At 41.3% G+C, this 244,778-nt stretch overlaps 31 protein-coding genes across 62 annotated transcripts; 12 read left to right on the top strand and 19 right to left on the bottom strand.

Moving 5' to 3' along the window:
- Positions 1–3,231: 3,231 nt before the first annotated feature.
- Positions 3,232–26,594, bottom strand: LOC108144723 (homeotic protein distal-less). Of its 2 annotated transcripts, none has more exons than XM_017269818.1 (7): positions 25,871–26,594; positions 23,586–23,761; positions 21,197–21,390; positions 5,009–5,159; positions 4,835–4,939; positions 4,525–4,741; positions 3,232–3,917 (listed from the first exon to the last, which is right to left on the bottom strand). In XM_017269818.1, the coding sequence occupies exons 1-7, from the start codon at positions 25,999–26,001 to the stop codon at positions 3,899–3,901; spliced, it is 993 nt and encodes a 330-aa protein (XP_017125307.1). In that variant the 5' UTR covers positions 26,002–26,594; the 3' UTR covers positions 3,232–3,898. The 2 variants fall into 2 exon arrangements, with proteins under 2 accessions (XP_017125307.1, XP_017125308.1); XM_017269819.1 differs by having other exon boundaries at positions 5,018–5,159.
- A 6,091-nt stretch (positions 26,595–32,685) lies between these two features.
- Positions 32,686–33,239, bottom strand: LOC108144118. Its single transcript, XM_017268761.2, has 2 exons — positions 32,950–33,239; positions 32,686–32,753 (listed from the first exon to the last, which is right to left on the bottom strand). The coding sequence occupies exon 1, from the start codon at positions 33,209–33,211 to the stop codon at positions 32,972–32,974; it is 240 nt and encodes a 79-aa protein (XP_017124250.1). The 5' UTR covers positions 33,212–33,239; the 3' UTR covers positions 32,686–32,753; positions 32,950–32,971.
- A 13,025-nt stretch (positions 33,240–46,264) lies between these two features.
- On the bottom strand, positions 46,265–47,278 carry LOC108144252. The gene has a single exon (XM_017268932.2). The coding sequence runs from the start codon at positions 47,173–47,175 to the stop codon at positions 46,810–46,812; it is 366 nt and encodes a 121-aa protein (XP_017124421.1). The 5' UTR covers positions 47,176–47,278; the 3' UTR covers positions 46,265–46,809.
- Positions 47,279–48,574: 1,296 nt separating this feature from the next.
- Positions 48,575–49,392, bottom strand: LOC108144294. Its single transcript, XM_017268981.1, has 4 exons — positions 49,345–49,392; positions 49,131–49,286; positions 48,900–49,064; positions 48,575–48,840 (listed from the first exon to the last, which is right to left on the bottom strand). Exons 1-4 carry the CDS (start codon positions 49,390–49,392, stop codon positions 48,691–48,693), a joined length of 519 nt encoding a protein of 172 aa, XP_017124470.1. The 3' UTR covers positions 48,575–48,690.
- Positions 49,393–49,949: 557 nt separating this feature from the next.
- LOC108144190 (DNA-directed RNA polymerases I, II, and III subunit RPABC1) lies at positions 49,950–50,773 on the top strand. Its single transcript, XM_017268855.2, has one exon. It carries the CDS (start codon positions 50,027–50,029, stop codon positions 50,657–50,659), a length of 633 nt encoding a protein of 210 aa, XP_017124344.1. The 5' UTR covers positions 49,950–50,026; the 3' UTR covers positions 50,660–50,773.
- A 379-nt stretch (positions 50,774–51,152) lies between these two features.
- Positions 51,153–52,789, top strand: LOC108144786. Its single transcript, XM_017269897.2, has 3 exons — positions 51,153–52,271; positions 52,328–52,461; positions 52,519–52,789. Exons 1-3 carry the CDS (start codon positions 51,298–51,300, stop codon positions 52,701–52,703), a joined length of 1,293 nt encoding a protein of 430 aa, XP_017125386.1. The 5' UTR covers positions 51,153–51,297; the 3' UTR covers positions 52,704–52,789.
- Positions 52,755–54,671, bottom strand: LOC108144785. Its single transcript, XM_017269896.2, has one exon. It carries the CDS (start codon positions 54,600–54,602, stop codon positions 52,773–52,775), a length of 1,830 nt encoding a protein of 609 aa, XP_017125385.1. The 5' UTR covers positions 54,603–54,671; the 3' UTR covers positions 52,755–52,772.
- Positions 54,672–55,163: 492 nt separating this feature from the next.
- LOC108144871 (homeobox protein Mohawk) lies at positions 55,164–58,914 on the top strand. Of its 7 annotated transcripts, none has more exons than XM_017270024.2 (9): positions 55,164–55,384; positions 55,957–56,084; positions 56,169–56,716; positions 56,919–57,067; positions 57,137–57,571; positions 57,663–57,764; positions 57,828–57,949; positions 58,012–58,185; positions 58,451–58,914. In XM_017270024.2, exons 2-9 carry the CDS (start codon positions 55,970–55,972, stop codon positions 58,567–58,569), a joined length of 1,764 nt encoding a protein of 587 aa, XP_017125513.1. In that variant the 5' UTR covers positions 55,164–55,384; positions 55,957–55,969; the 3' UTR covers positions 58,570–58,914. The 7 variants fall into 7 exon arrangements, with proteins under 7 accessions (XP_017125513.1, XP_041563505.1, XP_017125512.1 ...); XM_041707571.1 differs by having other exon boundaries at positions 55,164–55,431; positions 56,175–56,716; XM_017270023.2 differs by having other exon boundaries at positions 55,164–55,431.
- Positions 58,915–59,480: 566 nt separating this feature from the next.
- LOC108144412 (probable beta-hexosaminidase fdl) lies at positions 59,481–79,770 on the top strand. Of its 2 annotated transcripts, none has more exons than XM_017269258.2 (6): positions 59,481–60,007; positions 75,330–75,512; positions 75,603–76,111; positions 76,490–77,225; positions 77,883–78,201; positions 78,500–79,770. In XM_017269258.2, exons 2-6 carry the CDS (start codon positions 75,349–75,351, stop codon positions 78,752–78,754), a joined length of 1,983 nt encoding a protein of 660 aa, XP_017124747.1. In that variant the 5' UTR covers positions 59,481–60,007; positions 75,330–75,348; the 3' UTR covers positions 78,755–79,770. The 2 variants fall into 2 exon arrangements, with proteins under 2 accessions (XP_017124747.1, XP_041563704.1); XM_041707770.1 differs by lacking the exon at positions 59,481–60,007 and adding an exon at positions 74,711–74,729.
- LOC108144413 lies at positions 63,479–71,353 on the bottom strand. Its single transcript, XM_017269259.2, has 3 exons — positions 69,439–71,353; positions 66,844–66,994; positions 63,479–64,921 (listed from the first exon to the last, which is right to left on the bottom strand). The coding sequence occupies exons 1-3, from the start codon at positions 69,807–69,809 to the stop codon at positions 63,848–63,850; spliced, it is 1,596 nt and encodes a 531-aa protein (XP_017124748.1). The 5' UTR covers positions 69,810–71,353; the 3' UTR covers positions 63,479–63,847.
- LOC108144414 (diuretic hormone receptor) lies at positions 79,764–91,776 on the bottom strand. 6 transcript variants are annotated; one of them, XM_017269260.2, is made up of 12 exons: positions 91,352–91,776; positions 84,297–84,690; positions 82,317–82,434; positions 82,059–82,260; positions 81,904–82,000; positions 81,755–81,848; positions 81,533–81,693; positions 81,360–81,470; positions 81,110–81,295; positions 80,924–81,048; positions 80,659–80,709; positions 79,764–80,174 (listed from the first exon to the last, which is right to left on the bottom strand). In XM_017269260.2, the coding sequence occupies exons 2-12, from the start codon at positions 84,516–84,518 to the stop codon at positions 80,078–80,080; spliced, it is 1,464 nt and encodes a 487-aa protein (XP_017124749.1). In that variant the 5' UTR covers positions 84,519–84,690; positions 91,352–91,776; the 3' UTR covers positions 79,764–80,077. The 6 variants fall into 6 exon arrangements, with proteins under 6 accessions (XP_017124749.1, XP_017124750.1, XP_041563706.1 ...); XM_017269261.2 differs by having other exon boundaries at positions 91,363–91,776; XM_041707773.1 differs by lacking the exon at positions 79,764–80,174 and adding an exon at positions 80,242–80,422.
- Positions 91,777–93,216: 1,440 nt separating this feature from the next.
- On the bottom strand, positions 93,217–95,198 carry LOC108144695 (endothelin-converting enzyme 2). Its single transcript, XM_017269769.2, has one exon. The coding sequence runs from the start codon at positions 95,162–95,164 to the stop codon at positions 93,248–93,250; it is 1,917 nt and encodes a 638-aa protein (XP_017125258.1). The 5' UTR covers positions 95,165–95,198; the 3' UTR covers positions 93,217–93,247.
- Positions 95,199–95,300: 102 nt separating this feature from the next.
- On the bottom strand, positions 95,301–98,409 carry LOC108144694 (25S rRNA (cytosine-C(5))-methyltransferase nop2). The gene is made up of 3 exons (XM_017269768.1): positions 98,216–98,409; positions 97,145–98,145; positions 95,301–97,086 (listed from the first exon to the last, which is right to left on the bottom strand). Exons 1-3 carry the CDS (start codon positions 98,310–98,312, stop codon positions 95,473–95,475), a joined length of 2,712 nt encoding a protein of 903 aa, XP_017125257.1. The 5' UTR covers positions 98,313–98,409; the 3' UTR covers positions 95,301–95,472.
- A 542-nt stretch (positions 98,410–98,951) lies between these two features.
- On the top strand, positions 98,952–101,780 carry LOC108144628 (augmin complex subunit dgt5). The gene is made up of 5 exons (XM_017269659.2): positions 98,952–99,136; positions 99,202–99,479; positions 99,554–100,778; positions 101,226–101,413; positions 101,485–101,780. The coding sequence occupies exons 1-5, from the start codon at positions 99,042–99,044 to the stop codon at positions 101,778–101,780; spliced, it is 2,082 nt and encodes a 693-aa protein (XP_017125148.1). The 5' UTR covers positions 98,952–99,041.
- An 8-nt stretch (positions 101,781–101,788) lies between these two features.
- Positions 101,789–114,360, bottom strand: LOC108144629 (lachesin). The gene is made up of 2 exons (XM_017269660.2): positions 113,516–114,360; positions 101,789–103,109 (listed from the first exon to the last, which is right to left on the bottom strand). The coding sequence occupies exons 1-2, from the start codon at positions 114,051–114,053 to the stop codon at positions 102,568–102,570; spliced, it is 1,080 nt and encodes a 359-aa protein (XP_017125149.1). The 5' UTR covers positions 114,054–114,360; the 3' UTR covers positions 101,789–102,567.
- Positions 114,361–114,706: 346 nt separating this feature from the next.
- LOC108144603 (dystrobrevin beta) lies at positions 114,707–132,195 on the bottom strand. Of its 4 annotated transcripts, XM_017269618.2 has the most exons (8): positions 131,710–132,195; positions 120,353–120,714; positions 120,203–120,288; positions 119,074–119,924; positions 117,825–118,443; positions 117,377–117,544; positions 117,011–117,085; positions 115,966–116,708 (listed from the first exon to the last, which is right to left on the bottom strand). In XM_017269618.2, exons 2-8 carry the CDS (start codon positions 120,685–120,687, stop codon positions 116,329–116,331), a joined length of 2,514 nt encoding a protein of 837 aa, XP_017125107.1. In that variant the 5' UTR covers positions 120,688–120,714; positions 131,710–132,195; the 3' UTR covers positions 115,966–116,328. The 4 variants fall into 4 exon arrangements, with proteins under 4 accessions (XP_041563274.1, XP_017125105.1, XP_017125106.1 ...); XM_041707340.1 differs by lacking the exons at positions 115,966–116,708; positions 117,011–117,085 and adding an exon at positions 114,707–115,636 and having other exon boundaries at positions 131,710–132,193; XM_017269616.2 differs by lacking the exons at positions 115,966–116,708; positions 117,011–117,085; positions 117,377–117,544 and adding exons at positions 114,707–115,636; positions 115,903–115,946 and having other exon boundaries at positions 131,710–132,193.
- Positions 128,028–128,958, top strand: LOC108144604 (keratin-associated protein 5-1). Its single transcript, XM_017269619.2, has 2 exons — positions 128,028–128,204; positions 128,255–128,958. The coding sequence occupies exon 2, from the start codon at positions 128,264–128,266 to the stop codon at positions 128,849–128,851; it is 588 nt and encodes a 195-aa protein (XP_017125108.1). The 5' UTR covers positions 128,028–128,204; positions 128,255–128,263; the 3' UTR covers positions 128,852–128,958.
- A 774-nt stretch (positions 132,196–132,969) lies between the features above and the next one.
- On the top strand, positions 132,970–135,498 carry LOC108144742 (serine protease snake). Its single transcript, XM_017269842.2, has 3 exons — positions 132,970–133,487; positions 133,547–133,754; positions 134,150–135,498. The coding sequence occupies exons 1-3, from the start codon at positions 133,226–133,228 to the stop codon at positions 134,766–134,768; spliced, it is 1,089 nt and encodes a 362-aa protein (XP_017125331.1). The 5' UTR covers positions 132,970–133,225; the 3' UTR covers positions 134,769–135,498.
- Positions 135,499–135,678: 180 nt separating this feature from the next.
- LOC108144743 lies at positions 135,679–137,659 on the bottom strand. The gene is made up of 2 exons (XM_017269845.2): positions 137,387–137,659; positions 135,679–136,370 (listed from the first exon to the last, which is right to left on the bottom strand). Exons 1-2 carry the CDS (start codon positions 137,405–137,407, stop codon positions 135,975–135,977), a joined length of 417 nt encoding a protein of 138 aa, XP_017125334.1. The 5' UTR covers positions 137,408–137,659; the 3' UTR covers positions 135,679–135,974.
- Positions 137,660–141,060: 3,401 nt separating this feature from the next.
- Positions 141,061–147,598, top strand: LOC108144907 (cyclin-dependent kinase 4). 2 transcript variants are annotated; one of them, XM_017270069.2, is made up of 7 exons: positions 141,061–141,114; positions 142,345–142,541; positions 144,457–144,622; positions 145,748–145,883; positions 146,225–146,553; positions 146,617–146,752; positions 147,105–147,598. In XM_017270069.2, the coding sequence occupies exons 2-7, from the start codon at positions 142,439–142,441 to the stop codon at positions 147,186–147,188; spliced, it is 954 nt and encodes a 317-aa protein (XP_017125558.1). In that variant the 5' UTR covers positions 141,061–141,114; positions 142,345–142,438; the 3' UTR covers positions 147,189–147,598. The 2 variants fall into 2 exon arrangements, with proteins under 2 accessions (XP_017125558.1, XP_017125557.1); XM_017270068.2 differs by having other exon boundaries at positions 141,067–141,294.
- A 1,066-nt stretch (positions 147,599–148,664) lies between these two features.
- On the top strand, positions 148,665–149,271 carry LOC108144560 (60S acidic ribosomal protein P2). The gene has a single exon (XM_017269538.2). The coding sequence runs from the start codon at positions 148,767–148,769 to the stop codon at positions 149,106–149,108; it is 342 nt and encodes a 113-aa protein (XP_017125027.1). The 5' UTR covers positions 148,665–148,766; the 3' UTR covers positions 149,109–149,271.
- A 543-nt stretch (positions 149,272–149,814) lies between these two features.
- Positions 149,815–152,606, bottom strand: LOC108144559 (dolichol kinase). The gene is made up of 5 exons (XM_017269537.2): positions 152,509–152,606; positions 152,275–152,459; positions 151,698–152,187; positions 150,633–151,284; positions 149,815–150,253 (listed from the first exon to the last, which is right to left on the bottom strand). The coding sequence occupies exons 2-5, from the start codon at positions 152,424–152,426 to the stop codon at positions 150,036–150,038; spliced, it is 1,512 nt and encodes a 503-aa protein (XP_017125026.1). The 5' UTR covers positions 152,427–152,459; positions 152,509–152,606; the 3' UTR covers positions 149,815–150,035.
- A 417-nt stretch (positions 152,607–153,023) lies between these two features.
- Positions 153,024–158,307, bottom strand: LOC108144557 (putative fatty acyl-CoA reductase CG8306). The gene is made up of 7 exons (XM_017269536.2): positions 157,920–158,307; positions 154,522–155,106; positions 154,347–154,456; positions 154,125–154,281; positions 153,775–154,068; positions 153,327–153,584; positions 153,024–153,270 (listed from the first exon to the last, which is right to left on the bottom strand). The coding sequence occupies exons 1-7, from the start codon at positions 157,925–157,927 to the stop codon at positions 153,132–153,134; spliced, it is 1,551 nt and encodes a 516-aa protein (XP_017125025.1). The 5' UTR covers positions 157,928–158,307; the 3' UTR covers positions 153,024–153,131.
- A 778-nt stretch (positions 158,308–159,085) lies between these two features.
- On the bottom strand, positions 159,086–170,230 carry LOC108144592 (putative fatty acyl-CoA reductase CG8303). 2 transcript variants are annotated; one of them, XM_017269595.2, is made up of 6 exons: positions 169,969–170,230; positions 163,109–163,468; positions 160,886–161,390; positions 160,384–160,825; positions 159,688–159,945; positions 159,086–159,628 (listed from the first exon to the last, which is right to left on the bottom strand). In XM_017269595.2, exons 2-6 carry the CDS (start codon positions 163,400–163,402, stop codon positions 159,496–159,498), a joined length of 1,632 nt encoding a protein of 543 aa, XP_017125084.1. In that variant the 5' UTR covers positions 163,403–163,468; positions 169,969–170,230; the 3' UTR covers positions 159,086–159,495. The 2 variants fall into 2 exon arrangements, with proteins under 2 accessions (XP_017125084.1, XP_017125085.1); XM_017269596.2 differs by having other exon boundaries at positions 170,145–170,213.
- On the top strand, positions 163,560–166,097 carry LOC108144594. The gene has a single exon (XM_017269598.2). It carries the CDS (start codon positions 164,684–164,686, stop codon positions 165,974–165,976), a length of 1,293 nt encoding a protein of 430 aa, XP_017125087.1. The 5' UTR covers positions 163,560–164,683; the 3' UTR covers positions 165,977–166,097.
- Positions 170,231–174,446: 4,216 nt separating the features above from the next.
- LOC108144550 (putative fatty acyl-CoA reductase CG5065) lies at positions 174,447–192,855 on the top strand. Of its 4 annotated transcripts, none has more exons than XM_017269522.2 (11): positions 174,447–174,740; positions 185,821–186,711; positions 188,874–188,990; positions 189,055–189,159; positions 189,227–189,370; positions 189,438–189,572; positions 189,634–189,754; positions 190,050–190,349; positions 190,421–190,553; positions 190,621–190,878; positions 191,155–192,855. In XM_017269522.2, the coding sequence occupies exons 2-11, from the start codon at positions 186,292–186,294 to the stop codon at positions 191,300–191,302; spliced, it is 1,881 nt and encodes a 626-aa protein (XP_017125011.1). In that variant the 5' UTR covers positions 174,447–174,740; positions 185,821–186,291; the 3' UTR covers positions 191,303–192,855. The 4 variants fall into 4 exon arrangements, with proteins under 4 accessions (XP_017125011.1, XP_017125013.1, XP_017125010.1 ...); XM_017269524.2 differs by lacking the exon at positions 174,447–174,740 and adding an exon at positions 175,730–175,748; XM_017269521.2 differs by lacking the exon at positions 174,447–174,740 and adding an exon at positions 178,526–179,193.
- A 1,637-nt stretch (positions 192,856–194,492) lies between these two features.
- LOC108144465 (ALK tyrosine kinase receptor) lies at positions 194,493–209,670 on the bottom strand. 3 transcript variants are annotated; one of them, XM_017269367.2, is made up of 9 exons: positions 209,449–209,670; positions 202,972–203,972; positions 201,907–202,600; positions 201,214–201,706; positions 200,962–201,149; positions 200,293–200,470; positions 199,198–200,231; positions 198,455–198,662; positions 194,493–198,383 (listed from the first exon to the last, which is right to left on the bottom strand). In XM_017269367.2, exons 2-9 carry the CDS (start codon positions 203,749–203,751, stop codon positions 196,853–196,855), a joined length of 5,106 nt encoding a protein of 1,701 aa, XP_017124856.1. In that variant the 5' UTR covers positions 203,752–203,972; positions 209,449–209,670; the 3' UTR covers positions 194,493–196,852. The 3 variants fall into 3 exon arrangements, with proteins under 3 accessions (XP_017124856.1, XP_017124857.1, XP_017124855.1); XM_017269368.2 differs by lacking the exon at positions 209,449–209,670 and adding an exon at positions 207,077–207,426; XM_017269366.2 differs by lacking the exon at positions 209,449–209,670 and adding an exon at positions 207,087–207,426.
- A 1,517-nt stretch (positions 209,671–211,187) lies between these two features.
- LOC108144562 (serine-enriched protein) lies at positions 211,188–222,699 on the top strand. 8 transcript variants are annotated; one of them, XM_017269548.2, is made up of 9 exons: positions 211,188–212,131; positions 213,829–214,008; positions 214,544–214,702; positions 215,031–215,069; positions 215,910–216,027; positions 216,086–216,417; positions 216,478–216,618; positions 216,835–216,885; positions 217,066–222,699. In XM_017269548.2, the coding sequence occupies exons 2-9, from the start codon at positions 213,838–213,840 to the stop codon at positions 220,015–220,017; spliced, it is 3,963 nt and encodes a 1,320-aa protein (XP_017125037.1). In that variant the 5' UTR covers positions 211,188–212,131; positions 213,829–213,837; the 3' UTR covers positions 220,018–222,699. The 8 variants fall into 8 exon arrangements, with proteins under 8 accessions (XP_017125037.1, XP_017125031.1, XP_017125030.1 ...); XM_017269542.2 differs by having other exon boundaries at positions 211,188–211,603; positions 212,002–212,131; positions 216,835–217,120; XM_017269541.2 differs by having other exon boundaries at positions 211,188–211,603; positions 211,784–212,131; positions 216,835–217,120.
- LOC108144561 (alpha-amylase-related protein) lies at positions 222,633–224,320 on the bottom strand. Its single transcript, XM_017269539.2, has 2 exons — positions 223,647–224,320; positions 222,633–223,536 (listed from the first exon to the last, which is right to left on the bottom strand). The coding sequence occupies exons 1-2, from the start codon at positions 224,298–224,300 to the stop codon at positions 222,709–222,711; spliced, it is 1,482 nt and encodes a 493-aa protein (XP_017125028.2). The 5' UTR covers positions 224,301–224,320; the 3' UTR covers positions 222,633–222,708.
- A 420-nt stretch (positions 224,321–224,740) lies between these two features.
- LOC108144598 (sodium channel protein Nach) lies at positions 224,741–227,648 on the bottom strand. The gene is made up of 6 exons (XM_017269604.1): positions 226,990–227,648; positions 226,641–226,931; positions 225,842–226,290; positions 225,659–225,785; positions 225,499–225,602; positions 224,741–225,438 (listed from the first exon to the last, which is right to left on the bottom strand). The coding sequence occupies exons 1-6, from the start codon at positions 227,349–227,351 to the stop codon at positions 225,221–225,223; spliced, it is 1,551 nt and encodes a 516-aa protein (XP_017125093.1). The 5' UTR covers positions 227,352–227,648; the 3' UTR covers positions 224,741–225,220.
- Positions 227,649–227,753: 105 nt separating this feature from the next.
- Positions 227,754–241,894, bottom strand: LOC108144597 (putative inorganic phosphate cotransporter). Of its 2 annotated transcripts, XM_017269603.2 has the most exons (6): positions 241,773–241,894; positions 237,488–238,092; positions 230,004–230,176; positions 229,377–229,940; positions 228,781–229,311; positions 227,754–228,411 (listed from the first exon to the last, which is right to left on the bottom strand). In XM_017269603.2, exons 2-6 carry the CDS (start codon positions 237,549–237,551, stop codon positions 228,199–228,201), a joined length of 1,545 nt encoding a protein of 514 aa, XP_017125092.1. In that variant the 5' UTR covers positions 237,552–238,092; positions 241,773–241,894; the 3' UTR covers positions 227,754–228,198. The 2 variants fall into 2 exon arrangements, with proteins under 2 accessions (XP_017125092.1, XP_017125091.1); XM_017269602.2 differs by lacking the exons at positions 237,488–238,092; positions 241,773–241,894 and adding an exon at positions 231,904–232,277.
- Between the last annotated feature and the right edge of the window lie 2,884 nt (positions 241,895–244,778).

Below are 244,778 nucleotides of genomic sequence, written 5' to 3'. Positions count from 1 at the left end.
GCCTGCCTTCCTGCCATCCTGCCTGCCGGCCACATCAAATTTGTCCCTTTTTCGCCGGACCTTTGTCTCTCCCCTTTTTTTTCGGCTCGTTTTGGCTTTGTGTGAGAAGAGAAGATCTCGAGAGTTGCAAAAATCTTAACAAAGTTATTTTAGCAAACGGTACGACAAAAAATGTCATGTCCCTAAACATTGCAACAGGCCAACGCAACGAGCGAGCATCCTGCGACGTCCCCGATGAACTGGCCACTGCTCTGCAATCGATATGCGTGCAGATGCTCCACTTTGATCAGGTCATCAGCGACACATCGTTCATCATTCCGAGCGGACGGTGCGCAGGAATGCAGCAGCTCCGCGGGGAAGGGGCATCTGGATGGGGGGAAGCTGCAGGAGGAGCTATGCATGACCAGTAGCCGAGTTCAAGACAATGGGCCAAAGCCATGAAAGGAACGCTTTTCAAGTTTTACGCCAAAGACCCAATGTCTGGGCTTTGGGCCTCGGGTTTGAGTTTGGGTTTGGGCTTCAGCTTCAGCTTGGGCTTGGACTTGGGCTTGGACTTCGGCTTGGACTTGAGCTGCAGCTGAAGATGTAGCTGAAGCTGAAGCTGGAGGCAGAGCTGGAGGATCCCATGGCCATGGCCGCGACTTTGACGGATGAATTTCACAAATAACTTCAACTGCTGCTGCAGTGCAGCTCGGCTGTTTTTTATTTAGCTGCTACTGCCTGCGTTATTTATTGTACGAGTATTCGGCCTGGACTCGCGGACGCACCACTACACTTGCCGAAAAATTGAACATAAAGTATGAAAATTACTCAAACACAACCAATTAAGTATTCAAAATTTCCTAATTTACTTTGAAAGTATTAATTTTGGACCTGATTAATATAAACTTATAATATTTTACTAGTTAGAGAGTGCAAATTTATGACATTTTCCCATTTCGCCTTTATACCAGTTTTATTTAACTATGAAAATTGCTATATTATTAACACCATAAAAATTGTTTACAGAGTGAAGTTAACATTTCTTAATTTCTTCTAATTAAACCAATTTTAAAGCTTAATAATATATACTTACAATATATTTTGGGTTGAAGATTGAATTAACTGATTTATATCCATTACCCACCCAGACACCGCAGTTTCATTTAAAAACGAAAATATCCATTTTTGTTGTTCTATACAATTGTGCTCAAAATATTTATCAAATTTTTTCTTAATTTTTTTCGAGTGTACCTATTTTGGTGCTGGAACTGGAGGTGCAGCCTGCAGGCTGGACTTGGCGTTGACACAAAACCTTGTTGAGTTTCGGAACGCAGGCCAGCGAATGACAGCAACAACGTTGGATGTCCCCGTTGTGTCTAAGTTTGGTATGCGTCATTTTTACAAGGAAATTCCTCTGACTTTGTGACTTTGTGGTTTTGTGACTCTGAATCCGATTCTGACTCTGGACGGGAGCAGTCCGGTCCGGTTCGGTCCGGTCCCCTGTGCTGCTAATTTATGTAAACACGCTAAGTACAGTCCTAGCTGCACTACGCTTTGCCGCTGCCCCCTCAATTAGAACCCATTGAGCACGCGGACCTCGCGAATTCCGGCTGAAATTTTAAATTGAAATCGCAAAAAGCGCTCACAAATGCAAAATTCTCCGCGAGCTGGCATTCCTTGGGCCATTGGCCATTGTCTTTCGTTGGCCTTTGGTCGGAAAGGTGTTGATTTAATGAGGCCCAGGCAGGCAACCGCAGAAAGACTTTGTTGGATTCGAAGTTGCCCTCGGAGTGCTGAGTGAATCTTCAGTCTTAAATCTCAAAATCCAGCGGTGATTGACATGGCTTGGTATATTGTGAAATATCTTTTCAAGGGTTTTTGTGCGCTCCTTTTTCCCAGCTAATTAATTGGCTGCAAATGAAACGCTTAAACACTGGATATTGAGGCGTGTAAATCCGTGTTTTCCTCACTTGGCAGGCATATAGCACACATAGAGCTCTCCAACCCTTGAAAACAAAAACGATGTCGCTTCGAGGACATAATGGAACCATTCATTGAGCCTGTAAAAGCCCGCCCGACTCAAGCATATCCTGTTGCGTTCTTTCGTGATTAATGGAACAGATTTTCCAGCTTCCTTCCGCCCTCCACACACACACAGATATACACTCGCAGAGACACAGTTGCCACTTAACTTTTTCAAGTGTAATGCATTAATGTGCGGCCGGCATCCTTCCCCTCATCCCTCTTCCCTCATCCATCCAATGAACTCCTGAAAGAACAGCCAATGTCCCTGAAAGTGGCCTTCTACTCCAGAATGCACGTTTTATATGTAAATTTTCTTTATTTTTTATTGGGGTTTTCTCGCTTTTTTTTTTCTTTTGTTCGATTTGATTTAAAAATTACATTAATTACTAAAAATTAAATGGTTTCGGGATTGGGAAAGGCAGGGAGGGGGAGTCGCTAGGCTTTTTTTCTGTGATTTTGAGTTGCCATTTTCTAGATTATAACTAATTAATTAAATGCTAGCACATAATGTTTTGTTTCTCTCGCCTTCTTCTTGTTTATGCATTTGTCGTTAATTTGATTTTGTTTGAATTTAATCATGTGTTTTTTTTGTTTTATATTATTGTTTTTGTTTACATTGCAATCGTGCACTCAGACACACAATCTCGCACACTCACTCGCACTTTAGTTGTTAAACTATCAATTATTTGCTTTAGCTCTTGCTGTGTTTGAATTAAACTAGAGTGAAACACACGCACTAATTACCGCTTAAACTAGATTATGTTAATCCATAACTACGGCTACAGCAAGCTCGTCAGCGAATCGAATTTCGAGTCGCATTCGCCTTGGTTTCGATTGTTAAAAAAGGGCAAAAAGGCTTCCCTTGAAATTTGATGCACCTTCTGCCAGAGGACTCTATGTTTAAATGCTGTCTATACAAAATTTACACTTTAAGCAATTAATTCCCTTGGTTGGTAGGCCAACCATCTTGGTGAATAAAATTATATTGCACAATAAAATAACGAAATTATTCTCTCTGTCTCTGGAAGGTGGGCTTCTCTTTTAAAAGTGCAAAGAAACATACATACATAAAAATGGGGAAAAGATGTTACAAGAATTAAGAGGATTATTCCTTTTGCATTTGAGATCTGATTTTACTGATTTCTGTTGCTGGTTCTTTTTGCTTTTTGACTTTTCTACTCAAAAACAAAACACTCGAAAGAAACTCTTAAGATCAACAGCTGATTTTTTTCATTTTGTTTGATTTCATTTATTTATGATGTACTTTTTATACGTTTTCATACTTTGTTGTTGTTGCTCACTACATATATAGATAGATTTATACATAGTTAATTCGCTAAATTAAACAAAATTAAAGGACACGTTTCATACTCTCTCCTTGCTTCTGTGATTGAGGAATGTTTTCTGTTTTTAAGTATTTTTTTGTTTTCATTTTCATTTTTGTTTTTGTTTTGTATTTGTGTTTTTTTGTTCTTAGCTAGACTACATTTTAGAACGACTTTATTCACGTTGGTAAATATATATTTATATATTACGTTTAAAATGTACAAAACTTTACGCTTAACTTGCCAGATTTCTTGCTTTCGTTTCTCAATTTGTCATTGTCATGGATATTTTACAGGTTGCTATCATGGTTTATTGGCTAAGATATTGTGTGCTGCACCCCGCCGACGAGGTCCTGCCGCTGGAGGAGATGCTGCTGGGCATGTGCCTGTGCCTGTGCCTCCGCCTCCGCCTGCTGCTGGTGCTCCAGCTGCAGCTGGTGCATCTGCATCCCCACTTCGGGACAGGAGTGCTGGTAGAGGGACTGGTGCTGCTGGTTCAGCTGATTCAGCTGGTTCAGCTGGTGCTGCTGCGTCCAGGCAGCCGAGGGCAGCTGGTTCGGATGCTGTTAGACCGCCGGCCAAACACTGTGGATTGGAATGGCAAAAAAAAAGGTTTATAATATGAGTTAAAAGTGAAAATGGGTAAATCTTTAATAATATGTTTTTGGTATTAAAAAAGGATAGCCCCCAAAGATCAGACAGCAGTAGCAAGACATTGGTCCAACACAAACACCATAAGTTTAATTTGTATACTTAACTGCAAATTTTAAAAGTTAATATTAAAATAAAAAAAATAATAAAAAAAAATAAAAAAAAGCATCACCTAAAATTTTTTGTAATAAAAATAAGCTTACAAGATTCAAAATGAAGTAATTTCTTTGTTTGAAACTCCTATTTTGTAAGCGAAATTAATAATACTGTAAAATGCTGACATATTTAAAAGCTAAATTATATCTACCAAAATAAAAAAAAAAATAAAATGTTCAACGGCTTTGTGGTTTATTTACACAAACAATTCCGAATAAAACCTAAATTTAACTTGCGCATAAGGAGTGTGTGTGATAATTTATAACTACTTTTTTTTGGCCATAGTGAGCTGGTGGAATACGATGCATCAGCCAAACAGCTGATGCGCCGTTTACAGCCAGACTGAAAGATCAAAATCATAACAATGTGTATGTATAGTACTCACGTCACTAGTGATGGATTCGTCTCGGGCTGATACCAATACTGGGGCACATAGCCACCCATCTGGGGCGGCGGGTTGTGGTGGTGCGTCTGCGGATGTAGCGCTGCCGCGGGATGAGGTGGCTGTGGCGTCATTTGGGGCGGCGGCTTGTGGTCGATCCAGTGCGGTTTCTGGTCCCACGGCGCTTGCGTTGGCGGACTGAGGCCCGTTGGTGGGAATTCTGTGGGTAAATAGGTTGGTGATGAAGTGATTTTCTTGGGACGCTGGGTCGCTGGGCCGTTGGGCCGCTGGGCCGCTGGGCAGGCGAACTTACCAGGTGAAAGCTCGGACACGGGTGTACTCGATGGCGTTGGACTGTGTCCGGGAGGTAGATAATGTGAGGGTGAGCCGCTATTCGAGCCACCGCCGTTATTACCGCCTGCAGGGTTGACAACAAAATCGGGTAATCCATTAGTTACTGGTTTTCAATGAGACTAGCTTTCATTACCGAACTCACCGCTGTGCATTTGATTGGGACTATGCTGGCCAGGATTGGGTCCTCCGCCGCCCAAAGGCATGCCACTGTTGGTGCCTGGACCCTGGGCCGCCTTCATCATCTTTTTGTACTTGGACCGCCGGTTCTGGAACCAGATTTTCACCTGCAAGCAAAGGTTGAATGCGATTAGAGTGAGAATTGAGAATTGGCCTCTGCAAAACATTGCTAATGCAATGCGACAGCATCCTTAATCGGGGCAGAACCCCACTAACAGATTCATTTACATTTACAGCTAGTGTTGCAGATACAGCTATAGATACAGATACTAACGCTGGCAGCTTTTCAAACTGCCTTTCAATTGAAATTAAGAGTGAGCGCTTGTGAAAAGCGGCTGGCAGGAAAATGGCTCTATAAACTATGGATTTTGGCAGCGTGCGACACATATTCATGTCTTAATCGCAGCCAGCAGCCTGAGATGTGTGTTTCATCAGTTGCGAAACCCGTATTTTGAAAGCACTTGAAGTGTCGGCAGCCGAAAAGTATCTCGCAGATACTTTATACTTTCAGTTTTCATTTCGAAGCTACCCAGCTGCTGGTAGAACTAATTGTGCGCTGAGCTGTGAGCTGAGAGTTGTGAGTTGTGAGTTGTGAGCTGGCGGAGCACTTCACTTTTGAAAGCTAAATCCGAATCCGAATCTGAGTTTGTGTCTGACTCAGGCCCAGTATAAATATAGATACAAGCAGTAACAGCGCGTATCTAATGCTGCTTACGAGTATCTGCGCCTGCAATCTTGCACGTTGACTCTGCCATGGCTTCCACGTTGAGCCAACATTGTGTGTGTTGTGTATGTTATTCAGTTTTTAGTTTTTAGTTTTATGCACACGTACACTACTCGTCGGCATTATAGATACAGCTAGGCTATATGTTATAAACTTGCCCGGCCAGACGTTGCTCAAGGTCGTTCTTCGCGGTTGGCTGGATTTTTGTAGCGCCGCTCGAGAGCTCACTTTTTGTGTGTGTTTTTGGCGAATTTCACTGCCTTTTTTTTTGCCCATAAAAACAGTTGCGAGGAGCCCCGGCTTTTATGTGCATTCCACCCATCGATTTCAATTAGCCGATAGCTACCCGAGTTGACTGTCTGTCTGTCTGTCTGGTTAATCGCGCCCCAATCCCAATACCAATCCCAATCGCAATCGCAATCCATTGTCGGATCATTGACATTGGTGGCCCCAAACTACGGTAGCCGAAATCCACGAGCGACTTTTTAATTTCCATTTCATTTAAGTGCTCAATCAAGCGCGAATCGTTATGTCAGTCCGCAGATCGACTTACTTTTATATACCTTTAAGGCTACTGAAAATTCCGATCTAGCTATCTTTCGTTTTTCAAAGCAAAGGAAAAGAATGAGTAAGAAATTGTCCATTTGCACAGAGCTTTATATACATATATTTAGATGTTACGCAAGGCAGGCCAAGCGAGAAATCTGCGCTTAATGATAAAATGCTGTCGAGGTCTCAAATAAATAGTCACTCTTTTGGAAACATTTAATCAAACACTTTTCTATGTCACAGAGCTAAGCAAGTGTCAAAACTAATGGCCAGCAGCCTCTCAATTGTCAGCTTTAAAGCAACCCCATCGAATGTTGTATATGTTTTTAAATATGTATAAACAAAACGAGATAAGCGAAATATCAACTCAACAAGTTCCCCTTTTTTTCTGGCGAAGACGACGACAAAAAAGTTTGCATGAGAGTAAAAGTGTATTTCGAACAGACAGAAACACAGACTGTCAAATGTCAATCAGCCTTATGCTGTTCGAACCACTTTCGCATGGACAAATATGGCACAATAAAAAAGCGACAAGAAATTAGCATGTCACTGTGTCAACTCCACAGCGAGCATACACAACCACAACATATCGAAGCTGTCTGTGCCCGGCATTATCCTTTTAACCCACTTCGGTTCAGATGGTCGGCTGGTCAGCTGCTTGATCACTTCCGCAATGTGTCACTTGCCATATAATTTATGCAGTCAAACGCTGAATTGATGGCCAGCCAAGAGTCTGGCTCTGGAGGCAGATTACGGATGGGTTTTATGACGACAGCCAGGCGCTCCAGCTAGATCTTCTCAGACGGGAGATGGGAGATGGAAGATGGAAGCAAAAGCAAAAGCCACTTGCAGCGGGCTTTCTAATTGCGAGCACTTGCCGTTGGAGCCGATGCCAATAAAACCCAGCCACAAAGACACACCTGCGTGCCCCGGCATCTTGCATCTGGTAACTGGTAACTGGTTCCATGGGGCATTGCCAAATGTGTCCCGACTCACAACCAGCACCAGCACCAGCACAAGACTCAGGCTCTAATTCATTTGACAGTTGAGCATTTAAAACGTGGGAAAAGATAAGCCAATCCGTTGTCGATTGATTTGTGTGGGATCTCTGGGCAAAAAGGTTTTCCTATCCGCTTTTCGCGGAAACGCCATTCACGTCATCGCCGTTTTTCGTTTTTCGTAAGTACTATATTTTCCCTGATAAATCATGGCGCAACTGGCTGACCGCCCATTGCCAAGTCATAAACCAGAGGAGCAGCCCTCCTCCTGCTGACCCAACACCCAAAAACTTACGGCTTTATTAGCCAAAGCAGCTGGGCTAGATGTGCTAGTGCTAAGTAAATAGTAAATGCTGAATGGTGAATGGTGAATAGTGCATAGTGAAGACGGCTCAGACACGGATGCCTTGGCTTAATGACACCGACACCGCCCCAAAAACAGGTCATGTTGTAGAGTCCGCTGCTCTCCAGTGGGAGGTGGACTCGCACTGCCAACTGAGAGTTATGTGCTCTTTTACTGATGATTTTCAGGAATATAGACAGCTTAAAAAAATATATTAACCATCAAGCTTAAAGGGTTAACTGCGGATTTTTAAATATTAAATTTTACAAGCATTTTTTTTTGGTTGAAAATTTATTAAGTATAACTATCCTTAATCAACATTATTACAGTTTTTTGTTTTATATGATCAAATTCCCTCCAGTTTTGATTGCCACAAAACAATATTAGAAAATATATTTATATATTATTTAATATTAATTATTATTAAAATAAAGTATTTATAATATAAAGTTATTATAATATGCCGAACAAAAATATCCTATTTTTATACGCTGCAAGGATGGGTAAGCCTTAAAACAGTTTTGGGTTGATATGATAAAACCATGATTTTCTTCTGTCTACAAATATCAAACTGCAATTTAATAGGGTATCTGAGCTTCTTTCTTTTGTCGACTGGATATTGCAAATGCATTTCCAACTCGAGCCGCCAACGTTGTCTGACTAAAAAAGCAACAAAAATGTTTATGGCTTTTCCCCGCCAGCGGCAGCAACAACAAAAGGACCCACAACAGCAAGAGCAACAACAATCGGCAGCAGCAGCAGCAGCAACAACAAATGGCAAGGCATGAAATGGTCTCAGTTTTGTTGCCACAAATTTATGGCTACCAAACGGAGTTTTCCCCTCATTGTTCTCAGCTTGTTGCTTGTTATGTTCGCTGATGTTGCTGCTGCCGCTTTGGTTTTCATTCATAAATTCCATGCAACAAGATTTTAGCATTTTTGCAGCACATTTTTGGTGCGAGAAATTTCAATTTGCTGGCCAAAGCGGTTAACATGAAAAACACTTTTCGGCGGCTTCTTTTTTCGCTTTTCGCGGTGGCTTTGAATTATATCTCGCGACCGGGGGCATTGTCTTAGCCGTTGATTAATGGCCAAAAGCCGATTACCCGCTTGGCCGATTATCGATTTCCGATCGGTATTTGCAGGCGCCAAATGTGGCGGAACTCATGATTTGCTCCTAATTTGATGGCCTAAACGGGCCATTACGCATACGCCCTGTGGCCTGTGGGTCACAGCCCGTATCACTTTCGATTGATTTTGATTTTCGTCTCCGGTTCAGAGCCAGCCTTTTTTATGGCCATCAACTTTCCTTTGAGCCACAACAGCAGCAGCAGCACGCGCCAGCTGACCAAACGATCAAACGGTTTTAATCGCACTGCAATCGCCAGCAAAACGCGTGCAACTCGCGCGCGCGGCAATTTTTAATTTATGCACAAGAGAAAAATCGTAAAAAAAAGCACAGCAACCATAAACATTTAAATAGGCGATAGAGATGGAGAGGTCGAGAGAGAGACAGGGACAGGGACAGGTAAAAATCTGAGCTGCTGCGCGAAATAAAATTTTGATTTATGATCTTGTCGCTGAAGTTGTTCGTCAACAGCCGGCGACGGCAAGTAGCGTGTTTGTTGTTGTTGTTTTTAGTTTGTTGTTATTGTTGTTCGGAGCTGCTGAAGCTGCTGTACAAGTTTGTTGGCGCAACAAGTGCTTTCGGCCAGTATAACTCAACTCAACTCAATTCATTCGCCGTCGGTCGGTCAGTCAGTCATTCAGTCATTCATAAAAGTAGCAGCCGCGTGGCACTTTTGATTTTGTTGCCGTTGCTGTTGCTATTGCTGTTCACTGTGTCTTTATTTTGGTAAGCCCATGTTCATGCCTGATTTTTATCTGCGAACAGTAAAAAGCGAAAAAGTAAAAGCCAACAAAAACGCATTTAATATATATTTCTCTCTCACCGAAATGAATAGCGAATGCGCGATTGGGAGCGATTGTTGCTGCAACAACGGCGACAACAGCTATTACATGTAGAAAAAAGCATTTGTAAAGCCAATCATTTAATTGTTAAGACTCTCCTTGACTATCAAAAATAGTTAGTTGCCATGAATAAAGAAAAATATTGGCAAAAGGAGGAACTCAGGATTCACAGCTTAACTGATAATATCACCACTGGACAACAAAATTGTATTTATTTTGTTTGTTGTTTATTTTTTGAAGAGAACAAGACTTAGAATAGGGGTTTTTAACGAAACAAAATAAATATTATATTCTTTTCTTATTTTTTAATTATTTTAACACTGTTCAATGAAACGAAAAAAAAAACAACAAAGTTATACAAATTCAGAAATGTACTTGTTAAAAAAACAAAACACTGAACAATATTATCGTTTTTCTACTATTTTAATTGATGTAATATATTTCTATGGCCAAACAATTATTGTAAATAGTGATGTAACCATTTTTCAATGCTGATTTTACAAATGTGTGCATTTTTTCTGTGTGTATTGCGTGTGTTGTGCTGAAGGCAACCAGTTGGGATGGGATGGGATGGGATGGGTCCACCCCCCAACCGCAGCAGAAGATACTAAGCTGCCCCATCCTCCTTTCGGGCCACAGAGAAAAATATCAGCATATTTCTTCCACCGCTTCTTGGCTCGAACCCCCCTACCCTCCACCCCCACTATAACCCCTCTCCCCTCTACATGCTCTTTTGACTGCCATGGTTGACGGATTACGCAACTTGTCGGCCGTAGCATTTTCATTTTATTATTGTTATTATAAACTCTCCGCATTGTCGGTGGCGTTTTTCATTGTGCTTGGAAAATTTGTACATTGCATGCGATTGTTTGTTGTTATACGCTCCGCGGTAGCACCACCAACAACAACAACAACAATATGAGCTCAACAAAAAAATTTGTTTATAATTTTGAATGCAGCGAGCAGCAGCAGCAACAACAGCAACAACCATCGCCTCGAGGCAGGCAATGACTTCGAAACATATACAACAATGCCATGTCGTGGCAAAAAAATGAAAAAAAAATGAGAGAAAAAAAAAAACGCTACAAAAAGTTTTCTTTTGAAAAAGGTTTTTGTGTTTCCCGTGTGTCGGACCTGCCCTAGAGTCAAGTGTCACGCACACTCCAAGCTCCAGCCTCAACTTTCAGCTCATTAAAGTCAACGCCGCATGCTAAAGTCAGTTCAAGTTCGCTGCCTAAGTCTTTCGTTCTTGTTAGCAAGGAGAGGGCTAGAAAGAGATGCTACTACGGCGGATGGGGAAAGGGGGGGAAGGGGGCAGAGCAAACAGATATGTACCTTGGCCGTTTTGGAAGACGTGCAACCAAAGTGATTTCCAAATAAAATCGTTGCGGGCTGTTTTGGGCAACGCCTTCCCGAAAAACCAAAAAAAAAAAAAAAACGAAAACGAAAACAGTAGAAAGGAAAGCGGCAGCAACAGAGTTTCAACAAAAAACGCTGCAAGGCTTCAAGGCCAACAACGCAACAACGCCTTGAATCTTTAGCTACCCAGCTAACCAACTCTGGAGCTACAATATTGCTGCCAGCAAATGAACGCAAGTTAACACCGGCCGATGCCGATGCCGATCCAATCCGGTCCGGTACGGTACGGTCCGGTCCAGACCTCAGATGATGCGTTGCCGCCAAGCAAATTGAAAGCAAATCGATGGCCACGTTCAAAGTTGAAACACGTGGCAGCCACTTTTGACCCCACGGCAAACTTGTGAACTTGTGGCAGCTTGTTGCTGCAGCTACTGTAGTGCCGGCAAATACCTTTCCTACACCCAACAACAAAATTTGACATAGAAACTTATCTATTGTTACATGAATTTTAAGAATTATAAATTGTCTTAATAAGGTGAGCAAATAAATGAAAGTAAAACTTATGTGTCTTAAACTAAAGCTTTAGACTACAGTCTTAGACTGAATAAAAATAGTATATGGATTATATTATTTAGTATTAAATTGATAGTTCTTTATTACTATCTGTAGTTTATTTTCAGGACACACTTATTAAAACTAAACTCAGATTTTTTTTTTTGTGTAATAGTTGTCAACTCCTGCTGCATTTCAAAGTTCAGTGGGCCTCAGTGGAGCTCATTGGGCATGGGGATGCAAAGTATGCGGTCGACTGACCATTTTTGGGTCATCGCCAGTGCGCTTCTCCCCCGGGGCCAGCGCATGTTGTTCCCGATCTTTATCAATGGAGCCGGAGAAGGAGCTCGATAGAGTCACCATGAATGAAGCTCTTGTCCATCTCGGCTAGATTCATTAATTTATGCATATATAGGCAGTGGCGGTGCGTAAAAAGTGAATGAGAAAACCTGAAGGCAAAAGACAGCGGAGCTCCATCCTTCAGTTATGAGCTGCGCCGGCGGTGGAAAGCCTCTGCTTAATAAACAATAAATATGCAATTAAGTAAGGCTGCTGCTGTTCCTGCTGCTGCTGCTGGAAGAGCTGTTTATATAAGATCCATCCACGTTCTATAGCCACTCTAACAGCAATTAACTTGGACTTGGAGTGGACTGGAACGAAGCCATCGGCGGCGGCTGCTGCTAATGAGAATCGTTCAGCGACGAGTGAAACAATTTTTATAGCCATCTAGCCATACATATATATACATAAATGAAGACATTGATCTAATTTCTAACATATATAGCCATGATGTCTCAATCAGAGCATTTCACCAGCTTTCCGACGAGCTTTCGACCTGAACTCCGCTTAAAATCATTGTAATTACGTTGTCTAAGCCTGCCTTTAGTAACGGAGTTGGCTGTGATTCTGGCTAAATCGATCTAAAATTGGTGCCGCATGCCAAGTGCCAAACTTAGTCGCTGCCAAGGACAAATCAAACTAACTCAATTAGTACCTACTCTACGGTAGAGAGAGTTATGCCTGGGCTTGCCATTTCCAGACCCGGCATTCACAGAATCGATTAATGTTCAGAGACTGGCAATGAGCTGGAGCTGAATCGGGATAGGGATCTGGCTGTGGATCTGGATGGTTTGGTTTGATAGCTGACTTGATAGCTGGATGACGCTCATCCGGCCCAAAAGCGATTGCCAATCGGACTTCTTGACGCGACTAACTTGCATTGTGCAATACAGTGCTGTTGTCAAATCCGGAAACTGTTCCCATGTTCGCTGCATTGGCAGCGAATGCGAATGCGAATGCGAGCCATTGAAAGCAAAAAGCTAAAAGCAAAAAGCTAAACAACTCTGCTGATCGCTGAAAAACGCCCCAAAGCAACGTTCAAAGCGGTTCTGACTGACTGGCATGCAATGCGAATGAGAACTTTGCTGTTTTTTTTTTTTAGTTTTTTTATTTTTTGTTTTTTGATTCACCTGCAAAGCCTTGAAATTTTGTAATTCTAATTCGCCGCCGCTGAAACACTGACTCAGTTCAGCTTCAGCTTTTGTAATCCATCAGCCGCTGCAACAAAAATTATGATGGAAAAAAAAAACATCAGCAGCAGCAGCAAAAGTCGCAGCTGACGTACAAAAATTGTTCAACAATAAATCGGCGGCAGCATTTGATCAGCAATTGTCAAGGTGAGATTCTAAGCAGATACAAAAACAATGCTGGCAGCAACAACAACAACAATTGCAGTTCCAAGTAGTAGTTGCCCAAAGGGGGCGGAAAGAGGGGCGTGTACATACTATGGCATATACTATATACTATATAATATATACATATACCGCTTTTTTGAAGCCAGTCTCGCTTACTCAGTCAGTCAACTTTCTGGCCAGTCTAAAACGTTTTTTTTACAGTCACTGCAAAATGTTAGTCATGTCTTATTAAGTAGTTGTTTTTCGGCATGTAGCAAGTGACAGTATAGATAATTTGGCACTATGTGTGGTTAAGTCATTAACTTTTGGAGCAGACGGAAGGGAACTAACTGACTAACTTTTTGGCCAAGCTTGGAAGATTTCCGTACAACTGCATGTAGGGGGAAACCCTTAGACTTGTTTAATATTAATGTGATTCTTGTGAAATAAAAATAATATAATATTCAATCAAGCTAGACTTTGCACTGGACCCGAACAATAGACGTACGTAGAATGTTTTTTCGAGAGAAGTGGGGGATTCCCGTTTGGGGCTGTAGCTGAAGCTTGGGAAAGGAAACTCCCCCAGTGGCTGCACTTTCAATTGCCATAGCAGCCATCACATCAACCTCAATTAGATGGCCCAATTATAAGCATTGTCCAAGCAGCCGTGGCCACATCCATCCCATAACCAAAACGAAGTGCATTCGAAGGAAGGCATTTTCCGCACGGCTAACCAGATTCCCGAGCGAAATTAAATGAGGAGACACATTGTGAGTGAACCCTCCGCGGGGGCAGAAATCATTTTTGTGGTCAGAGTCGGAGTTAGAGTCAGATCCAGATAATGACAAACAAAACTAGGGGGAAAAACGTTAACAAAAAAGTGTGGCGGCTAATTGTGCAATTTATATAAGCGCATTCTTTTCACTGTCGTTTGTTTTTTTTAGTATTGTTTTTGTTCGGTTCGGGGCTTGTAATTTAAATATTATTCGTTGGTGTCTCTCTCACTCTCCGCTTTTTTTTTGAGTCGGCAAAATGAAATCATGGTCAACTGACTATTATTTGTCGCTTACACACAGTTTTCCTATGCATTTTCACAGCGAGATCATGATAGTGCTGGCTAAAAAAAAAAAACAACTAAACAAAACAAAAGAGTGGAAAAAAAAGAGCCAAGAGTTAACCAAGCGTTAAAAGTTTGTTGTCTCGCTATTGTTGCCGTTTTGGACTGGGGGTTGGGGGCGGAAAATCTCCAAGGAAAATTCAAGCCAAGTTGATTTCCGATCTCCCACCCTTTGAGTCTGTAGGAAAATGCCGCTTTAATTGGTGTCAGAGTACAAGGCTGGTGGATGGTCGAGCATGTTAAGACGGGGGATCAGGACACTCGATTCCGGCTAATTGGCATCGCGTTTACAAGGCCAAACAAGTGCAGAAGGGTTGCGGCTTAGTTCGATATCTGCAAATTTGAGAACCAATTAAAATATGAAACCCGCTTTGGCATCGTCTGCCCGCCACCACCCACTGGAGTTCCCAACTATCTGAACAGAAAACCATCTCCTGGCGGTGCTGAAAAACCAGTTACGCCGCTGCCTCCATGTCTTGGCAATAAAATAATAATTATTATTATTATCGCATCGGCAACGGAGAAATCTGCCAGGCAGGGGCATCCTTGGCTCCGGCTTGTTTACCTTTGCAACGCGGTGTGTCAACAAATGAGACCGTAATTAACCCTGCCCGCCTCACTCGAATTGTTGGCCAATAGTCGGCTATCTGAGATAGCCATAGTAGTATGCTCGGCACTCGAGCTATGCGCAATAGTCGTTAAACTTTATTTATTTGAATACTCTCACTTGACCAGGCCAATAACTGGCCTTCCCCTTCCCCTTCCCCTTCCCCTTCCCCTTCCCCTTCCCCTTCCCCTTCCCCTTTCCCCCTTTGCTGCTGCCATAAAGCATTTTGTAATTTCCTGAGCGTTGCGTACGATTTTGATCGAAACGCTGACGGATGGGGCAGCAACTGGAGCCAAAGACGAAGCCAGTTTGAGCATTTTGAAAGCTGGCAATATTGTGAATGAAACGCGAAACTTGCTTTCAGCACAGGGACCTCAAGCTGGGTGGAAAGGCAAATTTGGATGCCCCTGATGAGCCGATGCTAATGGCGAGAGGAAGCCGTAAATGTTGGTCAGGGAATCTGTACAGGATATCTGTGCGAAAGGCTTTAAGTTTACATTTTCGTTTTTGTGGCACGAGGATGTTATAAATGTAAGTTTTTATGAGCATTTACCACACAATCGCAATACAAAACTGTTCAAAATTGAGTGCTTTCTAGCTGGCAGCTATTTTCGTGGCTTACTCGCTGAGTAAAAGGGTGAAATGAATTCATAAATAAAATATAACAGGATGAAGGAAGCGTTTTTTATATATCCTTGATCAGTATCTATGGCCAAGTTAAACTAGCCATTTCCGTCTGTCCATGTGTTCGTCCTTATAAACTTTTAAGGCCACAAGATTGGGATTCATCATGTAGATTCTAATCAAGCCAAGTCTAAAACGCACAAATCCTGAAAGTCTGGCATGTCACTTGGAGAAATCGTAGAGGCCAGTTTTTAAGCTGTATTTGTTTATTCGGTCAATATCTATTAGTAATAAGGATAAATGTAAATTTTTGAAAATTCGCGGTAGATGGCGCCACCTAAAACTTGATTGTTTTATTTGAAATTGGTTAGCTGTGCAACGGGTATTTAATAGTTGCGTTTATTTTTTTTGTTTTCTGTATTTTGGCACAAGTCTGATGAAAGGAATCATTAGAGCTTTCAGTAAGCTGGGATCATCTTTTTTTTTTGGCACGCTTTGTGGGTCAATTTGTGTTTCGGATGGATCTCTACCTGACACAGTGAATTATGTCAACTGCAATCGAGATTGCACAAGCCGCACGTAAGCACTCATCGTAGCCATCTGCGATAGATGTCCGCTGTCCGCATGTGTCCGTTTAGCTCTTCACTGGCGTTAGATTGAGCTCTCTTCAAAATGCAAATGCGGTCAGCGGAGAAAGGCGGAGAAAGGGGGTGGGTAGGGGGCTAAGAGGAAGGGAGATGGAGAACCGCTGGTGAGAAATTGAGAAACGAGCCCATGAGCTGCGTCTCTCGCTCGTTCGTCGAGCCATGCATCATTGTTAATGGCAACTTGTTTGGATGTCGTATGTCGTGGTGTTGCTGCCGTCGTCGAATTGCTGCTGATGTTGCTGTTGCTACTACAGTCCAGTAGTGATGTAGTGCTGTAGTACCAGCATCAGCATTGATCAAACTTAATTCAAAGTTCCTGTTACGCGAGCGGCGGTGCAAAAATTTCGAAATATTGAGGCAGGGAATCGTTGTGTTGCTGCTGCTGCTGGTGGGTCCGTTGCTGCCGATGTTGCTGCATTATGCGTGCGATTAAGACGCGAGTGTGGCTGCTTAGTTACATCGTATTATGTGCCATAATTTAATTGACATTGCTCGCGTAAATCAGGCAATCACTGAACTGATATACGTTGTGTTGCTGCTGTTGTTGCTGTTGCTGCTGCTGCTGCGACGCTGACCGCAGCATAAACGAACGTGAGCTGAGCATTTAAATGCGGTCAGCCAGTTTTTCATTTTTTCTCGCTTAGCCGTTGATACTAACTAGACACTTGTATTATTTAAATCAAGTTGTGCTAGTTTTTTTCTTAATACAATAAAAACGCGCACAATTTTTTTGCCACTGCCATCTCGTCGTCTGCTGTACTGTACTGTGTCTGTATTATAGTATTTGATGTGGAAATTAATTTAATTTCGTTACAAGTATTTTGTTTGGCCTGGAATTCCAGCGAAGTATCATTTTGGGTTTCACCGCGGAGTCCATGACCTTTGGCGCAATACCAGAGCATTGGCCACGTCTCACGTTAGGGGTGGAGCAGCAGACTTATCGCAGCTCTGCAGCTCTAGACTTTTGGAGCTCTGCAGCTCTGGATCTCTGGAGAGAAGCCCCAGCCAGCGAAGGTGTGCACCGTGGGCGATGCGTCTGCATTTGCGTCTGCGTTTGCGACTGCGTCGTCATCAGACCAAGTCTGCTTTGCGTGCAGCGGAGATTCGCGAAGCCGCAACAGCAGCAGCAGCTTAAAACACACTCAGACACACCACACCACACACACACACACACACACACACACCAAACACACACTCACGCGGGCGGACTCATAAAGCAGGCGTTGTTGATTTTTGAAGACAGGCCCGAACAGAACCGCATACCCACGGAAAAAGGTTGCTTGGAAGTTCAAGGGACCAGTGAAAAATAACAAGAACCCCTTCGCAAAAGAAATACAAGCTTTTAAGCTTATAAAGTTACAAATTCGTTAAGGTACTACCTTAAACCAAGTCCAAAAGATCAATTTTAGATGGGTAGAGGCTTGTCAAAAAAATAAAAACAAACAGGAATTAGGATAATTAAAATAATCAAATATATAAGCTTAATATAATATGCTAATAATACTAAAAAATACTCAATATTCTAGAAATATTGAAGAACAAAGCATAAAATATAAATATTCGAGAAAAACAAATATTTTACACTTCTAAGGATTGTATGATAAGTTATTTATTCTCCTCTAGAATTTTCCATTTAAGTTAAAGTTAAAACTAACACTCACTTTATTATTAAGAAATACTTTTGAATTATTGTATATTTCTTTTAAATAAAGTTCAATGATTCTTTCCGTTTTAATAATAATTTTAAAATAAAGGAAAGTTAAACCAAGTTTGTTTTGCTTTGCTTTTTTTAAGAGTTATTATTTTAGTTCGTATATTTATTTTTTATATAGGTCAATAATCCATTAATTTTAATAATAATATAAGTTAAGCTAAGCTGTAAAGTATTTATTTTCCTACAGCTACTAAATAAACGTATCTACCAATATTTTTTGCTTGGCCTATTCTTCAGTTTCTTGGGTCTTTTGCTCCCACAAGCGCCGTTTTGGCAGTTCGTCTGCCAAATCCTTTGTTTTCAGCCAGCGTGGCCTCCTACAAAAATTTCGTGGCTTTTGTGGCTGTCGTTGTTGTTTTTCGCCCTTTTTATAGTAAGAGCCTCGTCGGAGGAACCAGATCAAAATGCGCCGATATGAGCTCATAAACACGCAGTTTAAAAGTATTTTTTATTATTTTATTTCATTTTTGACTTTGCAGGGGTTTTTGTTCCTTGTATTTTTTTTTTGTTTGTAGATGGGGCTGGGGCTGGGGCATAAAGATCAGAGCCGAGAAGCCTGTTGAAAAGGGGTTCGCATGGACGGACTGTACATACACTTTTGTCTGGCGCTGTCAGCTGGATTCTTGGCTTTTTGGGGGCATTGAAAATTTTTTTGGGCAATCCACTTGAGCCTCGTTCTATGTAATTATTCAATTAGTCGGGGTGCAAAAAAAGCGAGCGAGATAGGAAGCAAACAGTAGCCGAGATTTTGCTCTAATTGAAAGTTAATTATTTTCCGAATGCTTTGTATATGCTACTACAGTATAGTATACGGGCCATGTGTGTCTGGGCTGCGAGAGCTCATTAACAGTCACCGGATGCACTTTCAAATCAAGCGAACAGCAAGTGGCCAAGTGAAAGATGCAACTGGCAAACGAGTTTTTTGCTGCCGAAGACCCAGCAGCAGCAGCAAAAGTAGCAGTAGCAGCAGCAGCGGCTAAAAAATCATAATAAAATTACCATAATTATAAAAAAAAAAGCTGTAAAACAGCAAGCAGTATGCCACAGTTTTTTTTTTTTTTTTGCTCAAATATTCTTGGCTGCTTTGGCTGCTGGCCGGCAGGTGTTAGAACGGACAAGTTGCTGTCAGCTCGGCACAGACTACAAGGCTTCAAGTCTTCAAGACACAAGAACCGAATTGTATAACACGCCCCAAAAAAGAACCCAACCAACCCACCGCCCCCTGGCTGAAGGCCATTAAGCTTGGCTTAGTGTTTGTGCAACGCATAAATCTTAGGGCATTGTGCCTGAATGGTTTGTTTGCACGTCCCAAACATTGGCGTGCTCGCTATTTGGCGGACTAGCCTCTGTCCAGCTCCTGAAACTGAACTAAACTGAACGTGGCCAAATCAATAAAAAACTTCCGTTGCTCAAACGGCGAGGGCGGTTTTAATTAACACGCGGTGAACAGGGAAAAGCGAAAGCGGCCAAGACTCACTTACTACATATACTATATGTATATGCACCCCAAAGTGCAGTCATAAATTCAGGCTTTTGGCCAACTGTTTAACCCTTTAAAGGCCTGCGGCTAAGGAGAACCGAGATAGACCAAATTGATTGTGTCGCCGGGGGCGCAGGGGCGTGGCTATTTGCTTAGCTGCCTCGATTGACAGCTGCCACAGTCGCTGGAAGTTTTGGAAAATCAGGAAACAATGGGTCGGGTCGGGTCGGTCGGTCGGTCGGTCGGTCTAGGCTCTTACAAAAATGAGAATTTATTACACAGCCGCCGTGCGGCACGCCCGTTCTAGACTTGGTTCACCCTGCCCCACAGATATTCAAATATGTATCTTGATAAACAACTTGCGGTGGAGCAACACCCACGCCACCAAAACCAATACGAAGTCAGCCACAAATACACACACACACACACACTGCCGAGGGTCTTCAACTTGTTTTACAAGTTTTTCTTTACAACATTATTGTGCGGCTCTCCCTCTCGCCGTTTCGAAGCACATGAACTTTCGTGGCACACTAATTCAATTAGGAAGCCCACGCCCACTATCAATAAATTTCTCAAAACACGAGACTCGACTCAACTCGTCTCGACTCATTCACGGCTCTGTTTTCGCGAACGCTGCTGCTGGTTGCGACTCATCTGGAAAACCATTAAATAGAGCAGTGGCAACTAGACGAACTGGACATCGAGTACGAGTACGAGTACGACTATGAGTACTTGACTTGGGTGGGTGTTGCCTGTGACAATGCCGTGCCCCCTGTCGCGGGAAGCAAAAAAAAAAAAAACAAAACAACAAAAAACGTAAAACCAAACAGCAACTGAAACAGAAAAACTTTTCACAAAATTGACATTGACACACGTGGAGGAACAGCACAAAAAGAACATTACAATATTGCACATACGCCCGAGTGGCGTGTTGTCAAGTGAGAGGGTCACAGGCGTAGGAGGTTGTTCGCGTTGTTGTTGCTGTTGATGTTGATGTTGATGTGGATGTTGCTATTGTTACGTCTCTGCGGCCGTTGTCTTGGCTCGTTTGTCAGTCAACATTAGAGGCATGTCAACAATTCAATTGGGAAAATGCTAACTAACCGCGGGCGCAGCCGACAAAATGGCCCAAAGGATCCTTGCCCGCAGTTAAATATGGTGTGTGCAGTAGTGGTAGGGTAATTCCTCGCTCTTGGACACATTGCACAATGAAGATCTTAATTTGGGACTTGTTAATTTTCTTGTCCTATTGGGTATAAAATAAGGTTCCCGAACCGATATTGATATATGCTATATTTGTATTTAATTGAGTAAAAGCATGTGCTGTTTAAGTAGTTTAAAGTTTAATTTCGACATATGTATAGTTCAGCTGCGGTCAAAAGAAAAGTAGTTATTTGGCTTATCAAAATATCAATTAAAAATTGATTAAAAACAACTTTTTAAAAACTAACTCTTATTCCTACTCATTTACGGCAGTATATGGAAAAGTGAATCTTAAGAACCTCTTCTATAAATTGTAAAATGTTTTATTCTGTATAAAAAATGACATGAAAATGTTGTCAGAAAACCCTGCAATGTTTTTATTTAAGACTATACTATCTTTGTTAACATCATAACCCATGCTCAAAAAGGGGCTAGCTGAGACTTTCTCATTCACCAAAGATCTGCAACATTTCTACTTATAAATGAAGTTAAATAAATGTGTAATTTAAAACTAACTTATTTTTCTAGCTCCAATATAAGTTAATCAGGCCAAGGTGGCCAGAATTTGAGGGTTTGAACTCACCTGCGTTTGCGTTAGGCCCAGACTCGCCGCCAGCTCGGCCCGCTCGGGCAGGGCCAGGTATTGGGTGCGCTGGAAGCGGCGGTTGAGCTGCTGGAGCTGCAGCGAGCTGTAGATGGTGCGGGGCTTGCGCATCTTCTTGCCCTTGCCGTTGACGCGGAGGCCGGAGTCCTCGCATTTGTCCGAGATTGAAAAGTCTGCGGTGGAGAGGGGAAACAATGCGATGAAAGGAGCAGTCTGTAAATGGCAGGCCACTGGCCACTGGCCACTGACCAATGATGAATTTATAATCAGGCTATGGAATTATGGCCCGAATTGCCATTTGCCTTTTTTGTGTCCGCATGCACCAAATGCATATTTATGAGTGAATTCCCGTGGCAGTTGGAATGCATGAAACTGTTACATTTATGGACCTGAATTAATTGCAGCCGCATCGCTTAGAAATCGGGCAGCCAAGCTACGTACTAAACGCTCTGCCCAGATATCGATTCGTTAAGTAACTTGTAAATGTCAACGAATTAGCGTTAATTACTGAAACGAAAGTTCAAAGCACTCCACGACGGAGTTGTCCGTTCGGCCCATAAAACTATGATGATGATCGGTCGGCCACCACTCAAACTCAAGTTCAATGAGCGGCGACTGCAACTGTGTGTTGACGTTGCTAATTGTTCAAAAATAACACACGGAGCCACCAAACACAAACTAATATTAAATGCCAAATATGGTTACAGGTGTGTATCTGTATCTATATCTGTATATATATATCTGTATCTGTATCTGCCATCTGAGTGTTGGTGGTGTCGGCTTTATATATTTTTGGCGCCCGAGCAGGCAGCACGTGCTGCACACTCTTAATGACAAAATGGCAAGCCTCACTCGCTGTCACCTCGACCACCGACTGTCGACAGTGCTGTCCTGGACAGTCGCCATTTGTCCATTTCACTCGGCCATGGCCACACATTCGTCCATCAGAGAATGGTGTAATAAATTACGCCAAACGAAGGCCTAATTACTGCAACTATAATTACAAACAACTGGGCAGCCAGCTGGGATCTGGGGATTCCTTCTAACGATCAGCTGCTTTGCAGATCATCTCTGGGCCAGGTCTAAACACTGCGAGTGAGTTTCAAGAGCAAGTGCACCAAGGTTAATTGGCCCACGTTGCGTATGAGTGACGAAAGTCAAAGACAGCAAATCGAGGCTGAATAAAGCGTTGGCGTTGTCGTTGTCGTTGCCGTTGTTGTTGCTGTACTGACGTTGTTCACATCCCCCGACAATGGATAAAAAAATGAATTGCTTTTCACTCACCGAAAAGCGAAACTGCTCAACCAAAACGCATCGAAATAGCAACAAAATTGTTGAACAAAATACGAGGGACAGCCGCATTAGCAACAACAACGAATTGTCACAGTCAAGCGCGCAATTATGCCAGAGACTGGGAAAAAATGTACCAAAAAAAACAAACATAAAGAACACAAAAAGGAGAGATGTAAAAATAAATAAAATGGGAAAATTGCACCTACGTGGATGAGCAACAAAGAGACTTCCCACAGCTTCAATAGAATATTTTTGGTGGGAAGAAAAAGTATCTAAAATGTTAACAAAGTTACAAAAACAGCACAAAGTTCAAACTAACACTTTACAAACCTGAAGGAAGTAGTTTTAAAATGTCTATTTAAAACCGAAACATTATTAAAACTTGTATTTAAATTTGTTGTTTCACCAAAGGCGCGGTACAAAATTAATACGTTATGGAGACTCGACTCTCTTTAAATACCAAAGTATAGATTTAACATTACGAAATGTAACATAATATTATGAAAAATGTGAGATTAAAACAAAGCCCTAAAAAATAATTACTTTATGAAAGGCTAAATAAAAAAAAATATAATAAAACTATAAAAACAACTAAAAAGAGTTAATTTTAATAATGAGGTCTTTAACAAATAATCAATTTATTAAATTCAGAAAAGGAATTGATAGTGAAACAAAGGAATTACTTCTAAGAAAATTAAATTTTAAAATTATAGGATGTATTGATTTTTAAAACTGATTGTTAAGTATTTCTTTAACCCATTGAAACTCAATAAAAGTGAAAAACATTGAAATCGTAAGGGGTCGATGAAGATGAAGCCAAGCCTAATTGAGACAAGTCAAACTTGAAGTCAACGGGGCAAACAAAACACGCGAAAGATGACAACAATGACACTCGACGAGCGTTGAGCTCTCGAGTTGAAGTGTCGCCAAAAAAATAGACAAGGAAGCTGCCAAAAAGAGATGTTCGAGCTGCGAACAAAAGACTTGCGCAATCGAATAGCGCAGATCTCTAGATCTCTGGGGCATTATATATAGGATTAGGATTAGAATTAAGAATAGGCGTAGAACTACTTACCATCCTTGGGTGGACTGGCGCAGGGCGGGGCGTAGCTGCCCAGGTGGTAGCCGGAGTAGGAGTTCTGGTGCATGGGCGGGAACGGGTAGCCGAGGGCACTGCGCGGACTCGGAAAGCCGGAGTCCTGGCCGCCCTGCGGTCCGAAATGCTGATAGGTGCTCCGAATGCCGCCGTACCTGGAATGCCGTAAATGCAAATGGAAAATATAATCAATACGGGGGGAAAAATAGAGTACTCGGGCTGTGAATGAATCGTGACCAGAGGGGACACACAACTTTTCCTCCTTGCGTGTTTTGTCTACACTTTTCACTATACACTATTCACTATTCACTATTAAATTCAAACGTCGGGCCAGGAAAATATCACACAAGTGAGCCCAAAATGTTTCATGTTTAATGCAAAAAGCGTCGAAACGAAAACTTTTTCTCTCACAACAAAAAATTAAGGCTGGCGCAGAGGCTGGAAACTTTTGCCATGACTTCATTTACACAAAACCAGAACCAGAAACAAAAACCAAACCAAAGCCCGAACTTGATGCGGCGTTATAATATATATCAAAGAAAAATCAATACAAATGTCAGAGTTTCTCTGTTTTAGTTTCTGTTTTCGGTTTTGACTGTATAGTAGTTCCGTTTGAAGTCCCGCTCGCTTGCGGTAAATATTTTGTTAACACTTGGCGGACGAAACAGTTGAGCAAGTTCCCATGCATTATGTTTGTCTCGGATCCTAACGAATTGCATGAAATATTCAATGCTCCCTTGGCCCCTGAAACACGGAAACGGAAGCGGGCCAAGAGCGGTAGAAACCGCAACGGACAGTGGATAGCGGACAACATGGCTGGCAGTCGTTCCAGGAACGGAGAAAAGACGTGGCCAAAAGACAACTCCTGAGGGCTGGGCAGCCAAGCATTCCAAGCCCAACACGCACAAATGACAGAGCAGCTGGAAGCGGAGGGAAAAACCGCAAAAGCCGAGAATGCAATAAAATATGTATAATGAAAAATCGAATCGTGCGTTGGGAAAACAATTTGCGGCAGCAAACAGTTTGTTCGTTCGCCAAATGAACGGCAACAGTAAATAAAATTACTAAAGCCCGACTTCTACCCCTTATAATGTGACGGAACGAGTACCAGAAACAGAACCCTCCGGATCAGACGCTTTATATAGCACACGGCTCCCGGTCCGTTAAACTATACTTAATTGAATTTATTTTTGGCTTCCGTTTGCCGGCCCAGGCACCAGCATGAACATGAACTGTAAGCCGGGAAATGCAGCTAAAGTGATTTTCTTAATCAAAAATAATAACGCGAGACCCCAACACGGGATCGATCCACAAAATCGTTGTACGCGAATTGTGAGGAAGTTAATAAAGCTCCAATTTTCTAAGGGTGCTTTGAGAGAAAAAGAAAAATGTTTCATTGTGTTCTAGGCAGCACTTGTTTTTGGAAAGATTTAATTTAACATACTGTACAACTCCAATATATAAGAACCCAAATGATTTAATAAATATTTGAGACTGATTTTTTAAGTGCTTTAATGTTTCTTATTTAAGTACTTGAATTCGCTACAGAAGAATTATTGAAAGACAAAATATTTTACAAAAATATTTGGTTGTCAAAGTTTTAAAATACCACATATAACAATAATATTTGGTTGTCTAAATTTACCACAAATATTATAAACATTTTGTTTGTGTTTTTATGTTTTACCTATATTTTTTTTAACTATGTAAATGCTCCAACATTTTTAAGTGACCTAAGCTTACACTTTTTTAAAGACTTCAAGTTAATGATAAAAAGTTTAGGTGACTATAAAAAAATCTCAATTGAAGTTTTAAGCCATATATAAACAATATATTAAACTGTTTTGATATCCAATGTAAAAAGCAATTTTATTTTTTTAGTGATTAAAATTATAAGCGTCTATTAAAAAAATATAGTTCAAGTTTTCAGCCATACAAAAACTTTGTTAGATATAAAAGATTTGCTACCCAATTTAAAAACCAATTTGAATAAGAGTCTCTTTGAATCTTGAAAAAGATTGGATCTATATCATTCTTTAGATTTATTAGAGAGATTTAAATTAGAGTTTGGGGAACGCCCTGGCCACCAACTCCTTTGTTTTACATTCGGGTGTGGCGAATATACCGCCAACTTGATTGGGTTCGGATAAGTTGGTAAGACAAAAGCCTGGCAAAAATGACAGACTATATACTCCTGATTTTCCCAACTACATCCACATCATGGATCTGGGATCTGGGATATTGGACTTATGGGGCACACTCACCCGGCGGCGGCGTGCTGCTGCAGCTCCACGAAGGCGGACTTTCCGGGAATGTTGATGCCGGGCGTGACGCTGGCCGCCGTATTCCCGCCGTCCATGTACTTGGGCGTGTGGGGGGCGTCGGGGGCGTCCATGCCGGACTGGGGGGTGCTGGGGGGCCCCTCGTAGGGGCTCCCGAGGTCCGTGAAATTAAGCGTGTTGGCGCCTATCGAGGCCACTTTATCAAGAATGTTGACGGCTTTTCTGGGGGATGCGCGCACGGAAAGGAGGCTTCGCAGCGATCCGATGGCGTTGATCAGCTATAGCTATAGTTGTGTATCAATCAATGTCTTGACTTCAGTTCAGTTCGTTTATGATTTGGTTAAGAACTTTCGAGCGCGTAAATCCTTTTTAGCTGGCGCGGAGGCACTTTACTCAGCACTGGCACTCAACTTGTTTGCACTTTCTCCGCAGCCCGCTATTTCGGCTTTCTTTTATCACTTGGATTTCTGGCTGTGCATATTTTTTTGGGTAAAACACGATTTTAAATTCCGCAATATCGGATCCGAATCAGTCTGAAACAGATCAAATCAAATTGAATCACTGTCGAGGCCGCGACGGATCATTCAGCAATCGACGCTAAAACGCAAGAACGCAAGAACGCAACAGCGCAACAACAACGCAACAACGACGGAACAACGACGGCAATTCAGCGGCAACAACAGCGGCGACGACTGCCCACGAACAAAGTGCGTATACGACTAGGTGAGGTTTTCGCGGCGCGGTTGCGCGAGACTTCGACTCGTTTGCGCTGTCGCTTTGCCGCCCTGCCGCTCTGTGGCCGTAGTGTGCGAGTGGGACGGCGTCCATTGGGTGGCCATGCATCGAAGCAGGACGGCTGCTGTGGTCCGAACCTTTTGCAGCTACTCTCGCGTGGCATCGCCAATCGGGTGGTTTGCAACCGGTTTTCGTCGGTGGTGTCTCTGTGTGGTGTTGCTGAAACCGCACCAATACCATAAATTTCCCTATGAGAGAGGGGTGATTGTGGTGTAGTAGTGGGCCCCCCTTCCCCCTCCCCCCTTCCCTCTTTTGTACCTATCGTCAACTTTGTCTAGGTCTAGGGCCCGCATTGAGATTGAGGCGTGGCCTGTCGCCCCGCCGCCCCGCAGCCCTTCGCATCCCCATGGATTTTGGGGCGACTTACAGCATTTATATGCAAATAGCAAAGGGGCGGGGGGTGGGGGCACTGCCCATGGAAAGTGCAAATATTTTGACGTTTTAAACAATGTTGATTAAATGCAAAGGTCTCAATTATTAAATTGATTGTTGAACCTGTAATTTGTCTTCTTATTTAACCGCTGCTCGTTTCGGGTTTTATTTTTGGCTTGTTTCCAAACTGAAACTGTGGCACACGCATTGCGATGGGTAATCAACAGTTGCGGAAAACAGACGAATTAAGTTAATGATTTGTTTACGTTTTACAATCGCTGGGAGTTTATTTTTGGGTAGGTATGTTACTTGTGGTGGTAAATGGGTATGGCAAGTTGTTGTATCATTTCCAATAGTGATTTGGCTTTAATTTACAACTTATTTAAAAGATGTCTTAAAGTCTCCTTGCGGTTTGGCACTGGTGTCGCCACCTAGTGGCCGCCTTTGGCAGCGTCAAACCAGTCTAACGGGCCAACCTGCTCACCTGTCAAAAACTTACACACTCACACACATACCTGTATGCACCCAGCACGCCCCCTGCTGAGAGCGGATACTCTCCTCTCTCGCTAGCCACGCCCCCTTGAGCGTCACCATAGAGAGCGAAGAGCGGAGAGCGCGCGCAGGTCCAATTCAAAATGGCGTCCTTTTTAGCAACATAATGTCGCTTTGTGGCTTTTGGACCAAGCGACACAGGCCATTTGTTCGAGCGGAGTTTTTCATTCACAAGACAAAGTCGCAGACCGGAGAGAACAGCGGAATTTCTACCTTTTTGAGTTGGAGCGGCGGTAAAGCGGTACCCCCGCCCTCTCCTCCTCCTTACCAGACACTTGTCACCTGAGAAGGATTTCCGCTAGAAGTGGAAAATATGCATATTCATGAATCGGAGCGGCGGCGCAATTAACCAGAACCAGAGTGCCACAAAAAACCGAATAAAGTTTATTATCTAAAAATAAATATATTAGTATCGAGAAGGCAGCGATAATTGTGCGCCTGATCCGACTGAAATGTTAAATGTTAATCCCTCGTCCGAACTGGATCGCACTGACCTGGTCGGCTGCACTGCACTAATTTAAGGGGAACAGAACGGTTCAAATGCACGTAATTGTTGCAATTACTTAATGAAATATTTATTAAATGCAAATTATGATTAGACCGAGTTCAGCAGCGGCAGCGGCAGCGGCAGCTACTGTTCCTTTTCCCACTAAAGGCGCTTCAACTGTGTGTTTGTGTGCTTGCGAGTGTGTGTGTGTGTGTGTTTGCCCCTCTTGGGCCGCGATTAATTGGCCATAAATCAAAATCAAATTACAGCCACACGAGACACGTGCAAATATGTCAAACAAACACGTTTGCAAGTCAATCAGACGGGCGAATTAATTTATCAACTTGTCGCAGATGAACCCGCCACATAGATCAATCAGATATAGGGTATCGATTATATAGATTATCCAGCTTAAAGAAGTTTATTAGCTTACTTATTATTAATATAATTTGTTTTATTTATTTGTGTGATTTTGTAAGAAAAATAATGTTCCCCTCTTTATGTTATGGGCTTTAAAATCTTTTCAGAAGTGGTTGATTTGTGATTTCATATATGTATATAAAGTAAGAGATTATTTCTGATAAATTCTTCTTCTAAATTTTATTTCTTCTAAATAAAAATACAAGAAAATACTAGCTAGAATTTAATTTCTGTAAACCTTAACTGAAACATCCCTTTTATTGGGAGTATTATGTGCCACAAATAATTAACCTAATGAACTATTTTCTAGCCAACTTTCCTGTTGACCTAGTCAACTTTCCTCCTTGACTCCCCAAAACCCTTTGACCTTTCCCATTTATTGACTTTTCTCATTACTAAAGAGATTACCATAATGCCACTTGATTGCATTGAAGGCCATAAACAAACAGGAAGAAAGGCTAACCTCTGAGCTTTACCCATTTTGGTATCTCACTTGACCAAGAAATCACTTCCAGAAGCGAGCAAATACGGAAGCCAAATCGATTTTATTACCAAACAACATTAATTTCCAAATTAAAGCCAAGAGCGGGCATTTGGACAAATGAGACGATTAATTTTCGGGGCAAAGAAAACCCAAGGAGAAGACCCGGGCCGGGCCAAAGAAAATGAACGGAAAAGTGGAAAGGAATGGAAGGGGAAAGCGCACGGAAACACCCACGAAAATGCAAGCGACGACGACCAAAAGTTCCCAAACGAAATACAATTTATCATTTAAATAATAATGTGCCACAAATGACGGGACGAGTGAACGTGAACGTTAACGTTAACATGAACGTGAACCCTTGTGCGAGCGAAAGAGCATAAATCAAGAAAGAGATGGCCAAAGAGCTAGCTTCTGGGGGTTGCTGTCGAGCAGTTGGTCGAACCGACCAACTCAATGAAATGGAAACTGACTCCGAGCCACATTTGATGGCCCGCTCACTTGACCGTTTCCAGCCAAATGAAATGCGAGGCAAGGCGCTCAAATTACATTTTAATGAGTCTGTATAAGGGCAGAAATTGTTCGGTTCGGTTTGGTTTGGTTTGCTTTAGTTTGGTTTGAGGTCCGCGACTAGCGAAAATCAAACTGCAGGCGCTTACCTCACCTCACCTCACCGCGGAAACGGACCATTCGATGCGCCTTTCAACGCCATTAACCCACACAGTGGAGCCCCGCGAAGTGCAACGCGAAAAGGGGGAAGGGCGGGAAACGCCGAGTTTATGAATCTGTTTATGATGTACGAGGAGGCTAATGAAAGCGCCTCAGCAGGCGCCAAATTGGGTCAGGACCGCCTGCGGTTCGCCAGAGCTCGGGGAGCCACATGGAGCCGCCAAGCCAAGCCTGTGTGTATTGACATTCAATTCGAAATAAATCAGAGTTTACGACTCCAGCTGAGCCGACGACTTCATCGCCCTCTTTGGGCCACTTCCAGGCGGCTGGCTTCAAAGATCAACGTCGCTGGTGGCTCTGCAGTTGGGCTATACAGTGGGCTCTACAGCGGACTGCCATCCTGTCCTGGCGTTAATTGGCAGCACCGACACTGGCCGGGCCAATAAATTTTGCAGGCCAACGGCTTCACTCCGCTCTGATCCTCTGAGTGTTGATGTATTCATTGAATCCTAGGATCCACCACGCGCGAGTCGTTTGGACGCGATTCCACCTGGCACTGGGACACAAATTCCAACTGCGCCAATTAGCCACCGAAACACAATGGCCGGAAAACGACTGCTGCAGTGGAACTGGTCGGGCCCCGCCGTCCAGGAATTTCGATTGGAATGGTGATGGCTTCATTGCTCTGAGATGGCGAAAAGAGTGTTATTTTATTCTATTAGGTCATTTCAATAAAACTGATGGCTTAAGTATTGGCCATTAAAGATCAGCTTTTTTTACATTAAACCCACTTGGTTTAAATAATCAAAACATTGTGTTTGATAAAATTATTTTATTTTTTTCTGTTAAGACTTTAAAAAAAATTAACATTGGTAATTAAAGTTGAACTTCCTTACATTAAATCTAATTGGTTTAAATAATCAAAACTTTGAAAACTTTTTAGCCAATGGTTTGATTGATTATTTTTATTCTATTGTCATTTTTATAAAATAAATATTTCTTCAAGCGCTCGCATTATTAATATTTTTTTTTATTTTGTGTTCTGGCACTATAAGTACAAAATATTTTTACAAAATCAAATTAAAAAACAACTTTATCCAAAACAAAAGACTGAAGTAAAAAACTTGATCGCCGGAACCTCAAACGAAAAAAGAAACAATTTCAGTAGTTTGCTATATGTAGAAAACATTTGTATATTTGTTATTTACTTTACATTTTTTTGTAGAGATTATATTCTGGGAATGTTTTTATTATCTATTTTGCTGCTCAAACTATACTAGTAGTCTACGACTGTAGCACGACAATTCTAGTTTATAAAATTACAAACGTGGTTTTTATTATCCCTCAGCTTTATGGATGCAGGTTAATAAAAAATCGATTAAAGTAATATAATATTTTGTATATATTTATTTTTATTACCCAATAAATTACTTTTTCAAAACTATTAAACAATTTTATAACAAACGACAATTCTAATTTGCATGCTAAAAGCTCAATAAAAAATCAATTAGAATAATGTCCAGGTTTTTTTATATTCAATAATCTTGAAGAGTTAAAAAATGTAAGAAATTTGTTTTTTTAATTTTTGTTTTTCGTTTTTTTAATTTTTTGTTTTTTGTTTTATGTATATCAATATGTTACACAACTTGTCCAATAGACAATATATGTAAATACTTATGTTTCTAGATCCCTGCCTTAAAACTCATTCGATTAACATTAAAACTTTCGGCTCGTCGAACACCGCCCCTTAAATCGCTTCAACTCCCCTTGGGATTCGGCAATTTCACACTTTGGGAACGTTTTAAGCAGCGTCACTCGAAAGGAACAGCCACAGAGCATCAACAAATAACAAAAAAAAAACCCAAAAAACATCAAAAAACTTAACACCGAAACAAAAATGAAATGAAATGTTTGGAAATTTGAAAATAATTGTTGACACTTTATTATTGTAGTGCTAGCGGTATTGTAGTTGTTGTTGTTGCTGCTGCGACGTAACAAGTGTCTGGCACCGCCCCCGCCCCTCTGCTCAACCCCCTCCACCATCAACCTCTTGGCTGCACATGCGCAGGCCTGAAAAAACTTCCGGCACAACAACAACAACAGCAACAACAAGAGGCGCAGTATGTAAATGGGAAAAATTTAGTTGTGTCACATTAAAAAGCAATTATCACCTTAAATTAACCGACGGAGTTGGAGTCGCAACGTACATTGCCATCGAAATATTCAAATTGCTCGACTCGACATTTTTTCTAATGACTTTCCGAAAAGGCGCGATTCGAGGAGGAGGGGTGCTGCTCAAATTAACTTGTTGCTATTTTCAATTGGATGGCTTCGGTTCGGTTTTATTTGGGTTCGGGAGGTTTCAAACGGTTGCGGTTTTAATTCGTTTTAAATTATCTCGTAGTAGCAGTAGTAGCTTTGTTTCGTTTTTATTCAAATGGATAAGGTAGTTGGCTTCCCCAAAGGTAAAGTTTAATTTGCCATGGTGAGGGTGCCGATTATTGGACCCCTTCGAGTATTTGGACAGTGGCAAGGAGACCAAATCTCATTCTTAATTTAATTAAATAAATTAAATTGGCAGTTTTTTTTTAATTTTTGATTATAAACAACCGACTTTTTTATTCAGTTTACTGAAGTTGGCTGCATTATTATGTTATTTTATAATTTAACATTTTATTTTCATATCATTAAAAGGGCATTAAAAAATAAAACTTTACTTTAAAATTTTGCTACTCATCGATTTAAGAATTTGCAATATGAAATAAATCATTAACTAGCAAAATTTTGAAGATTTTTAAATCTGTTTTGATTTTACCATACCATTTTTTAAGACAGTTTAGTCGACTTATTTATTGAAAATATTGAACCAAAAATTTATCAATACTATTTGATAATTAATTAATTTTTAAATTTTTTATAAACCATTTTATTTTCATACATTAAGCTATATATCTTCACCGACATTTTTTGTGGTTCCTTTACCACTGTGCTATTTGTCCTGGACTTTGACAAAACAAAATGAAAACTTTTTTGTATGTTTTGACGGAAACATTTGTCAGCGATTTTCCAGCGCCAGGCCCAAAAGTGCGCTGAAAAACATTTTGAACAATTTAATTAGAATCACCTAAGCCCGACCTGCCAGTCAAATTATCATGTGCGTGTGTGTGTGTGTGTGTGTTCGACAAGCAAGAGAAATGGGGAAAAACAGTTTCCGATGTGATTTATGAGCAGCATGTGTGACATTTGTCGCCATTGTTGGCTTACTGATGTAAGCGCAGCAATTACCGCTTACTGTTGGCTCATAGTACTACCACTGCAGCAGCTTCACCAGCAGCAGCAGGAAGAGACTTTCCAGGAGGGCACACCACCAGGTCAAATGCAACCGCTTGGCGGTGACACCTTGCAGAGGATGGAAGTGCTCCTTCATGAGGAAGACCTCCTCGTGGACATGGCATTGCTGGGGCTGAACAGCAAGTCCAGTTCTGTACTCCCCAAGATCGTTTCTTGCCATTGGCAGACTGAACAGCAACAGCAGCAGCAGCATCATTACGGCCCAAGAAAAGAAATATATTTGAATTGAATTGGTAATATTGTAGATTTTGGTTCCTCCCCTTATACAAAAAATGCAAAGTTTACTTTGACTGTCGGGGCTCTAAAGAAAATGCAGACCCTAAAAAGGTGTCCATATCGGCGCTGCACAATTAATTAACAAAGGCAGCCAGCTTTCCCCTTCATTCGATTGCCTTTGTGTGTGAGTGATATGATTTATATTGTCTCCCTGGCTGGCGCCAAACATCCAGAGTCCTCTGCCTTGGTCGGCATCTTTAATGTCTCGCAGGGAACTCAGAACTCACAACTCAGAGCTAAGAACTCAGAACTCAGAACTCAACTTAATTCCTTGTGTGCGTGAGTGTTTTTGTGGACTATGGGCTAAGGATGATGCTGATGATGATGAGAGGCGGCTGCGCTTTTAATTCCCGACATCGTCTACCTTCGCTTTTGCTTTTGCTGGCCATTTGGCCATTGGTTTTCGGTTTTCGGAAATTCAGCATCGCATCGACTTTTCACACTTCCCTCGGTTACGCTCCAATTTCAATCGGAACACCCCCGCAGCCAGGCGGGCATTAAAAAGAGATTTGCCGTAGTTCGCTAATTATATTTTGGTACACGGGCGCAAAACACCTCCTTCCGCTGTCCGATGTGCAACCCTTGAGGTCCTTGCTAATGGGCTGCCCTGCAGGAAGAAAGGGATTAAAAGGGTCGCAACTGAACGGATTAAGCTAATCCAAGGTCGCTGCCTAGCGCCGGCTCAAAGTTCGACGCAATTGGACTCGCATTCGCATTTACATTTGCATTTGCATTTGCAAATTCAAATTCGGGTTAGTGCGCTAAAAACTGGGCCAGCGAGTTTATGGCCCGATGCAAATGAGGGCCAAGCTCACAAGTCAGCTAACGGTGAGGTTCTTGCTACTTCTATCCACCAATGTTGCACTGCTGCAGCACAGGCACAGTGAAGCATAGTGCAGCACAGCAGCAACGCCCCCTGGTATATCGCTCCGGGAAGTCCGAGGCAGCAGCATCTATCAAGCTGCGAGGAGGGGCAGATACAGATACAGATACAGATACAAATGCAGGCACAGATTCGAAGATGCGAGCCATGTTCCCGGGTATTATAAAGTGCATTGTGGCTACCAGTTAAGTGCATGTTACTGGCCAGAGGGTTCGGTAGACGGAGCCCAGCCCCCCAACTTCGACAGCGACAGCGACTCCGGTAGGTGTGTAAACTATGTTGCCGCTGCCCCATGTTGCTGCTGCTGTTGCTGTTGCTGTTGCTGTTGCTGCATGCCGCATGCCGCATGTTGCTGTTGCCGCTGCCAAGCAGTCAGCAGAGCCAACCCATCAACAGCCAAAACGCCACGGGGTAGGACCTTTTTCTTAGCTTTTTGAGCCAGTTATTTGGATACCCTAACTTGGAGTATTTAATATATTTATTTGAATTCTTTCCTTAAAATACAATATATTTAAAAATTAATTATAATATGATTTAAGTTGCTAAATACAAAGCAAAAACTTGTTGATATTCCTAATATTTATCATTTGTACTCCTCCATGATTTTATGGTGCTCCAGAGTAAAAGTCCCATATAAATGCATATTCCATCAGCTTTAGGATCTGCGCTATAGCTAAGAATATGAAAATCTGATGTTTGAAGAAAATTTAAAATATAATAATAGCTTTTTTAGCTTTAATAAACTGTCCTCTGAATGCTTTATTTTTGGTCTTGAATAAATACATAAATTAATATAATGAATCACAATCCAATAAGTTATTGGATATAATGTATTTTGATAACTATTTCTATTGTCATAATATAATACAAAATATAAATTTTAGATAGAGTATCAAACGATGCTCCTTTTCAAATCTGACCTCCTGTTTTTTGTCTTAGCTGTTTGGTGTTCTCTTGGCGGCCCGGCGGACTAACCGAGTGGGCGCGTTCACGTCCACTACCACATCTACAACAACATGCACGTCCATATCCACAAGCATGTTCACCTGATGCCGCTGCAGTAGAACAGCTTCTGTTTAGCATGGAAAACAGCAAACTGGCCTGGCTTTCTTCCCATTCATGGAGTTGGGCCTGGCTGGCAACAAGTTGCCAAGCTATAATTACTGCATCCATGTCGCTGCAAGTTGCTACTTCATAAATTAGCATGCTGCTGCTGCTGTGCCGTTGCTGTTGCTGTTGCTGTTGCTGCTGTGCCGCTGCTGTGCCACTGATGTTGCTGCTGCTGCTGCTGCTGCTGCTCCAGTCAGTGCTCAGCGCTTTGTCATTGCCAGAAGTTAGGCCTAGAATGGCGCGTTTTCCAAGGAAACAGCAGCCAAACACAAAACAGACCGAGCCCAAAAGCACAAATCACAAATCACATGGTCGGCATTAGGCTTCCGTGTTCTGTCTCCTGGAAAAAAGATGGAGATGAAGTTGGAGTTGGAGTTGGAGACTGAGTTCCAGACGAGGTCGTTCCCCGCCTCCGGGCAGGCTCCTCATCCTCATCCTCATCCTTATCCTTTTGCTGTTTCTGTTTCTGTTTCCCTTGAATTCCTTGAAACAACGGAACGCCCCCAGTGGCCAAGCCAAGCTCTACTTCATCCTCCCTGGCTGACCCACAAACAATTTGTTTTTGCATTTCGCTGAAGGGGACGCGAACCTCGGACCAGGGACCATGATATGGCCACCACCCCATACTATACCATACCATACCATATACTCTCAATAAAAAAACAAAACAGCGAGAAAAACTGGCTTTCGACATCATTATCACTGCGATCACTGGGCCCCTTGCGTGTCTCTGGCTTTGCAACTCGTCCCAAGGTTTCGATTTCAGGAAATCAATCTTGTTTTGGCCAAACACTCGAACTTGGCCAGCTGAAGAAAACACCGAAAGCGGGCTGCCCTGGCCCTGGTTCATCATTAGCCCAGGTCTCTCTCTCTCTTTCTTTCTGGAAGGAAGGAAAGACAGGAGCTGCCAGATGACCCCGGGCGCAGTCCGAGACTGGTCAACACCCAGGCCAAATGAATGGCGGGCAGGGACAGTCCAGTACACTCAGAAAAAACTTCATTGATTTATATAATTGCCTTCAATTGAGTTTTAAAACCATCGTGGTCTTAAAATGGAATAAATGGCTCATTCACGGCAAACAAATTAAAGGAATCTACTTTAGTTGTTTGATTTTAGTACTTATTTCCCTTATTCAGTTCAATTTTTTTTTCATTTTTTTTCTATTTAACAGGCTTATCCAAACAAAACCAAAATAATTATTAAAAGTAAGTTAAGTAAAGAAACTAAAAGAAAATATTTGGATTTATAAAAGTGGTCCAAATTGACCAAATTGAAAAACTACCTTAATTAAAGAACATTTTAATTAATTTTGTCAATATTCCTAAAATGTAGGTTACTTTAATACATACTATTTACGTAATTTTGGGTGAAGGTTGATTTTTCATTTAATTTTCAATGCATTTATGATTTAAATTTGTAGGCTGATCCAGATGACTTAAAGTATATTTTGTTAAGTCAATTTCACCTTAAATTTCGGTATTGTTTTTGACTATTTATTTAGCCTTTACTTTCTTAGTTTTTTCAGCCAAATTTTAGGCCATGTTACTTTATCTGCAGTTATTTGTTAACGTTTTAAGTCCATATTTTGCTCTGGGTGTAAGAGACGGATGCCGATGATGAGGCTCCGACTTGGACGTGGACTTGGGATGTGGTTGTGGCTGTGGCTGTGCCCTGGCCCCGAGGCATCAACTCGTAAGCGTTTTGAAGACCTCCAGTGCAGCACGCGATTTATATACGACACCCAGGAAACGGGTTCCGCCTGCCCCTCGAAACCAGGGACTCGTGCTCTCCTAAGTCCAAACTTTATGCGCTCATTAACGATTTCACTTGAATCTGAATCTCGATGGGATCGATGAGAAATGTGGTTTTAATTGGGATTAGGCCAAAACAACTCACTTACGTCCAACACGTGCAACTCATCGGAGTGTGTTTGAAATGCTAATAAAAGATAGATTTATCATCCGAGTGCAGAGGCTTAGGCGCTACCATAATGATTACAGCAAATACTCGTAGTCAACAGCAGCTCCTAGCCAGGCAACAACTTCACTTTGCTCGGCTCCCAAAAAGCGCTGCATCATGACGAGGGTTCCTGGGTTACTCCGCGTTCTCTAGAGGAGGAGAGAGTATAGGGTTCGCAGACCAGCGACAGGCCAACCACTTGCGTGTGTCACTGCGGTGACGCTCAAGTAGTCGACTGGCTCCGGCTCCATACTCCATACTCCATCCTCCATCCAACACTGAAGTCCCAGCCAACAAGGGCAGAGGCACCTGATCGGGATGGGTTAAAGGTGCCTCCAAGAGCACTGAGAGAAATAGTGGACTAATTCATAGGCTATGCTTGACAAAGTAATAACAAAAAGAAAAAATGCATTACCAATAAAAACCGAATTATAGACTATTTTCCTACTTTTAGGTTATGTGTCAATCAAACTTGTAGGTTTCCTTCAAGCGGTCTATGTATAATATAAATGTGAATTTCATTCATACTTTCTAGGTAATGTGTAGACAAAATTTCCTCAAAATTAAATCCATTCTTGAACAATAAAATTCAATAAAAATCAATGCTTTTTAGAGAGATAAAATATGTAAGAAAATCATAATTATCCAAATTTATTTCAAAGAAACAACATTTTACGGAAATGAAAATAAAATGTTTAAGAAAATTTTTTAAGAAATTATTTTGGTTTTTATTTTTAAGGTATAGCTTTTAAAAATAACAGTTTTTTAAAATCAATATTACATATATATCTTTTAATATTAAATGAATACAGGCAATTTCTTCCTTATTTATATAATTAAGTTTAAGTGACCTTTCCACTTGCTAATTGTTTTGTAGGAACAAAAACCACTGTGTTTTAATAGCTGCAAAGGCAATCGTCTACAATTATTTTTTAAAAAACATAAAAAACACTTTAGAAGTATTTTGCATTTAAATGAAATTTCATATTTTTAACTTAAAATCATATGTGGACTAGTGTTTAGGTCGTGGGTTTTTAATGTTTAGGCCAGCGCTATTTTTAGCTCACGCTTCCCAACATTTTTGTTAATTTCTCATAGAACAGGGGCTCCTAGCGGCGGTCGCAGACTTAGCCCACATATGATTTCGCTCAGTGCAGGCTGAAAAGAAAATTAAGTCATCACGCCAGACCAGAGCTAGGCTGAAGTAGGTGCTGTAAGATCCCCAAAATCAAGAAAGACAGAGATATATGCTTGCGAACCGCCAGCCAGACACTTCTTGATGAGATTTGAGCTCATCAGCCAAGTGTCTGGCGACTGTTTGCTACCTCTGTGTCTACGTTTGCGTCTGCGTTTGGGTCCCCAGCTGGCAGATGATGATGAATGGGCCAAGTTGACATATGAGGGTTTTAATCGTCATAGAAAACCTACGCATGCGATTCGAGCATTAAAAGTTGGAGCAGCCGTTGTTGGACCCAGAAATAGAAATCACAGAACGCAAAACAGACTTCCTTACTTTACTTTACTCATCCAACAAAAAACCAATAAAAAAAAACATCGATGATTGGTGAAGGGGGGAGTGGCCTTGTTATCCTGATCATTTGATCGAGAAAAAGGACAAATTGGCGGCTTCCTTTTGAAGCGGCTGCACAAACACTTGACTTTTGACCAAATCATCTGCGCCATAGGATCAATGGAGCTCAAAAGGATCAAACGGCTTTCAACAAGTTTGTGCGCCTTTTGTTAGGTTTGGAAGTGCCGAAAAGAAAGCAAAGTTGAGCGGGAAGCGGCAGCGAATGTCAGTCAAGAGGCATAGATTATGATCATCAAATTATTGAGCGCCCATGAACGCCCCCTTCCGCAGCAGAAAATACTGCGATGAAGACATGTACTACATGGATACTACAAAACTGCTGACACAATCGAAGCAATTAAATCGTATGACGCTGCCCAAAACCCAAACTCAAGCCCAAATGCAATCGAAGTCCGATGAGGATGAGGATGAGGAGATGGCAATGGCGATGGCGATGGCGATGGAGTTCCCTTATAGGTCCAAGTCCCAAGTCCCAAGTCAATCGAAGAGGCTTCAGCTCTCGAAGAGCGACAGCGATAAATTGCTGTATTCGAGTCTTTACAACCTTAACAGGTGAGAAAGTGGGTTCAGTTGCTCAGTTCTGCTGATCTCATGGCCCCGTCTTGAACCGACTTCACTTCGACTTCCCATTCATGAGTCCTGCTGCCCAGCGCTTCTAATTCAATTCACCGATGCCAACGAACCAACCAACTAACCAACCAATCGGTGGCCACATATCTACGATCTCCATTTATTTCCACAGCTCAGCAAATCTTCACGAGCCGATTCTCCCGGCCAGTGGATAATTTCACCCATAAATTGAACGCAACTTCCGTTTTGATTGCGCGCCCGCGATAAAGGTTTTTTGGTGAGGGTTTCAATCTGATTTGGTCTGATTTCGTCTGGTCGAGGTCACTCATGAATGAGCGAGTGGTGAAGTGGATCCGTTTGATCTTTAATCGGTTGCAGTCGAGTGGTGGCCAGAAAAAAAAAATTCAAGGCAGCGGGAAGTTCACAATTAATATTTAAACTATTTCTATACTAAACCAATTAGGGATAAACATGTATTTTGAATTAGAACAAAAATCAGGAACCGAAAATAAATGTTATTGAAACCTACAACATTACCTAAAGTTAACTCACATTCACCTAAACCTATGTTTTTTTCAAGTAAAAATCGAATTTTAATATATATATTAAGAAATTATTTCAATAAGCTTAATAATCAAAAGTCTAATCAATTTTTTATTTATTGCTACCTAAACCATTAACAATTAAAATATAAGTACACACAATTTCACAGTAAATATGCCCCTAAAAATAGGCAACCATTTTGTGTGCTCCAGTTGCAAAAAAATATATTTTACTTTATACTAACTTAAAGGTGCTGCTAACCATGATTATTAAAGATTATTATAGTAAAGTTACTAGAGTAAGTATACATGTTAGCAACTATAAAATTACTACTCTGTGAGGCAAAACCAAACTAATGACAGTTTGTAAGGTCAGAGATTTTCCATGACTCAACTGAGATGATGGAAGTCTCGACTGCTGGCGAAAACAAGTTACGATCTATATCTGGATCAGTTCTGGATTTCATTCAGCAGAAAAGCAAAGATCAAAGCCAAGTCAATCAGTTGGCATGGGGCTTATGCAATCACCTCGCTGCGAAACAAAGGCAATTAAACTAATTACTGGAAAAAAACAAAAACAATCAAATGATAACATGGCTGCAAGCTATGCAGGGATATGAGCCAGAAGAATATCAAACAACGCAGTTGAATTATTTTCTAATATTTTCCAGATTTTTTGTTATTTCAATTTTTGTCGACTTTTCCACGCTGGCAAGGCTAGCGGCAAATTGGCGGCAATTTATTAATTCAAAATGGCCAGCAGAAAAGCTAAAAAAAAAAATATAACGAGAAGAGAGAAACGCAAATCCTATTTGTCAATTTATTTGACCAAGTATGCGTGCAATCACAACAAACAACAGCGGAGCAGCAACAAATGTCAATTGCTTAAGCAAAATTGCGCATAATTGACATTTTTCCAATTTGCTCATTCGTGCTGGCCGGCAGTAGGGGGTTAAGCGGGGCTGGGTGCGGGTTGAGGTCAGGTCATTGTTAGATAGTTTACCCCCAGCACGAACCCACACCCTCTATTCCCTCCGATACCCTCCGATACCCTCCGTTCCCGCCCGCACTATAAAACTGTCTGCGGCAATGATTTAATTTCCCAAATATTGTCGAACATAAATCGCAATTGGAAGGGGCATCCTGCATCTCCTGGCCAAGTGTCAAGTGGTATTAAAAGAAGTTGCCGCCAAGGCTGGACCGCTTAAAATTCGACTGGTTTATGGTTTGTTTGCGGCCACTCATTAGCCGGACCAGCAGTCCTGCTAGCCAGACTACACTGGTAACAAAAACGTTGTAAATTCAAGCACATCAACTTAATTTCTATATTTTTTGTTCATTCTTTCATCCATTGCAAGTGTTAGTTATTTAAAAAAAATGGAAAACACAATATGTATACGAATTTGTATGGTATAAACTATATTAGAATACCTAACGTGAAACATTTAATAATCGAATGTTAAATATAACTCTTATTTATCTGTATTATTCCTCTGCTTGTCAATAATTTAATGCATTGTATAAAATACGTTTTCTTTATTTTTATTATTGCTCTGTATAAAATCTTAAGCTCTGTAAAATACCCACTCTCTTCTAATGTAAAAATGTAATATAATAGAAGACTAAGACTTGTCGCATTCGGATACTAAATAAAAATACATTGTATGAATAAAAATAATATTTGCAAATGTAATTTGAAGTAGAAACATAGTAAAATTTGATTTAATGCATTTTTAGCAAACAGGACCCATTTTAAAACGAATATATATTAACAAAATATCATGCAATATGTATAGTAGATTTTTTATCAGTGTATGGGCCATAACTTATAGGGACCTTAGGCCCCTGTCCTCGCCCTCTCGCTCTCGAATGTGTCGCATTGTGTGGCTTCCATAATTATGAGCCTTTTGTTGCTCAATCTGCCGCAACACTTGTTGCATTGTCCTCGCTTTGTGCCTGTTGCCTGTTGGCTGTGTGTGGGTTCCATAGTTTCCGCCTAAAAGGATTTCACAGCTCATAGATAATCCCATTGGCATAGGAATAGGATTTCGGACTTGGTTTGGGACTCTTTTGTCTATCTATTCTGCACAGACGAAGGCGTTGGCTCCCAGAATTAACCGCTCCCATATGGGATTTCCCTTCTCCAAGGGTTCATTTAAAGGTATTTTAAGATCTTTTCAACAGCCTTAAGTCTTAGCGCTGTGTTTTATATAGATCATGTGTTTGTTGGTTCCTGTAAATAATGTGTCCAAACAATAAGTAAGCGCTTGCTGAACAATATACAATTGTTATTAAATTTATTTAATTATAAGCATTTGTAAATGGTTTTTATAAGCTTATTTTTAAGTAACAGCAAATATTAATTAATAACTCAGTACCTACACCTTGATTTATGCAAAATCTTATTAATAGTCAAACACTGAAATTTAATTTAATACTAGAGATTGATTATTGGTAAGCTTTATAAATTAAATAACAACTTTTAATTAAACTGTACACCTTTTTTCTGTAGACACCTTTTTACCGGCCAGTTTCCCCCAGCAAGCTGATGAAATATCTCCCACTCCCCGCATCGGACATTCTAAGGCTGCGTGATGTGTCGTCTTCGTATTTTGCTGCCTCTGACAATGTCATGATGATGGCGTCTTGAAAACACTGAAACGGAAACGTAGATGGAACACACAAATACATTGTCTGACAAGTTGCCCCTTTCCGTTCCGTCGGAACCCCGACCCTCCCACTCCTCCCCTTTAGAGCCACCGCCCCTGGCTTCTCTTGGCCATATAGCGTGCGTGGAAGCGGCGGCGGCGGCGGCAAAAGTGGCCCCTATCATTATGGCTGTCGTCTTAGCCGAAATTGGTCGGAGCAGCAACAAAGATTTCTCGGTGCGGATGCTCTTCCAGAATGGGCGCCTCCCTTTCCCATTTCTGATTTCTAGGCCCAAACATATTTTGGCTGAGACTGGACCGCTCTTTCAGCATTTTCCCCCATTTTTCTGTATTTTTTTGGTAGAGGAAAAAATTGATTTACGACTTCCGCTGGCAATGAAAATTCACTTTGAGTACTACTATACTTCTGGGTTGGCTATCCTCTGGTTTCTGGCTGCTGGATCCGGCGATCGCCGATTGAGCTCTCTACTATAGTCGCCGTTCGGGGTGTTCACTTTTATAGACTCATTTAAGGCGATTATTTAGCAATTTTTTAAGACATTTCTGTCGACGTTTTTTGCGCATGCGCGCATACAAACTTCGATGATGCTCGGCAACTGGTGATGCGATGCTCGATGTTGGCCAGTTAGTGGCGAAATTTATGGCTCAGAAAGTGAATCATTTAAGTTAATGACTTTCAAACGTGTTTCACACTCAAGTGCAAGCGGGACGTACAGATCACAGATCAGGCGAGTGCGAACGGGACAGGCAATGGCTGATTGACTTGACTCACTGGCCAAGACAAGTAGCCGCAGTGATTGATAATGCGCTGATTGAATTATGGCCATAAGTGTAATTTGGCCAGTGGCGTAGCCAGCAAGAAGTTGGGCAGTTTCTTTAGTTTCAAAAATTGTAATTCTAAGAACAGTTATTTTATTTTTATAAGTGTCACCAAAAAATGTTACTGCTTATGTAGATTTTTTCATAAATGTTTTTTTTTTTTGGGAAGCTACCATAAAAACAACAGGAAACTGATTTAATTAACGAACATATTTGATTAACAAATAGATGAAATTGTCTAGAAAATACATATTTTTCTAGTTAAATTCGATTTTTATATAAATGTTGGCTTTTATTAATTAAGATTATTTTATTTAAAAAACGCTATTAATTCTATCTATAAAGTTTTTTTTATCACTAATAACTGCTTTGAACAAAGTGTGAATAAAACATTCGGTTACTTCAAAAGTAACACTGTCGAATGTCATAAAATATTAAGAAGTTTATTTAGCTCCCTCTTTTCTAAGCCCTTGGATTTTAGTTAGCTTTTGATAGAGACGCTTTGATAGATACCTCCCTAGGTCTAGGCCACCTTACGATTTGCTGCTGCTGCTTTTCCCCTGAAACAGAAAACAGATCTCGAATGGAAGTCGGAATTTGTGTGCCCGGCCTGGGGGCGTTTTTGGGGTTTTATTTTTTAGAGTCGAAGAGTTGGGTTTTGCTTTGCGGCTCGTTCGTTTTGTCTTCTGTGTTTTTTGGCGGCAAATCAAACCGACTTTATGAATTTGGCAAATTGGCTTATGGGCAGCCGTAGCGTCGGCAAACCAAAGCGACTTGATGGACGACCCAGCTCCATCTCTATATATAAGTGAGGCTCCAGTCTGTATCCCAATCCCCAACCCCCAATCCCCCAATCCCCCAACCACATCCCAATCCCAATCCTATCTATGCGTGCCAAAGCGCCAATGGCGTTTTATTCTGAAGTTGGGTCCGGCGTTTATGAGCTGCCGACTGCCGTTGACTTTTATTTATTTAATGTTTTGGCTTTAGTATGTGGTTCTTTATTATTTTATTTGGCTTTTCCTGTGGCAGCGCAGCGAACCTGTTTGCCCGACTGACTACCTGCAGAAAGGAGAGACATCGATGCAAAACTGGATTAGGTCCCTTTTTTCGCCCTAATCCGCACTGTTCCTGGTTCTGGTCCTTGTCATTCTTGTAATACGCAGAGTGGCATGGAATCCTGACCTGAGACATGGCGCCAGTCTCTTTGTTCCCGGGCTAACACTAATGGGATCAGCAATGCTGTCTGAGCCCTGGCGTGAAATCCGCAAATGTTGTTTACCCTAGCCCGAAAAAGGGGTTGACCCTTGACCTCTCCCTAACTGCCTACCTCCCTACACCCACTCTTGAAAGTACACGCCACACAGTAAATAGGTGTCTCAGTGTTTATTTGTTTTCAACTGGCACTTCTCTTGAAGACTGCCAAAAACAGAGTCTGCCCGATCGCATGAGTCAACAGAAAAGAGCCGTGGCAATGGTCTCGAAAAAGTTCGCATCGATGCTGATGGGAAAATCGGGCAAACAATGAGAACCGAGAAAGGCGCACAAAGCTCTCGAAAGCCGAATCAAGATATGGTACTATACTATATATATATATATTGTATATATGTGTTCAGGTTAAGTACTGATCCGGCCATCATTATGGCTTTCGATAGCAATTATCTGCTACCGTTTAATTGTGCGCTGGCGATTTTGTGGGCCGCTGCTGCTTGATTTTTCACACGCACTCGCTGCTGCCCACCTGGTCTTGCCCCTCCCCTTCCGCCCCCTTTTCCCCCACCCTTTTCTACAAAATGATTGAGCCACCACCACCCACCTTAGTTCACCCTCTCAGGGAAACTCTGTGAATGCTGTCATGTGTCTAATGAGTCGCTGGCCCAGTTCGCAACTTGGCCCGAAGTTCGCGTTCTCTTTGTGTAATTTGCACACTTGCATGGGCATTTTGCATTTCCCATTTCCCATTTTTCCCCATTTTCCAGCTAGAACGCACTCCGATAGACGGATGGGCTAGCCTGAAACTTTTCGAGTAATTTGCATATGGAACTTTTAAATCATACTGCCCGAAGTTCGCCTATGACACCTGGGCTTACGTCTGCAATCGCAGGAGGAGCAGCTGTTCCATCGGACACATTTATCAAGCTAATGGGCGATATGGCCAAAAATAGCTGGGATTCTCTAATGCAGCTGCTTTTAGATATCCTAATTTATTGTTGTTTCTCTTGTAGGTAAATAACAATGAGGTAAAGTCAATATTAGTTAGCTAAATAGCTATAAATTATATTCAATAGTTTTTGAGATTTACCTTTTAGATATTTACTCTAATTTGAAATTCAAAAGTATTAATTTAAGTAAATCCATCAAATTCATAAAAAAGTCACAGAGCCAAAAATAACTTTGATTTTTCTTTAAGAAGTTAATGCAGCTACACTGATATAAAAATGGGATAGTAAAAATAAATATCTGACTATAGAATTATAAATAGTATTTTAAATATTAAAATAAAATATTAAATCATTATGTTAATACTTGGATTTACTACGTTTTTTTAACAATGGTAGCATAAAAGGGAGCATAAAAGAATATTGATGTACTTATTAAGTAACAGTGAGGTAGGGCCAAAATTAGATAGCTTTAAATGATTAGACTATAAACTTATTTAAATAGTTTCGCTTTATTTATAATAGGGGGACAGGGGGTAAAAATAATTTCAGCTTATGCAGTTGCCACTAGACATTCCAATTTATTGCTCTTATTATTAGATAACAGTTAGATAAAGCCAGTTTGCCTGTTTATATGTAGTCCTTTTTACACATTAAATAGTCACCATAATTTAAATTTCTTGCTTGAAATAATTTATTCATGTACGTGAAAATCTATTAAAATTAGGTTAAGTAAACCAAAAATGAAATGGCTTTCCCTTCGCAATCTTATTGGTCTCGGATTTGTTTGCAGATCGCGTGGTATCAATAATGTATTCAATGCACCTGCAATTGCGAGTGTGAATAGTGTGCCATATCATGCACTCTCTGAATATTTCCCATTTTTATGGGCGTCATAAAAAAATTTTCCAAGCCAAACAAACGAGGCGAGTCATCTCATCGAGTGGACAGACGCGATCACTTAATTACCTGTGCGAACTTTTTGAGTTGCGTTTAAGTAGGCGAGGGTACAGTGGGCACTCGCTACGGGGGCTAAGGGAGCGGCTGGAGCAACCGGTTACAGGTCGGACTGACATTTTCACCTTGTTAATTATGCGCACGGTCATGCAAAAATCGTGTAATGAGTGACGGCCATTGAGAGTTGCATTGTCAGCAGAGGATGATAGTTTAATTGTGGCGGTTCTGGCGAGGATTGGGTTTGGTTTGAGGCACGTATTAGCAGAGGTACAGGCCCGAGGGCTTCAATCGGCCATACTCTCCGTTTTCGGTAGCCGCCACCTGGATGTTCCGAATGCCTTCGTGCTCCAGCGACCTACGCTGCTCCAGAATTTCGGCCACCTCCTGGGCGGTCACCATGTGCTTCCTGAGCAGGCGCCTCCGCCGCGCGTATGGGAGAAAGTGCCCGTCGCCGTACCGCTGGCGACTCTCCAGGTAGATCTGGTCGATCCGCTGGTAGTGGCAGCTCTGCATCCGTGGATACCAGCAGAAGGTCTCCTCCCAGTGCCGCGTGGTCCGCTCCATGGCGTGGCTGAAGGCGAGCTGGTAGCGCAGCTGCTCCGTGGTCACTATGTCCGCCGGCATCTTGTTGTGTTGGGCCTTGTTTATTTAACTTGGTGTTTTTGGGTAGGTACCTATGGCTGGACCTTGTGGTTATGAAGTGGACACTTTGTGAAATGTGTGAAGTTTCTGGCCGGCCCACCTGATTGGCAGCTGAGTTCCCAGTCGGGATCCCGTTTGCGGTGCCCTCCCTAATCGCATTAGCAGCCAGCACTTGACAGGCGGCAGGTGCAGTGCATCCAGGTCACTGGGTCCTAAGCTGCCAGCCACCTGTGCAAAATACACCATTCTGCTCTCTCAAAACTCTTTTCTTGACACGCCTTTAATTTTTATACCCTTGCAGAGGGTATTATAATTTCAGTCAGAAGTTTGCAACGCAGTGAAGGAGACATCTCCGACCCTATAAAGTATATATATTCTTGATCAGCATGACTAGGCGAGTCGATCTAGCCATGTCCGTCTGTCCGTCTGTCCGTCTGTCCGTCTGTCCGTCCGTTTATATGCAAACTAGTCTCTCAGTTTTAAAGCTATCTGCATAAAACTTTCCCAAAAGTTGTCTTTCTATTGCAGGTAGTATATAAGTCGGAACGAGCCGGATCGGACGACTATAGCATATAGCTCCCATAGGAACAATCGGAAAAATAAATGAAAAAAAATTATAACTTTGCTGTTTTTTAATTTTTTGTTTTGTTCTTCGACATAAAGCAATGGTTAAATATTTCAGAATTATGGTAAAAATTTCATCAAAATCGGACGACTATAGCATATAGCTCCCATAGGAACAATCGGAAAAATAAATGAAAAAAAATTATAACTTTTCTGTTTTTTAATTTTTTGTTTAGTTCTTCGACATTTAGTAATGGTTAAATATTTTCGATTTACGGTTTAAATTTCATCAAAGTCGGACGACTATATCATATAGCTCCCATAGGAACAATAAAAATATATAAAATAACTATCAAATAATTGAGCTGCAAATCATCATAGCTTCAATGTTTTTAAACTTATACGCAAGTAAATTATAATTTTAATGTTTTCAAAAATGTTTAATTCTTGCAATAGCTGCAAGGGTATATGAACTTCGGCTTGCCGAAGTTTGCTTTCTTTCTTGTTTTTAATGATAATCGTTTATAAAAAAGTCTAAAAAAATATTTTAAACTTCTTTGATAACCTATATAAATTTATTTTGAAATTTGAACAAATTTTGTCGCTGAAAAAACCGAAGCACTGAAATATATATCTCAACGTATATTGAAAATAAAATAAAGCGAAGTTGTAATATTTTTATTTTTTTATTTTTCCGATTGTTGATATGGAAGTTATATTATAACTCTTTCTGTAAAAGAAAAACTAAAGTTGTATGCATATAGCCTTAAAACTGAGCGGCTAATTTAAGTAGAAGCGGACAGACTAACGGACAGACGGACAAGGCTAGCTTCCCCTGTGATGCTGTACATGAATATTTATAAGTTATTGGGCAGAAAATGTTTCATTCACTGTGTTGCAAAGTTTTGACTGAATTTATAATTCTATTTCCATTCAGCTCTTGGTGAAGTAGACCAGGACTTCGGTCCACGGAACGCCAGAAACCACAAAGGTCAAGTTCGCGAAATACCTGCCATCGGGGACTATCGACTGGAGCACCCTGTTCACGTACTGCACCGGCAACTTGTTCAGAACAAGGTCTTGCTGCAGGCGGAAAGGTAAACGTCATAACTATATAGCAGGACATCGCAGGACATACTTACATCGTAGGGACAGGTGTGGTTTATGTTCGAGTAGGACTCAAAGGTCTGAAACACCCAATTGGCAACCACGTTTTGGCGATCCCGCATGAACTTGCAAGCATCCACCTTGAAATCCAAGTTGTACATGAGTCGCCGGTTCTCCCGGTTCCTAAACTGAAACCTGGTCTAGTGAAATATAATATCGTTAGATTACCGGCAGTGTGAAATCTTTCAAAACTTCCATCCTCTTACCACGCAATTGTCTACGGGGAGATGGTGGATTTTCGTTTTTAACGAAAGGTACTTGTAGGTGCGATTGATGGACTTCAGGTAGCAGTATTCATATTCCATGAACTTCCGGTTCCGCACAAGACAGTGCACGTTATTGAACTCCAAATGACCACGGAGCTTTGAGATTAAAGTTTTTTATTTACCCTCGAAAACTATGTAAACATTTAATTCTTACTGCAATCGGTCCCATGGAAATCAACAGAATAAACATCACGGCGTTCATTCTGGGCAACGACTGTTTGGCGGTAACCATAATAAGGAATGTTTAAGCGCAGAACTATTTAAAGCGATAGCAATTAAAATAACTCGGTTCATTACCGTTCTAAAACAGACAAAAAATAGTAATCAATCAATGATTAATAACTACATTTTAAAATGTATCCCAAATACACTTCTCATAATGTATGAAAAATACACAAAAAGATAAGATCTTTAACTTGGTTTTATTTACATAAATATAATAATAATATTTTCTTATAATTGTTTCCTATGCGTTTATTTGTTTTTTTTAGTCTATTCCTTTTTTATAACAATACAAGTACCTCAAACATTTCTTAAGTTGTAACCCATAGTTTATTACTTAAGAAATGTTTTAGGTACCCCAGAAAAGACTTAAATAATAATATTGATTCTTAAAAACTATTCTAATTAGAATTCAAATTCTAAAATCCAATTGGCAGTATACTTAGCAAGGTTTCGAACCGTTTCTTAAGCCACTCTATCGGTGTTTTGAACCTTTATGCTTACATTTTAAAATGCCTGGTTTTTTGAGCACATCCAGGAACGGTCATACTATTCATTTGCCCATCCGCGTGCTCTGTTTATAATTTAGAAATTGTTAATTTTGCTAAGTAAGAATGGACGACGAGGCAGAAACGTACAAACTGTGGCGCATTCGCAAGACCATCATGCAACTGAGCCACGATCGCGGTTACCTGGTGACCCAGGACGAGTTGGACCAGACTTTGGAACAATTCAAGGAGATGTTCGGCGACAAACCCAGCGAAAAGCGACCCGCTCGCTCTGATTTAATTGTTTTGGTGGCCCACAACGACGATCCCACGGACCAAATGTTCGTCTTCTTCCCCGAGGAGCCCAAGATCGGCATCAAGACCATCAAGACGTACTGCACCCGCATGCAGGAGGAAAATATCCACCGGGCCATTGTGGTTGTGCAGGGCGGAATGACGCCCTCTGCCAAGCAGTCCCTCGTCGACATGGCCCCCAAATACATCCTCGAGCAGTTTCTGGAGTCGGAGCTACTGATCAACATCACGGAGCACGAACTGGTGCCCGAGCACGTGGTCATGACCGTCGAGGAGAAGCAGGAGCTGCTCAGCCGTTACAAACTGAAGGAGAACATGCTGATGCGCATCCAGGCGGGCGATCCGGTGGCCCGCTACTTCGGACTGAAGCGCGGCCAGGTGGTCAAGATCATCCGCTCCTCGGAGACGGCCGGTCGGTACATCTCCTACCGGTTGGTGTGCTGATGGGACCACAGACTCTTCAGGGATTCCCCGATCTAAATATGTAGCTTAAGAACTCTATGATTTAAGGGAGAGACAGCGACTTTTATAACGTCAATAAATCGCTAGCTTTTCAAAGGTTCTTGAGAGTTATTAGTGGGTTTGGTTTTGATTTTTACTATGAAAGCATATTTAGAAAATAAAGATAAAGTTATAGCTGCGTTGCTTGATTCTTAACATCAAGGCATATTTAAAATTCTTTTGATTTTCTTGACTATTTGTTTACCAAAGTATATAAGATAATCATTTATGACTTTGTTTTTTACAATTTTTAGTGTCGCCACCAAAATTAAAAAGTTGAATTTTTTTTGTCTTTTTACTGGTACAATTGTGGCTATTTACAAAAATCCTTTAATTCCATATATGGAATAGTATAACTATAAATATATTTACAAAATTCGACACTGCGTGAATGGCTGGCAACCGTTATTCTTTTATCAATACCCAAATGATGGCAATTCGTCGTGGGCCAGCGACGGTCACACTGATGAAAACAAAAAACAGAGAAATAGCGAGAAAATACACAATTATACAACCCGAAACGAAAGCGAGGCGAAGGAGTCGTAGGAGGCGTGTCTAGAGCAGCGGAGGAGCAGGTGACCATGGCCATGTTGACCCGCCTGACGAGCAGCGGCACCACCACGGTGGCCGGAGCAGGTGCACCCGGATCGCCGAAGGGTCTGCAGCGGTTCCAGAACTACATTGCCGCCTTCTTGTGGCCGGGAACGCAGCGCCAGAGACGGAAGTCGACGCAAATGAACGCCATCGACTGCTTCACCAACGACCTGGTCACACGGAAGACCCAGAAGTGGGAGGAACTGCGCGACAGCCTGATGAAGGGGCAATCCTCTGGCCTTGAGAAGGATGCCAACAGCAATGTGGCAGCACCGGCGGAGGGCACTACCACCACCTTTAGCCAGAACGTGGGTCTCATGTCCAAGGGCATGATGAGCGATCTCAAGGCACTGCGATCCCCCCAACTGGGACTGGACATCCGCTCGCTGTCGCAGGCGCAGCTGGACAACCTGCTGATGGCCACGCTGGAGATCAAGAACAAGCTGGACTTCCTCTACCTGATCCGGCAGTGCATCCGCTGCAATCTCTTGCCCTCCAACGAAGTGTTTGTCTCGTGCCTGAAGTATCTGAGTGCCCAGCGCAAGTTGCATCAACTGGAGGCGCTGGCGGACACGTGTCGCCAGCTTGAGCACCCCTTCTCCCAGACCTACGCGGATTTGGCTCCCTTTCGTGCCATTGCGCTGTGGAACAATGGGAACGCGGACGTGGCCCTGATGACCCTGCATCGCGGCTATGGTCTGAGCATGTCCTCGGAGGAGGGCAGGAAAATGGCGCGAACGGCTTTCCGTACCATTTCAGAGGAGACTCTGGCCCAGAAGAGCGAAGCCGTTCTGGTCTCGCTGCTGGAGGTGGCACGCGCCATTCACCGCGAGCACAAGGACATCTTCGTGGTGGCCTGTGTGTGGAAGCAGTGTTTCGCCAGCGATTGGTTCTGTGACCAGAAATCAGCGGGCGAACTGTTCGAGCACTACAAGGAGCTGCAAGAGCTGGTGGAGCGGAGGTTTGCTTTCTCAATTCCCTAGAAAACTGTAGTCTTAATCCTCTTTTTCTGTCCAGAGCCAGTCCCCTATGCTCTTCATTCCTGGGCCGCAACAACGTGGATGCCGTGCATCGTCTTATCGAGGTGTTTCTGCAGCATCAGCAGCGCTCAGCCTGCTCCAGCTGCCTCAGCCTGCTCTTCAACTATCAATGTGAGTCTTGAGTCGCCCGTCCTAAGTAACCAAGTAACTCCCATTCCTTTTTTGCAGACTTGCGCAAAGATCTCCGCGCCTGCGCTGAGATTGTGAAATCCTGCAGCGAGTTGGAGATGCCGCTGAACGAGCTGCAGAACGAACAGTTCCTCAGCCTGTTCCTCGACCAGAGCGAACCCTTGGACTCTTCGGGAGCGGCCAGCAAGTACAAGGCGCCCAAGTCCTTCCAGTACAAGTTCTAGTTGTCAGTTTGAGCACAAGTGTTTGCACCATTGAGCAATAGAAAGTAGCGATTCTTCAATAAATGTTATTTAATGTCCACGTTCAAGTGAGCCGCCGCCTTCATCCCGCATGTTGCCCTCGGGCAGTGGTTGCCCTGGCAGGATGCCCACGCACTCGTAGCAGCGTGAGATCAGGTGGTTGCCGCATCGATGTTGCAGGCACTGTTGACACCGCGTCCGGGATTTGGTGCCACGCTTGTTCCGAGCGCATGGCTTGCAGCGGCGATGCTTCTCGCCATAACGACTGGCCAGGCTAACGCCCGCCGGCAGGCCCATCTTGTCCGGCGTGAGCAGGCCCACGCTGTGGCTCAGCTTGGCCTCCCCGGTCGCCTCACTGAGCAGCCGCTGACTGGATTGGCCCAGGATCTCGCAGATCTGCAGCCGCATCACCAGCGATGTGCTCGTGGATCTGCGCTGAAGGCGTCGCTGCAACCTCTGTTGGGTGAGGAAGAGTCCCAGTTGGCGCTGAAAGTCACGCTGCTCCATGGCCGCCGCATCGCTTTTCGGTGAAAGTCGCAGCAGGATCCAGGAGTTGACAGCCGCCGCGTTGAGCACGAAATGGAGTAGTTGCAGGAAGGGATTGACCTGTGTCCTAAGGGCATTGGGCGTGGCATGGGCCGTACTAAAGCGCTGCGAGAGTTCGTGGAACTGTTGGCAGGCATGTGAGGTTTGCTGATAGGCCTGCATAGCATCCACTTGAGGGCTGAGACCGCAGCAGAAAACCGCCTCGCCATCGAGGGGAATGAGCTTGGAGGAGCCGCTAAACACGGTGGATTCGGAAGGCCACTGACGCGGCCAATCTGGCGAACTAGTCTCCAGCAATCCCAGCGAGCTGATCTGGCGCTGCCTCAGTTGCTCTGACTGAACGAGACTCAGGTGTCGCACGCCCAGCGTCACATTTCTCCCGGTGGTCTTAAAGTCGCAAATCAACTGCTCCACATCCCGGTCCGGGCATCTCTGGTTCCTGCTCACCACGGCATTGGCCATGTACAACGTTCGGGCGTCGCAGCACAGGGTCATCAGCGATTTGGCCACCGAGCAGGGCGCTTCATCCACGGCCAGCCAACTGCTGCATCCGTAGTAGGATCGGCAGTTGATGAGCAGTCGTTGCCACAGCTTCTGGCCCTCGGCCCAGCCGCAGTTGCCCGCCAGGCACTCGGAAATGCTCTCGAACCGGGCCAGGGTCATGGATGCCCGGAAGATGGCATTGCCCAGCTCCAGGGTCCACAGTTCCTCGAGCGGCCCACTGTGCCGGGCATTGCGGAACACCCCGCAAAGGTAGCTCAGGCCGAGGTAAGCCCGCAGCTCCACAATGTCCAGGGGTCGCTGCACTGTCGTGACCGTCCGCCGCTTGCGCAGCTGTTCGTTGACCTGGCGTAGCAGAGATCGCAGCATTTCATCGTCGAAGAGCAGCATCCAGGCCTCCACGGCATTGGACACCAGGCGGGCGGGGCCTTTGCCACAGGCTTGTTGTCCCAGGATTGGTAGACCCTCTTCAGGTCGCACCTGTGTATCCCTGGTGGCGCTCCACATCTGACCACTGGCGGATGTGTAGTGGCCGGAGTTGTTGGCTGGACGACCACGGCCTCGCTTTGGGGCAGCTGGCGGCCGAAAGGACTCCTCCTTCGCCAGTTGGTCCTCGGTGAGCAGGACATCGCTGTCCTCGAAGATCCAGGGAAAATCAGTGGAGTCCTGGAGCGGATCAGCGTCCTCGCCGTTGAAGGAGTCATTCAGTGCCGCCGGCGGCTGCTGCTCCTCCACCATCTGCATCTTCTCATCATCGTCGTTGTCCTCATCTTCGTCCTCCTGGTCACTACGTTTTATGTTGGCCAACAACTCCTCGTCCAAAACGCATTCCATTTTGTTTGTTTTGTTTACAAAGTTACAATACTTTCTTGAGTGTGACCGCAGGTGCACTTGATAATAATACCGTTATTGCTATTCAAATTCTTCATTTAAGAAAAAACTGTTGTAAATATTTGAATAGAAATAGAAAGCTTTTGTGCAGGACATATCTTTTGTATTAACTTTATATAAAAATCTAGTGTTTTTGGCGGGACAAACATGACTTTTCTAATCTTGGCGCAAAGATTTAAATTTCTGCTGCGGTTAACCTTGGAACTAGTTTATCATTGTGTTATTCAAAATTTATATTTAAATTCTTCTGCATATTAAACCTTATTTTTTGTGAATATTTGAATAGGTGTGTAAAGCTTTTGAGTTGTATAAATATTTTGGGGCTATTTTAGTAAAGTATTTAAAAAAACATTCAGTGTTTCAATTAGAATCGACATGACTTTTATAATCCTGGCGCTAATATTTGAATTTGAGCTGCGGCTGACTTCGGAACTAGTTATTAACTTTGTTATCGGCGATAGGCAACATCGCACCTGAGCTCTTATCGAACTAATTCCGTCACTATCATTGTTGTTGTTCTTATGGCAAGCGGAGGAAAAACGAAAAAATCGCTTGAAAAACTCTTTAAAAATCGGCAAATCTACGATCCTATTTACTCCCGCGCAGTTTAAAACAAGTCCCCCTTGAAATGAGAACAATCCGGCGCTACTGACGACCCTGCACCGTCACCGCAATCCTAATCCCTCTAGATCGAGGGGCCGAGGGTTAAAACTCTCGAAAATCAAGTGAATAGTGCATTTAAATGCCAGTGGCAACTATTTGGATACTGCAGGTTAATCCCCGGGTGCTTAAGATGCCCGTTATCTACGCGCCCAGTGAATTTGTCAAAATATTTTGGCTAAAGTGTCAATTTGACATGTTATATGTCATGGTCTCTCGTGTGCAATGCGATACCTGTGCGATATTTATCGATATCCCTCAACTTCTTTTAAATTTAAATTTTCATTAAAATATTATTAATTAAATAATAAGGTAGTTTAACGCCTTTAAATAAATTTTGCCTAAGAAATTGTAGGCAAACAACATACTTATATGATGGTGAAAACTTTTAATCGAATTTTGAAATTTGGTTTCGAAAAATAAGATTGCCATGACTTTGGTGTCTGAAGGATTTGTCTGCCTTCCGTTTTAGTCAGTTAGTTCCCAAAGCCCGTAGTGTCAGCACAAAAAGTTTTCATTTTCATTCCGAAAACTTAAACAAGAAATCAAAAATATTTCGTGTAAATAAGTGTTTCCGTTCGTTTAAACTCATTTTTTCGTGTGTCTTTTTCTAATGCTGTTTCTCGAATGCCTTTAGGCTCAGAGCTGAAATGATCTCGCCGGAACAGGAAGAGTCCAGCATGGTCCTGGATCGCCAGGTGCGCCAGAATATCCAGGACATGATGCACGAGGCGCATGTCCAGGCAAGTCTTCTCGAGAGCGAAGGTGAGTTGGCGTTTTTTGGATGGCGTAGTCCTTGCCGAAATCCTCTGCAGATCCTGTCCCAACTCTGGCTAATCCCTGTATCAGCTGCAGGTCGCGACCACTTCCACTCGGACTCTAGTTTGGACCACGATTCCCTTCATGCCGACGACTCCATGGCTGTTATGGACACTCTTTCCGCCGACGGCATTGTGGAGGAGGATCCGACCACCGAACAGGGCGTCGTGGATGGCAGCGAGGTCCAGAACTACCACGACATGTTAGTGGACACGGAGCACCACATCGACATCAACGGGTCGCTGCGCAAGCGTCGTGGAAATCTGCCAAAGCACTCGGTGAAGATTCTGAAGCGGTGGCTCTACGAGCACCGCTATAATGCCTATCCCAGCGATGCCGAGAAGTTCACCTTGTCGCAGGAAGCCAATCTCACAGTGCTCCAGGTATGCAATTGGTTCATCAACGCCCGACGCCGCATACTGCCAGAGATGATACGGCGCGAGGGCAATGATCCATTGCACTTCACGATCTCGCGGCGCGGCAAGAAAGTCAGCCCGAATTCTTCAGGATCTAGTACTATTGGCTTAAACTTAGCCGGCACGCCAAATCCCATAGATGGCAGTCCCGCCTCCGAAGTGGTAAGTATCTTTATGATATACAAGGGTAAAATTTTTTTTAAAATATTAACAAATCAGTTAGATGCAATAAGAATAAAAAAAGTCAAATTAATGACTTAGTCTTACTGGTTGAAACATTGCATTGATTAGTAGATTTGCAGTAGACTGTTTTGTACATATATAGATTAGATTAGAGAGATTAAGTTAACCACCTATATTTCAGGTCGTTGGTGCCACTGAGGAGGTAGATGGCGCCGGGGAGATGCACGAGGGCATTGCCAATGTCCTCACCAACTTTGAACAGTATGTCCAGGGTCCCAACGGTCAGATCGTCAAGATGGAGCCCGATTACGATGACAGCGTTATCTACAGGTATAAACTGGTCTTTCTCTAGTCTAAGTCACTTCTTCCCACCTATCCCAATCCTCCTCCACCACCAAGTTGGCAGCAAGCCATAGCAAACAACCCGTCGGGCTTCCAAAGTTTGCACTCCTCGCTGCAAGCAACAATGATCGACAAGATTCAGAACTATCAGATGCGCAAGGCGGCAGCTAGCGGAGGATCAGCGGGAGGCTCCAACGCTGTGAGCTCCGGTTCCAGCTCGAGCTCCTCCGGCTCCTCCATATTGCCGTACAGCATTTTTGGCCAGCTGCCGCCGGAGTTCGATGACGAGGAGAAGCCAAGACCTCCGAAGCGCGGAAGAAAGCGGCAGGCAACCGGAAAGAATACTTTCGGTGAGAAGAGCAAGCAGCCAAAGACGCAGTCTGGAAACCAGCAGCATCAGCAGCAGCAACAGCAGGAGGAGAAGCAGGAGCAGGAGACGGCCACCATGTATTGCTATCAGGACGAATACGGCGGCTTTGTGGTGGCCCCTAGGTACAAATGTAGCTCCCAGTGACCAAACTACAAAGCCTAAGTCCGTTGCCAAGTCATTCCTGCGGTGCTAAGAGTCTTCTTTCATTCCCAGATCCGAGGGCGAGGAGAGCGGCCAGGGATACGAGTCCTGCGAGCAGAACAGCGAAGAGGAGGTGCGCTTCGAGACCTCTGACGACTGGCAGAGCGTGATGAAGTGAGTATGGCAGCATCTACTATTTGACAGGCTCTTCCAAAGTACGGGGTTTGCCTTTTCCAGAACCGTTTTTACCACCGAGGAGGTTACCACCTCGGCTGGCAACAATCCAAGTACCTCTAAGGGATCTGCTACTAAAGGATCCGCCTACTACAACTCCAACCAGCAGATTACAAATCGTGAAGGTAGCTTATAAATAAATGCTGATTAATATATTCTTTAATGCTTTTTTTTGGGACTTCAACAGGCAACCAACAGTTGGCGGCCTCCAATCATGAGCTTCTGCAGGCCTCTGGATTCGATAGCTCTGTGTTGGCTAGCTCCAATCAGCAGGAAATTACTGATAATCTGCAGGCGGAAGACATATTTTCCATCACTGATGCGGAAACTGGTCAAACTCAGTCCTCGCCGCCATCGCAGAGTAAGTTTCATGATTTAAATTCCGCTTTAAGTCGTTATAAGTAAACTTGAATTATGAACAATAGGGTGTCGTTATATGCAGCAGCGTTTAAAAAAATAGTAGTAACTCATAACCCATAGTACCCATAAGCCCCCTTTGAACAGGACTTCGTAATGGACTACAATTTGTTTATTGTCAATTAAAAATATTTTCAAATAGTTTATACTATGCTCATTATGCTCTTATATTTTCTTGTCTTCAAATTAATTAATCAAATTAATTGCAGGTATCAGTCGAGAAGAGCGTGACAAGTACAAGTGTCTCTATTACCTAGTGGAAACTGCCATGGCTGTTCGCCAAACCGATGGAAACCAGGACGAGGAGTTCGTTTACATGGGTGACTAGGAGCCCAAGTAACCATCGACGCAACAGACCTCGACGATCCGAGGTACAGAGGAGTGTATATATTTATATATATTAGTAATTCGATTGAACAGCAGTTTATGCGCGTACTACAGCCAAACTTTATGCTTAGGCATTTGTTATTATGTTAACCGAGTAGGTTACTAACTTATTGTACAAATCATTAGAACAATTTCACACCGCAATTGCTTAGTCAAATATGCATATCCACCATGTCAATTTACGTACAATTGAGCTGTTTTAAACGGAAAACCCTTTTCAAACTTATAAAATGATTGTGTAAACACTTCCGGTATTTAAATAAACCAAACATCTGTGCATTTGCCATATAATAATGTATGGATTGGAAAGAAAATTTTTAAAATGTGGCGTAGAAGAGCAGTTTAAAATTTCTTTGTTTAATTACTACAATCCCAGTCGAATTTAGGGCTGTCAAAACTTTTATTTTGGTTTTTCCTATTGGGCTAATTTATTATTATTTATAAACTTCCGCATTCTTATGAGAAATAATGTGTACTTAAAAAGTTAAATGGAATGTGTTGGTATTTCCCTAACATTGATAAAGTTCGATTTTATTTTCTTTTTGAATAACGTTGGTTGGAATACAATTTATAATATGTGAAAAAGTATACGAAACAGCAGATGGAGAATTTTTTTTTGAGCTTCGTCAAACATTTTTTAAAATAAAGTTAAAAGCTTACCCTCTTATGTGCAAAAATATTCAAAAGTAATTTATATTTTATATATATTTTCTGGTATAGCCCCATAAAAATCAAATTTCAAACGTATTATAGACGTTACTAGTAATACTTAGACTGTTAGTATTTTTAAATATATGGTATTTTTTGAAATGCCAAGAAAGCGCGGTATTTCCGCACTTTCACAACACGGTCAGTTGCCGATTTTGTTTTTTGTTTTTTTGCAATAAATGTTTGTCCCGCACAACAATTAACTACGCCAATGGCAGAAACGGGAAGTGCAATTGTTTAATTAATGTCCGAATGTCTAGAGAACGGCAGACTGTACCCGGAGCAGACGTTTTAAATGAAGTTTGTTCAAGTGCAGACCGATTTTCCGCACTCGCATACGCCATCTCGCTCGCTCTCACTGTCGTCGTGTGCACTTTGTGTAAATTACAGCACAAATAAGTCGATTTCGATTCCGATTCCCATGTTAAAAATGTAAAGTCTGCCGACGCACAAAAGCAAAAGCAATATAGCAAATATAGACTGTTACTTAGGACCACACCTGCAAGTCGCACCCTAGCCTATATGCTTATCTCACCGCACCAGCAAAACCCTAGAATCGAGGCAATAAGTACTACTATCATCACCGCACCCCGAAACCGTCTGTAATTTGGTCCTGAAGAGGAGACACAGGAAATAAGGACATGCAAAGAGCATTTCCATCCGCAGTGTGGGTAAGTCTATAGGTCTACCTACATTTGTCCGCAGTATTTATGCATGTGTGCGTGTGTGTGTGTTTGGGCATGGGCGTAGGCATTGGTGGAAGGGAGGGGCCAAAAGACCCCCTTAAAGCTGTTTTGTTTCGGAAATATCTCAAAGAAATACAGGGCAATTCCGATACAGGCATTCTGTAAAATACCTATAATTTGGAAAGATCATGCTTCAGAATTGTAGTATTCATCTATGGAGTTAAACGTATGTATGTATTATGTAAATAATAAACCAGAACCAATTTCAATTCGATATTAGACTTAAAAACCTCTTAAGACGATCAGTTTCACAAACGAAAAAACAATTATAAATTGCAAATCAGTGAATAAAACTTTGTCAATGATATCCCCACATTAAACGGACAATACATCCCCAGGTCTAAATATCAAAAAAATGTTCCTATACGATAGCTCGTCAGAGTATCGTATTAATAATAGTTTTGCGAGCGATAATTTCTCTTCTTTTCGACAACTTTACGAGCTTTTAATGTTTGTGCGATTTAAGTAAGTTCTTAGATTTCCCATTGTTTGACTCTCGCTTTTTGCTCTTCTGGGAAATCCCTGTTTAAGTCTTTTATACAAAATTCTGACATTAGAGTATAATATCTAAATCATCATAAACTTCTAGAAAGGTATGTTTATGTAAGTAATTTAAGATCGAAACCTGACTGAAAAAAGTTTTAAAATCAAATCAAAATTAAAATTGTTGAAAAAAAAGAAAAGGTTGTTTAAGCCATCCCTGTTGATGAAATCCTGTCTATGCCACTGTGATTTTGAAAGTGCGCTCGTACGTGTACCGGCATATTTTTCGGCTATTTGTTATTTGCACTTTTACTTTCGGTTTGTGACTCTGTGGCCCACTTGCCTCATGACTTGCTTTATTTTATACTGTCGTAATCTTGTCTACTACATAATGAACCTAACTACAAGAGAACCTAACTGGTGAAATAGAGAACAGAAGCGATATAAAAACAATGCGTCTTGCCAGCTCTAATTAAGAAATTCCAGCGCCTTATCTCTAAATGTATCTCATTCGTTTTCTGTAGAGAACAAAATTGTATTTTTAATTATATTGTTTTTTCCTCGCATACAATATAATTTTGTTATCAGTTTCTTATTGTGTTGCTCCTGCAGAAAAAATATTGTTTGAAATATGTCTTGAAATGTGAAAATGCTATTTTGTTTAATCAAAAATGTTAGAAAAAATTATATTTGTGCAGTCTTTGCTTTTTTAAGAACCAATATGATATGAATTTTTAGTTCATGCCAAATGGTCTACATCTGTTCACGCTATAGAGTCTAGTTATTAATTGTTTTAGTTGATTTTAATCAATCAACAAAATTTCTAGTTTGCTTTTATTATAATTAAACTATACTTTCTCTGTTGCAATTTTATATAACGAGCATTTAAAATTTCGTCTTTCGTTCTTATTATTGAGATATGAATTTTTAGGTCATACCAAATGCCAAATGGTTTATATTTAGTGGCCCAATGGAGTCTATTTTTAAGCACGTGCCTGGCACTCCCAGCGTTGATGATGTTGACGATGATGATGACATCGTCGAAAGTGGCTCGAGTAGTTTGGCCCGATGCCCCGGCAGGAACACAAGTTTTTAAGCGGCAATTTGCAGCAATTATAAATACGAGAGGCTGTTGGCAAAGTGCTTGTACTCACACCTCACATCCCATGGCATCAAACCAACCGTTTTCCATTCGTCCATTCGGTTCGCTCTCGTGTGCCCCTTCTGGTGTTATTAATAAATCGAACGGGGGCGATGGAAAGGGTCAAGCGGCGGTGCTGCGCAGTTTGTGATGCCACCGAAAAAAAGGAAAAAAAAGCAAAAAAAAAAAAACCAATACCGCCCAGTTACACCCATGAGTTCAGCTCGGTTCAGTTCAGTTTCATGTTCAGCTCTCGTTCGCCGCTCTATTTTGTTTGGCCTGCACACATGCACATTAGCAGGCGTCTGGCGCTCTCTTTTCTATCATTTTCCCACCCATTTTCGCCCGCTTTTCCCCCATTTCCCCCCCTCAGCTGTGGTTGCCACTCGGCAGTGGCAGTGACAGCGGCAGCGGCAACGGCAGCAGCGACTGCGACTTGTTGTGCCGCCGTCAGCGGCAGACGCATCGCTTTCAGTTTGCAATTATCAACAACGCGCGCTCCTCTCGGCCGGAGCATCGAAATTGTGTTAATACGTCGCCCAGAAATCTCGCTGGCATGGCCATAAATAAAACAAAATTAAATTTATTCTACTTATTGCCGGTGCTCACGTGAAGAATTCGAAACGAAAACGAAACGATTCAAATGCTGCTGACACGACGGTACGAGTGTTAAGGCTAAGCAAAATCATGCGGCCAGTGATTTAGAAATAAACAAAGCATATTAGAGACGTTTTGATTGGGTTAAGTTGAAGTTGAGTTGGCTTTAATGTGATCCCAAGTGTAACGTAGGCCTTTCAGTCGATGCATGCATAATAATTACGATCCCCGTTTCCCACCCACTTAAGCACTTCAAGGTTGCATAAACGCCACAAACTGGCGGCTTACTGGTTACCCCTGCACCTGGCTGACAAATGAAATTGTTCACAATGACGATGAGAGCCACTAACAAGTTTCTTGTTACCATTTCAATGTGGCACGAGGGCAAAAGAAAGGTAGTTCAGAGAAACAAGAGTTTTAGGGGCTGGCCCCCTTCGTTTTGTCATCGCTTGACCTAACCACAATTGCTAACGATTTGTGTTAGCGAATACCTTTGCAATACTTGAATTTCAATCGAGTTATTTCAAGAAGTGGGTATACTGGGTATGTGTCAAATAGGTGGAATTCGCACAATTTGGAGTTGTTTTAAAGTTATGCTAAGTGGGCGAACAGTGCGTATGCTTGATATATGCACGAGCACATGATACTCTGAGTTGTTTTGTTATTTAGTTGGTAAGCTGCATTTTTTATAAGCCCTAAAATAAATAACTTATCTTAAGAGGATAAATATTTTGCACTCTACTTATTGTTTAAAGAGTGTTGGTATAGTAAAGTAAGGGAATCGCGTAGCCGACCTGGTGACCCTTGTCCCCTTGAATTTCCCTTAATCCCCTCATGCAAATGATCCAGACGAAAGGGGACAGAGACTCAAGCCCCGTTTTCTGTCTGAGGTAAGTGCGGTGGAAAAGGAAAACGGAAAAACAAAAGGAGGTTGGAGAAAATGACCGACGAGTGGGTGGTGTTGACTGTTATCTTGCCGCTTGTTAGCCGTTGTCTTTGACGATTTGTTTGCATGCCATTCTTTGCTCTGGTTTCCTTTTTTTATCATCTTCCACCCGTATTTAATACAAAATCAATCGGATTGCCTCCGACCGAGCATTATAAACTCAAAACTATGCTCGTGTGTAATAAGACGAAGGTTGTGAAATGGAGTTGCTCATGAAGTCGATTGTTGCTTTCAATTACAGCTTTTGATTTTATTGATACGAGTATTCGAAACGAACATTTACAGGGATATGCATGGGCTTATGTCTAAACACTTGAACGTTTAAATTATTGTTTTCGTTTTTGCTTAACATGTTCTCTCCTACCACAGCAGCTACTTCCTTCATAAGCTCAAAATTACTCATAGATATTAATGGTATATACTATTAGTATGTTTTAAGAGTGCTATTCTTCTTTAACTGTACTAAGATCTTATTCATCTTTAAAACCGAAACTTAAAACTTTGGGCTCTATAAACCATATCTTATTCATAGATAAGCACACTTGTGTTGAAGGTTTCCGAATGACAGAGTATTAACTATACAAATTCCTAATGGGGCTCACACATAACCACTGGACTCCAATTTGATGGCTCCCTCGTATGTGGGCAGTCCCGATCTGTCAATGATTTTGCTCATGTCCAGGCTGATGATGCCGTTTTCGTTAATGTTGTTCAAATCCTGTTCGACCTGTTGGCCCATTGCCTGCTCCAGCTCCTGTTCCACCTCCATCTCCGGTCCTTTGTCATTTTGGGAGGTTGCTGGTGTGTCTGACGTTGCTGCGTTGTCATTTTCATCATTGACAGCGGTTGTGGGTATAGAGGTTATAGAGTCATCCGTGGTGGAACATTCCTGAACATTCCCGTTGGCCTCGTCCTCCTGCTGGGCATCGCCAGAAATGTGGTTGCCATTATCGATGTCGCTGGGACAGGGACACAGGGCCGGCTCCTCCCTGCGCCCGCTCATATTGAGACCGCTCTCCACGGACAGAGCGGCGGTTAGGGGCTCATCTTCCGCCTCGCCTTCGTAGCGGAACTTGCCGCACAGCGGACAGCCACGTCGGTAGTGGTTGGCACTGTGCTGATGGCTCTGCTGCAGATACCGCCGCCCGAAGGTGTTCAATCTGATATTCTGGGCCGCCGGCTTGCACACCTGCAGCGTCTCCATTTCCAGGCAATTTCCGCTGCGGGCAGCCACCGCCGCCGCCGCCGCATTCCACATGCTCTCCACCTCGGCCCGCTGCAGTGAGCAGCAGGACTGGGCATTCAGGGCCAGCTGCAGCTGCTTGTTGACCAGCAGGCCTCCAGTTCCACCACTACCACTGGCCACGGCCACATCCCCACTGCCATCGGGTGTGCCGCGACCAAAGCTAGTCGTTCCCTGTCCCTGCCCTCCGCTGATGTCCAGCGAGGATCGGTATCCCGGCGGCGGTGAGACGCGCTGCATCAGTAGTTGCTGCTGCTGCTGTTGCAGTTGCAGCTGCAATTGCTGCTGCTGCTCCAGCTGCTGCTGGTGGAGTTGCTGCTCGTGCAGCACCACCGCGTCGTACGAGGGCGGTGGTTCGTGATGCAGAGCGGGCACGGCGGACAATCCATCTGTTGAGTCCCCCAGAAACAGGCCAGATGTCTCGTAGCACTGAAAAGTACGAGAAGAATTTCAATTGATTAGAAGAATGGACAAAATCGGCAAAGGATTTAAATCAGGGGTGCTCAAAACTGCCTTTTTTGTTTACTTATTTACTATTTGTACTATGTGCTACTAATATTAAAGCACAATTTTACAAACATGACAATAAACTTGAATTGAATTATGTATATAAATATTTAAATTATAGTATTTATTTATTTATTTGTTAAAAAGTATTGCCTTATGGCAGTGCATTTACCAACACAATGAAAAAAAAAAAATTCATTTGGATTAGAGATAAAAATAGAGCAGCCATAAATTATATTTAACTATATTAGGTAATTTCTGCTTTTAATTTAATAAATTATAATTTATACTTAAACTTTTGCTTCACAGAAATCCTACGTTTTCTTAAGATAAAGCTTCTTGACTATTTATGCTCCCCCAAGTCGTGAGTAATGACCGATCTCCATTTGCCCGCTTTGTAACTTACCATCTTAATGGAGACGAGGTGGACAAGCACAATTTACGCGATCAAATAAAGAAGTTTAAATTGCACACATCATAAATTTATTTGTCTCCGCCGCGCAATCTGCAACCCACCCATTTCGACCTCCTAGAAATCCGACTCGTTCTGTCCGCAGTTGACATTTGTGCCTGGACAGGCTAACGTTGATTTACGCGGAGCCTTTTGCCGGCGTTTTTTCCCTCGTTTCCCAGCGGGCCAACAAACAACAATGAGCTGAGTGATGGCCTTTGGGGGTGGTGGGCGGTGGGTGTTAGTAGGTGGCACCGGGAGGTTTTAGTGGGCTGCCGGCGGTTTGTAACTTAATAAAGCCCATGGCCAAGTGAGTGCGGCTTGTGTGGCACTTGCAGTGGCCATAAGCCAACCACAATTGTCGCGCCCCTTTGGTCAACTCAGTTTGGTGCTTGTCGTTGTCGCACCTGTTAAATGCGCCGCATAAATATCCATTACCACCCTACTTTTCGCCTTCCCCACTTTCGGTTTCTGACTTACTTTTAAACTGTCCTCATGAAATGTTGACTTAAACTTGAAAAAAAGACAATTATGGTTGGTTTGTGGGTGGTTTTAGGATCCAATTGGTTGATACGTTAAAGTAGGGTACATAATATTATTACTTTTCTGGTTGCCATAATTGTTATTTTACCCCTTAATTCGGAATTGAGGTTGATTAGTTTGAGGTCATACCTCATATAATTTTCTTTATTAATTACAATCATTTAATTTCTTTATTAATAATAATATTATTAAGTTTGTTCGATTGCTTTGTAATTTCTTTTTGATTTGACTCGTATTGAATATCTTTAGTCTAGCGTCTGTCCCACTTTATCTTCTATTGCCAATTTAGAATTTTTATAAAATTGCTCAATTAAATAAGCCATGTGCAGAATTAAAAGAGTAAAATTACAAATGTTTCTTCATGTTACTGAACAGGACGCAGAATGTTTCCTGTTTGCTAGCGGATATGTTGACTTCATAACTGTTTGGAATGCCATAATTTATAATTGGCTTTATAATTTATTTTCCTCTGGATTCTATTGAATTTTTAAGGAATAACAGTCTAACGTCTATCATTTAGAATTATAATTTATTAAGACTATAATTGTGTAGCATACCAAGAACGTATGTAACCTTTTTTAAACTGTTTTATTTTTAATAATTGCGTTATTGATTCCACAACTAAATAAGCCATGTACAGAGCAGAAAGAGTACAATAATTGATATCCTTTTATGTTACTAATTAAATGCTGACCTCTTCGCTGGCGGATATGTCGATTTCAATAACTATTATATTTGGAATGCCGTTGATATCCGTTTGCTATTATGGCTGTCGGATAACAAAGCTTCTGGACCCCGAGGTACAAAGCCACTGATACAGGGAGCAACAACAACAACAACTACAACTCACCTGTTCCACGCTGTATATTTCCATGTTGGTATCGCCTTCGAGCCACTGATGCTGCTGCTGCCTGTAGGCGGCCTCAGTCCGCTTTTTGATATTCCGATGGCAACAATAGCAGACCACACACAATATGGTTGTCACCAGGGAAAGCATCGCCCTGCAACGAAACATAATCGAACGGGGATGTGAATGCAGTGTTATGCCACGGATATCAGACGTGTATTTTTCGAAATGTTTGCCTTAGCTGGTGAAGTGAAATTGATTGCGAAGGCTCGATAAATGGCCATCATGACAATATCGTATTAATAACGTTTTTGGCATTTATTAATTTTGTCGAACAAATTGCAAATGTTTGTGTGTTTGCGTTTATTTATGTTGGCCTATTCGGTCCTCCGTTTTCATATTGATTGCATAGAATTCCCTGCAAAATGTTGGCTTTAATACATACCAGAGCGGAAATTACTTTTCTTGCCGTATGGTTTTAATTAGATAGTGCATTTGCTCTCAATAAATTTTCCAGCCAAACAAAAGGTAAAACCAACTGTTGATAAGCGTAGAGTACAAGGAATATTGTCAATTATCTTGAGCCGTATGAGCCATCACAGTACAGTGAGTTTCTCTACTTAGCAAATTTGTGAGCTCTTCATTTTGATCTATAATTAATCTTTGATTGTTTTACTGCACTTATTGTTCTAACGACTTAATTTGCATTCTGTTAGCTCTTGATTGGGCCACAATTTGAATAGCTTTATTAAAGCAAATTTACCTTCTATTGTCCGCAGACATTAAGCAGTTTATGTGTTGAAAGGATTAAAGTTTGTCTTATGGTTTTATGCTTATTGCTTTCACCTAACATTGTTCAGCTGTCAATTATTAAATAAACTTTGTTAGTTTAGCAAATATATGGTTGCATACTGTACTCAGTGTAGGTGTGGTAAGTGTAAGTAAGTTTTATTTTATTTACTTTTGGTTTTTGCTTACACAAATTGGTATTTCAGTTGGGTTCTTTTATTAAGTGTATTGATCTTATAAGTTTAGACTACATATAACCACCCTTGGCTATAAAAACACTTGATCCACTTTAAAAAATAACACAGACTCAACAAAAAAGTAAAAAAAATACCCAGCATTTTAAAACATTAATAAATAACATAAATGTGGGTACCTATTAAGTATCTTGTGTAGTATACATAAATAAATTTCTTTATTTTCTAAGCCTATTTCCTATATATGGAATTTTTATCTACAAATTCTTTAAAAGGTGTAGCCAAATCAATTTTCTAAGTTTGTCAGTGAGTTTGACTTTTCGAAACTATCATTTTGATTGCCAGCTATCAAACTTTGCTTTTAGCGCCGTCGTCCAGCTATTGAAACCCACTGGTTTATTTAGTCGAAAATCGCTTCGTGTCGTTTTCGTTGGTCAAGGCATTTCCATGACGTCACTTAATCCACTTTCGAATGCAACATTGTGTACCACTTGTCTGTCCAGCTTTTTTATCTCCTCCCCTCGCTCATCCTTTCTTTTTTTTAGCTTTTCATTTTCCCCGGCACACGCAATTTCTCGCATGTCAACAGTTCATTAGAGCCCTCTTTCGGGCCCAGTTTTTCCAACCTTCCCATTCCGCGAAAGCGAAAGAGAGACAACGGCGGGCCATGTGGAGCGTTTTCCCCCCAAACCATTTTTTATTCGAGCTATTTTCAATGAATTGCCCAAGACAATCGATAAAAATGTAGTTAAAATAAAGTTTTTCGGCTTGTGTGGCGCGTGATGTTTGCTGACATAAAAACAAAACCCTATAAAACTGTGTTAACAAAATGCCATTGATTTTGTTGTAGGCATTGTTGTCCTCAAACAAAAAAAGCTCATGTTGCACACGAAAATAAAATTTATTAACAAGAACGGATGCTTAGGTTTCGCTTCTAGAAAAATGGCTTAGCGCAATTATAATTATTATTTTCGCTGAAAAAAGAAAAACGGATGCCAGCCATCTTCGCTTGCAGGCGGCAAAAATTTTGATGTTTATTAATTTGCAGCTTCTACCCATAAATCAACTGGTGCCAGGCATTATGATCTATGAAAGCAGCTCGTAATATCCTTCTTAAAAGTGTCTACAAATAGGGCAATTACTGCAAACATTTCAGTGGAATTTACGACCTGCTATAAACATTCAAATAATTGACTTTGCGGTTGCCTGGAAACATGTGTGTGTGACTATTTTCCCAGTAAAACTTTTTGGTTAACTCTTGTTATTTAATGACAAACTCACTTTTGGGAATAAGCTAATAGTTACCAAGAATGCCAGCCATGATAACTAGATTTTTCATGAATTACCTAATATATTAGAGTGACTTTCTTAAAAGAATGAATTTGTTGTTATCCAGTGTTTCAATTGTTTTTTGTTCAAAACTTTTGGGCCAACTCTAATTAATTAATTGGCAAGTGAGTGTGGGGAATGCTCAGCTATTTGGCAAAAGTTGCAGCCATGATGTGTGCCACTCTTTCGCATTTCCCACGAGCCTCACCTTGGCTCATCTCTTGAACTTGGCTCTCAGAAGAAGCCTTGCCTGCCATCAGTCAGTTGTTCCAGCTGTCAGACTTACCCGCCAAGCAGCAGATTCACATTGCCGTTGACTACATTTGCATACGTCTGGGGTCCACCAGGTCCTCCACCGCCGCCAACGCCGGAGATGACAGATCCTGAGCCACCGCGCTGCTGATGATACTGCCCCAATCCGCCGGTGTAGTAGGTGGTGTGCGTCGAAATCGAGGACGAGGATGACATATGCTCCTGGGACTGGGACACCAGCTCCTCGCTGTTAAAACTTCCATACGATGATGATGATGATGATGATGATGATGATGGAATCCCCTCCGTTGTGGCCACCACCGATGACGATGTTGTTGAGTGATTTTGATTTGAATTTTGGTTTTGACCAAAGGCCAGCAGAGTTGCATAACGTTTTAGAGACATTTCACTGCGGCTGGAAATCGAAGCGAGGCGATTGCATAACGATTAGCACGGCGCACTCATTACATTTCCATTAACACGCACACTTCAACCGACCGAAGAAAGGCGTCGCACTTAGCCTGGCTAGAAGCTAGCAGCTAGTAGCGAAAGCTAAAGGCACTAGACCGCAGCAAGGACGAACAGCGACTGGCAGGAGCTAGCCCTCGCGAGCGACGACCCGAAGGCAACAGCAACACTGCACGACCATTACTAGCTGTCACACTACACGAAAAACATTTATTTTGAAATCAGGTTCTTCAACCTTTAAAACATTTCGCGTTGCCAAAAATATTTTCAAAATATTTTATAAACATTATGTTTCGGAACATAAGATAGTGGAGGAATGTTCGAAAGTAATTTTATTTAAAACAAATTGTTTAATATCTTCTCAAGAATTTACAGATTTTATAAGCAGATATATTATTTTTTACAATTTTGATTTAAGAATCATATTCTCATGAAATTTGTCTATTTGTTAATTTTTACGGGCACTATACAACACATGTTTAGTTATTTTTTATATATAACTCAATGATATTTCGTTATAAAGCACAAGAAGACAACACTGATTGATATAAGAGCTTGATATGCATTTTTAATTCTCTCAATTAAAGGTTAGCTGCGTTTTTTTTCGAAGTGTAGATAGTATAACGATCGATGGCCAAGGCAAGTCTATTTCCGTAGCTCTTAGTTTTGGCCGCGAATCGCGAGTTGTGCGTCTGGGCAAATGCGTTGCGCTGCTGCAACTGAGCTCCGGCTTGACTTGCTGACTAGTTTGCTGGCTGCTCTGGTCGTCCTGTTCCGAGGACTTTGGCTTGGCTTATCCTTTTGTTGTGAGCCCGACGAAGTTGCCTTGGTAACCGAGTGAGCACCAGCCTTCGGTTTGGGCTCTGCACTTCGTGTTTTCTGCTGCTTCTGCCGCTGCTGCTTCTCGTTGGTTTTTACTGGTTTCTGTTGCTGGTTGCCTGTTACAAGTTGCGTTGCCCATTTTTCTGTGGCTTTCCCTCTTATTTTTGTTGGGTGGGGAAGGGGGTGGCGAAATGTGGGTGGGTTGGATAAAGGATACGTCAACGACAAAGGCCAAGCACGGCTATTTGTATTGAGCTTCCTTTTGTATCTCTTTCAGTCGCCCCAAGTTTTCCCTCTGTTTCTGCACGTTTCATGTCAAATTGAGCGCCAAATGCTTTTGTATGCCCGTATGGGTTGTCATTACTGCTGTTGTTGTAGCTGCTGCTGTAATGTTGTTGCTTTTGCTGTTGTTGTGGCAACCATGCATGCCATTTGAACAACACTTGTCGCCAACTGACATTTTTCACGGCATGCGGCCATAAATAATAATGCGACTCAGAAGCAACAGTCCATGCCACGCATATTGAGCATGCAACATGCTGCACGGCACACGCTGCGTATGCGTGATGCGTCGAAAATGCATGCCAATTATGTTGTGGAAAACGATCGTTTTAAACTATTGCATATAAATTAAATTTTATGCGAAGGAAATGGTTTTTAAATGGTCTATTTCAATGCAATAATATATTTTTTCCGCTAATGTTATTATTTTAAATGCCTACGCAAGCAAGGAATTTAGTGTATAACACTCTAATAATAAATATAATATTCATATGAGAAATATGTTGTTTTTTTAAGCATTTTATCATAATAATTAATAATAACCAAGTTATTGATCTGCAATAAACATAATTTAATTAAGTAATTATTTTAAATGTGAAACCAAAATTTGTTTCCCCTATTGCCAATTGTTTTTAATGTGTCCCATTTATCATACATTTCAACATATCCGCTGCCCCTCAAATTCAGCCACAATTTTGAAATAATTTTAAAAATGTTCCGCCAATGAAATGTATTCATTTGCATATCGGCCACGTTTTATAGCACCCGCATGCAATTATCATCATAATTGCCAGCTGTTAGCATCCAATTGAAATTCACGAATTATTTTGGCAAATTTGCTTTTAATTTATGGCGCTTTTGCCTGTGCAAACATTTAAATAGGCATATGCGCGGTGCCTATGGAGAGTTCCCAATATTTGGGAGCGGCAGTGTGGACTGGCTCTGGTTTAGCTATAACTATAGGTACATAAAGCTATACCTATGTTTTTGCCAGGTGCATACAATCGCAGGCACAGTCGCCCGGCGGTTTCAAGAACATATGTAAATAGTTGCACGCCATTTTTACAGCCCCGCTCTTTTTTTCTGGGTTTTTGTGCACATAGAAAAATTATAACAAAGTTTTTTCAATGGCTCAATAGTCTCAATAGCTTTTATCAGCAAACGTGCCATTTAAGATTAACAAATGAAATGATATGCAAAGTAGTACAAATCGATTTATCTAATGAAGCAATAGTAATTTATATTAGACCATGTTCCCATTTCCCATCTTAAAAATACGGAAGTAGATTGGGGACTTCTGTTTGAAACGTAAATTTATTTAAAATAATTATGCTTTTTTTCATGCAAATTTAATATCCGTTGTATATAATATAATTATTATAAATATTAAATATACCATTTTGAATTCAATAGTCGTTTTTTTATCTGTGATATGATCTGACTTTCAAAAGGGTGATGTCTGTTTTTCTGAGTGCACCACCTTCTCTCTCTTTCGCTCCGAGTGTGTTTTTGGCCGTGCCAACTGTTTGTTGACGGCTTCGTCGGCGTTCGAGCGTCTTGAAATCCGCGCAACGTCGGCGGCTTAACAGTAATAGTTGTGCCCGTAGTTGTTGCCAGTACCTTGAGTGTCGCGCGCGCTTAAGAGCACGTCCGCCTGGTTGTTTCAGGCTCGACGGCCGTGAACGACGCAAAAAAGTCGTCACTATTTTAGTTGTGCATCTCTGGCATAATTTTAGATTTGTGTGAAAGGAAATTTGTCAATTCAGGACACCCAGGACAGGAGGAGCAGAAGGCGCCTTTTTGTATGTCACGCCGCCCCTCAACAGTTGGCATCTGGCAACGTGACTCATTAGAGCGTCTCGCTGTTTTGGGGGGCATGTGGGGCCTGTGGCCCACCCACCGGACGGCCCACTGATGATGGATAGTTTCGGGCGCTTCTGGTCACTTTCGAGCGCCGCTCTGCGCACGCGTTGCGGGTAAGCAGTCGAGGCAACCGAATCTAATCGTGGCCAAAAACAGTCAATTAAGCGAGCAAACAAAGGCCTAAATACAAAACAGGAACCGTAAAGAATCAAATATGTTGTAATGTAAATTAAAGGGTATAGTTAGGGGCTAGCACAAATAAATTTAAAAATGTTAACATATATTTTTTTCTTATTATTATTACTTAAATATTAACAATAAAAAATATACAAAAATTACAATGTAAACTCTTTAAGTTTGACTGTAATTATAAGTTTATTATTTTTAAATTGTATTTAAATCTAAATTATTTCAGCTTGGTAGCTTGGTAGCCACTGTCTATACATAGATATTGTATTTTCTATCTGCACTACTACAAAAATCGTTTAATTTCCAAAAAAAAAAAAATGTAAGTACTAAATCAAGATCACTTAGGGATTCACACTTATAACATTCTAGATTTTTTATTTTAAATTCTTAACACTTTAAATCAAACACTTTTAAATCAAGATCACATAAGGTTTTTTTTATATTCTTAATTTTCTATTTAAGTGTAACCACTTTCAAACTAACTATCCACTATCAGTGTTATATGGGTCACCAACAACGCTGAAATGTATGCTTCACTTTCTGTAAATATTTTTGACATTCATTTGTGTGTGCTGTGTATGAAGAAACTAATGAGGCTGTCACATTCAAGCAATCCTTTCTTGCTGCCCCACCGCGCTGCTTGTTCTTTTTTCAAGCATTGACAGCATTAATTATGCATGCCTGTTGATTTATTATGCACGACCATCAAGGTAATGATGAGACCAGGCCACAAGTAAGAGCACCTCCATTGCATTGAAGCACCAGCTGCCATGATGCCATGATGCCATGCTGCCATGCTGCCATTTTCAAACTCCTCCGTTGCCAGTGGCAACTGGAAAAACGGGTCTCAAATGGAGAATTCACCTGTGAAACTGTGTTGGTTGCATGACCTGCGAAAGTAATTCATATTTCCACATGAAGCGTAATGAAAATTTTAAGGTCTCACCCATGCCAGCTTCGATTGTTGGAGTCACACGCAAAGGTTGCAGGTCCTTGCCGTTTTTGCCACTGCCACTGCATTACAGGTGTGTGCCGCCCACTCCCCATCGAAAATCATGAGGGAAAGCGACACGATACCTGGCACCAGGTACCATTCTCCATTGATGGCAAGGTCTCGTCCTCATTCTGCTCTTCTATGCAAAGTTTAAAAGTGCCCGCCCTAAAAAATATATAAAATCACATTTGGGTTTATGGGCTCTCCACTCATTTGTTAAGTAATTTGATTTGAAATCGATAGGGAAGCATAACACGTTAAATTATAGGTTTCGTTATAAGTATGATAAGGGATGGGGATAACCAAAAATATGGTGTTAAGGGTTGTCACGCAGGTTTAACTTGCTAAACTAAACACACATAAAGAAGGGGAGAAAGGGTAAGGTTTAAGTAAATATTGGTATTTGAAAAGTGATTAATTTTCCTCCCATACAAATAAGGAATCATGTACTTTGTATTTGTTAAACATAAAAATAAAATTTAAAACAGAATAACCTATGGTTTGATTACATAAAAGTTCTGAATCCGATATTCAACCAAAGCAAGCAATCCTTAGACATTCAAACAAATAACAAATTGTAATTTTTCAATATACTATGGAACATAGATGAGAGGCAGCAATTGTTTGTATATGACACTGTCTTCGATTTCTCATTATGTTGCCAGCCAGGCGCCAGTGGAAACCCAATTTTCTTGCGTGCGGCGAAGGTAAATGGGCCATGTGTGCGTTTATACAAGCGTGAGGGCATCGCGGTCGTCGAGGACAAACAATTGCCACTAAATGGCATGTGGCGGACCTCCACTCCTCCGGTTTCCTTTTGATTTTATCGCCCGTCAAGCCCAAGTCGCGAGCATTGATTAAAGTTCGATGTGTCCTGTCCCCCATGACATGGCCCGATTAAGGGTTGGTCTCTCTCGTGGAGGCCCATTGCCTGCTATTGTGCATTGTTGCTTAACTGTCTCAGTTCTTTGAACCAGTTGGCAGCAAGTGGCCAAGAGCCAGATGATGTTAAGGAAACAGGAAAAATTTGATTAAATGGGTCTTAATTGTTTTAAAATACAAATAAGGCTTTATATTAGCCATTTAAAGGATTGTTGTAACTCAAAATTTAATTTATGACCAGTATTATGGGCTTTTTAAGCCTCATTTAATTTATTTGCATTATGATAAATTAAAATAAAAGTTGTTCTATGCCTTAAAGGTGTGTTTTCTTTCCCACTACTTTTATGTATATCTTAAATGTCATGGAATTTAACAGCTACAGAATAGTATTTTAATGTAAACACCTTTCCCTTCTTTGCCTGCAGCCTACGTTATCTCTATAAGATGTCCTTGGCTGTCTCGCTGCGCAGAGCTCTTCTGGTGCTGCTCTCCGGAGCCATTTTCATCCTGACGGTGCTGTACTGGAACCAAGGAGCCACCAAGGCACAGGCTTACAACGAGGCGCTGGAACGCCCCCACAGCCACCGCGATGCCAATGCCTTTCCCATGTGAGTGCTGGCACAGCTACATGCCAATCAGCTGGAGCTGTGAATGAATGATCCGACCGACTAATCACTAATCACTCTTCGTATTTGCAGACCCGTCGAGAAGTCCTGGACATACAAGTGCGAGAATGAGCGATGCATGCGGGTGGGCCACCATGGCAAGTCCGCCAAGCGGGTCTCCTTCATCAGCTGCTCGATGACGTGCGGTGACATCAATATTTGGCCGCATCCCACCCACAAGTTTGTGCTCAGCTCGCACACGCACAGCTTTTCCGTGGAGGATGTGCAGCTGCAGGTGGACACGTCGCATCGGGAGGTACGCAAGCAGCTGCAACTGGCCTTCGACTGGTTCCTCAAGGATCTGCGGCAAATCCAACGACTGGACTACGTCGCCAGTTCATCGGAGCCAACGGTCAGCGAATCTTCATCGAAGGCTCGTCGTCATGCGGACGTGGAACCCGCGGCCACGCTCTTCGGAGCCACCTTTGGCATGAAGCAGGCTGGAGATCTGACTAGCGTGCAGGTCAAGATCAGCGTACACAAGTCTGGAGACCTAAACTTTAGCCTGGACAACGATGAGACCTATCAGGTTACCTCCAATAGTGAGTAATCCAAGATTGTTTATCCTAGAGCCCAACACGAATTTAGTTTAAAATCAGTTTCAAGCTATAGCTTGATTTGGAATCAGCCAGTAAAAGCTCCTGCCAAAAGCTATAATTCTATTAACTTGTTTAAAAAAGTCTCAGCTCGAGTAGCTCACAACAACAAAACAATCAATTCAAAGCTCATGTCAAATATTTCTGGTCAGTCAAACATAACAGGCGAATTATCGTTTAATTTCATAAGCTTCTTTAAAATTATTGAAATATGATTTACAAGCTCTTCTAATTAAGACTTTAATAATAAAATAATATAATATAATATATATAATAAGGAAAAAATACCACTACAATTTACATTTTTTTCTACACGTTAATCAGCCGATGGACACCGCCTGCAGGTGGAGATCACTGCGAACTCGTACTTCGGAGCACGCCACGGACTGTCCACGCTGCAGCAGCTGATCTGGTTCGACGACGAGGACCGCCTGCTGCACACGTACGCCAACAGCAAGGTGAAGGACGCGCCCAAATTCCGGTACCGCGGCCTGATGCTGGACACCTCGCGACACTTCTTCTCGGTGGAGGCCATCAAGCGGACGATAGTGGGCATGGGCCTGGCCAAGCTGAACCGATTCCACTGGCATCTGACGGACGCGCAGAGTTTCCCCTACATTTCGCGCTACTATCCGGAGCTGGCCGAGCATGGAGCCTACTCGGAGAGCGAGACGTACACGGAGCTGGATGTGCGCGAGGTGGCCGAGTTCGCCAAGATCTATGGCGTCCAGGTCATCACCGAGATCGATGCGCCGGCCCATGCGGGCAACGGCTGGGATTGGGGGCCCAAGCGCGGCATGGGTGAGTTGGCCATGTGCATCAACCAGCAACCCTGGAGCTTCTACTGCGGCGAGCCGCCCTGCGGCCAGCTGAATCCGAAGAACAACCACACCTACCTCATTCTGCAGCGCCTCTACGAGGAGCTGCTGCAGCACACTGGCCCCACGGACCTCTTCCACCTGGGCGGCGACGAGGTGAATCTCGACTGCTGGGCGCAGTACTTCAACGACACGGATCTGCGCGGCCTCTGGTGCGATTTCATGCTGCAGGCAATGGCCAGGTGAGCAGCCAATCTCAATTAAAGACCTTTAAAGTGTACACTAATTAGTTAGCTTTAAAAGTGTGCACTCACTTATACTTGAATTCAAGTCAAACAAGTTTTTAAAATGTTGTATACTTTATGACTAAAAACAAAGGATACCAAGGGGTTGCACTTACAATTGATTGGGAAACAAATCACTTCGAAATCTTTAAGTGAACCCTAAGGAATGGAAGTCAAGAAAAGAGAACCTGTAAAATATTCACATTGTGAAAATGGTTTTTGACTTTACTACTAAATTTTAGTTTTATCGAACGCATGTTTATGTCCACAGTCCAATTATCTACGTTATCGATTTTTAGTTTAAAATTTAAACAAACGAGTGGCAAGTGAAAGGGAAATTGAATTTCTTCATAGGGAATTTTTTGATAAAATGCATAAAGTGTGAAAGATTTGTTTTTTCACAATTATTGGGGATACACTTAAAATAACTCGGAATGTTTACTAAATCCCTTTAATTTAAACTCTGTTTTCTAGGACTTGTTTATATCCAGTGAAATAAGAAACCATAACTCATAAATTTTGAGTTAGCTTTCTATCACTTTATATTTTTTAAATTTACTTGCTTGTCAATTCAAGTGAATTCATGCAAATTATTTTATATGCTTTATCCCTCAGACTTAAGCTGGCCAACAATGGCGTGGCGCCCAAGTACGTGGCCGTCTGGTCGAGCGCCCTCACCAACACCAAGTGTCTTCCAAACAGTCAATTCGCCGTGCAGGTTTGGGGCGGCAGCACCTGGCAGGAGAACTACGATCTGCTGGACAACGGCTACAACGTGATCTTCTCGCATGTGGACGCCTGGTATCTGGACTGCGGCTTCGGCAGTTGGCGGGCCACCGGGGACGCGGCCTGCGCCCCGTACCGCACCTGGCAGAACGTCTACAAGCACCGGCCGTGGGAGCGGATGCGCTTGGATAAGAAGCGCAGGAAGCAGGTGAGCATTGTTATATTTGTCATACTTGACATTTTGAGACGATCCCTCCAAAAAACCAACCAAAGGATCCGTAATACGATTTAAATTGACAGTTTGTTCAGCATTATTTATTTAAAAAGCCTTTATTATTTTTACTTTTAAACAAAATTAATACTGTTTTTACTCAAACTATATATATTTAATGAAGCGATTTTGGATAACAAATAAAACTATTTGCTCTTGCCTACAATTTTTTGAACAAATATCAAATCCATATTGGCATATTTTAATTAATAATCACTTTTGCAATATTTTGTAGGTGCTGGGTGGTGAGGTGTGCATGTGGACCGAGCAGGTGGACGAGAACCAGCTGGACAATCGGCTGTGGCCGCGTTCGGCCGCGCTGGCGGAGCGGCTTTGGAGCGATCCCAGCGATGACCACGACATGGACATAGTGCCGCCAGATGTGTTCCGCAGGATCTCGCTGTTCCGGAATCGCCTCGTCGAGCTGGGAATCCGGGCCGAAGCCCTATTTCCCAAATACTGTGCCCAGAACCCGGGGGAATGCATTTGATATTACCTCTAAGAAGTAAAAGTAACCTCCTATGATCCCAATCCGCGACTCCTCCCGTTAGTTAGTTGATAGTCTAATTGTTATTTTATACGGATACCTAGGCTTCGTTTTGCAGGGAAGCAGACGACTGTTTGAAATGGTTTCTGGCATAAACCATGACTCGAATTTCGTTTTCATAGAAGAAACAAACATAAACACACACCCATTACTAGTACAATCCATTTCGAATTATAGCGCACATAAGCATTGCAGTTGGAACAGAACAGGATGGTGGATGGTGGATGGTGGATGTGGCCAGAAATGACCTAGTAGGGAATCAAGTTGAGGTTGACATGCAGGTGACGTTGAACATTAGTGTTCATAGACTTAGTTGTAGATTTCATACGCATCAATTCACATACACAGACATAGGCCTATGATATATATACACATTAATAAGTAGCCTTAGATGATAAATCACGATTGAGAAATTACAACTTTTTGATATTTTTAAAAGCTTTATTCGCAGAATATTAATTATTAAGTTTAAGGTGACATTAAATGATCTTTTACTCTTTTTTAACGTTTCTTTTCATTTCGTTTAGTTTCCTTTTAATTTCGCGTTGCCTTAAGTTAAAATACGTTAAATTACATTTTCAGTGATATAAACAATGTGACCTTAAGAATCAGAAAGAAAACAGAAACTGCTTAATGAGTAAAACTTAGAATTAACATTAACAATTAATCGTTACGAACAATTTTTGCACGCATTGGCACACTCGACTAGTTAATTAGTAGCTAATTCAGAATGTACACTAAAAAGGGGGGTGAAAATTAATGGGGTATTCACAGTTTTGTTTGGTTCAATATTTGGAATGATTAATAAGATCCTTGTGTAAGCAACTTGTTTTCGTACTTAAGATTTTGCAACAAAATATCAGAAAACGTTAAACCTGAATCCTGAATCTACCTTAGTTTAACCATTTCTGCTGTAACTCCAAGTCACTCTTGAAAATAAACTACAAGTCCAGTCTAAACATGATCTCTTTCTTTGTGGGCATAGCTATTATATATCTTAGTAGAGGAACTTAAGATCAGAGTTAAGGAGGAAATGCCAGACACTAGCTGCTGCTTTACTTGTGAGTTTGGAGCACTCTGGTTGATTTTATCACACTTCAAGGTTTATTTTGCTTCCAGCTGAGGACAAATGCTGTTCGTTCCTTCTGAAGAAGCAGCTTTTTTATGTGCCTTGTCAGTTTATTTGGGTAAATCCCAAACAAGACACAGAGTGTATACTTTTCGGACAAAGTGGTCTAGATAAATGCCCCTTAAGGTACATAAGGCCTAGACAAAATCTGTGATATCGATGCTGTGGTAGCGTTGCAGAGATCCCAATCGCGTGTGTGGCGAAGGACGGAGGCAGATCACGCATTCCTCCGTGCTGAAAATCAATTGTGATTAGTAACAAGTAACAAGAACAACAGAATGGTAAAGAATCTGGGTGTTGGTTTATAAAAAATATAATACTTTAATCCGAGCGCCTAGGGTGTGTAGTAAACTATCATGCAATACTTAATGACAAAACGATATGCTCTACATGTATGTTTGGGAAATCTCTGTGTCGTATACATATTTGTGTGCACTGTTCATTCATAGTGTCCGGTGGGCACTGGACTTGTTGATGTCAGTCTACAAGAAACGATAAACGGAAAAAAGAGGGAAAACCCAAATCAGAATGATACGGAAATAAATAAGTAAGAACATATAAGAGATATCGAAGACAATCATGCAGAAAACATATACAAATCAGGTTTTAGATAGGAAACTGTGTTAGTAATTTAAGCGAAGCGAGTGCAATTTAGTTCGTGGAGTAGGCGTTTTGAAGGAGAAGAAAAAGCATATACATGAGCATTGCGTATACGCACCGTAGACTTTCGGTTCGCGATCTCAGCGAGTAGTCTTTTGAGGCGCGATGCCTGAAATGGAAATTTTAATTGGTTAAATGACAACAACAGCGAACGACGACGACAACAACAGCGAACAACTAAAATAGCATTAAAAGTGCAAAGTGTAAAGCCAATATGTCAGGAGCCGGGTTAATATATATTGTCCAACAACAACAATGCGTTAGAATGCTTAAATGAGTGCAGGTGCAGCCATCGATGATTGATTCCCAATTGGTAAGCCCACCTGCGATTCTTGATGGAGCTGTTGCGGTGGATGTTCCTGCTCTCGCGCCACCGCGTGAGTCGATGCCTCAGCGTCTGGCGCACCTCAGAGTTTAGGAAACAGTAGAACAGAGCCACAAAGAAGCCCTAAGAGGGAGTATTTTAGATAAATTAATGATTACGAATGTAAGAGTAGTGCCATACATACCTGTGTGCTGAGAAGGAAGGCTCTTATGGCCTCGAAGAGATTACGACTGATTCCCTGTTCCGGGCCAGTGAGCACCACCAGATAGGTGATCCCGAACAGAGGTATCAGCACCAGTAGCGCCTTCGAGGCCTTATAATACTGCCGCGTTTCCAGCGTGTGCGCAGAACGCAATTTAGTGATGAGTACCTGGAAAATGAAAAAAGCAAATTATCAACTTGGCCATGCTAAAAATCGTATTTGGTAGACTCACCCACATGATGCGTATGAGAAATACTAAATTAACAAGCAAGGCCACTGAGGCGGGTCCCTTAAAAATCCAGTCAATATGAGATTCACGCATCCAGGCGCACTCAATATCCAGCTTTGAAAAATCACAACCAATTTAGAGTAGTTCAAGAATACTAAATAGAATATATGGCCTACCCCATTGAAATGCTCATTCTCGAGATGTGGGGCAAATGTCTTGGCAATGGACCACACCAAAATGCATATGGCTGGACAGCCCCAGCCTATCAGGGCGTAGGTTATAAAGCTAATGTTATCGCTGGAGAACGTTTGCACCACCAATGTGTACAGATAGAGGCCTTTATAAAAAGCGAATGATAAAAAAAATCAATTCAATAGAAAAACCGCCTTTGAACTCACCCTCCACAAACATCCAGAAAAAGTTGGTTAGGTAGAAGTATTGATACATGATGACCAGCGTTATGCAGCCAGCCTGACTAGACTCTGTGGTTATCTGAGCAAATAATTAAATTACGGGTAGGGAAAAAATATGCTTTCATTTGACGTACCACTTGCAGAAATAAGGTGAGAATCCACAGGAGGGCTGAGGTGGAATAGGCTACGAATAGATTCGCATGAATGGTGTTTCGAAGACAACGCAGATCTCTACAAAAATGACAATTTTTTATTTACGGCATTTAAAATGTTAAAGACCTAAACCCACTTAAAGCTGAGGAATATGATGAGGGCCACCACCAAAGTGGCAAAGCTTAGGAAATAACCACAGGTATATATAATGGCCGGCAGATCGACATTGGGTGAAAAATCCGGCACTACGGGTATGGAACCCGAGTTCTGGTGACAGCGATCATAGTCCGAGTAGCGATCCCAGGTGCCATTTGCGAAACAAAAGCGTGTGGCGTTTTCTAAGTATACAAAAGCACATTACTTAAAGTTGATATATCAAATATTAAATACACACCTGTAGTGTCGTAGTGCACGCCCTTGAATTCCTCGAAACAGGGTAAAACAGCCAGGCTGCCGGCATTTGTGCGGGGCCAACACAGCACCGAATCGAATGAACTGGGGCATTGTAAAATCTGTAAAAACAACAGACCATTTCGGATTACGAATACACAAGGATTGGCTAAGAAAACATAGCTAGGTAAACATTGTTAACGATTTAATTCTGATGTGCCGCACAGTAATTAAGTTTCCCTTTTTGGCTGCGCTCTATAAACGAACCTGACCTAACTCAAAAAACCATTAAATCAGAGTACACGAGATTTATGGACCAAAACTGGCACAATATCTTGATGTCTACTCCTCTGGTCCTGTACTTTTATAGCTGTGACGCATGATGTATAAATGTTCATATACAAGATTTTCTTTTAATCAATTGAATTTCCAAATTTTATACACATACACAGTGTATACCCAAAGAAAAAAAGCCATCGCTTTATTTATATATTTGCAATGGCGTGCTAAACAATTTCGTACAGACGGATATACAAAGTATATAGTAATGTTAAGTATACGACCGGGCGGCGATTGTTTACCCAGTCTAGTTCGTACCGCCAAATTAATCGCGGCAGGTGAGGGCAGTGTTATAAAAAGAACCTCCATTGATATTTTTATTGGCCTTATCAGGTGACGCCGAAAACCCGAGACTCGATGAAATCTTTCTTCAAAATTGTCAATTATTTTATGGCTTCTACTGATAAGCTAAAGCTTTTGTGACAGCTAATGCGATCGGACTTAGCCACGCGACAAAATGAGCTGTCAACGAATAAGCCAAACACAACTGGGAACTCCGGCAATATTTGTCTTTGCACTTCTTATTCACGTTTATTAGGCTCTTCATTTGGTCACAGTCATGAGGTAAACATTATGACAGTTCCAACGAATAACGGCCTTGAATTGCTGTGCCACACCAATTTGATCATGCATTCGAGGTAAACAAAAACGCCAGAATGCAGTCTCAAGTGGGTTGCCTTGGGCTTACTAATGTTTACAGCCAAGAGGAATACATAAATAAATCTGTGCTGCATTTTCCGGAAATAAAATGCAGCTTAAATATTTTCAAAAAAATTTATCTGAAAACTATCAGCAGTTCAGTCGCCAGTGCTTGCATGTTTTGGATTTTAAAACCCTAGAGATTGACAGGCGGATGTATTGAAGGCAATTAGTTTGAGAAACGAGATTGATCAATTAGCGATTGAGATTAATTGGGAAATGTATTCGTTCTCGAAACAATGGCTAATTAAAGAATATTTATAGATTGGCTTGTTTCTTATTTTGATTGCCATAAAAAATGTTTATTATTCAATTGAAAATGATGAATGGTTGTAAACATTAAGATTCCCGTTATCCAGAATCTAGATATATAAAAAAGAGAGGTTGCATGTTTTTTTGTAAATTTATAAAACATATATATATATGTATTTTAAATTTAAATACGTTTTGGTAAAATGTATAGCACTTGGGAGTTGTGTCTCATTAGAGGGATAGTGTTATCAAATAATAATAATAATTATCTGCTAATTGAATCGTTTAAATATAATTATACATTTCAAATTTCAATTTAAAATAGATAAATAAAGTCAATCAGCTTGAACATCTTATAGATTCATTTAATTACTGAGTAGTCGGATTGACATATATACATTGCGATTGCCAATTAGTAAAATGAGGGTGGCACTTGTGCCTCTTTAGAGAAATTAATAATGTTTTGAATTACATAAATGCTAATAGAATCGTTGAATTATTATTACACATTTCTGAACGCATTTAAAAGTGTGTAACTGTAGTCAATCATCTGGAACATCGTTTAGATTTTTTACGGCTTAGTCGGGCATTAAATTAGAGATGCCAATTAGTAATACATATTGTTAAAATAAGTGAAGCACTTGGGAGTTTATGCCTCTTCAGAGGGATTAAGCGCCGGCCACACAGGACTCACCCGCTTGCCGCCAGCTGTTAATGCCTCCAGGTCCGCCTGTTCCTGGCACTGCTGCGTGCGGTTGTGCAGCAGCGCCCCACTGTGCGGCTGCTGCTGGGCGCCAATTAGGGCGCTGGCCCGCTGCAGCATGTCCAGCGAGAAGTTGGCGATGACCTTGGCCAGGTCCTCACGCGAGGCGTCATCCAGGCTGTCGACCAGAGCCCGCAAATCGTCGTCGGCCATGTGGGGAAACCAGGAGCACACGGACGATGGGCGACGATGGTGCAATATGGAAGACAGCAGGAACCTGTCAGCGAGGCGTCTCCGCTCCTGAACTCTGCCACTCCACGGGCACTTTCTCTCTTCGCCGTGCGATGCGCAATTAAACGAATCTGCTCAAATAAACCGAGTGTGGCTGGGTGCAAACGAGAACAAAAAACATACATTTCTTTATCAGTTTAAGTAAAGAGTCTTGGCCACCGAAAAAAATCAGATACCAAACCATGGAACCCAGAACCCATTACTTAGGACCCAAGAAGAGCCTCCGTCTGCTCATATAGACATATAGATATGCTATATATTGCTTTATATTATAAAACACTTTATTTGCTTGCTGGTTTAATATTTCGGCTGCCATGACTCATGAAAATATAGAGAAGGCCAAAACTCAAGGGTTGTGTTGATTGACGGAAATAATTAAAGCATCACATATGTATATACTTGCTAACTAGTAGATAATTCACCGAAAAACACTTAATTTCTTCGAAGGTGAGTTGTTTTCGTCTTCTATGTTAATGTATACAAGTTATAAGAATTCTGTACAAATAGTACATGAGAAAATCACGTGCCTGGGCCTTCTTTATGGGGAGTGGCTCAGATTAAATGTAGATAACTGCGCCACAATCTTTATGGACAGCGGACTGGGTTTCTGATGGGTAACCGAAAGGGCAGGAATGAGGTGGAACATTTTTCCGCTGCAAATACTCCGTAATTGAACACTTTATATGGCGCACGGAACGAAAATCGTTCCGGACCGTCTGTCATTATATTTTGGCCGCACACCCCGCACCCCAATTACAGGGTCTCCCAGCCATTAGATCCCCATTAGCTGCAATAATTTTAGTTGCTCGATAATGTTTGCTGTAAGCTGTCGTAATGGAGATTGCGAAAATAGTGATAAGCTTTCCGATTCACACGGGTGAGAACTGGGTTTTTAAGATACTTGTGCCTAGGTACAATTTGTTGGTACCTTTTTACTTACCAAGGTACATTTTCATTTACCTTTAGAATAAACTATGTAAGGTAAACTAAACTAAACTATCTTTATTTAAGTGCAACTTTGAAAGGAATCTATTGACCTAAAAATTATTAATTCATCAAAAAATGTTAATTAACACATATATTTCTTACCTCACCATTTTTATTTATTTTCGCCTAGGCTCAAAAAACTAGTACCTTTACCAACACGAATTAGGGAATACCGTAACTTAAACGAAACTGATTAGGTTGATAAGTCACCTGGTCAGGAAAATTATTAATAGTTTGCTTTTATACAATGTCAGAAGTTCTGTCTTTGGCAGTTATGAATTTCGAAAGACATGTGGGCTTATTACTCTATGGAACATATAAAAACTAAAGGTCACGCATAGCCATTACATTGAACAATTAAGCAAGAAAGTAATTAAACTAGTACGACGGCCGTAACTTTATCTGTTAATTGTGGCAGGGGAGGCTGTGACAGATGTGTATGCCAGGTGCATGTGCGTTTCCACCTGGCAACGTGCTGTGTACCTGCTGAATGGACGGGGACCCTCCTTCTCCTCCTCATTGCCGTGATTAAAACAAAGAGTGTCAAGTTATTTATTAATGAACAAATACCATGGCAGCGAGCTGTTCCCTGGGTCGCCGACTCATCACATCTCATCTCATCTCATCTCATCTCATCTCGACTCGACACGACTCACGCACAAAGCTTTAACCGCTTTAAGTGCGGGAACCAGATGAGCTGATGGCCAGGGGCTTTGTCAATGTCAACTCGGGGAATGAGATAGCACCGGCATTTGGGCCCTGCATATGTTCTGGCCATATCTGCGAATGTCAGGGTTGGGGGCTCAGTTGAATGGGCAATCTTGGCCATGTCCGACCTGCTAATTACGCTCTATAAATAGCCTCGCAACAACTTTGATCTCTGGCACGGTGTGGGAAATTCCAGCTGCACCTGCAACACCTGCTATCCAAAGAATTTGCCTAAGAAATTCCAAGTGGGTGGTTTCCTTTTACCTTTTGTTGTTACTCGCTCTCTCGTGAAATTTTATCTTTAATTTTGTCCTTTAAAAGTAAAAAAGTGTGCCAAAAATTGCTCATATAACCTTTTAAAGAAGATTACCCACATTTTTGTTTTTTAATTCCATACCTTAAACGAATTTAAGCCAAAAATCACAAGATGAGCAGCCCCACTTTTTAAAAAAGAACTCCCACATATTGGTTTCTATTTGTAACAAGGAGAATTTTTAAATTGGAATGTGCTTAGCCAAGAAGCTCAACAGATTAGTTATCAAATTACAATAAATATATATAATAATAAATATGTTTTCCCTGTGTAAGGATTCAATTAAATTGAAAGCGGATCCTGGAAATGGCCTCCTCCTTCACCATCTCAAATATTCTTTCACCTCACTCCCTTTTCCGTGTGCAAATATTTGACTTCAATCCCGAAATGGCCAAAAATCTGGCATAGAGAAGTCGTCATGCCACAATCTTAAGCTCTCCATCCAAAAAAGAAGCAGCGATTTATTTATGAGCTTGGCAAACAAGCGCATTTTTTGGACTAGCGCGTGCTTGTGGTTATCGCCATGATAATGATCGTGATCATGATCATCGCAATAATCAACATCCATGTCATTTGGAGCCAATGGAGGGGCAACTAAACTGGCCTTAAATGCGCCACAATAAGACGCCCAGCAGTCAAATAAACAATTCAAATGTTTGACCAATGTAAATAATAATAGTGTGCCGCCTAGTCAGTTTTAGCCCAATCGTGGGCATGTCGTGTTTGCCGCTGGTGCAACAGGGCGTATGCCTAATATTCGCTGGCCACTCGCTGCACACTGTTCTCCAATTCGCTTTTCTTTCTACTGCTGCTCTGATGATTTATGGAGTGTCAAAACAAATGAAAATTAATTGGCAATCGGCATGTGGGCAATAGGAAAGCTAACGAAGACGGACATGCAATCCAAAACATGCGCGGTAGGCCCTCAAAGTCAACCGATTAATAACGACCATGGTGTTGGAATTCCAAGAATACCATAATTCAAGGAACTTCCTCATTATTTAAAATGTATTACTTGGAAAACATATTACTAACAATAATTACGAATAAATTAATTTCTCAGAACCTGAAAAAATAATAAGAAATCCAACTTTTCAAATCTGTAAACTTACTCAATAAATACCAAAATAATTGCATTTATCACTGAGTAACCTATAAAGTTCTCCACGAGATCAGGGGAACACCATGAATCGAACCATTTCCCAATGTATTTATTTGTTACAAGAAAAAATTAAATTAAATCCATATACACAAAAATAACATCTATGTTTGAATAATTAAACATTTTCTCTGAATTTTGAAAAAATTTCTTGGCATAATAAAAAAACACACAGAAAAAAACGCAAAAGTGAAAAAAATATTAAATTATTTATTCTAATAAACATCGTTAAATTGCTAATAAAGATAAACTTCCAATATCAATCTTAAGTTTATACATATATACCTAAACCATATTCAAAATGAACGTAAACATGTTGCAATACATGAATTGCGTTCAGTGCAAAACTATATTCTCTTCATATCAATTAAAAGACCCAAAGCCAATGCCTAATGACAGTTGGCCTGCGTGATAAAAACCACGTAAATGAAATGTACTGAAAAACACGAGCGGTAATAAAAATAATGGGCCAGCAGGAAGGCGGAAAGAAGCTTTATGAATGAACGAGCCCGCCCAGCGAAGCGTTTAGAAATGAGAAGTCAGAAGTCAACGACGGCGTCAGCTGGCGGACAAATCAAATCGAAACGAATCGAATCGAATCGCATCACATCGCTCGAATTAAATCGAACCCAATGGAATGAATGGCAGGCGCATTCAGGCGCTATCATATCGATATTTATGGTTTTGGCCCCGCTGAAAACAAATAATGGAAAGATGCCGAGCATCGTCATCCGCCGTCATTCATATCCTCTTGACCATCACCCCGTGAAACAAGGCAGTCTAAGGCCAAGCAAAACACACAGACACAAACACAAACACAAACACCCACGCACATGCACACGGACTTGGGAAAAGTTTACAAATTAAAAGAAAATTGAAACGAAACCAAACACAGCCAGCAGAATGGGGCACATGGCGTATAAGCAACGAGGAACAATATCAAGCATACGCTGCGTTGCCATACGACTTCATTTCATATGCTTACTAATTTTATTGGCTTACAACGGCATAACAGATTCTCAAGATGCTTTGAACTCGCAGGACGCGGGACTGTGGAAACGTAAAGTTGTTTAATGCCCTACACCCAAACAGAAAGTTGAATAAAGTATATATAAAAATGAAACAAAAATATTTCCCTTTTCATTTGCAATTTTCATACAAGTTGGGCAACGGAGCTGCGGGCATTTTATTGCCTGTTGCATGGCAGGTAAAGTAAGGGAGTCAGGAGTCATGGAGATACACATACAATCTCGTGCATTATAATGCCACCCACTCAGGGACGCGCCCAAATACATAAACATGATGTAAATTTAAAATTTCATGAGTTCATGTAAAGTTTGTTTTATCTGTTTTATGGCAGCAGTGCCAGGGGCACTGGCTGCAAAAGGGGTAGATAGAATCAGATAAAGATACAGGTGGACTGCCTGCCAGCTTCATGAAGAGCAAACTACGAGCAGCTGCTGGTGGAGCAATCAATACGTATGAGAAAACTCAATTAGCTATCTGCAATATTCGCTGTGCAAACAGCGGATTAAAGAGGAAACATAGACAAAAATATCTGAATAATTGACTTTAATTTGCAGCATAGTGTGATCGGATGTTTGCTGATGAAAAAAAAAAAGTTGATTATAGGATACAATTAGTTTTTCTTAAATGAAAAATAAATTGTGATACATATTTTTTGATTGTATTTAAACTAAGTAAAATAAATCGTTTACCTTATACTAATCTGATCCTAAAACGGTTTCCGATATGATATTGATTTTGTTTGATAACGAAACAGCTAAAATCAATCAAAATCGATATGGCACTTAACTTACAATGTTTTTCTTCCTGTGTAAAGGTGTCTGACAGTTGAATAGGAAGGGGAACATGAACTTAAAAGCCAATGGAAAAAAGTCAGCCAGTTCCAAAAACACACAAAGTGCATTTAGAGTTGGTAGATTGAACAAAAGTCTCTTGAAATTGGCGCACTTACACTCGAAAGCCATTTGCTAATTTTCGCCCATCCCCCAAAAGTTTTCCCGCACTTACATTTCCCCATTGTTCCGCCGTCTTACAATCGAGTATAATTAAATTTTCGTATTTACTTAACAATTCATATTCGAGAGTCGCAAACAACTTGTGTCTCGAACGCACTCTGTTATTTTTACTCCCTGTTTACCTTTTGGGGAAGGCGACCTAATGAATGGGGGAGTGCGAGTGGAACTGGCGAATATAAAGGGTGAATATAACAATTGTTTATCTTTGCTCAATAGCAATAGCAACAACACCGTGTGGGCCTGGGCTTGGTGCAGATCTGAAATATGCATGAGAGAAGAATTTTGCAATGCAGTGAGGATGCAGTGCCCATCCTGCCGGATAAGAATTAATTAAAAAATCCCAGTGCAGGATGCAGGAGACCGAGAACGAGTGGCCAGAGGGCGGGTATGTTGTACAGGAGGATGCAAACAGGACATGGTGTCCCCCAAGCACCTCGAGGTTCTCTTTATCCGGGAAAACGAGTCGTAAACATGCAAATGGAGCACAAACATTTGCATATATGAGATAAAATCAGAAAAAGGCTAAACTAGTAAAAAAACATAAAATAATCGTATACAGAGAAAACAACCATTATTAGTTGGATATTAATTAATCTAAATGCAATTAACTATTTTTAATGCAATTTTGCATTATTAACTAAGTTCAATGGCTAATATTATTATATTCAACCGATTAAAATATATATTTTTTATAGAAGTCAAAAAGTTGTTGGTTTGACTTAAATTCTACTTTAAGTTGCAATGATTTAAGGTAAATATATACATATATATGGAAAACATATTTTTTGAGTAAGCGGATTAAGTCCAATATCGTCTTATATATGTTTTAAATAATCTTTAAAAGAAAACTAATTTTGATTTTTGAATGGCCATCGAAAACACAATTTATCCAATTAAATCAAAAATGTTGATTTATGCTTAATATATATATATATATAAATGGAGAACATATTTTTTGAGTAAACGGATTAACGGCTAAGTCGAAGATCGACCTATAAATGTCTTAAATAGTCTTTAAAAGAAACCCAATTTTAGCATGGCAACCAAAAACACAATTTAGCCAATTAAATCAAAAAATTGTTTATGTAAATTCTGGTTTTTGTTGTGTATCATCAAAAAATATATATGGTATATTGTTCCCTGTGCACGTGGCCCTCCCCCTTTCACCACGGTAATTTGTTTTCGCCTTTTGTGAAGCTGGCAGCGGATAATCCGACGGCCATTGAGTCTAATCAGACGTTTATTCTTCAATTTAAAGTCTATTTGCGGACTTCTCCATTGTTTGCTAATGGGAGCAAGCTGCTAAGTGATCATCGCCACTTGGGTTTTGATTTGGTTTGGTTTGGTATGGTTGTGTGGATTTGGAACCAGTACGCCTCCCATGGCGCTTTTGCGGAATGTTTTTATGGCCCCGGCAGTCCGGCAGTATTTGCCCAATTCATTATGCACCGGCCGAGGAATGGATCTTTTGGGATGTTTTGGATCGTTTTGAGGGTCAGGGTTCCACGCTCCCCCTCACTGCTGAATCCGCGAATTAGCGACCCACCTCTCACTCACTTGGTGTTTTTCTTTTTGCTATTTTGCACCTCTTTTCTTGTACAGAGCTTTAAACGTTTATCGCCTTTTTATCATTATCATTTGTTTGTTTGCATTACTTAACACGCACGCACGATCGGAATGACACATTTTATAAACTTCAGAACACGTTTAATTTTAGATGACGCCGAAACTACTTCCCGAAAACATGAAAACACCAATCCGAATCGAAAGACTAACCAGAATAACAGCGAATTTAAGTCGAATAAATGGAATTAAGCCTGCGGCGCTTGTGGTGTTTTTTTTTTGGATGCTGCGCTCTGTGCGAGATGGCGAGATAATCGGAGGAGCATCAGCCGGACCGAGATTACGGGTAGTCCAAAGTGACACGACACGGCGATGAGACGGCGGCATACGCGTCCAAAGGCGGCCACTGACAGCGCCAAACTGCGGCCAACGGGGCGGATGAAAATGCGAGCTTTGAGGAAAAGCACACCTACACACCCACACGGGCACACAGCTGAAAAGTCTCCCACATCGACAACAATGCAGGATACAACAACAGTTGAGGCCAACAGTCGCCGCAACAAGTTGAAAAGCTCTGTGGTTAAAAAGAGAGAGCAAGCTAGAGAGATAGAGTAGAAATTTCTCCCCATGAGACCGGCGTTTTTTGAGGTATTTGCATTCAACTGACGCGATTGCAGTGATTCTTATTCTGATTGCGATTACTATGGCCTGTCAGCTGCAATTGACACTCAAGCTGAATGGGCCGCCAAATGGGTTTTGTTCACTTTCAACAAGAATAAGACATTTAACACCCTGCGGGCTTGGCAAACACTCAAAGGGATTTCGGCTCGCTATTTACCTGGCAATCTAATTTACAAATCAAATTGCACCAAATTAGATTCTAAGCACTTATAAACTTATTAATATAGTTCAACAATAGGCCCTTACTAATGAGTATTAAAAATAAATTAAGAAAAAAAGTAAAGGCTATCGAAACTAAAGTAATAATATGCTTAACATTTAAGAACCTTTGTGAATACTATTTAAGATAACAGGTAACAAAAGGTTTGCGAAAGTCGTTAAAAATTCATTTTTTTTGTCAACATCAATGTCTAACCTTAAATTATTATACTTCTTTGAACTCTTTATCGAATTTCTAATTGATTATTTGGTTTTTAATCACTTTCCTGCCAGGCATTTTAAAAAATTTAGAAAGATGTGAAATCTTTATCAAGAAAAGCGACGCAAAATTAGAGACCATATTTTAAACGCAGTTTTGTAGAAAAGGAAACCAAATTCCTTCTTATACATATTCCTTATTTCCTCAGCTCCATTGAATGAAAGGAGGCGCGAATATTCATCAAAAAGAAGAACATTAATATTTTGTATATAAAAAAAAAAAAATATATAAATTATAAACACATTTTAAATGATGGAGTTTATTTTGAATTTTAAGCAGTACTACCTATGGTATTTGTATATAATTTAGTTGGCCAATATATTGTAATAACATAAAACAGTATTTTGAATTACAAAAACATTTTTTTTAGTTGGCAAAAATTTTTAACAAATAAAACAAAATTATTTTTGAACGAAACTTAAATAAAGAAATACGATGCTCTTTCCTGAATGAAAGAATAAAAATGCAAGTGCTGTCAAACTGTATGCCGCCCAAAATTGTGCTACGCTACCAGAAAACACCTGCAACCCAAAAGTATTCAACAAACTTTTTACGATTCAAGCCGAGCTTAAAATAACAAAATGCTGCCTACTTTTAAGCTGCATAAAACTACTTTTATTCATTTTCCCAAAGCGTTCTATAACAAATATACGAAAAGCCAATAAAAACATTTCAATTACGAGGTGTTCTTAAGTTGATCAACATTATTATTATTACATTTTATTGCTTTGGATTTACGAGTGAATCCGAAGTTGGCGCTGTCTCCCCCCGTGGACGCCACATTTCGCAGATGGACGATTGACTTGGGCAGCTGAAGTCGTATGCAAATTGCCGCAAGTTGTCCACACTCACGTCGACACGCTCATCATCCCGATCATGGGCGATCACCGGTGGCAGGGATCCGCAGAAGAACTGGGCATAGCTCAGGTGGAACAGTTGCGGTGCCCTGAACTCCGACTCAAAGGCATACGGACGGTACTCCAATTTCCTGGAGTTATGATGCAATCCGAAGAAGGAGTCGTAGGCCAACTGGAGGCCATTAAGATCTGCCAGGCGTTCTTTCAACGAGATGGCAGGTTTCCCCTCCGCACACTCGATGGCCTCACGGAATGGTTGCGACTCCCGGATGGCGAGGCCCACAGGTGACTCATTGCCGGAGGCGTCGAAGAGTATGCCCTCCTGCTCGAAGGCGTGGTTCATCTCGTGGCCCAGCACGGCTCCCATTAAGCTCTGTTGGAAAATGGCATGCTGTCGGTGGTCGAACAATGGAAATTGTAGAAACTCCATGGGCACAGTGATGGTGTTCCTTTCGTTCTCATAGAAGGGAGAAGTTCGTGCCTTCAGCACATTGTCGTTGACGTAGTAGCGCTGCAGGTCCACTCTCGACTCCGGTTTCAGTAGACCCGCATGCTGGAGACGGGTTCGCAGGGCCAGAACCTGTATGAGATTGCCCAGGAAACTAGACTCGCTGAAATTGGCACTCTCATAGTGGGTGTCATAGAACTCTGGGGATTTCTCCGCCGGCAGATTGCCCACCTTTAGTTGGATTCCCTCCAATTTAGCTCTCACATAGGTCAACTGATGTGGCGTGAGCTGCAGGCGATTGGCATCCAGGTATTTGCCGAAAGTAGCCTTCAAACTGCCCATGATCTCTACAAGCCGTTGGGTGTCCTGCTCCCGATTTTGGTAAACAAATCTATCGTAGATATAGTTCATACCCAGGGGTAGAAAAGCTCGCATATGATGAATGCAGGTCCTGGGATTCCGCTCTCTAGGTTCCGACTCCTGGATCAGAACCAACCGCCGCACGCGGAGATACATGTCTCTGGGGACGCTTTCGAAGTCCATGAGAAACTGAAAGGCTTCCCGCAAATACTCCACGTCACTGACCTCAAAAAGCAGGTGCTCCAACTCCTTAGCAGTGTGATGCACTCCCAATAGTTGTCCAAAAAGTATATCCCATTTAATAATGGGGATTTGCCGTTTAATTTCACTGTACGTCCATGTATACACAACAGGATTATCTTCTTTATATTTACGCTGCAACTGCTGAAGTTTTGCCATCAACTGGAGCATTTCCTGCTTATCCTTCCAGTCGTGCAATCGCAAAAGCTCCAAAGCCCGAAGAACACTATATCTGGAACTGGGATCCGGCATGCTTATCTGCACCACCCGGCGAGTGGAATCATTTGTGGCCACATCAACGCGTTCATCAAAGAATACGCCATTCAAGCCATGCTCAAGGAACATGCCAGACTCCTCCTGCAACCATCGCCAAACTACTTGAGGAGGATCGTTAAGGTTTAGTTTTGATGTATCCCCTGTACAGGCTTTGTAGTATGTTCTCATTTGTTTGATCAGTTGCGGTGCTTGCGTGTCGTTATCTCCCACCCGGCTCTCCATGAACTCCACCATGGCCATGGCAAACTGATCCTCCACCCACTCAAAGTTGTCGACATATTGCGAGGCATTGGCAAACCCGCCGCAGGCAAAGTTCCAGAACTCCGTGCAGGGTGATGATGTTCTGTTAAGGTTCTTGTGTATCTGGCTGGAAGTGGCCACGTTGATATCCACATCCGCCTGGATGAAAGGCGATAATGTTATTAGGCAAATGCACAGCAAAAGTAAACTTTCCATGTTGTTTGCTCGACTCGTACTAATGAATTCGCGAAATGAAACAAACAACAGCTTATCGCTGAGCTTGGAAACCTTTGATGATTATGAATATAAAGCTTTTCTACTTTGTACATATAATCAAAACACGCTTTGTGACTACATTAATCCGAGCTTAGCGTTTATTGAATCTGATCGTTAATTACAGCACTGTTGTAGTTCAATCTTCAATAATAAGCTAAGGCAGTTCGCAATATAAAACAGGTAATCGTTTTGGGACTACCCCAACTATAGCTTACAGTCTACTTAAACAAACTGGATCTAAAAAGTGTTCATTTCTTGAACTTTTGCTTCTTTGCCGCATTCGCTCCCGTCTTGGATTTTTTCAGATTGCCGATTTGCTTGGACTTTTGCTTCAGCTTGTTCTGCTTCTTGATGGGCTTGCCCTCCAGAACTGGTAAATCGTCTACGTCTACGCGTGGCGCCTTGGCCAGTTTGGACGCCTTGGGTTTCGCTGGCTGCTCAACCTTTGCCTGTGGTTTCGCTTTAGGTTCCTTTGCTGATTTCTTGGCAGGTGAATCACTGCCATTGACTGGTGACTTTTTGCCCACGGGTTTGGCTGGAGGAGAATCGCTACCATTGGCCTTTGCTTGGTTCTTTTTCTTGAATGATTTGGCATCTGACTTGGCAGCTGGAACATTACCATTGGCTTGGGTCTTTTTAGCTGCAGGTTTGGATGGTGCCTCGGTTCCATTGGTTTTTTCTACCGTCGCTTGGGATTGGATTGGATTTTCCTTCTTCTCCAGTGGCTGTTCGGGCTTTGGCTTTTTGGGTGCCTTGATAGGCTGCTCGAACACCTTGGCCACATACTTGGTCTTGCTCTCCTCCCGCTTCTTCTTCTTCAGCTCCTGCTCGATTTCTGTGAAACTGGGCTTGCCGGCTCGCTTGCCCAGCAGTTTGCGCGGACCCTTGTCCTTTGACGCCTCCTCCTCAACCTCCTGCTCCTCCGTCGCCTCGGCGGTGGCCTCAGTCTCGATGGCCTCGTCCAGCTGCTTCTCATCCTCCTCCTGCTGCTCCTTGGTTATGGGTATGGTGTTGGAGAACTTCTTCAGTTTGGCCACATAGAATCCGTCCATGTTGTGTGTGTGCGGATAGTAGCGCTTGGTGAGGTTCAAGCTGGGATGGAATCTATGCTGCCGGAACTTGGTGAATCCCTCGACGCCAAAGTCCAGACCAGTGGGCACCAACTTGACGTTGCGCTTCTTCAACGCATAGTCGATAACCCATTCGTTCTCCTCGGGCAGCACGGAGCATGTGGAGTACACAATATAGCCACCGGTCGACGATTTCGCATCCGTACAATCGATGGCCGTGAGCAGAAGCTTTCGCTGCAGATTGTAGCACCGCTGAACGTCCACATCCGACTTGGTGGTCTTCACGCTGGGATCCTTGGAGACGACACCGGTGCCTGTGCAGGGAGCATCCAGTAGGACACGATCAAAGCCAGTCATAATGTTCCGGAACTTGGTGCCATCTTCGCAGCTAACCACCGCATTTACAATTCCCAGTCGATGGAAATTGGCCACAACAGCCTTAATGCGATCGCGATTGGAATCGTTGGCGAACAGCACACCCGTGTTCTTCATGATGGACGCAATGTGGGATCCCTTGCCGCCAGGGGCAGAGCACATGTCCAGAATGCGTTCGTTCTCCTGCGGAGCGAGAGCCATCACTGGCAGCAGCGAAGAGGCTCCCTGGATCATGTAGTGACCGGCCAGATACTCTGGAGTGGCACCCAGCGGCACCTGCGAGTTGAAGACCACCAATCCCACCTTGGTCCACTTGCCCAGCGGATCCAAGTTGACGCCACGATTGATCAGAGCTCCAGCTAAGTCCCGGCGACGTGTTTTCAACGTATTGGTGCGAATGGTCAATGGACGAGCGATCTACAAAGATTTTATAAGTGTTAAAGTTGTAATAATATGCCTTTACAAATTCACTCACCTCCGATGCCTCCAGATACTCCATGAGCTCGGTCAGCGGCAACATATCCATTAGCTTCTCCATTAAGAACTCGTTGTAGCTGTAGTACAGGCACAGATCCCTGCGCAGCAAATCAATGTACTCCCCGCGAGATCGATCCGCTTGGCGGTACTTCTTGAAGTCGGAGAGGACCAGGCTGACGTCCTTAATCCGCTGCTGAACCTCCTGCAGGGTGAGATCCTTCTCGGCCTCATCCTCTTCGTTGGGCAATTGGAAAACATCCTGGCGGTCCACGGTTTCCAGCATTTCCTCGTCAGCTAGTTGGGCCTCCTTGGCCTCGCGCTTTTTAAGTTTTTTGTTTGCACGCTCGATGGGCAGCTTGTCGTCATCATCATTATCATCGTCGTCCTCATCCTCATCGCTGTCGCTTGCTGCATCGGCACCATCTTCCTCGCCGGATAAATCAAAGTCATCATCAGAATTGGCTTCTTCGTCATCGGAGAGATCGGCCAGTTTGCCTACTTGTGCGGTGTCATCATCGGATTCCTCTTCGTCCTCTTCTTCTTCGCCGGATTCCTCGGCTTCTAGATCATCCTCGCCATCGGAATCTTCTTCTAGCTCAGCCTCAGAGTCCTCCTCCAACTCCTCATCCTCCTCTTCTCCTTCGGACTCCTCGGATTCTGGTTGTTTGGCTTGCTTTTTCAGCTTCTTGGGCTTCAGCCAGCCATCGTTGTCGTCTGTGAAGCCCTTGGGTGTCGCGGATTTCTGGCTTTTGGGAGCAGGCACCAGTTGGGGCACCTCCTCATCGGAGGAAGCCTCCTGCTGCTGCTGCTCCACCTCCTCTTCATTTTCCGGCTCGCTGTCGCTGTTGTAGGCCGTTTTTCGCTTAGCCTGTTGCGGTTGTTTTCCCTTGGCCCGCTTCTCCTGCAGTTTGGCCTTTTGGACTACTTTCTTCTGCTCCCGCTTCACGAAACGCTGCTTCTGTCGGTGGGATAGCTTCTTGTCCTCCTCCTCCATAGGAGCTGTGAATTAAATAAAACATTTTATGTTTAGATCTGGCTGTCCCAAGGCGAAATCTTCACCAGCACTCACCAAACGTTTGCTTGCGAAATACCGGAGGTCCCTGTTTGCGCGCCTTGCGGCCAGGACCCTTCTTCGGTTTCTCACTATATTCAGCCTTGCGACCCATATTTTTAACTTAATTTATCAGGTTTTTTGGAGCAGAATGGATGAAAAACGTGAGCACTTTGAGTTTACTCCACGTGCGCCGCTCAAAAGACAGCGGATGTTTTCCAGCACTGTTCAGTGCGGACAACATATTTAGCTATATAGCTAGAACATATGTTTATTAAGAGGTATGTTTAATTTAATATGAAAACATAAATTTTATTTAAAATTATAGTTAGTTAGTTTCTTTTTAAAGAGTTGATTTTTTTTTAATTTCTTTACATCATTATTTCAACATATTAATATTTGATAGCTATAACGTTAACGAGGAAAAAAGCCAAATTAGCCACAGCTCTTGTTAAACAAACACATGTTACAACACTAGAAACATATGTTTAGCGAACTGGTTCCAATAACAAGTCCGCTCTTAGGCTCTGCCAAAGAATAAAATTTTAAATTTATTATTTATAAATAAACAATCAACTAAGCAAAGAACTAAAATCATTTGTGTTTGTTCTGAACCAGCTAAATATAGAATGGAAAGGTAGTAAAAGCTATATGAAAGCTTTTGATGTGTTAAGAAAAACAAATTGATTGAAAATTTGAAATTTTAAAATCCGTTACAGGGGCTGCCCACCTGCTGCTAATGGCAATAGTTTGGCAGCCCTGGCTCTCTTTTTGTTTGTATTGGTCACTGGCCGGTTCAAATAACAGCGCTTTGTTTTGCGAAAATCATAAATAATTGCACATCATGGCTCATCAGGAGAAAATAGCTGAATTTAAGAACTGGGCCACCAGTCTGGGATGCCCGCCCTCTGCCCTGCCCACTGATGAAGCGCTGCGAAGGTACGTCATGATGAAAATACAAAAAAACCCGATTTCTAATGGCAAAATTTGGCATTTCTTGAAAGGATCCTAAAAACCGGCTCCAGTTTGCTACTGAACCAGCTGCAATCCCGCATCCAGCCGGTGGAGTATGTACGCGAGGTGCGCGAGAACCTACTGATTGCCCAAGTGGCCCGCCACAAGGACAAAATAGTGACGCTGGCTTCCCGAAGTTTTCTGCCTCCAGAGCTGCAGCGATACCAAAAAATCCAGGAGCTGAAGAAGGAAGAGGAGAAGGCGGATCTACAGCTGGTCGAGGCCAGAAAGGAGTTCCAGAAACTATCCGCCAGCATCAAGACCAAGAGTACGTAAAACTACCCAACCACTACCAACCTAGAAATGCCAATATCTTATATTGATCCTCATAATCCCCTATAGACATTCAAACAATCAAAGCCGAGAACCGCAAGCAATTGCTCGAAGCTAAATGCAATATCCTGGAACTCAAGCTGGAGTCGCTGAACAAGGACTACGAGCAGGAAAAGAAGAACAAGGCCCAGATCCTGGCCACTACGCCCGTAAAGCTGAGTGCCAAGAATGCCAGCGAGGTGCAGGCCACTCGAGCCGTGGAGCAGGCACTCAAGCAGCTGGAGACATTCTACGGGATGTGCGATGAGGGAAATGCGGTACACAGCCTGGCGGAGGCCAAGCAGCGCCTGTGGGATGACATGCGGGCCACTTTTGCCGACACACCCAATGCCCTGCTCCTGAACGTCATCGTAAAGATCAAGGAGGAGCAGCTGCAGCACATAATGCATTTGAATCAGACCAGAGGCACATGCACCATGGCCAAGACACCGCTAAACAACTACGAGGTAAAGTTGCTAAAGACCAAGGCCGATATGCTGGGCCTCGCTTCCAAATTCTTTACGGCCCAAAGGGAGTTGGAACAGAAGGAGGAACGCTTTTGCAAGGAGTACAGCCTCTTTGTGGACAAGCTGCAAACGAAGGTATACAGCATCAATGGCATCAGCTTGGGCGATGAGGAGTACGCCGATGAACTAATCAGCGACTATCTGGTGCAGTACAACATGCGAAATTTCAATCGCGCTCAGAACGAATTCCTGCGCGAGCAGATCGAGCAACTGCGTCTGGAGCTGGATGCGAGCGCCAAGCAGCTGGAGAACCACGACCTTAAGCTGGGCTCTGTCAAGCAGGTGTATGGCGACGTCAATGCCAGTATCAATCGCATCCAACAGGACATGGTGCAGCTGTCGCAGATCAAGGAGAAGATCCTCTATTCGCGCAACATGATGAAGAATCTGCTGGACGACATGCAGGCGGCCGCCCAGAAGCAGAATGCCAATTCGCAGCTGATGAGCACCAAGCTAAAGGTCAGCAACATGTCCATCCTGGGAGCGGAGAGCTTTTGCCTGGCCAATGATAGTGTGCTTTCCAGCACCAAGGTGGATTTCGATGGCAATTGCAGCACCATGAACTCCTCGATGCGTCGCAGCTTTGACAACAAAACAATGATGCCTGGGGGTGCAAGTACCACCACTATGGTTGCCGCATCCGCAGCCACTGTGCCCTCGCACTTGCTGGAAGTCAATACCTTTGTGGACATACCTCTGGAGAAGTTTAGCTGCATGCCACGCGCCAGGTAAATACCTCACATACAGTGGCGGTCAAAATAATGATAGTTTTTCAGCTTATGGGAATGGAAATCATCAAAAACTTGGAAGCAACTTTTGAGAATTATGTTTTATATTCTTAAGAAGTTAATACTTATAACTAAATGGGTCAATTATAAAAATTCACATTTATCATAGGTTTAACAATTTAAAAAATTTTTAATTTTTGAAAAAAAATTGTTTATTTAGGTGTTATAAATTCGTTTAATACAGTATATTGAAAAGGAAAACAATATCAAAGGTTTTTTAAACCTAATTTTGTTTATTAAAAGGTAAACATTAAGATAAAAATGTCCTTTAAAGCAAAGGTTTGTTTTTGAGCAGTTACCATTTTCCCAATAGTTTCATTTTGACCGCAGCAGTATGTACATTCCCATATTTTTAATTAACCAAGAATATGTCATTTTTTCTGACAGTTCCTTTCTGCTGTCGGCCAATCCGCTCATCGTCGAGGCCCAAGAGCTGGCCTCCACCGTTCAATTGGCGCCGGGCTATTTGCTAACTCCCTTCGGCGCTCTGCAGGAAGTCCGCAAACGCATTTTGTGGGCGTCGGCAATTGCCGCACACACGTCTGACTTGAAATTGAATTTGCAGCCGTTAATTGGTAAGCTCAACTCAGACATTTTGTCTCATATCCGGTTGAGTGTGAAAAACAAATCCCTCCTGTCTCCCCAGTTGATCCGCACGATTTGAGGCTTAGGGCGAGTCGTCAGCACGAGGAAATTGACCATTTGCTGGACAACCTGATGGCCATTGGAGTGAAGACACAGTTGCAACTGGAAAAGGCCGAGCGCATCTACCACTTCCTGCTCGAAAATCCGTTGCGTCGCTATGTTCCCCCTGGAAAGCGATATAACAATGGAAGTTTCGCGGACTACGAGTCCGAGTTCAATCTCTACTATCGCATGGCCACCAATGGTGGAGGTTCGGTCAACTATACCAGTGGAAAACATCCCGAGAGTCGCGTTTAGTCTGTTACTAATTTTATAGATACTTTATCGTTCTCATTTACACATATTTGAAACTAAATGAATTTCTTGTTAAAAACTAAAAAGTATTGTTTTTTAATATTTTTATTAATTTTTTTGCTTTGTTTATTTTAGTTTTGTGTTTTGTCGTTTTTTATTACAAAGTCGAAATTTATTTTACTCACACCCACACAAAAATTTGGGTAAAAATTTCTCATTGCGCTTAAGAGCTAATAATGTACACAACTTTTGTTGTATTATTATTCGAAAATGGATTTTGCCTCGACTATGGGTTAAGTTTTATTTTAGGGGATAGTGTTCGAGTTGTCAGATTTGCGTAACGAAAATACTTTATTATTTATTAAATAAAAATAAAATATTCTCTTATTTGTAGAAGCAAAATCGGAATGTTGTGATGTATCTTGCTTAGATTAAAATATTTAAAACATATACAGTGCCAGATCAGAAAGCAAAACGGACGGGATCGAGGTGAAATGCATCGTTTGCGGCTGGTTTGGATTCGAATTTTGCTGCATCGTTGGCCCTTCACTTAGCCTACTTAACTTAAGACATAATATTGGACGTACGAAAATAGAGCTGCACTAAACGGGAACGAGAGAAGAGGCTACCAAAGAAAATGAGACTGGGAACTGGAATCATCATTTGAGACATCTATTGCGCGGGCTATGCGATGTGTTGTTTTTCGATATATCTATTTTATATATGTTTATGCATTCGAGGGCAGAGTGATGGTTATTTGGACTTGGAGGAGCGCTTGGAGTCAGTTGGCTTATCTGGCGAAGAGCAGCGCCGCCAGGATGCCCACCAGGGCGAACGAGGTGGCGGCCACATCCTCGGCCCCGGCGAAGTACGCCTGTCCGCAGGCGGGCGGGCACACGGGGATGATCGTCTCGAAGAGATTGACGCGCGCCTCCGCCTCGCCAAAGCGATTGGTGGCCTTGCACACATAATCTCCGTACTGGCGCTTCTCGATGGTGATCACGCGGAGCGTCGAGTCGGTGTACTCGTCGGCTGTGGCGAAGTGCGAGATGCTGTAGTGCTGGTTGTTGGCCAGCTGGATGTCGTCCTTGGTCCACACGATGGCCGGCGGCGGATAGGCCTCGATGTGGCACTCCAGGTCCATGTCGTACTGCAGGGCCTGGCCCAATCGCGGGCGGGGCACGGTGATCACCGGGGCGAACTCCACCTCCACGTTGATGTTGCGCCGGTCGCCCTTGCTCACGCCGTTGTCGGCCACGCAGTAGTAGGTGCCGCGATCTTCCTTCTTCACCGACTTGATGCGCAGGGTGTTGCCCACGTAGGTAGCGCTATCTGGAATAGGGAGATGGATAGTACGTATTAGTCACCTGTGTTTTTGATTTACTTAGAATGTATTTATAGTTCATAAAATAAATAAATAAATAATAATAAAATGTATGTAGTTCAAAAAATTGATCTATATTTTTGAATATTATTTCTTTTGTTGTAGTAGGGCTATTTCAAGTAAACAATAGTATTATAGAAACCAATGGCTTTCACAGTACATTAAAACTCACAAGGCAATCAGAAATATAATATCTAACACACTTATACGCAAATCAAAAACTTGTAGTTCCTTTCAAAACTATAATACTTTATATAAACATAGACAATTGGTTTTCGAGTGTGGTGCAACCATTTCCATTATGGGCTTAATCTTATCCGCTGTTTAAGCGATGCGCGTTCGAGTGCGAAAACATCCACTAGCCATTAATGGAGCAGCTCTAAACGCTCTCGGGTGGCAATGGCAATCTATTGTGTTTGTGCAGCGGGAACAGAGTCAAAAATCCGATTTTAATGAGCCAACCCGGGGCACATCCGTTGGCACTTGCGGGTGACCTTTTCCAGTAGTGTCCACGCTCCGCAGAAGGCGCCCAGAGAAACAGGGAAACAATGGCAGCGTTAATGACCTCTAACAAGTAAAGCATTTTGTTTGGCCCTCTGCTCGTTTGCGTTTGCGTTTGCGTTGCCAACTAATTTTGAAAAACGGAGTACGCCTGCACTTAGCCATGAGTGCACGGAAGGAATGGGATTGGGATTGGGATTGGGTATGAGCTGAGCAACTGAAGCGTGAACCTGAATGGGAATAGGAATTGCACTACGAATGCCGAATGCGAAATGCAAAAGGTGCTCCGGGTTCATAACCGGAAGTTGGTTGGCTCAGCTCGTCGGGGGAAAAGAGGGCGGAATAGGTGGTGTACGAGTGCAATGAGCCTAGGGATCTGCTCCCTCGTCCACACACAGATACTACTACTACCCGCTTATGTGTGCGTGTCTGTGGCTGCTCTTCAAACATTTGCCAAAACAATTCAGGCTCAAACAATTGACACAAAGTACATGATGCAAAAGTGCACTGGCAAAACGATGTTGCCCTTGTTTTTGTAAACGTTATCTCAAACACTTAAAAATAGTAAATAAACCAAGGACCGTAATCTTTATAAGCGAAAAAACCAAATCGAAACAAATGATTATTTACAGTTTATGGGCAAATACGTAACTCCGTTTTTGAAATGGTTTTTATAAAGAACGCAACTATTTTGTATTAAATGTGTGTATAAGTGCTTTGTGGTTCAACCAACAAGTACACTATTTAATCTTGTAATAATTCCTTTTAAACTTATTCATGTTAAATCGTAATAGACACCATAATCAAAGTGTTTAAAATAATGTAAGATTGTTAGATGTAAAGTGGTTAACAAATAAAACCCAAGCTAAACTAAGCTTTGTAACACGATTGAAGTTTTTTTCTCTGTGTTCAATAAAGAGTTGAGCTGCAAGGAGCCGTAAAAACATCAGGAGCATTGACCAAAGCTCTGGAATGCCATGAAAATATGTTTTATGCGAATTGCACATAAATGCGGGCCACAAGCCAAAGGGGGGGAAATTCGAGTGCGGCTTGTGTCTGCTCAACTGAAACATTTCAAATTAATTGCGCCTGGGAATCGAAGTAACACATTTCATTAAAATTGGATTGACAGCCCATCCCCCTTCGCCCTAAAACAGAGCAATCGTGATGGCAATGGGTTAAGGCGGTGGCCCAACAACTGCATCGGTTGACGAGCTAAAATGGCATCGTGATGCGGGCATCTGAGAAAACAACGCAGCAAACTCATTTCAATATTAGAAAAGCACACAATGAACAGAAATATGCTGTAGGCAAGCACGCTTCCCGATATATGGATATATATTTCAAAGCAGACTTTTTGAGTGGGAGAGAGCAGGCGAGGGCTTTGTTTAATTAGTCCAATGGAAAATGATTCGCTTTGGATTATAGTGTCATGAGTAAAAGACATTTGTGTTTGTATAATTAGGAAAGAACCCAAAGTTACAGACTTAAAAGAAAATTTTTTGTTTTTCAGACTCTCTTCTTGAACAATATTTTACTAAAACATATTATTTTTAGGAGGTTTGATGTTAGCAAACCAGTTTACAAGCTAGCAAAACAAGCAATGATCATTTTATATAATGTCATAATCTATGTTTTAGAATATTTGAAATATTTGAAAATAATAATTTTTTCAGTGCAACTGCAAATTATATGCGGTAAACAACTACTCTTTTTCATTATTATTCGCACAATAAAACCCACAAAATCTTCTCAGGTCATAAAAGACAGCATTAATAAAGATGCAAGTAGTTAAAGTTAACTACTCTCTGCCCTGCAAGTAAAATCAGTTGCGTTTGTAATTTACAAGCGTTCACTGTGCCTATTCAGAGAGTCGGCGCCCAAAACAGGTTCTTTCTCTACATCTAGCCCAGAAGTCATCTCAGTTTCTGTTTTTGTTGTCCTCTACCTTGTGCAGTCAGCTCTGTTTTTAGCAGCATGACTTCAGTCCTTTATATTTGTAGTACATGCCAGATAACCCTAGATCGAATGCAGTCTGTAAATGCAATTATGCATTTATAGTTCACAGGCTACCCACTCGAAATACGAAATGGGTAAGCCCAACATAGTGTTAAATGTTACTACTACTTTTTATTTCTTTTTTGATGGACTACTGCGCATTCACTGAGCTGTGAAATGATATGCAAGTCAGGTACAAAGAGAGCCCAGGAATTTCAGAACTTCAAACGTTCCCAAACATTTGTCGCCTGTAAAACGATTTACCGTTAGCATGTAAGAACTGAAAAAAAACTCTTTATGTTCTGCGTGGAGGTCGCGCATGTGCGTAATTGGGGCGTGCCAGAAAGTGGCAATATTTAATTGTTAATTAGTTATGCGACACAAACAAAGAAGTAGTAGCTCTCTACAAAGAGAAAAGAACGAATACAGCTGCCAGTTTCTTGAATGCAAGATATTTCTCATACTCTCTTAGTAATTAATGCAGAATGAATACCATGAATTAACTCCAGATCCAATGCTTGCGACACTTTCGAGGGTTCAAATTCATGAACTAGAGCAGAAAGTCAATGAAACAGAACACCCTTAATGGTAGATGAATGGCTTGTGTCAGTGAATTTGAGATATTCAAGAGTTCATAAATCGAAAACATTGTAATGGCGTTGAATTACGAAAACCAGACTCATATATCACTCGCAAACGAGCTCAAGGCAATGGTTGGCTTAGGGTTTTCTATATACCTTTTCTTCGATCCATGATCCATTTGCTATTTGAACCTTATGTTTTTCCCTCTGTTTGCTATTCCCCCAAGACCTTTTTCAATAACTAACCAATACGGATTGACAAATTAAGAGTAAATTTCAGTTCAATCAAACTAATGAGAGAGGCTACAATGAAAATCCCGCATTTCAAAGACCCAAGGAATATACAACGGAAATAGCTCTCAACTCCATATCATGCCAGCAAAACAAGAACATCCATCACACAGAATGGTGTGGAGTAATTTCAGTTACTAATGAGAGAATTAAAAACACTTTGCAACGGGCGGGATGATGATGGTGCGTCCATCTCTGACTCGGCAATCTCTGACAACTAATGAAAGGAAAACAGAAACTCAGAGATTCAGAGACTCAGAAAGAGAAGATGAAAACTCAAAAGGTAATGAAAACTCCGACATGGCAGGCGGGCGGGTCCACATTTGTTTTAGGCCCTTCCTTCAGGGGAACCTGTCTGGAACTCTGGCTCTGTCTCCGCCTGCCATCAGGCGAAATGAAAACAACACCCCTTGTGCTCCGATCCCGGATCTCCGTCCGTCCCATGGGCAAACAACCAGAGATAAATTGTCAGTTAAAGGCAACGAAAACAGAGCCAAAGAAAAGAAAAGTTGTGCAATGGCAGAGGTGAGAATTCTTTTTCTGTGGATAATGGTTGGGGTAAGGTGAGAAGTGCAGGTAGGTAGGGACAGTGGGTAGGGATGGCCTGAAAGGATGCACAACTCCTTTGTACCGCTGCAGAGGAAACGGAAAATGGAAAATGCTGGGAAAAAAGCGCACAGGTGTAGTGTATGTGTATGCGTATGACTTTTATGACCCGCTAAGATCTAAATGTCGGGTCTAGGTCTAGGCGCTTGGATGACTTTTAGCGTCGCGTCAACTGCGCGCTCGCTTGGAAAATTTGTTACGAATTGGTGGAAAGGGTTGCTTGGTTGCTCTGCTACCGTTTCTAATGTTTCATAAACTACTTAAAGCGACAAACGCCGTCGACCGCCATTTTGTGAGGTGGCAAAACAACCACCCAAAGGACAGAACGCGTCCACCTCGGGGAAATGGAAATTGACTGGCATGCAAAAAGTATCCGCACCAATCACAAGGCCAGACGAATTTTTTGCCCTCCGTCGGGCGGGAAAACGTGTGACGAACAACGACAACAACAGCAACAACAACAACAACAACAACTAACCGAAATAACATTGATGCAAGCCCAGCGCTTTCCCTTTCCCATAAAGTCTAGGCCTGCGGCCATATTTGTTTTTTCCCCATTCAATTTCCTGCAATTTGGCCAGCAACTCTGGCGGGAAGTCTTCCGGGCGAACTAAGGAAAATGCAGGAAAAGCCTCTTTACGGGCTGCTCTTCAAATGTCAACTGTTCTATGAACCGAACGTTGCCATGTGGAAATTATGAATGTAAATGCGGCACGTCAACAATGTGTGACTCATCATAATTTAAAACACGGACTGGCAAAGGCAGAGGCAGAGGCAAAGGCAACGGCAATGGCAAAAGCCAAATGCCGAAGCGGGTGCGCTTTTAATGACGCTCCGCATTACTTGCGCCCGATGCACACATCCAGACTAAAATGAAAAACCAAGAGAGAACCCAACCCAACCCAACCTAACATATCATAGCTCCAGGGCATGTCACAGATGGGTCATGTCTCTCGTTCCTCGCACGTATCCATCCATCCAATGTGTTCCACCCGTTTGGGTTGGCAAAAATCCAATTAAAAAAGTGCACACAGTGTTTTGATTCTAACAAGATTTTCACATTTTTTGGGGTAACGCTTGGGTATCAATGGATGCTTAATTAAATTGTTTTTGATTGTGATGTATATTGGTAATGGTTTTACCGAGTCAGCAATTTTCAACGTTATTACAGGCAAAAACATGCTTTAGTCATGCTGGTTATCCTGCTTTTGAAAAATGCTTATTCTTGATAATTGTTGAACTATATAATATTCTTAGGCAAATGTTCCAAAAAACTACTACTGCCGAACTAGTAAAGACTCTGTATAAGTTTAAGTTAACCCTTACACTCTTGCATAAATATTGTTCCATTCCTAGCAAAATGAAGGGCTCATTCTTGGCCTACAAGTGAAGTGGTTTGAGTTGATTAAACCCACGAAGAGCGTTAACATGCTGCTTGCCCCGCCCCCTGCCAGCAGCGCCTTCCATTGATTGCCCAAGAACACCTGGTAAATGCGACACCAGAGGCTGGCTGCAGTTTCCTCCAACCCACTGCACTCTTATGGAAAAATTGCATGCCTCTGCAAATTTGTCGCCTCTTCCTGTTTTGTCACCCAAACTCATCAAGGAACATCAACATGGGGCGAGGGCTTCTGGCTTCTGGCTCTGCCTGATGTTGCTGTAACCGCTGCACATACATATCGAGCATATAACAAGCTCTTGAGACATGTGAATGCACCCACTTTGGTGGGCCTTCGCCTTGAAACCGCACAGTACAAAGTGACATGGATCCACCCTCCGGACAGCAGAAACCTCCCATCTCCCACCACCCACAATCACCCACCGAACCACTGAACCACCGACAGACAAAGCCACAGACGCTGTGCTGTTGACTTTTCAAAAGTGATTTTCTTCCTCGAGTAGTACATTATAGCTGGCCGAGAGTTATGCCGCCGCCTGGCATGCTATTTATTGGATTACACTCCACTCCATTCCACTTCTCCGCGCAAAAGGAAACAAACTCAATTGCAGACGAGTGCAGACTGTACTTGCTCCGGCTGGCAATCATAAATCAAGGAATTGTAAAGAAAACTATTAAAATAGCAATTATGCCAAAAAAAGAACTGGATAAGCGAGCGAAAGAAGGCTGACCGACGTAAATCCCTTGTGAGCCGAGTGCCTAAATAAATATTGGCCAAGTCCCAGCTCAAACAATGAGATTGAGGATTGGGTTGGGTTTGGTTTTGGGGGGGTTGGAAAAGCCGCGTGGCCTTTGTGTGAGAATGTGAGTGTGATAAGGATTAAAAAGCCGGTCTGAAGGTGAAACATGCAGCTAAGAGTGCTAAACAAATAAGGGAATTGCCACACCAAAAATGTATGCAAAGTGAAAGGGATTTTCTACACAGGGGAAAAAACGGACTCACATGATAAAGCATCTACTTAAAAAGCTTGATGTTACTTAGAAAAAAATATATATGAATTATTCTGATGGGAATAGCTTGTCCTTTGAAAAACCAATAACTTTTATTTCCATAAACAAATACTTCAGTTTATTAGCCCTGCTTCCATGGCAGCTATTAAATATGCTTTTAATTGATAAATAAATGTTTAACTACTATCCATCTGTGATAAAACCATAAAAAAAGGAAGGCATATGCTTTATTCCCTAATGAACTGGCGGAAACTGGGACGATTTAGTCGACCATTTCAGCTATTAACTAACCAGTTATTACTTCAAGCTGACTAACTACCACAAAGGGCTCACTCTCTGCTGGTTCTCTGCATTTTGTTGGCTGACTGAAAGCAGCCAGTTGGCCCCATGTTGACCAAGTGGTCGTTGCCCCAGCAACCAACATTTACAAACAGGTTTCCCTCAACGCTTTTTGTACGTCATCGGCGTTTATCGTTCCCGTTCTCGTTTTGCCTTTGCCTCTGACTCTGCCTCTGCCTCTACTCTGACTTTGCAACAGCCAACTGAGGCGGCCATAAACAATGCATCCCACGGCATAACAGGAAGAGGAAATGGCAGCAGCAGGAGAAATAAAAACATAACCACCATCAAAGGATTCGCCTCACTCCTCTTCTAATTGCGAGTGTGCCAAACCTAATTGCTTGCAAATATTTTAAAACTCAAAAAACCCAGCAGCTGCTGCCCTTTGGCATCTGAAGAATTTCATTATATATATTTTATTTTCATTATGCATCAAAAAATCCGGGGGGGAAACTAATTTCGTGTGCACGGCCCGTTGAAATCTCGAGTTGAGCATCAATTGCGCATCGAAATGTTTAAGCGTAAATATTATTACCATTAAGATTTGCACCCTTGCACTGGCGTTTGATGGCGAAATTGGAATACTTGATCATGCTCACTTGAGTCTAATTCGCAATTTGCTAGCAAACACAATTTGCATGAAAGTTAATCAAGAGTTTAGCCGAGGGAGAGTGGATTGTGATGGCAGCTTCGCAGTTACAAACTGAGTGCAGACACCCCAAAGTGATCTGTGCAAGATTCGAGGCAGAACTCGTGTACTCTCCTCACATACTATAATTGAACAATTAAAGTTAATTTACCATGTACCAATGATCCCTACTCGATCCCTCGAACAGATAAGTATCTGAAAGATGCTTCCGGCTTGCCAACAATAAACCAAAATGTCGACAGCTGTCAGCATTTGAAAATTCAGCAAAAATGGAATTTTTTTTTTTTTTTAGCTTCCTTTGCAAAAAGAGTCTGTTCGCTTATTTATTCGCTGGGCCAAGGTGAGGTTTATTATGGCAACGGATTTTGCTGAGGGCAGCACATATCCAGGTGCCAGGTGCAAACACTGCACATGTCTGTGTTTACTCAATGGCAATGGCTATCTTCTACCAACTTTGTTTGGCCGTTCAATATAAAAAAGAAACAAAAAAACGAGAACCAATCGATTTGCATGGCAACGCACAAATTGGCATGGACTATGGACGCTCAACACCCTGAAAACAGAAAACAGAAAACCGGTGAGAGCTGATGAGCTGGCGAACGGAAACGGTTGATTAGGGGTTCCACACTTGGTCTTGGTCTTTGGGCGGGACAACGGGACGACAGGGTTTTAGGGTTAGGATCAGGGGTTGTTTAGATCGAGGGGCAAGGGCGAACCGCTCGCGGCTTGTTTGTTTGCATCTCTTACATTGTACTCGCCCCAGGAACCAACTGCCTTTGTTTGGGTTACCTTTTTAGCTTGTAATTTATATATATTTTGTATACTTCGATTGTATTTTGCCGCTTATCAAAATAAGAATTATGTTGAGGAAGAGGAAGGGGAAGAGGAAGGGCAAGGGGTTTTGGTTCAGGGGTGTGGGCCTGGGAGTTTTTCAGGGGGCGCAGCCCATTTGGCATGCTCTCAGGATCCCTTTGTTTGCGTATGTTTGCTGTTCACTCGTTCCCTTGCTATGTTTCATTTTTGTATTTCTCATTTTTTAACCATCCCACCCAAAAGCCCAGACCGTGTCTGATGTGTAAGGAACAAGGAACAGCCCTCTGCCGCGTTTTTGCACGGGTTGTTTACGCCCGTAGTCGCAGGCCCAAACCCGGAGACCATCAAACGGTCCGTGGAACGTTTTCAAGTTGCGGAAGCAATTGCGCGTGCTGAAGTTGTCGAATGCCTCAGAAACTCGAATGGGAATGGAAATGTGAAACGTGAAATGCGGCACAAAGGCGGCAAGGAGCAGTCCTCGTCGTCAGTGCATGTACGCCCCCTTTTTCCGGGTATACTATACGTATACCTATGGCAAAACCCCCTTGGCAACCTCCCGCAACATTTGACTCGGCTCGTTGGCGCATTTCAAAGCACTGGACGAACATTTTTGTTTGCTCAAGCGCTTTAAATTAGAGCGTGGAAAAGTGTGAAACTTCTGGCAAATACTGGACCTCAAACCCATATGCCCTTCTGGTTTATGGCGAAAAAAAGTGAAGCCTTTTCTGGATTTCCATGGAGCGTATCCAAATCGCTGCGTTGAGTTTTTATAGCTTCTCGTAGGGCACGCCTGGTTTTTGACCAAAGAAGGCTCACTCAATGTCGTGGCCATTAAAGATTGCACAAGCAAGCTCACAGATACAAAGCCCCGAGAATTCAGATAGCTATGAAATACATTTTGGCCTGGCAGGGTGTGTCCGCGAGTCGATTCTAGGTAATAAGTAACTATCGGATTAGTTACACTAATTGCTTTTCGGCTGCCGCTCAAATGACGCTGCAATCTTGTTAAAGGAAACCATTATGACCGCCCGAGGGTCAGAGTTCAGGTAAAGATAGAGATCGGCAAAGAACAGCAGCACCTGTACGGGATTAACCTTGTGAGAAGGTTCTATTGTACCATCTACCTGGGCACTATTTAATTTTATTGTTTTATTAGCTTTTTCTCTCTTTTCAAGAAATTCTGGAAGTGAAAAGAAACGAAAAAAATTTGTATACATCATTTGCACTTGTCCGACCTGGAGTTTCCCAAGAAAATTGTAATTCTTAAAGGTGAAAGAAAACGTTATTTTCCTGCTCAATTTGTACAAATTATTCAACTCGAGAAGCAAATAAAATGGTGATAACATTTGCACTCTTATAATCAACATTTTTACAGATTAGTGAAAGATTTCGTTGAAATCTTTCGGGCATAGAACAAATGTATATTTTCCAAATAATCAAATTGACCTTTAAGTTTTATATATAGCAATTTGTTCAATTAACAAAAAAACAAAAGATTAAAACTGTTTCGTAATCGGCAGTTTATTTAAAAAAAGCAATCTTGCGTTGCAAAACATAGTTAAGGGAAGGTATAATAGTAAATACTGCCGGAGTCATACATATATAAAAATAAAGCATTCAAAAAGCAATATTCTCTTTTAAAACTAGACGAATTCTTGAGTTGTAGAAACTTGCGAAAATGTATTTATTAGTTTTTCTATTATTATTTATTTAGACCCTTTTTTCAAGTCTTGTTAAAGGGAAAAGAGCAAACAAAGGGATACATTGCAACCCTACTCCAAAGAAGGTGAAAAGAGCTATCAAAAGAGTAAAAACCAATCTTGTGTTGCGAAACTTAGCCCTCGAACAGGTTGTGGGGGAGGCAAGCTAGCTAGCCCGCTCGTTTAGTAGCACAACAAGCGGAGTAAACAAAATAAAGGTGACGCCTGAGTGAGTCACGGTCACTCACACTTGGAGCCCGTTTGAAAATATTCAGTTAAAAGCTAAAGAAAAAGCGGGACGGACAGAGAGACGGGCCCAAAGAGCGGGAGCGGAGAGTCGAGAGAGAGAGCCAGAGAACAGCGCCCAAACTAGCGAATGCTAACTTACCCACCGTAAACCAAGTTAACAACTTACACATAACTAAAAAAAAAAAAAAAAAAAACGCATAAAACTAGCGAAACTTACCCGTTGGCAGAATGGCATTGTTCTCGCGCCGCCAGGTGATTGTGGGAGTGGGGTAGCCACTGGCGTAGCATTCCATTTGGACCTCGCTGCCCTCGCTGGCCACCACCGATTGCGTGGAGTTGTCGGAGATGACCGGAGGTCGCCGCACGGACAACTTCACATTGGCACTGACTTTGTGGACAACCGAGATGACGACCTGGCAGGTGTAGGTGCCCGCATCGGTCTCCTGGATGTCCTTAATCTGCAGCTTGTAGGTGGAAGAGTTCGGGTCGTAGCGCAGCGAGAAGCGCGAGTCCTTGATGACCAGCGTGGAGCCAGTGGACAGGAAGACGGGATCGCTGTCCGTCTTCAGGAACAGCACGTTGTACTCTTTGGCATACTGAACGGAGCAATCGAACTCCACGGTTCCGCCAATATCCTTAATCTGCTCCTGCGTGATGTAGGATATGGTCGGTGTTCGCTGGGCCCTCGTCTGGTGGATGATAAGGACCAGGAGCAGGCTGCTCCACACGTAGTTCAAGATACTCAAGCGCCTCATCTTACAAATTGACTCTTTTTTTAGCACCACACCCTGGAAGCGCGCGATATATCTTTCTATCTTGATCTTTTCTCAAGAGAATTGAGAGCGCCGAAAATGGAAGAGAAGACACACCTATCGCCGTTTCTTTCTGTTGCGCGGCGAGCGCGGATGCTGACAACACAGACTCAACGACACCTGTCTTCTCGCTCTAAGCTGGTTTCAGACTTGCTCTCTCTCGATCAGTCACGAGTTTTACGGCCAAGACGGGAAAGCGCGTTAGAGAGTAAACCGCACAGTTCGAAAGTCGCGATACGAATGAATCCAGGCTTTGAAAAGTGCGCCCTCAAGAGCGCAAGATGAGCATTCAATATGTGCCTAAATAAGGCAGAACGGCGAGTCGGTCTATCGGTGAGGAACTTTACTAAGCAGTGGCACAAACCATGTAGCAGTGTAAGGAACCAAAGAACAGGTGGCAGTACTAATCAAATGACGAATGGCATCCTTGAATTAATTTGAATGTTGATTAATTTCAATTTGTAACAATCGAATTTATAAATTATACTTGTGGCACCTAAATAAACCTACCGGTGATTGTTTAAAATGCTTTTATTTATTTAGTTTTACATTTTGTAAATTATTTATTCGTCATATTTTAAATTAAAAACTCTCCATTTGTGATTGTTTAAAATGCCTTTTTATTTAGTTTTCTCTTTTGTAATGTTATTCAGTAGTTATGTATAAGTTCTATAAATGTCAGATTTTCTCTATCTCGTGCTCTATGCAAATACGATTATATGGTATAACTTTTCTTGTATGAATGCATATTATAAATGGATAATATATATAAATCGTGTTTAGTTCTTCATTTTAGTGTTTAACATTGGGTTTTTGTGTGTGGCTCAAATAGTTGTCGGCTTCATCGTATCTCAAGGTGTATAATGTTAAGCATTTAGAATTTGATTTTAGGTTCTCAACAAGTTGCTAGTTATTAAGTACATAATATGTAAATGTCTATATCGTATTTGTATTACGCATTACGTGATTTGATTTTCAATTTGTTAAGTTTCATGGTAATAAATAACCGCTGGCGCGGGCGCTTACAAAATCTAAAAGCCAATTACGAAATTGTGGAAACCTAAAATTAAAACGCCATATCTCATATTTGCCCCTTCCTAGCAGTGCGATCGTAAAAGTTTAAACGAGATTCAATGGATTTGCGACTTCAAAGAGCAGTGCAACTGCAAGTCTTTTTTATCAGATATATTTATATATACCTTGCTTCAATATCCATATAGATCCATATTTATGTATGCTTACATACATATTACTGGGTAGATGCCAATCCTCAAAGTTTAAATTATAATGATTAAGGTAGTGTAGGCTACGGCTCAATAAAATAATCAATAAATAAATTGCTCTAGATCAACATATCAGTTAAGGTAAAGTATGGTAAGGTAAAAAGCTAAGCGAGAGTTCGTCTTCTGTCCATCTGTTCAGCTGCCTCCGGAAATTCCCAGTCCTCCGGTATTCAGATCCTAGTTCTTTTGCGAATTAAGACTCCATTGTGCAAACTGCTCCTGCCATTGGCTATTCGCATTTGCCTGTGAAAACAGATACAAATCTAGTTAGAATCAATTTATTGAAAGAGTATGTTTTTGTAATCGTACTCAAGTTAAAGTCTCAGGCATGCAAAGGCAATCGAAAAGTGGCAATCACTACACTAGCTACAGGATATAGACAGATAACTATAGTTTATTTTTGTTTTATCGAGTGCATGTACAGAGGAGAAATATAGATAAGGATAGAACAACGGCAAAAACAACATCTAGATCAACAGTGAGCAGGATTTCGTGGCGAAACCCTTTACCTTTTCGTTCCACTCTTGGTTATACGATTGAGATTCGTCGAAATCTGAAATTGATCAAGTTTGCGGTAAACATATGTTGTAACATTAAAGGCACAAGTCAAAGTCAGACAATTTATTCGAATCCGTTTGAGTCAAGCAGCCAACGTGAATCTAGAGACTAACTAGGATGAACTGACTGAGATTGAGATTGCGAAATAGAGAGAGAGACGATTCAGAGTGCAGCGATGATGATGAGCTATAGATATATAGTACTGCTATTTGAGATAACTGATAACTATATAGATAGGACCCCGACTAGAGATCTACCTGCGTTGAAGAGTGGAGTGGAGAGTCTTAAGTCGAGCGAGCTAAAATGGTCTAGAGGCAGTAGATTTGGCATATTTTACCTGATCGGAGAGTATATATTGGTAACCTACGACGAACACATTATATATTCAGACTATACTTCATGATATAAGCGTGCATGATCAGCTGCAGTTCATCGATTGTCTCACCGATCTCGTGCAGCGCCGGAAAGCCGGCCTGGTCATCATCGATGAACAGTTCCGGGTGATTTCGGTAGCCCAGAATGCGGTTCACCTGCGACAGTTCCTCGCCCTGGCCGAAAGTGTAATCAAAGTGGTCCTCTTCGGAGGGGCCAGTGGTGTGTAATTGACCACAGGTATAGGGAGCTGCAGCTCCCTCGCACTCAAGATCCTCGTCGGTGCGGAACACCTCCTCGTATTCCCCGCACTCCCCGCACTCGCAATCGTTGCACTCGCACTGACTCGAGCCTTCAGACTCGCCACCCTCGATGTGTCGGAATTCTTAATTTATTTTGGTAGTAGTTTTTTTGTTTTTGGATAGGCAGAGTCCCCCGATTTAACATACAGAAGAAATTAACGAAAATTATAAGAAGGGCAAACGAAACGAAACGAAACCGAAACGTGTTAGAAGCTCAATATTTGCAGCATTTTTTCTTTTGCCGTCTATTGGGGTAATAATCTAAAATCAAATCAAATCGAGAAAAAAAAAAACGAAAAAGTGGTCGCTTTAGAGAAGTGGGAACCAACCAACGGCAGGAGGAAGAGGAGGATAAGATCTGCTGCCCGGGACAACAACAACTTACCCAGTGGCATGATGAAGCGAGCCTGCGGCAGTGTGCTCGTCGGCTGCTGGGGCCCCTGGTAGGCCCTTCCCCTTCCTGGAAACGTGGCGAGACCCAAAAACAATACGCACACCAAAAATAAGACACGTTTTAAGCACAGAGAGTGAAACATTCCGTTTTGGAGCAGGGAGTGGTTGGTGTTTGGTTGGTGGCTCTAAAAGCGGTGCTACTACGAAAACTACGTGCTGGTGCAGGCAGTGCACATCACCACATTCACGAGCATCTTATTTTGGGAAGCAGGAGCAGCGGCAGATGCAGTTGCAGTTGCAGTTGTAGATTTGGAAGCGAAAAGCGAAAGGATATGGGATATGGAGTCCAACGATTTACCTGCATTCAGGTCGCTGACCATGTGGGAAATGGCCGACGTTAGATGGTCGGCGGCCTCATTGAGCTCCGCATCGGGATTCGGATTCGGATTCAGATTCGCATTCGGATTCTGAATCGGATTGAGGCTGGAAATGGCATTGACAGTGGTGGTGCGCATTGGCGGTGGCGCTGCGAAGGCGAAGCGATCAAGAAACGAGTGTGTTTTTTTTTTTTTTTTGGGTGTGACAGCGTGTGTGTGTGTGTGTTTAGGTGATTTCAGTTTTGTTGGGGTGTGTGTATTTTTGCATCGTTGAGCGGAGTGTATACGATTAATATCTGTCTGAACCCAGGCCTAAGCTCTCTCGCGTTAACCAATTGCACAGGGAATCTCAAATTTGCATATGACCGAACCTAACTGGAAAAGTATCCCAAATGGGCAAATCCCTACCACTTCCAAAACCCTACTCACTTGCACTTCCGTTGGCGGCGAAGGCGCTGCGCATATCGCTGCTGATCTGGTTGAGCTGCTCCAGCTGGCTCTGGCTGAACGGACCATGTCCATGTGCCTGCTGCTGCTGTTGCTGTTGGAGGAGTTGCTGCTGGGTGGCCCTGACTCCACCACCACCACCTCCTCCTCCTCCTCCTCCCCCGCCGGCCATGGGATGCTGCTGCATCTGCTGGGCGTGCAGGGCACTCATGGGCGAGGTGCCCAGGATGCCAGCTCCGCCGGGCATGGGTGGCGACTTGCCGGAGCGAGGACTCGAGTTGGGCGTTGAGCGGGGCGAGGCGGTCTGCTGGTTCTTAAGCATGCGCATCAGCCCCTCCAGCTGCTCCATCAGCTGGCGTCGCGAGTCCTGCAGGGCGCCCAGGTGACCCTCCAGCTCTCCCTTCCGCTGTCTCAGGGCCCGCAGCTCGTTGATCAGCGCCGGATTCTCCGGGGCCATCTGCTCCGTCTCCTGCTGACGCCTCAGACGCGCTATCTCCCGCATGATCTCCTTGTTCTTGGACTCCAGCTGGGCAATCAGCTCGCGCTGGGCTCGCGAATTATCCGTGCCAATGGGGGTGCCACTGTCCGGCAAGTTGGAGGGCTATAAAGGATACACAATTTTTTATAAATAATAATTAAATATTTAGAACTTTTTTTAAATGATCCAGGGTACAACAGTTTTGGTCACCGCAAAACAAAATCAGAGCAAGAACGTTTACTAAGATAATTGTTCAATTTTTAAAAAATGTATGTAGTAATGTGTATTTAATCTATTTATATGCAGCTACGGTCAAAAAAATAGTAGTGGGAATCTGTAAGAAGCTCAAAAGGCCCTTTAAGGCATAGTAAAACTTTTCTTTTAATTTATCTTAATGCTTTCTACCAATAAACAAAATAAAATTAAACTTATTTTTTTAACAATATGTTTCACAATAAATATAATTCAAATATTAATACCTATCGTAACTGTAGTGCTTGATACTTGCTTCATTTAGTTTTGAGTTTAGAAAGAATCTTTTCAAAAGAGGAAAGTTGTGTAAACTATTTTTGATTGCTATTTCCTTAAGTTCTATTCTATTACTTTGACCGCAACTGATCTTTTGAGGTAATATGATTCATCATATTCAAGATTTTATTAGTTTTCATAGAAAAACTCTCGAAAAGATGCATATTTTTATGCGCTGCCACTGGTCGTAACATCCTAAACCAATAGTTTAGCTTTTGCTCCTACCGCTCTGTTCTCCTGGGCCAATCTGGCGGCATAGCGGGCGATCAGGCGGTGCTCCTCGTCGTTGGCGGATGCGGCGGCCACGCGGGACATGGTGGTGGTGCCGGCGGTGCCGCTGGCGCTGTCCAGACTGCGGCCGGTGGCCCGCGAGTCGAGCGTGCTGGAGCGATCGAATAGGCCGTGGTGCTGGCCCGGTATGCCCGGAATGCCCGGATGCGGATGCGGGGGGCCGTGGTGGCCATGTACGAGGCCCGAGGGGTCCGAGAAGCCGTTGTGCGAGGGCAGCGGCGAGGGCGGCACGATGTGCGACAGGTTGAGCGTCTTCTCCGGCTGGTCGGGAAAGCGCGGGAGCACCTGCACCGTCTTCTCGGGCACACAGCGGAAGCTCTTGCGCAGCGAGTGGCCGATCTGTTTGCTGGGCGACTTGTAGCTCGAGTACTCCTTGACCTCGTGATCGTTCTGGTGGTTCAGCGATGTCTTGCCGTGCCAGAAGCACTCCTGACACAACTGGTAGGCGTGACACCGCTGACAGCGATAACGAAACCCGGTGAAGTTTTCCTTGTGGCAAACAGAGCAGACAGTCGGATGCACAATGGTCTCCACGGTGGCCAGCCGGTGCACCAGCGGCAGCCAGACGAGACAGGACGGCCCCGGCTCGGACATCAGCGTGGCCATAAAGTCGTTCACCGTCACCTTGTTCTCGGCCGGGAAGATCTCCTCCTCGAGCCCCTCCTTGTAGTGGAATGTGGGCGACTCGTACACGGCCGCCGGCAGGGCCAGCACTTCGCGCAAGAACTCGCCCAGCTTCCAGGCCACCAGCTGGCCAGCGCCGTCCGAGATCTGCGAGAATATGTCTGTTGGTATGGAAAGGAATGTATTGAGATGACTGCCATTGGTACTTCACACAGACAAAAAAAGCATATGTAAAATCAACCTGTTAACTGTTAAAATAATACAATACTATACTATACTACAAATGAAAAACAAATAGTTTTTGTACTATTTTAATTATTAAAATACTATTCTACCAGCCTACAAAATAAATAGAACATCTTTGAAAATAGTAAAAGAAATAAATTGTCTATGTTGATTTCACATATGCCCTTTTTTCTGTGCGTTGAATGCTACTCACATCTGAGTTTGTCCACCAGTTTGCCGGAGCACATGGTGGCCAGAGCCACCTTGATGGAGAACACGCGTATCTTGCCCGAATTATCACTGCAATGGAAAGGAGTTTTGGCTATTAGATGGCAATGTTCTGGAGAAGATTAGTTGCACCCACCTTGTGTAGGCAGCCAGCAGCCAGTTGAGCAGCAGACCCGCTTTGGAGTCCACGGGCACCTGTTGGGCGGTGGGCAGGCGCTTGTTGAGGTTATGGTAGAGCGAGGAGACCAGAGTTTCCAGCCTGGCCACGCTCACCTCGCTCTGCGGCTCCAGGGTGTTCAGGCCATTCTCGCGGAACGCCTCGATCACATTCCATATGTCCACCAGATGGAGGTTCGTCGACTTCTGTATGTAGCGCAGCTTGGAGGCTGTGCGGTAGGAGGCAAATCGAATGGAGTCGAAGGTCTGCAGACGCAGGTCCTGCAGGATGGCCACACGCGGCTCCAGCTCCATTCCTGATGCTCTGATGCAACGATTTGCCTGCAATTTAATTAAAGCGTATATGCATTATAGCAGGGATAATCATAAATAGTAATAGTTGTGCAGCTTAGTAACAGTTCTAAGTGGGTCAGTGGTTAGGGAAGCTCTGTGCATTGTGTACTTAACAGCCACAGCAGTGGGGAATAAGTTCCCTCCTAACTTCTACACCCTTATGCACACGTCCTATTGTGTTTGGCGTCTGGCTTCGACTAGCTCGACTGCCGATGCACTGAGGATTTTAAATATGAAAAGGTAGTTATCGGGGGGTGCCACAGAAATAATTTAAAAAAGGTGTTTAAAAGTATGCAGTGAAACAATTAACTGTGTCTATGGAAATAATCCCACGGCCTTTTGGACTGAAAATATATGGTTGCCTACTTTTAGACACCTTTTAGGTAATATCAAAATTCTAGTTATTTCTAGAAACACCTTTCTTAAGCCTTGATTTCAGATTTTATTATTTTTAGCATGTATAAAAGAAGCGCAATTATGCAAAATTTATACCAAATATATATATATATATATATATATATTGGGCTATTATTGAAACTTTTAAAGATTTAAAAAACTACGACAAATAAAATTCACTCTAAAATTGACAACCCATTATTATGTTTATTTTCTACATCAAGATATGTCTATCAAAATAATAAGTAGATAATTTTTTGCAGTGTGATGCCATCGTCTGGTGTTGATGCCGGTGCATCCCTGCTGGCGGCTATCGCCGGAAGAGGAAGTGAGCAATTCAGGGAGACAGCCGGGAGTTGAACCGCCGCTCATCCCGCAGCTAGTTACTGAAACAAAGCGAATTTAATAATCCGCCTACGCGCAAAAAGTTTTAGCTCTCGCATAAACCGCTTTGCCAGTCCAATTAATCGGCAAGTATGCCCCGCAGGCTCCCCTTTTCTTCCGGTGGAGCATCCTCGTCATATCCTTGAAGCATAATTCCACGCCAGAAGGGTGTCGCCAACTTCAGAAGTTGCTGTCACATCACGCTTCTCGTTCCCAAGCTTTTTTTCGCAATTGATTTTCCATCTTTCACGAGTGGGAGAAAAGAAAAAAAAAAATGTCCTTGGAAAAAAGCAAAGTAGACATCTCTGAGTCATCATACGAAAATAATCAGAGATCTTTTCTGTGGAGCTCTGGTTTCCACTTCTGCCGCACAATGCCCACATATGTCCTGCCATGTCCTTTCATCATCCAGAGCTGGCCAATTTAAACAAGCATTCTCATTTAAATGCCGCTTCCTTTTTCCTGCCGCTGCCCTCTGTCAACTAAATGATAGTGTTATTACACAAGGCGGGCAAAATGCGGTGAGAGGGGGTCACCCAAACTGAAATTCAATTTACAAACTGCAAACTGTGAATGGAACTGGAGCTGAGATGATGAAGTTGATGGCGGAATGAGGGATGTACTGGGAGAAAAACATGGTTAACTTAAAAATTCGAAGGACTTTATAAGAAAGTTTGCAAACAGCGAAGATGTTGTTTTTAAAATATCGGAATAGATTTGGAACACATTTTGGTAGCCAATAAAAAGTCCATAGAACAAGTTTTCAAAATCAATGTTTTTAAATACAACTGATAATTTGCAAAACACAGCTGAGAACACAGTGCTTTTGCATCTTTTTCAAAAACTGTTGATAGGTTTCATACTCCAACATATTAAGTTAACAAGTTAATATAATAGCTTCCAATTTGCAAAAGTAACTGATAAATACTTAGTGGTTATCCTTCTTGCATTTGCAGGATATTTTTTCGCAGTGTGAAGATGGAGGGCCGAATGTTTGGAGTTTGAGGATGATGAGTCACATGACGTAGACCAGCGTTCCTCTGGTTTTCCACCCACCACTTGGCCACCCGAAAATAGAGCAACAACAGCCGTTAGGACATGTATAAATATGCGCACACACACAGTGGCACCCCATTCACACACACACACACCCAAACACCCACACACCCGCACTCACAGGGGCACACACTCAAAAATTCTTGGGGAACGAAGCGAATGCTCTGCAAACATTTGCGCTCAAAAGTATGCAACAAGACCTGGCTGAATAAGTTTAGTTTGGCCAGGAAAACTGCGAATGAGGAGTGCGGTGGATGACGATGAGAATGAGGATGGGAATTCCGCATTGCCAGCGGCTGCTGCAGTTTGGATGCTACTGCGATTCGCCCCGAGCGTTGACATCCTGCTGCTCTTCGCATGAGCATCTGCCAAGTGGCCACCCACCGATTATACACACACGAAAAAATGATTTAAAACTGAAAAACCATACATTTTAATTCAAAATCTCTTTAAAAATGTGTGATACGTACAAGGCAAACAATTACAAAAGACTTTTAAAATTAATCAAACCTTTTTTGACCAGAAAGAGAAAGCTAGCACGCTTCTTAAAATAGTTCCATGGTCAATTTATAAGAAATATGATCTAAATTTGGTTAACATCTCATACTTTTCCAACTTTCTTACTAACTCAATTCACTAGCTTAAGAAATAAACTTTAAGAGTAAAACCATACTGATAGTCTCTAAACATTTTTCTTAGTGCACATAAAGGGGGTTAAGGAGGCTGTGGGACGTGTAGCCCTATTCGTGTCACTCAGAGATCTCTGCACCAAGAATTCTCCTTTTTTGCCGTGTCGACAGCATATTAAATTCCACTGCAAAAGTCCCAAACACCACCTCGTTCTGCGGGGATTCCCCCAATTGCAACCCTCAATTGTTGGCAGCTTTTTGTTTGTTGCGGTCAGCCAGCATCTCAATTCATGCAGATTTCTTACTTGTTTTACATATTCGTTTTGTCCATTGTTCTTATATTTTTACTGGCATTTACATATTTCCATTTAAATAACCAGCCAGCTGGGACAACTTTTCTAATTGGAACTTCTGCTGGCGACACTTTTGAAGGGAAATTGGCGAGAGGCTTTAAGTTTTGGGTCATTAAACTCAAGTTTGTATGCCCGAAGTTTCAACCTCATTACCGGTAAACTGCATTTTTGCGATTGAACTCAGGCTTAATTTAAGCCTCAAATGGGAAATGGGTCGTACTGAATGATGTGATACAGCGGAGGCAGAGCAAAAACCAAACAAATTTATACGTTGTATAAATTTTATTTAAATGCGAATGTATTTTAAAAAATGAGGTCAGCATTTATCGACAACAGTACGAGGCATTTTGTTTGGAGAACTCCGAATGCAAAACATTTGTATGCTGTTAGATAAGCCTTGGGCGGCTTGCAATATTGTTAATTAAATGGAAAAGAGAAAACAAGTCTATCAGATGGAACACATATATCAATGTTGAGACAACATAAGCCCATTTAACTATTGGTTGTGTTAAAAGGCCTAATAAACCAGTTGTTGGATAGATAACGACTTAAAATAAAAGGTACAAACTATATTTACTTTAAGCTTGTCTTTCCCTGGTAAGTTTGTGTGAATTTGGTCATAATATTCCCTTTGCAAACATAAAACATAAATCAACAAAGAAATAAATCCATTTAATTAGCATATCAGCAAATGTTTTCCTTTTGCAGCAGGAACTTTAAGTCAGCAGTTGAAATAGCCAGCCATCCGACCATCCATCACCTGCATCAGTGACCCCAAGTGAACCCAAAATATAACTCCAGGGACAGGTAAGTCAGCCAGAGCTCACGTTGATGCTCAATTTACTAACTGAGCTCAAAGAAAAAAAAAGAAATAAAGAAAAGCGACGAGCAAAGCGGAGAAACCGCATGGATGGAATATGAAAAGCAACAAGGACGAGGACGATAGCGTGTCCAGGACCTGCATCAAAGTTTTCCCCACTTCCACATTTTCCGTTTGTTGTGCGCTTTTCCCGCAAAGCAGAAATTAAACAAGTTTCAGAGCTGGAAAGTCCTCCGTGTACTGGGATTCCTGCCGAGTCCTGTGAGTCCTGTGTTTTCGGGGTGCTGCTGTTTTATGCCATTTGCGTGCCAGGGAAATCAAAGCCAAACAACCGACTCCAACGATGATAACTGGGCACATAATTTGCAATTTCAGAGCAGTGAATGGGGGAGAGATCTGGATTTATTTCGTGTTAATTCCGACTTTTCCGTTTTTGCAGCAACAGCAGGACAGCAGTACAGCAGGAGATTGCATGTCTGGCGGAATTGATCAGCACAAATCGCCAGTCGAGGCAATAACCTTTTGTCCAGGTCCGAGGCTCGAAAAATGGCCAAAGGTGAGGCGCACTGGAACTATCCTAGTTAATTGAAAAATTGAGCCAACAGTGAATGTGCATATGCTCCATTTGGCATAATGGATGGGCCTGCAAAGGAAGTCGCGTAACTCGGATGGGCTCACTTATGAACAGGGGGAAAAATCATCGTACTGTATAGGTATCAAGGTATGTAGAGGTACCAATAAGAATGTTTAGCTATACAGTGAGAATAAAAGGACTTAATAAGTTAAGTTACAATAACCTCTAAGGTAATGTAAAAAAGTAAAATCACTATGGTTTTTAAATGACTCCATAGCCCGTACGGACTAAAAATATATTATATATGATATTAACTTGCATTAATAATTAAGACCCTCAAGATGATTAGAGGCAACTTAGAATTTATTGCTCTTCTAGGTCATGAAATAAAACTTGTTCAAACATATCGCTGCTTGAAGTGGCCCTGCTGCTATGTCAAAGGGAATACTTTATGATGACACATTTTCATAATATTTTTTCTCACCGTGCTGCAGCCATCAAAGCCAAACAAAATTAGTCCATGAAGACAACAAAAGCTGGGCACAAACCAGAAATAGAGAGCTCCTGTTGGAAGGAAGTGGTGTCCCAGTTAGCCGAGGCAACTGTCATCAGCCTCGTCAGAATGCGCAAGCGGAGTAATTATGTGTACAGCTCGTAATGGGAGCATGCAGGAAGGGAATGGGAATGGCAGTAGGAGTGGGAGTGGGAGTGGGCAAGGGATGGTGGTGCCTCTGGGAGCGTGGCAGGTTTCTGTGCCACTTACTACAACTCAACGGGCAAAGGCAAGAGCGAAATGCACATTGCGCGGCACCACAAAGCGCCATTAGTTGTCGCCGCTCAAGGATTTCCAAAGGGATTGAACCACCAAGGAGGCGGCAGGCAGGTGGATTCTACTGAAGTGTATACCAAAGAGCTTAAGAAACGTAGCCGAGTCGCATTGTTTGAAGTTGTAGTGGCAGCTGACGCACTCCAAAGGAGGTTTACTCTGGCCATATAATCCTCAGATCTTGGGGATTTATCTGTCCGTTCCTTATGCGCCAAAGCAGGTGGCTAAGAAAGTGCTGACAGCAATGCAGACGTCGGCTGGATCGTGTTTTCCCACAGCCACCTGGCCAAGGTCAGGGTGCAGATAAAGCCCCCTCAGTTTACGTTGATAAACGAAGAAGACTTGCATTGTCTGACTTTGATTGCATTAAACTTAAGCTGTCAGCTCAATGGGATATAAATAGGCAGGCAGGTGGGGAGTATAGAAATGTTTCCTTTTATACAAACTATTACTGTTTATGCAACTTACTAAATCATTCATTTTATACAACTCAGTTTTTTTAATTAACAACCTTGTTCTCAATTATTAATCGTATTTTAGAAAGTAAATTGGCAATATTAAAAATGACCTTTAGAATTGTGATGAAAATGTGATATAAATCACTATTCAGTTTGTTGCTTAGTTATGCCATTGTTTTCTGCAAATACAATAGTAGGAAATAGAGCGAAGAATACACCTGAAGGTTAATTAATATCCGCAGGTATGAACTACATTATTCATTACTACATATGGCAACCCTCAAAGCACTTACGCATTTGTTAAATGACCTGCACCTGCAACTGCAACTGCAATCGACACCCAACGCCCACACATTAATGAATGCAACTGGCCCACACTATACCAGGCATTCGAGTTACAAATTCCTCTCGCAATATGCAAATGCAAATTCTCAGCTAAGCAAGCGGGAGATATGCAATCAGAGACCTGAGGTTAATAGACACACAGAGAATCGAACGCGGGGTGTGACAACCGTAACCATTTCGACAGCAGACATGATCCATCGATGACAATCCCGTGTATAATTAGCACAGATGAGCAAACGATTCGCAGTAAATATTTTCCACTTTATCACCAGAGTCACGCCCTATTTTTGGCACATGAACGTGCGCTTGGCGGCGGAAAAGCAAGGAAAAAATGAAAACTAAGGCCAGTATACAAAGGCGAGAATTCGGAACTGCAAACTGCAACACTTGTTGGTGGTGAGCTAATTGGCCAAACGAGTCGAAAATCAGCAGACAGAACGTCGCCCAAAGTGTGCCAAAGTGTTTTGCACAAAGCCACTAAAAAGTGGGGGGGGGATAAATTTTTCGGGTGTGCAGTATGTTGTAACCGAATATGGGAAAAAATTCTAGTTTGGCTACTGCCCACGCACACGGAATCTCTTACGAAACACAAGGGCAGCCCGGCGCAGACATTAAAATAAACATTTAGTGTGGGCAGATTTTCTCATTTCATGATCCATTTGGATGGCGTTCCACTATCTAGCAAGCGTTGATAACGATCCCCAAAGCAAACAGACCGTAGCCGATAAGATATATTCAGCTAAGCCGGGGCGAAACTCGTCTCGGTGCTGGAAAATTGCTTGATTTTTTTTGCACGGTGAAACTCTTGGTATTTCAACGACAAAAGCCAAGTCAATCAACTGAAACTGCAATCGAAATGGGAGTGGAAATCGAATCCCAGTCGAAGAGGTTGCGGCAAAAGGGGAAACGACAAAGAAAGCCCCACAAATCAATGCAGGCCAGGGCTGAAGTGGTCAAGAGAACCCCTTTTCGTGCCCCCAGCCCCCCATCATATGTAAACCGTACGGGGCAGTCTGCAAGTCTGGTGCCTTTCTTTGGCGTTTGTGCTTACATTTTGCATAAATCTATAATGAGATTTGAAATGCAACTGTCACACATAATGGCATTGTCCACGACGACTTTGGCCAATCAATGCGGCTTAGAAAAACGCCACAATGATGATGTAACCATGTTACAAGTATCAGCAATCTCTGGATAGCAAAGAACCAATTGCAAATTGAATATGTAATAAAAATTCGTATAAAAATCGCACACGTGGATTTCCAATCACTTATGAGAAACCCATAAACAAGCAATTAAAAATAAACAAACACCAAAGCCACAAATGCTTTTCAAATATATTAAATATCCCAGGCGTAAACAATATAGAAAATATTTTTTTTAAGGCGGAAGTGTGATGCCTAAATATTTATTAGCCATGAGTATTGTTTACAAACAAAACGCGCCAGATGAAACGTTTGCCGTATATTAACCCCCCACCGCTGTCGATCAGTATGTTCAAATATAATGCTATTTTTATAGACAATCTAGTTGGCATTTGGCGCTTTATGGGAAATTACGAAGCAATTTTTCGAGGCAATTATCGAAATTTTACCAAATAAAGAAGCTCGCTGCCCGCGCACAGTAAAGTCCAGAATGTGAGTCCTTGATCATGTATGCCAGCCCATTGATGGATCTCCGATATTAGCCAGAGATCATGTGCAGCCACGGCAAGTTCAATCCGTTCTACATTGGACCGTATCCGGACTGCGCCTGTGGGGATTGTCCGTATGGCAAGTATTCGGGATTCACGAGATGTGGTTGGAGTGGCGGAAACGGACCATTCGGCACCACCTTTTGTGATCCCTGCTGCGGCGATTCTGCGTTTGGAAACAGTTGTGGAGGCGGTGGTTGTGGGCCAACCTGGAATCCTTTCTGTAATCCTTTTTGTGGGCCATCCTGTGGACCATCCTGTGGACCATCCTGTGGACCATCCTGTGGACCATCCTGTGGACCATCCTGTGGACCATCCTGTGGACCATCCTGTGGACCATCCTGTGGACCATCCTGTGGACCATCCTGTGGATCATCCTGTGGACCATTCTGTGGGCCATCCTGTGCACCATATTGTGGACCATCTTGTGAACCATCTTGTGGACCATCTGGTGAACCATCTTATGGACCATCCTTTGGACCATACTGTAGACCATCCTGTGATCCCTTTTGTGGCTCGTTTTGTGGTCCTTTTTCACCTGGATGCAGGGGAAACTGCTGTTGTGGACAAACCTGCTGCTCCTGCTGCTAAATACCTATGGCATCTGGACTTTAATGTGTGCGGTTAATTGGTTTCTTGAGCAAAATTGATTGTATAGCATGAACAATTATGTTTATCCCTGTTCGGGTTGAAGAGGATTTAATCAAGGGCTTTGTGGGGTGAATCTGTGGTCTAAAAATAACCAGTTTTACGCTTCATTCGCCGCAATCCCCTGTAATGGAATTCCCATACATGACTGCCTCTTGGTTATATGGAATATCGGTGTCGCTTTCGATATACATGCCGTGCATCAAACGAGAGAATCGGGGAAATCGGGGGAACTGGAAAGGAGGTCGGCGCCGCTAAATGCGATTACAGCATAAACGATTAATTTTATTGCAGTTAGCCGAGACGCTTGTTCTATAAACTAATTAAAGCACAGTGGACACACAGCCCGCGGAAGAGGCGACTTCAAAGAACGGGTTAATTGTGCGCTACTCCCCTGCTACAATGTTCTTTTTTTATTTCCGCTCTCTATTTTTTTTTGTTTTTCCTTTGTCTTATTGCAGACAACTGGGCAGTTGGCAGTTTTTGCTAGGCCGAAATTACTCCATGGCTTGGCTAGAATTTACGGTGCCCCCAAGTTCTTGTGCTGCTTGTTCTCCTTTTCAGCGTTTCTATTGCCATTGTTGTGGCGCGGCCTGTCATGTTGTGGGTGGCCGCACTCAACGTTGTTTGTTTTCTATGCTGCGCCGGGTGTTTGTCGCTTTGCTCTTATTTCCCTGCGTTTTTTTCATGTCACGCCTCATTTAGCTTTTCACAACATTTCCACATTTCCACCCACCCATCGCACATCGCAACACAGTCTCGGAAATATCTGGGGATCTGGAGCAGTGCTTCCTAATACTCTGCACTGGCGGTTCTTAGCACACATCAAAATTAACCGAAATAACTAGTGGGGTGTGGATGCGTGTGCTCTGCTGTGCTGCGCTGTATCTGTGAGCTAGATCAAGATGCCTCGTCTTCAGATTGGAATGTTCCTCCTAATGAGCCGCAATATGTTCGAGTTAATTGAATCTGATCGAAGTTGCGGGGAAATAATCAACAGAAAACCAATCAATACTTTAAGAAATGGGAATGATAATGTTTGGCATTGGTCAGAGTTGATTTGAAATAACATATGCTTGGGGAGTTTATCAAAAGCTTTAGTTTAGAAAAGGTAGATTATAAAGAAAAACAATTAAATGGAAAATGTAAAAAGTTGACCAAACTAAACTTTTATGTCAAAAGATTTTTATGTAAAAACATTTTAGTTTCATATTATTATTCATATTAAAACTAATGAATGCCCAAATGCCCTACAAGCTGCAAGTTTTAACTATTCCGCTAGCCACATAATTTAGCACACATCTTTGGTAAATATTGACTGACTCAATTTATAAAAGAGCCTTTTGCTAATTGCCTCGAAAACAGAGTCTTGGGAAACTCCACACCCCTTGTCTGTTTTCACACTGTGTTTCTCATCTTTGATTTATGTAATCGTAAAATTAAAAGATCGTTTACAGGGCAATGAATCGTAAAAACAGCCCAATTAAAGCAACTGAATTCTGGCAAATTTTGAGCAGTGAGGCATATGGCCACGAATCGGCTTTAATTTATTACTCTGCGATAGAAGCAATGCGCTTAGTGAATTTACCCCCTCTTTTTTTTTGCCAGATCGTGTTTTAATGTTTATTGCGATATTGCAGATACGGCCAGTAGTAGTAAAATTATCTTGTGCTTCTGTCGCGAAAGTGAAATTCGCTGACATTAAGATATCGCGTCGATCTATTTGTGACTTGTAGGTGTTTGGAATGCCGAATGGCTTCGGCTTTGAGCTTCGTTTTGAACTTCGGCTTAGCGCACCTGCCCCGTCTTCTCGCCCTCTCGCTCTCACTCCCATTCGAAGTTCCCGCCCTGTCCCCCATCTCGTTCCCACCCATGAAAGTGGACCCAGTGAGCAGGCCGCCGTTTTTCAAATGCTAAAATTGGCGATTAGTCAAAATGATGTCACCGACTTATTTTGATTATTTTTTTTCATTATTTGTATGTATTTATTTTGCTTGACTTTGGCATTTTGGCGACATGTTCACCGTAAATTCCGTATTATTGTTTTCCCCTCTCGGTATTACTGATTGACTAAGGTGGCGAAAAGGCCAAAACGATAAGCGATAAAATGGGGTGACCCTTGGATCATGTTATGTGACTTTTCATTAGCCCCGGCATTCCAATTATTGGCCGAATTAATTATTTCACCGCCTGCCATATGGCGGTAACAGATCTAATCTTAATGAGTATAAGGGTGTATTAATTAAGGAATGTGGTAAATAATAGATAGGGAATTTTTAGAACTTTTTATACAGTAATCCAAATTTACCCTTTGACAATAGAGTGTTAAAATAGAATATCCGCCATGTCAGTAATATTCATCACATCTATTTCATTTTGTCAAAGAAAAATATATGTTTTACCTAACAATTGAGTAAAAAATATAAAATAGGGGCGTGGCATAACAAACAAGGAATTTTAGTGGATCAATTTTATTTGCTATTGTATTTCACATATCACAAAAAGCCACTTACTAGACCAACTAATAAAAGTATTTGTAAACTAAATTCCAGCGGCAACCACAAAAAGTGGGTGGGCGACAAAAAGGGGATTTTGGGGGCAAAGGGGGCGGGGCCAGACGCTTTTTATGAATGAACTTTTTGTGCTGCGTCGCCAACGCGTCACTCATCTGAGTTTTCGGTTACGGTATCGTTATCGTGGAAATCTACTACGCAATTCGAAAGGGAAAATCGGGTATGACAAATGTGCCTTTTACATTTTATTACTATTGTAATGTCTGCTTGGGAATTTCGATTGTTTACCTTTTGTAATTAGCAACCTTTATTTATGCGTCACTTTTGTTGTTCTGCTTTGCTGCTTCTTCTCGGTTCTTTCTCCCCACTCTTCTTGCTGCTTTTTTTATGTTTTAATTTTTCACCTGCTGTTAACACAATAACTGGAGTTGCAAAACCCACATTAACGGTCAAAAGAGAGAGAAAGATAGAGAGCAGAGATGCTGCGCCCTTTGGTCCTTGGTAAAAAATATGGTAACAGAAAAACTTCTTTTTTTTCGGGCTTCGCTCAAGGGCCTAAAACACATACACACACACACACACGCGCGCAAGAACTGAAGCCTGGCTCAAATTAGCCACTCGATAAAGCAATTTTTCTGGGCTTGCCAACGGCGAAAACGTCGCGCGAGTCTCGAGTAATTCCGTGCGAATATCTTATCAACGATTTTGTTTACACAAATTCACATTGCGCCGTTTGCTTCTCTCAACACCCACGAAACCAACAACAACAAAATGTTAGAGATGGGCAAACATCGATGCAAGCTTCGATGCCAATATCGATGCCAACATCGATGTCATCAAGTTTTTAGAACAACGGTTTCATCGATGTTTTCCCATCTCTACGCTGCCAGTCATCTGCTGCAGCGCTGCCCAAAATTAGCTTTTATTTGAAATGGTAATGCAAAAGATGGCAACGCCAGCTGGAAAGGAACTTTGCTAAGCGAAAACATGGCAACGCTAAGTGGTCGAAAACTAGGCTTAGGAAAAAAGTTTGTAAAAATACTTTAAGCTGCACCGTTTAAAAATGTACTTTACTTTTACTTTTCTAAATATTCTTTGCATATTCACAATTAAATTAAACATTTTTGGTGTAAAATTATTTTATTTTAAGCTGTCATAGGCTATGCATTTTTTCGGTTATTAAGAAAAGTTTATAAAATTAGTTTGGTTTTTTAAACGTGTTTTTGTCTTACATTATTTATTATAAGGTAATATAAAAAATCTAAATATCTTGAGTAAAGGCAATTGCCTAAATATTCTGCAGAAATTTATCAAAAGTTTAAAGGCAAATTTTAGTTTCTGAATTGACTACGGCTTTCGATTTTGTACATTAGCAGCAATGCTTAATTTACTTCAAGCTGTTTTACTTAAAGAAAAATTTTTTGTAGTTGATCGACAGTTTTTAATGGCGCGAAATGTTTAAATGATTTTTATTTCGAAAATATATTATACTGGCAACGCCCAAAAAAGTATTTGGCCAACTTGAACAAATAGAAAATAAGAAAAATGAAGAGCAGCCACACTTGAAGTTTATTTAAATTCAAATTTTAAAATTACAACAAAATTTAAGCTGCACAAAGACTTAGTAATTATTCATCGCCTACATTAGTGTGGTTATACATACATACATACACACATTTAATAATTTCAATAAATTGTGCTAAGTTTCCAAAAATTTTTAAGTATCGAAAGAAAGTTTAGCTCTTATCAGTAAGCTTTAGTTTTTTGATTTGGAAGTTCAGTTGTAAATTAATAAGCTGACGAAATGCAAGTGATTTGTGGGATCCTGTTGATCCTGGGTGTAGTAGCTAGTATTTTATCTGAATTCTGCGACAATGGAACTGGAGAGTGCAAAGATTTGAGTGCCACCGATTGCCCGGCCGTATTTTTTAACCTGGCTTTGATTGGTCGTTTTGTGAAATATTGCGACGAATTCAACGACATTGTGTGCTGTCCACTGCCCATTAACATGCAAAGCCAGTCGCAGCAGTTCTCAGGAAACATTGGCCTCAAAAGATTCGAAAAGGGTCAGTTGTACACAGAAAACTATACATTAAATTTACTAAATTAATCTTTGCCTGCACAGAATGTCGTCGCTATAATGAGATAAGAGCTTCCTGTCGCTCCACCCCGCTGATTGTGGGTGGCGCCAAGGCCGCTGGCCGGGAGTTCCCCTTTATGGCGCTTCTGGGGCAGCGTGGGAAAAACTCTTCGCACATCAACTGGGACTGTGGCGGCACCCTCATCCATCCCAAGTTCGTGCTCACCGCCGCCCACTGCCTGGAGACCAGCGAGTAAGTGGGATATCGTACCCCCCTCCCAGATGCCAGAAATAGTTTCCACTCGAATCCCATATTTAATTAAAACATTAGTCGGTGACTATCTAGCTTAGCATAACCACATCATTTATTAAATGTGTAAAATAAAATGGTATTAACAAATAACTGGCAATTAAGTTCCTAACTTTGTATTTAATATTTAAATTATATACAAAATCATAATATTAAATAGAATGTGCTTGATTTAATATTAAAATATTTGAATCATTGTGGAAAATAATAGATTTATTTGTTCAAATTTATTTTTAAATGCCTGATGATTATGCTTAAAATAGTTTAAGTACAATATAAATGAAATTTTCAAATATTAAAAGCAACTCAGTGAAAAGTCAAAACAAATTTAATTTCAGAACCAAGGAGCAGCGCCTGGATCCCGACTACGAAGGTGCCAAATATGTGGTCAGGCTGGGAGAACTGGACTACGAGAGCAGCGCGGATGATGCCCGGCCGCAGGACTTTCGGGTGGTCAACTATGTGGTGCATCCTGCATATGGCGAGGACGATGACACTGGGAGTCGCAGGAACGACATTGCCCTGGTGGAACTGGACAGGGAGGCGACTTTCAACGAGTATGTGGCACCTGCCTGCCTGCCATCGGCCAATGGAAATGATCATCTCCAGGTGACAGCCGCCGGCTGGGGAGCCACCGCCGAAGGAGGACACTCCTCCTCGCATCTGCTCAAAGTCACCCTGGAAAGATTCGAGGAAGAGCAATGCACTCAGCGGTTGGAGCACAAAATCGACAGGCGCACTCAACTGTGTGCCGGTTCACGGAACACCAGTGCGGATACTTGCTACGGCGATTCCGGTGGACCCGTCTTCGTGCAACATTCTACGTACTCCTGCCTCAAGCAGGTGATTGGCATCACCTCATACGGGCTGGTGTGCGGCGTCCAGGGATTGCCCAGTGTGTACACCAAGGTACACCTCTACACCGATTGGATAGAAAATATTGTGTGGGGCGAATAAACACCTAATATTTAAATAAGTAATTCGCAACTCTTACTTAAAGGTAACATCTAAATTTTGTTTGTATCAATATATTTTATGAATGAAGATGTTATGTCAACAACATTTATTATGTTGCTTGCACTTCATATTGCTGAAGGTGCTAAAATAAGATTTGGAATGCTTTGTTGTTCATAATAATTCATACTACATTTACTCAAAGTGTCAAGCTTTAATAGATTTGTATATTTTACTTAAAGAAATAGTTTTACTGTGCACCAATATCGTCTTTACTTAATTTGAAAAAAAAGTGGTTTAGTCTCCTAAGTGTTATTGTATTGCATTTAACTAAGGGTGCTAAATTAAAAAAATATATATATTTCATCCAAAAAAAATAAAATTTTTGCTTGGTCAATACCTTTGTAAACTATTGAATTGAATGTGCAGCAGCCTCTTAAATTACTTAAAAATTAAACATTTATAAAAATTATAAGTCCGGCACATTGTCTTTAATTAACCTTTTCTTAATTTTCAAGAACTCATTACTTATATTCCCTATAAAAATAAAGTTTATGTGGCTTAAAATCGGTACAAAAAAGAAACAAATAAGTATAGATAATATATTATTTAGAATTGAAATAATACTTATAGTATATGTAGCTTATTTTAAAGACACATTTATTAAAAGTTTTCTTTTTGTATGTGTTTATAACGAAAATGTATTTTTATAAAACTCAAAATTCAAATGAAAATCAAACTAAAAATAAAAACCTGAACCTGCACGTTGTGGAGTAATAAAGAAGAGAGGATCCGGTTAATAGACTTTCAAGTGCAATTAGAGTAAGACTAGAACTCGAACTCAAGCGAGTCACATGATTGGGTGATCCCGATAACAGCTTAAATAAACCCGCCCAAGAGAGCTCCGTTGGTATTAAAATCATTTTTGTTAGCTTTAATCAAACGTCTCGACAACAGGTGGCATAACAAACAATTTGGGCTTATTCTACGAGGATGTGGGTGGTGTGTTGGTGCGAATGGAGTATACAATTATATAATATAGCGATGAGTGCTCTCTCGTCGTGCAGCAGTGCGAGTTACTTATGGCTAGGACACAGTGCAAGTGGCTAAGTGCTAGAGGACCCTGTAGAAGGCCAACATTCCGGGTTGACACTGGAGGATATATATAGGATATCGCCTATGGCATAGGTACATAGCTATACTGCACAACTACACCCGTGTAATGCGGTTCAGATCGTGACGTCGCTGGGCATTCCGGTCCTTGATCTCCTGCTTGCGGATCTCCGACTGCTTGTAGACGAACAGTGGCCTAAAGACGATGGCCCTCCGCGGACGCTCCAGCCTCTTGGCAGCCGCATCCCTGCGCTGGCGGGCGGAATATGGCCGGAAGAGCTGCGACTTGGCCGTGTCGTGGGCGTAGAGGGTGCTCAGGAAGTCAAAGTACGGCTTGGAGCGCAGACTATCGGGCTGGGCCAAGGGCGAGGGGCTGTAGCTGAACTGATTGGGCGTCTCGATGTCCAGCAGCGAGTGTGGCACCTCCTGCAGCTGGGGAGCTGCCGTCGTCATGGCCGCCAGGATCACCACCAGGATCAGGCCAGAGAAAAGCTGCAAAAAACAAAAAGTGGGAAAGAACAAGGAACAATTAGTTGGAGACATTGAAATAGGTGTGAATAGCCACTGGAGGACAGAAAACAGAAGACAGAGAACTGAGAACTGAGAACTGAGAACCTGTCTGCTCTAAGCGCTTATGCTGTGAATTAGCATACAATAATTAATTTAAATTAGCCAACTGGACAACTGAAGGGGGAGCCAAGTCAATGATATAACCGCAATCAAATCTAATTTATAGTCGCACGTAAAATATTCATGAGCACGTCTTGAATTTGGTAGGCGTCATCGGGCATGAACCGCGAATCCAGCTGATCTCTAGGCGCCATACTATACTATAAGATCCAAGATCTAAGATCTAAGATCTAACCGGATGCACCACTCTCTAATTTATGCTGTATACCACTAACTTTCGAGCTATTCCTGGAATAGCCATACATGATTCACCCATGATACCCTCTTTTTCGGCTGTTTTTTTTTTCGAATTATGTAAAACCTTAACCGCAGACAGAAAACAAATTAATTTCAATCAGCAGCTGGGCAAAAGGAGAAGCTTGGGATTGTAACCGGTTGGCTTAGTGGCTCAGGGTTAAGAGCTTGGCTCTGTAAACCGAATCAAGGCTTTCGACAGGATGATGGCCCAATGGATCAGCCGCCGATCAAGCGCTTTTATGACACTTCCTCATGAGTTGTCGTGATCACAAGTTCAAATCGATACAGATGTAGATGTAGATGTAGATATAGATATAGAAATAGAATAACTTGATTTGATAATGCTTTTGGCCTTGTCCGGCGGCGGCGAAAAAATCAGAGTACGCTGTCCGTTAGAGCAGTGTTTTTTGTGTTTTTTTTTCGATGTTTTTTGTTGTTTTCTGTTTTTTTGCAGCCTTAATATCGTGAACTTCGGTTGAAAATGTTAATCGCCGAAACACGTTTTTCCTTCTTTGTTGGCCTGAGCCTGTGTTGTGGCTCATAAATTGGTGGACTGATAGCGGATCTCGATTGATACTCACTTGCCAAGAGAATGCAAACATCTTAGATGACGAGTGTGCTTTAATTGGTGGAGTATCCTGTTCTGGCACTTTTGTCACTTGCTCCGATTCGTTTTAAACGGAATATCACTCGCGAAATGTCGAAAACGTTCTGATCGATCGTATGTCTTTATTAGCTGAAAGCCACTGATAAGCTGATTACAATTAACTGATGTAATGATGCCCGTGTTATGGTGTTATAGATTCTCGATGCTATCGCCACTGAGCGTGCGCTTCAACTGTTCAGAATTTTTGTCACAATTCACTTTTATACGGCTGCCGCGATGACTTCGTGTGCCGAAACGGGTTTCGCCCTGCGTTTCGCTAAGTGTTGCCGATATCGCGGCGTTCGCTTAATGTTTTGGTTTTAATTTTGGTTTTGGTTTTGGGTTTAAGCCAAATTGCCAAATTGCCAAATTGCTGGCACCGCTGCAGTTGATCCAGCCAGTCACGTAATTAACGCTTTTGGGAGGCTTCCCAGATCATAGCCCCATATGCGTCACATATGCCCCTGTTTGTTTGCGCTTGGCATTAACCGATCTTCGATCTGCGCCGGCTAACTAATTAAACTTTTTCCATGACGCACTTACCAATCAAGAGAGACACTAATCCTAATCCCCCGCAGAGATCCGATAAACACTTTTCACATCTTCACATCACAGGATGAGGAACTGTGTGGAGCTGGGGGGCAATAGAGAGCTGTGAAACTGGAAACACGGAAGCCAAAGGGGAGTCGTAAAGCTTGAGTTTGATCTCTCACAGAGATCGTTTCAGCATCGGCACCAATTTGGAGATCATTATGTGTGCCTAAGTTATGCAAATTGTTGTTTGGTGACGCATGTCTGGCTTCGACTTGGATGCTTGGATGCTTGGATGATTGGATGCTTGGAAAATTGTCAACCCAGCATAGAGCAAGGCACTTGAGCTTGGCTTTCATGCTTGAGGAGGGAATCCGAAGGTCGACTGTTCTTGTTTAATGCCATTGCCAGTGGTAGTGGTATTGGTAATGGTAATGGTAATGAGCCACGCTCGACTGGATCCCTCTCCCCCCACCAGATAACCAGATAAAGATTAGGCCCCCCACCCCCTTCTTGCCGCACGTGATCAGATCAGAATGGGTTTGGTCTTGGCATCCAGTTCGACATTCAGTTCGAAGTAGAGAGCCAGTGACGTTGGTCCACCACTCGCATCGGATTGTGGTTTCTTGAAGACCCGTCTTGGCCGTGTCAATGGCCAACCGGTTGAGTGCAGGCTGATTTATTCAATTGGCTAACATTTAGCCAAATTGCCCGTCAACACCCCCGAAACGAAAACGCAAACGAAAACGAAAACGACAACGAAAAAACAGGCTCTCAGAACTTGGTCTAGACTCTCACTCAGGCTGGCTTCTTTGTTTGCTGGCGTCTCTAAGCCTTTTCTTGCGTATTTATAGCCAGAGCAGAACCATTTTGCCCATAATATTTGTTCAATAAATTCCATTTAATTAGTTTTTTGGCTTGCAAGCCGGTTTGAAACGCAATAAGACTAATGGCCGGGCGATAAGCGGAGCCACAGAGCCATCGTCACAGGCCGACCAAATGTCAGAGAGTGAAAAACAAAATAAAAATGCTTATCAGGGACTTGCGTCTATTCGCTAAAGTTCAGATCCGACCGGATCCCTTGGGCAATTTCACATAACGCCGTTTTAATCTCATTATTTTAAGCAAGTATTTGCTTATTTACATGTTTTTTATTTGTTATATGTACTTGTCAAAATCGGAACTTGTTAACTAGTGAGCATTTTTTTATTCCTGAGTCTAAAGTCCATAAAGAAAGTAGTAACTTAAATGCGAATAATTTTTTTGTTTATCTGATGATAACTTCCTGTCCAAATCGGTGAATTAAAATAAGTAAGCATTATTCATTCATGTGTCTATGATCCATGCTAAAAGTAGTAACAACAGTAATGCAATAATGTTTTTGTTTACTTGATTATAATTTCCTGTGCATATAACATGTACTTGTCTAAATCGGATCTTACTATCAATGAGCTTTATTCTTTCATTAGTCTATGATCCATGATGAAAAGTAGTAACTGAAATGCAATAATCTTTTTGTTTATCTGAATATGACTTCCTGTGAAAAACATTTGTACACACTTGTGAAAATCGGAACTTACTAATCAGTGAGCATTATTCATTCATGAATCTATGATCCCCATGACCCATGATGAAAGTAGGTGAATCACGCGGCTTTTAATACACGACTTAGTCGGAAATGCAGGTGTTCTAATTGGGTAAGATATGCTGCGTTGCTGGGCGTTGACTTCCGCGGAGGAGTACGACTCATCAGCGAGGTGATAATTGGCCAAGATTGGATGCTGGTTGCGCTTTCCGCGGGATTGATTCACTACATATCGACTGGCGACCGAAAAAGGTGTCAGACAAAAGGGGCACGTTCCGGCTGCCGCTGAAACTAACATTTCCATTTGCCATCTCCTACCATCCTGAACACTCAATATTTGCCCTTCCACTTTGGACTGGCGACTGGCGCACGTCATTTGCGGACTTTTGGGTGACTGATACACCCTGGTGGTAATTAACACCTCAGCAGCTTCGTCACACGCTTTCCACCACCGAACAACACTTAATTTATGGCCCTAATTTGTTTTGATCATGGATCATGGAAATTTTGGCCGATCTAATTAGTAACATGATTTAAAAGGGGGTGTTAAATGCGGATCTTTAATTTACGAGGTTTTCGCAGCATTGATTTGTTTTTAAATGTTGGCGCCTCTCTGAGCTTTATTCGACTTTGTCTCGGCCTTGCCAGATCGTCGGAAAAAAATAAACCAGAGCTTTTACTCAAGAAACGCTTGAGTGAGAGCTCGTTTGACATGCATTTTACTCATGTCAAATATTTATACATTCAATGAGTGACTTTTAAGATATCTGAGTGACATTTTTGATTTATTCCGTCAATCTTGTGGATAATTTAAACACTTTTGACTGCAGAAAAAACATTAGTTTTTGCTTCTATTTTAATGTTCAACAAAAAGTTATATGAATGAAATAAAAAGGTAGATAAGAAAATATGGGTCAGGCTATTGTTATTTTAACGTCTATAAAAATAGAAAATGTATGTACGATATGTTGCAGTAAAATTTTGATTTGCTCATCACGTTTTTTTATTACTCAGTAAATTTAAAAAAATTTTTTTTAGTACTAGGCTGCTGGAAATACATTTAAAAGAAGTCGATTTATAGACGAATTCGCACAAAAAGCTGTAGTCTAATATTTTGTTAAAATTAATATTAGACAATACTTAATAAAACCATTGAAGCATTGCAGTATCAACAGTTAATCACTAATTCCTGTGAATATTCAATCATAAACTTAAAACTCATATTTAAATAATCAAAACAATAAACTTTCCAGCTTAAGATCTTCAAAGAAATTGTTTTTTAAAGTCACACAAATATTATGCCAATTTTCATTTTCACTTAAAGTACACTTAAAAAAAAAAAAACAAGTTAATAAAAATCTAGTTCCAACCGCTGATAACACTTTCGAAATTAACGGTTAACCGTTTTGCCGGCCACAACAGACTGTTAGCCAACAGCTGTTAGGCAACAGCACGCCAACAGGCGAAGAGAAACCGCTGTCCAAGCGAATATCGTAATTTTCGTAGCACAGCCACTCGACATCGGACATCGGTTCTTACGAATATTGGTAAAAATTTGTAAATCGCTGTTTTAAAAACTTAATTAAAGTGCTGCTGCCGGTCCTAAAAGCACCTGGCCGTGTTCGCGTCGAAATTCGTGTCGCTTTGCTCTGATCGTGCGGTTCTTGCTGATTATCAACAAATGCCAAAATTTCGTCAAGGCGAATAAAAATTGTATATGTACACATGTATGTATGTGTGTGTGTGTGTGAAGATCACCAAGTATATGTGTGTGTGTGTGCGAGTCTCTGGGCAAATAAAAAACACATTTTTTAATATTTAACTAATATTTGGCACAAACGACATAAAAAAAACGGCAAGATTGACATTGAAATACACCGGAAAAAAAGTGTAAAGTGAAGACAAAAGCGTCTTATCAGTAGAAAAACTAATGCAAAACCAACAATAACTATTTCAGATTTATATACCTCATATTTTTTTCGTCGAAATCTACCCACTCTCTTTGTTATAACTTTTGTGCTTGTCTTTGTTGCGTTATTTGTTATTGTTGTTTCGGGGTTGTCTCGCGATTAGAATTAATTGACAAATGGCAACAACAAATTATTCGGGTTCTTTTTTCGGTGTTAATACTTACGGGCAAAAAAAGGCACTGCTAGAAAAGTTGTAGATATGTAAATTTTGGAAATAATCAGGAAGATGAAAGCGCTGTTTGGTATAGTAAAATATAAATTGTAAGACAGTTAATAATATAAATTAATATTTATTTGGCTAATAATTTCAAGTAAAATACATTGTAACAAGTGTCATCCCTGAATAAGTATCGTCTCGTGGGCTGTAAAAAAGTAACAGGATGCACGAAAGAAGCCACAAAAGGGAGACGAACGAAAAGAACATGAATAAATCATAACTAGAGTTAGTGCGATCGGATTGTTTTCGTTGCTCGCCTTCTGCGATCGGTTAGACATAAAATTAAAGTACAAATAAACGAAAACATTAACCGCGGGTTCAACGACCGCCGACTTCTCTCCATGTGTGCGAGTTCTCAGAGATAGAAAAAGCATAGACCTCCACTTCTTTCTCGGACCCATTCCCATTAGCACCTGTCACACCATTCTTTATCGCGAGCTGCTTTTTTGGGGTTATCTAAAACAGGCAACAGGTAGCTGTTACCTGTTTCCTGTTACCTGTTTGTGAACTATCGTATGGAGCAAAAGGACATATCGATACACACAGACAGATCGATAATATCATACCTCTGTTCCTCTGTTCATTTACAGTGGGAGCAGTGAACATTAAGTGTACTAAAAAATCAATACCCAGCAGCGGAATATAAGCAAGTCGGCACCTGTAATTATCCAAAAATCCAGCTACATGTCACAATCACCTCAGCTGAAGCGACAGAAAATGTCCCAGGGGAAAAAGTTCGGCGATGGAGACCCATTTAATTACCAGGAGCTGAACATCATTGGCACAGGTAAGCGGATTTGTTGTTGGGATAGGTCGGCGCTACAAAGTGGTTATTGTTTATTTATGGATGCTCAACGAAACTTTGGGGATCATTAACAACATACTTAATTTGCTTACAAATTTGGGTTATACAATAAAGCAAACACACGCTATTGTTTGTTTAAAAAGCTTGTTTAAATAGTAGCTAATTGAGTGCTAAGAACCTTCACTAAGTGCGGCTTAAAGAAAAGTATGTAAAAAATCTAATTATTACGTTTGAAAACCATATTTTAACGAGTTTGTAGCGCATTAGCCGACTGCACTTAACCGACCCTTTTAAAACCACGACTAATTAAGCATGGAAAATCATGAAAAAGGGGAAGTATTGACTAGGTAAAGATCGGAATTTCCCCGTTTTGGGGCTTGAGCATTTTCCTTGCATACTTTTGGGTTTATCCCTAGGGGGGCCACGTGTTTTTATATCATTATTCGAAAAGAATATCGAACTCAGATCGATGCTCGGACAAGTGGCTCATGGTCTTTTTTTTTTGGGGCAGCAATTACCAATACCAAACGTTGTGTTTCTTTGTTTTGTCGATAAAGTCCAAATCAATTGCGTCACCGAGCTGTGAAAAGGCGAATAATGTTAATGATGAATATTGTTACTGGCTGTGAGTCAGGGCAGGGGCTTAGAGGGGGCGGGGGGCTTCAAGCCGGAAGGTAAGCCATTCACGGGCCCCCCTCAATTTCATCTGTTATACGAGCCACACACTTACATTTTCGTCTGTCTGTTCGCATTCATTCAATTATTGCCCCTTGCCATTCGCTTTCGCTCCAACCTTTCATTGTTGTTGTTGTTTTGTTTTTGTTTTTTCATTTTTTTCCCTTGGTCTGTGCGCAATTTTCGAGTTTATTTTTTTGACAATGCCAAATCGAGAGCCCAGTAGCCGCCGACGTTCAAAACGAGTCGAAGTCGAGCTTTCGGCCTTGTGCTTGACTGTCGAAATAGCGGCACAGTTCACAAGCCAGGTGGTCTGTGGTCTGTCTGGAGACCCCCAAAAAAACCTCCCACCCCCCACTGGGTTCGATCTTACTTGCAGTACAGTGTCTGTCAATGTCACCCGAAATAGCAATAGCCAGTGTCTTGTTGTTGCCCCCCACGCATGTCTCCGTCCGTCCAGTTGTCCGTACGGGTGATAAATTTCGGGTGACAACATTTTGTCTGTGGCATTTGATTCTGATTGGGGCTATTTCGGCTTTCTTCACTCGAGCACATTTGAAATAGTATAATATCAATATTAAATTTCGTATTTTAATGAAATATTTGTCTACCTTGGTGGTCTAAAATACATTATTATTCCGTTAATTAAAATATTTCAATACCAACATGTAAAATGTAAATTTTAATCAAGGAGATAAATTGAATAAAATAAATATTAAGTACCGAGTTCTTAAAACTTTTTCTATTGCAAAAATTAAGATTTTTTTAATTTATAAGGTATTAAACTATTTAGAAGGCAACAAACATTTTCCTTAAATCATTACCAGTTTAACCTGAGTGCTAAGAATAACAAGATGAACAAGAAAAGTAGAAATCATGAACAATATTTCATAGATAGAGAAGTGAATTTGTCTTAAATCATTGCCAATTCTGAGATCAAATATTTCTCTCCGTGAGTCTCTCGTTTCAGCAACCTATATAGTTTGCCAGATATCGACAATCAGCCGGCATTTTTCGGCCATCTTATCAGCACAGCTGACTTTGGTTTTTGTTGCCTTTTATTTTTATTTCGTATACTATGCGAATTTTCGGCAGTTTTACTTGTTCTTATCTGGACTTGCTTTTAGGGGTATTTTTCGTGTCTCTGTTTTCGCTTCTGATTAGCATTACGATTTGATTCGGTCATTCGCAATTTTGATCCAATTTTGCTTGGCTTTTTCAGGTGCTTATGGAACGGTCTACAGAGCCCGGGATGTGATGAGCGGTAATATAGTGGCCCTGAAGAAAGTGAGGATTTCGCTGAACGAGAATGGAGTGCCAATGTCCACGCTGCGGGAAATTTCGCTGCTCAAGCAACTGAATGCCAGCAATCATGCAAATATAGTCAAGTGAGTATGTTACCTATTTGGGGGCTTAAGTTTTAAGCGAATGCATTAGCATTTCTAAACAATTAGCAGCAGGCATTTAGATCGTGTATATACATACATATGCAGCTAAAAGCTAAAGGGGGTGTTTGTTGTGGTGTGTTATCACCCGCTATTGAGGCCGAGTGGCGCCCCAACTATTTGCCAAAGTCACTCGAAAGAACCTCCCTACAATGTCACAGCGCTTCTGTTTATCTTTGCACGCTATATAGCCGCAGTATTCCGCCGATTTGCAGGTGTCTCCCCCTTCTGCCTTACCCCCACTTTTGGCATATGCCAGTCAAATAACTCTGGAGCGGCGCCGCTTTGCTACCGCTGATAACGCCGCTGATTTTGTATTGGCATTAAGTAATATGCGGCAGCCGTTGCAAATTTGAATTTACAGAGCGCGCGCTTAACAGGCTCGATAACACAATGTTGCCGGTAGCCGATATCGATCACATGTTGCGCTCTCCTTCTCTCTCTGTTTCTCTCTTTTCTTAAAGCAAATTAACATTGTGAGAGAGATCTGGGGAATATCGTATGTGCAAAAGAGCAAGTTCAACAAACAGTATGTTAAATTGCAGAACGCGCTATGTTGTGTGCCTACTATTTTACTTGAAACCAGAAGTATATTTTGGTTTGAGGGGAAAATTCACTTTTTGAAAATTCTCAAGCTTATAAATGTTTATTAAACATTACAGTTTTAATGCTGGAATTTCTGTACTTCCTTAAAATTTTTTTTGTTTTTTGTAAGCATTAACAATTCAAAAGTGCTGTTAAAATAACTGACTAAAATTTCGCCTAACATAATGTAAATAACATTTGCTTTTTAACACTTATGTTATTAACTTTGCAAACGATCTCTTTTATTTTTGCCACTTGCCTCTTTGATCGCTATATCGTAAGCGTGCGCATGTGTTTGTTGCGAGTGTTTTGCTTAGTTCCCTTAACGAACACAGTATGGCCGATGGCGCTAATAAGGCCAGCAGCATTTTATAACATTTCGTCTATATCTCTCAACATTTCCTATCTATCTGTCCCTTTCTGTGCTTGAAATCACACAATTTCTTATATATATATATATTAATATTTCCCCTACATTTTCAGACTGTTCGAAGTATGCCAGTTTCTGGAGCGAGATGGCCAACTGTTGATTCTTCTGGTTTTCGAGCATTTGGAACAGGATCTGTCGGATCTTATAGATAGACTGCCCAAATCGGGCATGTCGCCTCCTACAATTCAGGTGGGCGTTGAAATTTATACTTTACATAATTATATTATTATATGTAATTATAACTTCTTACAAGGACCGTAAATAATTATTATTGATTCGATTATTTCGTTAATCCATTTTTTGTATAAATTTCTATTTTGCTCATAAAATATTAATTAATTTGTGATTTTTATTTTAACTTAAAATTAATATATATATATTTAGATAATATATTTATTTAGATAAAATTGATAAAGTTTTCGGCTTTTTTTTATCAAGATTTGATTGTTACAACTTCTTGTAATTATAAATTGAAGAATTTTTTTTTCGATTTTTTAATACAAGTTTTGAATTTTATTTTACCCTTGTAGCGCCTGTCGAGGGAATTACTTACTGGAGTGGACTTTCTGCACTCGCATCGCATCATCCATCGGGATTTGAAGCCCCAGAATTTGCTAGTCTCGTCGCAGGGTCACCTCAAGATCGCCGACTTTGGCCTGGCCAAAACGTACGGATCGGAAATGAAGCTCACTTCGGTGGTGGTCACCTTGTGGTATCGAGCCCCCGAAGTACTGCTTGCCCAGCCCTATAATAGCACCGTAGATATCTGGAGTGCCGCCTGCATTATCTTTGAGATGTTTAACCGCAGGGCTTTGTTTCCCGGAACCTCTGAAAAGAACCAGCTGGATCGCATCTTCGAGTGGGTGTTCTATTAAATTTCGTTGTTTCATTTTATAAAACTTTTATGTTTGATAATTTACAGACTGACTGGTCGGCCCACCGAACAGCAATGGCCCCAGACTATTTCAGTGGCCCTGGAGCACTTTCCCCAGCGGCATCCAAAGAGACCAAGAGACTTTTGTCCCCATTTGTGCAAATATGCCGATGGCCTGTTGAATGTGAGTATATATCCCAATGGAGTAAAGTAATCTGGTTTGGTTTTACAACTTGTTTTTGTCCAATGAACTTTATTTTAACTTCTTTAATAACTTTCTTATTCTCTTTCTCTATTTTTGTACACCCATGAATTTGCCTTAAATTTAATTTTCTCAATTTGAGACGAAATTTTCTTGGTTATACAAGAGAGATTTAAATAATATGACTTTTAAAACATAAGAAACCGCTTTTATAGTTTTGAAAATTTAAAATGCATAGTACTTAAAACACCTCGATGATTACTCCCTCTTAAATTGTAAAAACTGATATTATTGTATACCCTCGACTAATGATTACCCCGTTCTTGCCCCACAGCAAATGCTATCCTACGACCTGCACCTGCGACCATCCGCCTTGGCTTGCCTGGAGCACGAGTACTTCCAGCAGGAGCCACTATAGCCCTGCTATCGAAACATATCCCAGAAAGATGAAGAAAGCGAGAAATCGTTACGGCCTCGGCCTCGCTTCGTTCTTGTTACAATGTTCCTTTAAGTGTAGTGAAGCATTTTGTTTATTTTTTTCGCGTCAGTCCAGTTATGGTGTCCGGATCCGGGTCCGGAATGAAGAATATAAATACCTTAATATGTTTGTAGTCGTAAGCTAAGTGTAAACATAAAAACAAACATTGTCGTGTCGTATAATTATTACTGCCGATCAACTGATAACCGTTAAATGTGAAACGATTCTCGAGGGCGCTTTAGAGCCCCTCCAAATGTGATACACAAAGTTCAGGAATGCATTATACAATTTCAAAATTTTGTACAACAACTACAATTTATATATGCAACTATATATACAGCGTAAACTTATACTCTTGTGCTGTTTTCTTTGGTAAATGGGTCTAAAGTGGATTGAAAGCCGCTGGCATAATTACTCTTTTTATTCTCAATCACTTGGCGGGATTATTTTACATAATTTGTTTATATATTAGGAAATTACACACTTTAAACAAAAACCTATCGAAATGAAAATTATCTTTCCAAATTTGTGTAATATAAATATTTTGTTGTCAAATTTATAGTTAATTATTTTTTTCTTTAGTTATGTGTTACATTTAAAATGTTTGCATATTTAACGTTAATAAATGGTGTGCAACCAGTTTGAAAAGGAACAGATAAGTAAGGCACTGCATAAGCTTCATTTTCGAGCCATTTATTGTTTAAATATATAGTTATTTAGTTTAAATGGCCAAGCTTTCCAATTGCTGACATAAACTTACTGAATACCCCGTTTATATATTTATGGCACAATTTTTTAAATCCAAATGGTATTAAGGTATATTTTTGGAAGTAAGACGGTATTTTTTTTACTTCTACGCAGTCACACTGACTTCTAGAGATGGACACACAACGATGTTTGCTAAAATCGCGTTCGATGTTTTTGGCGAAAAGTCCAATTGATGTTTGAATAATAATAAAATTGTTTAAAAAAATAGGGACAACCTCCGAACGAATCAAGTGAAAATAAAATATAAATAAGCGGTGTGTTAATTTAAGGCAAGCGGTCAATAAATAGTATATTTTTAAAAGTTTTAATTTTTCGGCATTTAGGTGCGCAAAATTTTTACCATGCCATGATCAACGTGTTTTATTTAAATTGAGTAAAACCAACTGACTGCGTAGGAAAATAAATGCAAACGAACTTATATGCACGCAGAAATATATGTAAAGGCAACATATAAAATGTATTTATTTTATTTATTTATTTTTGAATAGTAATATTTTATGAAATTTTATTGTGTATGTAAAAACTACTTATAGGGGTGACCATTTTTCAAAGTATGCATTACTTATCGATGATCCATGCCAAACATCGATATAACCGATGTATGGAAAACATCGATTGCAACAATGTGTTGCCCCACCTCTATCACCCCTACTTCCGCCTCTTTTTCGAAGACGACTTGCTAAGGAAAGTTGTGACTTTTCGTACTTTTTTGCCAATTCACGTTTCGTGTCAAGAACCCAAGACTTAAACATGCGTTACGTGGCTGCTTACCTTCTGGCCGTGCTCGGTGGCAAGGACACCCCCGCCAGCGGCGATCTGGAGAAGATCCTGAGCTCCGTGGGCATCGAGGTCGACGCTGAGCGTCTGACCAAGGTCATCAAGGAGCTGGCCGGCAAGAGCATCGAGGACCTGATCAAGGAGGGTCGCGAGAAGCTCTCCTCGATGCCGGTTGGCGGTGGTGGCGCTGTGGCCGCCGCCGATGCCGCCCCCGCTGCCGCCGCCGGTGGCGACAAGAAGGAGGCCAAGAAGGAGGAGAAGAAGGAGGAGTCCGAGTCTGAGGACGACGACATGGGCTTCGCCCTCTTCGAGTAAGCGGTTCAGCTGGCTCACAAAAGTGGCGAATATTCTGTGCTAAACACTTGCAAGGCAGAGGAGGAGGAGGAGGAGCACCGGCCATTGCGACCATTGTCTAGCCATCCGATGACCAATTCTACGAAATAAAAATCTGCAGTGTTTGCACTTTATATAAACCAAATGGAATTGTGTTTTTAGTGCGGTTTAAATGGTTATTTTCATGTATTTATGTGTCGCATATCCGTAACATTGGATGCACGTGTTGGTCAACATTTTCATTGATTACAGTTCTTGGAATGAAGCATGTTAACTTAACAGTGGCCAGGGCTGGACTGTAAAGCAACAGCATTTAAAATAATTTCATTCAAAATTTGTATTGGATTGTTAGTTGGATAGTTAGATATATAGACATCTAATCATCAATTTAATACCTGTCGGAAGGTAAAAAAGTATAGGTCAGAAGTTTGTAGCACTTTTAGCAAAACAACTTTGAACATAATAAGTATAGGAAATTTTTGTTCAAGTATCACCGCTTATTTAAGCATCCAAGAACTTATTTTATACACTTTCAAAAGGTAAAATAATATTGGTTGAAAAATAGTTTGTACCGTCACGAATAAGTCGTATCTGACCATAAAAAGTATATAAATAAATTCATGAAAATATATATATATCGCAAAGTGAACATACGCACCAAAAAAAAAAAAATGTGAACCACTTTAAATAGGACTCCTTAGATTTATTGCAATATTAATTTAAAAAATTTCATCTATGAAATGATATTGAAACATTGCTTTTAAAAATTCATTTTTATAATATAACATTTTGATTGGTTGAAATAAAACCAATGGGCTAATTCCAGTACACTTAAATACACCGAGTAATTTTACTAATAAATACACCGAGGAATGTGGTCATCACAAGTTATATACATCCATGCGCAGATTAGGCCAGGCCAACAATCGTATAGAATATGAGGGGCAGCACTAGGTTGTCCACCTGGTCGGTAAAAGCCTCTACTAAAGCGGTATTCAATGCCGCAAAGATGGTAGCAAACCATTTCGCCTGGGTCATGGCCAACAAGCCGGTAATCTGCAGCAACCATACGGCGAGCAGAATGGAAACCACAAAGGCGATGGTGCCCTCCAGTGAGCGGGAGGATTCTAAAATAAATATTTGTTAATATTAATATAATGAGTTTTATGAGAGGGACTTGTTGAAAGACTATCATAAGTTAAAAGAAAAGACCATTATTTCTATAGTTTTTACACATAATGAGATCATAATCCCTACAGATTTGACCTTATAATTTGTATTATTTCAGTATAAAAAGTAATATTGATACTATTGAGTACTCCAAACATTGATTTTAAATGGTACACTTTAGAGATCAAAATATTATCAATTTTAAAGAGATTTAAACTTTCTGAACATAAATAACAATATAGATATAACTACTCTGATTTCTCCAAAGATTCTTCGTATTAATTTTAAGTTATGACAGTCTTTCAGTTATATATGTAAATATTTAGCCACACTCACTTCCCCACTTGTTGCGGCCCAACTTGGAGCCCACCACACTGGCCGCAGTGTCACCTACGCCCACTGCCAGGATTCCGGAGAGCAGAGCCAATGTATCGCCGCCAGAGCAGGGACATGGCGTCATCCAAACGGGCATGGAGCAACCGATGAGCAGACAGAACGGCGTCAGTGCCAACTCCCCGGCATCCTTCTCATCCTTGAAGGAACGGAATGCATCGGCCAGTCGCTCGGCGAATGGAGGAATCTTAAGGAGTCGTAGCAGTTCCAGGACCACAAACGCAGCCAATGCCACTCCAGTGGCCAGGTACAGCAGGGCGCACTCGTAGACCAATCCCGGGATATAGACCAGCACAATAAGAAGATGGAATATCTTGCGAATGCGCGTGTTGGCCTTTGAGGCGCTGCCAATTTGCCAGGCAACAGTGAAGCAGGTTAAAACCACCAGCAGCAGATAGAAGACCAAGATGCTGAGTCTATTGTGATCCTGCAGCAGGAAGTGGATAAGGGCCATCAGGGGAAGAGGTCTCGTCACCGGCATACAGGTCACAGCCAGCAGGAGCTGCAGCGTCCACAGGTAAAAGCGGTACGGTTTCCTCAACGATGGAAACATGACGAGAGCCAGGCAGAATACCAGCAGCCAAAACAGTGCGTTCTGTAGGAGTGATAACAATAATTTATTAATAATTTAAAACATTTAGTTTTAGTGGAACCTAAAATAGATTTAAAACTTATAAAAGGTAGCACATTTTATAACTATTTTAAATGACAATACATTCAAATATCAACCAATACGCGCATTAATTCATAATCACTCAAATCATAATAGTGATCTATCGTTATTACCATGCATTTAAATTCAAAATTAAAAAGATTACATCTAAAATTTTGATTATAAATCGATTTTCTTTACAATTTTAGGTGTAACCTTTTTACTTTTTTATTTCACATAACATATATGAGTAAATTAAGAGTGTTAACTATGAACTAGGCTGAAAAGTTAAGTGTTTAATACGCAGTACATTAATCACAGATATCTGTGTTCCTTTAAGGGTTAGGAATACCTACCACCATGATCATGTTGAGGGTCTCAAATTCACCAGTTGGCCAGGAGGCGCCACAGAAAAATCCGCTGAGTCGGTGGACAGCACTGATGGCGAAGAGCACCAGTCCTTGGACAAAAACAGAGGCCTCGCCGTAGGTAAACAAACCCTCGAAGCCACGCAGAGTGTAAATATAGATTTGCTGGTACGCGGAGGTCATCAGGAATCCCACAAGGACGGCGAAGGTCAGCGAGGAGTCGGCCAGCAGATAAAGGCTGAAACTGGTGGCCACTCCGGGCAGCAGGCTCACCAGGCACTTGACCAAGATGCCCGTCTTTACAAAGGCATAGACGAAGAAGCAGAGGGTTTCCAAGGCCATTCCGCTGGCGGAAACAGTGAGGAGCCACTGCATCCTGGCAGCATCCTTATCGCAGTCAGGTGAGTCATGGAGCAGGCGTACACTTAAGGCCAACGGAATTAGCAGGCACAACCAGCCACCGGGTCCGGCATTGGGTCTACAAAAGGGTCACAGATTAGATTCCAGGGTTATACAGCAGATAAGGCGGAACTTTGGACTCCGCCGCTGGAAAGTGGTGACTCACCTGGGCGCCATGGCCTTGAGGCTGAACACATCCGCACCACGATGGGTGCTCCTTCGCTGATGGCGCAATCCGCTGGAATGGCTGTCATCCGTAGAGGAGCCGCAGGAATTCGATTCGTCCGATTGCTCACTGTCCGTTTCTGGGCTCCGCATTTTTCAAGGGGCGATAAACTCAAAACATGACTTCTGCAAAATCTATATTCGCAAATAGGTCAAGGTGATGGAGAAAACCTACGCTTTTCTGCACTTCGGAAAACTGATGATGGTGTGTTTTGGATGCACTGGACCAGCTGGTCGTGCGTTGTTTTTGTTTTTTTTTTGGCGAACTGTTGCTTCGGGTTTGAAATGCACTTCGGGATTTTAAAGCGTCCGTAGGTGCGGTCACACTGTTAAAAGGTGTGCCCAGGCTCGAAGTTTGGCGGGAAGAAATCAATAAATTGAACTATGAGCTCAAACAACTTTTATTTTAGAAAAACAAATTTTTAAAATATTAAACTAAAATAAAAACACATAGAAAGTATAGCTACCAACATATGAAGGAAATCTTTTGTAGACGATGTACTTGATTTTGTAATCATAGTATGTAAATATATTTTAAACATTTATGTTAAATTTAAAATAGTAACTTTTTTTTAGAGTTCAGTATATATCCGTAAGTTTCTTAGAACTTATACAAACTAGTACTTCCCGATAAGAATATTATGCTTGAATACTGGTATTACTAAGCTTCATTAATAACATAGGCCACTGTTTGTTTTCTTGTATTTAATATTGTAAAACCAAACCTCGTACAAATTGCATTTAGCATAAATAACATAGAGAAAATGCTAAACTATTAGGGGAATATTGCTCGGCGACTTAGAGCATTCCAAACAGGTAGTAAAGCACGGGCACGACCAGAGCCGCTTTAGCTCCCGAAATTCCGGTGAAGCAAACAATCAGCTTGAAGACTCCATACCAGAAGAGGAGCTGCAGGGCCACATGGAGACCCAGAAGGCTAAATTAAGAGAAAGGTTAATATCTGCTTTGACTATTAAAATCACAAGTCCATACATTTTGTCCTTTCGACGAGCCTTTTCCAGGTTCCTGGGATGCTCCTTGCTGAGATACTGGCGAACTCCAAGAATGGTGTTGGAGAAGTACTCGTCCCACGACAGTTCACCGATGTCAATGATGAACTTCTTCTTGTCCACCGGATTGAGAGACTTGGAAAGCGCCAGTAACTTTTTGCTGTCGAAGTGCCATTCCGTGAATATGAAACGCTCCAAGGTGTTCAGTGAGTTCCATACGTTCTTGTGCAGGCGAACCAAGCTAAAATAATGATAAAACAGATTATTTAACTTTAGCAAAAGCTAAGAGCCATGCAGGTTTGCTACACAGATCACTTATAATGATACAAATAATCAGAATTGAATTATGTTTGTGAAAATAAATAAATTAGTCAATCTAAGTCATTTTAACTGTAATATACTTATTGATTTTTTTATAAACATATACTCACATGGGCCTACCGCCTCCAATCTTGGTGACCAGATCCAGGATCACAGCGGGAATGAAGTGGAAGAGAATGGCGCTCAGCCGGAAGACCCACAGGCTATTGACCAGACGCAGAGTGGGATACCAGACGGCACTGTTCAGTGGATAGTCGTGCAGGTAGCCATTGATCTTGTCCGTCATCAGTTCGAACCGGAACGGCTTGTATGTGCTGGAGGTCAGGTGGAAGATCTGCAGATCGGCTGGACGGCCTCCGTTTTTCGCCTGCAGCGAGTTCACATAATAGCCGGTGCTTATGATTCTAGATTTGGAAAAAAATGCATAAGACTTGTTTTAAGGAGTATGGCAGCTACTTACCCATTAACCACCACATCGATGGGTATGTAGTCCATGATGATGCTGGGATCCAAAGGAAGGCGACGAAGCACGCCCTTGGAGGCGCCCATGAAGAAACCTTGGGGGCCATTTTTCGAAATAGTCCAGCCAGGAAGCGGTTCCTTCCAAGCAGCGGTGACTGTAGTTATATAAAGTTTTAGTTAAGTTTTAGGATAGAGGAGAGAAACTTAATTAAATACTCACTCATGCTGGGACGGACAATGCAGCAGGGGAATTTGCTGGCCACATTGGCCACTTCGTGCTCGGCCAAATGCTTGGTGAAGGTGTAAGTATTGGGGTGATCCTTAAGTAGTCTACAAGGAATTATTTAACAACTATTGAACTGTTCTGAATATACAGTACATTATAGGCAACCCACTTTGGTTCCAGTTCCTTTAAAGCCTCGTCGTTGAGCGTCTCCGACAGCTGGATGATCTTCTCGGGATCTTCGGGCGAGGGATACAGCTTCTCCTCGACCTTCGTAAGATAGGCATTCACATAGGCGCTGGACACATGGACCAAGGCATCCAGTTTCTTCAGCTGCTGGCACAGCTCCACCACTCGCCTTGTGCCCCGCAAGTTGATGTTCGTGGTCTCCTTCAGCGATTGGAAGAAGTCCAAGGTGGCGGCCGAGTGGAAGACCACATTCACATTGTCGATCAGGGTCTGACGATCCTTGGGCGAGATGCCCAGATTCTCAAGGCCTACATCGCCCTCGATGGGCACGATCTTGGACAGACGGGACTCCAGCTGCAGCTCCTTGAACTTGTCGAACACGGAGTTCTTCTTCAGCTCCTCCAGTCGCTCCAGGACATTCTTGCCCTTCTTCGCACGCATCAGCAGGTACAGAGTGCCCACGTTGGGAATGTCCCGCAGGAGTTTCTCCACAATCGTGACGCCCACGAAGCCAGTGGCTCCGGTGATGAACACATTGCGGCCCGCATAGAAGTCTGTGATGGGAGAGCTGAAAATCGAAGAGTTTTTCAATCTATTTTGTTTGCATAGCTACTACGACTATGTGTATTTATAGACGTCATAAAGATGAACCAAAACTTTCTCTCATCTCCCATTCAAATGGCCCCAGAGATTCGTTGCTTACGACAGTCGTTCACCCATAAAAACCTTTGGCTCAAACCTGTTTTGCCTCGTTGGTTCCGAGTTCTAAGTGCCCATTGTATATCCTCTAATATTTATCTAACTAATGATTTGTTAGCAGGTGTCGACTTGCGGGTCAATGCTGGAATTCAGATCCATCTTGTGGGTGTCTCTAGTTTCATGATACTTTTGAATGAGCACTCGACTGAAAACTTGTCGAGCGGTGAAGCAAACTTTCAAATTTTAAAGTTTGATGTGGTTTTCAATCTAAAAAGATTGTGTTTGGAACATTTTGCCCATTTAGATACTTTCAAGATACTTTTTCTAGGTACTTTACTTAAATTCAATTCATATTTATCTAAATATTTTGTATTAGAAAGTCTTTAATCAATTTAAAAGTAAAAATTATTAAAAACCTGTTGAGTGATACTGATCTAAATAAAACCATGTTTTTATTGAGGGGTTGATGATTTTACCTCAGAACTTTTCTGTTTGGGGTAACACAAAAATTTCTTTCAACTCAACTCCGAACAACGAAGTTGGTTTGTTTTGCAAAAAGTTTATTATAGTTCACTTAAGCTCTGAACGTACGGGAAACCCCATTTCTTATCGAACATTTTCTCAACCGTTTCGATCGAATTACCAAACATCTGGGGGCTTCAACACGCAACATGATCATTCAATTAGCCAAGTCTGACGCATTTCTCTTTTAATGACCTCCATCGCAGTTCGCTGTCTCCACTTTTTGTTATGCCAAATGATTTTATAATGACGTTCATTGAAGATGCTTTCTGTGTTTTTTTTTAGTCTTCCCTCTACCGATGCGTGATATAATTTCTGCATAACAAATGACATTCGGATGGGAGCGACTGTTAATGCAACATTTCCTATATTTTAATATGCAAAAAATTAATGCAAATTTTCGTTTGAGCAATTAAAGGAGACCCTCGAGATGACAGACACATCAGAGCGCGGTAAAGTGCAGCTGAAGTCGTTGCAGGTGCTCATATTTACACACACAAAAAAGGCAAGTCATCGTTTTGACCATGCTCACAGTTCAAGAGCTTGTTGGCAAGCTAAACTGAGCTTTCACTTTGGGATCCGAATATTCGGAGGGTAATAAGGGAGAAACAGGTGACCCAATCAAGACAAATGGCTAATAACCCATGGATGAGATTTTGTTTGCTAAGTTTTACTTCTTCTTTCTTCGGTCGACTTTTTTGGTGGTAAAAATTAACTTTCTTATCAGTTATAAATCAACTTTTAAGATTAGATTTTGGGGCTTATCTGGGGTAATTAAGTGGCCGATTTATGGTGGCAGTGCTACTTGAAATTGGTTTCAAATTAGGTTTTGCTTTGCCTTGGAATTGGTACTAGTATTAAAACCAAAGTGTATTGCAATTCAAGAAGATTTAACGGAAGTAAAAATCTTGGCCATAGAAGGGAAATAATAAATGAAGTATTATAAAACCGCGCTTAAACCGCTTTAAGCATATTGCTTAATTCAATATCAATTGCAACAGTTAACCGCATTCCTTAACGACTGGCGTATAGAACTCCCATACCATTAGCTTGCACATAAACTTAAGTGCTTGCCCACCTCGGCAATTAAGTAACTCGACTTTGAGTAACTGACCCTACCAACTGCAAACCAATGGCCCATAAATCTCTGCAAATATTATTATTAATACTTCCTGCCGGTCCGAAAATGTTTAGCAACCTGTCAGGATGCGATGGCTATAATATATTAAAATCTCGTTCCTCGTCGGTTCCTTTTTGTTTCAGTAACCTGTAATTTTCCGCTTGATTTCCTGCCTGTTTGCCAACCGCTGAATCATTGACGTCATACTGCAAGAAAAGGGTACTTCATACGATCTTGAGAGGAAGGGTGCCAAACAGGTCAAAGTCTTAGTGAGAAAACTGGAATGTCTAAACCTATTTGCATTTCCCTCTATTCTTCTATTAGTTTATAGACATTTACCAGGTTAAAGAAAATTTTCCATTGTCGGCTGGTGCACGGTCTCAGGTGGTAGAATTTCATTGGGGGAAGAAAGTGTCCGGCTTAATGACCCACTGTCAGTTCGAAATGAAGTGGAATCAGGCGCTAACGCGAGTGTTAATTATAATACAGTATGAATCCATTAACTTGCACTATCATTATTAAACGATTTAAAATTTATTTAAAGAATAAGCAATGTCAGTTTTTAGTTCAAATAACTTATAAAAGTTATTTTAAATTATGGAATTAGATTTATGGTAGCTTAAAGTTCAAGTTTTGGAAGAATTCAAAGTTACTTTTGCATTTTGACCTAAATAACTTGACCGTAAAGTCTTAATTTTTGTGTTAAGTAAATAAGATGCATAACAGAATTCGGAATGTGGGATTACACATTTAATAGTATGTATAGAAAAAGGCGCGGTTAAAAGCAAAGTTAAAATTAATTAAGACATGATGCACGACCTGTCAATTTCAAATGTACATACATATGTATGTAGTATCTTCCCTTTAGATATTTGTAGCACTTCGAACTTTGCACTGTCTTTCTAACCTAACAAAAATCGCTCGAAAGCGGAGAAAAGAGAAAAAGCAGGCCGAAAGTTGTCAAACGTGCTACCAAAAATTGAATACAACAAAAAAATGACCAGAAACCGTTGTTTTCAGCCAAATTGAGTAAGACTTACCTGGTCATGGTTTCTCAGCAGGTGTGGTAATTGCCAATTTTAATACCCAGTTGCAATCTATGTATGTCTATCCGCTCGTCCGATTATTTTTTTTAATACTAAAACTCAGCTTAGAACGTCGAAATTTCTCTTTTAAACGTATTTCTCTTTCTTATCGGAGTTCCTCTTCTTATTTATTCCGAGTTTTTCTATCTTTTACTCCACTGTTTTTTGTTGTTGTTGATGCGATGCGACTGTAAACAAAGTACAAACACCAGTGCAGCTGCACGTGTGAGTACTGCGGTGTGTGCGAGTGTGAGTGAGAGGCAACTGAATGGAACTGAGTTTGTCTCCGATCCTCCGATTTTCGAACGTTAGCCGGCAACAGTAAAACTTCAACTGAATCTTTATATCGTCAATGGCCACTGAAATGTGCTCGGCCAGAAGCCGAACGATAGCGAATGATCATTAACTACGCTCCACGGATCGGAATTATTACGAAAAAACGATCGTCGGGTAAACCAGTTATCCAGCGGCGTCCGAAAAAGGGGTATTCACACATAATTTATTGTCTCGTTAATTCCTCGACTTTCAGATAGCCATCCTATGTATCTCGGCAGATACGATATTGCCTGCAATCGGTGTGTATTACTAACTGAATTCTCTCGAGTTCGGAAGATAGAGAGCAAGTCTCTCTCTATAGATACATCTTTTTTCTTAATATATACTTTTTGTATGTTTGCGGGGTTGGGGGCTAATTTTTGAATTGCTGGCGCTCCTGGCGTTAAATTTTGGAACTCGCTGTGTAAAACTACACCATGTAAATTGACAGATTTAAAACCAACCCAAAATAAAATGGGTTTATATATTTTCTGTCTAAATGTAAAATCTGAAATTTTATGTTAAGAAAGGACACAAACGTTTTGTATTTGCAATCGAAAGTAGCCCCAGATGTCGGGGTAATGTAGTTAACTATGTACAGTCAAACCTCTTTAGGTTCGACTAAACTTTAAAGAAATTCGGTTGAAATTATTAAATATTTCTGTAAAACTATTAATGACGTCGAAACATATGTATATTGCCAGGTTAGAAGAATTCTGGATAAATTGAAATAAATTTATGCTATTTGCACACTAATCATATCTTCCCCCAAAATCCAAATGCCTCCAAAAAAAATCATTCTTAACTTTTTCTTAATATTAAAATCATATTTATTTGAATAATAGTTACATATTTAATCATTTAAATTTTAGTTTCTCGCATTCTTCGACTATTTGACTATAAACCGGTTGATTATTACAACAATCTACAATTGTTCATTAGATTTACATTTATTGTTTAGTTAATGTGACTAAGTTTTGGGCTACTTTTGCATTGCTGTGTGAATAGATTGGTGTCTAGTGTTGCTTCGATTGTTAAGTTTTTATGATACACATTTCTGACTTGTACTTGGCTTGTGTAGAAAGGACTTAAAAGTAAAATACATGATACCCTACTAAGAACAAACTACGGATGGAAACGAACAACCATGTGCAGGAGGGTCGGAATTGAAGGTTGAATATTGCACACTCCAGCGGTTGGCGATTCAGAAAGCGGGCTACAACCATACGAGGAATCCCCAGATCAGGACCGCCAGCGTAAGACCGATCTGCAGGCCCAAAGTTAGAGTGAGGGCGAAGTAGAGGACGGCAAAGATGACAACATAGCCCGCATAGTACAGGAAATTGAAGCTGAAGAGAAGGTCACAAGGTCAGAAATTGTTTGCATATATCGAGGTCCTTGTACTTACACCTTCCAGTAGTTTCGATGCCATTCTGTGGTCACTGCCGACTCCTTGAAGTAGAAACGGCGGATGCCAATCAGACAGCGATCAATAAACTCCGACCAATCGCACTGACTGGCATCAAAATTGTACCGCCTTCGATCGCTCTCAGGTATTAAAGCTGAGATACGCAGTGCATTCTTCAGGGAGTAGCGGAAATCCTTGTCCAGGAAGTAGTCGAAGGCCTTGGTTCCCTTTTGGAAAACGCGCATATACTCGTAGGCTCTACAAAAATAAGTTAATTGGTGGTATTATAAAATTGAATTGCTCAAGTACACTTATAATTCCCAATTAGTTTATGCTTGAATTTTGTTCACCCCTTAATCCTAAAAATTCGAAATATTTCTTTTCTGGTTTTAAATAAAGATTTATCAAAAAGAACTTTAAAAATTAAAGCTATTTAAAGGTTTTTGTAGAATTCGGATGCTTCGAGAGTCATTATAATTGCCAATTAGTTTAAGTCTTAATTTTGTATTTACCCCTAAATCTTAGGATCAGCACATATCCTCAAAATTTCTAAATATTAAAGCTTTGTATTCCATTTCTGGTTATAATCAAGTAGTAATCCAGAGAAGGGGAATTAAATGTTAAAGCTTTATATTCCATTTCTGTTCGCGAATAAAGATTTATCTGAGAACTATGTTTCTTAAAAGTAATACTTACGTGTGCTGCGGCATTCCGATGCCGAATAGCTTCTCTGGAATGATAAAGACCATCGCTGGCAGCAGATGGAATAGATAGAAGAACAGATTGTAACGCCAGCCATTGCGCAACTTCGTCGCCGGCTTCCAGACGAAACTGTTGGGCGGATGCCGCTCCACGCTGTCGTTGATGATCGTGCAAAATTCGGCCAGGTTCAGGGGGTTCACCTCCCCCGAGGTGCAGTGTATGATTTCCGGCTGCTCCAGCTTCCGGGTGCCCACATACCAGCCCATGACCAGTGACGAGTTGATCACATAGTCGCATGGTATGATGTCGATCACAGCATTAGCACTTCCGCACATTGTCCGGAAAATTCCCTTAACAAAGCCGGCTAAGAAGCCGAGGTGACCAGAGTTCGCGTTGCCCACCCAGCCCTTCATCGGGTGCTCCAGGGTGCCATAAACTGTAGAATTGTTCAATAATTTAAATAATTTTTGTCAACATTTCAACAGGCTTAACGTACCAATTGATGGCCTGACTATGGCTGCTGGCAGTCCAGACATTTCGGCCATCAGCAGATTTTCGGAGAGATTCTTGGTAAACGTATACGTGTTGGGATGATCCCGAATGTAGCCCTTGCACTTCTGATCGGTGAAATCCTCCCAGGCGGCATCGTCCTCGGCCATCTTCATCATCTCGTACGGATCGAACTGTGACTTGTACACCTCCTCGGCAATCAGACCGCGATTGTTACTATTGCAGAAGGCCGTGGAGCAATAGATGTAGGCGGCCAGATGCTTCAGTTGCTTGGCCAGCTCAATGGTGCGCATCGTTCCCGTGAGATTGGTGCGAATGGCGGTGCGCAGCGGGGAGCTGAACTTGATGGTGGCGGCACTGTGGTAGATCACGTTGACCTGCTCGATCAGCTCCTGCAGCAGCTCGGGCCCAAAGCCAAAGTTCGGCTCGCTGAGTTCCCCCACCACTGGCACCACCTTGGCCAGCGTCTTCTCCGAGTACTTCTCGAAAATCTATTAAACACAATAAAAAACATATTTATACAATAAATTATGGTAATAAAATAACTATAAATTTGGAAAGGTCTGAATAAGAGAATCAAAAGATAGTTTGCAAATCTTATTGTATATCGGAGCAAAAACTTATTTAAAACGAATAACCATTTAAAGGTTTCATAATTGCCAAAAACGGAATTTGTTTTCTGCCACAAACTGAACGACAAATGATTAGTTTTTTGGTCAATTTAAGAGTTAGTTTTGGATGAGTATCGTTTTCGATATCGTTTGCGGTGTTAATTGATTTTATGACTCTTAATTACAGACAATAAAAATTGTTATAAACTGTTATTGTATATATTGCGATGTGTAATAATAATAATTATAATAACAATACATAAAAAAGTCTGTACAATTATTTACTATCAAAAGGTAACCATTGATTTTCGACTCTCAATTACAGATAATTAAAATGCTATTAGGTAGATTTAAAACAAAAAAGAATATATATAAAATAAATAAGGGTAACAAAATAGCTATAAATTTAAAAAAGTCCTTACAATTATTAACTATCAACAGGCTATCATTGATTTTACGACTCTCAATTACAGACAATTAAATTGTTATTCGGTAGTTTTAATTATCTATACATTTACAGGCCTAAACCAAAATTTTTTCTCCCTGTATACACGGATGTTGCTAATTAATTTCATTGCTTTCTGGAGGTCGGGTTGGTAACTATCCACGCCCACATTACGCCCGGCAAATTATGATTGTTAGAGCTGAGTGTTTTCTTCGGTTTTTTTTTTACCATTTGGGAAATACTCGTACTCGTAAGTAAGCAATTTCTAAAGCAAACAACATTTGCTGTTAGCCGCTTTTTGTTACGCCATTAAAAATGCGTTTAAAAATATAATTAACAATATGTGAAGAGTCTCGTAAGAAAATAAAGTAAAAGAGACCAACATAATGGGGAGACTGGCTTTGTTGGTACCAAAATTTGAGTTTGCTACAAATGAGTATGCAAAAATGTTTCAACAAAGTATCAAGTCAGTTTAAAAATTATAATTTACTGTGTCTTGTTTGACCGATTTTAAAATTGCGAAGCTTATATTTGTATAATGTTAAAGATTGTTATCGTTAAGTATTCCAAAACCAAGAATAATGGTAGTAAATAGTATTAAAAAGGTTTTTTGAGTTTAATTAATTTTTAAAAAGGTACTCTAATAATTTTTACTGCCATTTTGGACCGATTGTAATAATGTAACAACTTTTAAAAAGACTTAAAAAGGCTTAATTAATGTTTAAATATGTACTATTAAAAACGAAGTCTGTATATAAAATAAAATTTTTAGTGTCATTTGGGCGATTGTAATAATGTAACAATTTTTAAAAAGTATTAAAAAGGCTTCTTGAATTTAATTAATTTTAAAATAGGTACTCTTAAAACCCTTAGCAAACGCAGACCATTAAAGTCTTTTGCATAACCTTTTTTTTTGAAATTAAAAATAAAGGAAAGGAAAGAAAATAAAAGCAGCGGAAGAGGTCGACTTCGAGGTTACGACTTTTGACAAATTAACGCTTCATAAAAAGACTCGTAATTGGCTTTAATGATACCCCATGTAGACGGCGCCTCGGGGGCAGGTTCGTGTCAGGGGGCGTGCCCGGGTGCTGCCCCTTTTCGGCTGACCAAAAATTAAAAAAATAAAAACCTGAGAAAACGCAACTAGACTTACCGGCTTCTGGAGCAGTCGACGAATCCGCTCGCTGGGATCGAACTTGCGCTTGCCGCGCACCAAAACGTAGATGGTTCCAATGTCGGGATGTGTGTCCAATAGAGCCTCTATCAGGACGGAGCCCAAAAAGCCTGTGCCGCCGGTGACGAAGATGTTTTTGTGGGCGAAGAATTCCGGAATGGTCAGCGAAGTGCTCAACTGGTGACCGTTGAGCCGCAGTTTTCCATTTCCCACAAGGCTGTTGTTGTTTTCCGGCGGCGAGGTGGTGCCGCCATGTTCCGTGATGACAGCCATGGTGTAGGGCTCGAGATTCGTCGGCGGCGCCAATTTGCTGCTGAGCGTTAGAATCGGTTGGGCAAGCTGAATAATACAAAAAAAAAAATAAATAAATAAATAAATAAAAAGAGAAAAGCAATGAGTAAACGCTCCGTGACATCGGTTGGTTCAAGTTCATTAGTCCAATCCAACTGGATCGCGACTAAAAGCGACTATAAAGAGCCGGCAATCGAGGGCATTGCCGAAAAACCAGACCAAACTCCTCAGTGTGTCAAGTTGAGCTTGCGGCGGAAGTGCATCATAAATCTGTTATCAAAATTAGATGGAAGTGGAGTGCACACGATGCAAAAAGCGGGTAACCTCAATGGGTTAAATGCTGAATATTTCAACTTTCCACACTTTTCAAGTTTTCGGTATTGTTAAGCCTAAAGGAAACTTGACTTCAAAGATTGGCCGCTTTTGTAATAAGACAAATCTTAAAAGTTACTTTGTACTGGTTCTGGTTTTTGCCAAAAAAATCGGCCTTAAATTTGTTACATTTGCATTTTTTTGCTTTTGCCTTTTTGTTAAATCATAAATCTGTAATCAAAATTAGATGGAAGTGGGGTGCGATAATCAATTAGTTAAATGTCTAACGAAGTCTAGTAGTGAATTTTTAAACCTTCCGTTTTCGGTGTTAAATCTTAAAGAACCTTAAGTTAAAGGTATTGCGCTTTTGTGGGAAGATAAATTCTTAATGCAAAGTGTACTAGCAGTCAATTTGTGAAATCTCAGCTTTCTGTCAAAAAGTATGCTTTGTGGTAATTGCATTTATTTTAGTTTTTGCTTGATTATAACTTCCTGAGGATGTGGCTTGGAAATATACCTTCTGTGATTTTGTGCAATTTATGGTTTCTGCGAAAAAAAGTAAACAAATTTAAACAAATCTTGTTTAAATTTTTAAACATTATGGTAATTGATAAAGATTTCTTGAGGATGTGGTTTGCAGATATAAATTCTACTTCCAATTATAGACTCATATGAGTCCAGTAGGTCATGATAACCTCTTTGATTTTAGTGTTCAACTGGGACAGCATTGCCTTTTACTTTGTGGGAAGAAGTCGTAACCGCTTACATTATTTTCCCAGTTTGCAAAGCATTCAGTTCACAAAATTTTGGTAAATCCCCTTTTTGGAGTTACAAATTGTTAGCCTTCAAAATTGAAAATTCAAAAATTCAGTTCGGCGTTTCCCATCAGACTCAGACACACACACACGCGCATCAAAATTATAAGTTTTTGAAAGTATAATTTTTAGCAAGATGAATACCACTTTTAGGGTGGCTCGAATGAGCCTGCATCGCTGTTGCCGTTTTGTTGGCCACAAAGCTAGGAGCAATGAGGCTTCCGGTTTGCGGCGATTACCGGCAGCTTCCGGCCAAAAGCGAAGATTTGCCGACCGATACACCTTCGATGACAAGACCCAGGCCCAAATCGAAGGTTTTAGAAATGATATGAGCATGGCTGAGCTTCCCCGCGAGTCGCCTTGGCGCGAAGAAAGTTCTGCTGATTTTCCCGAGCGTCTGGATGAGTTGGGCTACGAGTCGCACTGCAACGATCGCCTGTACATGGCAAAGAACAAATTCAGGGATGCCCAGGACCAGTACATAATGGAGCGCGAGGAGCGGCGTACGGAGGCGCAGAAAAGGATTCAAAATCATTTTTCGCGCAATCAACAGGAGCCGGAAACAATGCGGCGCCGTGCTATTCAGCAGGATCCCGTCGAACACCAAAAAAGGCAGGAGCAAATCATCGAGCAGAATCGACGCAAATGGCAAAGCCGCCCGGCATCAAGGAGGGAAACGAATAACTCGGGCATCACCTATCGGCCGGAACTGCGACGGGAAAAGTATTTTGAGGAGAAGCAGCAACGGGAAACGGCGAAACGCAATCCGGGAAGTGCTGAGGATGCGTCTGAGGGCGAAACAATGGTCTACGATTCCAATCGTCCCACTGCCGAGTGGCTGAGAAAGCGCGAGGCGGCGAACGAGGCTGAGTACTGGCACTCTTGGCACACCTGTCCCAGCTCCCGAGATGCGGAGACCACGGAGGAGGTGAAGCCCCATCTGCGACGCAAGAAGGTGGTGTCCCATCCGCCCGCTTATCCTCGAGATGGTCAGCGACGCGGCTACCATCAGATAGTGCCACCGGTTTACCGGCTCAAAGCCAAAACCGCAGTGCTGCTGCACAAACGACGACCCAATGGCATCGAGAAGCAATTCCACAAGTTTGCCCGCAAACAGGCCACACCCTGGCATCAGGATGTGCCACAGACCAGTGCGCAACCACAGCAAAAACCCCAAGTGGTGCCAAAAAAGAAGGAGGACGAAAAGAAGCCCAAGCGCAAGGAGGATCGTCGATCCGTGGAGCCCCCAAGATTCCGGATGGTCGTAAAGAGCCGTACTCCGGTGTCGCGACCCTCTACGCCCGTTTGTAATTACTCCGGGCAGTTCGACATGCCGCCCACCATCGCCGGACCCAGTGTTTACATGGCGGCACTTCGTAAATCCCTCGCCGAGACCTGCCGAAACTACTCCAGCGGCAACACCAACTAGTGCAGATTTGAAAAACATTGTAAAACGCCCGTTTAATTTTAAAATGTGAATACATTTGGCTGAGCTCCTTTAGGGGTTCTGGGCTATTATAATTACATTTAGAACTATTGACGCATGAAAATCAATTTTATAACTTGGGGTTCCTATTTGAAATTGTTTACACCAACATTAAGTCTGTAAACCAATTAATGTTACGCCGTAAACTTAATGAAGTAGATAAGCAATCTAAATCCCTATGAATTAAAAATTATTTCTAGTATGTAATGGCAAATTAAAACTAGCGCTCTAAGCTTCAACAATAAAAAGAAACGGGTCAATTAAACGTGCTTATAACTTGTGATAAACGGTAAGAAAAATGCAATGGGACTCCCAAAGTTCCGTAACATTTATAACGAAACGTATTACTCTCTTATTAAAATTGCAATAAATATTGCAATAATCCACTTACTACACAAATTATTAAAATTGCTTTAAACTTTTTATAGATCATATTAACAATGCCGCCCTAACACATATAAGCTAAAATATAAACGTTGACCAGCACTGCAAGCTAATCCAACTTAAGAATTCGGGGTTCGGTTTTAAACTTTCCCACACTCAAACCCAATAAACCGTTTACTAAAATCACCGAATGGATTGGAGTGGCTAAGCTCACGTTAATTAATACCTCTAAAAACTTTCGACTTGCCACAAGTCGACTTCCACAATCAAACTCATGGCCGTTGCCCAACACTGTTAACTGTACTTTCCCGCCGAACTGCAAAACCCATTCACAAAGCCGCCTTTTGTTCGCTCCATCCGAAGCCATCAATAGCTCGACTAATTAATGGCAAATGACGTGTATATCCAAAAAAAAAAGGCAACCGAAAAGCGAAAAGCCTCGAAAAAAAGAAATCAAACCAAGGTATTATAACCGATGTAGTTAGATCTATCACACTGAACACTGAACACGGCACGTTGCCCAAGCAACCAGTGTACAAATTGAAAACATAATTAACGAAATGCGTAACAATTTGTTGGAGGAGAGATTAATTTCGAACATTTTCGTGTGATTCCGAATTTGTGTCAAGGCCGCCCAGCCGGAGATCTCAAGAGTGGAGTTGTCTAAAAAGGAGGAGGAGGCCTATATCTATAGGCCCATCAAACACCAACCACCAACCACCAACCACCAACACCAAATATATTTGGAGTTTGGTCGGGTCGGACCAAGCTCAGCTCAATGAAAATGCACGGTCACGGTCAGATCGCTGTTGATCTCTAAAGAGTCTCTAGAGTCGTGCTGCGTTGTCTTCGTATGCAGATGAATTCAAAAAATTTCTCCACCTTAAAAAATTGTTATTTCACGAGATTTCTGTGTTTTTCGGGTGCTAACACCCAGGCGCTAATTGATTCGCTTGTAATTGAGCAACCAACAGATCGCTAACTTTTCCCCAACTCAACACATGTTCGGAAGGCAATTCGCTTTCGAAAAAAATTCCGCAATTTGGCCTTATCCAGAATTATGTAAATTATGTTCTCCGGATCTGAGACAGAATGCCGCCAGTTCGATCAACATTGAATTTATCGCAGTTCAGTTAACTGGTTTCTTGGTTTGCTCTTGGCCTGGCCCTCATCCAAATGATTTGCATTTAATTTCCTCGAGCTCGGAGATTTAGAGATTCATCGCCATTTTGCCCTCACCCAGCAACATTTTTGTCATATTTTCATCTCTTATTTGTAATACCATTGTTTGGCTTTGTAAAGTTCTTCGCTAGCTTGAGCCAACAGGTTTTTATCTTCGGGTTCTTGGGATTGACAGCATGAGTTATTGATGGTTTTTGGGAGGGCTAAAAGATCGTTGAACTTGACATTTTTGTTGAGTTATATAAATTTGGGACAAAGACCTTGATTTGTTTCAGATCTAAATCATTTTAAACAATATGTAAAGACTTTTTAGTGATTGAAAATGACAGCTTGACAACAAAATATAAAAGTTTTGAAGGCAGATACATAGTTAAAAGGGTAATATGGCTTTTTATTTAAATATATATGACCTATTACTTATTTACAAATATGGTTAAAATGGTAGATATTTGAAAAAGTAATATGTTTATTCATTTTAACTATATTTGGTTATTTAGTTACCTACATATATGGTTGGAATTTTTTGACAGGTGCTTGTTTTGTTCCCTCATTGGAGAAGCCTTTTAATTCAATTTCAATTATCGCAATTGAATATAGCCGCAAAGAAGAATGCAATGAAGCGCTTAAAGAGAGTCTCTATTGTTTAGGTGTTGGGACCTCCTATTTTGCATTTTTACTGGAGAAGCACATGGACTATAGCATATATAAATAAACAATATATACAGATGTTGGCAGATGAAGCTATGGCCGTATGTGCCCTAAGATTTGCATAATTTAGCTACGTCTGCGTTTTGCTTTGTTCGTTATTTTTGTTTAGACAAATGACTAAAACCCAGCTGGGTTTTAAGTTACCCCCGAATGGGTGAGTATCTGTGTGCGTTGCGGAGTATATACAAGCTTTTCTGCATATTAAATATTTGGAAATTTCTTTTGCAGCCTCAAAATGGCAAACAACGTATTCCGAGCCCTAGGCCCCAAAAAAATAAAAAAACCGAGCCCTAATGAACAAATTATGAAAACATGACTATGTTAGCTTAGTGACTCGGTTTGCGAGTGAGGGTATGCTCTAACTGTGACGAATTTTTGGGTTTTGTTTATGACTAAAGATCCATTTTGGACACTTTCTATTTTACGACGAACAGATCTCTCTCATCTCGGTGTTCGCGCCATTGATTTCTCTTCATGTGCTGTTATGATTTTATTCCATTCAAATCGATTCGATTTGATTTGAACGTATTTTTGCTTTATTTTATTTCCGCCTTGGCAACCAAATGTGTAACAATAATTCTGGTTTGTTTATGCTAGGCATGAACATACAGGGGAATTCGATTCATTGTGCCATAAAAATAGAGAGAGCAAACAAGCGGCGAACAAATCGCACTTGTGCTGGGCATTAGCATTAAATGGCTGTGTAGACCTTAACATTGAAAGTGCCACAAAATAAATGGAAACAAAGCGCACTGATTGAACCTTTTTTCGGTGCGTAATTTTAATAATTGATATTCCGTTGAATGGCAATCTAAAGAGTCAAAAAATGAACTTGCGAGGAGTACTTCAATCAAAAGATTCAAGAAACGAACGTGGCTGTAGAACATTGTCTTGGCTTGTTACTTTAAAATTTTTGTCGTTTAAGTTGTGATGCCTTATGCCCATTAAGAAATTCTACTCAACAATTGTTTTATTTATTTGTATTTCCAGAAGTTTGGCAAACCGGTTTGCGGCATAAAATTCGATGTCAGCCAAAAGAGAAAAAAACATAATATATTATGAAAAAAGTGTCTGACAGAAATTAGCCACGCGTCAAACCCAGGGACTATAAAATTAAATATTAATGTGAGATTTTAACTCCAGACTTAAATTCTTAAATCATAGCAATGATTTTTTGTTTGTTTTGTTGTCCATGAATTTTCCAGCAAGTGCTGGAAAAACCGCATGGAATAACTTACTCAATCGGTGTAGCGAAAAACTAATCCAACTCAAAAAACACAGGCACACACGAACTCACGCAAAGAGAGTGGCTGTTGAGAGCGAGGGAAACTGGAAAAGCTATGAAAACAAACATTTAAGTGAAAATCGAAGAGCTAAGTCAACAGCTTTTCCAATGGTTTTTCCGCAAAGCAAACCAAAAAAACATAAAAACAGAACAAAGGTAAACTCAGTTTCGTATTACACTTTTCTAACAACTCAGAATTCTTTCGTCACTTCCGCTTGAATGATTGTTTGGCAATTGATTTGCAATTACCGCGATTATAATTATTATTACAGTATTATTATGATTTTTTCACAACAACGCTGGGCGTTTCACATTGCACTTGATCGAAATTTGGTATTGTTGTGAAGCACGATGTTAAGGCGAAGTGCAAACTAACCAAAATCGTCGGGGGCACAAAAGAGAGATCGGGGGTGGTAGCGGTGGTGGTGGTGGTGGTCACTAAGGAGGATCCGCTTTTAGCCAACTTGCTGCCAATGCCGACGCACGCTCACTGAAGACTGATTGCGGGCTCTGGAAATAATGCGATCGCAGCCAATGCTGAAAAGCACTCACTCGCACTCGCCTCACAGTTTCTAGTCTCTAGTCTCTAGTGTCTAGTCTCTAGACTTCAGATTTCCGAGTTCAGCTCACGAAGACTTCGGGGCACGTAATGAAAATCGGAACAGAAAATAATCAAGAGCCAGCTCGAGAAACAAAACCCGCAAACTCAGCAAAAATATAAATACGTAAAACCACCTGAGAGAGCTTTGAGTGGCCAGCGAAGCAACGAGGTCTGACTTTTTGGTAACTGAGAAAGCTGACTCTCCAAATTGTGGATATTGCTGGGATCTATTACGAGTGCGTGGTATCTGTTGAGTGGATCTGGCAATGCCATTCCGACCTGGCTTGGAGTGAGCTAACGTAAGCCTGGCCTCTTGAGCCAAAAGTTTGATTTGCGGGGGTCTAAATGTCCCATAAAATAAAAATAAATTCGAAATGTTATCTGAAAGACCCTAATAGTTTTACTTTTTATTATTGTCACTTAGCATCAATTTAAAACGTGGTTTTAAATTGCAAAATTATATAATATTATTTTGATGTTTTAAATATTAAAGATAACATTTTTAGATACGGACAAAATTAAAGAGACAAATAACTGTTGCTAAATTATCCACCATTTCAAAAATGTTATGATGGTGTATATAATAATTTGCCAATTTGATTAAATAAACCTTCCATACAAATTTTCAAATTATATATGCTTTAAAAATATTATTTTGTCATGGTCTCTGAAAAACTAAATTTGAATTTAAAACTTTAAAAGAGTTATTGGAAGACATTTACGTTTTAAATTCCAAAGAAAGTATAAACTCCCCTTTGCAATAATATACGAATTTGATATAATATAATTCCGCAACAATTTTTTTATTATATATAACAAGCTACGTTTTACAAATATTATTTTGTCATGCTCTCTAAAGAATGGAATTTATTCCAAAACGTTTATTACTTAGCCTTAAAATAAAGCAACAAAAATTGTTATGCTACATTGGTTATCAGAAAAGTTTATTGTTATTTTAAGTTAAACAAAAAATATCTCCAGTTTTCAACAAAATCCCCTTTGCAATAAAAGCTAATTGTGCAAACTATTCAATTTGTTACCTTGCTTCCTGTTCTTACATTTTGAAGCACACGAAACAGTTTGCTGACATCTCCAATTAATTGCGGCCAGGTATACGACGAGTACATATATTATGCTGATTTTGATAATTTGATTTCGGTGTCAATGAGGGCATTGTAAGGTAGGAAAATTACCGGTGAATTGCATGAGGTGTTTGCGATCACGCTTTCCATTGTCTAATTATGCAAAATTGATTGACAGCCCCTTGATATCTCCAATGCAAAAATGCAAATCAGTCGATGCGGACCTTGGTATTACAAAACTGTCTGTTTAAAATATTTCCTCTTCGCGGAGACAAGCTTTCTAAGCTCGTTCAATTGCAGTTGCCCTAAATGTTGGTTAAAAACAAATAAAATCAAGTGGAAAGTACTGAAACCTGAGTTATAGGCCTAAGCAGCAATGGACTAGAGTGGGAATACATCTCGGCGGTAATTACTGGTGTGCGGGGATACGACTCTTCGCTCAACCAAAAAAGAAATGTCAAAATTTGGGCGGCACGCTAAAGAAAGTGGTGAGAAAATTGGGAAGAGGGGCTTGTAACAAAAAGGAAACTGCGGTAAAATATAAAAGAGGCTCGACAACTGCAATCAATTTAATTGACAAATTTGAATGAAAATGGAAAAAAGTGTTTAGTTATGATATAATAGCTTGGATATATTGTTATTTTAAGAGTATACATATTTAACAGATGATAAAAAATACAAATTTTAATTAAATTTAAATTTCAATACCCAATATATATATATATAGGTGAGTTAGACAGAGGATTCCTCTTTGTAAATAACATGAACTTACACCTATATGGAGTAATTTTAAACTTAAGTTTAAATATATTATTATTTAAAAAAAAAAGTAAATAGAGAGCAAATATTGATTTATATGATATGCCTCCATTTAAAATAACAATATAATATCCGAACAATATATTGAACAGATGATTTAAGGGAAGGATTGTTCTTTAATAATATTAGTTTCTGTGTAAATAATATTTGTGTACACCTATAGTCAGCAATTTTAAAAGTAATGTCTTAAAAATTTAATTGACGTTACACATTTTCTCCAAACTTCCAAAAAAAATTACAAATCAATTAGCCCATTAGCAATGCAATTTTCAATCATATCAACCTCAAGTGGCTGTCAACGTGTCTTCAATTTAATTTCCCTACAAAAGCAACATAAACGAACATCGGTAGCAGGAAAACCGCAGAGAAGGCTCTTGTTAGTTAATCGCATTTCCACTTAGTCAGCGCTACTTGGCTGGGAATTTTCATGGCTCGCTCACATTTTTTTAGTGCCTCGTCATCATGAACCAGTTGCAGTGGAGCAGTGTGAAAAAAAGAGGCGGTGAAGATGGGGGATATTGAGGAGCTTTCAAGTCTGGTCTCGACCAACGAGACCCCTTTGGGCCACTAAACTACGTCACCCAGTGCGCATGAGTAATGAGCTTGGTTTGGTTTTCATTTCATGCTTGGCTTTTGTATGTTTGCCGATGTCTCACCTATTTGTTGTCGTTTTAAAGTCGCTTGTCTCCGCTAATACCCTCTTTTGGGAGCGGTTCAAGAGGTAAGCTAAAATAATAATGTTTTTGCGTTATCCATGAAACTTCAATCAACTTACATTATAATTATTAGATTTTTGTTTTCTCGTTAAACTCATTGAAAGCAGAGGTATTAAAGAAGAAACCTATCTTAAATATAAAAATTATGAATTGTTTATTCGAGGTATTTTTCTGAAGGTACATACCTAGCTCAAATATATTTAATGAAGATAACTTAATAGCAATTTGTTAACCTGACAGCTTTATCCTATCTAATAATTTATCATTCAATTTTATTTTTTTAAATAAATATAAAATTAGATTTAATTACCGTTTTCATATTTTTTTTATGTTATCAATTATTTCCCCTTTTAAGAGCATGGAGTAATTCCACTTGAACTTCTCCCTACTCATTTGTCTTAATGTATTTTAAAATTGATTAATATGCAGAGTGGGAGAGCAGTCATCACCCCCACCCCTTTATCTATATATCCGACAAGTTAAGGCCTCACCGTCCCCACATGACAATGCATTTTTGGTTTGTTTTTTGTCGTCTTTATGTTTTGATTTTCACATTTATGTTGGGCACTGCAATCGGATGGCGACCTTGCCTCATTGTCCAAATATTTGGGCCGCCGAAGGTTGTGGCTTTAAAATCACACTTTAATAGGGGAGAATTAAGTAAAATTAACAGAATATGTTTTTAGAAATTGAGAATTCAATAAAATTAAGAGAAAAGAGAAGCTGCAAGGATGGGAGAATCATACTGTGGAATATTAATTTTAGCAACGAAATATTTAAAATTGTATCCTGAAGCTATACAAACTTCTAGTATATATTAATAAAAATGTGGGAATTTAATAAATCAAAATGAGCTAGTTGGTAATAATCATATTTAGGAGTTATAATTTTTGTAATACGATAATTAACATTTTTATTTGAGTTTGAGATGTTCATTATTTAATATTCCTTATATTTGAAATTACAGAAACTTTGAAATGTTTTTAATTTGTTAATTTTAAATATTAATTTAATAAAGTGTATGAAGTTTGGATTTGAAGCAATATTTTTATTCTGAACACCTTAATATGAAGTTAAATGCAGTAAGTAAGCATGTAAGTAAATTAAGCAAATTCGTAATAAAATAATAATAAATTAGGAAAATAATGATTTAAAAATTTGCCGCGCAATGGCAACACTGCTTTGGCGGTGAAGTGGCAGCTCCGTCGTTCATTTGAAATCGCAGCAAGCGGTGATTTGTGTGCTTGGTTTTCGTTCTTTTGCGGAATTTAACGCAGTGCCAAAAATCAGTTTCCGTGTTTTCTGCGCAATAATCTGCTACTAAAAGTTGGCCAACGCAGGCGCAGAGCGGGCGGAAAGAAGAAGAGGAGCGCAAAGGAGGAAGAACTAAACCGCAGTGGATTTCATTCAATAGGAAAAACGGCCAAGGTGGTGGGAAAATCATAGCAATATCAGCCCCCAGATTGCGAGAGAGCGTGTGTTTCCGTTAACTCACCACCGAAAAGAAAAAAAAAACGGGAGAGCGACTACGGCAGGGAGAGGGTGTAGGACAGGGAAAGGAGAAAGCAGGGAGAGAGTCGCTCTCGATGTGCGTTAATGGTGAGAATTGCAGGCGGCCCGGTTCGCCAGAAGCTTCTTCTTCCTGCTTCAGTCACTTTTCGCATTTCGAGCAGTGCTGCTCTCTTCTCTCCGTCGCAGACAACGGTACATTTCCCCCAAAAAATAAGGCTGTTAAAAAAAATAATAGTAAAAAAGGGAACAAACGCGACGCGAAATGCCTGGTTACGTGTGTGAGTGAGTGTGATGCCAAATAGCAAGCAAGTTAATAAAGCCCGAAATTAGGAAAGTACCCATCTTCCGGAAACCCAGTTCAGTTCAAATCGCCGCAGCATCCGCACACGTTTCTAACCTCACTTTCGTTTTGGAGCCGGTACGTACACGCCCTAAAAAAGAAACAGGGGTCTTCCCCCAGACCCCTAAAAATCCCCCCACCCTATCTGTTTCCTTTTGACTTCCTTTATTTTTAGCATATTTTTTTGGCCTAGTTTGAGCACATTTTGTGGCCTGTTTTTTTTTTTTTTTGGCTTGCCATTTATTTTTAGGCCCCTTCTAGCAGCAGCCCCTGTTTTTGGTTCCCCCTTCGCTCCCTACAAAAAAATGTATGTCGCTGGGTTTATTATCTCATCCGGAGAATGTGTCGCTGCTTTTTGGCGTCGACGGTTGTAAAAAATTTAGCAGAAAATCTGACATTTCCGTTTGGCGTTTCCGCCAAAGAGAAGACAAGCTTTAAGCAAACGAGAGAAAAAGAGAAAGCCTGCAAAGAGCAACGAAAATCAGTGTTGCTGTGTCTTGAAGGGCGAAAAGAGGAAATCAGCCTGAAATTATGCTTAATAATTTTATGAATTTCCACAAAAAAAGACTCAATTAAATCCTTTATCTATAGACATAATGTTAAACTGATAAACCCCGCCGATAAGAACTTATCTTATCTGAAAATTAATGGAGCCGTTGAGTCAGCTGGTTGGGCATTATATAAGCAGTTAGCCACCCCCGGAAAAGCCGGCAGACGCCCAGGAAAATAGTAGCAGAAAATTTTAGCCAAAGAGCGAGTCTCTCTTCTCTCCAGGACACCTCTACTCTTGGGACTTCTCCAAGTATCTCTCTCGAAATGAGAGCAGGCGCGTGAAATAATCTTGCGGAGCTTGGGAGGAAAGAATGAAACAGGCATTTTCCAATTGATTTTCAAGGCGGTCGACGCGAGTTCTTCCCCAGAAAGTTTCCCCTAAAATATCCAACAAAAATTTCACAAAAATTCATATAATATTTCCATGTTTCGCTAAGCGGTGAAGATGTTTCCGAAAAAGCGTGAAAAGTGCAGGAAAAGTTCCTCAAACAGCCGCTGAGGACTGAGCTGATATTGCATAAAAAAAAACGATGTGTGAGTAGTGGCAGCGCGCCCGGAAAAATTTTAGGAAAATTCAGCAGGGGTGGTCGGAGGTGCTCAGCCCGAAAGTATGCTCCAAGATGAATGGAGCTGCTGAGAGCCTGGCCATTAATTGGTCTCATAAATAATTTCGATTTAATCGCAACTTTTTCGTCTAGTGTGTGTGTGTGTGAGTGTGTGTGTGAGTGAGTGAGCGAGTGTATTGTTGCACTCGACAGCGAGGCGATAACATTTCAAGTGCATTATGTCATTTTCCCCGTTTTGTTGTCTACCTCACACCCCATCCACACCCTCAATTTTTTCCGCAACCACCCCCAGCCCCGCCCCCTGCGACCATGTGTGTGAGTGTTTGCCATTTCACAGCCGAGAAAATAGAAAAATTAAAGGACGAGGACGTGGACGAGTACGAGCAGCTCCTGTCAACAGGGCGCCATCTAATGCCGTAACTTTGTGTAATTAAAAAAAATAAATATGAACAAAGCGAGGGGCGAGGGTGGCTGTGGGGATGCATGTATTAAGCCTCCAAAGTGTGACACTTGAGTGACTATGCTGAAAGTCCTGCTCAACTGATAATGCTGCATATAGAATTATTTACGTCCTTTCCTGGATTTATCAGTAAATAATTCCTAAATTTTCTACAAATGACACTTCTTGAATTAAAAATATAAGTGTGATTTAATTTAAATTCTTTACATCTTTTATCTGTAAAGGACATTATTTGCGATTCATAATTAATGGATTGTATACAATATTACTTGTATAGACCACACTAACAAGTAAAACTAACTTAAATGTTATTTAAATAACTTTTAGCATATTGAAAAACTTACATCAACAGGGTTTTGTGAATACTCCATGACCATTTTTCTATAAGTAAAGTTACAGAAATCCCACATTCCATGCCATTGAGAAAATAAACTTTTGTTTAATGCCCTATTTCCGGTCAGATGAGAATTTATTTGCTCAGCCCAAAAGTAGGCAAATGGGTCGTTTCTCGCCCAGCCTCTTCGACTCCCAGCCATTTCCCTCCTCTTCACTAAGCTAATTCTGTGGTTTGGTCAGAAACTTTTGCGTCAGCTTTGTAGTAGTTGTAGTTTTTGCACTTCGAGAAAAAGGAGGGAGGTGAACTGGGTTGATTTACCAACGCTTGGCTGGCTCTTCGATTTGGCCAACAGTTTATGCCAACGGAAAGCATATTTTGGGAGGGAGCTTGAACATAACTCGCACAATGTGAGAATTGGTGTTTGCAAAATCAATTAAAAACTCGAATATTGACCAGCGCCATTAGAGGGATTTGGGGGGCACGTGGCAGACAATCTACGAAACACACCCACACATCTACCAACAAAATATGGGAATTGACAAGTGCCCTTTATTGAAATACGAAAAAAATTATTAAAGACCCATAAATTTTACATTTAAAAAATGTTGTAAATAAGTTGTTACAAAGTATAATTTTAGATTCGATTCAATAATATTGCTCGTAATCTATTTTTAATTTAACTTGATTTAGTTTGTTATTTCCATCCAGAAAGTACTACTTTTTGACCTTAATAAGGTATCGATGACGTGCATTGTTGCTATTTTTCTCACTAAGTGATTCATGCCTTTCCTATTTTTTAGCTTGTTTATTTTCACGGGCGCTCTTAAATTTCCATTTCCAAGTATTTACTGTTGATTATGTATTAAAGTGGCCATAGTGACTATAGTACTGCTGTCGATTGAAAATAGCTTAAGAAAGTAAATATTGAGTTCTATGCTATGTTAATCAAATTAAAATTTAGTTTGACTTGTAAATAATATATACCTAATAGCTATGCCTATTACGTATTAATAAACGTAATAGGCTATTAATCACTTTGAGCCTAAACTTTTTTATTATGTCAACGATTATCCAAAACCTTATTAACTTTAATTTTTTATAGATTTCTGATTCTTATACAAATTTGCTGAATTAACATTAAATTTATGTAAAAAGATGATTATTACAAATTAATAGTATTTAAATCGGTCTTGGGATATTTGCATTAAAAATGTATAGCCCGTGATGTCAAGTTAAGAATTTCTAAGTCAAATTATTCAAGAGCCTCTCATTATAATTACCAATTTAGTTTATAATTTTAAAAAAGACCAAGAGTTTTCTGTTTTTTCCAGTGTTGTCAATTAGTTCTTTCAGTTAACTGTGGTGAATTAATCACCTCTCCGCCCGCTCGCTTAACCTTTTTCTAACCGCAAGTGTGACTTGCATTTCAATTAGACACGAAAGTTTTTTTTGTCAATTTGTGTTACTTTTTTTTTGTTAACTGTAACCTGGTGGCAAGTGCAAGATTATGCATGCACACGCACACGAAGGCAGCGGGAGATACCTGATACCGCTGAAGCTTATGTGTGTACTTTGACCTCTTTTGGCTCTGCCGACGTCGCTGCCGCCGTCGACGTGAGTGGTCAATGTCAGTGCCTGACCACATATCCAATTTCTTCCATTTCTCTGCCGCTCCTCCCCATTCCGTTTTCCGTTTTCCACGACTTGTTTTCCACTCACACCGTTCTTTTGCGGCTTTTTCAATTAAAGCTTGTTGCATGCTGCCTCTGCCGCTGTGTCAGTTGACGTCGTTGCCGGCGCTCTTTCTCTCTCTCTCTCTTCGGGATCTCAAATATGAAATCTCGCGGCCGAAATCTACGTGTCCGCCGCTCTCTCTTCGCGCTGCTTTCTTTTGTGCGCCTTTCTTGGCAGCGCAGCTTAAATCTTTCACTTCTTCGAGGGCCAAGTTTAGTTCAGTTCGAAACGGCCGACGAAGCGGACGCGTCGCTAAAAGATCACGCATATATACATATATACATATATGTGGTAGATGGTAAAGAAAAGCAGTTAAAAAAGTTAAGAAAGCGAGCAAAGAACGATCAACTCTCTCCCGCGGCGGCTCTCTATCTCTCACGCGCTCTGCCTCTCTCCGTCGTTGGATTTCTTTGCGCCTGCGCAACGGTCAATCTTGGTCTTTACTCTCCCCGCTCTCTCTCGCGCTCTGCCGCAAAAGTGAAAATATTTGGAGAAATTTCTTGGGAAGAAGCAGAATTTCGGTCTGGAGTTTTTTAGTGTGTCAGAAGTGGGCATTGGTATCGGTATCATCGTATCTGGCCTTGCCTGAAGTGTCAACAACGAAATAAAGTATCGTCTACGAATATAGTTTTCCGTTCTGTCGTACTCAGTTTTTTTCCAAGCGAACGACCTCTAAAACCCCCGCAAGTGCTTAAGTTCCGATATAACTCGAGACCATAACAAACGAATTCGCAAGCCCCAATGTCAATGACCTAAATTCGGGGTTTCTCGGAAAAACCAAGTGGGAAAAATCAAATCAAGTCAATGCAAACACGAGTTGCCGCAGCATCTTCAGCGTCTTCTATAAAAGCCAATAGCGTCGGCTATAAGTTTGTCTGACAAGTAAGTGCAAGCCAGGCCTGGCCCACTAATATTTGAGCTGTTTCTTTTTTCGTCGGATTATGCAATTTCATTTTTAGCTAATATTTGACCCACAGCCTTTGAGTACATTTACAGTAGGGTTTCGATAACATCAGGTCGAGATTGAGTCATTGAAAATAATTTTGAAAATATGTCTGACTATGCTTTGACCTTATTTGACCTCATTTTATTTTGGCGCCCAACAACTATTTTTAAGGTAGCTTTTGAATCTCACAAAACCTTTGTGTCAACTAATTAATGACATTCTTTTCAAAATGGGAACAATTTTTAAAAGATTATTGTTCTATAAAGATATAAAAATAGGTATCGTTCGTTTTAATTAACTATACAATTTGTTCAAGTCCGAGTCACATGGGCGTTCAATTTATAGAAGTTTGACTGTATTAACATCCAGGTTGCTGCGGCGAGAAAGTTTTAAAAGGCAACAAATATTTTCGAAATTTTTGTTGTGGTGTATTTGTAATATTAATCATTGCATATTTACAAATAAAATTTGCACACAGCCGAGACAACGACTAGCGACAACGAAAACGAAAATGAAAACGATAACGACAGCAAAAAGACGATGGAGCATAATAAATAAACATGGATCATGGCCACACACATACTTGCAGGCACAAAGATACTACATCTCGAATTGCAAAAAAAGAAAAACCAAAAACCGAAAAAAACCAAATAGCCGAAAAACCCTCCAAAAAGCTTTAGTAAAAAGAGTGAGACAGCGGTTGGTCGGTCGATTGTTTATTTAATTTTTACATTTACAAATATCATTACACCGATTTCAGCTTTTGTGGGGTAAATATCTGTCTCTCGGACGCGGACAATGTGTCATAATTGCGAACCCACATTGACTTGACCCACATTTTTGGCTGGGAGTGGAATGAAGTGAAATGAAATGAGTGGACGCATGCGCAAATGCATCGACGGCCAGCGCTGAGCTCAGCCAAAATTATTGCCACAGTCAATATGGCTGTATGGTATATAGTATCGGTTTTTCAGTATCGACAGCGGTATCTGCGAGTTCGAGAAGGCGACATATTTCTATTGATTACGTGCCTGGCTTACCTGAGCGACCCGTTGAATTTCTTTTTCACTTTCGCAAGCTCTGGGCTAGATTCATTCTACTTGGTCAGGGGGCTAATGGTCCTACTCAAAATGGGTTACTGAGCCATAAAGCAAGCCACTTGGCATTCAGATCGATTGTTTATTGGGCACACACTTTCGCAGCTCTGTGACGTAAAGCCAAAGGCGAGGTTTCATTAGTAAATAAGAAGTCCTAAATATACGCTTCCTCGATTTTGACGACTTCATTAATTGCAGACGAAGTATTTCTTTGTAAACTTGGCGACTGTAAACAAAGCCTGGGAAAAACCGACTGTAGTTTTAGCCGGAATATTTGGTTAGCCCTATACTTATTTACCTGCAATATTTGCTTATAGGTTAAGATTTTCTTATTTCGTAAACAGTAAATAAAGCCAGTCGCTGACAGATCTTAGAAACTATTCCAAGTTACTTAAAAAGTTACCTAAGCTGATTTTTATTTGCCATCAACCTGCAAGTTTTCTCTTACGATCTAGATGTAACATCCTCATTGTAACCTTACAGAGGATTACAGTAAAGAAGAAAATATGTACAGTATATCTTTTTCTTGATCACCACCACTAGACGGATCGATTTAGCTAAGTCCGTCTATAGTTTCGGTACAATGTATCCAAAAATTAAAGGAAAGATTAAAAAGAGAATAGAAAAGTCGTTTAATAGAATATTACGTTTTAGTTTTAACTGCAAGTGTGTTTAAACCTCGGCTTGCCAAAGTGTGCTTCCCTTCTTGTTTGTTTATAAAGTTTAGTCTCAACCATCTAATTGCACTTTTGATTACCTACTTAGTTACCACTTAATTCCAAATGCAATTCGAGACCTTAACTAAAAGTCGCGAAATCTTGATAAGTCCACCGTGAATGAACCCTGTTTCACAGAAAACGGGGGCTTTTCATAAATTTTCAAGATATAATTGCAAAGTCGAAATTGTTTTTGATTATTCAAATTGGCCAACTGAGACAAATTTTAATTGCAGCCGAGGATAAAAGAATGTTTTAATTGAGCCCGTAGACATTTGGTCTTAGCTCATGTGACCAGCCTAAAAATAAGATAGACTCTATATTATAATTGTGAATTATTTAATATCCAGCAAGCGCGTGTGGGTGCGAGCGGGACAGAGGCTTAACTCGACTCAGCTGAGCTTTTAAATTGGGTTGCTAATCTGCTGACTACCTCCAAATGGGGGAACGGCAGGTGTGGGGCGGGGGCACAGAAGCCGCCCCCATTATACACAGTTAAATTTAACTTTTATGCTGTAAACTGCGAGATCGCTTTTGTTTGTTAATCAAGGCACACGAATTATGGGCAGTGGGAGGGAGACAGATCCAGATCCGAGATCCATTCTATCCAACCCCCTACAGATTTATTCAATTACACACAAAGCATAGATAGCTTACGATAACCATAAGAGCAGACATAGTCGACCACTGGCCAGTGGATACTAGCAACTGACAACCAACTCGTGGACAGTCAGTTCACGAACGGACACAATACAACGGACGGCAATTCCAGAGCCTCATTCAAAGGTTCAATAGAATAGAGGGCACAGACCCATTATGAGCACTCACACATGGATCCACATGGTCCACACATCCGCCGTGGCTCGAGGTCTACGGGTTTACATAATGAGAGGCCTCCCATTGTTGAAAAGTGAAAATGCATATTTGAACTTTCGTTTGTGTTCAATTCAGTTCGATTCGATGCGGACCGAGACGAAAGAAACCGATCCGAAAACGAAACGCGCTTCCAAATTGCCAAAACAAACAGGTTGACACGGCCGCCAAGGGACCCCGAAAGACGCTTCAGAATCGCACGGCAATATCTTGTGGGCATACTGTAGTCCAGGGTCTGCATGCGGAAGCATTCGACGCGGCTGGCTGTAAGTGTATACACATATATGTCGAAGCCCTGAGTGCTAAAGACTCGTAATCCGAAAGCAACAAGCTCCAAATGAGGAAACGGCAGGGCCCGAAGAGAGAAGACAGTGTAGAAAAGCGCAAAGAAGAAACGCAGCTAAAGACGGGTCTTCAGTTATGGGAGAAAAATAAGACAGTGGTTGTGGTCGAATCAAGGCATACCCTTGAGGAAGTTCCAATGTATGGGGACTTAAACAATTTTTCAGATTTAATTAGTAGGAGGTGGTTAATCGATAAGAGGCCTTCAAGTCAAGTAGCACTTGTTTGCACACGTTAATGAGTTAAAAGGCTTAATAAGTTGCTAATCTTTAAACAGAAGGGGGCGATATTTATAACCCGTGTGCTGAAGAAGAAGAAATAGTTGTTTACAGATAAATACGATTCTATATTTAAATCAATTTCATGGTGGTTTTCTTTTCGTAATTAAATTTCCCTGGGATTTAGAAAAATATTGTCATTTACTTCGTCTTCACATGCGAGATTTTATATTGAACTTATAATATAATTTGCAAAAAATGTGTTCTATAAATACATGTTAAACTAATAAATGTATTGAACTCTTTACTCAGTGTTCACCATTCAGAACTTTTATGTTAATTTTAGAAAGACATTAAAAAACAACTAATCCATTTGTCCAAATCCTTTGGAATAGTCACCCATCCCTTAGGGTTTAGTTAAATTATGTGAAGCGGTCGCTTCCAAATGTCCGGCAAGTCGATGCTGATGACGATGACGAGCTTGCTGATGATGATAATGCGGCATGATTATAGGAAATGGGTCAGACAATACACGGGCAGCAAAGACTGGTGTGTAACTACCTTGTCAAGGCAGGTTGAATGTTGAATGTTTACCGTTTAACAGCACACACGCAGATACATTTCGGTCTTCATGTTTGGTTAACACGCTCCGTGGGGCGGCGGCGGTGGGCGGGTGGCGGGAGGCATGGCGCGGAGGGGCGTAGCTGGGCCAAAGCGATGGTCCGATTGTCGGTTCATTTGCCTCTTGTCGCTGGCGCGCAAATTTTCGATGCGATGCAGTTGGTGGGTAAGACAAGACCAAGACACCAGGAAAGAAATGAGAGAAAAATCCACGGCGCTGAAAAGAGAGGGCGAGAAAAAGTTGATTTTCAAGAAATTTCACTTTAGAATGAGGAGCGGAACCAGTCAACAAAGTTGGCCAGGCCGCAGCGTCTCGAGGCTTCATTGATAAATTTACAGTTACGTGATGAGGCCGCTCTGATTGCCGCGTTTTAAAGTTGTTTAAACTTTAATTATAGAGCTGCGACGGACGGAGGAACCAACCACTCAACTAGTTCAGCGGATATAGCCCTCTGCGATTTGATAACATCGCCAAACCAGATGATGATGATGCCCGACCAAAAGGCAAACAACCAATGTGCCAATTTCTTAACACATTTCTTGGCCGCATAGTCAAACAGCGAATAGAGCGACGATATTTTTTTTTTCGCCAAGTCAGCGAAAAAAACCCTCAAATGCAAATGACCACAAAAATAGTTCCAGACATCTGAGGCGGTAGATTTTTGTACAAACTAAAAAATTGAAAACGAAAGTTGAACATAAAACAAAATAAACAACAACAAAAACAAATTTAAATACATACGAGGGGAAAAAAATATTGCGGAATTTAGATATTTAAAAAAGAAGAAAAAACAAAACCAAAGACCTACAAAAGATTCGAAAAATAAAAAGTGAAAGTCATGGGCAGCAGTTTGAACCCCCAAAAATTCGTTTTAGAGAAGCCACGCTTTAAGCCAACATATCATCATCATGATGATCATGCGAGCTTGACGTCAGACCCCATAAGTATATCTAACTACCAATCAATTTATCCAGATAGATAGATAGATAGATAGGTAGACACACACACCAATGTTTCCTGGTTACGATCAATATTTGGTCAACAATAAATTTGAAATTCAATTAGCAAGACATTCGGCGAATTACATGGCAGATGAGATGGGGGGCTACATCTGATGCATTGTGTGGGGGGGCTCGAAGGTCAAACCCTTTCCAGATAACCAAATAATGGGGGTCTTGAGGGAAGCGAACTTCACTGCGAAACAAATACGGTTTGTTGTTTATCTGATAATTTTCCTTTTAGCCAGTCAGCCCTGTTGTTTCACTTGTTACCAACGCTTGTTGACAAATTCATTAGGGACTTTTTACAACCCTACAGAGTCAGGAACTACGTCGGTAGAACCGAACCGTTTGTTTGGACTGGCTAAGTGATCTGGCCCCTCCACGCGAAGGTTACCTACCTACCGACACCGATTTGGATTGAGCAGCATTTTCCGGACACCACCCCCCACAAGACTGACTATAATAAACACCCACCCAACCATAAAGTCTCGATAAATCTTTCGCTATGGTAATGGATCGTGTGCGGACTACTACCGTCAACCTTATGCAATCACGCAGGGCCACTTTTGACCTGCGGAGATATTATGACGTGTGAAATACTCTTAAGTGGCACTTGATCATGCGGGTCGCCATTCAGCAATAGAATCTCTCGGCTCAGCTCAGCTAAACGCAAACGCAGCTCCACTCGGCTCATGTAAAAATCGTTTAATATAGAATGAAGTGTTCCCAGACGTATAGTGAGCATTCGCCAACTGTCACTGCTATCGACAGTATCGTCTCCCCCAGTTCGGTTCGTTTTCGTTTCGACGGCTCTTTAAGTTCTCGCCTTGTAAGCCGATTTAAGCATTAAGCGGATTCCGCATACTTAGCTCTATTGTGCATTAAATTCGATTGCGGCCGGTCGAAAACGATTTCCCAAGATCTAAGTGGAGTGAAGTGGATTGTTCGCGCACATAGTACATAGTAAATCATCCTCCGACGTCATTTGCATATCCTTTTCCGTGATGGCCGATTGCCAAGCTCTTAGACGTCATAGCTTGGATTTGGGTTGCCAATCAGCTGCGGCTCAAAATGATTGCTAATTTTAGCCCGGTCCCAAGGATAAATGACGTTTTGATGGAAAGATAGATGGATATATAAATGGATAGAGGTGGATGGATATGTGGAAGGATGGGCCGGCATGGGCCGAAGGATATTGGCTAGGACTTTGATTTGGGTTTGGTGTGGTATTTTGCTTTGACATAAATTCGTTGTTCAAAGCTAATTGTGTGGCATGGAGAGGGTAAACGGAAATGATGAGGGTTAATGATTTAGGGATTGCAAGTGCAGAATAGGATAACAAAAAATCAATAAAGGTTTAAAATTACATATACTCAGAAACTTAGTTGAATACATAAGTGTGTAAGAAAGTAAAAAGTGCAAAAACTTAATAAGTAAAGTGTTAGGAAGAAGTTTAAGAAATCCATTTAAAATATGATAAGTTTCTTGTTTAACTTAATTGTTAACTTTTGTTGATTTTTAAAATTTTTTTTTGTGCATAGCCCAGGGTATTTTTCAACTGTTAATAAATAGCACCTGCCCCAAAAAAAGGCGTTTTCGAATATTATTAAGCAATAAAAACGAATACTTTTCTCAGTTCCAAATGTGACGCTTTCCCGCCGTACTTAATAATGTTTTTCTGATTTGCCTTTCAGTTCAGCAGTGCACTCAAGCCTGGAATTTGTCATAAATCGGTCTTGTTCACCCCACCCAAGCCACAGGATACACCTGAGGACGACTAACCACTCTCCTGCTGAATTCTTTTTGTACAAAACCCAAAGCAACCTCCAGGACAAGCGACTAATGGAAACATGGACAGACGTTCATCGGCGACAGAAGGAATTTCAACTAGCTTTTCGAAGGACTTAATTGCATAAATTTATAAGCACTATTCAGCAGCTTCCAAATAGGGAAAATCAGAGAAACTAACTTCCAAACCGAAAGGATTATAAGGGAAAACTGCCCTTGGCAACTCGAGCGCACACTGCAAATGACAAAGAACTGCTTCCTACTTTAAATTAAGCGCAGGATCCGTACCGCAGGATATAGAAAAAAGCACACAAAACAAAAACAAAACAAAACAAAAGAAAAAAAAAGAACACAAGCCAGGCAACAAACAATCGAACATGTCACACGCGGCAGCCAACAACAAAACGGAAACGGAAGCAGCCACAAACAGCAGCCTCAAACAGTCGCCCCCCCAGCCCGCAAATAGTCACGATGCCAAGCTGCTCAACGGCACCTTGGCCCGCACCAACGGACTAACCCATGCCGCCAGCGCGGCCGTCAACTCCTCCTCCTCCGGCTACGGCAGTTCGAGTGCGGCCGGATCCGGCGCGGGCTCCGGCGGAGCCACCTCCTCCGCATCCTCAGCGGCAGTCGGACCGGGACCACCCTCCACGGCCCTGCCCTTGCCGCCGAGCAGCAATGGCCTCCAGATGCCGTACGAGCGGTTCCGGGCGGACGACTCCAGCTACGTGCCCATCGGCCAGTTCTACGCGGGTCGCAGCGTCTTCATCACAGGCGGCACTGGCTTCATGGGAAAGGTGAGTTCGTTGATTGCTAAATTATAACAAGTCGAGGCCTCCTGTAAAAGAATCTTTAAGGATTAAGACTTAAGGATTAAGATACTTACTTTGTTTTATAATAAAACCCCTCGCCAATATACATCGGAGTTTGATGAACAAAATCGTTGTTTATTAAAGAGTTCAGAGTTCAATTTTAAAAATCCACACTAATAACAAATGGAGTTCTAAAAAAAAACAATTGGTTTTTGACTTTACCATTTTTTATTTTATATTGAAAGTAAATATAAAATCGTAATATTAAATACAGTGCATATTAAATTGGGTGACTTCATATTATAATATTTCAATTAATGTAAAAAGCATTATATATGGAAAGGTACATTTTTGTTCTAAGTGCGCTTGAAATTTACTTTTAATATGGGTTAAATTTAAATTAAAGATACTAAAATCAATTCCAAAAATAGTCAAATAAAAATTAAAAAAATAATTGGATGTTTAAACTCAAGTAATTAAAAAAAGTATTCAATTTTCAAAATTTGTATATAGAGAAGCTTTTTAAGGAAATTTTAATGACAAATAAACAGTTGAAGTTTAATTCAATTTAATTTGTAAATGACCTTCGTGCAAACACGACTACATTTTCATGATTGAATGTAATCACTTCTACGTTTTAGGATGCCCATTTAACAGATAATCTTAATACGTTAATAATGCAGAGGTAAAACCAAAAATAATAACTATATGAATTTTTTTCAAAATACTCTAACTTGCTGTTATTAATAATAAGGTTCTTCATTAACCTGACAAAAATCCTTCTAGTTAAGAAAGAACTGCTGCCCACACATGGCCAATATTATTTACTAATGAACGCTCAAGTCCGCTTTTTACTCCCAATTATTCCATTTTCGAGCCCAATCTACGCCACCAGCTTTCATTGCATACTTTTGTGGGCCATCGGCGAGCCACTTTCATTCACGTCACGCATACGCCGCGTGTTTATTGGCTTCGAATTGAACTATTGAACCTGCCGGCCTGGTTGGGCTCGATTGAAACTCCAAGTGTTTCTCGGTCATAAAATATGCACAAATATTTGTATGCGGTGTTGATAAACAAATAGTCAGGCAACAGAGTGTTGGGTGGGTGGATTCGACGCTTGTCCACCCTGAATTTTAGATGCACTCTGTGTGTAAGTTGTTTACGGTCGAGAATATGCGTAGATTTTTATTTTAAAGCCGAAATGCTTGAGTTACGCTGTGCTAACTGCACTTGACGATGTTGACTCATCGTCGCCTGCCATGCGAAAGCCTCATAATACGAGTATATTGTGACTGCGTCTATGCATTTGGCTCGCCTGCTTCTCCAACTCCGAGTTCCGCTTAATTGTTCCTCAAGTGGTGCAGGCGACTACCCGTTTCCCTGCTCCAAATATCCTCCGCTGTTGTGCCAATTTCTGTGCCAGCCATTGTTAAATATATGTACACATAGAAAACAAATGTGATATATAATGAAAAACATTTTCTACCAAAGCAGTTGATTTCTGGTAAATTCTTAGAACAAATAAAATTGTTAGAAAATATAATCAAATGAAGATAACACTTTTGAGGTGGTAAAAATTAGCAAATATTTTTTCAAAACATTTTCTTTTCACTAAAAAAGTATTAATTACTTTTTAAAAATTTTATCAAATTGAAAACAATTTAGATTTTTAGATTTTAATTTTTAGTGTGTTCTAAATTTGCTCTCTGTGCATATATATTGCATGTCGGTGGCTCCTGGCTGCGTCATTATGACATGAAATCGCAGTGGCGCCACCCAGACTCTGAGCTCACAGTGCTGTTGTGTGTTGTTCATCGATTTTGTGCTCCTGACACGCCCACCACCCCCGCACAACCCAAAACCACCCAACTTAACAGCCCACAGAGCCCAGAATCGACTACCCCTTTTTTGTCTGTTGTGGGTGGGCTGTTGTCGCCTAATTCCGGTACAATTCTCACATCGTTTTCGGGGCGTGTCCCGAAACCCAACCCCCACGTACTGGCCGAAGTCGAAGTCGGGTCAGGCCAAACCGCAGACACCACTGAAGTGGGTCAAGTGTGTAACAATAATCGTTTATATGGTTAATGACTATATATTCAATGATTGACTAGCTACAATTCAATTTCCGCTCTTCCGTTTTCTAGGTGCTGGTGGAGAAGTTGCTGCGCTCATGTCCGGACATAAGGAATATATATCTACTGATACGACCGAAACGCGGTCAAGAAGTGTCGGCACGTCTCACGGAACTACTAAATGCACCGGTAAGTAGTATACCATATTTTATAAAAGAGTTTGCCTCACTAATTGATTAAAATGTACTTTTAGCTTTTCGAATCACTGCGTCAGGAGAAGCCCAAGGAGCTCAGCAAAGTCATACCCATTTCGGGCGACATAACTTCCGAGGAATTGGGCATTTCAGAAAAAGATCAGGTGCGTTTTAATCTAGCCTTAGTTCTTAATGAAAGTTTATATTTTGATTGCGATTTTGCCCTTTTAGAACCTACTGTGTCGCAATGTTTCCGTTGTCTTTCATTCGGCTGCCACTGTGAAATTCGACGAGAAGCTCAAACTGTCTGTCACAATCAATATGCTGGGCACGAAACGTCTCGTCGAGCTCTGCCATCGCATGCTGTCACTGGACGTAAGTGTTTTGCGCTATGGAAATCGGAGATCCGACTTGATTTTTTAACCACTGAACGCTTTGACAGGCACTTATCCATGTATCCACTGCCTATTGCAATTGCGATAGAACCGATGTGTCTGAGGTTATCTACGCACCGCCCTACAATCCCGACGATATCATTTCACTAATCAACTGGCTTCCGGAGGATATACTCGATCAGGTGGGCATTTAAATTTATGGTATCTATTGGGTTAGTTAATTAATTTGAATTAATATTTTAGCTGACACCGCGCCTGATTGGCAAGCGTCCTAATACGTACACATTTACAAAAGCCTTAGCGGAGCATATGTTACTTAAGGAGGCTGGTAATCTGCCCGTTGCCATTGTGAGGCCATCGATTGGTGAGTTGGCTTTATCATAAGAAAAAAAAACCCAATCAGACAATCCATAGGATTTATGTAGTAAGCTAAAGAAAAAATTAAAGATTTTGTTTTGAAATCAAGGGGTCAATTATATGAAAATAATCTTAAGATGGGATACCAAATCGGACAAATATCCGTAGAACTTAATAAATTAATCAGAAGTAAGCTAAGAATGGGAAGATCTATAAATAATTGGTGGAACAAAAACTATATGCCTATACCATAGACGACAATTTATTTTTATTAATTTTGAAAAATATTTGTAACTTTTTAGTGACCGCCAGTCTGAATGAGCCTTTTGCCGGATGGGTGGACAACTTTAATGGGCCAACGGGCCTGGTTTCGGCGCTGGCCAAGGGCATGTTCCGCACGATGATGTGCGAGAAGAACTATGTGGCCGATATGGTACCTGTCGATATTGTGATTAACCTGATGATTGCCGCCGCCTGGCGCACAGCGACCCGCAAGTCCAACAACCTACTCATCTACAATTGTTGCACCGGCCAGCGTAATCCCATCATCTGGTCGGAGTTTGTCAAACACGCCATGACGAGTGTGCGCAAGCATCCCCTGGGTGAGAAGGAGCAGCGCCTAATGTGACCATTACCATATAATTAATACCCGGCAATTATTGTATTTTCCCAGAGGGCTGCCTGTGGTATCCGACTGGCGACCTGCGCATGAACCGCCCCATGAACACGCTGAACTGTATAGCCAAACACTTTCTACCGGCCTACATTCTGGACGGAGTGGCAAGAATCATGGGCAAGAAACCATTGTGAGTAGGCCGCTCCCCCAGAGCGTTCCACTTAATGCCCCCTTGTATGTTTGTGTATCTTTTATAGCGTTGTCAACGTACAAAACAAAATTGCCAAAGCTGTGGAATGCCTGGAGTACTTCGCCACACGCCAATGGCGCTTCAAGGACGACAACGTCCACGCCCTGCTGAACACATTGAGTCCCAAGGATCGCGAGATCTTCGTGTTCGACGTGCGCCACATCAACTGGGACAAGTACGTGGAGCGCTATGTCCTGGGATTCAGGGAGTTCCTCTTCAAGCAGCGCCCCGAATCGCTGCCGGCCAGCAGAAAGCGCATGCTCAGGTGAGAAATATAAACAGTACAGCCAGGAAAATACAATACTATGTAGCAAAAGAGTATCTTAAACATACGTTCATACTTGATTTAAATTAACTCTTAAATTAATTAAGCTTTTTAATTTAACTGAACTAAAAATAGAGAAATACAGCATAGTAAAATTAAATGATTAATTTTTGATTCTATAATAGTATAGCAGAGCCCGATTAAAAAATATGGTTTTAAAATATGAAAATTATAGATTTCCTTGTTAATCTCTAAAACTTGTCTTCTGCTCCCCAGGCTCTACTATCTGCATCAGCTGACCAAACTGGTGGCGGTGCTGCTCACCTGGCGCTTCCTGATGTCGCGCTCCAAGCGCTTGAACGACTTGTGGAGCTCCTTTCTGGAGAACGCGCTGAAGATTGCGCGCTTGATACCCTTTTTGTAATTGTAATTGTAATTAAGTGCCGAGGGCGATGTCCTTGGGATGTGGAAGCTTGGAGACAGCAACTGCGGACATATGTATATGCGCTGGGATGATCTGGCAGGATCTGCGATGTTCTTCTTTTCTTTGCGATTTCTAAATGCTTTAACATGGCGTACATTTTAGAGGTTTTTAGCAAATAGTTATATTCATATTTTTTATATATGTTACAAATGAGTAAACAACCAGCAGACGCCACAACAGCAACAGCAACAACAACAACACATCCAAATAACCACGAGAAAAGGAGCATCAGCTAACTAACAGATTAAAACATTGACATTAAAGCATGGGGTAATTAAATGGCATCATCACATTTATTCAGGTGCAATGCAAATATAGGTCAGGTGTGAGAGGTGTCGGTTGTTGTCTCCAATTATCTCTCTCCTTCTGCGAGATTGTACAATTTTGTGAAATAATTTAAACGCGCAAGGAGAAACCCAAAGTAGAAGTGAATACCACCTTTTTGCATAAAGAGATAGTAGGGGATCGAAGGAATTAATGGGCGGATTCATCGACAATGTGAAGCAACTTGCATGAATTAATACATCCAAAACTATATAAAAAAGGAAATTTCGAAAAGACAAACAAAAGCGATTAATTCAGCAATGATTGGAGAAGAGAGGATAAATGAAATTAAAAGAAATGGCTTGTTATTGCTTTAAAAATTACATAAAAGTAACGTGAACTATGCTAATTAATTAATATTAATTATAAATATTATTACGTAATGAGCGAACATTGCATATAAATAATACGACAACAAAAACCAACATTATTTATAATTGAATGTAGTTTTAACATTTTTACATTTACAATTAAGTTTTCAATTTATATAAAAACAAAGCAGAAGGATCGGAATTATATACGACAGGAGACAAAATTCAGATATACAAAATTCAATTTATGTATATGTATATGAGAAAAAGCGAAAATACAAGCAAGAAAACTACAAAAAAATCATAATGATAATAAATTAATGAAAACAAAAATTATATTTATATATAAACATCAGAAACATAATTTCTTAGCATTTGCAGCCTAAAACCTAAATCTAAGCGTAGCCAGAAAAAGAGTTTCCAAAAAATACAACAAACAAACTATGAATGAAGTTTTTTGAGACAAACGCAATTAGAGAAACATGATTATGAAATTTATATTTAAATGCGATAAATTAAACACAAAAAGCCGATACACACAAAGACACACACACAAATACACACAGAAACCAAGACACATATAGTAAGAACATTCCATCCAGTCAGTAGGAAATCGGGTCATTAACCAATTCTTCCTCCACTTTGGACTTTTGCTTCCCGTCTCGTTTAATCGATATGGGCCAGGTAATATTGGCCGGGTAACGGTTGCGGCCAGGATATAGTTCGTTCTCGGGTTCGTTTTCGTGCAATTATTAAATATCTTATGTTATGCCTAGAATTTATTATGTTTTATTTCTAAATCGATTTGTAAATTGCAGTGCATCAATAAAATACACTTCCAAAATAATAATACAAATATACCACAACGCGTTCTTATTTTGTTTTTTCCTAAATAAAAACGTTTAATTAGCTTCTAGAAAAATACAAAAACTATCCAATTAAAATAGTTCGTGAGAGGGGCGAGAAAACTAAAACTTAACAAACAAATTGTAAGCTATACAAAGTCTTAGTTCTTATTGGCCATGGCAAGAAATTGACTTTAGTAATGAGATGAATGAAAATAAATTGAAACAAAAAAAAACAGGAAAGTAATCCAATCTAAAAAAGAACTCAATAAAAGAAAATTACAAGGAATTGTTTATTGTTTTAATGGCAGAATGGAAGAAACGGATGTCCCGAATAAAACACACACTTCATCTTGGTTTTGTACACATGAATTTTCACTTTTATTATTTTTCTCAGTTTCTCAGATTTTTGTCATTTCGCATTTCCAGCGCTTACACGCTACCAACTTTAAAATTGTTTTCCACTCCATAGCGCCAAATATATATGCCATTAAGATATATTTATAATTCTTCGGTTTTGCGTCGTGAGATGTGCTTATGCTTAGATAATTCAAAACTCGTCCTTCCTCTAGGAAAAGTATAGAAAATGTGGAAATCCGAAGTTGAGAGTGGGGGTGAGCGGAGTGTGAGAGGGAGGGGAAGTACGAGCAGGGGTGTGTGTCAATTATACGTTTCTTAGCTGGTATTTCTCTATAGCTTAGATCGAATCGAAAATTATACTATGTGAGTGGAATTCCCAAGTTCCGGTTCGCGATCTTCGCCCGCCATTATATTTTTCAGCAAGTTATGTTCGTTTTACTTTCGAGTGTGGTAGCTTCTCTAAATGGACTTTTTGCTGCTGTTCGGCTTGCTTATGCTGTATTTTATATTACTTGCCACCATCATCCATCAATCAATCGATACAGCTTACAAAATGTGGTTCTAGTCTTTGCGTTTCTGTTTCTTGTTTATTATTTTTTGTTTTTTGTTTTTCGTTTTGTTTTGCCTTTACTTTTTAAATGTAACAAAATAATTTACGATTTTAAATGAAAACCATTAAATTTGTTTTTATTTTATTAATATTTTATAGCTAGAGCTAAGTTTAAGCCTGTTCGCATGCACTAAACTTGCGTTCAATTTTTTTGTCATTTAGTTTTTCTCTTTTTTTTTGCGGGGTTTTTCGTAGTATATAAAAATACCATTTATTGTGTGATCTTTATACTTATCTCGTTTCTTATATATGTTTTTAAATATATATAATTTATGTTTTCTTCTAAACTTCGTTGCGAATTGTTATTGTTGAGAAATGAAGTGTATGCAAAGCTACTGATATTCCAATTAAAATCGTCTATGCCGTCAAAAATGATTTATCTCACCGGGAGTAAATGCCTTGACCTGGTTCTAAGCTTCAAAAAACATCCAGTTTCCAATCAGCAAGCCAAGTGGCAAAAAATTCAACTAGTTTATTAGTTTTAAATACCCATCGAATGATATTCAATTCATATTCAAACATTATCATTAATTTAAATGAATTTAGTAAAAACATCCTAAATTGTTGCCGAACTACGGAAACGTAACGAAGCGATCTGAATCGAATATAGAATCCTTTTCCGAATCCAAGACCCCAAAATCTCAAACTGAACCAGTGCCAACAATAAATCAACAACGATCTGCGGATATATGCATCTTTAACTCTTCTCTTTCAGGTTGTGGGCTTAGGTACACAAGGTAATGTCGTCAGGGTACAAAAATGTGTGGGAATCCTGTTCGCAGGTGTCTGTTTATTTATACATATGCATGTATTCGGATAGGATCTCGTGGAGATGCGTGTTTAATGCATTTGGGTAAGTTTATTTCGCTTACTTAAGATGCTTCGGCACAACCATTATAGATACACGTACAACAACAAAAAAATACTGTCAAGTTAACGACTCGATTAAGTGTTAAGACTAAGTGTAAGCCATGGATGCTGAGATTTATACTTATTGAGCATTCTTTTAGATCATACATTGTTCGATTTTTGTCTATTTATATTTTTGTCTCAATTGGTTTTTTATTTTATTTTGTACATTTTTTGTTTGGGTTCCGGTGTTTCGTGTGACAAGTCGCATGTAAAGTATAATGTATGGTGTATTTTCAGCCGTCCTCACATTTAAATTTATCGGAGAATGTTAAACATAATTTTATCATAACAAAATTATTTAAGAAAATAAAATCGAATGAAACAATCTACAGAGTTGTTTAAAAATTACTTTGAAAATGTAAAACAATAATTATTTGAGATACAAATCATACGTAATTTCACTTTTAAATATAAAAATGGAAATCGAGAGCTCGACTGAAAATGCGGGTAAGAACTATATAATTAATAATGTAATTTACATGATTTTTGGTTTCCGCGTGTTCAGCATTTTAATTTTACGGTTCGCTTAGTCGCACATACATTTTGAATATATAAGTTGATTATACATATGTTTATATACGAGAATATGTTTGCGTGTATATAGATGTATGCGCATATAACCGTAGACTTGTACATAAAGCAAAACAGACATAACATTATCCTTCCTATATATGTATGTTTCGGTATCATTATCTAAGTATATATATATTTTTTTGTTTTATTCGATTTGTTGTTTTAAACACACACTCAATTTTCTTACATCTAATTATACCTCAATATATAGTAAATCAAATTTGGCTCTTGGGAGCCCCGTTCTTGTATAATTTATATATTTTCTGCTCGGTTAAATATTATGTTTTCGTCTCACTTGTATATCGTTAATATATCTTTATAAAAATTATATAATTTAAAGCTTGTTCGTTACGTTCCAACTAAATGTACAAAATTTCGAATTCCAATCCAACACCTAAAAAAAAAGAGCATTAATGTTTATGAACAAATACAGGGCTGTGCTGAAACAATATTTTACAACATTTTCAGCAACTCAAATCGAGCTGAAAGTCGTTGCGTCATCTTGGTTTCGTTAATGCTAATTTTTGTTTTTCAAACATACAACTGAATTTTCATAAAAATCACCCTGTAAATTGTAGTTTTTCTGCTATCGCTTTACATGCTACTGTTTTTTTGTTTTTCATTTTGTTTTTCATTTGCCTTAAGACTATTCAAATACATTTAATATACGTAATTCGCTACGACGGAAGCTTGTTATTTACACTCTATTTTATTTTTCTCGGAGTAAACTATATAAGAATTGAGAATCCTAAATTAAAATATATCCTATTTTAAAAACATATGTGGCATATCTGTCTGACTACATTTGTGGTATTGTTGCGAACTTTAAACGAGCTGTTTTTGAGACTTTGAACTACTTTGAGTTGACAACTTGGTTCCCGGTTCTGGACTGCGTATTAAAAATAAGCTAACGTTTCGCTCTTTTCTTTTTTTTTTACTTTAGGAATATTGTTTGGCATTTCAGTCATCAGCTTAAAACGTTAACTAAAGTTAGGAAACTAAAGGGATTCACAAAAAAAAAAACATAATTTAAATTAATTGAGGGTAATTGTTAAACTAAGATACAATTAGTATATACAACCTCTTGTACAATTTTGGTTTTTTTCTTTCGCAAAACTAATATCTGGTAAAAAACTAAACTATTTATTTCAACTAAATTTATGTATTACTTTCACTTTTTTTTGTTTTATCCGACTTTGGTTTTTTGTTTTTGTTTTACGCAATACAAATTTAAGATTAAATTACAATACAATTTTTTTTGTGAAGTTCTCACTCGGTTTTCGCTATCCCAATTTTTGGTTTTTCTCTCATTGTACATCGAGAATTCATATACTTAATGCGCTGGTGAGGCGCAAGCAAATTGTGATTGCCCCTAAACAAGACGAACTCATATGGGCGACTCAGAGTTTACAGATCAGTGGTTACAAATTCAAAAGTTCAGATTTGCATAAAGATTTTAGAAATCTTTACAAATCTGCCAGAAATCCAATGACTTAGCTTTTCTTTTGAAAGTGTTGTGTACTGACTTTGGCATCCCTTTGTTCCTTGGTGGCTCTTAGCAACTGATTTCGGAATGATTGTTGTTGTCCTTGTAGCGTTCCGTATATCCCTGAATGGTGAACGGTGAGTCGGCACCACCTGCTGATCCCGTGGAGACATCTCCATTCAACACTGCTCCATTGCTAACCACCCCGTTGATGACCTTGCCTTCCGCCCCTTCGTTTTGTTTCACCTGCACATTGGCATACGACTGCTTAGCACTGCCGTTGGGCAAACTCTTCCCGAGAGCCGAGGGATCCAGCGTAATCCCGTCCAGCTGCGAGGCGAAGGACAGAGGCGGCTGGATGGTAGTGGGTGTGGGCTGCGGCGTGTCCAGGCTGATCAGCTTGGCCTCCTCGCCACTGGCCAGTGGCGCATCTGGCGGCTCCACCCTTCCACCTTTCGCATTGGGTAGTATAAAGGACGTCTCCCAGCAATCTCCGTTTGCCAAAGTGGGGGCCATGCTCTCCACTGGCCGCGGATGTGGTGCAGCCGGGGATGTGACCGCCGGCGGAGTGCAGGAGCTCATCTGTTGGCGCTGCGATTCTGGAACATAGCCCGAACTGCTGGCCACAGAGGGATTGCCACCACTGCTACCACCACCTGGTGGCAGCGGAACCAGATAATCGGGCACCGCCAGGCAGAACTCCTCGCCATTGGGCGGCCGGATGACTGTATCGTCCCGCTCGGAGGCCGTCGGTCCCAATATATTCGGCAGCGGGGCATTCATTATGCTCGCATCCTGCGTGCAGGCCGTCAAATGCTCCAGCAAACTGATGAAGGTGGGCCGATCCTCGGGCGTGGGATTCCAGCAGTCGGCCATGACCTTGTAGATGGAGACGGGGCACTCGGTGGGTGAGCCCAGTCGACCGCCACGCACCACCAGCTCCATCACCTGGGTGTTATGCTGACCCGGATATGGCGAACGGCCCAAGCTGAAGACCTCCCACAGCAGAATGCCAAAGGACCACACGTCCGTCTTGGAGGTGAATATGCCATCGAGGAAGGCCTCCGGTGGCATCCACTTGATGGGCAACATGGCCTTGCCACCCTTGCGATAGTAATCCGATCTGTAGATATCCCGGGACATGCCAAAGTCGGCAATCTTCACCACTCGACCGGGACCTTTGCTGCTCAGCAAACAATTGCGGGCGGCAATGTCACGATGAATGAATCGCTTGCTTTCCATGTAGCGACATCCCTTGGCCACGTCCAAGGCGCAGAAAAGCAGATCCTTCATGGTCAACAGTGATGGGCGCTCGGGGGTATTCCTGTTCTCCCTCAGGAACTTCTGCAGATCCCCGCCGGCCAGCAGTTCCAAGACTATATAATATGGCTGGCGATCGAAGCAGACGCCTATTAAATGCACCATATTCGGGTGATTGAATTTGGCCATTATGGCAGCCTCCTTAAGGAAATCCTCCTCCTTCTCCCGCTTGGGATCTTCCCGCAGTGTTTTCACTGCCACGCCCATTTCCACGGCATCCCCGTCGCGATGGCGATACAGTGCCATATAGACCTCACCAAAAGCTCCCTTGCCCAAAGCACTGCAAATTTATAAATATAAACAAATATTAGTGGATGTAATTGGTATATTAATCAAGACTAAGTGACTCACTTGACCAACTGGAGGCTATCGCGTGACACTTGGGGTAAGCTGTTGACATCGATGTGGCCATTGAGGATACCATCGCATCCGTAGTTGGGATTGAAGTTGTTCAGATTGGAGTCGTCGATGTTGTTGCGCAGGCGTGTCAACTGCAGATCCTGCTCCACGAGCATCTTGTGGCGCTTCTTCGACTGCTTCTTACGTTGATAGCGATTGTCTGCGGCAGAAAGAAAGAAATTAGATTAGCAATCAAGATACATATAAGTTGTACTTAAAAGATAAAAGATGGTATATCTGATACACATAACATTTACAGCTATTCTATGTACTATATACTTTTGGTCTTATCGATGTGTAAATTATATGAATTTATCTTTTCTTCTTGTTGATGATTGTTAAAAAATAAATAAAGGAAATAGTTAAATAAATATCTAGCTATTTAATTCAAATTCAATAATGCACATTAAAATTTAATTTGTATTTGGTATTTATAAAGTTTTTTAAATTTTTATCTTTTTTTTTATCTAAACGAGTAATATGTCTCATCAATTTTTTTCTGTGTTCATTCATTTTCAGGTGTAAGCTCTCAGATTTTTTAAAAATATTTCTCAGTGAAAACTGCTCTCCAGTTCTGATGGAATGCTTTTTAGGGTCTTTAGTAAATATTATTCGTTGGTCTTTCAAATAATTGTTAAAACAGTTTTAAACGTTCTAATGAATATTTGAATCATGAATTTAATTGATCTACTTACACAGCATAAAGATGAGTGCCGCGATGCAGATGAAGAGCACGGCCAGCGAGACCATCAGGATGGTGACGAGATACTGGAAGGACGACTGACCCGCCTCCTCGCGAATCTCGCAGGCGGTGTGGTTGTCCCGCTTCAGACTCCAGCCGTCCGGGCAGATGCAGCGCACCTTCGACCGAAACTCGTCCAGAGCGACGCACCTGTAGTCGCAGCCGCAGCCCTCGATCGCCGGGATAATGATGATGGCACCCGGTCCACTGCTGGCACCCGCATGGATGTCGCTTATTTCCCGCAGACTGCGACTCGCGCTGATGTACGAACTGCCGCCCTCGCCATTGGACTCGGTGAGGTAGACATCTCCGCCGGCGTAGCCACCACCTCCGCCGCCGGTGTTGCAGCCACCTCCGCCGCCGCCGAATCCACCTTGGCCATGTCTGTGCACGGAGGTGCCGTTGTCCGCCAGTTCCACGTAGCAGGAGTGACCACCACGACCGCCCTGCAGCAGGGCAGCTCCGTAAGTGGGACTCAAGGCCTGGTCCTCCTTGGCCCGCCATCCGCCACCGGGACCAGCGGTCTTCTTGTTCAGCGGCTCCCCGTTGATTTGACCACTTTCCGGCGCCTGCAGCGGCTTCGCCTTTTGTCCGTGCTGGAAGTCCTCGTCTATGTACTGACCTATGCCCAGACCGCCACCACCACCGGCCACCAGCAGAGGCACTGCCTCGTTTTTGGCCTGATTGAGGAGGAAGACGTAGGAGCCACCGCCTCCTCCGCCGGCGCCATTTTCGATATAGATATTCTTGACCATATCCTGCTTGGAACGGAAGCTATATTGACCCAGATCCAGGTCGTGATCGGTTCCGCAGCCGGCTTCCTTGAGCCCTCCCATCGACTTGATGCAGGCATTCTCGCCCTGCTGTCCCACCAGAAAGTAGAGTTCCTCGTGCTTGTGCAGCTCCAGCACGGCCACAGCCACCGATCCGCGAGAGCTGCCCACTCCGCCCGATCCCAGGCCTCCACTGGCGCCCTTGGCAATGATTCTGTTCGGGATTAGAGTACATTAATATGGCAGATCCTGTATGAGGAAGAGCCTAAACTCACGTGTAGTGACCCTCGTGGGGAACCTTCCACTTTTGCATGCCCTTGTAGCTGCTCTGGTCCTCCACCACATGGACTTCCCGCAGGACGTGCGTCTTGTTCTGCTCCTTGTAGGCGGCTTCACATTGCGCCTGCGATGGTCCTATCATGCCTCGCGTATCGCAGCTGGTTAGCTCAAGATCTGAAAAGAATGGTACAAAACAGTGCGTTAATATAGGGTAATATGTATTCAGTTTTAACACACTGGTAATCTACGGTCAGTAGATTCATCTACAAATTAAATTATAAAAAAATTAACAAATGTGTGACTTAATGTCCTTTTTTTTCTGTGTGGTTTTAAAGATATTTAATGTATATACATAAATATTAAAAGAACTGTGTACAATTGTTTTTGCTTAAAATTAAATTACAAGCCAAGGAAAACGAGTATAGTTCACTATATAATATGACACGAAAATTATCAATCCATAGATAAATAAAGGTGTGTTTACAAATTTCTTATAATCTGAGTGGTTAGTAATTTAAAAAAACAATTAAAGGGATTTTTTTTATGAAAGTTCCCGGGACTTGAATAAAAACAAAAACCACAACTGTTTAATTAAAATCAAAGCACTTGAGTGGTTTTGAAATATAAAATATTCAAATTACTAAGCTTAGAAAGTCTCAACTTACAGTTCGTGTGTTCAAAGTCCTTGTAGGTCGGACTCTTCAGATTCTGTCGGACATCCCAGTAGTTGTAGCCACCCAGGTGATCCTCTGGAATGTTGAGGCCAAAACATTCAGGACTCAGTGAAAAGTCATCCACGGCCACATCCGAGTAGATCCTCATGCCCATGCGAGCTTCGAATTGCAGATAGTATCTAGGGGGGATTTCTCACAGTTAATTTGATTTCCAGAGAAATCAATTTCAAATAGCAAACTCACTTGGACGTTATGTTAGGCAGTACATACTCCGCTCGCAGCCAATCGCTGCCCTGGTTCTTGGTGCTCCACCACAGCGTGGTGGTGATGTTCTCCTTCTCCTTCATCTCCACCACAGAGAGATTGATGCTGCCTGGATTTTTGCCAAATTGATGGATGAAAAACCTCACCACGCAGGAGTTGCGGTAGGCAGAGTCCGGATTTCCATGCACCGATGGTGGCGGATTGAAGGTCTTGCTGACCATGATCGCATTGCTGGCGAACCCGATGATCGAGTTCTTCTCGGTGTTGTTCGCATGCTGGTTCATGTTCACCAGCATGTAGTAGCCGCTGGTGTTGTTCTGCAGGTGCTGCATGGTGTGATCGCCATCCGGTCCGGTGTCGTGGGTGGGCGACGAGCCCGTGTGCCGCGACCAGGTCAGAGTGGTCTTCCCCGAATCGCGCCATCCACACCAGTCCTCCTCGAAGTCACAGCGACCGCCATAGGGAATTTTATCTGAATGATAGATAGCATAGATTAGATACTCATCTGAACAGTAGGGTTCGTCGTATTAACCCACGGTTTGAATAATGCGATCTACTTCTTAAATTTGCATTTTTTTAAAGTTTTTATTATTATTCTTTAGCTTTATGACAGCTTAGGTCGACTGAAGAATTAATACCATAAACTGTGATCTACAAAATGTTTCCACTCACCACATGACTGCTGCTCATCCTCCGCCTCATCGCAATCCCGGGTGATATCGCATATCCGCGGCAGGTGGATGCACACGGGAACCCTGTTGGCGGTGCACTTGACCTGCGAGGTGCTGCATTTCTCAGATTTTGTGCCCTCGGGGAAGCAGTTCACCATGCGCAAGTTGTCCACGGCAACGTGACCCTTTTGGCCCACTCGCAGATCGGGTACGACCTCGAAGACAATGCGAAAATCGCGGGAAATGCGACCCAGGCGATACACTTTCCGGGTCCATTGGCGCACATTATCGCCGAGAATCTCGGCGGGAACCCAGCTGCCGCCCGCCGTGTCCAGCAGTTCCACCACCACCCTCGAAAGTCCGTGGCTCATGTCGCTCTGGTGCATGTACACCTCCAAGAAGCATTTCTCCATCGTGGTGCTGAACTCCGGGGAGGTGAGATTCAGAGGCCTCGAATTCGGATGCACGCGGGCGTACAGGAAGTGTCCGTTGGCATCGTCGATACTATCCGCCGCAGGTCCTGGCAACAGTCCCGTGAGGTTCCATTTGGCCAGTTCCGTGCCACTGATGACTTGAAAGCCATCCGTATAGTTTCCCCACGTCCAGCTGCAGGGCGTCTCGAAATTGCACTTCACGCCCAGCTCATACTCGTACTCCGACGAGGGCGTGGCGTCCGTGTGGGGGGCGTAGGTGTTCTATTAAAATTAAGAGGTTGATTAATAAGGAAAATACTCCTTCAAATTATATAAACGGTGTCTCATTCGGGAGAGGTATCCTGTTGTAGTAAGTATTTATGAATAAAAAAAGTACTTAGTTCTTGCCTCAAAACATTTAAAGACTTACAATGTATGACACGTAAAAAACATTGTTTATCCTTAATAAAACAGATACCGTACAAAAAATGTTAAAACGGAAAATCAAGGTTTAATCTCTGAAGGATTTTGTCGGTAATAAAAACAACTATTCGAAGTATCGGATTTTTCCTGCTAAAATATGTACTCTTAAGAATATATACCCAAACTGGTCTAGGTATTTTATAAAAGGCCTTCTTTTATGCTGTACTTACCGCATTTGGGGACGTATCTCGGATGCGGTCCTTTATCTCCTGCAGCGGATCCGCCGACGCGGGCTGTGGATCGCCCTCGAAATTGCCGTGGGTCACACCACCGGCCGGCTCGTCCGCTTGGTTAAAGGCCTTCTTCAGCTTGTACAGCTCGCTGATGGAGTTCTTTCGCTGGTTCGAGCGTTTGGGCTGGTCATCGACACCGGCGTACAAGGGGGGAAAGCGCGTGGAGTAGGGTCCGCCCAAAGGACCGGCCGTCATGGCAGCCATTCCACTGGGCTGTCGCAGCTGTTCGCCATAGCGATCCGCCGAGCCTATGCCCTGACCCAGCCCATCGATGCGGCCAATCGAGGAGGTGGCGGAGTAGGAGGGATAGCCGGCACTGCTACCGGAGATTCCTCCGCCTGGGCCGCCCACCGAGGGATTCATCAGCTCCTTTCGCAGCGATTCTATGCCCCGTCGACCGCCATTTCCGCTTCCTGGCCGCTGAGCCATCTGCGCCAGTCGCCGTTTGTTATCCCTACGCGATCCTGGCGGGGCCACCTCGTAGTCCTCGTACTGCGTAGCCACCGGCAATGTGGGTTGTGGCAGGGGCAGCGGTTGCTCATGCAGCCGGCCGTTCCTCAACTGCTTGCCCCCCGTCGCAACTGGCCAACTGTTGAAGCTCGGATGCTGGGACATGGGCAGCGAACTAAAAGTGTGGTTCATGATCAAAGGTCGCTGGGCATGGGAGGGATCCACCAGCAGGAGGGCCAAGGCCACCACCACACACAACAGGACCATTCTTAAAGCTCCTCTTCTTAACCACCTTCTAATAGATTTCAATTGCAGAGACAATACAATTTGTATTTATGGTACGATAGTTAGGTGTTTAACTCCTTGGTAAAGATTGCGACCACTTGACGCGTTTAAAGTTCTTTAAGTGCAGGCAGCTCATTGCTAAAGCTTTCACCCAAAGGTGAGTGTGCTATTTTTCGCTAATTAAATGCCACCTCCGTTCGATTCTGTTGAGAGTACAAAATAGGGTAATTTGTTAACCAAAAGTTATAAATAATCAGTTTTCTATTGGCTTTTGACGTTTGACTTTTGAGTGGAGACAATGCAGCCCACGTAATGACATTTCATAATGCAGAGGTTTAGGATTTGGCCAGCCCACACAGTCACATGCGTCCTTTTTAAAGGACAAAAACCCGTTCCCCATGTCCTGCCACCAAATCAATGAGAGTGCTGCCGACTCACAACCGAACAATTGACACAGTGAAGCCCAAGGCCCGAAATTGCAATAAGGCTGCCTTTATTAAAGAACGTGTCTTTTTTTTTTGGAGAAACCCAAGTATTTCTTCTGAGTAAGGAAAACCAATCGATGGCAGACCTTTCGATTATATTGAACAAGATGCACGCCGTTCCTTAAAATGCAAATATTGATTGCGCTTCTCGATTTACGTGGCTTGTATTGGAATTCGGGTAAATTTTGCAAATGATTTTTCGGAAATGGATTTTAATGAATTTTCTGTGACTTTCAGTTCGGCAATCCGAATTTTATATACCCTGGCAGCTATAAATTTCTATAAAACATCAATATTTATTGATTTTAAGGCGTATATTTTTACGGACAATGATATGAACAATGAACAAAGTTGATTTTTAGAATATAATATACCAGCAAAAGTAAGAAGACTTTTGCATAAGTTTTAACTAGACAGCTTTAAAACTGAGACTGAAAATAAATCATTTAAAGGAGCTCAAAATAAATAATATTCTAACAATATAACAATTGCCTTCACTTATTTCCAAAAATCATTTATTCTAATTTGAAAAACCTGTCATTGGCCTGATTCCGAATTTCACATGTCCAAATGGATTTCTTTATAATTATTTGGCTTTTTGAACGAATCAATTTATATTTCTTGTATATGTAGACACAGGCATTTTCTTCTGCTTAAGGGGCGTCGTTAAATTTCACTTTTAACATTTGGCTATACAACACATACACACACACATACACACAATAATATACTGGTATTTTCCCGAATTTTCTTTTCTTGATTTGTTTTCCTTGCGGAATGACAACTGCATATATTTTATTTGATTTTGCAGCTAACATTTGTTCCATCGTTTTTTTTTTTTGTGGATACTAGACTTAGGAATAGGCCAGTGAGAGATAAAGAAAGCTAAAGAAAAGAAAGAGTGAGAATATGATGTTGTTGCTGCTGGCCTTTCGTTTTTTCACGTTTTCTATTATTTTGGCCAAGCGAAGACCCCAACAAAAAAAATATATTCCATGTTGAGATAGCGAAAAAGTCGGGAAATTTTTCACAAAAAAAAAAGAAAGTTCTTTGGTATGTGTGTGTGTGTGTAACTTCATAGTACGCAAAGTATGCTATACAAAATGGCTGTCGCGAAAACAACAACAAAACGGAATTGTAAATACTCTCACACACACACACAAAGAGTGCCAAAACACGCCTCGTAAAAAAAGGAAAAGAAAAGCGAAAATGGGGAAAAGCAGCGAGAGAGTTTTCACTGCACACCCCACTCGTTGGCGGGATATTTGCAGCGAGTGCAGAAAACGGAAAAGCAACTGAAGCTGAAAGTCCTGCGAGTAAAACGGTGAAGCGGGAAAACGCTAAGCTGGGAAAGCGGTAAGCCAACTAGCTGAAACTACACATGCATGCAAAATGACTTTTTCCTCACCCCCCATTTAAAACCCACTGAAAACCCTCTGAAATCGAGGAGCAGGAAGCGAACTCGAGTTGAGGCAAAAGTTCAAGACACGGACAAGTGCCAGAAGCTATGAGGGTTACAATGGGGAGCGTATACCACTGAAAAACATTATTTTGTGGGTATTTCATATTTGAAGCGCAACTAGGAAGGCAAAAGAACCCCTTCTATCAGCATAATTGACTTAGAATTTTTTAAATTGAATTACATTCTTAGAGCAAAAAGATATTTCTATCTAGTGCCACTAAATTGGCCTTGACTTGTCGATTCTAAATGTAAGAAACGCTGACTGACATACAGTATATATATATATATTATTGTTTGTTCCATAACTCATAATTATAAAAATAATGAAACTAAAGTGCAAAAAACTCGGAAAGTTAAAAAAAACTCCCTGAAATTAATAGCTAAAAGCAATATAATTTGTTATACCAAATAATTTATAGATATGCTATATCAATATAAGGAGTTGAAATGTTAATAGCGTAAATATTTTTGCTTTTCTTTTTGCTCTCCTTTTTTTAGTTTTAAAATTATATTCATTTAATCTTCTTGTTTACTATTTTAGTTCATTTCGATTCCACAATTTCTTAAACTAATCTATTTTTTTTCAAAATCATGTATCATAATTTATTTAATTTATTAAAATAGCAGGCAATACTTAATAAAAGAAACATTATTTATTAATTTCAGTATGTGATGAAGAATAACAAAAAAATTATACGAAAACAATTAACAATTTATTTAATATCATATTAATACCTCTTAATGTTATCAAAAGCCTATGTTCTTAATAGAAACTTTTAATATATTAACAGATACGGGTAATCAAATAAAAAAGTGCCAACAATGTTTTGTAAGTTTCGAAGGGAATCAACAAAAGAGAAAACAGCACATGGACGGTATTCTTGGTCTGTATTTTGCAGATATACACACACGGGACCAACAACAACACAATTAGAAGGAGAGAGTGGAGACTGCGTCAACGTCGCAAATATTGCGCTGCCCTCTGACCCCGACTCCTGGCAATGGAGATGGCGATGGCTATGGCGATGGCGATGGTGGCAGGGATTTGCCAGGATGCGAGACGCAGCTTCGGTTTCGTTGACTGCGCAGGATACACACACACATAGGACAGTCTTTGCTACTAATGGCGCAGACAAATTGTTTTGCGTATCTCACAGATACACAGAGAGGCCGAGGCGCACAAAAGATACTACACAAAAAACACACCACAAAAACACACACACACACAGACAAAAGTAACGAAATTTTTCCTGCAGCTCAACAAATTTTTCATTAGATTCGACAGTATTTTCAACATCATTATGGGTGACTTCTTAACTACAATTTTTCGCTATATGCTTGAATATGTAATCGCTTTTACCATAACGCACTCATTTTGTGTGGGGTCTTGAAATTTGCAAAGGCTGCTGCTGCTGCTGCTGCCCGTGAATTATGTATAGTGCTGAAGAAAATATGCTTTTTTTTTGCGAAAGAAAATGATGAAGTTTTCAGTTACACATTTCACGTTTCCTCTTCTTTTTCATTTGCTATTAATATTATTTGCCCGCTGATATAGTTGTAACATTTTCTTAAGCACTGTATTGTTTTTTCTTCAGGGATTTTCTTTTTTTTTTTGTATTTTTTGTTGTTTTTTTTTTTCTTGGAGGCCGTCAATCCGCGTATCTGTGGGATACTTGCGCGCACGACGCTCGGCAAACGAAGAGTGAAATGTGGGAAAATGCGAGAGTGCCCGGCCAGCATCCTTGGCATCGGTATTGGTATCGGTATCTCGCGTCGTCGGCGGCTAAACGAATATCCTGCGCTGAAAACGAGCCACAGGATACACGACGAGCTGCGAGATTGAATTGAGGAAATTTCCCCCCGACTCGCTGCATTTTCCATAGTGTTTCCACTCGTTTTTCTCACGCAGCGAAAGCTGTTGCTGTTTTTGATTGAATGTGATGGCGCGGAAAGGGGAGGAGGGGCGACAGTGGCGCACTCTGGCGGTCGGCATAAGCCGGGAAATTAATGCAAACTGCTGGAAATTGAATTTAGCTACATCAGCCGCTGCAGTGGCAAAACCCCTCATTTCAGAGGGGGGTGGGGAGCTATTTGAGGAAAAACCGATGGGCCTGCTTGTGCGTCAGTTGCAGTCAGAGCTGCTGGGTTTCCTCTTTCAATTTGCAGTGCATTAGAGCCCCAACCTTCCTGCACATCCTTCGTCCTGCGATGTAATTTCACCTAATCAGCGCCACGGATGCGAAACAAATGCATTTATCTTGGCCTTTTTGCTACGCTGCTTGTAAGCCGGACACTTGCAGCCTTATTTTAAGTAAGCTCGATGCCAACAGGTGCTACTTACGCTGCCCAGATTTGCATTCGCCTTCCGGGCCTCTCATTTTTATTCACAGGAAATAATGCAATTCGTAGCATTTTCTTGGCAGCTTTTAAATGGTAATCTGTCAATTAACTCTTGATAAAAGGGCAAACGGCTATATTCCAAAAATAGAAAAGTGCTTGGGCTTTATCTGTGCAAAAATGTCAGATACATGCAATAAACCTATGAATTGTATAATTCCAAGTTTATAATAAAGTGATGGAATAAAGTTTTTAGCAATTTTTTCAGAAAATATTTATAGAAGTGATTGAAAGATACGCAATTTCCTATTTATATTTGGGAAAATAATGCAAAAATGTCAGATACATGCAATATATCTATGAATGGTATAATTCCAAGTTTATAATAAAGTAATGGAATAAAGTTTTTAGCAATTTTTTTCAGAAAATATTTATAGAAGTGATTAAAAGATACGCAATTTCCTATTTATATTTGGGAAAATGCATACCAATCAACAAAATTGTTCCCTAAAAACAACCATTAAAATGTCTGATTTCTTTGATGATAAATTGATAATTAAAATTGGCTCATATGCCTATTTTGAAAATAGTCTATTCACTTGAATATTGCAAAGTATATTTGTAAAATAAATCAGCAGTTGAAACCATATTTTCTATTACCAAAATAAGCTAATATTATTTAGATTTGGCATCAACAACATCAACTAATGACGACAAAAAACGGAAATGGGCGACACAGACGTAGCGAAAATGAATATAGAATCGCGAAGATGAAAGTACATGTGCATATATATATGCATATATATATATACATGTACATATCATACACACGTACGATAATATATCTGTAGAACACGCCAATATATGCAAACATATTTATAAGTGTCGGCGGCAGCTGAAGAAAGTCGCAGACAACAGAAGGAGATGGAAAGAGAGGAAGGAAAAGAGAAAGATTGAAATGATCAGAAGAAAACCTCAGCGCTTACATTTAATACTAGGGAAGATCCACAAGAGAGCAGAAAATCATAAAGATTAAGCTAGAATGTATCAATACACAACAAACTTTTTTAATTATTTTGGCAATTGTAGATTTACAATACCCCCAATTTTTGAGCCCAAAATGGTATACACAGCATTATTAAGATCACAACAGCAAATTTTTGTCAGATTTCTAAAAATGTTATTTCCATCTTTGAATATTGGTTTTTTTTTGTTTTCTATTTGGCAACATCAAAATGGGACGTAAAATGTTTAGAGATGCGCAAATTGCGCCAAGTGCTCCCAAAATGGCACATAAAATATTCAGTATAAGCAGTTCGCGTCTAGCAGATGCACTTCGCCAGAAAGTATATATTATTTAAAAATAGACGTCAGATAATGTAGGGGAAAACTCACGCAGTTCGGGGTAAAGTGTGCCCGGCACGTGTCGTGGTTGAGGAAAGAGTTTATCCCACTATATTTATATCACTTGGACTTCAATTATATTCACTTAAAGCCGACGCGCACATGAGCGTGTTTCTCGAGGGTACTTTTACGAATATATGTATATCTCTTGGATATTTGGTGTGCGACATCCGCTGGGCGACGACTGAGCGGTACGAATGTTCGACGACGACTGACAAGAGCTAGGGCTGATCGGCCAAAGAAGCTAAAGATGCGAAGGCGTCGTCCGTAGAAAAAGACGCCCCGAGAAAACTCAGTCCATCTCACACAAGAGATACGGAGATACAAGTAAATCCGCCGGCTAGTTTCTTTTTTCTCACGGCTACGGCTACGGCATCGGCATCCTTGGGTTCGTGTGTGTGTTTGTTTGTTTATTTGTTTTCGTCGCGACGTGTCAAGTGGTAATGCAATTGAAATTGACTTGTGCGTTTCGCCAGTCGCCGCGGGGAGGTGGCGTCAGGACCCGGACTTGTGGACCTCGTCCAGTCTGTGTCCTCACTTCTGACCCCTGACCTCTGGCTGGGCTACGGCTACCTGCCGCCGTTCAAGTTGTGCAGTCCGATCAGCCGCAAGATTTATGTCCGTTGCATCGCAGGGGGAGATATTTTTAGCCGGCATTGCGACAGTTTCCTTTCGCTTGGGGGAAGCAGCTGTAGCTGCGAAAGTAATTAATGATTCTGCGGCTGAAGATGCATTCGCTGGAGCAGAACGGAAGTTGGCGAACTCTGCAGATCACAGTGAGACTCACAAGAAGAGTGGGGCACAAATCACAGCGAAAATACCATGCCTTTTTTCCGAGCTGTTCAATTAACACAAAATGGAACTTTATATCAAATGTCGTGAGTAATTTTTTGCAAACAATAGTCCACAAAGTAAACTTAATCGAGTTTTAAGTAAGGTCAAATCAAATGGTATGCTTATTTCTGCTGTTTTGGCGGCAAGCAATTACCTTTTGTAGTTAAAAGAAAACGCTTTTGATTTGAAATTCAACCAACAGTTTCCAATATATTTTACAAAAAAGATATATAGACTCTCTAGTGATGCTGATCAGAAATATATACGTGTATACTTTATAGGGTCTGAAATGACTGAAACTATCAATATAAAACCCTCTGCAAAGCTATAAATTTATACATAGCTACTTGTAAATCGTAGGGTGTACATAAAGTGATAATAATTTTTAAAATACACACTTTTACTTGTTTATTTTTTAAACTGCCTCACAAAAGGTATTTTGTTGAAACTGTGCAAACATAGCGTTCCTCTTGAAAATATTTTGGGATTGCCTGTGTGGTCGGTGTTTTTTTTCGAGTGTCTCAAGGGTTGCCACCGCACACAGAAAACCGAATCCCTGGTAGCAAGTCCAGTGGCAAAAGGCGCCTGCGAAGCGCATGTCAAGTGGACCGATTGCCCAACTGTCAACTGTCAGTTGAAAAACTGTCACATATTGGGCTTGGGCTTTGTTTATGTTTGCCGGCGCCTGCGCATCCGTGAGATAAACACGCAATGTGATGCAAACAAGTGGCTGTGGGCCACGTTGTGCTGGCCACCAAAAAAAGGGGTCCTGGGAGGTCTGAGGACATCCGTGGCATCGGATCGATTGGCGAGGGACATGCGCAGGACATGCTGAGTGGCCGAGGACTCCTCCTCAGATGTAGACACCAATATTTCGGCCAGAACGCTCCTGTGCCTCGTGCAAAACGGTTCATAATTCGTCCAGCTAAAACGCTTCTGCTTTCTGTGTGGATGTGAGTGTGCGTGTTGGCCAATGTAGAGGCCAGAGTAGAGAAAAATCAAATTATAAGCCAATAGCTTTCAGCACAGCACCTTAATTTTTGCAAGAAGAAACAGAAGTTCTTTGAATTTTCAGCGAACCGCATATTGCTTTTTTTCGCGCGTTTGTGTGAGTGGAAGGACGTGTGATTGTGTTCAGTGTCGCTTTTGTTGCCTTGGTTGCCTTACCAACACACACGTACACACAAGTACTCATCACACACGCACACACACCGTCACCCTTGGAGAAAAGTGAAAGTGAGACGCCCCAGCGACCCGGAAATCGGACAGCTTGGTACTTTTCGCATTCGGCGCACAACTTGGCTGAAAAAAAGTTAGTGGAAAACCCCCAGCTGCCAAAGATTCAATAATTTTCCACACGTTAACCGAAATCTAATCAAATTTTACCCAATCCGACTTTTCCCCCTCGACTTTCTCTTTTTTCTCTCTCTTTAATTTATGCGTGGCACATACAACATTTTTTCCTTTCTTTTTGGCACACACTTATACACAGCACAATTTTGGTATCCAACACCACCCCCCAACCCTCTCCTTCGTCCGACCCCTCTTTTAACCTTCAATTTCTGGCATGCTGTAAATTTTACTAAGGACACGAGAATTTTTCTTCTACTTTTCTTTACACTTTTTGTAAATATACTTTTTCTTGGATGTCTTGGCAAGCGAATTTTTTGTATACGATTTTTCCTACTTTGCTCACTTTTGGAATGGCAGTCGAAATGATTTAATATTAAGTAAGCAAACGGATTCTTACCAATCCGTTGCAAAAACAAAAACTGTATGTGTAAAATAAAATAAATATCTGAGGGAGAGGGACCAGAGACCGAATTCGCAACCGCAACAGGTAAGTGTCAAGTGGGTGAGTTATATGTACGTACGAGTAGAAAACTTTCGCAGCTAATTTTATTTGATCGATATTTGATAATGAGCATACATCCAGGTAATTTAAACTTTTCCCCGGGTAAACTTTTCCAATTTTCGATGCATGTTCCTCACTGTGCAGAGCAAACTTTGGCCAAAGTGTGCAGCAATTTTCTGCATTGTCTGGAGAAACACCCAAAACCACCCAATCACCAATCCAACCCACCACCCCCTGGCAAGGCTGCAGCCACGCCCACCCTGATCTGTGTTGTTGTTTTGTGCGTAGCTGATTGTGACAGGACCTTGTCTGCTGCCATTTGAGGTTACCTTTTACATTTTGCCTTTTTGCCCGCCTTTATGGTAATTGTAATTTAGTTGTCATTTAACCGTGTTCAAGGACAGGTGCGGAGGCTGTGGCGTTTTCAAAGGGGCTTTCAGAGGCTTACCTTGGTCTGGTCTCCCGGGGGGGTGGAAAGTATTGCCTTGAAGTACGGGGTAGAGCTGGCGCAGACGCGTTTCCAGGGAACTGCCTGTTGGCTGGGGCTAGAAGTTGAAGTGAATTACAATTTAATTACCAGCAGGTCCCAAACGGCTTAATGCCGGGCTTTGTGGATAGAGCCTTGGATACTAAAGAATTTATTTATAGAAATTTCAATTACGCTCGAATAGCGATGGCCTAGCATGTCGACTTCGATGAACTTTTTGTTAATGGTTACAATTTTGCTACTTTTCAAATCAACACATCACTTTGTATTGGGCAATAAGAATCTCAGCATATAAAAAATGTAAAGTTATTTAAAAATTTAATTCCAAAATGTATTAGGTAGGCTCAAATTAAAGACCCTGTTAAGTCCATTATTCTTTAGATTAAGGAATTTTTGCTAAAATCAATGCATGTTTTTGTTGTAAGTGTAGGCACGATAAAGACAGATATGTATATACAACTTAAGTCAATAAATTCACTGCAAAGTTACTGTTTTTAACTGTTTTAAAATTCAAAGTCAAGATTTTAAAAATAATTGTTTAGCTATGATACTGCATTTAAGAATATTTAGACTCTTATAATGTAAAATTTGATTCATACAACAAATTAATTTTAAAATCCATTTTGTGGCAGAGTACTCACCAACTCAAAGACAACTGAACAGGTACTATTTAATAGAAATAAATAAAATAAAAATTGTTTTATATTGATTATGTAGGCTGTGTGATCTAAGAAACAACAAATACTTACATATGTACATATATGTATGTATGGGCAAAGATAAATAAATTCTCCTAAGAAACATAAGGCAAAGAACAGAGATTAGATCACATTAAAGAGAATGTCTGGCTTAAGACAATTAAATGCATGAAATAAATATTCTTTAATTCAACAATTTGTAGCTTAAAGTACCGTAAGTCACATGGATTTATGAATGAAATTTTTGTTGGCGTACTCGGTCTTATCAGCAAAGAATATTGGCACAAAAAGAAACTTGTGAAATGGTTCCTGTAAACACTCTGTGTGATCCAAAATGAACTCGCAAAGAGAAATTAATTCTCTTCAGAACAGAGAGAATTTTTGGGTGAAGACAGTTAGATGCATGAAATAAAGTCTTTTAAAGTACCGTTTAAATAAAAATGTAAGAGAACATTGCTTGTGAGAGCATTTTTATTGATTACGATCTATGATTGCAGTAAACCCAGATGCCCGAGGCTTTGATTCTACCCGGCATGGCTGACGCAGAGCCGGACCTCTCGACGTTCGAGAACAAGACGGGGCTGGCGGAGGACATGAAGTTCCTGGCCTCCATGCCCGAGCTGTGTGACGTAACCTTCCTGGTGGGCGACACCCGCGAACCCGTCTGCGCCGTCAAGGTTTGTACTTTGTACCCCCATATTTTTCTTTGTGTATTGTGTACTCTCCGGTCTCCGGTCGGCTCCCCTTTGGTCGCACTTTGTAATCAGGTCACTGCTTAATCGCCGCTCTGGCATTTTAAATAATTGACACCCCTTGCATAACTTCAGTGTTGGAATGCGTCTCCTGTTGAATAATCCCGGCGCTGAATAACTTCCAGCTTAAACCCTTACAATGTTGGTAAAAATAAAAATATTTTTTATTTCCCTTACCAATGTGCTTTTAAAAAAAAAATATCTGAATGCAATAGGTCACAGAAATTACTTTATATTTCTTGATGTGGTCTTTAAAGTTAAATCTTTCAAAATGTATTGCTGTTAAGTTTCCAAATATCTTAATTGAGTTTAAACAAAAAATTAAACGAATTAACTTAACGAAACTATAATAATGAGAATATTAAGTAAACTTTTTAAATGTAGTATCGTATTAAATTAATGCACTAAACCAATCATTATGCCACTAAATGATATTATTATGGTTTCCAATCCCATATAGGCTGTGCTGGCATCCCGCTCCCGTGTGTTTGCAAAAATGCTGTATGCTGCCCCCTCGCCCCAGCGGAAAAGGGAAACCTCCACCAAGGAGAACAAGTTGCGCCTCTTCCTGAAACGCTCCTCGGAGCCCTTGCTCAATCTGCAGAATGCCGCACAACAGGTTCGTATTCGCATATGTGTTCTATATATTCATCCATAATCGATTACCCAGCGGGAGGATTACGTGTGTGATGTGTGGTGTGTGGTGTGGTGTGGTGTGCCGGTGTGATTTTGCATTTTGCCAAGTGGGTGTGCATCAATGGGGCTATTTTCGTATCCAGCTATTCAGTTACCTCCCCATTCTCCTACTTTTTCCTTCTTTTGTGTGTAAATACACGTCGTGTGAGCCAGTGAATTCCATTTAACTGATATCGATGTTCTTGTGCCTTTTCTGTTGTGACAACCATCATTCGTACTCGTTATCCCGCAACCCATATTCGTAATCATAGAGAACCGGTTTCACCCAACAATTAGCTCCGATACCCGAGGTAACCAAGCATCAAATATTGCCTCCGTGCGTGTATGTGTATGTGTAACTGTAGCTGTTACTGTAACTGTGTGGGTGTTGTAATTATTTAAAGTCCTTTGATGTCCTTGCAGGCAGTCTGATAAAGTTCTAAACAGCAGAATATGCTTCTTTTGTTTAACGTTTCAAATGAGAAACCTTTCGATTATATACTTTTGTTGTTATGAATTCGTTGCTTTTTAGATCGTTAAATCTTTAAAACGTTTCTGTTCTTTGTTAAATGTTTTCTAATTTCCAAGGACGTTAAAACTTCGGTTATTCGCTTAAATAAATCTTGAAAACAATAGTTAAGTTTCTAGGAAAATTTGTTTGTGGGTGTATTTACTATAACTATATTATACCTACTGATACTTATACTTACTGATAAGGGCTAAATGTATATGTCTAGACTGAGTGTGCACCTAATGTATTGTCTTGCTGTTGGCATATAGATAATTTTTTCGCGTGGCTTAGATGTACATCAAAAGCTCCGTTATTTTCCCAGCTTCAATACCTAATTTTTGTATGATTTACTTTTGATAACAATGTTTACTTTAATGCTGTTCGTATTGATCCTTAAATTATTTCTTCAGAAAATACTTCCTGCCTTTAACTTTTATTAGGGAGTAAACTCCCTCTAAATTCTATCTAAGTTAAGATTTCACTTTCAAATGAACTAAGTTTGGGTTGCCTGTGATCCTCACTATTGGAATGCCTAAGAAAATTATACCCGCTGCACTTGTCTCTGCAAGCTTAGTTGCTAGTGAATTGTTAGTTTAAACATTATTATACTTTATACCAATGCTGACTTGTGTTGATTTAGCCTTCAGGTCAGCAGCATCAGACTTTGATCATTGAGGAATTCGAACCGGATGTTTTCCGCCAACTGATTGAGTATATCCACACGGGCTGTGTGACCCTGCAACCTCGTACGCTTCTAGGTAAATGCTGACTATTTCTGGAGTTAATATATAGATTGATAGAGCTACTTGCTTTCAGGTGTCATGAATGCCGCCGACTATTATGGCCTGGAGGAACTGCGTCGCGCCTGCGCTGGATTTGTGCAGTGCTGCATCAATGTGGACACTGTATGCGCGCTGTTGGCCTCCGCCGAGCGTTATATCCAGTACAAGTGCACCAAGACCTTGGTGCAAAAGGTCCTAGAGTTTGTGGATGAGCATGGCACGGAGGTGCTGAACCTGGGCAGCTTCACACTGCTGCCACAGCACGTGGTGCGCCTGATTTTGGCCAGGGAGGAGCTGCGGGCCGACGAGTTCACCAAGTTCCAGGCGGCATTGATGTGGAGCAAGAAGTACTATGACAACAATCCGGTAAGCGATGAGGTCTCCTTGAACATCAGGACTTTATTAATCCGAGCTCTTACCCCACAGAATATCGACATAAAGGAGATCCTGGGCACTTTCTGCGAGTACATCCAGTTCCACAAGATCCCCGCCAATGTGCTGATGCGGGAGATCCATCCGCTGAATCTCGTGCCCTATGCCATCATCATGAACGCGCTGGCCTATCAGGTGGGTTGCACTGTGCTTCTCGATTGATTTGCGTTGCTTCCTTGGTGTTTAACTCAGTCACTCACGCCTTCATCTGTCCATCTATCTGTCCGCCTGTCTATCTGTCTATCTGTCTATCCGTCCATCGAACCATGCAACTAACCGCCAACCGCCAACCGCCTCCATTCCATCCATCCATCCTGTTGTCCCCTTTATGTCTGATTCTACACTTTGCAGGCAGACCCAGAAAGCATCGACCCCGGAAAGCTGTCTCCCAACTCTAGCCGAGTGAGGCGGGCGCGCCAGAACCAAGGTCGCTCCATGTCGGTCCAGAGCTCGCTGGATCCCTACGGCTCGAACACCACGCTCAGCTCCAGCGGCAGCAGCGACCCCACGAGTGGTCCGCATCACAGCAACTAACATAAGTTGAACGGCCCCTCCTCCTCCTCGTCGTCGCAGCAGCAGCAGCAGCTGCACGGCCACCACCGCCATCGCCACCACCACCAGTCGCTGCCGAAGATCCGCAAGGCCAAGTCGCAGTCCTTCCGCACGCGACGCAGTCCCTCGGAGCGACGAAGTCCCAGCACGAATGCCCCCAATCTCACGCTGAACACCAGTTTGAACTCTGGCAATGGCGGCGGCGAAAAGAAGCGGAGTCCTCTAACGCCCAAGAGTCCAGTGATGCCGGTGCCGGAGTCCAAGAGTCCGGGTAGCAGCACCTCGCTATCGCGCCAGGGAACACTGAGGGCCTCGAATCGGCGTAAGAACAGCGGACAGCTCTCCATTTCCCTGGGCACCCAGGGCAGACGAAGTCCCGTGGGTCTCAACGATCGTAGTCCCCAGGGACGTCGCAGTCCGCTCTTTCCGAGCAGTGCTGGCGGCCTGAGGTCACCGTGCGACCCGATGACCAGTCCCACGGTGCGAAGTCCCACTGGCGAGCCGCGTAAGAGTAGTCCCACCTTTAGTGTGCACACACAGGAGCGTCGTTCGCCACTGGGCGCAGTGGCTCCCACGGATTTTGGCTGCCAATTCGGATTGCCGGGCACGCACCGCAGGAGCCCCACATCCACGGTTCATGTGCAGGACATGGCCACGGAGCCGGAAGAGGCGGGCTTTGTGGGTCTCAAGCGGCCCTCGATAAGTCTCTTCACACCCATTTACTTTGCCAGCGAGAAGCGCTCGCCCATGGGTCCCATACCGCCGATAACCGTCTCGAATCCCGCCGAGACTTACAAGGAGGCGGCGGAGGCGGCTGCCCGGGAGAAGGAGCGGGAGAAGGAGAAGGAGGCAGCCCAGCCGCCGGAGAAGAAGAGCGTAATGCGTGAGATACTGGCCTTTGTGCGTAAGCCATCGAAGCATTTGAGCAGCCGGACCAACCGCTTTGCCAATGCTTTCACACGCGCCGAATCGGGTTCCTCTGGTGGCCCGCTAATCCGACAGAGCACGTTCTCCGCCAGTCCAGCCGCCTCCTCGACGGCGGCCAAGAGTGCTGTGCAAAAGCAAATGTCCGAGGTGGGCTTCGAGCCCAAGATATCGCAGAAGTTCACCCACTACGCCAAGATGTCCCTGCGGCTGAGGCGATCCACCAAGCGCGACGAGGAGGAGAAAAAGCAGAGCTCGGCAGCGGGCTCGAAGAGGCCCAGTGCGGACCTGAGCCAGGCCAATGCGGAGCACCAGCAGGTAGGTGGATCGGATGAGCTGCCCTTCGAGCTGGCCAATGTGCACTTCGAGAAGGTAGGTGAGTCCTATATCAAGCATGAGCGGCTACGCGAGTTGCAAGAACCGGAAGTCGAAAAGGAGATCGAACGGGAGCAGGCAACGGAAATGACAGGCGAAACGGAAACGGAAGCAGAAGCGGAAGTGGAGGTGGAGCAAACCGATGCAGCCATGGCGCTGTTCGTGGAGGAGGTCACCAATTCGCTGAAAGTGGTGGCCCTGAATGGCGAGGGCGGAGCAGCCGCTGTCCACCACTTCACGCGTCGATCGGAGAGCCGGGAGCCCATTGAGCCGCGGATCAGCGAGGAACGGGAGTCGGACTCCAACGATCTGATGATACCCGACGAGATGCGCGCCGAGTTGGTAGAGATCTTGAAGGCCTACGCCCCAGAACCAGTTTATGTGAATCTGCAGGCACTGCGGCGGGAAACGGAAGACGCGGACCTGGCCGTCGCCCAGGCTGAGGCTGCAGTCTTGGCGGCGGCCCTGGTGGCCGAACCCCTCAAGAAGCCGCTGCAGTGTCCTACCATCGAGTTTGAGCCGCCCTCGCGCCGCTCCTCCTTCGACCCCCCCCGCTCGCCCTTCCTCGAGCAGCTGCGCAGTCCCGGCGTGGACACGGACACCGATTTGATCAATCTCCAACGGCTCGACTCCGGCGGCGACAGCTTCGACCTGGTCGAGAGCAAATGGAGCAAGTCCAGTCGCGGCGAGTCCAGTTTCGATTGTCCCTACTCCTCCAGGGACACCAGCTTCGATGTCTCCATTTCACGCTATCAGTCCACCAGTTACGAGGATCAGACCTCCAGTTTTGAGATTGTCGATACGGATGAGAAGGGCGCTCAGGGCGCTCAGGGCGGTAGAAGGGCCGTGGACCTGCGCAAGAGCTCCATTGAGCTGGTCGATGCGGAGACCTTCCAAAGGTCGGGCTCCTCCTGCGGCGGTCGCAAGTCCTCGCTGGAGACCCACTTTGATTACACGCCCACCGATGGTCGCTCGCCCAGCCTCCCATTTCCGGCCATGAGCAAGAAGCAGCGCACGGAGAACTTCCGCCAGCTGCATGTGTCCCAGTTCAGTGCCTTTTCCCGGGCACGCAGTCCGCTCTCCCAGCAGACATCCTCGAACTACAGCTCCAGGGACAGCTATGATTCGAGTGGCTCGTATCCGCATGGCTATGGCTATCCGCCGGAGCCACAGAAATCTCCGTACGGCGATCCCAGTCGCAAGCACTTTCCGCTGACGGTGCGGCAGAAGAGTCGGGCGGAGGAGGAGGAGCGTGAGGTGCGCACCTTCCTCTGCACGGACCAGAGATGTGCCTCGATCTTCGAGCCGCGTCCCAGCTCCGTGCTCACCCAGCAGCTGTCCACCGGGTCCATGTCCACCCCATCGGGCTATACAAATGGTACACCCCGGGTGCCGTTTGGACCCGTACCGCTTGTCCATGCCGGTCCGCTTTCATCCACCTGCGTCGGCGGCGCCGGCGGCGGCGGTGGCTTCTCCAGCGGCAGCGAGTTCGAGCCACCGTCACCGAGACGAGCGGCCAGTGCCTCGCCCAAGCACACCTTCACGTTCCGCATCGTGATGAAGAAGGTGGACAGCTCGCCGGAGGCCCTGTGCCCGGAGCGGCATCGGTCGAGGATAATAGATAGGTACAGAAGGCGCGACAGTCGCCGCAAGCGAATCCACGATGCTGGGAAAAGCTTCTAGGGGGGACAGTAGGGCGCAAGTTGAGTGGCCACCAGTGATGGGTAAAGTACTTAGATAGGATACTAAACACACTCACAAAACCAGACAAAAACCAAATTGACCCAAGAAGTTTCTAAGCTAACTAGATTTCAGGAGCAATGATCTAAAAAGTGTCTAAATAAACTTGAACCATCTTAATAAAAGGAATTAATAAAGTACATTTCAACATTTTTTAGTTCATTTTTCCTAAAATGCATGTAAAAAATGCAAGTTAAGTGCAAAAAGTATCATTCTAGGAACAATGATCTAGAAAGTGTCGAAATTAACTAAAATGGCCCGACATTATTTCTAAAAAAAAAGTCATTTTAATCCTGTTTGGTACATTTTGGTGTTTTGGTGTTTTATAAATACATGAAGAGCCGAGTAACAAATCAAAATGTTGCAAATTAGCTTAGCCCAATAACTAAACTTAACAATAAACTGCCTTTTACACCCTTATCGAGGGTACAATACAATACTCTTTCAACCAATATTTGCAATACTCATACCGTAAAGAATATATCTCAGAACGAATCAAATTCTGTAAAATAAAAGCCATAAAGTCCCGCAAATATTTTATAAAATCATAATTATTAAAGCCTATTGCTAGGGAAGAGAACTACACTTATTACAAAAACATTTCGATGTTCAAAATATGGTAAAAGAATTAACACGTTTTAAAACCGAATGCATCTAAGTACCTGTTACTAAATAATTTGTTTTTTAATAGTCAGTTGTAAAATAAAGTTATTTGTGTAGCAATACAGGAAATAAATGTTTAGTTAGGTAAGCAAAATATATAGTTCCCATCACTGGTACCCCGTACCCCAAAAACACAGGTGAACCTCATGAAATACTCGCGGCAATCTCTTGATATCTCCACAATACGCATATATTTTTGACAATCTCAGTGTGGCATCTATCGAGAACCTCTAGCAATCGCAACCTCTTTAGGGTTAAGGATGACACCGAACTGCTGGCGTTTGGTAATCAAACTTTATAAAATGGTTCTGGTTTTTAGGCCGTTTCAAAAGCTCTCTACCAAAGGCGTGAACTTCGGCCGACCGAAGTCAGTCCACACTTATGATCTCTGCTGATTTGTCAAGCAACCCAACTCATTGGACCCACGGCTACAAATAGCCAGCCGTGGATGATATTAATTATATATTGTATATTCTAAATAATTAACAAACTTATGCGCAACAATAATTCCTCCCACGATTTACCTGACTACTATTTAAACGACAAACAATAGATCAAAAGTTTATATGTATACATGTGCATAAGAGTTCACACTTCGATGTTGTAATTAATGTGGAAACCGAAAACCGAAAAGCGGAAAATCGAAATCAGAAAGAGAGAATATTCTAAGTATTTGTGCATTTTTACGTGGTTCCTGTTATATAGCTATATATATATATATATAGTAGATATATGCGCAGTCAGGCGCAAGTATTACAAATTTTTGATGGCATAATATAATCGATATACATTGTATGTTTTTAAGGAACCTAAGAAATATTTAATTCTTAATGTAACCGAACTGCGCTGCTATTGCAAAGGGTCAGAAAAGTTTTTTCTAGATAACTCCTAAGACTAAGATCAGAGCAAAATAATGCGCATACAAGAATGTGTGTGTGCGCATAATTGTATATTAAAGCTGGATTTGGGGCCGTATTTAAATCTTAACAATGTAAGAAAGCATAAACTTTTGTGCCGCAAAAAAAAAAAAAATGAAGATGAGAAGTGAAAAATATGGTATTATCAAATTAATATTTAGTGTTAAACTTTGAGCAACATTTTTGGACTCTATGTTTGTCAGTTAAAAACAAAGGAACCCTAAACCGTAAATTTAAGTGGAGTATCCAACAAATCATAATTTACAAAGTATACACATTGTATGTAATACTCGTTGGCTTTTTAGCAAATTACTCGTAAGCCGAAAGATATCAGCATTTTACAGGTAATTACGCATCATGAGCATTTAATTCCAAGTTAAGATGGTAGCTAATCGTAGCGATAACCAGTCGATCTCGGATCTCGGATCTGGAGCCCCCTTCGATCCAGGACTACGCACTACACTCGTAACTAATCGGAATGCCAGTAGAAACGTTGATATTTTGATTTGTAGTTGCTTGTTTTGAAACTAACCAACAGTCGCTGACCAAATCGCTTGAGCAGTTACTTATTTTTGATCGATTGCGCCTCTAAATGCTTGCGAGAGGTACGGAGTTTGTAGCGACTTGAATCCTGGCCAGTGCAACAGCCAACTACAATTTCACAATGCCAACTTCTTCTATTTGCAGAACGGGTTTACGTTTACAGTGTGCCAGCTGGATCGGATGTGGATTTGGTCCCGGGATTTTAAGCCCAAACCCATACGTTATTAGGCATTTTAATTCAGAGTATGTCGTTGTCGTGGCGTTTGTTAGACTAAGTCCAGTTCCAGTTCCAGTTCCAGTTACAGTTCCAGTTCGAATCGAATCGAATTAAATGTCTTACTTTGCATTTGTACTGTTGTACTACATATATTGTTGCCGCTGCTCACATACTATGCATACTCGAATAGTTAGAGCTAAAACTAAAACCTCCATACATTATGTGCGTTCGTTTTTATTGTAATTTGAGACAACAAATAAAGCCCAGATTTCTGTGTTACCTTAATAAAATTACTTAAACTTTGGCATCCACATGGAGGGCCATCATGCCGTCGAAGTCATCGGCTCCGATGTGGATGTAGCCGTAGCCATTGTCCTTCACCGTCACCGATTTGCCGGTGCAGGAGCCATTGATCAGGCTGCCGGAGATCACATCGCAGTACTCGCCGGCGGGCAGGCAGGTGTTCAGCTCTTGGGACAGGTCGTACTGGTTGTTGTTGACCGCCAGGAAGCCCTTGTTGCCGCGGCAGAAGGAGATCTGGCTGTCGCCATTGTCCCACCACTCGGCCATCTCCGTGTCACGTACGGCATTCTTGAAGCCCACCATCGCGTAGATCTGGCGCCAGCGATGCTCGCAAATCCAGCCATTCACACAGGCTCCGTCCTCATCGAACTCCGGCGAGATAATCCTCTCCTGCGCATCCTGCGGCGGCGGAGTGTCGTGATCATCGAAGGCAAAGGAGCTCATCACGCGACTGATGCCATACGGATAGGCCAAGTGGAAGGCGGTGGCCATCTTGTACTGCCTGGGCGACTTGTAGTTCAGCACGGCTCCCGCATCGCGCTGGTTGTCGTGGTTGTCCACAAAGGTCAGGGCCTGACCCGAGGGCAGGAATCCCCAGCCGGTGCCCCAGCTCTGCAGCCACCTCAAGGCGTTGTTGCCACGGAAGGCGTTGCCGATCTCCTCGGAGAAGCGGAACTCGGTGACGGCACCCAGATCCTTGTACTCATCACGGGACACGGTCTCGTGGCCATGGTCGATAACCTCCTGGAAGATGAAGGGACGGGCGTTGTGGGGGAATCCGTGATCGGTGTTCAGGTCGCTCAGGCTGCGGTAGATGTACTGTACGAAAATAGTCCAATATTAAAACATGATTATTATTTACATAACTAGTTAAAATTGCTTAAAACCGCAATCTATGATATTTAAAGCAGAGAAACACGCAAACTCACCTCCAGATCCTCCGAAGCCATGTGCTTGGCGGCATCCACTCGGAATCCGGCCACGCCCAGTTCGATGAGGTGATCGAGGAACTCGATGAGCTTGCTCCTAACCCAATCGCTGCTCTGGTCCAGATCCTTGAGGCCAACCAGCTCGCACTGCTGCACCTGGAAGCGATTGTTCCAGTCGGTGATCTCGCAGCTGGGGTGGAAGTCCTGGGCCGAGAAGGGAACTCCCGGGAAGGATTTCTTGCTGGGCTCCGCCTCTGTGCCGGCTGTGCCAATGGCCACGCCATCGAAATCGCCGGACATGTGGTTCAATAGCACATCCACGTAGATGCGAACACCCACTTCGTTGCAGCGACGCACCATGTCACCGAACTCCTCCTCATTTCCCGAGCGAGTGGTCAGCTTGTAGGAGATGGGCTGGTACCTTTCCCACCAGGGACGACCCGCCGAAATGATGTTCTCATTCACGGGACTCACTTGCACTCCGGCAAATCCTCGGGGACCCAGGAAACTCTCACACTCCTCGGCGATGTCCGACCACTTCCATTCGAACAGGTGGACAATGGTGTTGCGATTGCCCCACCAATGGGGATTGTGCTGGGCCAGCGAAAGGCTGCCCGCCAGGCAAAGCGTCAGGGCCAATGCGAACTTGAACATGACCGTAAACTGTAGGCAATCTTTCAAACCAATTCCCCTTTTATACCCCACGGGCATCGAATCTTATCGCGGATTTGCTTCGCTTGGGTCCAATTTACGACCAGCAGATGGTCGCCTTTCGATTGGAGGGCAGATTTACAATGGCCATCGGCTGACCTATGACAATAAGAGATACTGGGGCAGATATTTGCAAGTATTTTTGCTTTCCCAGAAAGCGTCTCATGATGTCTCAGGATGATTAGATTCTTGAGTACATTAGACACCGTTGCTTTAAAATACAAAAAAAAATTGGATCGCTCAAGTCCATCTTACAAAAAATTCAATTTGTAATATTATATTGAATTAAATATCATTAAATATCATTTTGATAAAATAATTTTAAATTTAAATTTTATTATGATCAAACTAAATTTCTCGAAAAAAAAAATAAATTGATGTTTTCATATATTAACTCTATTTTATCTATACCCTTAATTTCTTGAACTCAATTTTCGAATATATAAGAATTCAAACATATAGAAGGACCAAATCAAAATCAGTTTGGAAAACAATGTATTTAGCTATGAAAAGTATTGATTTAAAATGACATTAAATTATAAACAGTTTTTTATATAAAAAAGTATTCCAAGAGATCCAATGCATTTTTGCGAATAGTATCTTGATTTTATTAAGATCGAAATTTTGGTTTTTAAGCTTAATTCTTAAAACTCCATTTTTAAATATAAAAATAATCAATAATAAAAAGTTGTTTATATTTATAGTTCAATTTTTTACTTAGCATTTCAAACACCTAAGAAAAACATATATACCCATCTTACTGAATTAATGAGAAGGTTCGTTCGCGCGCCATATTCCGCTTGAAATCGATTTTATTGCCCTAATTTATGACAATATTTTTTTTGCATTTTGCCATCGGTTGATTACGATTTGTGAATTATGAAAACTGATTTCTGGTGTTTACTGTGCATGTCATTTGCTTTGGGCCGGGCGAACTTTGGTCCCTTATGAAGCATCTTGTTGCGTGTCTCACATTCCATTTTATAGTTCTTGCGGAGGATAACTGAAAAGTAGTAGATAATCTCCACCACCGACAGCATACTCATGCCCACAAAAAGACTAAAGGCGCTGCCCAGGTTAGCTAAAGATAATAAGTTAATTATAAGTTAAGAAATTGCTGTGCTAAATGAAATACACGTACAAACCAAAGTAACCATATTGGAAAGCAAATCTCGACGTAGGCGACGATAGCTAAAGGAATTGATAAAGACATGCAATATACCATCATTTTTGGCAAGGCCTGAGCTGAAGTCAAAGATAATTTTATACTTTGTACAGTGAAGAAGTATTGGTTTACCTACTAGAACTTGTCGGCAATTGGCATGTTGAGTTCGAGGGGAAAATTGGTAACCTGCACATCGTAATCAAGGTGTTCACAAGCAAGTGGACAATCGCACTGTGTGCTCTTTTTTCTGGTAATAATATTTGCTAAAAATAAAGTGTTAAATTTATTATTGTATAATCTAAACCAATAAATGACCCACCAAAATTATTAATTAGACAGGGAATGTCCCTAAAGGTACAAATCCGATCTGTGGTTCTATTAAAGTCAAAGAAGTACGTGTGACAGCCGCAGAACTTGACCATATTTGTGACCCTACAATTTAGCTCGCAATTGGGGTAAACATAATCCGGAAAGTATCGCAGTGGGAACTCTTTCTGGAAAACGCAATTTCTCTCCTCAATCGTTAAAGCTTTAACAGCCGCCGAACAAAATGTTTCTTGAGGTCTGAGGGCAGCGAAAGTTTCTGTATTAAAGGCCACGAATTTAGCAGCAGCATGCGCACTGGGAAAAGCATCAACTTCTTGGATTAGCAGCTTTACGCCATAGGAATACGATTGCACTGGATCGTAGCTGTCGTCCTGGTACCGAACAATAACTGAAAGTCCATTTTTAAAACCTCCTTTGACTCGTTGCGCTGTGAAGTTGAGACTGTTCAAAAAATAATTAAATCAAATAGTTAAATAATTTTTCAGGGATTTGATTGAAATAAACAAATAATCACAATTTCATGATTGTTTTTCTTTTTAAAACTTATTCTCTCACAAAGTAGTTATTATTCTTTTGCACGAAAAAAATTTCTCAATAACTAACTTAAAATTAATCAATATTTTTCTAAACAACACATTTTGCTCGTAGTCGCAAACCGTTTGTTTGGTTGGAAAAATACTGCTAAAATTAAATATATATGTGATTTTTTTCGCTCAAAAAGTTATTATTAAAATGTTATTCTTATTTTATCACCTTTGATAATTTAAGTCCCTGTGATATTGTTAACTCACCCCTTCTGTCGCAAATTGAACGAACAACAGTGACCGAAAAAAGTTTTGGACAGCTGGAAAATCTGCGAACAATCCAATATTTCACCATTGAATCGACAGCGATAGAGAATTTCATTGCAATCCCAACGTAGGTGTTCCACAAACTGTTGAATTGTCAGGTTGTTAATATAGATCAAGGTCTCCATTTGTTCAATATCCTGGGCAGTATAACGTTCATCATCCAGCATAAAACCGTAGAAAATGTGAAGTTTTCGAAGAATGCCACTTAAATCGGATCCTTTTGGAAGTTGTCTGTTAGAATTAAATACTTTAAAAATTAAGGAAAATATTTGAAGTTACTTTCACCCACATAGTTTTTAGGAAAGCCTTTGATTTCTGCATATTGAATAGCACATCGGGACAAATGGTGACTGGTGGAAAGTAGAGATTGTTGACGGGCGTGTGATCACTTTCCACATTCATTCTCGTGGGACTACTGCGGTAGTCTATGTAGAAGGTGTGCGCCATAACCACAGCACAAATGAACATCACAAGCGAGATCAACAGCCATACTAGATGCACTATTTTATTGGTGTCCTCGTCGCGGGTGTATCTCAATCCATGGATACTGCTGGTGGCACAGAAGTCACCCCAAGTGCGTCGAAGGGAACCCACCAAAGGGGACACATTCAGATCCACTTGGTCCGGGCTCAGCTCCTCTTCGTGACCCATTTGAAAAGCCAACTGAAGGCCTTTGCTTTGGTACAAGCTCTTTAATACAGGGCTTAGAAAAGATGGCTCACTTGATATCCTGACAAGTACTTATTATTAACGAATTAGGATTCAAGGGTGAGGCAGTCGTCAAAGAACGTTTAACATACAGTTTTGGGAGTCAGCTTTGGTATGCAGTGTTTGGAATTGTATCATATAGAGGGTTATAAGAAATATGGGCCAAATTATAGGAATTGAAAAAAACAATTTCCGAATGAAATACAAGGTCTCATGTTGGATGTTTCTTAGTTTCTTGTAGACAATAGTGACGCAATATTGGTCTATACAAAAATTTCCGTAAGAAAAAAATCTCAATTAACGGATATTTGAATATACATTATTCCCAATTAAACGAAAAGTAGCTTTTGTTTGTTTCTTAAACTAGTAGTTTTTAATGGTTTCCATACATTTGGTTGTTTGCCCAACAACGTTCTCTTGAGCGGATCATTTAATTTCAAAACAGTGAAATCAGTAAGAGAACTAAACTCTGTCGCTATCACAATAAGTTAAAGAAAACTACGCATTTGCAATGGTAGACCTCGATTTTCCCTACTCTAAAGTTGACGATTTGTGCTCGATTTGGTGTGGGTTCGTTTGGAGTTCCCAAAAGTAACATATTTACAATGGGAAACTTACTACTGTCTTTTTAGCGGTGTATATGCAGGCACAGGAATAGATCAAAGGCTAAACTATCAATATTAACAACTTTTGGCTTAACAAATAGGTAACTAAAACAAGGACTAAACTATATAGTATCGTGTACGTATTAATAGTAATGACGGCTAATACTAGGGCCATTTTTGGAGTCTTAGGAGCTGGAGATGGCCTGTGGCGCCGAGTTGCCATTGCCCAGCCTTTGCGGGGTGGTGCTCGAGGTCTGCAGGGCCGGTTTCTGCTCATCATCCTCCGGATTGTCCCAGAACTGTCGCTCACCGGAGCCGAAGATGTTGTAGAAGGTGCCGCAGATGATGTACACAAACGCGGCGATGAAGAACACGATCTGCCACTGACCCATCATGGGCTAAAATAGAAAGGGGTGAAAGTTAGTAAGATACAAAGATCATCCCTATTGATTTACGCAAACAAAATTAATGGTCTAGTCTAGGGGTGCTCAAGCTTTACATTTTCAATGTTTCTCTTTTGTTTTACCATTCTGTTATTTTGTCATCGCTAATCCAAATGATATTAGTTTTTCTCTTTTTCTTGTCTTTACAATGACATTTGGTACATGAGTCCCTGGTTTTTGTTTGTAACAACTAATCCAAATAATATTCTTTAGTTTTGACACTCTTCACTGACATACTTAGAATTGTGTTGCTAAACGCACTGCCATAATGCAGTATTGAGCACCCCTGTTTTAGATTTAACAAAACCTAAACTCCAAACTCACCTTGCTGTGATCCGAGATGAGGTTGCCCGCAGCAATGGGCGCCAGTAGACCTGCCAAATTGGCCGAACAATTAGTGATGGCCATCAGGAAACCAGCGAAACGCGGGGTGAGGTCCAAGTGGTTGATCTTGAAGCCGGAGTAGATGCCGCCATTGAGGCCCACGCCAATGGTCAAGATGGCCAACGTTAGAGCTCGATCACAGCCCGTGTAGGAGGCGGCTATCAGGGCAATGCCAGGACCATACTGGCCAATACTGTTGATCAGCTTCCTGGTGGCCGTGTGTGAGAATCTCTTCGAGCTGATCATCCAGTCGGCGATCACCGAGATGAACATGGAGAAGAGCCACATGGCCAGGTAGGGCAGGGAGCTGAGCAAACCGTTCGACTTCAGGGAGAAGCGGAGCACCTGCTTCATGTAGGTGGGCAGCTCGGTCATCAGGGTCTCGTAGCCATAGTTGTGACCCATGTGGGCGAACAGAATGGCGTAGAAGGGTAGCGACTTCATGATGGCCTTGAAGGGAATGGGTGGACTCTGAAAAAAATAATGCAAAAATATTACAAACTCCACTTACAGTAAGGAAAAAACAAACAACCCACCTTGACCACATCAGTTCCCCAGAGGGCATCATTGATGTACTTCTTCTCGCGCTCATCGATGGTGGGATGCGCAGAGGGTTCCTCGTACACAAAGACCAGGAAGGCAATGGACCAGATGGTTCCCACCACGCCAAACACGTAGAAAATCGATGGCCAACCGCCATCGAAACCGTATTCGGCCAGCAAGCCGGAAAGTGGCATCGAGATGATTGTGCCAAATTGAGCACCCGCGTAGACTGCTGCCCCCATGCGGGATCTCTCGTTGGGCGGAATCCATTTGGCCAACATGGCGTGGGTGCAGGGCACAATGGGACCCTCACCCAGACCCTGGATAAAGCGCACCGCACACAGACCCCAAACTCCTCCGCCACGGGCAGCCACCGGAACCAAAAAGGCAAACACCGAGTTGATCAGCATGCCATAGCCCAGGAATCGCAGAGAGCCATACTTCTTGGCCAAGATGCCGAAGGGAATCTGGGTGATCACATAGCCGTAGAAGAAGGAGGACAGGATATAGCCCTGCAGGGCCGAGCTCCAGGGGAACTCGCCATCTTGGGAATCGTCCTAAAAATTGGATTCAAAATTCAGGTAAGTGAAAATGTTACACAATTTAAAAAATCAACTTACAATTGGTATATCCCGATCTCCGCACTCATCATCGTACTCCTCTTCACCGGTCTTAATGGCCGTGTGATTAACCATGGCCACAATGGCAACCGACATATTAGTGCGCATCACGTACGCATTGGCCATGCCCAGGAAAAGCATAAAGGTCACAAAGTACCGGGTGGCAAAGCATCCTAGAAGATAAAGATAACATAAATTAGTTCACAGATAAAAAAATTGTATAACAAATATTATAAATTGAATAATTATAATAAATTCATTAATAAATATAAAATCATGGCAATGAATACAATTTAAATACATTTTATTCAAGATAAATAGGCTTTAAACGTAAATTATTATTATTATAATTTTCAAATAAATTATCTATTCCGAAATAAGTTTAATAAAAATGTTTAAATTTTATGCAAAATATTTCGATTTATTACGTTTTGTTTACAAGTGTAAGAAAAAACGCAATCAAAGGAGAACCCAAGAGAATATAAAATATTTAAATGTACACCCTCAGAGATGGTGAAAACCGAATTTATATTACTCAATTCATGCGTCAGTGAGCAATAAGCATGCACAAAATAATTAATCTAAGGCAGGCGGAAATCTTGTCAACAACTATAAAAGCTAGCTGGCAAATTATATGTTTCGGAAATGCACAAATAACCCAAATACATCGCGGCTACAAGTGAGATATGAAGATATAATCTAGTCTGGGGTTTGCTTAGCTCAAGGTTCGTTGCTCGATCGAGATAAGATTCCCTTCAGGTTTACTAAATGACTCATAGAATAATGTACACCCTACAAAGTTTACTTTATTTCCCATAAAATACTTTAATTAGATTTGTTTTAATTAATATCCAATTAAAAATGATTCGTTCCTATATGCTTTGTGTCACCATTTCACAATGGCCTATCGGTCCCCTTTATTTTTATTTTTATGGGCACAGAGTCATATTCCGAGATCGCGTTTTGTTATTATGATGAAAGCAAAAGCAATTGTTTACGTTTGGGGGGAATGATGAGTGCTTGTTATTTTTTAGTGCCGTTTGTGTCATTTGTCAAACGTGAATCGTCGTTATTACTAGCAATTCACAAGGCCGTGAAACACGTGAGGATATCCAGAATTCCAGCTTTCAGTACAGTTGTGTTTGCTTTCTAGGGCTTGGGGCTGGGGTTGGGTCTGTATGGGTTAATTAGAGGGTGACGCATTGAAAGTTCAAGGCTGCCGCTGAACAGAAATAGTCGAGTCAATTTACTTTCAAAACTAATGAACTTTGCCCACCTTTCGGTAAATCAAAAACTGTACGATAAGCTTTTTGTGTTCAATAACCCAACAGATTCGCTGGAATTTAGTTCCCCCCTTAATTCCCGAAAAAAAATATGACATAAACAATCGGTATGAAACCACAAAATTGCTGATTGAAAATTAATTTCAAAAACATTGTTGTTCGCTGGCCGTTTGTTTCTGCTCACGCAGCGTTAAATCGCGCGATTTGCTCGCTTTTTTCCCTGGTTTCCCCCATTTTCCACCAACACATCTCGTGTTGCACAATTGCCGCGTTTGCTTTCGTTGGCAGCAATCTGGCGATGAGGAGAAGCACGTGTACATCGCGCGAAATCAGCACAAGGAGAAGAAAACCGGTCTACGGGTGTAGATGTGTGTTCAAGAGGTGAACGACGATTGGTTCTACCCTTAGTATTACGTATACGCAGGGTGGGCATAAAGGAAAGGTGTTAAAGAGAACAAAGGGAATAGTTTGAAAAAATCTGCAAAACAGAGTAGGTATACAAGTACCAATAAAAAAAGTTTATTTAAAATTTAACATACAACTTTGTACAAATACAATTGTGCAAAGACAACTAAACATAGCATTCCTATGTCTTGTTATAGGCGATCTTAGCTTACTCTGTGGCTGTTGCTCCAGGGACTCATGGACGCTCCTCTGATTCCACACCAAAACATGGCCATCGCGATGACGGTGATTCAGACTGCTGCGTCGGAAGGGCATTTTGTGGTAAGCCACCCTTAACGCAACTAAATTCGATATTTTCTAGTTTGGTTTTCCTCGCGGGTTCAAGACTTTTTGCGCACACGCTTAAACCATTTCATTGTCTATCTGTCGACTTGGCCGGCTGAAGACCGTAACATATCGCGGGCTGGGAAACTCGGCGGCTCGAATCGGAAAATAATTAGCAATAATTTTCGTTAGCCCAATAGCCCAAAGTGTTCTTTCCTCGAGGCTGAACGGTCAACTGAGTCGGTACTTTGCGCTCCCGCTTGTTGCTTTCAGCTTTTTCTACTGAGCGCCAACTGTTGCGCCGCCTTCATTTATAAACTGCGGCACTGTGGGTATGAGTATGAGCCCTGAGTATATCTGCGGCTATTGGGTTCGGATATAGAACGAGCATATGGGTGCACGAATGTACGAGTATGTACGATTCTGCGCCGGCGTCGCTCTCACCGCCGCCGGGTGATTACATCAGTTTAAGTGTTCAGATTTCGACTAATTAAGTGAGGCGATGGAAAATTCTCCCCAGCATAATGCATCATTTCAGGCCCGGCGATTGATGTCAATTGATAGAGTGAACTTTTCAGTCGGAACCAAAGTCAGCGAAATCGGGCGAACCACCTTCGTATAGTATATATGTCTAATTATATCGGATGGACGTAAGCATTGGTAGACCCTCACATCTCGTGACTTTCGGCACATGGAGTACACGTACACGCGCTGCCTAAAATATGCACAGCTAAGTGATTATGGTAACATGGGGAGCTACTGTGGGGTACTTGGAAAATTACTAAGTATTTTGTATGTTTTCTATTTCATTCATAAGATAAAAAAGGGTTAGGAAAGCTGTTTATTTTATTGTGTGTAGTTTATTGTGTTTAATTTTAAAAAGTACCTCTTCAATGCTAACACCAAATTATAATTCTTAAACTAGCCTAACAACCTAAAAAAAGCAAATGGGGGTACATTTTGAAGTAATTGAAAAATTACAAAGTATATATGTTCTCTATTTCGTTCATAAAAAAAAGTGAGTAAATAAACAGTTTTATAAACCAGGAGCAACTTAAGTTCACTATTGCTTATGCGTTTTTAAAAGAAAATTATTGAAATTATAGTTCTTAAACTATACTAACCACCCGCAACAAAAACAAATGGGGCAGACATGTGTAAATATGTCTATAGACCCAGGATGAAGTCATAGAAATGCGACGCCGCTAAATAAAGGCGCCCCCACAAGGTGCACTCTATATTTTCTGTGTAATTACTGGTCATGCCAAAATATATACGCTATTTAATCGTTTTGACAAGTTGTTGCTAATTTTGACATAGCCCGAAAGTCAGAACAAAACAGCACACCATTTCCCCTGTTGTTTGTGGCTTAACCATTATTTATTTTTTCAACAAACCGCAGAGCGAGACCAAAGTTGAATCAGTAAAAGTAGCCACAGTCACGCTTGACTAGCACAAGTGTTTGTTCGTATACTATTGAATGTGTGCGGCAATGGCGGAGTCCGCTCTGAAAGTTGCCGCCGGCTGAGACCGACACGTGTTTGTCGCCTGCCTCTTCTCACAAGTTGAAATTGCCAATCCGATGCGATCACAACGACTTGCGTATGAGCTACTACTGAATAAGGGGTAGAAGCTTTAAAAGGGTAAGTATCTATAAGAACACAAAAGAGAATCAAGGTATTGATTTCTGCATTAAAAAAACAAAAAGCTAAAAGTCAAGAATAGTAAAAAAAAAGTTAGAAAGGGTAAATATCAAACGCAAGTAGTTTATCTATAAGAATATCCAAGCAATCACTAATTCTATGTTGCTTTATATTCGCAACAGCATAGTTTCCTTTTTATGGCTCCTTTTGTGTTAATTGTTTTTAGCTGGCATTGAGCGTGTTAAGCTCTCGTGACAAAAAAAAGAGAAGCCATTTACACTGTCTAGCTTGATGAATACCATATTCTAATTATTTAAGTGTTCGCGTATGTAGGGTGAATTTTTGGCAGTCTTCTAATGGAATTTTTATGGTCAGGCTGCGGTACAGTTGTGCCCGACCAAAGCAATTAAGTGATTTTTCATTTCGAATGCCAAATATTTCGATCTATTTTAGTACGGCTGCAAAAGGGAATTTATTATATTGATATTTATATGTGGTTATCCGAAAGAGTTAACTATTTTACATTTACTCTACATGAAAGTACGCAAGCTTTCACTACGTTTTCGGTGCATGCTTTTGGGTCGAACTTTCACGTAACGTAACGTGACGTAACGTAAGTGAGAACTTAGCTTTCAACTCCTAAAGTAAGTAATTGTATGAGAACATTCTGGGAAACTCTGGTTATAAAAGAAGCGCCGATTTGCCACAGCCAGCCATAATAATAATAAGACACAGTTGTCGTTTATTTGGCTTTCAACTCAATTTAAACATAAACAACGAATACTTGTCGCATTTTGAGGGTTCGTTCCTGGTATCGGATATCTTGAGAGGTGCAAAAGAGTAGCGCAAATATTTACCGGCCATAAAAGAGGCGGCTTTGTTTTCCCAGAAGGTCAGACTGTTGTCAGTCGTAGATTATTTGCTGATCTTTATAAGATAGTTCCAATTCAGCGAGTCACAACTGCGGCGGCATTTGGGTTAATTGCTCAGTAATTTCTAATTCAATTTCCCTTTTTGCAGGTAGCACTATCTGAATGAATGTCTGGTCTATTTCCGTGCTAATTGTAATCTATAAAAATAGTAACATGCACACTCAAGAGATGAGATGAGTAATTTGCATGCCACTCAGTGTCGCAAAATACGAAAAAAGTAAAATGAATTTCTGCGAAATCGTCATATAAGTCACGATCTTAAAAAGTGAGGAATTTCAACTGTCCAAGTTTAAAAGGGTATAGTGCAAGCGCTGTCGCATGAAAATTAAAACCTACTTTGTAAAGGCAATTTTTCAATTTAGCAAGTCGCACTGAGATGGGCCGCAAATCGGATTACGCCAGTGCCCCGAGACGTCAACGCCAACAATACAGAGGTATATATATAGTAGATATATCCCATGGCAAAAATATGGAACGGATATGGGGCTCCAGTCGAGCGCATCGCTGAACAGGTCGCTGATTCGGATACTCTGCCTTCCTATTGTTAAATTGTCACTGACGGGTTTTTTGTGAGCCACCCACCTCCGCATACGATACCAAATTGCAGGGGCGTTGGCTGGGAAATTGAATAGATAATGTAGTCACTACTGTTTCATCCAATTAACCGACGATGACAGAGCCAGAGGGCACCCCATTCAAATGTCAATATCAGGGCCAAAAGCCAGCGACTCGGTGAAAAACTCGGCAAGCTGCCAGACCGAAAATCGCTCTCAATTGGCAATTGCATTCTCGACACGAGTAGCTTACATGGCTCTGTAATCGCTAGCGAAAGTAAAAAGTGAAAAGTTCTCGTCGGAATCTCAAGGCGAGTGTATGCATTTCCCCGACTGACCTTAGCCGCGAATCTCGAGTGGGAAAACGAGTTTTGACATCGCCTTGCAGAGTTCATTTGCACAGTTATAAACACGTACTGTATTCGGCATTTGCCGCGATTTATAGCTCTGTTTTTTGGCTTGTTTTGTTTGTTGTATTATTGGGCCTTTGCCGGTAACCGGTTTTGTTCGGTTCAAACCACGCTACTTGGCTATGAAAAAGGTAAACCGGGAACTCAGCACAAACTGTGTCAAGTGTCGAGCAGATGACTTCTGAATAAAATATATTAAGGAAGCAAAGACATCGTAAACAAACCACTTGGCTTGTTCGTAAATGGCAAGGCAAATTTGAAAACAACAATGGGGACTGTCTATTATAGTGATCCAAAATTGTTCAAAAGCGAATTAGAATAGGAATAAATTTGCTTTGCACAGTATTATCTTTTTTATGTTTAAATATATTGGGAAACAAGAAGAGATTAAATTGAGATAGCTTTATCGCTTAATTCTTTCTAACAAAATAAATACATTTTGTTAGAAATTGGGTTTTTGGGGTTACAAAATAAATTGTAAAAACTTATCAATAAATGTTTTATTTTGTTATCAAAATTTATGAATTTGTATTTAAAATGTAAATATATTTGTAATTATATATCTTTATTTATAGGCAATAATTTGTTTTATTTTTAAAACCATTTTAACACTTTGTCAAGAAATTAAATGTTGGGAAAGCTTTAACGCTTAATTATTTTAAGCAAAATGTATTTATTTTCTCGTAGTTAAAAATTTCATGCAAGGTATATTTATTTTTTTATCAGAAAAATATATAACTGTCATCTTAATATATGAATTCATATTTCCTTTGCAAATTACGTACTCTGTGTCACACGTTAATTGTTAATTTGGCTCACGCATTGGCGACTCTTTTCATTAATGGATTTTATTTTTCTCCTCATTTTCGTTGCATAACAAATAACTTCCGTTTTGCGGCAACCTTCTCATCCATTTTTGGGCGGATTTCGTTTATTTAAACCAAGTGGATCCCCGGAGAAGCAATGAGCCGCCCGTTCAATCGACTTCAAGTGTAATTTTCTAGCTTAACGATTGCAAAATAGCCGGGCGTGGAACGTGTGCTCACGTTTTCTGTTCAGGTTCTGTTCTGTTAATTTGCTTAGTATTTCGAGCAACTGATAAATACAAATTATATGGCTCAGCGCTTGAGACACATATCCGAGTGAATTGTTATTTGCAATAAATGGGGCAATTACCCGGCAACTGAAATCATAGAATGCATCATATGAATTGCAAACCTAGCGGGTAATTGTTTGAATAAAGGAAAGCAAAAATGTGCATTTGCATGTTACTTAGACACACTGATTGTTATAAGGGGTTTGAAATTACTTTCTAAAGCTGACTTTCGGAGAAAAGAGTTAAGAAGTTAATTGCTGAGGGTAAGTATTTCCTATGTAGGTTATTTCCTACTATTGAGTGAAACTTAACAAATGGTTATATATTTAAGTATTCTATTTATGTCCCATTGTTTCTTAATATAATATTTATATCAATAATTTGTTTAGAAAATATGAAAGCTTTTGAAGATGCATAAAATACCTGTTTTCATATTAAAATTTGTTTCATGACTACAGGTCATTCCATTTAATTTTAATTTTAATTTTTTTATTGGCCACTGTACTTATGATATTTACATTCCTTTTTAAAGACGAAAAAATACTCGTTCTCATAACAAGATTAATATTTTGACCAGAAAGCATCCTATACTATATTTATTCTCTTGTCGGCCATTGTATTAATGGTGTTTTTGTCACATTCCTATCATTCCCTTAATAATTGCCAAGCAAAGAGTGCAATGACAATTGGGAACTATCTCGGCAATAAGTGTAATAACAATTGTGAATTATATCAGGTATAACTAGTAAATATTACACCATTTTACAGTGCCATTTAGGGCACGCTTTCTTCTGTAATTTAGGGCGTATTATCACTAAATATGTTGAGAAAACTCACCCAGCGCTGGCTTTTCAAGATCCTTCTCGGTGCTGGCACAAATAGCCTCCTTCGACGCGGACATCTTGCTAATTGTGGTGTTGTGCAGGCTTTATGGACTTAGTGACTTTGTTTAAGTTGAACACAAAGTGTTAAAACAAATTGATTACGACGCCGCAGGTGGCGCGTTTAAATATCACAATACTGCACTGCACACAATGCTTTGTACGGGGGTGTTACTATATTTGCAGTTTAACTTTTGTGTGCAAGGTGTCGGAGCATTTTCCCCACCGATATATGGTATTTTTTTTATTTGCAGAAGCCTCTGCGGCTTTCTTCGGAATTCTTCTGGATTTCTTCACTCGCGATCTGCTGCCGCCGGCAGCTTGAATTGTTCTGATTGACAGTCGGCGGGTAGCGGGCTTTAAATAAGCCCCGATTCAGTCAGGTTCGGTCTGGGTTCCACTCAGACGTCTGTTGTCTGCCGTCTGCTGTCTGCTATTTGCACGATTTATTCGCCGTTTTACCGGCTTGTTGACACTCGCTCTTCGGGGATACGGACACCTTCACTTCTCCAGCAGTTTCCCCGCTTTTCGCGCTACAGATCGGCAGATCAAGTTGTTAATCTGAAAGCAGAGAGCAGCGGTAAACAAATTAGTTTGATAAATTTAGCAGGCTATCGGCTACTGGCTACTGGCTTCAATTGGTTAGGCAAACGCTAAGTGTCGCCGAATGCGAAATGTCCACCGTCATCTTGTCGAGATTGGCATTTGATTTTGAGATCTCACGAGTCAGTCGCCCTACGCACGTTTTCCCAGTTAACAGTGGCCGGCGATCAAATATTTAACACGGTGATTTGACAAATATTATATATAGTATTGATCCATTTCTGGAGTTGGAGTACAGTTTGCCACCCGATTTCTTAGCCAGTTCTGTGGGGAGAAGGAGACCTTGTGGGATGGCATTGCAAGGCTAGTTTAATATTTGCATTTATATCGCACACTCGCAATGTAATTAACCTTACAGCTTTACTTATCTCGTTCGCAGCTTATCCACTCACATATTGACAATTTCGGCTCCCCGATGATGTAATGTGTTTATGTTTATACATTTTACGCTTATTTTGCCTCACAGCTAACTACCGAAAATCAAGACAATGTTTCCCTTTTGACGAAACCTTTTACCTGTTTTTCAAAGGTAAAATTCCAGGTAAATTGATTATAACAGCGCTTTGATTCTACTTGTATTTAAAAACTAAAAAAAAAAGACGAAGTCAAAAAAACAATAACACAGTTGCGCACTCGAGTTTTTGTGTGAGCCGCATTTCAATTGTTGTCCGAATTGTTTGCACGTCAGAGAGCAGCCGAAAAAAACGTTTTTGGAAAGTTTCGTAAGTCGGCGGAGCAACCTGTTCAGGGAGCTGTGTCAATTTGTTTGCGCAGATTTCTTAGAAATTGAGGAGCCCACACAATGCCCAAATTGGGCTGTTTTGAATGCCAAAGTCTGGCAAACAAAAAACAGTCTATAAATATGTCACCCCACTAATTACTGTACAAAAATTTCCATAAGCTAAGCTCGATGTCGTAGGTAAGATAAGCTTGCCTTCATGCTATAGTTTAGTTCTTTAATCAAGCGTAAATGCTATCGTTTAGAACAGTTTATTTAAACACAATAGCCGGGCATATGGTTACATTTACTTTTATCAGACAAAATGTTTGCTTTAATCGATTAATAAATGCATTTGTTAAGCAACCAATATTGCTTAATTATACGGAATTTACCTTATCTTTTTTATTAGCTGGTGATCAGAAATAGAAACGTGATCTCTATATGATCGCTCGGTGAGGTAGCGCAATTTTCTGGTTTGCTATGCCGTATTTCTGTTACAAATATTGATCAATTTGAACAATTAGCAATTTGACATTTGGGTAAACATTTGGGCTATCAAACTTAGACGGAATGATTTTGCATTTTACGGCCGCTAAACGCCCGCAGATCGCTGAAAGCAGTTGATAGCGATGGTTGCTATACTCCTGGCTCTGATCTCACTATTTTGTTATATAAGTCACGACAAATGAAATTAATTCAATCCGGTAATGGCTAATTTGCTGGAACTTATGCATAATTAGAAAAAAATCCCCTAAGGGCCTAGGGATCTCCGTTGAAATTCTATAAATAATGCAATTAATTTAAATTGAAATTTTAACGGCTGACTAACATTGTATGGCAACTGTCAGTTGTCTGTAGTTTATAGCTATGTATATTTCGACGGCATTAAAAGTGCATTAGTAAATAATAATAAAAGCCGAAAAATTTATGGCTGGCCATAAAACCATATTTAATGCAGTGAAGGGGCCAACAAAAATTTATGAATCTAATCGTTATCGCTAACGCCTTTTAATCGGATTGAAAAGTACGCCGAGCCGCTACCTGAAGTGTTGGAATTTTCTGCAAGATAGGTGGGCCAAAAAAGAGAAGAGGCTGCCAAAGTTCGATTTGGCCAATAGAATACTTGATGCCGCTCTTGTCCTACACCAAGGTGCTAATAAATTTCTAGTCAGACAGATTTATTGACAGATTGTCGGTCGAGTTTTTCTCCAAAACCGAATTGGAATTGGTTACCATGAGTGGTGACTGTGGCAGTAAATCAAATAGGCTTATCTAAGAGTGGGGGACCTCTCATAGATTGCACGGCTATGCGGACTCCGGACTCGGGACTCGAAACGAGATACTTCCTCTCGACCCAATCGAAACACGTGCTAATTACACTTCATTCAGCCTTTTTTCGGCTGACTGGGAATGGGGATGCGGCCATAAAGAAGGAATCCAAGACGTCTGGTATCAGATTGCCTTAATTATGTCATAATTGGGCCATATCGCTGGTCCATAAACCAGCCTTTGTCGCTTATACGATGGATCCGTGACAAGGCAATAGCAAATTTTCCACCCGTGCTTCAGTTTCAACGACCGCAGTAGATTGGCATTTAAATGGGAATTGGCTCTCCTCTTAATTTATTTTAATGTTATTCGCTTTTTGTTCCAATTGCTGCAAACATTTCCACACCATTTCCATTTTTATTTTCATTTCCAGTTCCATTTCAATTTTCATTTCCACTAGCAGCGAGTGCTTGCATTCAGCTTTTCAAGTTCAAGTTCAGGCACGAGAGACTCAACCTCAACTCACATTCCCATTCGATTCGCTTCGGCCCAGTGGTTGTACACTCGGGGAAAATATGTTATCTAATGCTTGGAAAAATTTTCTTGAACTTGTCTGCTTAGATAAATGTTAAATTTGTTTACAAAAATATATAGTCAAACTGAAAACAGATATGATCATATTTTGCAAACAATGTTAAACAAATAAAAGGTAGTAAAAACGTATGAGTTTTACGATCCTTCGGTGTATAACTGCGAAGTAAACGATTTTAGATATATACAAATTTTAGCAACGTAAATGTTAGATTTTGTCAAACTAAAACTGATATGTATTTTCAAATATTATCATAGTTTGCTACCACAGAAAAACTAAAAAAGATCTATTAGCTAATAAATGGAACTAAAAATGGTTAAGTTTTACAATCCTTACAGTGTATTACTGCGAAATAAACGATTTTAGATATAGCAAAACCATAAAAACGCACTTTCCGATTTATACGTATAGATAATTTTCGCAGTGCGGCAGTTATTATCAGATTCTTAACATTGTTTTCGCTGTTCTCGAGTGGGAAACTGTTTGGATCAGTGGACTTGGGAGCTTTAAGGGGTCTTATCTGCTTATCGGCGCGCATTTTCGCACTTGAGTTGGCTATCGAATTGGGATTCGAATTGAAAGTAACCACTTATCTGGGTGGAAGTGAATGGTATGGTTACACAAAATAATGCATCATGTGCGATCGTAAATCATACACTTGAATCGAGTTCCTTGACAATACAAAGCAGCAGTTTTTGTTCTGCTTGCTTAACTCGTTTTCTTTCCTTTGTTAATTTTATCGTCAGCCAGAAATATTAAACATATTTTTAAATTTTTTGTGGATTTAATTGGCTGGTGGTTTTTAATCAGAAACTCACTCACCTCACGCCGACACACAAACACACGCGCAAACGCACAGAAAAACAACTTTTCAAAAATATGAATCAGCTGTTTTGACTTGTCTGTTTTAAATAAGGTTCTTACACTCATTTTGCAATGCCTTCGAAATTAACTGGATCTCAGCGAATTTGCGTACAAAAACAAAGAGGAAAAAAAGGGAGTAAACTGACAGCACAGCGAAATTCAATCAGCTTAGTTTCTAGATTTACCACTCACTTTAATGGGTTGTTGTCAAATGGCGAGTTTTGCACGCACAACCTTAACTGCTGGAAAACTTTCTTTTGGAGTTTTTCACTCGCTCTTTTCGCCACGAGCGTTGGCACTGTAATGACTTACTACCTCGGCTAATTGAACGTTTTTATAATTCTGTTTCTGTTTTACCCGCGAAGCAGAGCCGTCGACTGCGGCAGCGACGTCGCAGTTAGGAAACACGAAGCGCTCAATTTGATTCACCGGCCGAGCTTCGTTTAACTGATAAATACCTGTCCGCCGGGTGATAATAGTCCATTGTGGTAATAAGGTGGCGTTATAAACCACTGGTATATGGTATAATGGAGCTACCTTTCGAGGATCCCACTCTAGTATAGAATGACCCATGATGCAAATATAAAAGGTGATCTAAACGTGAGATCTGCTTTTTTCTGATGACGTTATTTTTGACAGTCTCTATCTAACGCTTTTCCCTCTGAGAGCCAAGAGAGAGTTAAGAAATTTATCGTCCTCGGGAGAGCTGAGTAACCGGTTAAAGAGAGTTAATGCAGTTACTCCGTATAGAGAGTTTACACTGGCACTCACTCCCGCAAATCGTGTGCCGCTCACGTGAGCACACTCTTACTTTCTGGCAAATTATTAAATTAATCTCTCACCCGCATGAGAGACACATGGCGATGGGCAAAAGAGACTTTTACGATATTGACAAATTGACAAGCCCCATAAGGAGATTTACAATGCACCAGTTTAGAGCTCCAGAATTGACGTCAAGAAAAGAAAATGCTGTGGGCTCAGGAAAAATAGTATATAAATATAAGTGGAGCTAAGTAACAGATATAAAAAATTTAAATCGTAGCAAAACACTTTTCCCTGACAACATTAAGCAAATTAATTTGATTAGAATTTCATTTCAATATTGGGATTCATTTCAATATTGGACTATAGGCCAATAAATATATTTTATTTGTATTTGCTGGTATGGTTGTCCAGGCTATAAAAAAGAAATTTAAAACCCTTGTAAAAATTGTTGTGGAATATAATATATAACAATTATCGGCGAAGCTAAGAAACAGCTATAACAATTTTGATTCGTAAATTAAATTCAAGTTGGTTTTTGGCGACCTTTCGTAAAAAACACATTTTCTTGTTAACACTAAACAAATTTATCATTAACGATTTAATTTATCAAAATCTGAATCCCTATAAGCCAAGAAATACATTTTATTGGTACGGCTTTCTAGGCTTGTACTAGAAGATTAATAAATTTGTAAATGCAAATCATTAAAAACAAGATTTCTCTTGTTCTTATATACTATATATTTTCCCTGAGTGCAGCTATGCGCCGTAAACCGAGTATGGTGAGCGATAAGACTAAGGCCAGTTCTGTTCCCCAGTAGCCAATATCAAATATCAACTGATTTTCGTCTATAAAAAGTCGTAAAACACAATCTTGACCAGCAATAGTGAGGTTCGGTGTACGTTTTAATACAGTCCCATGGCAGCCCCATGAATGAGCGATCAACTTAAACTGGGAAAAACGTAGTCACATGATTTTGCGGATTGTGGTTATCGGATTAGCCGAACAACCCAGTCGGTATAACCTTTCAGAGATCTCTTATCGCGGGGACTATAAGTATGACAGGTTTGAGTGCGATTCAATTGCCCATGCCAAATCATATTTGGCCGATCCATTTTAGTCCCTAGCACCCACATTATCTCGTTATTAATTGTATTTCGAAATTTAAGATAGGACAGAGCGTGTGATAGTGACGAAATTGGGGATCGATGAAGATATTCCAGCGCCACATATTGATCTGCTGAGCTTTTTTGGGGCCTGCCGTTTGACGCAGTTAACGCGGTTTCGGATTTCCATCTTTTTTGTCAAGGTAACCAGTGTGGCTATGTGGTATGCGAGCAATTAAATGGCATTATTTCAGGTGCAAAACAACGCTAGATGGTTTTTTATTTGACTACTGGAAATTAGCGTTGATGAAATGATTTAGCACTGAATAAATTCTTGAAAAGGTGAGTCACTCGGAGATTTGAAATCGAGGGACATCAGTGACTGCATTAGAAAATTAAATATGATTGTCTTGTAATAATTTCTTATCACAAATATAAACTATAAAATAAATTTAGAAGGTAAATTCAGCTATGAACAAGAAATATGGCAATCAGTCACAGATTGTTAAAGTGATAAGAAAGTTTATTTATTTTTCCTACTTATATTTTTTAAGTTGCCTAATCTGATTTTATTTGTTGAGCTTAAGCTTTTAAAATATGGTATTAACCTCAGTATTTATGGGGTTTCAATATCAAAAATGAATTAATTTGTTACTATAAAATGTACAGCCGCTGACATCTTAAGTTGCATGGCACTTTTAGATAACTAGTTTCATATCACTAAAGTACAAATACTTATAATCTCTATTCCCCAGGCGGAACGCTGTAGCTAAAACTAGTTGTGAATAAATTAACTAGATTAGTAAGAAAATCTGTTCCACTTTTCATTTGCGCTAGCAATTAGTGTCATTTTAAAAATATCAGAGGCATAGTAATGGCATTGCCGGTACATAAGTTATTTATAATATTATTTTTTGGAGGGATTGTGGGCTGTTTAACATTCTCAACACCATATCCTTCGACAATAGAGTGTGGGCAAAATGGCACACTTTCGTACTGCTCGTCCCGTTGCCAGGAAACCTGCAAGTACAAATCCATTGGATGTCCTCCCAGAATTTGTGGTGGACCCTGTGTCTGCAAAATGGACTACGTAATCGATGAAAGCAGATCACGCTGCGTTTTGTGGACAGATTGCGGTGAGAAACAGGTGGAAGTGCCATCCTATGAAGTGAGCAGTGTCAAATACTTTGGCTCCAACTATGGTTGATTGTGTATTAACTTTGAAGTTCTTAAGTGTTCCCTATTTTTTGGCCAAATCAACTGGCAAACGTGACCTGCTGTATAATAAATTGTAGTGCAAAAAAAAAAAACAAATAAATCAGTGTCAGG

The sequence above is a fragment of the Drosophila elegans genome, unplaced genomic scaffold (genome assembly GCF_018152505.1).
Source record: "Drosophila elegans isolate 14027-0461.03 unplaced genomic scaffold, ASM1815250v1 contig_183, whole genome shotgun sequence".
In the NCBI taxonomy this organism is placed as follows: Eukaryota; Metazoa; Arthropoda; class Insecta; order Diptera; family Drosophilidae; genus Drosophila; species Drosophila elegans.
This window is presented reverse-complemented; position numbering and strand designations above follow the sequence as displayed.

Coding starts and splice junctions, on each gene's coding strand:
- LOC108144723 (XM_017269818.1), bottom strand. CDS start 26,001: ATGGACGCCCCCGACGCCCCCCACACGCCCAAGTACATGGACGGCGGG. Junction 5,160..21,196: donor TGGGCCTAACGCAAACGCAG/GTGAGTTCAAAC, acceptor CTTTGCTTGCAG/GTGAAAATCTGGTTCCAGAA. Junction 4,940..5,008: donor AATGCACAGCGGTGAGTTCG/GTAATGAAAGCT, acceptor TCAACCCTGCAG/GCGGTAATAACGGCGGTGGC.
- LOC108144118 (XM_017268761.2), bottom strand. CDS start 33,211: ATGATGCTGCTGCTGCTGTTGCTGTTCAGTCTGCCAATGGCAAGAAAC.
- LOC108144252 (XM_017268932.2), bottom strand. CDS start 47,175: ATGCCGGCGGACATAGTGACCACGGAGCAGCTGCGCTACCAGCTCGCC.
- LOC108144294 (XM_017268981.1), bottom strand. CDS start 49,392: ATGAACGCCGTGATGTTTATTCTGTTGATTTCCATGGGACCGATTGCA. Junction 49,287..49,344: donor TTTCCATGGGACCGATTGCA/GTAAGAATTAAA, acceptor TTAATCTCAAAG/CTCCGTGGTCATTTGGAGTT. Junction 49,065..49,130: donor TCCCCGTAGACAATTGCGTG/GTAAGAGGATGG, acceptor ATATTTCACTAG/ACCAGGTTTCAGTTTAGGAA.
- LOC108144190 (XM_017268855.2), top strand. CDS start 50,027: ATGGACGACGAGGCAGAAACGTACAAACTGTGGCGCATTCGCAAGACC.
- LOC108144786 (XM_017269897.2), top strand. CDS start 51,298: ATGGCCATGTTGACCCGCCTGACGAGCAGCGGCACCACCACGGTGGCC. Junction 52,272..52,327: donor CAAGAGCTGGTGGAGCGGAG/GTTTGCTTTCTC, acceptor TTTTCTGTCCAG/AGCCAGTCCCCTATGCTCTT. Junction 52,462..52,518: donor CCTGCTCTTCAACTATCAAT/GTGAGTCTTGAG, acceptor CCTTTTTTGCAG/ACTTGCGCAAAGATCTCCGC.
- LOC108144785 (XM_017269896.2), bottom strand. CDS start 54,602: ATGGAATGCGTTTTGGACGAGGAGTTGTTGGCCAACATAAAACGTAGT.
- LOC108144871 (XM_017270024.2), top strand. CDS start 55,970: ATGATCTCGCCGGAACAGGAAGAGTCCAGCATGGTCCTGGATCGCCAG. Junction 57,765..57,827: donor GACTGGCAGAGCGTGATGAA/GTGAGTATGGCA, acceptor TGCCTTTTCCAG/AACCGTTTTTACCACCGAGG. Junction 57,950..58,011: donor GCAGATTACAAATCGTGAAG/GTAGCTTATAAA, acceptor GGACTTCAACAG/GCAACCAACAGTTGGCGGCC.
- LOC108144413 (XM_017269259.2), bottom strand. CDS start 69,809: ATGTCTCTAAAACGTTATGCAACTCTGCTGGCCTTTGGTCAAAACCAA. Junction 66,995..69,438: donor GTGAATCTGCTGCTTGGCGG/GTAAGTCTGACA, acceptor GTTTCGTTGCAG/GGCGATGCTTTCCCTGGTGA. Junction 64,922..66,843: donor AAATATACAGCGTGGAACAG/GTGAGTTGTAGT, acceptor CGTACTTTTCAG/TGCTACGAGACATCTGGCCT.
- LOC108144412 (XM_017269258.2), top strand. CDS start 75,349: ATGTCCTTGGCTGTCTCGCTGCGCAGAGCTCTTCTGGTGCTGCTCTCC. Junction 76,112..76,489: donor CTATCAGGTTACCTCCAATA/GTGAGTAATCCA, acceptor CACGTTAATCAG/CCGATGGACACCGCCTGCAG. Junction 77,226..77,882: donor ATGCTGCAGGCAATGGCCAG/GTGAGCAGCCAA, acceptor TTTATCCCTCAG/ACTTAAGCTGGCCAACAATG.
- LOC108144414 (XM_017269260.2), bottom strand. CDS start 84,518: ATGGCCGACGACGATTTGCGGGCTCTGGTCGACAGCCTGGATGACGCC. Junction 81,296..81,359: donor TTCTCATACGCATCATGTGG/GTGAGTCTACCA, acceptor TTCATTTTCCAG/GTACTCATCACTAAATTGCG. Junction 80,710..80,923: donor AGCTCCATCAAGAATCGCAG/GTGGGCTTACCA, acceptor TTTCCATTTCAG/GCATCGCGCCTCAAAAGACT.
- LOC108144695 (XM_017269769.2), bottom strand. CDS start 95,164: ATGGAAAGTTTACTTTTGCTGTGCATTTGCCTAATAACATTATCGCCT.
- LOC108144694 (XM_017269768.1), bottom strand. CDS start 98,312: ATGGGTCGCAAGGCTGAATATAGTGAGAAACCGAAGAAGGGTCCTGGC. Junction 98,146..98,215: donor ATTTCGCAAGCAAACGTTTG/GTGAGTGCTGGT, acceptor TTTAATTCACAG/CTCCTATGGAGGAGGAGGAC. Junction 97,087..97,144: donor AGTATCTGGAGGCATCGGAG/GTGAGTGAATTT, acceptor AAATCTTTGTAG/ATCGCTCGTCCATTGACCAT.
- LOC108144628 (XM_017269659.2), top strand. CDS start 99,042: ATGGCTCATCAGGAGAAAATAGCTGAATTTAAGAACTGGGCCACCAGT. Junction 99,480..99,553: donor CGCCAGCATCAAGACCAAGA/GTACGTAAAACT, acceptor AATCCCCTATAG/ACATTCAAACAATCAAAGCC. Junction 101,414..101,484: donor GAATTTGCAGCCGTTAATTG/GTAAGCTCAACT, acceptor CTGTCTCCCCAG/TTGATCCGCACGATTTGAGG.
- LOC108144629 (XM_017269660.2), bottom strand. CDS start 114,053: ATGAGGCGCTTGAGTATCTTGAACTACGTGTGGAGCAGCCTGCTCCTG. Junction 103,110..113,515: donor CAATGCCATTCTGCCAACGG/GTAAGTTTCGCT, acceptor TCCCTATTCCAG/ATAGCGCTACCTACGTGGGC.
- LOC108144603 (XM_017269618.2), bottom strand. CDS start 120,687: ATGGAGCTGGAGCCGCGTGTGGCCATCCTGCAGGACCTGCGTCTGCAG. Junction 117,545..117,824: donor CGCCGCCAACGGAAGTGCAA/GTGAGTAGGGTT, acceptor TCGCCTTCGCAG/CGCCACCGCCAATGCGCACC. Junction 116,709..117,010: donor TCGCTTCATCATGCCACTGG/GTAAGTTGTTGT, acceptor AAATAAATTAAG/AATTCCGACACATCGAGGGT.
- LOC108144604 (XM_017269619.2), top strand. CDS start 128,264: ATGTGCAGCCACGGCAAGTTCAATCCGTTCTACATTGGACCGTATCCG.
- LOC108144742 (XM_017269842.2), top strand. CDS start 133,226: ATGCAAGTGATTTGTGGGATCCTGTTGATCCTGGGTGTAGTAGCTAGT. Junction 133,488..133,546: donor CCTCAAAAGATTCGAAAAGG/GTCAGTTGTACA, acceptor TTGCCTGCACAG/AATGTCGTCGCTATAATGAG. Junction 133,755..134,149: donor CACTGCCTGGAGACCAGCGA/GTAAGTGGGATA, acceptor ATTTAATTTCAG/AACCAAGGAGCAGCGCCTGG.
- LOC108144743 (XM_017269845.2), bottom strand. CDS start 137,407: ATGTTTGCATTCTCTTGGCAA. Junction 136,371..137,386: donor TGTTTGCATTCTCTTGGCAA/GTGAGTATCAAT, acceptor TGTTTTTTGCAG/CTTTTCTCTGGCCTGATCCT.
- LOC108144907 (XM_017270069.2), top strand. CDS start 142,439: ATGTCACAATCACCTCAGCTGAAGCGACAGAAAATGTCCCAGGGGAAA. Junction 142,542..144,456: donor GCTGAACATCATTGGCACAG/GTAAGCGGATTT, acceptor TGGCTTTTTCAG/GTGCTTATGGAACGGTCTAC. Junction 144,623..145,747: donor AATCATGCAAATATAGTCAA/GTGAGTATGTTA, acceptor CTACATTTTCAG/ACTGTTCGAAGTATGCCAGT.
- LOC108144560 (XM_017269538.2), top strand. CDS start 148,767: ATGCGTTACGTGGCTGCTTACCTTCTGGCCGTGCTCGGTGGCAAGGAC.
- LOC108144559 (XM_017269537.2), bottom strand. CDS start 152,426: ATGCGGAGCCCAGAAACGGACAGTGAGCAATCGGACGAATCGAATTCC. Junction 151,285..151,697: donor CCCTCAACATGATCATGGTG/GTAGGTATTCCT, acceptor TCACTCCTACAG/AACGCACTGTTTTGGCTGCT. Junction 150,254..150,632: donor GGGCCGCAACAAGTGGGGAA/GTGAGTGTGGCT, acceptor TATTTATTTTAG/AATCCTCCCGCTCACTGGAG.
- LOC108144557 (XM_017269536.2), bottom strand. Junction 154,457..154,521: donor TTAAAGGAACTGGAACCAAA/GTGGGTTGCCTA, acceptor AATTCCTTGTAG/ACTACTTAAGGATCACCCCA. Junction 153,585..153,774: donor ATTGGAGGCGGTAGGCCCAT/GTGAGTATATGT, acceptor TCATTATTTTAG/CTTGGTTCGCCTGCACAAGA.
- LOC108144592 (XM_017269595.2), bottom strand. CDS start 163,402: ATGGCTGTCATCACGGAACATGGCGGCACCACCTCGCCGCCGGAAAAC. Junction 159,946..160,383: donor ATCGGAATGCCGCAGCACAC/GTAAGTATTACT, acceptor TTATTTTTGTAG/AGCCTACGAGTATATGCGCG. Junction 159,629..159,687: donor CATCGAAACTACTGGAAGGT/GTAAGTACAAGG, acceptor CCTTCTCTTCAG/CTTCAATTTCCTGTACTATG.
- LOC108144594 (XM_017269598.2), top strand. CDS start 164,684: ATGAATACCACTTTTAGGGTGGCTCGAATGAGCCTGCATCGCTGTTGC.
- LOC108144550 (XM_017269522.2), top strand. CDS start 186,292: ATGTCACACGCGGCAGCCAACAACAAAACGGAAACGGAAGCAGCCACA. Junction 190,554..190,620: donor ATCATGGGCAAGAAACCATT/GTGAGTAGGCCG, acceptor TATCTTTTATAG/CGTTGTCAACGTACAAAACA. Junction 190,879..191,154: donor AGCAGAAAGCGCATGCTCAG/GTGAGAAATATA, acceptor TCTGCTCCCCAG/GCTCTACTATCTGCATCAGC.
- LOC108144465 (XM_017269367.2), bottom strand. CDS start 203,751: ATGGTCCTGTTGTGTGTGGTGGTGGCCTTGGCCCTCCTGCTGGTGGAT. Junction 202,601..202,971: donor GAGATACGTCCCCAAATGCG/GTAAGTACAGCA, acceptor TAATTTTAATAG/AACACCTACGCCCCCCACAC. Junction 198,663..199,197: donor GGCACTCATCTTTATGCTGT/GTAAGTAGATCA, acceptor TTTCTGCCGCAG/ACAATCGCTATCAACGTAAG.
- LOC108144562 (XM_017269548.2), top strand. CDS start 213,838: ATGCCCGAGGCTTTGATTCTACCCGGCATGGCTGACGCAGAGCCGGAC. Junction 216,028..216,085: donor GCAACCTCGTACGCTTCTAG/GTAAATGCTGAC, acceptor ACTTGCTTTCAG/GTGTCATGAATGCCGCCGAC. Junction 216,619..216,834: donor TGAACGCGCTGGCCTATCAG/GTGGGTTGCACT, acceptor TACACTTTGCAG/GCAGACCCAGAAAGCATCGA.
- LOC108144561 (XM_017269539.2), bottom strand. CDS start 224,300: ATGTTCAAGTTCGCATTGGCCCTGACGCTTTGCCTGGCGGGCAGCCTT. Junction 223,537..223,646: donor TGGCTTCGGAGGATCTGGAG/GTGAGTTTGCGT, acceptor ATTTTCGTACAG/TACATCTACCGCAGCCTGAG.
- LOC108144598 (XM_017269604.1), bottom strand. CDS start 227,351: ATGGGTCACGAAGAGGAGCTGAGCCCGGACCAAGTGGATCTGAATGTG. Junction 226,932..226,989: donor AAGGCTTTCCTAAAAACTAT/GTGGGTGAAAGT, acceptor TAATTCTAACAG/ACAACTTCCAAAAGGATCCG. Junction 225,786..225,841: donor CTGTCTAATTAATAATTTTG/GTGGGTCATTTA, acceptor CTTTATTTTTAG/CAAATATTATTACCAGAAAA.
- LOC108144597 (XM_017269602.2), bottom strand. CDS start 232,006: ATGCCCTTCCGACGCAGCAGTCTGAATCACCGTCATCGCGATGGCCAT. Junction 230,177..231,903: donor CCTGGAGCAACAGCCACAGA/GTAAGCTAAGAT, acceptor TTTATCTTCTAG/GATGCTTTGCCACCCGGTAC. Junction 229,941..230,003: donor GAGATCGGGATATACCAATT/GTAAGTTGATTT, acceptor TCCAATTTTTAG/GACGATTCCCAAGATGGCGA.